This window comes from Euleptes europaea, chromosome 2 (assembly GCF_029931775.1).
Source record: "Euleptes europaea isolate rEulEur1 chromosome 2, rEulEur1.hap1, whole genome shotgun sequence".
Lineage (NCBI taxonomy): Eukaryota > Metazoa > Chordata > Lepidosauria > Squamata > Sphaerodactylidae > Euleptes > Euleptes europaea.
Window position 1 is genome coordinate 82265926 of NC_079313.1, and position 221884 is coordinate 82487809.

A 221884-nucleotide genomic window follows, 5' to 3' on the forward strand; every position below is an offset into this window, starting at 1 on the left:
AGCCAGCCACTCTCCCCTCTTTAGAGAGTGGCTCACAGCAGACACTATTTGCAACACTTCAAAGATGTTGAGGGTCTAGGGACAAGTCACACAGACAAAAGGAAAGCTATATAAGTGTCTGATTCCTTTAAAAAACACATCGCAAAAAAAGATATCTTCCATGTTCTAGCCTGACAAGCTCTGGGTTTTAACAGATTTGTATGGCTCACCTTAACACACCCATCTCACTATACAGAACAAGTGTCTTAATTACAAAGAATTCAGGATATTTCTCTTTTTGTTCTACAACTTGAAGATAACAGCATGGTAGCTTCTATGAATTCCAAAGATGGGTTCTGAATTACCCATTACCTTTCATAATATTTGCCCAATATTTAACTATAATTCTTCAAGAACACATCCCCACCTGAACAAAACACCCAAAATTGCTTCAGTACACTGAGATCATTGGTGGTGGAAAGTGCTGTCAAGTTGCAGCCAACTTTTGGTGACCCTGTAGGGTTTTCAAGGCAAGAGATGTTCAGAGATGGTTTTCCATAGCCTGCCTCTGCATCGCAACCCTGGTATTCCCATCAAAATACTAACCAGGGCCAACCCTGATTAGCTTCCGAGATCTAACAAGGGTTGTTACCGCACTAGGTATTCCCAGCGATGTATCAAGAGTTTGGAAATGTTATAAAAAAACGTCGCTTTAAAAGGGTTTTTGGATGCCACGGTTAAAAAATGGTTGGAAGACATCTTCACAGCTAAAGGGGCCAAACAAAGTGCGCACAGTATTTTTTATAACAATTTCAAACTCTTAATACATCGCTGGAATACCTAGTGTGGTAACAGCCAAGATCGGGCTAGCCTGAGTTCATCTCCCCGTCTGGCCAAAAAGCAACCAGCAACAAGAATGAACTGGGTTCAAGATCTGCAAATGAAAAATAATAGATCACGGGCCACCACAATTGAAAAGCCTTTAGCAGACACAGTGGCTGTGTTGTAGATTAGAACAACAGATGTTAGAAGCCTGCTGCCAAAAAGGCTGGTCAGTTCAAACCAGTATGAAATTTAGCTTCAGTACACTAGTTTTTAGCCTTGTTGCCTGCTCAGAATCAATGCTGCAGTGACAGAAGCTGTAACAGGATTCCCATCAGGGTCACCAAACTAGACATAGCAATTCTACAGCTATACTGGTTCCTCTCTTGCTCACAGGATTCCTTCCTGCCAACAGTATACAAACCTACCTATCCTTAAGCCCCATGTGAGGATTTACAGAATGCACATCCTACTCTATTCCTTTCTTTGGCTCAATGCCTCCACCTTCCATTGTTCCCTCCTTTTCTCTCTGCTTATTCTAATGGAAATTCTATTATGGAAAGCATTTGAAGAAGCAAACATTAACTGTGAATCAAAGATTAGGTGTACTATTACTTAAAACTGTATTTTCTTTTGAAGATAAAAAACACCAAGCTTTAAAAACTTAGTACAGAGCCAATTTGAACACAATGATCCAACAACTATGCTTGCTGACACCACTACCTTTTAAAGTAGGTTAAATTCCAAGGGGGAAATCACATTAGTTTGTTGCGGCCAGAACAAAACACCAAAGCTAACTGTTGTGAGCCAGAGCCTTTAAGAGATTCTCAATTGCTTCAACAAGATCAAGCAGTTTTTAAGACTGCAAACTGTTAATGTGTGTGCCCTCCCTCATGTTCAGAGGTGGCAAAGTTTAACAGATGTTAAAGCTATCAGGTGTGGAAGCAATTCTCAGTAAACCTAGACATCCAGAGGCTAGCTAGTTTTGCATTGTTTAAAGAAATGTACTCTCCACATGTATTACCACTGTGTATCTATGTTTCAACTGAGCCCTGATAAAGAAAATACAAGCACTGAAACTTAATGCAAACTTTCAGGTGAAAGGAGAAGACCCCCCCCCAACACACACACAAGACCCTAAATTAAAGTTTTTCTCTCCTTAAGCATCAAGTGTGAGGCTCATTGTCCTTTCTTTGATACAAAAAACCACTCCAAAGCACAGCAGGGAGAAGGAACTTTCAGATTTGGGAAACAGACCATTTCTGTGTCTTCTTAGCCACATGGGAGACACTTTGAACTGTCACTACAGAGCCTCTGTATTGCAGTAATATACTGAGAAGCAACCATGGCACTGAAATAGTTGACACTAGTCAGTGCCAGTTGACATTAGCATGACTCTGAAATAAATACAAGTAGGGGGGATCCTAGGGGATGGAGATCAACTATTGGGAACTTCTATTTACATTCTTTGATCTTCCTTTCTAGGATCTGTAATCTCTCAGGTTTAGCAGGCCATTCCTCCCCAAAAAAACCCCAAATGTGTAACTGTTCTCAACACTGTGTTTTATATAATACTCAGGCCACTTGGAAGGTTCGTTTTTCAAATATATTTCCCCCCAAATATATAGACTACACGGACTACAGGTAACCTTTTTGTTGCTGTTATTTTCAAGATTGGCACAAGTTACCTACTTTACTGTTAGATACTTTGCGGGTGGCCTAATTTTGCTTTCAGCATGAACAGGCTGTTTTACTATTAAGCCTGGTTCCTACATGCAAGAAAACAAGGTTTTGGAATGGATCATAGATGGTGGATGTCAGCACTTTTTAAATTTAACATTATTCCATGCTAGCATAACAGAAAAAAAGTTCACCTCTGCTTGCCATGCTGGTTTTCTATTTATAGGGGGGGGGGGGATTTTAATACAGGGAAATATCCCAGAATGTGATCCTCCAACTGCAGTCTGAAGTGGCATGGTACATTCTACTACCTCATTCTCTTACATGTATAAACTAGGCCTAAGATACTGTAATAATAATTAACCAGTCACAAAGAAAAAACACACAAAAAAACTGTAATTCCAAATTTTATTAGCATTTGTTATGTAGGCTTTCATAAGATGGCGACACACCAGTGAAAAGGATAAGCAAGTTTCCAGAGGCTGGACCGGGAAGGCCAAAATGGCCCCAGAAATGACCTTCATGCTCCTCCTTGCCACTCCCAAGGTGTCTGCACCGGCAGGGCAAAGCCAAGTGCTGCTCCAGTGTCCCTTGCTCGTCCCCAGTTTGCACTAAGCCGGCAGAAGAAACCCACACACTACCGTGCTCCTTGCCCGCTCCACCTCACCTAGGCCAACAGTGGCTAGGCTTTTCTTCAAAGTCCTCACGTCGGCTGCAAACCAGCCTTTCTTCCTGTAAAACACTGGTTCCCAACCAGGGGTCCATGAGAACTAAATTAAGGTCCGCGAAACAAAGTTATAAACCCATAATAAATTAATATTTTCAATTAAAAGTTCTCTATTATAAAATATATATATTCAAATATAATTCTAAGTTTAATGTTTAACTAACAGTTATGATTTAAAGTTTATTTTCAAATTCCCGGCATTTTTATTCTGAACCTTGGGGTCCCTGCACGGAACAAAAGTCCTAGTGGTCCCTGGTCAAAAAAAGGTTGGGAACCACTGCTGTAAAAGAACGGTGAATCTGCTTGCCAGCAGAAAAAGCACTGAAGCAGTGGAAGAGGAAGGAACGACCAGTTTCCACCCAATAAATAAAACCAGACGCAGCAGAAATCAGAACTGGGGCAGGATCTGCGACGCTTAAACCGGATCAGAATCGCCACGGTACACACCGGCCAAGCGGAAGGGGGTCTCCCCGCCTTCATTCAGCCTCATCTATCTGATCGATTCATCATCTCCGGCTAAGCGCCGCCTGCAACCCGTTTCGCTGCACAGCGCCCGAAGGCTTCACAGGAAAGGCGTCTTCTCATTTCAGGCCGGGGGAGGCGGCGACCTCCCGGCCCGATCAAATAAGATCAATGTGTAAGAAGAAGCGTCGCAGGCTCGGGGACATCCACGCACCGCTCTCGCTCACCCGAACACACACACACTTCACAACGCCCAGCACACCCACCGGCAAAGCACAAACAGCACGCACACGCCTCCAGCCACCCACCCACACCAAGCACACGACCGCCATCACGCTCTCTCCCCGGCTGCTAAACGCGGACCTCAAAGCCACGCCCGCTTTGCGTCACCCGCGCATTGCATTGTGGGAGCGCATTGCATCGTGGGATGGCGCTCTCATCCTCTTGGCCTCTCCTTCCCCCTAGAGGTGGAAAGCCGCCCTGCAGCTTCCGGTCTAGTGGAGGCTCTTTAGGAAAAGAAAGCCGCAGAGGGAGAAAAAAAAGACTGCGTTCGTCATGGGGAACCGTGTCGGGCGGGAGGGAGACCGTGGATCCCGCCTCGTTCAACACGGCCTGCTGTGTTCTGGTAGGAAAAGGGCAAGAGGTCCAGTAGCACCTTAAAGACTAACAAAAATATATTTCTGGTAGGGTAGGAGCTTTCTGCTGGGTATCTGAAGAAGTGAGCTGTGGCTCACGAAAGCTCCTACCCTGCCAGAAAATATTTTTGTTAAGTCTTTAAGGTGCTACTGGACTCTGGCTCTTTTCTACTACTGCAGACAGACTGCCAGAAAATATTTTTGTTAGTCTTTAAGGTGCTACTGGACCTCTTGCCCTTTTCTACTGCTGCAGACAGACTAACACGGCGACCCACTGTGAAAAATATTTTCTGGCAGGGTATGAGCTTTCACGCTGTGGCTCACGAAAGCTCCTACCCTGCCAGAAAATTTTTTTGCTAGTCTTTAAGGTGCTACTGGACTCTGGCCCTTTACTACTGCAGACAGACTTAACATGGCTACCCACTGTGAATGGAATCTCGGGGTGGGAAAAGCTCACCTGCAAGAAAGGCCCTCTCGTAGCGCGCTGGAGGAGGCAGTTTAATTCCGTTTGTGCTCGTGCGCGTCCGTTTACTGCTGGAAAACCAAACAGCAGAAAGTGACCAGGGGTATAGTTTTCACTGCAGCAGTTTCAGTACTGTTTAACAGTCTGCGGCGTAACGTGTTTTTGTGTAGGCAACTCTGGGTTGCACTATAGGCTTCATACAAGCCGTATTCTCAGCCTGTCCCCTCCTGCCAGCCTGCATTATGGGGATAACACTGGACTACGTTCCAGGGGTGATCGAAATGGATTCCAACAGCCCTGGAACGTAGTCATTTACTGAGCAGAAAAGTGAGCTTCTGAAGAAGTGAGCTGTGGCTCACGAAAGCTCCTACCCTGCCAGAAAATATTTTTGTTAGTCTTTAAGGTGCTACTGGACTCTGGCTCTTTTCTACTACTGCAGACAGACTAACACGACTACCCACTGTGAATTTACTGAGCTAATAGGGTGGGGGTGGTGATTTCAGCTAACTAGTTTATTTGGCAATCAATCAGCTATACCAAATCTGTGACTGTACTGAATAACAATGTCTCATCAGCTCAATTTCTGGTATGATCTGCATACCCTCTTCTATGAATCTGCAGATTAATCCACTCAATGATTGCAACTTGGTTTAAAAAAATATCAGGGGCTTAAACCATTTCACAGTAACATAACATGGTCATTATCAGATTTGCACAGTACAAGCAAAGCTTTTATAATATACTGTCAACTTTTCCCTGTTCATAATAATTTGTGATAATTTTCTACACCTCCTGAAATACCGAGTCAGATTCCAACTGCTTCTCTTGACCAATTCCCTTTACCAGAATTCTGATACAAGCTCAACAGAAAGAGGTTGTGCCTTTGCACCTCATGGCTTTTTGCGGCTTCTAACTGAATTTCTATTTTAAAGAAAGTGGTCTACACAGACACCAAAATCAGTATTACGTCATCACCTAAAACTGCTGCCTGAATTAGTTATCAGCTTTTCCAAAAATTTTTACATATTTTTGTTCTTAAGTATAACTTTGAACATAAGATACCAGTTTTTCACGAGGGCCCACATTTATGAGGGTACTAACTGTGTGTGTGTACTCGTCCCACCTGTTTCACATGTCTTTCTTCTCTTATCAAAACAGTAATATGGTCAGCCCAAGGGCTCCCAGTGCTGTTCAGCAATAAATTCCAGAGGGGATATTAACCCATCTGTTGCAGCAAAAATAACCAGGAGTTGTGTAGAACTTTAACCACTAGGAACATTTTTTTCCAACACAAGTTAGAGGCTAACTGCCCAGAATGGGAAGACTTTACATAAATTAGCCACTTTTTTATATTAAACTGTTTTGGCACCCTGTTGGGGAGAAAGGTGAAGTATAAATGAAGTAAATGGAATAAACTGAGTGCTATTGTTAAAAATTACTGCATGTGACACTACCTCAGAATAATGCAAAAGCAAATGGGTTATGGATTATAGTTCAGTTCTGAATGTCCACAATTTATATACATCAGATACAATAACCAAGCAGCTAGAAATGTTTTCACAGATATTCTGTCATAGTAAATTGAGACAATTGCTCCTCCTCATAAGCAAATTGTTTTCTTAATTCTAATTGTTCATTACCCTGTAATTCCTTTATTATTTAAAGTCTTGTTCTTTTTCTTGAATTATTAAATAAGCTCTTACCATGCAATCCAGGAGGCCCCCCCAAAGTGCCATAGAAACCTGCGTGACCCTGTGCCAGCGTCCATGCCACTTTGTGCCATAAGTGGCATGTATGCTGGCTGGGGGGCACTTAGACCTGCACCAGGGAGCGACGCAGCAGCATGGGCAGCAAAATCCCAAGAGTCCACGTCAGCATCGGGAGGGGGGCATTCCTATGGGTGGGGCTGACCTTAGTCAGCTCCCAAAGCTCCTTCAGCCCGGGGATGCCCCTCTATGCTGCAGCGTTGCTATGCTAGCAAAATAGCTGGTGTGGCCCCGTGTAACTCCATGGAGGACTTTCAGAGGTTTCTATTTTAAAATAAATTTATTTCATGTATTTTCTGGCTGGGAAGTCTCTGAGATGGCACAGCTGCGCAGCTCCCAGCCATCGACTAACTATCCCCCACTTCAGGAATGAACTGTTAGATTCTCCATTGAATTCCAAGGCTCTCAAGAGAAGTAAAGTGCTATAGGAGTGAGAGAAGGTAGAAGTTACATTAGAAAAGGTTTTTCCATGCCCTGTACTAATTGAACTGTTGAAGATGTTACAAGTATCCAATCAGAGCTTTTGAATAGTCATCTCTGAGGAGATAGTCCAATATTTTATACCAATGACTAAAACTAATTTTGTTTTGGTTGGCAAATCAGAGAATTTACCAGCACTGATTTTAAAAAAAAGCTGTGTTGTTTGTAGCACTGTTATCTAAGCTGGAGCAGAAATGTTTTGATCAGTAATGTGGATAGGATAGTTTTGGATAGTAATGTGGAAGGTTGTTATAGACACATTTCTTCTGTATTGCTCTGAAATACCTACAAGTGGAGAACCTGCAGGAAGTTGCAGGGGGAATCTTATTTTCCCTCCCCCAACAAAACTCTGGCTGAGTTGTGTAGTGCCAGTTGCCAGGCTGGGCCCAGTAGTGAATTGCTGGTTGAGCTGGGCCCAGCTGCGTAGTGGGGAAGCTGCAAGACCCTGTAGGGGACACTTCACTTTTCCCTGTATACCCTCCCCTACACTATTTCCTGTTTCCCTTCTTCTGGCAGCCCCCATATCCTTAACTTTTCATTTTATTCTCTTTCTCTCATTCACCAAACCAACCTACCTTTTATCTGCCTTCCATCTTCAGCTATATTATTTATTTTATACTCAACTTTCTCCACAATGGGGAATGAAACAGCTTACATCATTCTCCTCTCCTCACAACAACCTTGTAAGGCTGAGAATGAGTGACTGGCTCAAAGTCACCCAGCGAACTTCCATAGCAGAGCCAGGATTTGTATGAGTCTCCCAGATCTTAATATGAAAATCTAACTGATGCAAAACAAAGGCCAGAAAGTCCTGGATCGGGCCATCTTCTCTCCACCTTTTAGGGACAGAAACCAAGGTTTGATAGATAGCAATACTGTTGTGGTTGCCTAGCAATAGCCAATGAGGGCATTCCTTTCTTAAAGCTACAGGCACTGCTTCTATCATTTTGCTTTAACCCCCCCCCCATTTTTTAAAATTTCAGATTTTTTCAGGTTTGCAGAAAGATATGTCTTTAAGTATCCACAGATGTGGCTATGCTGAGAATTAGATATAGTGAAACCTACTTTGAAATAAAAGGAGAAAACGTAATTCATATACCTTTCGCAACAGAAGTTGAACATTCTCTGAACACCAGTTTGCAATTTCCTGCATACTTCCGTATTATGTTGAGTTTACAAAACTCATTCTAATGCTAATAAACTCTCAGCAAGTACCACACACATGAAAAAAGGAAGGAGTCCTGTAATTTACTAAATATGGGGCTTGGGGAACAAAAATAAAGCAGATTTATTCAAACATATGTAGCTGGAATATCCAGAGGCTCCAGTATATTTGTTTCTGATTTACAGACATGTAATTGATGACAGTTTTTGGTCTGTGATAAAAGGTTGAAAAAAGAAATTGACAGTCCTTTCAGATATAACTGGTATTGTAAATACAATGGATTAAAAGAAAATAAATTAGGCCTCCATCCTGAAATTATCTGTAAGCTTGTATCTTTCAAGCATTTTCAACATTGTAAATGTACAAGTTAAACATACAACTTCTACTGTAGGAGATTAGTTCCTACAATTAACTTTTAGGGAACAGAAGAAGGGGTGTGGGAGAACTGAACCATTAAAAGTGATACAGAAAGCAAACATGAGTCTTTATCTTTAAAGTGTATACACTGCCCCAAATATACAAGGTATGATCTTTAAGTGTGACTTAAAATATTTTAACATCTATTGTGTAACAGCACATGTCCCCATTGTTTTTTTCCAACACGTAAGCATCCAACAACTGTTGCTATGTTTGAATCAGCAGTTCTTACTGGTTACTTAGCTCCACAGAATGTGCAGCTTATCTTCTTAACCATCTGTAAAAGGTGTTGACAGGTACTTTAAGGGGCATACAAATATAATCTAACAGCATTTTTGTTTTTCAGATCTCTTTTTCTTCATGGATAAGCAGCACATTTGCCTTTCTCTGAACTGTGCAGTTTTCATGCTGCCACTAGCTCATATACCACATCCAGCCACTAATTTTAGGACAATTTTAGCCCCAAGCCTCAAAAGTGCATTAGTCAAAGAGTCGTTAACAGAAGTCATTCTACATTTTCCTTTGCTTCTCATATTGTTGGACTAAAAGCAATACCCTTTAATACACCAGGAACTAACCCTTCCACACTGTGCCAGAATCTGGAAAAGCCTTATCCATTTCTATTTGACACAAACAATTACCTTACTTATTTTGATTAGCAACACAAATGTGACATTTTCCTTATGCAGACTATAATATTGATTTTAATAATCTGCACTGAAATAATCTTTGTTGATAACGTTTGAGCACTACAAGAAGCACAGAGGATAGTTGCTGTTAGAAAAGCCGCTCTCTTGGTCTCAAACAAAGCTTGGTCACAGGGGAATTTCCTCTTGACATATGTGCAGAGTGCTCTGTCAGTTTCTCTAAGAGATTCTGTCCTCTGAAGCAAACGATATATGCCCTTTTCAGCATTTTTATTCAAACAGTGTCCATCTGAGGTGCTGGCAGTCATTTTATGAAGAGAACATAAAAAGCCATGACAATGCAGGATATTGCCACTGCTGCATGAAGTCTGGTTCCAATCACTGCCGCTGTAAGATCAAAATATATTACTTGTCACAGATGATACAGAACACACATTCATTGACACCATTTTTGTGATTAAGATAAAACACTTGACTTACTGCTTTACTGTTATATAAACAAATACATGACTCAACTGCAAATGAGTAGGCAGTTCTAAGTATCCATCAAGCACATACCATGCCTGCAACTGTTCACTTGGAAAAAATATAAATTCCATCTAAATTTGACAAAATTATCATCGTACCTCAATAAATACTAACAATAGAAAAAACAGGAATTGTTCTTACAATCTGATTAAGATATCTGTTCTGCATATTCAGAGAATCAACATGAGAACCAAAAGTTATTATGCACTTGCTTAGCTGTGTTATAGAAAGGCCAGAGGTATGGATTTCCACTGTCAAGAAACTGGTTATCTAAACAGGACTCAGATAGCATATAATGGCAGCCACTGGTTGATAGACTTTGCCTTACAAAGGCACTGACTTTTTAGCCCTGAACATAGTTCAGTATTTTGAACGTAACGTATTTGAGATGTCATGAACATCAGTGGAGGCTTTCTAAAGTGCTTGTTATGGTCTCTAAATCTTATATCTAACTTCTACAGTAAAACATATGGAAGTTACAGAGTAACAATCAAAAGCAATAACAAGTAACCAAATACAAGAATCGTAACATGTTCTTTGTTTCCCTCCTACCATGGTAATTAGTTACTAGATCCCAAACAATTCACCAGAGTGCTTTTATGGCCAAAGCTCTGCAAACAAAGCAGAGTTAAATATCTTGGCAGACTTAGAGCCAGAGGAAAGTTTAAAGAAGGCTTTAAAAATCCAGAGAAAAGATCAAGGGCTTATTTACACACTCTGTAAGTAACATTTTGTGATGACATCCTTTTAACAATGAGTTTCCTGCATTGTGTAGGGGGTTGGGACTAGATGACCCTGGTGGTCCCTTCCAACGCTATGATTCTATGAACATCTGATTTATTTTCACATTCAAGGAATAGGAGACTAGAGAAATTAGTTTCTTAGTCGTGTGTAGGAAGGAATGTCTCAGCTTAGTGTTCACAATGGAGTAATAAAAACATCTCTAACACTATAGTAATTCTCTTAGGCTTGCAGCAAATTTCAGAAATAACTATAAACATACAGTGGTTTCAGGCACACCCCAAACCATTAATTTAAAGGGTCTCTAATGCACTTAAACTGGTTGAAGTGATACACCCCAAAGTCACATTGGGAAGATATAGCAAAATAATTAACCCGCCTCAGTTCTCCAAAGTCTCAAGACCATTTGACATGCCACAACATTCTCACCTGTAAAACACTGACACGTGTGAAAGTGCCCAGGTAAATCTCCCATTATAAATGCTCCCATGTCCTCCCTGGAAACCACTTAAACTTCATTCTCGGGAGTCCTTTGACCACCGCTCAGTTTGCATCTGCTTTAATACAAGATTCGTACCTTTGTAAAATACCCCCCAGACCCCCCTCTTCTCCGACAACAGCCAGGTTTTCAGCCGAGGGACCTTCCGGAAGTAGGCGCAGGTGCACACGAAGAGCAGGCCGAACACCAACAGGCCGTCCAAAGAATACACTGCAAGGAAGGCGAAGAAAGAGAGTCACCGCGGGGACAAGGCCACGACCAGGTTCGCCGCCCACCCGGGGGACTGAAAGGAAGGGATCTGGGCTGGCCCTACGGAGACCTCGGGCCCTCCGGAGGAGCTAGTCCACTGCAGAGCAAAAGGGAGGGGGGTGTTTAATGGGCCGGCGGAGTCCTCTGCGCAGAGCCCGCCGAGAGACCAAGCCAGACCGCCCCCAGCTCACCGTTGGCCATCACGGCAGCCCGCAAGGCACGGCCAGAGCCCCTCTCACCGCATCGCCCAGGACGAACCAACGGCCAGCGCGGCACCGGAACCGCTAGGCGGCGCCAATCGAGCTCCGACGGGCATACTCTCTAGGATGGCTTGTTTCCTAGGGAAGTGCCACGATTGTTTCAGGCAGCACTAGCAGAACACAGATAATGCCGATTGCGATGTTTCTATAGTCCAGAAAGACTTTTTTTTTTTTTAAGTCTCCTAAAGTGGCTACGATGAGAAAATGGAAGTTGTTCCCGACTTTCTATTCCTTGGCTCCATTATCAATCGAAAGGAGACTGCTACCAAGAAATCAGAAGGATATTGAGGCGGGAAAAGGCAGGCATGAAGGAGCTAGAGAAGCTTCTTAAGTGTAAGGATGTGTCACTGGCGACCAAGATCACGTTAATTCATGCCATAGTATTACAATGTATGGGTGTGAAAGCTGGACAATACAGAAAACTGACAGAAACAAAGTAGATTCCTTTGAAATGTGGTGTTGGATGAGAGTTTTATGGATACCATGGGCCACCAAAAAGACAAATAAGTGGGTTCTAGGTCACATCAAGCCTGAACTGTCCCTGGAAGCTAAAAATACTAAACTGAGGCTATCGTACTTTGGTCACATTATGAGAAGACAAGAGTCACTGGAAAAGGCAATATGCTAGAAAAAGTTGAAGGCAAGAAAAGAGGAAGTCCCAACATGAGATGGACGGAATCAAGGAAGCCACAGCTCTTAGTTTGCAAGATGTAAGCAAGGCTGTTAACTATAGGACATTTTGGAGGACATTGATTCATAGGCTTCACCTGGAAGTTGACAACTCTGAGGGAGAAGCACAAAGCTGTGAGCAACATATGAAGTAGCAACAAGCAACACTTTCCATTACTGCCACTCAGTGAAAGCTGTCGTCTTCCAATCGTTTGCCATTACCTAGAAACATGAAAAATAGAGGAATGCTGATGGACAGTTGGGCAGATTGGAGGGTTCACCTAGTGGAGGAACAGCAGATCACTGGAAGACATTAAAACAAGATCAAGCCTATTAAACTTAAATCTTGATCCTAATATGTTTCCTCAAAAGTAGTTTCATAATTTCAGTGGAATACTTGCAAGACTGCAATCTTTTGCACACTGACCTGGGTGCAAACCCTGCCAGACCCCGGAGAACTTCTAGTTAAGCATGCATAAGATCAGGTTGTAAATTGTATGTATGCATAATGTTGCAGTTTTGCATTACAGTTCTATGCTATGTCCACTGCATCACAAACAAAGCAACTTTTAAATGACTAGTAGTTGAGTACACCAGTTTACCACTCACCGCTCATTGTAGCCTACCTTTTATCTTCCACATTATTCAACTTTCTGTTCTGTATACTTGTTATGAAATATGCCTCAAGTTGGCTCACTGTGGCTTTCCTTCTGAAGACATGCACTCTTCTGCCTGACTTGATACTTAAAGGGCAATTTTCCTCCCACACGTAGGTTTAAACACATACCACAAGCCACCTGTCATGATTTACACGTATATGAATATCATGGTCTTGGATGCTGGCCATCCAGGAGAGTTCAAATGTTTCCAATAAAAGTTTTCTTGAAAGGACATATAGGAAGAGCCACATATGTATTTTGGATTAGACCAGTGGTGCTCCCACAGGGTGCCACATTTGCACTTACCATCAACCAAAAGAGGCACATGACTACTGTGTGCCCTGTGCAACACTCTAAACACTCACACATACAAAAATGTAACATATACTTGTGTGTGTGTAAAGTGCCGTCAAGTCAGAGCCGACTTATGGTGACCACTTTTGGGGTTTTCAAGGCAAGAGAGACTAACAGAGGTGGTTTGCCAGTGCCTTCCTCTGCACAGCAACCCTGGCATTCCTTGGTGGTCTCCCATCCAAATACTAACCAGGGCTGACACTGCTTAGCTTCTGAGCTCTGACGAGATCAGGGGCCATCCAGGTCAGGGCAACATATACTTATACCTCTGGAAATATTGGATAGTCTCTTTCCACCACTTTTGAATCTGAGCACCTTTACTTCCCATTCAGCCTTCTCAGTAGGGTTGTCAACCTCCAGGTAGTAGCTGGAGATCTCCTGCTATTACAACTGATCTCCAGCCAATAGAGATCAGTTCACCTGGAGAAAATGGCTGCTTTGGCAATTGGACACAGCATTGAAGTCTCTCCCGTCCCCAAACCCCGTCCTCAGGGTCCGCCCCCAAAATCTCCCACGGGTGGCAAAAAGGGATCTGGCAACCTTCCTTCTCAGTCTTTCCCCAGCAGCTCCAGCAAGAGAGTGAGATTGTCAGAGGAAAACAAAATGACTGTGGAGAAAGGGGAGCGCAACCACCACCACCCCAATATGGCCAGCTTGCTCTCTTTCTGAAGGCTGCGCAGGTGCTGGAGTGAGAGTGCAGAGTACAAAGAAGGGCAAGGGTTGTAGGAGAGGGTGTGCCCTTGAATCCCTGGCACTAGGCCTATACAACACGGGGGCTCATGCAGGTCCCTCTTCGCCACCAGCAGGAGGTTTTTCGGGCAGAATCTGAGGAGGGTGGGGTTTGGGAAGGGGAGGGACTTCAATGCCATAGAGTCAAATTGCCAAAGCGGCCATTTTCTCCAGGGGAACTGATCTCTATCGGCTGGAGATCAGTTGTAATAGCAAGAGATCTCCAGCTACTACCTGCAGGTTGGCAACCCTAGGCTTATGGCTTATCCATCTTCTGGTGGTGGTTGTTTTAAGGTGGGAACCACCTGTTAACTACAAGCTCTACTGAACAATGGCTTTGCCCACTTGCCTGGAGCATGGTGTGGGTGCCACATTGTGGAACAGTCCTCAGAAGAGAAACAGGTGGCATGTCAAAGAGCCATATGTAGCTACTCACTATCACTAGATTAGACTCTTTTAGCATAGTATCTAAGTTTTTGATCCACTAAGCTTTGCAAGGACTGTATCTCTTTCTGGGCTGGGGGAGAAAACTATCAATGCTATTTTGAGTGCGGGGTTTCCAGCTACTATTTATTTGCTTTTTCCGCAAGCCAAAATTTTTATATCATAAATATGCAGATCAAGGTTTTTGCAAATTACATGCACATTGCGGATGGCAGCCAAAATAGTTTTATAATCACAAAAGGCATTCTTAAACCTTTCATGCTTTGCTGAACCTGTGTCACCATAAGCACTGTTTCAGAGCTCCAGACTTGGAAAATGACATCCTCTGCTTAATTAGTCCAAGGTTCTTACAGGAACATGTCACATGACACCTCCCCCCACCATACCCAATCACACACCCAAGGATTAGTCTAAGGACTTTAATAGGTTTTGTGAAGAGCCTGCTAAAAGAAGCAGCATCTATTCACAATCACATTACTGTCTCTGCAAAGAAAAACACGCGGTATGGCTTGGTACACAGAGCTGTGGCAAAGGTATTTTCTGAAAAGAAACCAATTCTCAGCGTGAAGCTTTTCTAGCACACCTGATGTCCTGTAAATATTTCAGAGACAACATTCTACTGCTATAGAGGAAAGAAAGAAAAACCCGCTTCCTTCAGGGTCATGGGGGTCTCCCAGTCAAAACGGGTGAGTAGCTTTCTTGTTGATGGTCTGGTAAAAAGCGATCAAAGCTTGTACCCATCAAGCCTCGGAGAGTGCTACTATTCTGACACTGTGATCTGGTCTCTTTGATCAGTCAGGCACATCTCCCTGCCTTTGCAGCTGGAGTAGTGAGTCTGTAAGATCTGTGACAATAAGACGGTCTCTTGACTAAAACTAAGAGTTGCTTCTGATGGTTGTGCCACGATTATGGAATATTCTACCTCTGGAAACTCTGGAAAGCTTGACTATGAACTTTTCTGTGGAGTATCTGGACTTATTGGACTCAGAATTATTTTATATTAGTTGGGCTAAGCTGATGGATGGGGTGTTGTAACCTATGGATGATGAATTATTCAGTCGTATTTTTAGCATAAAATGGTATCCTTAATGGAACATTCAGGATGGACCTGGCTTAACCAAATAAATATAACTGGCCCTGTTCCAAGTACCACAGATGTCAGTTCAGACCTTTTCGGTTGATCACTCTTTTGAGCAATGAATGTGTAATACTTGCAGGGGAACCAGATGTCTTTCTTCAAGCAAGCACTTCTGATTTGGGGATATCACTAGTAAGTGTTACTGGAATTTGACTATACAAGTTTCATGAAGACTTATTATATGGTCCCCATGAAATCCGTGATGACAAGTAATATAAAATTCCATTGTGCCCGTGCTATTTTGTGAAACTTGCAAGAGATATACATAATTTGTACAAACTTCATTAGGTGCTGAGTGCTCCTCATTGGAATGCTAAAACATGGGATCCTAAGTATTTTTTAATACTCAATGTCAACAAGGCTATTCTCTCCCTCGGTAGCAATTTCCTTCCATTTTGAGTTCCCTCCTTTCATTTTGGGTTTCCTCCTTCCTTCTCTTTCTTTATCGGTATAAGCTGTGTATCTCCATCTCTAGCAATGAAGCACACCTCTCTTTTCTAAATGAAGGAGAGAACAAACACCATTGGAAAGGCTATACATCTACAGCGAGACTAACCTTTCTGCTGTACTACTACATCACTTTGGCCTATGTAAAGGTTGTGGCCACTCCTACAATAGAAATGGTGGGTATTTGTGAGGTATTTCCCTGAGTGCAAAAAGGTAATGATATACATGGAGCAGATGTATGTGATGTCATCTAGAGGTTCAGTAGTAACTCACAGGCCACAGTGATTTCTGCACAGGGCTGTTGTGGTAGCAGGAATTGTCTCAGATGCCACACCTACAGGTGAAAACAGCTCCTGTAAATCAGCCTCCTGCAGGGATAAACTTGGTGATTATACCTAATCCTGCTATGTCTGGTCATCATTTTCACTCTTACATTGATCTAGTGAACCTATCCCCTTTACCTTCCTTTCTATAGTTGCCCAACCACAGCCTAAACCAAGGCTTTCCAGAAAGGCTGTTTTTAGCCTTCACGCTATAGATTGAAGAAGGATGACACTCGGCCTTCCCAGTTCCTGCCTTACTTCCTTCGGTGCACAGCAAAGCAGTCATAATTAACATTCCAAATCCATTAAAAGAAGGACGGAGACTGGGTAGGAAGAAAAAAGCATACTTTTGAACTTGCATTCACGTTCTTAGCCTTCACAGGCTCAGGTATGACAGCTTGAACAATCCTGACTGTGAAATGACATAAGCTGGTTATTCCCAAAAGACCTTTAAAGATGATGGGGAGCAGCTTACACTTCTCATAGGAATAAATGCTGAAACTATTGACTGAGGGCATAAAGCCCTTCCCAGTTTAGATTTGTATCCTAAATGGTGGTGTCAATTTATAAACGTGTCTCTTGTTTGTTTTCTAGGATCTAGGCCTGTATGCATATGTTTTAGTGATGCTATGCTTTGTTCCCAAATCTATAGAAGGAAAGGGCTGCAAAAATGAATGGTAGCTTTGTCCATGCTATTAAAACTGTATGCAAAAGCAGGCTTCTAGCAGAGCTCATTTTGCTTGGCTTCTAGCATCTGGGTAGAAGAAGTTCAGTGTACTCATGTATAATGGCCCCTCCAATGTGTTCTTAGTGCATGTGCATGCGTGCACACACACACACCCCAAACACAATGTGAACCTGCTAACATCTACACCATTGCAATGTGTTTGCACTGTTTTCTTTCGATGAGCAACAGAAGCTCAGCCTGGCGGGTGATGGGCTAATCAGCAGTGGATTAAAAGAGAAATCTGCTCTGAGATAGAAAACCTAATCTTTAAAAACCACACAGAGAAACAGAGGCATCCAGAATAGCTTCATCACTTTGAGATGATCTTGTGAATTACCAGGGCAGAATACGGGAGAATAAATGTGATGCTGGGGAAATATATAGCTGGTGATGGACTGTGCATGCCCCTATAAGTTGTCAGGTTAGTAGAAAAGTTTTGAAGCGGTCAGTTACTGTGACAAGTGGCTATGTTTCTAGATTACAGCTGATTTTAGCTGACTATATAAGGCCCTGTGGTTTCCTCAGGCTTCCTTTTACGTAAGCAATCTACTTTTTCACATGTCACTTTCCCATCCAAGCTCAAACTTAAAACCTTTAAATTTTAAATCAGTGTTGCAGTTTGTCAATAACTATACCTTTTTAACCTTAAATATATTGAAAACCACAACAATTTGTCTTGTAAACGAAGCAGGGTCAGTTTGCTGGGAACTAAAGAACCTGAATATAACATTATTATTTACCAAAAGCAAGCAGACATAGCAATATTTTTGGATACTGTACTTGTTAGGTTCATTTGGCAGGCATGTTTTGTTGCTTCTTTGACAGACAGAAATAAAGTCAATATGAAAAACTGGGAGAAATATAAAGTCATTTACTCAAAAATGTTTCCCAGATAACGCATTCTAAATACGGTCATAGGGATTATCCCTGAGTCAGTATATAGCTTTAAAGGAGTATGTGAACATGTGTTTCAATTAGGTTTGCCAGCTCCGGGTTGGGAAATTCCTGCAGATTTTGGGGGTAAAGCCTGAGGAGGGTGGGGTTTGGAGAGGGGAGGGACTTCAATGCCATAGAGTCCAATTGCCAATGTGGCCATTTTCTCCAGGTGAACTGATTTCTATCAGCCAGAGATCAGTTGAGTTGTAATAGCTGGAGATCTGACTGTGCTGACTACATAGTGATGATAGTCATATTTTATATTACCTTACTGAATGAACATGATGCAGCTCTACAAAAAGGATCCCAAGTATATTTATCTCATTTAGTTAATTTATATGCTGCTTTTCTACCATTATAAAAAATCCATATTGGTTTGGAACTGTCATAACAGTCCATATCATACAAACCAACTCTTAATTCAAAAATACAAGTTGTATGCAAAGAGCAAACTCAAGCCAACATTCAAAGATCTTTCAGAATTTAAAAATAAGTATGTTTGCCTTCCCTTGGAAGGCTTGGATAGACAGTTCTGCTCTCATTTTCTAAGGCAGAGGTTCCCAAACTGGGCTCTAAGGAGCACATGGTGCTCCATGAAACATCTGCTAGTGCTCCATAAAGAGACTGGAAAGAAAAATACTACTGCCATTCGGTTTAGCATATATGTGGTAGGTGAAAATTATTGCTCCATGATGAATTTCTCTTCTGAAAAGGGCTCCATGACTCAAAAAGTTTGGGAAACTCTGTTCTAGGGGATAGAATTCCACAACACTAAGTGGGGGGCTGACATTAAGAACCCTCCCATTAGTCCCTGCCAATGTCACCTCAGCCAATGTATCTTAGGGAAGGCCTGGTTCATAAACCTTGAACTTGATATGAAAGTAGGTAGTTCTTCAAATACTTTGTACTTAAGTCATGTAGGACTTTAAAGGTTAAAAACAGTGCATCAAAAGACATCCAGCCACTTTAGTGGGGTCTGGATTGGCATTGCAATGTGCACCTGCATTTCAGTGCACATCTGTTTCCATTTTGGCTCTGAAGGCAAAAGCCTCCTTCCCTGCCTGTATCACTTTTGTTGGATCAGAGGCAGGAAAGAGTTTAGGCAGACAGCAGCACTTTTAACTTAACTATTTCCCCCCCAATCAATATTTATGGAGTGGCTTTAGTAAATAGGGCGATTAAATTGAAACTTCATTCTGAAAAAATGGAGGTGCTATTGGTGGGCAAAAAAATGGACCCAAGAATGCAGGTGTGTCAGGTTCTGGATTAGGGTTGCCAGGTTCCTCCTAGTCACCGGCAGGAGGTGGGGGGCAGGGTTGCCAGCTCCAGGTTAGGAAACTCCTAGAAATTTGGGGGTGGAGCCTGAAGAGGACAGAGTGGGATACAATGCCATAGAGTCCATTTTCTCCAGGGGAACTGATCTGTGTAGTCTGGAGATGAGCTGTAATTCTAGGGGATCCCCAGGTCCCACCTGAAGGCTGGCATCCCTATTCTGGATGTGGCTGCACTCCCCCTAAAGGAGTAGGTTCGTAGCTAGGGGTGCTGCTGGATCCAGGCCTCCTGTTAGATAAGCAGATGGTGGCAGGGGCCAGGAGTGCTTTTCAGCAGCTTTGACCCTTCCCTAGCTAAAAGAGATCTTGCCGCTGTGGTGCATGCCCTGGTAACATTTAATTTAGACTACTGCAACTCGCTGTATGTGGGGCTGCGATTGAAGAGAGTCTGGAAGATACAGTTTCAGAAAGTTGCAGCCAGAATGCTGACTGGAGTGGTCATACAGACTGTATCGCTTAGGGTTGCCAGATCCCTCTTTGCCACCGGCGGGAGGGGTTTGGGGCAGAGTCTGAGGAGGGTGGGATTTGGGGAGGGGAGAGACTTCAATGCCATAGAGCCCACTTGCCAAAGCGGCCATTTTCTGCAGGTGAACTTATCTCTTATCAGCTGGAGATCAGTTGTAATAGCAGGAGATCTCCAGCTACTACCTGGAGGTTGGCAACCCTGGTACCGCTCCAGTGTTTTTACAGCTACACTAGCCTCTCCCAATTTGCTTCTGGGTCCAATTCAAAGTGGATTGACCTTTAAAGCCCAGAACAGTTTGAGACCAGCATACCTTAAGGACTGCCTACTCCCATATAAACCTATGCAACCACTATGGCAATCTTCAAAGGCCTTGTTTTTGGGTGCCACCATAATCTAAGGTGAAAAAGGTGGCAATTCGAGAAAGGCCCTTTTTGGCAGTGGAATCAAAACTATGGAATCCCCCCCGTGAGATTCATCTCTTTCTCTCTATCATTGTCCTCCGTCAGTGGGTAAAGACTTTTCTGTTTTGTTTGACATTCTCCTACTGACCCACCTTCATGTTTATGTGTTCATGTGTTTTTAATTGTTTTAAATAAAGCTGATTTTAATTATTTTGATTGTTTGCCACTCTCAGGGCCCTAAGTTGGGTGGAAAGGTGACAGTTTTAAATAAAATTGGGTGGAAACAGTTGGGTGGAAATGTGACAGTTTTAAGTAAAATGAATTCAGTTTTTTTAGTTCATCCACTGCTTTCTTAAAATGTTTGTATGTTTCCTAATTTCAGACTTTTCTGTTCTAGGGTGAATACAGGACCCATAACAGCAGACCGAATACAGGTAGGAATAGTCTACATTTGAGGGAAAAGGAGGGGCAACGGTTATAAAAGTGGGGGGAAACGGCAGGAATACAGATTGGAGAAGCTCGCTCATCTTCTTGGGGATGGAAATAGAGGTTGTTTTCTTCTTTGTAACAGAATTTTCTCTTTGCCCATGGTAGCAGAATTCTGTTGTGTACTTCAGAGAAGGGCTATGGCCCTGATTTTTTTAAAAAAAAAAATTCACTATAAAAGAAATGCCTGGAAAGACATCCAACTCTACATTCCATTTTGAATGTCCTTCTAACACCTGTTGGGGACCCAGGCAACCCCTTGGCTTCCCCACTCTGAGGGGACCCAGACACCCTTAGAGTCTGTTCACCAACGCAACAACACATGACAATCAGCTGGGTCGGGTGTGGAAACAATGAGATAAGTCACAGTTGGGTGTGTGGGGGTAACAACAGCTTCCCACAGGAATTGCTCAGATCCCATGGGAGTTCCAGAGGGCTGGAGCCTCCAAAAGGCTAGCCTCGGGACAAGCCAGGCCCTCCATAAGCCAAAGAGAAATCCTCAGTGTTGACTCTTGCTCCTCAGGTTGAAGGGAGCAAGATTAGGAGTGAGGTAGAGAGCAAGAGTGAAGGAAATCCCCTTCGCTCTAAGTCTGAGGCCTATGGGAGAGTACATAATGCCCTCTGCTGGCAAGAATCTGCCAGACTTAGGCTGGTGTTCTACAACAGTGTTTCCCAACCTGTGGGTCAGGACCCCAAAGTGGGTTGCGAAGCCTCTGAAAGTGGGTCACAGGCCAGCCCTCCCTAATGGCGCCTCCTGCTCTTTCCACCCTTCTCTTTCTTTCCTCTTCACCAGCTTCTCACATTGCCATCTCCCCCTCCTTCTTTGTGACAATAATGGGGGGAGACATCCTGCAACTACTAACTTCACAGCAGTAGGAGAAAGAAGGGGCGAAAGGTTGGAGAGTAGGTGGGAACTGTTTTCATGCCATGGAAAAGCCAGAGGCGGATAGAAAAAGGCATGTGCATGCCTGGGCTCTGTCTTGGTGCTGCTCCTTCAGCAACCCCACCCTCTTGCCCAGCCCCATGCACTGCTGCACTGCTCTCTAACTGCTGTGGAAAATGTACTGCACCAAGCCCCTTGCCACCAACCTCTTCACTGCCATCTGTCATCTTTGTGTATCTCCTAAACCCAGAGCCCTTCCCCCCAAACATGCCTCTTCAAACTCCTTTTCTTGCCCAGCTGTCAGAGGACAAGAAGGTTGGGGTTCATAACACTGTTCTACAACACCATCCAGATTGTTCCCTGAACACAAATGCTCTAGCACTGAAAACCTGTTCCCATATGATTGATAGTGGAGGAAATAATCTTGTTGTAAAGTTTGGGAGATGGCAGTGTAGTGTAGCTACTTCGATGTTTGCCCTTTTAACAAAAATGTGGCTAGAGTCATGCTTCAGGACAAAGGTGGGGAGAACGCTCAGAATCCACATTTTTCCAGTAATCCACTAAATTTCTGACTGATAGAGGATTTGGACTCCTATCCATTGTCCAGGTCCCAAACTCTTTCCACCAGGCTCTTTTTTTGCTTTATGTTCTGTTTGTTCGCCATCAGTAGAAGATGGCTGTATATAAACATTTACAATGGGTTTCCAAATGAGTTTAGAATGCTCTGCAATTTTTCTGCTGTTGATGACTGTATAAATGTACCCCCCAAACAGCGAAGTAAAGGTTACAGCCACAAATTTCAGAAATAGTACAAGCTCAATGGCTGGAATTTGTAGTTTCACCACATGGGGGCACATGAGTTCCTGCAATTGCATTGAAAAATCCTCTGTGCTAAATCTCAGAAATAGAAGAGCATTCAAAGCCTCTCGGCATGGTGATTGCCTTCAGTCCAGCCAAGGTACTCAGGCAGCCTTATAAAGTGATGGGCCCATCAAAGCCACTCCTTCTCCATTTTAGTACCATTTATGGTGAATAGTAGTATGCTTTCCTGCCAGATTGCCCTTCATTCCTGCTCAATAGCCAGCACACAGGTGACTCAGGTAGCTTCAATAACAGGTCTTTTTGTTGCTTACAGCTGGGACGGAACTAGGGTTGCCAGCTCCGAGTTAGGAAATGGAGCAGGGGGTTGCACTAGATGGCCTGTATGACCCCTTTCAACTCTATGATCTATGATATGGAGATTTTGGGGGTGGAACCTGAGGAAGGCAGGGTTTGGGGAGGGGAGGGGCTTCAATGGGGTGTCATGCCATAGAGTCCACCTTCCATTTTCTCCAGGTGAACTGATCTCTGTCATCTGGAGATCAGTTGTAATAGTGAGAGATCTCCAGCCACCACCTGGAGGTTGGCAACCCTAGACTGAACACTTACACAGACGGACAATACTCACTGGAAGTAGGGTTGCCAGTAGGGTTGCCAGGTCCCTCTTCGCCACCGGTGGGAGGTTTTTGGGGTGGAGCCTGACGAGGGCGGGGTTTGGGGAGGGGAGGGACTTCAATGCCATAGAATCCAATGGTCAAAGTGGCCATTTTCTCCAGGGAACTGATCTCTATCGGCTGGAGATAATTTGTAATAGCAGGTGATCTCCAGCTAGTACCAGGAGGTTGGCAACCCTAGTTGCCAGGTCCCTCTGCCACCAGCGGGAGGTTTTTGGGACAGAGCCTGAGGAAGGCAGTGTTTGGACAGGGGATGGACTTCAATGCCATAGAATCCAATGGTCAAAGCGGCCATTTTCTCCAGGTGAACTGATCTCTATCGGCTGGAGATCAACTGTAATAGCAGATCTACAGCTAGTACCTGGAGGTTGGTAACCCTAACTGGAAGACTGCAGCCAACACACACAGAACAAGACCTAAGTGAGACCCCTTCCATACAGGCTTGTGGGGACAGGGACAGAAACTAGTTCTTGAGAGCTCACTTAAAGATACACACACACATATAGATCACATCCACAGTAATTCAGAGAGACCTCTTGCATTCACTATTGGATGAGTCCAGGGTCATTGATTGTAAGGAATTGTAAGAAACTTTCCTACTATTGCCAAACACTGAACTTCATGACAGATGGCCTTTATTGTTGTGTTATTGTGTTTCAGATGCAAACAGCAGGAGCTTTGAGCATGGCACCTACCAGGTATCTGGGAGCCAGAGAGGACTAATTGAGCCCAAAAAACTGCCAAACCCAGTAAAGGAGTCCAAGCACCATCGGGAGATGCACCGCGAGTTACTTTTCACTCATAGGAAGTGAGTGGATCTGTAATCCAGGATCTGTAATCCAGCTGTAGAGGGATTACTGCTGTGAAAGGATTACTCTTATTAGGCATAAGATTATTCAAGGGAGCATTCCTGTTCTACCGCCTACCCCATCCTCTACCACCTGGGTATAGAATCTCTTGGGCCGTTACAGCACCATCAATTTACAACTGAGTATCCTGGTGTTCAACGTGATAGGCTTGGAAGCGAATCCAAAGTTTTTGTCTGCATGCTGCCTCTTTCGCCATTTTATTCCTTTGGTGTCATCCTGTCCTCTCCTTCCAGAAAAATCCAACTCCCCCTTTTTTTGACTCATTGACGCTGTTATGGTTGCCAGCTCGGGGTTGGGAAATTCTTAGAGATTTGGGAGCAGAGACCAGGGAAGGCAGGCTTTGGGAACTGGAGGGAGCTCATCAGGGGTCTGCGGCTCTCCAAAGCTGCTGTTAATCTCCAATGGAACTGATCCCTGTAGTCAGTAGATAAATTGTAATTCTGGGAGCTATCCAGGCCCCATCTGGAGACTGCACCCTAGTTAAGAACGTAGGGTTATACCGGACCCAGCATTACTGATGGAGAAGCAAGTTAATGCAGCCACAAAAAAATACTTTTTTCCAACTTCATTTAGCCCTGAAGATGGCCCCCTACCTTGAGTTGGCCAGTTAGGCCACCTGGATCCATGCCATGGTAATATCAAGACTAGACTACACTAGGTGCTCACCTCTCTGCTGGGAGCCTTCCCTCAACAGCCCTTCTAGACCCCAATATTTAACATGCCTAACTGATCCTAATCAAAGAAGAGCCTCTATGCTGGCTAGACTAAATGTTCTCCCTTCTGCCGTGCTGCAAGGGAGCTATAATAAAGTCCCTTTTGCAGAAAGGGTATGTCCGTGTGGGGAGGGTAAAATTGAAACAGTCCCCCACATTTTAATCAACTGTCCTCTGTATGCTAGAGGTCGTTTTCAATTAATAGACCCAATCTTTGTGGACAAAGAATGGCTACCTGTAAGCATTAAGGCCTCAATCCTTATGAATGCGCAGGATCCACTAATAATTGATGTGGTGGCAAGATTTTTACTGAGGGCAATTAAAGTGCGTGAAAGCTTGTGCAACTCATGAGGTAATTTTAGGGCTGTGAAGTGAGTGACTTCTAATGTATTTAAACCTGTTTTAGTGTCAGTTTTATGGAGATGATTCTAAATTGTTTTTATCATGTTTATATAGATGTTGTATAACTAATGCCATAAAGGCTTCGTATTCGTATTCGACTAGACTACAGTAATGCACTCTACATTGGTCTCCCCTCCAAATCAAATTGGAGACTGCAGTTAGTGCCAATTGCTTGGTTATTATCAGGACCTAGGCTCATGACCTGAGTTCGATCCTGACGGAAGTCGGTTTCAGGTAACTGGGTCAAGGTTGACTCAGCCTTCCATCCTTAGGAGGTTGGAAAAATGAGTACCCAGCTTGCTGGGGATAAAGTGTAGATGACTGGGGAAGGCAATGGAAAACCACCCCATAAACATAGTCTGCCTAGTAAACATCAGGATGCGATGTCACCCAATGGGTCAGGAATGATCCTGTGCTTTCACAAGGGACTACCTGTACCTTTTAGGCAGAACATGCACATCACACCCATTCTGCAGTCACTCCACTGGCTGCCCATCAGTTACCAAGGTATTGTCTATGGCAGACAAAGCCCTTCATAGCCTTGGAGCCTCATGTCTGCAAGACCACCTCTCCACCTATGTCCTGCCATGACATCTTCACTCATCTGAGCAAGGCCTTTTGTAGGTGCCACCTTGAAGATGGGCAGAATCATTAACTGCCCATACACGTGCCTTCTTTGTAGCCACCCCCATCTTGTGGCATGGCTTGCCTGAGAAGGTCAGAAATGCTCCCATGCTCTGGGCATTTCACAAACTCTGTAAAACACAATAATTCAGGAGGGCATTTTTATGAAGGAAACAGGGCTATATCATAATAGATTGGGGAGGGGCTGTGGCTCAGTGGTAGAGCATCTGCTTGGCATGCAGAAGATCCCAGGTTCTATCCCCGGCATCTCCAGTTAAAGGGACTAGGCAGGTAGGTACCCTGTCAGAGTAGACAATACTGGCTTTGATGGACCAAGGGTCTGAATCAGTATAAGGCAGCTTCATGTGTTCCTGTGGTTTAGGAAAATGCACTGTTTCTACTGAAGCAATACCATAATATTAATGTTTAATACTTTTGCTTTGTTCAGATGATAGCTCCATTTCATTTTTTTGTAATTCCTATTACATAGCTCATTAGATATATCATCCTGTTGATCGCATTGATCTACACTGTGCAATCTGCCTTGAGACTCAGTGAGAAAGGTGGACTATAAATAACTGAAATAAAACAATAAATCATAACAATTCTGTGAGATCCTTCACAGTCATAGATCCTTCATTTTGTGTTGATCTATCTTAGGGGTCTGTTTCCAGAACACAAGCCTGAGCTTCAGAGGGTACTAGAAACCAGGAGACTCAAGCAGCTGAAGCAACAGGACGAATCACACACACCCTTAAGAGACCTGGAAGAAGAGCTGAGAAAAAGACAGCAGAAAGTTGACCAGGTTTGTTCTTGATCAGCCACAACAACGTCTCAGCCATCCCGTAGCATAGCTATAATCTGCATACAATAGTTCCGAATTCCTCCCTAATAGGCCCCCCAGCATGTCAAGGCTGACTCTGTGTCCATGATTTTTCTTCCTAGCCCTCATTTAATCACAGTTTCTCTCCATACAAATCCTTACTGGTTCTCGGTGTCATTGTCACTCTATTCATTGCCTAACATGGACCACGGCACAATAAACCCATAATGTTCTCTGCCCCAGACTAAGGTTTCTTTTCATCCTAGCCATCGTATACTGGCAAGGGCAATGTTTGGCAGGGTATCTTAACGAAACAACAGCCTTTGGCCATAAGTGAGCTCAAATGTATTCGTGGGCTGTAGGATACTGACTTCTTTATTGTTTCTCTTGTGTTGTATTGTGGCAGGGCCAGTATAGTAAGTTGAGCAGACTCAGCTGTTATAAAAAGGTACCGTGCTAAACATGTAAGTGTTTGCGTCTAAGGCAGACACAGTAACACATGCAGGTGATGCCTGTTGGGCGTCTAGATGCTTAGCCATTCGCTCTTGGCCTCTTCAAAGAAAACAAGGCAGTTCACTAGTAAAAAAATGTAAGGATGGAAAGAAGCGGGGGCATTACTGTCAAGGAGAACGTTATCTTTTCAACTATGTGTGATTCTAACAAACATCAATATAAACACTAAACCAAATACTTAAGACAAGACTTCATGATGTATAGATTCATACATGGAGGCCAATGAACAAAATATTAAAATACTGCGAAGTAAATCATACTATGCTTATAACCATTATCTCAATTTTAAACAAGAAAAAACATCCTTTAAGGCATTTGACAATGCCAGTTAACTAGCAACAGTTATCTGCCTCCCAAAAATTCACCTTTGAAGCAGATATAACAATATCAGGACTTTCCTTAACATAGAATAAGAACCATTTTTCAGTGCATTTATTGGATTGTGAGTAACCTTTCATAAATCATACATAAAAAGCTGCCTTTTCCTCAGTGCCTCATCCATCCCATGCTATATAGTATCAGGATTCAACAAATAGGCTTGTTGTTTTCCATTTCTTTGCCATTTCTAATCTTGAAGCTGGAATTAGGGAGAGTATAAGGTTTTTATGCAGCAAATTTTTATTTCGCCCTTGAAAAAATCGTTATGGATCTGGGATGACAGTATGGCTAATTGTCCTATTGAGCTCCTCACAGATCTGAATTTTTAAAACAGCTGTATCCATATGATAGTATATTCCCTGAAAGCCCCTCCATTAATAAAAGGAAGAATTAGTGAAATGTAAGGGAGGTTTATTAGTTATGTATTGATTTGAAGGACATTTCTCTGTTCTTAGTAGCTACCATTTTAAATGGTAACATAATCCAGATTAAATCCCAGGCTTTATTAGGAATGTTTATGTTATGAGCGTTTAAAAACAACATTGTTAGAACCAGCATAGAGTTTAAGAATTAGAATTTGATAAATTCTGGACCCCAAACCCCTAGTGTTGTTTCCCAAATTTAGGATTAGATGTTAAATTGGACTAAGGGATAATAATAAACGCAATGCATGAGATTTACAGCTTCTTTACAGATTTGGGGACCTGCAGTGCTTTAAATGTAACCATGCAATTCTGAAGTGGGGGCCGGAGCCGCATAGTAGCTGGAGTGACCCCTATGCTGGCGTAAGTGCCACTCTGGACCGTCCATTGTGGCACGGACGCTGGCGCAGGGTGACTGACGCCGGCCTGCGGGGGCAGCACAGCAGTGCAGGCCTTGGGCATCGGCACTGCCTCCCTGGCAGCATTGTCTGGGCGTAAGAGGCTGTGCCGGCATCCAGGGGGGGCATCCCCGGGGCGTTCCGGGGGGCGGAGCTGCCTTTAGGCAGCTTTCTAACCCTTTCAGGCCAAAAATGTGCCATTTTGTAGGCGTTGAGATACGCCTGTAAAATCGTGGTGCAGCCCCATGGAACTCTATGGGGAGTTCCATGTTTTTTTCCCTGGAAAATCCTTTTTTATTCTTTTTTTGGCTTGCTGCGCAGGCAGCAAGCCACTCTGGAGGTGGTGTGGCTGCACTGCCTCCGGCTGCCCCACCTCCAGGAATGAGCTGCCCATGTTGCCATAATGAGGCTGGAGACAGGTGAAAGTTTTTTTCCCCTCCAGAATTGTTGGAAGCAGTTTTAAAAAGTGATTGCTGCTCATGGTTAATATATTTATATTACTTTCATCTCTGGTAAGCAGGCTTTGCAAGTTTGGGGGAGGGGGACTCCAAACCTGTCTGCCCAGGTGACAGTAGGACAAAAGAAGTGTGTAAATCATGGGAAGCAAGATACCTCTCAAACAGGGTGACCAGAGGACAGTCCTCTTTCTTGGGGCCAGTCCTCTGAAACTCTCAAACTACTTTCAGCTGTTTGAAAAATGTTTGTCAAATCCAGTGTTTGTGGTGTTCTGGAGTTTAATTATTTCCGTTCCTGGTATGAAGTTTGGGATTTGGGGTGGTTGATGTTTGGGTAGAATCTCTGATTTTCTTTGTTATCATTGTCTTGTTTGCAGTATGAGCGAGAGCTGGTCCTGAACGGGGAACAAGATGGCAGGCCCGAATTCATCCTTGTCAAAGAAAGCCTCAAAAAGATTAAGCTGTCTCCAGAAACAGGCATAAGGTAGATGTGAGAGCTGAATTTCAATTGCAGCTTCTCTCAGGATGGCTGCCTGGCAGAAGTTCATACAGAGGAAACTTGAACAAGACAAGACCAATGGAGATTGCTGCTGCTTCCTGGGCTGAACTTGCAGAGCGACTGCTCAGGCTAGCCACAGGGACACGACAGTATGAGGACTAAATCAGACGCAAAGGACATTGACTCAATAAACAGACGTTGCATGCAGGCTGTCATTCAGCCATAGGGTTGCCAACCTCCAGGTGGTGGCTGGAGATCTCCCACAATTACAACTGTTCTCCAGCAGATAGAGATCAGTTCACCTGGAGAAAATTGCTATTGAAGTCCCTCCCCTCTCCATATCCTGCCCTCCTCAGGCTCTGCCCCCAAAATCTCCAGGTATTTCCCAACCCAGATTTGGCAACCCTATTCAGTCACGATAATTAAGAATTAAGGATACTAGGAATGGAAAGGCAGATTGGAACCTCTCCTGGAGGGTCTGTGAGGGCAGGGTGGCTATTGTGTAATCACCAATGCACTTTTATAAGGAAAATGCTACTGTTTTTGAGAGCACGCAACCCTTACCTAGTCACAGCTGAACATCTCTTCTTAGATTTAGGCAAAAGTTGCCTAATGTTAATTAATGCTAGCTTCAGTGTCATTTTCGCTAATGGCCCATAAAGGGAGTAAATGCAGCACAAACCTATTTTTAAAACTAACTCTGGCAGGGATGGTGTGGGAGCCCAGACACATTCTTGTTATATCAAGCATTGTTTTCTGTTGGCCACAGTTTCTTGCTAGGTATCTCAGGTCAAGAGAAAAACCATTCAAATATAAGAACAGTGCTAACCGGGCTTGAAATGGTGGTCAAAGAATGTCCACTCATGTCACCTTTAGGATCTGCTGAACTGTGGTCATCTATAGCTATAAACCTCAGAACATACAAACAGAAGGGATCTCAAAGAACAAAACCACCTGGTATGTAGTATACGTGATCATATAATTACAGTACTGGCAACAGTTCAAGCCCCTTCTGCCTGCACATTTGCTCTGATCTCTCAATAGGATTAGTTCTCTACACTGTTTGCTGCTATTAAGTGGTTCAGCAAAGGTTCAGCAAAGCCTGCAAGCATCTATATTCATCTGTCTGCAAATAGAATTAAGCCAAACTGACTTTGTAATTCTGTGTAGTAACTGTATGAGGTTTTTGGTACCCTACATTTGATCAAATGCTCTGTAATTTGTTTTACTTGCAAACACCTTCCCACTCAAGCCTCACAAAGAATTTTGACAGAAAGCAAATCAGAGATACCATGGTATCACCTCTTTAGCCAAAAGGAGGATTAGAAAGGAATTATGCTTTTAAAGGAATTTGGCCAGATCTTCAGAGATCTCTCTCATTGTGGCTTTTTATTATCTGCTCTAATTGTTTGATTTTATGAATTATTATTGGTTATGTATTATAAATGAGCAGTATGTTTTTTTAAAATAATTGCCAGTTTGCAGAAGAAAGGGAGTGCATATTTTTAATAAATATACAATCTTTCTTAATCCTTCCACACCACCCAAAACAAAAAGGTGATTTATTCTGAATCTTGATCTCACAAGATATGCAAGAAGCATTCTTGACTTCTGTGCTGGCATCCCCTGAGGAGAATATTAATTTATGATTGATTCATTTTATTTAGGGATTTATATGCCACCTCTCAGCCATCTGCTTGTTCTTGATATATATGTTGGAGATGTAGATAAGAAACTATCACTAATATATGGTAGTACTAAAAGGGAAAAGAGCTATACATTTTGAGAGGATAAGTAATTCTAAAATCAGTTGTATGATTACCAAAACACTGGTGGTGGTGGGATTAATTTTTTCCCCTGTATCAATGTGTCAAGGGATGATAAAGTCATGATAAAATATTTTATGTTTGGTCAAAGGACCGTAATAAACAATTTATTTATAAGTCACAGTCCAAAACCTTTCAGAGGTTGCAAAATTTACACATAAAACAAATAAAATAGGTTTAAAAAACTTTCTTGCTAGTGTGATAGTTCCCAAAGTTATGGAAACTGGTTGCTTTCACACAAATCTTTCCATACAAATCTAAATTTGATCCTGCCTGCAGTCTCATTTGCTCACTGCTTGTGAGCCGATCTATATTGGGGTGCATATATATTGGGATGTTCATTTGCTCAAGTGACAAAAGGAGTTCGCCGTCCAGCTTCTGTGAGGGAAAGGAAAGTTATAAATTGGACTGGGATTAGAACTGCATACAGGAGCAGGTGGAGGACTGGGGAGAGGCAGGAAACCCAAAGACAGGATACCTAGAGACTAAGGAAGTGTGCAGTGTAGGCAATGGATTGAAAAATAGGAACCTTAAGAAAAAATAGGTGGGGAATGGGCCTTAAGGAAACAGGCAGAGAATACAGGGTATTTTAAAAAAATCAAACAAATATTACAAAACATACAGATATACAAACATATAAACATACACATCAGATTCTTACATTAAAATGAAATTTACTCTGTAACATCTATTCTGTTATACCTTCTTTGAATATTATAATTGAATATTCGATGGCGTGTTTCTTACTTAACATTTTTATGTTCTATTATTTTTATCAGTTAACAACTATAAATTCAAGAAATACTTTCCATTTTTCATAAAAATCAGAGGTTGATCTATTATTCACTAAAGATGTTAACTTAGCCATAGTTGCATATTCTGCTACTTTATTTGTCCGTTCAGTTACATCCAGGTAGTCTTCCGCTTTCCACTTTCTTGCATACTCTATTTTTGCCGCTGTCACCATATTCTTAAATAATTCATTATATATTTTGGCATATTATCTGGTGAAGTATTTAACCACATACTTTTCGGATCCAACACAAATTTGATTTTCGATATTCTTTGCATTTCATGTTTCATTTCCCAATATTTTCTTGCTTTTTTGCAAGACCACCACATATGATAAAATGTTGCATCTATTCTTTGCCATTTCCAACACTTTCCGTCAAATCCCTTACTCGCCTTTGCAATATCTTTAGGCGTTATATATTTTATACCAGTGTTCTCTAAGTATTTGACATTTTGTAAACTTAATTTCTCTCAACCATAAGTTCTCCCACTGAGTCATATCTATAACTGCTCGAGAATACACGGTATTGAAACAAGGAAGTTCTGCTGTGGCTCTGAAGAAACTTCACAGCACAGAAGGCCAGGAGGAGCTTGTATGTTATGGGTGGGGGGAGAGAACTGTAAGGTTGGTCAAGAGATGGACAGCAAAACTACATATTACGTAGATATGCATGTAAGAAAATCTAGTAAAAACAGCTTTGGGAGGTAATGGTTTGGAGCCGAAACATTGCAAGGGGTCTTTAACCCTGCTGCCTTCTATACCAATCCACTTTTTCTCCGATAGGGTTCCAAAGAAGTCTGCCCTCACAAATGTGAGTTTGAAAACTCATATATGAGGAGACAAGGATGAGAAAGATTGGATATGGAACCACAGGCAGAAAAAGGACACCTCCTCACAAATACCCTCTTTACTTCATATTGCCCCTTCCTGCAACTCCTTGTCCTTAGAAGAGCAGCCATCAAATAAAATGTGTCGTTAGGCCCAGATATGTTTTAAAGATGCTAAAAAGACAACATAGTAGGGAGGGATCTGAAGAGCCAACAGATGGTGGGGACATGTTGAAGAAAGAAGGAACCATGGAAAAAGTAGGACTAGGAACTGTGCTACTGGCTAGAGAGGAATGACCAGCCAAAGAAGGGCTTGGGACCATGAGCTTGTGGCCTGTACTCTGAGAGGGGAAGCCTGTCAATTGTGGCTTCTACTGTCAGGATTGTGATCTGGTAACCCTAAGAGGAAATGAAGAACAAGAAGTGGTGATGGGTGGGTTCTGAATTACGTACTGTGATTTGAATTAATCAACTCAGTATGGAATTTGAACCCAAAGCTCCCTGGCTCTAATTCAGCAGCCACTATATTACACTTGCTCTTATAGGATGCACCTACCAATGTAAATCCATTTTTACTAGTGTCCAGGATCTAACTATTAAATAAAATGAGCATTGTATCAATCAGTGTGTGCTTTTTCAGCTCAGCAAGTTATAACTGCACCTAGGCTACCTGGTACTGTAGGAAAACCTTGTCTTAGGATGTTTTCTTACCTGTTAAACCACTGCTGCAAAATATCCCTTAAACAAAAAAGATCAAGTACACTGTGGTAGCCCACTGTCATAAACTGAAGTGTTGGTAAATTTTGTGCAGTTCCCATTTACGTGAACAAGGTTTGCTAAAGAGAAGCCCATATACATTAAGCCAGTAGTTCTCAACCTTTTTTGCTCCATTCCTCCCTTACACCAATGTTCAGAATATAATTCACCCCTTCTCAAGATAGTCATAAACTTTATTGGATGTCGCAGATTAAATTAAAAACAAACTAAAATTTTACCGATTGTACATAATCTATAGGACATCACACTTTGCTGAATAGTGGTCCCAATTCCCTCCCTAGAACCCTAAAATTCCCCCGGGGGGAATTCCCCCCTTTGTTGAGAACCCATTCATTAAGCCCACTGTTTGGGAAACATGGCCAGCCCCAGCTTTTGAAATGCCTGTATTATTGTATCAATACCCAATGACAATAAAACAGCAGGAGGTTGAAGATTTCAAAGCAGTTTGTTTACTGGCCCAATACACAAATGGGTGAAAATTGCCCAAAGCGCAGGACAATTCACACACACATCAAAGGATTGCAAGCACGAATATAGTCTTTGGTAATGGGTGGTACAGAGACGTAATACATCATGTAAGGACCCAAATACCCAATACTAGGGACCCCAGGATTAGCATACCCTATTAGAGAATCGGAGGCGATGCAGAGAAAGTCGTGATCTAATGCTCTCTAATGAGCAGAGAAGACCCACCAGTGTCAGGTGCTTCTCTGTTTGATCCTAAATTACTGCTGTCCTTCTTATCTTGGACCTTGGCTTCTGCCAAAGCTAACTAAGGGGGTTCCTAGCTGGTTCTTATCTCTGGAAAACCAGCTTATGAAAACATACTAAGGCCATCTGTGGATTCTTTAATTAGCTTCTAACTAAGGAGCAACACTGGGCCTCTTATACTTGAGGCCTGTAACATATGCAAGTGCTTGGTGTAACTATAGTAAGGGATGCCACCTCTTATATACTGAGAGTGGCATGTTTATAAGTGCAGATATACTTTATTGAGTACAAAGAATATATTTCAAATCAAAGAATACATTTCCAATACATTTCCCATAGCATATAATGATTTCAGGCATTACACTTTTGGGGGTGGACCCGGGCTGGTGGGTTTCATAAGGGTCTAGGAGGGAAGGACATCAAAGGTTTAAGAGCATACCACTTAATAACAAAATTCTGCTTTAACACTACCAGTCATTCTTTTGTACAGCACCCCCACAAACTAATTTGAGATAATTGGTTCTTGTAGGTTATCCGGGCTGTGTAACCGCCCTACACACTTGACACTGAGAGACACTGTCCTTCAGTGTTACTCCTCTGAAGATGCCTGCCACAGCTGCTGGCGAAACGTCAGGAAATAAAATACCAAGACCACGGTTACACAGCCGGATAACCTACAAGAACCAATGAACTCTGACCGTGAAAGCCTTCGACAATAATTTGAGATAACTTTTTTGTTTAATTTTTTTTAAACCCACCAGGTGACTTTTGGGGAGATTATAGGGTGTTTAAAAAAAAACCCAAAAAACAAAACACCAATATATTTTAACTAAGCAACAAGAGATGTGGAAAAAACTGATTCCTTATCAAGCTTGGCGTACATGGTTGTAAGTCAGGACTGGTTGCAATGTTTACCTTATTTGGAACTATCGGTCAAAACCACAAAGAAATAGCTGACATGAATTAAGTTACAGTTCATGAACAGATCCTGTTTGCTTGAACCATTCATATGCAGTTATTGCTTCAACCGGTTTTCAGCATAGATTCGGGTACATTTTATGATTACTTCTCTCGTTATCATTTATTATTTATTTAGCACTGTTCTGGGACAGTTGAGAAATTCATTTGACCAGACCATAAAAGCGTAGGAGAGGAGTCGACATGCATCCCCTGCATAGTGGGAACAAGGGAGACGACTTGGCCCTACATTACAACTTAGTTTATGGTTTATGCATATTGGATCCCCAACTGGGTAACAGTTGTGAACCAGCCCCTCAATGCAGAAACAGGGAAAGAAAAGATCTGTTCTGAAGCAAGGGAAATGTGTCTTACATGCAGTCAGACTTAATGAAGTGTGGAATTCAGCAGCTATGTCCGGAGGGGGGGGGGATGTGGGCTGCTGAAGAGCTTCTGTTACCCTGATCAGTACCTCCTCCCATGCTTATGATATGTGTCACTGGCCACAGACTAGTATACATAAACGTTCCTCTCACAATCCTGACTCACGTTTTGGTGTATTATTTTAATATGCTAGACAGCTGATAACTGGTGTTTAATAGCATACCAGCAGTTATGGCCCTTTCTTCAAGCTTCAAGCTTTAATTTTTTTTCACAATTAACTCAAATGCCAGAGAAACCCTTCTTTAAAAAACTGAAAAAATTTCAAGATGTCATCTCTTCAGGGACTGAGAAAAACACTTCATCAAAGATCTGTATAAAAAATGTTCTTTAGATGATTTTAGAGGTAAAAACAGTCTTACCAAAAATAGTTCACACATACCCTAACCTTAGGAGACAAAGTACAGAACTGCACATTGAGGAGGAATCTTACACCAGCAGAGACTCTCCTGCCACAAGAGCAGGGAAGGATGATTTCAACTGCTTTTCCCTCCTTACTGCAGTCACCGATGTCCCACCTTTCCTTCAGGGAGGTGAGGCCATATATATAAATCTCCGTCCACAATAACCTGTGAAGTAGATTAGTGGTCCAAGGTCCCTTGACTGAGTGAGGATTAGTGGGGATTTGAACACAGGTCTCTCCCATCCTAGGCTTTTTCTACATGCATCGCTTACCCCAGATTCTCCACGTGGTTGTTCTGCGAGGCTTGGAATCACATTCCACAATTTTTATCCGCATGCCTTCTTGTACAACGTTGTTTTCTGTCTTCAAAATCAGTTTTATCCTGTCCGCACTGTTTTCCCATAAAAAGATGTTTTCTGATAGGGGGTGTCACATCATTCATGACATCTTAGATGTTCTTGTTAAGTAGTTTATCATCATGGGTGAGAAGTTGTTTTAGGTTAGCCAGTTGTCTGTAAGCAAGAAAGGGACATCCCCCCAGTGCTTCAGCGACTTCCACCCCAACATCAATCTAACTATGAATTATTCCGAACAAGAAATCAACTTCCTAGACACCACAGTACGGATCCATGGGGGACACACAAGCACCACATTGTACCGGAAACCGACAGATCGGCAAACGTATCTACATGCGTCCAGCCACCACCCCAACCATATCAGACAATACATTGTCTATAGCCAAGCCCTACGCTATAGTCGCATCTGCTCCAATCCTTCAGACAGAGATACACACTTGAGAGACCTACAGCAAACATTTTTGCAACTACAATATCCTGCAGATATGGTGCGAAAGATGATTGAGAAGGCCAGAATGATACCCAGGCACAACTTACTACAAGATAAGCCCAGAGAGAATGACAACAGAACACCTCTGGTTGTCACTTATAGCTCCCAACTAAAACCAGTCCAACGTATTATTAAGGACCTACAACCAATGCTGGATTGTGACACTTCCCTCGCTGAAGCACTGGGGGGATGTCCCTTTCTTGCTTACAGACAGCCGGCTAACCTAAAACAACTTCTCACCCATGATGATAAACTACTTAACAAGAACATGGACTCTGGCACCAAGGCCTGCAACAAACCAAGGCGCCAACTTTGCCCTCATATAGATTCTAGGAACACCATCTCTGGACCCACCAATGTCAGCCATACTATCTCAGGTTCATATTCCTGCTCATCTTCTAATGTGATTTATGCCATCACATGCCAGCAATGCCCTTCCACAATCTACATTGGACAAACAGGTCAGTCTCTTAGACAAAGATTAAATGGACATAAGTCTGACATCAGAAACCACAATATTCAAAAACCAGTGGGTAAACATTTCAACCTTCCAGGACATTCTGTTGCAGATTTAAGAGTAGCAGTTCTCTTACAAAGGAATTTTAAAGGGAGATTGGAAAGAGAAACTGCTGAATTACAATTGATATTCAAACTAAAGTCAATGCATTTACCTGGGCTGAATAAAGACCTTGCATTCATGGCCCATTACCAATGCTGATTTCTCCACACCCATCTCTCCCCTGGACATCACAGACTCTTTTGCATATCACACCTAATCCAATCAAGCCTGCTATTCACATTTACATACTGTTCCTCTACTTAAAGACCGATGTGATTCACATTCCAGCTGTATCTGAAGAAGTGAGCTGTGGCTCACGAAAGCTCATACCCTACCAGAAAATATTTTTGTTAGTCTTTAAGGTGCTACTGGACTCTGGCCCTTTTTGACTACTGCAAACAGACTAACACGGCTACCCACTGTGAACAAAAAGCTTGGTGAGGAAAGGATACACTTTTTAAAATTAAACATAAGAGGAGGAAGCAACTGTCAAAAAATAACAGATTATAAACATTGCACCCCACCTCCTTTGCAGCTGAAGCCAGTCCTTACATTACTAATCTGGGCTTCAAAAAATAAAAAATGATTGGGGGGTTTGGGTGGAGGGAGGGGAAGAAAGGGGAGACAGTGGGCATGAACAAGGGAAGGGTATTTGGTGAGGCGGAGAAATAAAGACGGTTTCAAAATGTTTGCATGCTCAAGGGAAGCTGGCTTGGAATGGGAGGGGGAGGGGGGACATCACAGTAAAAGTGCTCAGGAAAACAACGGTGGAAAAATTAGGGGGAAATGTTTCTGACACCAAACAGAGGAAAAAAACATGTGGAAATTTTAAAAAATACAACGTAGTTTTTGACAGCATGAAACATTGTAAACCAAATACCCTAATTTGCCACTCTATTACACCTTATTGCTGTTTCATGGCTCTTCTGGTTATTTTCCCCAAAGTTTTTTCAAAAGCAAACAAACAATGCAATGACCGAGGTTGCAATTTAAAGGGGTGGGTGGGAGACCTGCACAGAAGGAAGGACACTGTGGAAAACATATAAAAACCCTTAGTTTTCCCCAGCAGGGTAGAAGCACCTTACAAGGTGGTGATTTTTTGTTGGGAAAATTGCATGAGGGTAACCCGCTAGCATGCAAACAGTTCCCTTTAAATCAGTGCCCCCATAGCTGCATTCTGCTAAAAAAAAATAGTTGAAAAAGATTACCACAGAACATGTAGTTCCTCCCTCTTGTGCCCTCAGCAGTTTCTGCTCTTACGTGAAAATGTATGTTGTAGGAACTTCTCCTTTATCACCTTTCTTGCAGGGTGGACCAGATGCAAAGAAAGACAGGATGCTGTGCCTTAAATAGTTGCGTGAAATACAGCATTTCAGTAGGCACAGCTTTTTCTGACCCTGCATGAAAAGCTGCACCTGCCAAAATCCCTTATTTTATTCAACACTTACACCTCATTTCGGCTGTACAGCTTTTCCATCTAGAGCTTTTTCAGTGCTCACAGATGACTGCTGGGGGAATGAGAAGGCAGAAAATGCATGTCCTCCTTTGCATGTGGTTGCCTTGCTTCTTGCGCATTTGCAGTATTTACTGCCCATCCTTTTAGAGTAATCCATTTCCATTGCTAAAGCATTAAAGATGTTTTAATTAAGAGTCTAATAGAGAATTTAGAGTGCTAAATTCTTGAAATTAAATTTGAGCATTTGGTCTCATAACTTGCTAAAATTTATATGTAATTAAATATTAGCATAAATGTAAAGAATAAGGGGGAGATGACTCTTGTTGAAGAATGATATTTTTCCAGATGACTGTAAATTAGACTATTATAAGTTTAATATCTTTGAGAGCTCATTTGAATAATTCAGGTGGTGACAGACACCATCCAGTAAATATATCAGCTCTCTCAGATTGCCACATTATTACTTTGTGAAAAGACAATTTCACTTAGTAACTTAAAACATTTATTCCTCATCTGTTGAGAACTCAGGGTAGTTAATAATGCTAAACTACCAAAACTTAACTTTCAAAATTACATGAAAAGAATAAAATAGACCATAACCAAACAAAAGGGGTTGCACTAGTAAAATATCCCTCTATCACAAATAAAACAGTTTTTACCTGGTGCCTCTCAAACACCCATGGTTAAAGGTGACATCAGGCACACAGGCAAAGGGAGGGAGTTTTGCAGATGAGGTGCTACTATTAGAACGGTTCTGTCTCTGGGGGCACAATAAGGATCCCATCACAGACACCAGCAAGTCTTTGTGCCAAGATGAATTGCCTTCCCCCACTTTCAGCTTGGTCTTGCTCATTGTGACCTTTCTCCTGCTATTACAACTGATCTCCAGCCGATAGAGATCAGTTCACCTGGAGAAAATGGCCACTTTGGCAATTGGACTCTATGGCATTGAAGTCCCTCCCCTCCCTAAACCCCTCAATCCTCAGGCTCCGCCCCAAAAACCTCCTGCTGGTGGTGAAGAGGGACCTGGCAACCCTAGGGCACAACCAGAAGACAAAGGCACTTGAGCAGGGCCTGCAATGAAGTTCTCAACAATTGGTCCAATTTGTATAGGATGATAGACTGTGATCCTTCATCTACTTAGCCCATTTAGGGTCTTACTGGTCTCAGTCAGCACTTCTGCCTGGCAGCAAACTGGTAGCCAGTGAAATTTATTAAATACTGGGGAGATGAGTTTTCTCCCACTCTAACCCAGTTAGCAGCCTCACTGTTGTACTCTAGATCAGTGGAAATTTCTGGATAGTCTGTATCAGCAACATGTACACAATGCATCTGTTTAACAATTCTTAACCCTGACCTAGATGGCTCAGGCTAGCCTGATCTTGTCAGATCTCAGAAGCTAAGCAGGGTTGGCCCTGGTTAGTACTTGGATGGGAGACCTCCAAGGAATACCAGGGTTGCTGTGCAGAGGAGTACTCTTCTTGCTAAGGGCGAAGTGTAGACGACTAGGGAAGGCAATGGCAAACCACCCCATAAACATAGTCTGTCAAGTAAACGTCATGCTGTGACGTCACCCCATTGGTCAGTAATGACGTGGTGCTTGCACAGGGGACTACTTTTACCTTTTTTACCCTATGCAGAGGAAGGTAATGGCAAACCACCTCTGTTTGCCTTGAAAACCCTACTGGGTTGCCATAAGTTGGCTGTGACATGATGGCACTTTACACACACAACAATTCCTAGATGCGGCAGAACAGGTCTAGACTTTCCCGGAGGATACATCAGCTCTGGATCCATTTCAGTGCAGCTTCTGGCTTGGCCATGGTATGGAGACTGTGCTGGTCACCCTCACAGATGATCTCCATAGACAGCTGGATCAGGGCAGGTCAGCGCTTCTACAGCTGTTAGATCTCTCAGCAGCATTTGACGCAGTCACCCACAATCTACTGATCCACCGCCTTGCCGATATTGGGATACATGGGACAGCCCTTCAATAGCTGATCTTCATGATCAGAGACAAAGGATATCGCTAGGGGAGAGGGTCTTGACACAATACCCTTTGGTACATGGGGGGTCCCTTGGGGGGGTGATCCTCTCTCCAATGCTTTTTAATATCTACATGCATCCCCTCGTCCAGCTAGTCCTGATTTTCAGGCTAGGGTATCATCAATATGTAGATGATACCTACTGTATCTCTTGATGGCTGGCTGGCTGGGCACCATCCCAGATACTTTAGCCATGTGCTTGGGGGCTGTGGTGAAGTGGTTAAAGCAGAGTCGGCTGAAACTGAATCCATTAAAGATGGAGGTTCTGTGGCTGGGTTGAGGAGGGCTAGGTCAGGGGTTTCACCTCCTGACTCCTGACAGGGTTCAATTTATGCCAGCTTCCTCCCTGTCTTTGGAGGCTCAGGTCACACATACTGCCAGGATGGCATTTTTTTCATCTTCGCCAAACCAGGCAGTAGATGCCCTACCTGTCCCTGCAACAGTCACCTCCAGACTAGACTACTGTAACTCTCTCTACGCAGGGCTACCCTTGAAGTTGCTCTAGAACTGGCCCAGGACGGGCTCAGATTAAGGAGGCAAATGGTAGACTTAACAGCAGACAGGACCCTGTCTACACTGGCTTGAGAGAGCCGCCTGAATTGATCTAATACCAGACCTGAAGACAGCCAAGGGGCCTCTAGTTCACTTACTGTAACAAGACTGGTGGGGAGGTCATGGTGAAGCAAGAAGACTTTATCCTCAAAAAAAGGTTGCAAAAGCCTCACAGCTAATAGCCGAATTTCTAAAATTTTGAGAATCCCTTGACAGTGACATAAGTGATCTAATTACCTTAAACAATTGAGCCAGGCAGAAGCTTGCAGATGCAATGGAGGCTGCATAGTAATCTTTCTTTATGGCCTTCACCACCATCTCATAGGATCTCATAAACATCCCATAGGATGCTCTTGCAGCTTCATCATGAGTACGTTGCCAAGCTCGCCCTAGTTATCTAAACTCCCGCTTCTTTTCCCTAATTTGGAACAGGGTAAAGAGGACGTCGGGGAGTGATCATGTCGATAGCCTGTGACAGTCGGTCATGCCAGTCTGCTGTAAGCATGTTTAATGAGGTGCCAGGGAGGGTTTTGGATCCTGCAGAGCATTCTGAAAACCAACTGGATCCATAAATCTCTGTGGGCGAGCATAAATCTACTCACTACCTATGCAGGGCTGGTAGTGGTAAACCCAGCCGGGCCTTCAGAACAAAATGGCTGTCCATAGCAATCAGGCCAATATCCACACCCAGTAAGAAGATCAAATCTAGCGTGTGGCCTGCTTGGTGTGCGGGACCTGATAAAACCTGGGAGAGACCCAGCGCTGCCAGGAATGCTACTAGCTCCGATGCCAAGGAAGAAGGAGTCTGCATGGACATTGAAATCTCCCAAGACTATTAGCCTGGGATATCTCAAGGCCCAGCCTGACACTGCCTCCATTAGGTTTGGCAGGGTATCTGTGCGCTAGGTGGTCAGTACTCCAGCAAGATAGCCAAACTCTCCTCAGCTTCCCACACCAGGCCTATACAATGAATGCCAGAGATCTCTGGGGTGGGGATTGCCCTGAAGGAGAAAGACTCCTGGATGAACACTGCCACCCCCACCTCCTTTAAGTTACAGGTCTGGTCCTTTAGGAGGAGAGTGATCCCATGCAAAATAGGCTGAATCCCAAGCAGGCTGCACACTAGATTTTATCTTCTTAGTGGGTGTGGATATTGGCCCGATCACTATGGGTAGTGTGCCATGGTCAGACCATTTTATTCTGAAGGCCCGTCAGGGTTTACCACCCCTCAATGAACTCAACTTTGGTCTCATCTGGACTAAACATTGGGTATCTATGACTAGGGATGTGTGTTCCCCCCAAAAAGTATGTGCTAGGAAAAGCGGTTGTCATTTGTCTGCAACTATCCTACTAAAGCCATCACCATTGTCATCAAGGATGCCGATGTGCACGTTCTGAATCATTTCCAAAATTAGATGACTCTTAGATCTACAGTTATTGCTGGGCACCTCCCTGTAACCCTTCATGAAAACAAGAGGAAGTACCGCTGGGTTTTTTAAAAAAGGTTTCAGAACAACAAGAAAACCACTCCTCAATTTAAGTACCACCCTGCTTGTTATAAACACATGTGCTTCTGCCAGCCTGAGCATTCTTTTGGTGGCTCTTCAATAGAAACGGGACCTGCTCATTTGGAGTCTGGATCAGCAATGGCTGCAAACTGGAGCATAGGCTTTGAATCATTCATTGAAGACTATTCTGATGTTGGCTCCAATGACAGCTGTCTGTTGCAAGAGCTGCCATATGCTCATATCTTTATGCCCACCCTGAATTTCATTACTTTCTTCACTGGTTTCTTCGGTAACCTGTATGTGATCCTGCTGATGGCACGAAAACAAGGCAGCAAGAGGCTCGTGGACACGTTTGTCCTCAACTTGGCTGTGGCTGACCTAGTCTTTGTGTGTACTTTGCCCTTCTGGGCTCTGTCAGTTGCTCTTGGTTACTGGTGCTTTGGGGAAGTGATGTGCAAGCTCAGCAGTTATACCATCTCTGTGAACCGTTGCTCTAGCATTCTGTTCCTGATGGGCATGAGCGTGGAACGCTTCCTTGTGGTGACGAAGCACTGGGATTCCAGGTCCATGGGAACCAAGAAGAGCATCGGCGTGAGCTGTGGCTGCATCTGGGTGGTCTCCCTTCTGCTGGGAATTCCATCTCTGGTATACAGAAAGTTGATCCCCATCACAGACACCAGCAAGTCTTTGTGCCAAGATGAATCGTCTTCCCCCACTTTCAGTTTGGTCTTGCTCATCGTGACCTTTCTGCTGCCCTTGGGAGTGATCTTGTTCTGCTATTGCTCTATCTTCTCCAAGCTTCGTGGTCATGCCAGCCGAGGCAAAAGGAGAAGCAATGCCCTTAAAATCATCTTTGCTATCATTGGAGCATTCATCTGTTTTTGGCTACCATTCAACACCTTCAACACATTTCTCATCTTCGCTGTGTCCCAGCACATGGATCTTTCTTGCCCAGCACAGATGGCTCTCAGGTGGGGCCTGACCATCAGTGCTTGCCTGGCCTTCACAAACAGCTGCATTAACCCTATCATCTATGTCTTTATGGACCAGCATTTTCGACAGCAGGCTCTGAAGAACTGCCCTATTTTTTGCAGCAAAGGGAGTAAAATGCAAAACTCAGCCCTGTCTTTTTCTTCTACAGAGTCAAGTCTCCTATTTGCCAACAAGAAGAAGTTCACCTCAGCCACCTCCACTCAGTTGGAAGACATGAAAGGCACAGGAAGAGGTGTATGAACTACCACAGGGTTTTATTGTGGATAATATGTGATATCCATGGATGTTTGCAAGCTGTTGTAAGGATGTTGTAAGCTGACAGTGACGTATTGGAAAGGCAGGATATATTTTTTCTAAAATACAAATAAATGTATGACAAACATTCTTTGAAGCAAAATGCAAAGCAAGCCAAAAAACCCATATATGTTTAATTAAAGGTACATGTATAATTAAAAACTGCTCCATTACTGTTAAGAAGCTGTGCAAAAAATTGCTTTTCTGACACTTTTGGTTGCTTAGTGTATTTCTTACATTAAGCTTTCTTAATTTTGATTAACATTTTAAGTATAAAACTCTGAGCATGTGTGTACAGTCTATTAGTTCTTATCCAGGAAACCTTTCTACCAATTTAAAACGGGAACTTATACATAGAATTTGGGGTTGTAGTTATAGCTGCCTGTATGGGTAGGGTTTTTGTGGACATTCCTGTGTTTCAGAGATTATTTCCCTTCTTTCTGTCTTCAGATGTTTTATGCTGTTAATTTGGTGTAGCATAGTGGCTATGAGCATTAGCTATGAACAATTAAGTCTCTGGTCTAAATCTAAACTCTGAAGGCAAATCATCTATCTATATATTCCTATCTGCAATATGGGGATAACATTATGGATCTACCCTACAGGCATATTGTAAGGATTACTGAAATAGTTCTTGTAGGTTATCCGGGCTGTGTAACCATGGTCTTGGAATTTTCTTACACAGCCCGGATAACCTACAAGAACCAATGAACTCTGACAGTGAAAGCCTTCGACAATATTACTGAAATAATGTACTAGAAGTGCTCTGACGAGTGACCACTAAAGAAAAGTGTTATATAAATACCATTATAATATGTAACATTTTAAGATAATGCATTTTTCTTTCCCTTTCTTTATGTTTTTGTCCTTGAAAGACTTGCCTTAAATGTTTACTTCTTCTTACTTATTAATACAAAATTAGTTTATCAAAATGCTTGTCAATCTTTATTTTGTTAACTTTCACAAGTACATATTATGGGTGGGAAACCGAGCATCATTAACACTAGATTGTATCCAATCAGCTTTTCCACTGGTGAACAAGGAAGGAACTGATATTCTTTGGCCTCCAAAAGGGCTACGCTAGGGATCATGGGATCTGCCTGGACAAAACCCACATGGTATGGGGGCCTTAGCAAGACAATGAATTAGTGAGGCTGAGTGACAAAGTTGGTTGGATCAAACCCACTAATGTCTTCAACCACACAATGAGTTCCGCTATGGCAAAGGTGGGACATAAATCCAAGGTCAAGTCTAACTTCCCAGCTCTTGACTACCCCAACTCTCAATGTGTATAATTTTATTAACAAGAGACAGAAGAGGAGGCAAAAGTAGTGTATATTTAGTTTACATTATATATTGTTGTCTGGCTTGTGCTGTATCAATAAATATTCTATTCTATTTACTTTACAAATACAGGATGAGATGAGTGATGGGCTTAAGGAGAGAGGTGACTGGTACAGCAGATAGGCGTGATTGTGCACCCTGCAGTTGTAAATCCAATATCCATGGAGACATTTTTGCAAATGCTCCAAAACCGAATGAAATATATTTTTATTAATCATTTACATAACATTTTTAGTGCACAGAGTGCTTTACAATCTAGATTTCCGTTTGTCACCACCACAGTTTTGTAAGACAAGTTGATATAGTACTTACTCCAGTGCCAACCTAGGATTTGTTTTAAGGTATTATTTATTCATTTGTTTACATTTTATTTTATTCGTTTTATTTACATTATATATAGGCTACCTTTCTATATATTATTTACATTATATATAGGCTACCTTTTCTAGAGCCCAGAAAAGTTTTGGTCAATCTTCTGCATCGAGAGTGGTGGTAGAACTAGTTCACACCAGAAAGCATAACACCACAATGGTACCAGAAGCTAAGTGATATGGTGATATGAGCTGTGGCATTCATGTTTCCTGTAGCTTTTGAAACCTTACCCGAGTTGGAGATAGGCAGTGCTGTTTTTTTAAAGGGGCATTAAAGGTATTTTTTCCTCTGGTATGCATAATAATTTCTTATACCTTATGTTTGTTTCTGGTCAAGCAGGTTTTGTGGGGGCAGGAGGTGCATCACAAAAAAATCTGTAAATTCTGTAAACAGAACCAATAATGGGATGAATATGCACATCACAGGAAACTATGCCTCTGTCATAACATCATCTGCCCTCTGAGGAAAACAAGCTACCATCTGTATGCAATTCACACAGACAGGTCCCTGCTAAGTAATTTGCCCACACTGCGGCTGAGCAGAATTTGAAGACCATGACAGTTGCACTTTGTCCATGCATATATATTCCACAGAGCTGTGAAGTAAAACATTTTCGCAAACATTTCTGCAGCAGGTTTGGAGTTTTCATCATTATTTGCATGGTTTTAGGAGCTCACTAAAGCTTAACATTACAGCTAATTAGTTCAGGTCACAGTTATTCGTCTTTACCTTAAGGAGTAGCAAATAGACAAAGTATGAGAACAGAAAATCACAGTAACTTAGTAACGCGGAATTTTAAAAATATGGATTCACAGTATCACACACCTCCATAACAAAAATGTAAGACAACATACAACAAAATATCTATAATCCATACTATAATCTATTACATTGGTATTAAAATAATTTCGATGGCATTTTACTGTATTTCAGGCACAGGAGTCACAGTAAGGTAGTAATTTTTGAGCTAATTAAAATATCATCCCATTACAGGTATCTTTTCTTTAATCATAAAGTTTCCTGAGACATATGCAAGTGTCGAGCCGTGGACGTACAAACAGCTACACCACCAGAATCACAAAACTCTCAAAGCTACCTATATGTTTCATATAGGCTGCATCTACAAGGTGAGGGCAATCCATTCTCCTGTCACTGCTTCAAATGCAGAGGTAACTGCAGTGGCGATGGAGCGCACAGGAATTCCATGCGTACTTTCTTCTTCCAGCCACCGTTTCCCTGCATCCCCCACACCACTGGATAGCTTCTTTTGTGTGTGTGTTTTTAAAAAATGGTATTGCTGTTGCGCTGTAGTGTTATAACAATCTATTGCCACAGTCTACTAGATAAGGCTCAGTGCTGGGGAAGGAAGTTTTCATTCTCCCCCTGAAGCATTTTCCAAGTAAAAAATGCCCCCTTATTTTGGCCATAGTAGGGAAAAGCCCCCCCCTTTATATTTGCCTCCCCCCCACCCCTGCCGGAGCTAAAAGCTTTGGGTGGAGATTTCAATCAGGGAAACAACATGGGAGGAAGAGTTAAGTTTCCTTCCCAAGTGATGTGTTCCCTATCCCCTGGCTGCTTTTTAAAGCCCCTCTCCAAAAAACAACAACCCCATATTGGTGTAGCGTTTGGTTATTCCAATAGCAGCATTTAGAATGAATATTGAACTGAAAACTCCTTCAAAGCTCTGCTTCGAATTTAATTCACAGCTTCATATCATTCCTTGTTTTACCGTGCCAGAAATGTTTGAAGACCTTTCCAACTTTGAAAATACAATGTAATATTCAGGACAGTGAGTCCTTTTGATCTCTCTTACTTAAGCAACCAACAACTGAACGGACACCAGTATGAATCTTTTTTATTTTTTATTGAAAAAAGAATAGATTCCTTTAATTAGGCAAGACAGTGTGCAATATAATAGTGAGATGAACAGACCCACAACAATTGAGGTCAGGCAAGCTATTAAAATCAAAAATCCTAACGTCAGCAAAAACAACAACAGCGCTGGGAAATAAAATAATAAAATAATAAATAAAATACAGAACAGTGTAATGCAATCATTATAAATCTAAAGGAATGTCTTGAAGTGTGACCAATAATAAACCACATTACAGCAGAAGATTAAGAAACAGAACGAGGAAAAATGAAGACAACAAAGAAACAGAAACATAAGAAATTCCAGAAATGTGTAAGTGTTCCAATGAAAACTGAGATTACCGGTAATTAAAAAATTAATTTTCATACTCATAATTTTCAGATCAGAATTTTAAAAAATTATTAATTTTTAAAGATAATTAGAAATTTTCACTTCTCGGGATTATGTTTTCCTGTTGTGGTTTTTTCTGTTTGAAACATAAACAAAAAAACATAATTCTGAGAAGTGAAAATCTCTAATCATCACATATTATTATTCTTTTCCATGTTTATTCCTTTGCAGACTGTAGGCTTCAACATTACGCGAACAAATATGAGAGGAGAAAATGAAATCGTTACCTTTGGGGCATGTTTCGGTTGACTCAATGCTACACAACCCATTTCCCCCTCCTCCTCCCGCACTGCCGAGCCAGGGGATGCGGCGGCAACAGAGAGTTTTCTTAGGCCCTTTACACATGGGAGGTTTTGCCTTGGATTTGCCGCTCTCCCGATGCACCTTTTCCCCATCTGAATTCTCCAAACTTTGCACGGGGGCTTATTGATGAGTTTGGGCCATTCGGGTGAGGAAAACGTGCATTTGGAAAGCGGCAAATCCAAGGCAAAACCTCCCCATGCCTAAATGGCCTTCGTGATTCACCTATCTGCTCTTAGGTGAAAATTCCCATAGAGATGCTTACGAATATACAAACGCAAGGCTAACATTTCGGAACGGATCACAGTTAACGACAGCGGTGCCTCTCCCTTCCAGTTTGGAGAGGCAGGCTTGGGGTTCCTACCTACGGTGACTAACCAGGGAGCGGCATCTGTGCAGGGAGCCCGTTTTTCTCAGAAGCCCGGCCCAGGGCCCGCTGGATCCAAGAGGACTTTGGCACAAAGTGAAAAGGGCACTATTGGTGGCTCTTAGCTGGGCATCTTTATATTGATGGGGTCGAAAAAAGGGCTCGCGGTAACAAATAAGCCAAAGGAGTGAGTCAACTCCATGGGATCTAAATGAAGAGGATCTCAAGCAGGAACTTCAACACAGGCCATTTATGCATGGGAGGTTTTGCCTTGGATTCGTCGCTCTGTAGATGCACATTTCCCCCATCCAAACTCTCACAATTCAACAATAAGCCCACATGAGAATATGGATGGGGAAAAGGTGCATTGAGAGAGCGGCAAATCCAAGGCAAAACCTCCCATGCATAAATAGCCATGGTCACCTTCTGGGGAATAAGATATGAGATTAAGGTAAAATATAATTACTATGAATGCAAGATTATCATATTAAGGCTGTAAGTAACGGATAAAATATTAGATTTTTCTATAGTAGATGTATCCTCCATAATGAAATAAAATGTTTGAAGGGCACTCTGGCAAGGTATTTTAATGATAAATAATGTAGCACGCTGTTAGTGGTTGTGTTGTATAATGTTGCGTTGTGAGTGATTATGTCTTGTTATATGTAATGTTTTTGTTGTGTGAAGTCTGTGTTAATTGGTTATATTGAAAATAAAAAAAACATTATTAAAAAATAACATCTTCCTACAATCTGCAGAGTGCAATGTGAGCATCAGGTGCATATGTAGATTTGTATTATCATATATCTCATCCATAATACAATTTGCCACATTTTAAAATTCAGTGTGTTTATATGTGTGTGTGTGGGGGGGGGGGTCTGTTCCAAAGAGTGATAAACCAAGAGTGTAGTGACACCTTAAACACTAACAAAATGTTTGCATAAGCTTTCCTGAATCAGAGCTCACTTCACCAGATGAAGGGATAGTTATCTTTGACTCATGAAAGGATATGCAGAAAGAAATTCGTATAGTCTTTCAGGTGCCTCTGGATGCATGTTTTATTACCCTGCTACAGAACACAGCTACCCATCAGGAATTATCATCACGGACGTCCCAAAGTACGGTGACTATTATGATGCCAGCCAAATAGGTAAACTGGTAGGTAAATTTAGAGTCAGATACTGGTACAGAACACCAGAAATTTGTTAAATATGTGTTGTGAAGAGACAACATATGTATGTGTCAAGTGCCATCAAGTCGTTTCCGACTCATGGTGACCCTATAAATCAATATAGGGTGGTTTAATTGTGGTGTAATTGCAATCCTCTCTCTCTCTCTCTCTCTCTCTCTTTTTCTGTTTGTGTGGAATAGAAGTGCTATTTTTGTGGTATGTGGATGGTCTTCAAAGTGAGAAAAATTTGTGGCGGGTGTGCCCGCGTGTTTGAATCTCTTAAGACATTTCTTCCTTCTGAAGACTGATTGATCATCATTTCATGTTTTCACCTGCCAGAACCAACAGCATCTCATGCTAGAACATGACTACCCTGCAAGGATGAGTAGCATTTAGAACAATGAGCTAAATCCCAGGACCAGCAGAATGATACTATTAATGATACTCCTGAAATGAATCACTGTTTCTCTCCTAGCATTCACACACGTGAAGCTGCCTTACACTGAATCAGGTCATTTGTACATCAAGGTCAATATTTTCTGCTCAGAATGGTAGTGGCTTTCCAGGTTATTATGTAGAAGTCTTTTACATTGCCTACTACCTGATCCTTTTAACAACTGAATCTAGGACTTTCTGCATGCCCAGCAGATGCTCTGCCACTGAGCCATGGCTTTCCCTAAATTAAGAAACTACAAAAGCTTATGGCAGTTATTCTATAGAAGAAGAAGAAGAAGAAGAAGAAGAAGAAGAAGAAGAAGAAGAGTTGGTTATTATATGCCGACTTTCTCTACCACTTAAGGAAGAATCAAACCGGCTTACAATCACTTTCCCTTCCCCTCCCCACAACAAACACCCTGTGAGGTAGGTGAGGGTGAGAGAGTGTGACTAGCCCAAGGTCACCCAGCTGGCTCTATGTGGAGGAGTGGGGAAACAAATCCAGTTCACCAGATTAGTGTCCTCCGCTCATGTGGAGGAGTGGGGAATCAAACCCGGCCCTCCAGATCAGAGTCCTCCGCTTCAAACCACCGTTCTTAACAGCTACCCCACGCTGGCTCCCTATACTAAGGTCAATTCACAAGCAAAGTGTTTTCTGAATTTTAAGAGGGCAGATCCTTAGCTCATTTCAACTGCACCCCGACATCACTTGCCTTCTGATTCTTTGCTTGGAAATGTACAAATGGAAAGGCTTTAAAAATGTTGTAGGCAAATCAGTACTCCAGATAAAGCAATGCAGTCACGGGGGCTCCCTCACTACAGGCCTGCGTGCATGGCTCTGTTTTCCTCAGAGGGCCTTTAGGGTGGAGGCAGGACTTGCTGTAGCTCCAGTTAAGCTGCAGAGAGCTGCATAGCCGTCCCCTCCACTGAACAGGTTTGTCAGACTGCATCCTGGGGTACAGGAAGCAATGAATTTGCTTTTTTTTTTTTTATAATAATTTTATTGGTTTTTATAATACACATTTTCCATGATAGTAAACAACAATAAAGGCAATATGAAATTCAAAATTCTAACTCTATGTTGTTATGGTTTCTTAAATTCATAACAAAAAAAAACAATTAAAGGAAAATTTATGACTTCCCCATCGCCTCTCTCCGCCTCTTAATAAAGTATTCATCCCATCGTAATTGGTCTGATCTTAACTATCATAAATTCATTTAACTTTCATAAAACATCTTCTATTAATATACATGATTATAACTCTTAATATTAATTGTGTCCTCTAGATCAGATTAATAAGTATTCTTCCATTTTCCCCAGTTTTAATTCATATTCACAATATTTCATCCAATCCTCCCATTCCCCTAAAAATCGAACATTGTCTTTTTCATTTAAAATGGCTGTAAGTTTTGCCATTTCCACCAATTCAAACATTTTCCCAATCCAGTCTAGGAAGCAATGAATTTGCTGAAGCCTATTTGCAGGCTGAAAATAACTAGGGAATTAGTTTTTTCAGAATGTCAGAACTTGAGCATAAATATTTGTTCAGCATATAAGAAGTTATAAAACCCTGGTATCAGAATGCGCTTCAGAAATTATAGCTTTAGTGGTTCTGCAACGAGAGTCTGTTAAAATCTTAATATGTGACCTTTAGATTTGCACCATCAAACCCCAGGTTCTGCAGCCTTTTCTCTGGCCACTTCCCTACATGAACTTTTAGAAAGGAATAAATGTCATGTAATGTTGAAGCAGCACCAAAACCGAAGGTATGGTGAGACACCAGAAGTATTAATATAGGGTGCCACCTACTGGCACCATTAAAAATAACTGCTATAGATTCCTGCTTTTTAATGTTCTTATGGGATGGAAAGGCTTCAAATATGGAGGCCATTTCCATGTGGGTTGTTTGCCTGGAGTTTGATGCTGTGGGAAATGGGATTTCCTTTTCACTTCCCACAGCATCACAGGTATTTGTGCACCTCTCGGGTTTGTATTGGGAAAGATCATCGCAAAGCTGGGATGGCTGCCATGTGGGTGGGAAAGTTTGGATTTTTCTGGTCCAATCCTCATGGCAACAGTTTCCCCTGCCCCCCGTGGCCCCACCACCAAGAGGCCTTTTTTAAAAGTCAGGTTCTCTGAATTCCCAGCTTTTTTAAAAAGTAACTCTCTTGCCCTTTCTGTTGCAGAGATATAAGGGGAAAGACATATCTCTGCAACAAAAGGAGCTGGAGATTTACTTTTAAAAAGTGGAATCTGGGAATTCAGAGAACCTGACACACAGAATGTTATAACACTATTTGGTTGCTAATTAAAGAAACAGAAAAGCTCCTGGATGGGGATATAATGATATTCAATTGCCAATTTAAAAAAATTGAAAAAAGCCTAGTGGTGTGGGGTGGGGAATGCTGCCTGGGAGCTGGGCAGAGTTGCCAACTCTGGCCTGGGAGATTCCTGGAGATTTGGGGCTGGTGACTGTAGAGAGGGAATCTGGGAAAGGATTTCACCTAGAATTTATGGTATACTGTCGAGTCTGTCTTTTGAAGCCTCCATTTTCTCCAGGGGACCTGATCTCTGTTGTTTAGAGATTAGGAGTAATAACCAAAAATCATCCAAGCAACCGTGATGTAATTGTTTAAGAGGGTAGCTATGTTGGTCTGTAGTTGAAGATCTAGATCACATTGTGATATAATTGTGCTTTGATAACCTGAAACTGAACAGGAAACACCACAAGAGCTATCTGGAATCCATTCAGATCCATCAGTCTTCAGGAGCAGTCCACCCTAACTGGACAGTATAATTATTTTTCAGACACTCCTTTCCACATGTCCAGTTTTGTGCTAAAGTAGCAGACCAGCACAGAGGACGTTTCCATATAGGCATGCTGTAAAAAAAACCCTAGTCATTTCAAATATTGGAAGTAACTTTTCAAACTACTGATTCCCAAAAAGGCATCATATGTTCAGATGTATTTTGTGTGTGTGCATAGGAACAGAGTGGGAGCGGGAGGATGAATCTGGAGCAGATTATGACTACAGTTTGAAGAACTGTATGACCAACAACCCAGTGAGATGTTGGACATATGGCTTCCTCTTAACAGCAGTTCCCCACAGCACATGGTACACCATGTGCTCTCGCTGACACTCTGGGAGAGCTGGTAATATCATGTAAGATTCACTGGCTTCCATGAGAGATCAGATCTTCGGAATAACTATTCCAGGATGAAATTCCTTTGGAGAACATGTCTATTTACAAATTATCAGGCTTAGCAGTCATTATAGGGGACCAGAAGCAGTCTCCCAAATATATAGTACAAGTCCCAAAGCAACATCAGAATCCCAAAGTCCCCAGCCAGCTCCTTTTCTCCCTAAACATGTTCTATGAAGAAGAAAAAACACATGATAGTAGATGCATCCAATATGCTTGGGACTATACTGGCCTTCACCATGAATTCTATGATACTATTATTACTAAGATTCTATGATACTATAATTCAAGTCTTAATACATACACAGAAGAAACTGCATTTCTTCCCCAGAATAAATGATAAAGATAAAACCTCTAAAACTCACTTTTAATTCAGGATACCAGTTTCTTCGTTCCTGGGTCTCCATTAGTGTAGAATGAGTATAGGAGAGTTAGAAAATGTTACATGGCAGACAGGTCTCCAAAAGTAATTTGTAAAAGTGTGACTTCACCAGTACAAGTTGGCATGAGATAACTTTCCTACTACTGTTTCTGCCACCCTCTAGAAGAGGATGTGGTCGCCGTAGCAGAAGCCCAGACTGAGTCTCTGATTCATCTCGTGCATTTGTGGACACCTAAGAGAACATTTTCCCAGGGGGTACACAGACAGGGCAACCCAGATTTAACCTGACACCTCACCACCTGTGCTAGGGAGGACAGCAAGTGCTTGACATCAAATACAGCTAGCTTGCGAAGAGTGGAATTCTGTCCACCTGGATTTACTGGAATCCAAGTGATGCAAATTTTATTTATTTATTTAAATGCCGCCTTTCCATTCTAAAAGAATACCCAAGGCAGCTAACAAATACATAACCATGCAATACAACAGAAACAAATAACTAATCAGTTGCTAAGAAGACATGGAGCAGATTGAAAAGCACAGCCCTTGATGGAAAGTTCTCCCCCAGTAAAAGGAAGCACTGGGTGGCAGCTGCTTTTCACGGCTTGAGCAGCTAGGGTGCAGCGCTGAGCAGATGGGAAAGTTCAGTGTGTGATGGAAAGTCCTCAATAGTTTCTGAGACATTTATTGGACCTTGTCATGTTCCAACCAAACCAGTGGAGGGTGGGGGGGCAGGGAGAGACTTTAGCAGACTTCCAGATGGAAAACCTGAATCCACCTTTTCTACTATGGAAGAGGGCTGTTGCCTGTTTCCTCCCATTTCTATGCTTTAGATGATTAGAAATGATGGATAGCAGACATACAGCATCTGGGAGACCAGGACTGGCCCATTGGTTGGCTGTGATCCTCCTGGTCTGTACGCAGGAGCCGCTTCAGTAAAGAAAGAAGGTTAAGTATTTCACTCCGAGATTTGAGTCCAGTAGCATCTTAGAGACCACCAAGATTTTCAGGGTATAAGTTTTCAAGAGTCAAAGTTCCCTTCATCAGTCTCGAAAGCTTACACCCCAAAATCTTGATGGGCCTTTTATGCACAGGTTGTTCCTGTTGTGGTCACCCCCTGACTACTTTGAGGCTTTGTTTTAACTATGCATGTATTTTCCGACCTTCAGAAGTCACCTCGCTCTCTGCTCACATTTTCCCCATGTTTTCAGGATGCTGTTTTGCCCCGAGTTTAAAGTCTGCCTCAATCTCAAATAAAAAGCCATTCCCGTGCATACTTGTCCCTTCAGGTTTTTCTCCCCATGCCCATTCTTGCTTCTCCCTCCTGTGTATCTGTCTTCCTCATCCCACCCCTCCCCTTGAAGCCACTATCAAGTGCACTAGCAGAGAATAAAGCTGAATCATGTGAGACTGCTTATTTGGTCAGTTTCACAGAAAGTGTGGTCAGTTTCAGTTCTAGGCAGGATGGAACAGAGTCAGGCTGATTTGCCACCCTTTATATGCATCCTCTTATAGGCATGAAAGCCCTTTTTTGGTTTGCGAGTGCAAGACTATCTATGGAACAATGAACGTCACAACGAATGTACCAATGGAACAATGAATTTTTTTATGTTCTTATGACCCCTGCATTGAGATAGCCAGAAACAAATTGGTCGGGTGGGGGGAGAGGGGGGTTGTCCAGACCCTTCTCTGCTTTGGCTATAAAATGGCCACTCAGTTCAGCTTAAAGCTACAGGCACTCCTTTTATCATTTTTGGATTTTGTAAACCCCCCAGTGTGTGTGTCTGTGTGTGTGTTTCAGATTATTCTGCAAACCTGTGACCCTTTTAAGGTTTATAGAAAGATTTGTCATGTCCATTCACAGCTCCAGGCACTGGATTTAAGTATCCTAAGATTTGGCTATCTTTGCTATTAATATATAAGATGATGATTTGGCATACACAATTTGTATGTATGGTGAGAAAAGAAATATACCTTAAGGATAAAACTGAACTCCAGATTTCAGGGATCTGTACCCCTGGAGAAAATTGCTGCTTTGGAGGGTGGACTTTATGTCATTATACCCAGATGAAGCCTCTCCCCTCCCCAAAACCTGCTGTCTTCATACTCCACCCCAAAATCTCCAGGAATTTCCCAACCTGGAGCTGGCAACCCTAGCTAGGCTTGCCCCAATGAGTCCTCTCTCAAAGGCCAAAATAGGCCAGAAAGGGCCCTGCCCTCTCCCCCTGCCTTTTACTCACAGAACCAAGCCTTGGAACAGCCTTGGAACAGCCAACCCTATTGAGGTCGCTTCCCTCCACAAATCTCACCTCCCAAGGATCTATCCCCAAATCTCCAGGAATTTCCTAACCTGGAACTGGCAACCCTAGGGAATTGATCACTGTAGTTGGGAGATCTGCTGTGATTCCAGGAAATCTCCAGGCCCCACCTTGAGGTTGGCAACCCTAGAATGAGAGAAGGAAGCAGGAAAAGGGCTTTGGGGGCTTTCAGGAAAGGGGAAGAGGAAATAGTGGGGGAGGGGAAATGGAGATGCCTCCCACAAGTCTTCGCGGGTTCCTATGTCATCAGAAGCATATCCAAGATGGTGCCAGATTGTGTGATTAATTCCTAGAGTGATTGTTCTTTAGTAGTATCCCTTTGGGCATAGTACTGCCTTCAAACCATCACTTTCAGAAGCCTACTTGCAATTTTGATGCCTAGCACCAAATGGGAAGTACTGCCCCAATTGCCAAAGCAGAAGACGGAGCATAGAGGATATGTAGAGAGGATGGCCAGTTTAGCTAGGAAGTACCCATTCTGAAAATTTATGAAGTCATAAAACTAGACACACTGAAAAAATATACATATTTATGATATATCAGTCTCAAAATGCATCTTCTGGTTAGTAAAGAAATGTACTTTCTGAAGCTAATGGGATGCCGTGACAGCCCTTGAACTCCATGGCACTTCCTGTGACCCATTTTATGCTGTGTTACTTTATTAAAAATAAACTGAACCTATTTCAAGCTTCTAAAATGTTTACTCCACCACATCAGACTGTTTCAGAAGATATTGGTGTCTGTAATGGTTGTATAACTCCTTAAGATTGCTTTACATCTGTTTTACATGCCGTTAGGTTCAGCTGGCAACCAGTTTCTGTCCTCAAAATGCCCCCAGGAAAAGGTTGCTATGGAACTACAAGGACTCCATATCCACATCTGGATCAGTTTTGGAATGTACACCAGGACGAAAGTTAAAAAGAGTTGTTGTTTTTTTTAAAAAAAACAGCACTAAAGGCTGTGTATGGCTGATTCCACGTGGGTTTTCCCCCCCAAACGGATGACAGGAAACCTCTACAGGAAAGAGGAGTAGTTCAGATGATATGCCCAATCTGAGCTTGACATGTCTGGCTCCCCCCCCCCCTCAAATATAAACTTCCAAAAAACAGGAAACAGTGGAGAAGCTGCTGGTGAAGCATGTATCTGGATGCTCCTCCAAAACCACCATGGGGAGAAGAGGCAGAGCTAAGCCCCCCCAACACAGCCTTTTAAAGGGCTTTCCCCCTTTCCCTACCAAGGTACATCTTGTTTTACAGCAGGGGTCCCATGGTGGTGCCCATGGGTGCCACAGCACCTACTGACATCTTTCCTGGTTCCCACCAAGTGTTTTTAGATTTCAGAAAGCAGGTGGGGCCAGGTGGGGCTTTTGGCCATTGAAGGCCTGATTGGCTGTGCAGATTAAAAAAACAAAACTCCAGGGGAACTGACCTCCGTTTTCTGGAGGCCAGTTATAGTTCTGGGAGATCTTCAGTCACCACCGGGAGGTTTCCAACCCTAGCAGCAGTAAACCCATTCTGTACTGCTGTGTAAGCCAGCCTGACACACACCATCAGAACAAGTTTAGTATCCATTTAAGGCATTGGTGCAGATACCATGCAAAATCATGGTTTAAATAAACTATATATGTTCAGCATGATTGTCCACATGCAGCCAGTCAGTGCGCTAAGTATGGACTTTCAGACTAGAATCTGAAACCATGATCTGAAGTTGGTTTATTTACCACGGTCAGTCTTAAGCGTGGTTTTGTGTGACCTATGAATGTGGGCGTGCTGGCTTATTCCCTGGCACCCTTCTCATACACTCTCCAGCTACAGAGATTCCTCACCAGAGTGAAGACAATGAAACCAGCAACAAACCAGGACTTTCACAAACCAATCATATTGAAAATTAACCATGGTTTTACTTAGTGTCTGAACTGCAGCATCCAGGAAAGTGTACTGTGTCTTGTCATCTGTATCTACAGCAGGGGAGTCAAACTCGATTGTTAAGAGGGCCGGATATGACATAAATGTCACTTGGTCGGGCCAGGCTGTGCCTCGCCAGCCCAGATTGAGGGGTGGGGGGAGGTGGCTGCCTCAGCTGGCTTGCGGGCCGAATAAGAGCTCTCAAGCAGCTGGATCCGGCCCTCGGGCCTTATGTTTAACACCCCTGATCTATAGCTTGTACATGGCTTTGTGTCATTTTGATTGGTTTTAATAAAAAGTACTACGTGGATTTTGTAAATAATCTTTATTATAATGTTACTGCTGTTGTAAATGGTGACTGATAATCTTGTTTACTTTTGAGTTATTCATAAAAATAAACTCCTGCAGTATATAGCCTTTTAACCTACTATTTACATTTTTACTCTTTTCTCTCCCTCTGTACGCTCCATTATATGTATGTGCTTTTACTGAATCAGCGTTGACTTCATGCATCTGATGAAGTGGGCTCTAGCCAATGAAAGCTTATGCTTCAGCCCATCTGTCAGTCATTATGGTGCCTTCCGATACTTGTTTTGGCTACAGCAGACGTACATGTCTACCCTGCATGGGAAAATGTAGCATATGAGAGAAATCATTTGAAAATCAGTATCCCATGGTTACTTTTGATTCCCCCATGTGGAAAATACCTTCACCTAGACCCTGATCACAAGTTACAGTGAACACACATACAATCCATGTACAATGCACACTTGATTTTTCTTTATACATGTGTTAAATAATTCTCAGTTTATAGTCAGTGCATGTAGAGCTGAACGTGTGATTGTAACGGCACATTTAGCCAGGCGCTGGTCCCTGGTTTCAACAGTAAACGTGAACAAGCATTGGCTGTTTCTAACAAATAAATGCATGTATGGAGGATGTATTTGTCTTCGCTGTAACATGATCAGCAGGGCTAACAACACTTTGCTATGAAAAAATAGCATACCCATATAAGTTTTGCAATCCACCAACTAGTGTATACATACAAAGTATCAAAAAGATACAAAATCCTTCTTCTATCAGATAAGTATAATAAATATTTTGTTTTCACTCTTATGTTTACAATATTGTCTATAAAAGACTAATCATATATGAATTCTTGTTCCAGGTAGAAGAGGAAGATGGCTGTTTCTTTCTTCTTCGTCCGATATCCCAAGGAGGAATCTGTGGAACCTGACTAGCCTGAAAGAGCAGAGAATTTGTTTTTTGTACTACCCATGGAGGGCTTTTGAATAAAGGAAAGAACAAATTGAATTGAAGGAATATACCAACTGATAAAATTAAGGGTCAGAAGAGGAACTGAAGAAGAAACGGCAGTCTTCCTCTTCTACCTGGCATCTGGAACAAGAATTCATATATGATTAGTCTTTTATAGACAATATTGTAAACATAAGAGTGAAAACAAAATATTTATTATACTTATCTGATAGAAGAAGGATCGTGTATCTTTTTGATACTTTGTATGTATACACTAGTTGGTGGATTGCAAAACTTATATGGGTGGGTTGACAATTTTGTAACAAAGAATTTGCATTTATATTTCACTGTGACTGTATTCTTTGGGTTGTAACCAACATTTATACAGCAGTGTCTATTTTTTGCTAAATGAAAAAAATAGCATGGCAGGGCATGGGCTACAGAACTCACCAGCATCACATTTAAATCAGGGCTGTTCAGCCAGGAGGTATAGTTTGCTGACATTCCTCATCCCTCACCAGCAGGAGTTTCCAGAGAAACACATATTAAAGATTCCTGAAGTCACAGAGTAAAGACATCAGATTTTGTTGGATTACCAAGGCCTAAGGCTGCTAGAGCCTCGCGTTCTTTCATAGGCGCCAGGTAGCAACCGGGCACCCCCGCTTCACAAGCTCATTAGTTTGCCATTGTGCGTCTGGCCTGGCGCGCGGAGGGCTGTTAATCCGTCCCTAATGCGACATTAATAGTCAGCTGCTGCGCGCACTTTCCTTGTGGTAGTAGAAAAGAGCAAGAGTCCAGTAGCACCTTAAAGACTAACAAAAATATTTTCTGGCAGGGTATGAGCTTTCGTGAGCCACAGCTCACTTCTTCAGATACAGCTAGAATGTGAATCCATCTGTCTTTAAGTAGAGGAGAGTGAATTCAGACAAGCATTAGTATGTAAATGTTAACAGTATGTCAATGTGAATAGCAGGCGTGATGGGATTAGGTGTGGTATGCAGAAGAGTCTGTGATGTCCAGGGGAGAGATGGGTGTGGAGAAATCAGCATTGGTAATGAGCCATGAATGCAAGGTTTTTATTCAGCCCAGGTAAATGTATTGTCTTTAGTTTGAATATCAACTGTAATTCAGCAGTTTCTTGGTTCTTATAGGTTATCCGGGCTGTTTGATCGTGGTCTTGGTATTGTCTTTCCTGACATTTTGCCAGCAGCTGTGGCAGGCATCTGCAGAGGAGTAACACTGAAGGACAGTGTCTCTCAGTGTCAAGTGTGTAGGAAGAGTAATATATAGTCAGAAAGGGGTTGGGTTTGAGCTTCTCTGTGCAATCTGACAAAATAGTTGGTAGAATTGTCCAGTCTTTCAGTGTCTTGGACAATTCTACCAACTATTTTGTCAGATTGCACAGAGAAGCCATTGAAATTCATAAACATCAGCACAACTTTAACAGAAAAGAAGAGAGTTTAAGAATGAATAAGGCTTGGCTTCCTGTCCTGAAAACCTCCAGACTAACAAAGACTACAGTCCACAATAGCCATGCGGATTAGCTTTGGATTTCACACATTAACAGATCACTTCAGGATACAATGGTTCCATATTAACATACCACACCCTCATCAGCACATTATCTGGATACTTACAGGACAATGGTTAGCACATTACCGTTGATACTTTTTGCAGGACAATGATTCAGCTCAAACCCAACCCCTCTCTGACTATATATGACTCTTCCTACACACTTGACACTGAGAGACACTGTCCTTCAGTGTTACTCCTCTGAAGATGCCTGCCACAGCTTCGACAATATTCAGCAGTTTCTCTTTCCAATCTCCCTTTGAAATTCCTTGTGGGCTGATCTGAAGGGGGAAACCTCCCTCTCTGCGATGCCATTCTTTCACACGTTCGCCCTGGGTCTTGCAGCAGAGAAGCGGGGGGGGGGGGGGAGAGAGAGCATTGTGTTGTTTGGAAGAAGTTCTTTCATTCAACGAGTGACTTTTTCCTACCACGAGGGCGGAGGCAATCTAGGTTGGGAATGGGGACCGGAGAAGGCGATGCCCTCCGAGCGGCAACATTAATACACCATATAAGAAAACAAGAAAGGGACACCAGCGATGAATGGCGCGGGGCTTTAATTTAATTTTCCATTTGACAGAGTCGTCCTAGGGAATTCCATTTCGGCGCTGAAAAGGATTTGGGCAAGAGCTCCCCCCCCCCTCCTTTTCTCTGCGGGGTTGGTATGTCCCAGGGACAGATGTCTTCAGATCTTTGGATGTCGCGAATGCCCAACGTTGAATTAAATGCCTCGAGGGGGTGGTGAAGGATTTAGCAGGAGCACCAGAAGCATGGGAGCAGCAGTGCTCGCTCCTCGCGGGGAGCTGAGAAGCCCCCGAAAACAGCACCACTTGGCTTTTGAATAGGTAAGTGGAAACCGAGTAAGACTGTTTGTGTAGGTGGAAAGAGATCTAGCCATTCAAACTAGATGCGGAATATAGGAACAGAAGACGAGCGGGGAGAAAAGCCGACCGCACTTCTGCATTGAACTCCTCCCTGAAAGTTGGTTGCGAGCTAGGTTTTCTGAAACCCTTTTGACTCTGGCAGCAGGGTTAAAGGAAAGAGGAGACAAAAGGTGGGCTTTTCGCTATGAACCGGCTGCAAATTAGCCACATTCCTGCCACTTCCAGAACTTCGGGATCTGAACAAATGATTCTCTGGCTGTGTGGGGATTTTTGGGGGAAGAGGGGGATTGCTGTGTCCAGAAAAAATTATGCCTTAATTTAAGTCAAATCGCTGTGAGAGGTTAGCTTACGTGAAAACTTTGTCTGAAGTTGCCCCCCTTTAGACTAGCTGTTCTAACTTTGGCTCCTACTGAACAAAAGTAGGACTTGGGCCCTTTGCTTTAAGATAATGAAAGAAAATAAACATTTCAACACACCTTAAACAGATTGTATCTTCTCAAGGATATATCTTTTGTCTGTTTACTTATTTTTTTCTTGGTGGCTGTTTTTCCAAGAGAATTAAAATTCTGGGGGTCAGATCTTCACCTGGTGGCCATGAAAATTTTGGCATATGGTAGCAAAGAGAGGAATTAAGGCCTCTTAAAATAATCATGAGCAAGCCTTACTTTGAGCCAGGACTGACTTCCAGTTTGGAGGCAGAAATAATGAAGAGTGCTTGTAAGTATGAGCTAAATGCTCCTCTCTTTCCAAAGTGTTACCATAAGAAACCCTCAGACATCTGTACAGAAGAAAAGGCTTCCAAGCAGGCTTAAGGCATGAAATCTCTCACAATAGTCACACACAGTCCTTCTGTGTTGTTGCATACAACTTGCACATTGTGGGTTGGGACCATAGGTGCTCTTCTGCTGGTGGAATGGTGTTTGTGGAGGGACATGATTTTTGTCACAGGCGCCCACTTTGCCTCACTGCTATTTGTGAGGGTCCCTTCATCCCCAGGAACAGAATTGGAAGGGTCAACAAGCTGCAGTGGGAAGTTGGTGGCTGGGAAGTACCATTCTGTGAGCATTGTTCTGCTTGTGGTACTTCAGATCAAGCCTTTAGAACTGGGTCAGAATTGCAGCATTGGGTTCTTGATTTCTGATTTATCCTGCACTCATTCACTAGTCAGGCCTTGTTTTAATATTCAAACCTGCTCTCAAAGAGAGGGTCTCTAACTTTCACATTTTAAAAGTAAATGACCTTTGGCTGTACCTTCCACTGCCATGATTCTATGAGCTATTTGCTAAAGCGCCACACAACCAAATCCTCGTGTCTCCTATGTGCTGTCCCTGGGTCACGTCAATCGTATGTTTACAGAGTTCTGTGATTGGCACTAAATTCCCAGATGTGTCCAGGGAGAGGGGGATTAAGCCTTCTCCCATGCCGTTTGGAGAGCCAGCATGGTGTAGAGGTTAAGAGCGGCAGACTTTAATCTGGAGAACTGGGTTTGATTCCCCACTCCACATGAAGCCTGCTGGGTGACCTTGGGCCAGTCACAGTTCTCTCAGAACTGTCTCAGTCCTTGTGGAGGCAGGCAGTGTCAAAACCACCTCCAAACGTCTCTTGCCTTGAAAACCTTACGAGGTCACCATAAGTCAGCTAGTGGTGACTTGACGACACATGCACACACACATGATACTAAGGGTTTTAGTGGTAAATTGTGAAGAGCTGTGCTGGTCTTTGACTGTTTTTAATAAAGATTGATTGATTGACATCACACACACATGCTGATTTCCCAGCCTGAAACTGCCCCAAGGAGCCTCTTTTTCCCCACTGGAGACTACACATAATTTTTTCCAATGGGGACTCCCCAGGACCATTTCAGGTCAGAAAACTGGCATAGGGGAAAGGCCAGCGAGGGTCCCTTGATCCCCAGGAACAGAATTTGGAAGGCCCTGGCTTCCCATGTGCCATGGTTCCAATACAAATTGGGCCAATTCATGCCTGGTAATTAAATTCTAAGCATGGAATGCACATGTGATTGCCAGGACCCAGGGCAGCCATGTGGAACTTGTCGACTTTGTAACATGTGAATTGGCCCTCACACTGGTTATTGTCATTGCAACACATGGGCACATGAAGCTGCCTTATACTGCCTTGGTCCATCAACAGTGATGTAAAGTCATTTGCTGTGACAATGTGCTGGTGAATCAAGTTTTTATCTACCATTCTTTTCTGCTGTTTTGCTATAGCATTCTAAGCACTTATTTGCTAGCACAATAATACTTCAAAGGCTTCAAATATGCTTTTAATTGGTTAATCTTTTCACACTCTTTACTACAAGCATCATGTATGAAAACTGTTTTTACTATGAACATCACGTATGAAAAGTGATTCTAGGCTGTATACTTGTTCTTTGCACCCAAGCAGACAGATGCATCCTTTAAATTACCGACATCAGATAGAAAGCATTGCCTGCTTTGTGTGCTTGCCCATTCAGTGGCATCTGTTTGAGAACAGGTCATCAGAAGTGATTGTAAGTTTAGTTAGATTCATGAATGGACATCAACTAGGAGGGTCATAACTCAAATCTTAAACGGAACCTTTTTTTAAAAAAAATTACGATATGCTCTTTTTAGATTTCGAGGCAGCAGCAGCAGCAAGAAAATGTAAGTGCATGAGAAAACATTATAACCATACTAACAGACACATCCAGGTTCATTTGGATGCATCTGAACAGCTCGCTGAACTGTTGGCTCCCTGCTTGCAACCCATGAGCAGGACATGAGACAAACCAACGGGTATCTGAGTGGGCTTAACCCCAGCCTCTGTCATGTGCACAGAAATGTTTCCTACAGAAGAGCAGTGAGGAAGACTTTTGTTACAAAGTTCGAAAACCTGTTGTACAGTGATCTTTTCATATATTATATACAAACTGGAATTTCTTTTTCCCCTCACCCCCGCTGTGGTGCCACAGATTTTTTTTTAACTCCCATTGTATAGAAACACATCAAAGCACCTGCTAATGTGAAATTGGCTTGGAGTGAGGGTGGAATGTTTCAGGTTTTATGCCCGAAAGGAAATTGGATGGATATACCACTGTGACGAGCTTTATCTTGTTGGAGCGAAGGAATTGGTCTCCCCTCCTGGCCTTCATTTAATGATGGATGGCCTGCCTGCAGGGGGCACTAAAAGGGCATTTGTCCCTTAGTGTTCTTTATTTTCAGGGGGCATGTCTGGCAGATAACTGAGAGGGTGAGATGAATTCCTTCAGTGTTGTGAAGTTCCCTCCTGTGTGATGGAGCCTGGGAGAAAGGAGATAGGACATGACTCTTTGGGAATAAAGCCAAATGGGATGATTGGAGTATTTATGATAAACTTCCTCTTTGTAGTGTGACTGGGAAGACTCTCCGGAAGCGGCAGTGTAACACGGGGGTTATTTTACACAGTCCTTCCTTTGCCAAGGGGCAGCTGAAAGGGAGGGAGGAACTGTTGGCTTAGATACCAGCCTGATTCTCAGAGAGGAGGGCAGACGGCGCAAAAGAAAAGACTGCTGTTTGTGGATCAACGGGTTCTTTATCCAGTAGCACCTCCACGCAGCATTCAAACCTGAACAGTTCACATGCATCCCCCAAAGCTCAGTGGTCTTTGTCAGATAAAATCTCAGCAAAGAGCCAACAGAGCAACTGAGGCCATGTATTTATCCTACAGGCCCTGCTTTAATACTAAGGCTCCAAAGAACTCCGAAATAAGGAACACATTGTGAGTCAGTAAGAAAATGACATAGGACATTAACAGTACCTTTATTATATTGTCCTTGTGATGTATTAACAGTGCAATTCTACAAAGAGTTAACACAGTTTAAGCTCATTGAAATCATTGGACAAACTGGAGTAAGTCTGCATAGGATTGCAATATAAATTAAGTTGCTATTTGCAGTTATGGGGCATCTTTCCTTTCCATTAGCATTTCTGCAATAAATCAGTAAGGAACAGTCCCCCATAATAGGGATGGCAAGTTTATTTAAGACAAATTTTGTAGATGTGCCAATTACTTTTGCCACTTTGCTTAGTGGGAACATAATTAGTGGCCTCTGCAAACAGTATCTTATCAGTAAAGGAGTAGGGGAAAATACACAGTACTTTTCTCCTACAGGCTAGGAGACCTAAGATCATGCTCTTAAGGGGAAATGTGATCTGTAGATTGGTAGACCACAAGGATAACTGACTGGCAGCTATTCCTCTATGCATCACAAGTACACTGTTATGAGTCTTTGTATGAAATTGTTAAAACTAACTTCGTTAAGTGAAAGCTAAAGCATAACATAATTGTCAAGACAGCCATCCTGCAGGGCTCTTTGCTTAAAGAGTCTGACACTCCTTATATTTGGCTTGACTGTACCAATAAGGGCAATAGAAGGGGCTTATGTTTGTGAGCATGAATAATCACAACCCCCTCCCAAGTTGTCAGTTGTGGCTTCCAACAGCTTGGGAGGTTCACCATGAGAAGGTTGAAAATGTTTGTGCCAAGGGAAATGCCTTTTCACCGTCTCTGTCAAGTGAGCACTAGTTCCAGTTAGGGGGCCTTGGCATGATGCTGCCCAGTGGTCCAGCCCCCTGTCCTAGGTGCCACCTAGAGAGGGCAGTCAAGTGAATTGTGGCTGCGTTCCCAGTCACCATTGGCTTTTGCTCATCTGCTATAGCAAACAGTTACTGTTGTTACTAAAAGCAACAGTAGCCCTCTGATCGGCAGTAGTTGCCGCTAGCAGTTAGGGAACAGTGGGACTACATCTGCCACTGTTACTTGCCCTCTGAGTACTTGGTAGAAGAGGAGGCAAGAGCAACCTTGGCGGTGGTGTGCATGCCAAGGGAGGGCAGAAGACTGGACAAGCCCAATCCTTCCAGGGAGGCTAGGGAGACTAGGTCTGCTGCTTTGGCAGGAGACATACTACCCTCTGCTGGCTCTGCCCCCTGCTGCTCAGCTGGGTAGCAGGGAGAACTGCTGGGGAAATGGGGGAGAAGACTGGCATTACATCAGTGTTTGTGTTCTCAAATTGTGTTCCAATCAACATGTGAACTTGCTACTGTGCAGTCTGTGTTGAACCCTGATGAAGAACCTACCGAAACAGGAAGAATACCGGATCTCTGTCCTATGATGGGTTCATTTTAACCAATTATTGTCCACTTTTGAAGTCCTGCACCTTGCTACACCTCGCTACACAGCTCCAGGGAGATTGGGATTGATTGTTCCTTTCCATCTCAAGGAGTTCTGGGCATGGACTTGGACTTTAATTCTTTACAATTCTCTCTACTTTACATTGAGAATACAACAGCTCTGTTCATATAAGAACTGCACATTGTAACATATGGTTGTATTTGGATGGACTTTTGAACAGTATTCCATTGACAACAAAGCTAAGCTGTTCACATTATAGTTTTCTGTATTTTTCATAGCCAATACTGCTGTTGCTTGGTTTGATCACCTGGGGGTTGGCAACCCTATGGGATCCCCATTGCCACTGCACTGTACTCGCAACCGCAGAAGCAACTGGGAAACCCCAGAAGCCCTGCTCTGTGTGGAAAACACCAGAGGCTTGTAATTGTAGAATGGGCTAACCATTTGTCAAGGAGTAATAAACAGCCCCCAAACCCAACTTCTTCTTTTCTGGTTAAATTAAAAAAGTATAATAGGCTGCCCTCTGGTGTAATTAATGTAATTAATACCAAAATGTAAATCCTAGCTGTAGCAGGAGGTTTGGAAGTTTATGCACCATTCTCCAGACACTGTATTTATTGTGTGTTCAGTGCAAATTGCCTGGTTTGTTTGTTGTGCAATCTTGCTCTTCCTTGCTTTGAGAAGGAACTTCAGGGTCCAGTGTTATCTAAACAATTTTTCCCAAATTCCTTGACTTAGTTTCATCAGAGGCTGGTCAGATCTCAGGCATTGTTCCTAAATGCTCTCTGAAATATATGGGAAGTGACAATTGTCGGAGGCAGATAAACTTATCAATGGTTTTTAGACAAACATTTACTTCTGGGGCCCTAGTTTGCCACCTTTTCCAGAGTTTGTATCACGGTGACAAAAGTGTAGAACTTGAAAATAAGGAGTCTTGATCATTTCCAATACAATTTTGATTTGTATATTTTGATTTGAAACCTACAAACGAGTTTTGTTTGAAAGTGAGAACACACATTGTGATTTTTCAATATAACTTTATTGTAAATAATTTGAAAAAACAAACCTTGCAAACTTAAAAGTTATTTGTGATTCTTATTGATGTGCCACTTGCTGTTAATGTTGTATTTACTATTTGAACAGCTGAATGTTATTTTTGTTGACACAACCTCCAGGTGGTGGCAGGAGATCTTCCACTATTACAATTGATGTTCAGGCAACAGAGATCAGTTCCCCTGGAGAAATTGGGCGTGTTGGAAGGTGGTCTCTATGGCTTTATATTGCATTTAAGCCTCTCCCTTCCCTAAGCCCCACCCTCCTCAGGCTCCACCCCTCAAATCTCCAGGTGTTTCCCAACTCAGAGCTGACAACCCAACTGAACTAGTGTATGTTTGTGGGGCAGGTGCCTTCAGGGCAGAAGAAATGCCTCTCTACTTTCTCTGTCTTAGCACAGGCTGTCAGCAGCTTCTGTGTGGAAGCTGGAAAGAATTTGAGACTGAATGGGGGACAATAACCGGTGAAGTGAAATGACTGTCTCATTCCCCCTGCCCCTGAATCCAACCTGGATTTGGCTTTCCCACACCTCTCTGAAGTCCTTGTGCATGTTATCTGATTTGGTGGCCTTTCCCCAGCACTGGTGATAGTGACACTTCTGATTGAGCCAGATATTTTGTGGTGAGTGGGTTTAAGGCTGCCAGATAAGGGGCCTCCTCCTTGCAACTGCCATTAAGAAAGCCCATCAGAGCTGTCAGACACCTCTCCATCTTTGTGATTGAATTATAGGGGACAGGGAGGGTTCAGCCTCCACTTCTTGGGATTGTCCCTCTTAGCTACTGTTGTAAAAGGCTTGAGGGGTCCATGATTCAATCCCCATATCTCTATTCAATGCCCTTTCTCAACCTGGATCTCATCACTGTGTTTTCCTGTGGCTTCTGAGGAACACAGTCTGGTCTCCAGCTTTACATTACTTTATTGTAATTGAAAGTGGATTCATGTGCTGCCATGTACCATGTGTCCCTCCCCTCTCCTTGTGTGCTATGGTCCTGATCTGACTCAGGGCCTTGCATGCCTGGGAACTCCAGATGCCCATCTGATCCAAAGCCTTTGTGACAGTCACATGTTCATCTTGTGGACTTTGTAACGTGTGCATCAACCCTGAGGCTGTAATGGAATGCATCCTACACAAATAAATTGTGCAGTGCCCTGAAAGAACGAAGCTGGGACTGTGGTTTATGTGGACCCATGGGAAGTATTAAAATTTAGGAGAGACAGGGAGTGGAGCTCCTAGATTTCATAAAGACCTCCTAACTTTTCCACCATAAGTCAAACACTGCCTCCACTGTGCCTGAATCTAGTTCAAATGAAAATATTCTCCCCATGGAATGTTTGTATTTAAAGTGCTAGTGTGTATTAGTTTTTTAAAAATTAATTAAATTTTAATTTGCATTGGTTTCTTTGTAACGCCTCTGGAAACAAATTTTGAATGAAAAGGGTAATAATAACTATAAAAAACCCATAAACAACATAAAGATACGCAAAAAGGGTAGACTGGTGGCGAATCAACACAGAAAAGTCTGAAACAAAATACTGGCAGCCTAATGGGTTTGAAGAATAAAACTCTAGTCCCGTGGCACTTTAAAGGTTAACAATATTTATTTCAGCATAAACGTTTATGAGTCAGATCTCACATCATCAGATGCATTGGAGTGTAAATCCATCAGATCAATTTATATATACAACAGAATGTTGGGTGAGGGGCGTTACAATGCAGGTCAATTCAAAACAGGGTTCAATCCAAAGAGTTTACTCCATTTACTAAGCATGGGTGTGATATACTCCCAACTGTTGATAGGCAACACGTAAAAATCTCATGCAGGATGAAATGCGATAGGCAGTTACAATAGGAAGTTTCACAGGTATTGCTGAAATTATTATCATCTGTAAGTGGTGGGGCATGCCTCTGTAACTTCCTATTCTATCTGCTTATCTCATTTCTTCCTGTAGTAGGTTTTACATTTTGCCTATCTAACAAAAGATGGGAGTCTCTCACACCCATGTGAGTGAACAGATTGCTCTTTGGATTAGATCTAGTGAACCAGTCTCTCTGTATCCTTGCACCCACCCTCACTTTCTGTTGTGTAGATAAATCAGCCTGCTAGAGTTACACCAACTGCATCTGATGAAGTGCGGTCTGATTTCTGAAAGTTTATGCTGAAATAAATTTTGTTGCCTCCTAGCAGTGGTATTAAGAGGCTTACTGCCTCTGAATATGGAATGTTGATGGTCTTGCCAGTGGTACAGAGGCAGACAATACTGTTGTGAGTCATTGTGATGAGCAAGGCCATAGAGGCCAGGATGCACCAACATCAACATTTTCCCAGCACAGTGTTAATGGCCAAAGATGGATTCAAACTGGCTATGAGGTCTGTGATCTTAGAACAGCACCCTAAACCAAATAAATCTGAATCCATGAAACAGCCGGCCACGTTTTGAATCATTTTCCTTTTCTTTCTCCTCCCAACCCATGGGTACGGTATTTCATATTTCTGGACCATCTCTATTCTGTTCCTTGATATAAGATTATTGAAGAGGGATAGTGGCCATTTATGTTGCACACTACCATGTCACCATGTCATGTTATTAAAGTGCAAGTGGACACTTGGATTTCCTTGAGTTGGAGAAGGGAGGCTCACTATGACAAAGTGTGAGAACCCTTGATCTTTTGGTATTTAACACCAGGATTGCTTGCCTCCTCTTAATTGCTGCTTTTCTCAGTAAAATACATGGAAACTACAAACTGGAAATGGATATGACATCTGCTTCCATGTGTGTTGTCAAGGACAGTGACTTCTACTTGTACGCACCCCTCCCAGTTGATGCAAGCTTATGTTTGAATATTTCTATCTGAATATCATACTTGAATTACCTGTTATACTCAATGGCATGTAAGTAATCCCTGACGGCAGCTTTGGGACAAGAACATTTGGAGAAGAAAAGTGGGATGGGGTGGTGGTGGTGTGCTTAACCCTTCCCCTACCGACTGCCTTTCCACTGCGGTTCTTGCCCCCAAGTTGCATTTCTCCCTGCGGTTTCCAGATGCATGTTTGCAGGGGTATCTGTGAGTCTGGAATCCCACAAGGAGAGAGACGGTGTAGGTGAGAGAGTTGCAGCAGATAGTGGCAGATGGGAAAGGGTGAATCACTCCACGCGCTCATTGTTTCTTTTCTTCAAATCACTTCCTCCTAAAGTTGCTTTCCTGTAACCTAGTGGTTGTTAGGGCTTTATTATAGTCTCACCCTCAGTACCAAAAACTATTGTAAGCAGCGCCGTGTGATTGACTGTATTTATTCATAGTTTTAAAATATGTAGGAAACTATTATATTTGAATAGCAGTGAAGTCTTACGAATAGTGGACGGCAGGGCTGAACATATGGTTGTACCAGACTCACAAGCAATATGTAACAAATACACAAATATTCCAGTTCATCATAGGTAGGCAATATGAGTGTTGGCTTGGACCTGGCTGCAGTAAAAAAATACCACTGTGCCCTTTGTTTACGCAGGATCAGGTAGTGGGGGATTTCTGTTTTCCTTTGGCAAGAGGTCCGTCCCCCCTCCCGCCCCCACCCCGTAATCCCCTCCCGCTCTGATGCCATGTGTCAGCTCCTTTTTTTGCCTGGAAGGACTTGGCTGTGCTGATTGTACTGGAGCTCAGAAGGTGTTGCTCACCTGCCCCTCCCCTCTGACTCAAGTCAAAACAAGCAATGCAATTTCTTTGGCACAGCCAGAGCAAGACGGTGCCTGGAAGAGGGAAGCAGCCAAAGGGTCGGAAGTGTGAGCGCAACAAAAATTCCACCAACAGCAACTTGGATACTCGAAAATCAAAATCTAGCTGAGCTTCCTGTCGCTGAACCTGCTCCTGCTATCAGTTAATCTGGATCCAGAACCGAATTTAGCAGGTAAGGGAATGTAGCTGCTTTTTGTTTCCCCAAAGACTGAATCTGTTAGACACTCACCTTTCAGTTTTGTAATATCTAGGTATCTAAGGGAAGTAAGAAATATAATGGAACCTGTTAATGGTGTTGATGAATCCAATAATATCTGGTTGTGAATTTAAAAATAGCTCTAATTAAATAGTTCTCTTTTCATACAGGGTCATTTAACACATTACAGATTTACTAGATGGGAGTCACTTGTATGTAGGAATCTACATACTATCCATTTCTAGATTGCAGTGTGTCATATATGCAAGTTTTTGCTCAGCTGATTGGGACTTCCAAGTGTATATGTATATATGTGTGAGAGATGCAATTGCAGTTTCCTATGCATAAATATTTTTGTAGAGTACGTCCATCGTGTGAGAAGCAATCTTGGCTAACCCAGGAGGCAATCCATCCCAGTGTTTAGAGGACAAAGGACAGCATATGAACTTTTTCGGCTGGTGGCCATAAGATGGGAAGATAGCCCTGTAGATGGAGGCTGGGAAAGAGATCAAAAGGGAGAAAGATTGCTTTTTAAAAAGCCATCACTATGTCCTTTGTTTTTCTTGCATGATGGGATGAAGAGGAGTTTCTGTAGCATGAACTATATGGGTGGAACAACATAGAGGTTTGTAACTTTGTAGTATACCCCACCATAAAACAAAGTAAGTTCATTTGCCTTATGTAAAATAATAATTCATCCTAAGAGGATAGTGAACAAACAGCATAGTTAGGCTGTTTTTTTTTTGTTTGTTTTTTGTGACCAGAGGATGAAACTGGGCCAATGACAGGGTGTGGCTACTTTTAAATTTTAAATTGGTCCCTCTATCTGTCCCTTTAATATCAATTTGATCTGCAAGCAATTATCAGGTCATGTTATTTAGCTGCATGCCATGAAAAGCATTTGCTGCCCATTTGCACTCATGAAACCTCTATTTAAAGGGACAGGACTTTTTTTTTCCCTGTCCAGTTTGCAACTTTAGTAGCTAGCAAAAATTATTCCAACCTCTCTCCTCAATTTGTTTATTTATTAGCTTCATTTATACCCTGCCTTTCTCAGTGGGGAACCAAAGCAGCATAGATCATCTTCCTCTTCTCCATTTTATCCATACTTCAACCACCCTGTGAGGTAGGTTAGACTGAGAGCATGTGACTGGCCCAAGATCCCCCAGTGAAATTTCATGGCAGAGTAAGGATTCGAACCTGGCTCTCCCAGATCCTAGACACTCTAAACCATACTGGCACACTGGAACTTTTCTAGCAGTGTGGTTTTGTGGTTAGAGTGTCAGACTAGAAGAAACTGGGAGACTCAGATTCAGTTTCCCACTTTGCCTTGAAACTTACTGGGTGACCTTGAGCCAGCCACTCTCTCTCAGCAGAACCTTCCTCACAAGGTTGTTGTGAGAATACACTGGGGGAGGGAAAGTAGGGTTGCCAACCAGTTGCTGACAACTGGTGTGAGCGTGCTGATGGTGGTGGAGACTGGTGTAAATGGCACTGCGTGACAACATTTCCAGTTGAAAACCCAGAAGTGATGTCACTTCCAGCATTGAGCAACATTGTTCCCCTTTGCTTTTTTGCCCCCGTGGCTCATTCAAGCAGTGTTGGCACTGGAGACATGTCAAAGGGGAAGCCACGTATGCTGCCCTAAGATTTTTGGAGGAAGGACAGGATAAAAACACGAGAGACAAGCAAAATCAAGGAATGAAAAACAGCAGAGAACAGGAAGGAAGGAAACCAACACACAGAGAAAGACATTATCTTAATTTCCTTTTTACCCATGTTTTTCTCATTTTTTAAAAGAAATTAGTTCCTTATTAAACGCTATCTGCCCATGAAAACTTAGTCCCCACTTCCCACTGTGCCGTTTCCTTCCTACTGCATAATATTCAACTCTGATAGATAGGTACAGTTGGAGGGTATAATGGGAAAAGGGCTCCCATGTGCAGTTATGGAATCTGTTTGTCGGGGGGGGGGAAGTGGGGGGGGCAAGCAAGTGTTCCAGATGGGAGATACTTTCAGTAGGGTAGCACTGATCATTGTGATTTAGTATGGAGATTACAATGTTGAAATTGTTCAATTAGTCCATTAAAGCAGTATCGTTAATTAAATGAGTTCTCAGCTAGTCAGCATAGCAGTCCTGCTTTGCATCCATGATCAGAAGACAAATTAAAAGGAGCTCACTCAATATGTGTTACTTTGAAAACTGCTCAGGAGGCGGTTTAAACATTCCCTGACTCTGTGGGGGCAGGAGGGCTTGGATGGGCTTTGAGTCACAGTCTGGGGCCGGGCGCCCAGCAGACCTTTCCAGACATACGGTACATTATTGCGCAATAGCTGTTAATTGGGAGTCATGGGAAGAGGGAGCTTGACTGCTATTGTCTAAGATCATGCTTCTGTTGTTTTCTAAACATACTAATCGTAATTTTTGTTCTAAATAATGTGAAAATGCATTCCCTCCCCTCCACCCACCAGTTCATCTATGGTAGGCTATAGACTGTGGTCTCAGTCCTCTGTTGACTAGGGCACATGATATCCCAGGAGACTTATCAACACTATTTCCTCTCCCATGCTTGCCCGATCATATATATTATTTTATATATGTCTTAATTTGTACATCTCAAGAGGGGAAGTGCTCCATGCTGTATTATTTTAGCCAGAGGCAGACTGGGAACTGAAAATGGCCCAGAAGCAAGCCAAGCTGAGTTGCCTTATTGTGTTACACGCAAGCACTGCTGAGTGGCATCAGAAGAAGGCATTGGCTCACCCATTGCCACCTTCTGCAAACTGGCAGCAGTATAGGAGGAGGCGGTTGGTGAGCTGATGCCAACCATTGCTTGCTGCTGAGCCAAGTGGTCGCTGAGGCACTGGCAGAGTTGCTGGGGCTTGGCTCTGTTTGCTCCTTGCTGCCTGTAGCTCTCTCGGGCAGTGGCTAGGGTTGCCAGGTCCCTCTTTGCCACTGGCAGGAGTTTTTTTGGGTGGAGCTTGAGAAGGGTGGGGTTTAAGGAAGGGAGGGGCTTCAATGCCATAGAGTCCAATTACCAAAGCAGCCATTTTCTCCAGGTGAATTGATCTCTGTCGTCTGGAGATCAGTTGTAATGACGGGAGATCTCCAGCCACTACCTGGGCTTAGTTGTTTATTTGTATTATTGTATTAAATATTAAATATGTTATTACATGGATTTTATTGTACACAGATACATGTAGCTGACGAAGCCATATGCGAAACGTGATTGATTATGATCTAGACAACACGTCCTGTCATCTGTCATCTTTTATTGTGGCTTGTACCTATTGCTTGATTTCCAGCGTGTTGAAATATAGTCTGAAGAAACATACGATTGATTCCCATAAAGGAAATATTGTTCCTATATAACTACTGGAATTAATGGACTTACCTATAAGTGGACTTGAGGAGTTTCCAGGTCCCTGATATGCAGGACTGAGATATATATTACTTACCTGTATCTTGTTGTATTATATTGTATATATTTATTATCACTTTTGCATTTTATTCACTTATAAAATCTAGCATTTCTTATATTGTTTGTGCTGTTTTGGTTCCTCAATACTTCTTACAGCACTGAGCCATTTTGTTCCACGCACTACCTGGAGGCTGGCAACCCTAGCAGTGGCCCACCAGAAAATTTCTCTGTAAGTTCAGTGGCCACTCTGCCCCTAGCGCAGGAGTGCTCATGAACCTTCCCCGCACAATAAGGCCCCAGCAGTGTTAATCCTTTTACCACTACTTAAAAAAAAATCTAGGCCTTATACTTCATTTCTTTAGCACTGGAATGTCCATTTCTCATATTTTTTAAAAAATGACTGGACTGTCTTCCTGTAGCACAGCTACCTTCTCCTTTTAGTGAGGATATTCCTCTGAGCGCTCAGCAGTTGAATGGGAACAGGATATTGCACTACTAACTCCGGATCCAATTAGTGCCATTGTAGAATTTTTATGTTTGTTTTCTGGAAAGTCCCTGAGTGTGTCAGTAGGTCAAAGACTGCTGGCTGCAGACATATCCTGGAGGGAGATTTGCCAGGCTGAGCAGCAGGGCCAGAAAATCACAGAAGAGGTTTTTTAAAACTGCATCTGGGATTCTGCCCATACTTCAGCAGTCTGGGCCTCTCTGCTTAATGGTTGATTTGCTTCCGGCCAGCATTTCTTGTGCTCTAGGGCGAAAAGGGCAGGCATGTAAAGGATGCTCAGGCTGAGTTGTACAACCATCAGCTGCAGTCACTGTATTGTCATCGATTTCCCTTACTGGAACTCTGTGTGACAGGACTGTGTGCAAGGAACCAGGTGCCTGGAGGGGGTGCCACTGTTGGGTGAGGAATCCCCAGGAGTTCAGCCCTTTGGTTGTGGTTTTCACTACATGGCACAACATCACACCATGGGAAGGCAGCTCTCACGTCACTATGAGTACATGTTACATGCTAACTACATGTTGCACACCACGGCACGCTCTGATATTTCTGTTTTAAAGAAAAGCCACTTCAGCAGCAGAAGAGAAACAGCAAGGGAGGGGTCCTTCACGCCTTCCCCATTTGCTAGTTCCCTTCTCCAAGGCTGCAGCCCAAAGAACGATTTCCTGAGCGTAAGCTTTGTTGGCCAAAATGAACTTATTTCCAAGTGGATCGGCTTATGGTTGCTTCCCAAATCTCTCCTTTCTGGTTGGTTTTTCAGTTGCAAACACAAAATTTTAAACTCAGAGGTAATTTGGAGCAGGACAGGCCATGGGGAGAAAAGGTTAAATTCCTCTTCCCCCAGCCATTGCACTTTCACTTGCCCTTAGGGTTCCAAATCTGGGCTGGGAAATTCCTGGAAATTTGGGATGGAGCCTTAGAAGAGTGGAGTTTGGGAAGGGGAGGGAGCTCAGCAGGGATGTGATGCTGTAGATCCTGCCCTTCAAAGCTGCCATTTTCTCCAGGGGAGTTAATCTCTGTAGTCTGGAGATCACTTGTAATTCTGGGAGAACTCCAGGCCCCAATGGGAGGTTGGCAACCCTAATTGCCCCTCTGAAAATGATTTCCTTTTTTAAAAAGAGTATTGGGACTCTAATATATACAGTTATACATAATGTATAATTAGCCACCCTGTGCTGCAATAAGACATTAAAGTCAAATTGAGCCAACGATGTGCACAGTGTATTGCTGTGCCCATGTATGTGCCTCCCTCCTTTCCCCTCCTATCTCATTCAGAGAGCATTTAAAGATTTCTAGGTTGAAACAGGCTGATTCTCCATGACCTATGAATGTAGGATCCAAGATGAATCAAAATTTGTTTACTACCCACAAACTAGGATTCTAAATTGCAGTTTCAGTTGGGTACAGAATCCCAATTTGTGTGGAGAAAACAAATTTTGAATCACCTGGGATCCTTCTTTCAAACCCAGGAATCCTTAATCATGCTGTGTGTGAGAAGGGAGTAGGGGTAGTCCTGCAAAATCTTGGCTTAAATGGAGCTCGTTGTTATCTAATTAGCAATCACAATAGATACCTGATTTTGAAACCGTCACATTTTGGTTCATCAACAACTAAAGTCTGAGGCATGAGCAGTTTCTCTCTGAAAGCTTGGAGACACATTTGAAGCTGATTTAAATATGCAACATGCATGTGATAGAACGTGAATATGCTGGAACTTGCTTAGAGCTTGCCTGCAGTTATTCCGGAAAGGTAGAGAGCGAAACTCAGAGAACTTGGAACTTGAGAAGGAGCAGACTAAATGGGAAATCCCACCAATTGTGGGCGACTGCTATGCTTCTCATTCCAGTATTGTCCCCTTGCCAGGCTGGTACCTGCAGCATGTGTCTGAATTTGGTATCTGACATATTATGTGCGTACATAGAAGTTAAATAAAAACTGGGCTCTGTGCCCAAGGAAACCAGTTGTTCTTAGGGAGAAGTATCGAGAAAAGGAGACGTGCTTCCTTATTGGCTGCCTGCAGCAATTGTCCTCTTATCAAACAAATAGGCAGTGTGATTCTCATCCACGTGCTTGTTTGGCACTGCAGAGCACAGTGGGAAAATTTGCCATCGTATATCCAAACCATGGCTTTTCCACCCACTTGACTTATTCCTGATTTTTTTGGCAGTCGATCCACAAGTATTGGAATAGATATGGGCATGGTTGTTCTGCATGCTTGCCTTCCCTCTGCATTTTCACAGTTGTGGAGTCAGTTTATTTTCTTCTGTATGTGCCTTAAATCATGAGAATTTTCAATGGAAGGGTGCTGTCATTATTGGTGGCGTCACAGCATACCCGCCCCTTTTATTTTTCTGGATGCTTAGAATCATAGAGTTGGAAGGGACCACCAGGGCCATCTAGTCCAACCCCCTGCACAATGCAGGAAATTAACAACTACCTCCCGCCACATCCCCAGTAACCCCAACCCTCCCCCCGCCATGCAGGATCCCACAATCAAAGCACTCCCGATAGATGGCCATCTAGCCTTTGCTTAAAGACCTCCAAAGACGGGGACTCCACCACCCTCCGAGGCAGCACATTCCACCATCGAACAGCCCTCACCGTCAGAACGTTCTTCCTAATGTTTAGGTGGAATCGCTTTTCTATTAGTTTAAATCAATTACTCCGCGTCCTAGTCTCTGGAGCAACAGAGAACAAGCTAGTTCCCTCATCAACATGACATCTCTTCAAATATTTAAACATGGCTATCATGTCTCTCCTCAACCTTCTCTTCTCCAAACTAAACAAACCCAACTCCCCAAGTCTCTCCTCATAGGGCATGGATTCCAGACCTCTGACCATTCTGGTTGCCCTCCTCTGGACACACTCCAGCTTATCAACATCTTTCTTAAATTGTGGAGCCCAAAACTGGACATAGTATTCCAAGTGAGGTCTGACCAATGCAGAATATAGTGGTAGTATTACTTCCCTTGATCTAGACACAATACTCCTATTGATGCAGCCCAGAATTGCATTGGCCTTCTTAGCTGCCATATCACACTGTTGACTCATGTTCAGTTTGTGGTCCACTAAGACTCCCAGATCTCTTTCACATGTACTGTTGTCAAGCCAACTATCTCCTATCCTGTACCTGTGCCTTATGTTGTTTCTGCCTAGGTGAAGTACTTTACACTTCTCCCTATTGAAATCCATTTTATTGCTTATGGCCCAGCACTCCAGTCTATCGAGGTCATTCTGAACTCTGACCCTACCCTCCGGGGTATTTACTACCTCTTCTAACTTGGTGCCATCTGCAAATTTGATTAGCATGCTCTCTATTCCATCATCCAAGTCATTTATAAGAATATTAAATAGTACCGGTCCCAGGACAGACCCCTGTGGTACCCCACTGGTCACTCCTCTCCAGGATGAAGTTGTGCCATTAATGAGCAGCCTTTGGGTTCGGTTGGTCAACCAATTACCAATCCACCTAACAGTAGCAGTGTCCAGCCCACATTTTACTAGCTTTGTTTCAAGAAGATCATGGGGGACTTTATCAAAGCCTTTACTGAAATCAAGGTACACTACATCTACAGCATTTCCTTCATCTACCATACTTGTCACTCTTTCAAAAAAAGATATGAGATTAGTTTGGCATGACCTGTTTTTGAGAAACCCATGTTGACTGTCAGTGATCACGGCTTATATTGTTATATCAATAGTGTTGTAGTGATAGTGTAACCAGCTTTCATTTTTTCTCTATCCTCCTCCCTCACAGAGAGATGCCTTTTTCCTTATATCTCTACAAGGGAAAAGGCTAGAGACTTAATTTTAAAAAAATTAAAACTGGTAATGCAGAGATCCTGCTTAAACTATCACTACAACACTATATTGATATATCAGTATTTTAGTACCTTTAAAAAAATGAAACCACTCATCTTGAGGGCGGGGGGTGGGAAATGGTTTGACAATGATGACAGTCCAATCATCAAAAAGTGGGCTGGAGTGAGTGGGATAAAGAAAACTGACAGAAACATTATGCTGACTCAAAAAGACAACTCAAAATTGGCTTCCAGAAAAAGATCAGAGTAAAAGTGGTCTCAAAAACCCCAGGAAAAAACAAAGGGAGAGGACACGACAAAACAGTGAAAACTAAATGCACAAAAATGCATGTGGAAATCAGAGGATAAATCAAAGCAGTGTGAGGCCAGAACCAATGGAAAAACACATGTGGAAAAGCCCCCAGTATACAACCATTAAAAAAGTCTGGGAATATAGCTACAGTTAGGTAAGGTAAAAGTAAAGGTCCCCTGTGCAAGCACTGGGTCATTCCTGATCCATGGGGTGACGTCACATCCCGACGTTTACGAGGCAGACTTTGTTTGCGGGGTGGTTTGCCAGTGCCTTCCTCAGTCATCTTCCCTTTACCCCCCCCCCAGCAAGCTGGGTACTCAAGCTTGCTGGGGGTAAAGCTGTTAGGTGGTGCACTATAAAACATTTCAGTGCATTGTGGTTAGGGTTGCCAACTTCCAGGTAGGCTGGAATTCTCCGAGAATTACAGTTGATTTTCAGACTACAGAGATCAGTTTCCCTTGAGGAAACGGCAGCTTGGGAGGATGGACTGTATGCCATCAAATCCCCGCTAAGCTTCCTCCCCTCCCCAAATTCTGCCATCTACAAGCTCTGCCCCCAAATCTCCAGGAATTTCTCCACACAAATTGGGGATTCCATACCCGATTGAAACTGCAGTTTAGAATCCCAGTTTGTGGGCAGTAAACAAATTGGGACTCATCCTGGATCCTACATTCATAGGTCATGGAGAATCGGCCCGTTTCCACCTAGAAATCTTTAAATGCTCTCTGAATGAGATAGGAGGGGAAAGGAGGGAGGCAACCCTAATTGTAGTTAAAAACTATATGTTGAAATCTGAACTCCGTCCATCTGTGCTCTATCTGTCTGTTGGGCAGGACACAGAAGCCCCCACCCCCGAGTGGTTCAATATGGTAGATCAGGGTCCCCAAACCTTTGGAGGCTGTGGGCACCTTTCGAATTCTTCCACCGGGCAATGGGCACGATCAAAAAATGGCTGCTGCAGGAGGCGGATCCAACCACAAAATGTCAGGGAGCAAGGTTATGCGTAACTCTTATAGTGCTGTACCTCTTCAACATTTCAGGCAGAAACTGTGTTCAACAGGATGCCTTTTAATCCCCACAGCCAATTAGAAGTCCTGCTGGGCAAAAGCCCCACCTAACCCCACCCACTTTCTAAAGGCACTTGGCGGACACCAGGAAAGTTGTTGGCAGGCACCGTGGCACCCATGGATACCATGTTGGGGACCATCGTGGTAGATAGTTAGAACTGGCTATGACCAGTGAGGCACACTGTAAACCTGGTAGTGAAAGAGCCCTTTTGTAAGCTACTGACACTGTACCTCTGTTTATTTTATGTTTTTGTGTTTTCAAATTTATAGCCCACCCTCATTCCCGGCCAAGGTCGGGCTCAGGGCGGGTGACAACCTTTAAAACACATAAAACCATAGAGCAATAATTAAAACCTATTAAAACCATAAACTAGATGGCCTTAAAAACAACTCAGATGCCACAGCGTACTGGGTTTCGGCAGATCAGCCCCCCACAGATGTCAAGAGTGTGTGTGTGTGGGGGGGGGGGAGGATGGGGAGGCCAGTAATGAAGGATAAACTTGCTGCTGCCCTCAGTTGAGAAATTGCAGGACAAGAATTTCCTGGTTGCCTAATAGAACCTCAGTCTGCATGTTGTCCACTCCTACTCTAGTTTTCCAAAGACATAAAAGTCAGCAGAGACTAGCCTGGGGAAGGTATCCTGATATAGGAAGAGCAACAAAAAGGTGATGGTGGAGAATATTGGGGTAGGATAGGAATGGAGTATGCGAATGGCAGTCAAAAGAGCAAGAAGGAGTGGTGGATTGTTGGAACTGTACCAACATAGCTGTCTAGTGTCTCTTCTTATTTATTTATTTTGCAATCAAGCTAGGAGAACAACTTACCTAAGGATGGCATGGATGCAGGGTTGCTTAAAAGTCTTATGTCAATCTGCAGCTCTTAAAAAACCCCAGACATGCTCAGACTCATCTACAGTTGGGTCTTGAGGCAGGAGCGACCAGGCAGGAGTCTGAAGCTTTATCATGTATGTGGATGATTGTATTAGGCTTGACTTTCATATATAGGAAAAATAGGAAGCAGAGAGTAGGAATAAATGGTCAGTTCTCACAATGGCGGGATGTGAGCAGTGGGGTGCCTCAGGGATCTGTGTTGGGACCAGTGCTTTTCAACCTGTTCATCAGTGACCTGGAGTTGGGGTTAAACAGTGAAGTAGCCAAGTTTGCAGATGACACCAAATTATTTAGGATGGTTAAAACAAAATCGGACTGTGAAGAGCTCCAGAAGGATCTCTGCATACTGGAAGAATAGGCATTAAAATGGCAAATGAGATTCAATGTGAGTAAGTGTAAAGTGATGCATATTGGGGCAAAAAATCCCAACTTCACATATACACTGATGGGATCTGTGCTGGCAGCGACAGACCAAGAAAGGGATCTTGGGGTGGTAGTGGATAGCTCAATGAAGATGTCAACCCAGTGTGCGGCTGCTGTAAAAAAGGCAAATTCTATGCTGGCCATAATTAGACGAGGAATAGAAAATAAAACTGCTGATATCATACTGCCCTTGTACAAATCTATGGTGAGACCACACTTGGAATACTGTGTACAGTTCTGGTCACCACATCTAAAAAAGGATATTACAGAGCTTGAGAAGGTGCAGAAAAGAGCAACCAAAATGATTAGGGGACTAGAGCAACTGTCCTATGGGGAGCGGTTAGGATGCTTAGGGCTGTTTAGCTTGGAAAGAAGGCGGCTAAGGGGAGACATGATAGAGGTCTATAAAATTATGCATGGTTTGGGGAGAGTGGACAGGGAGAAGTTTTTCTCCCTCTCCCATAATACTAGAACACGGGATCATCTGCTAAAGCTGGAGGGGGAGAGATTCAAAACAGATAAAAGGAAGTATTTTTTTCACACAACGCATAGTTAAATTGTGGAACTCCCTGCCCCAGGATGTGGTGATGGTTGCCAGCTTGGAGGGCTTTAAAAGGGGAGTGGACATATTCATGGAGGAGAGGGGTATTCATGGCTATTAGTTAGAATGGAAACTAGTCATGCTGCATACCTGTTCTCTCTAGTATCAGAGGAGCATGCCTATTATTTTGGGTGCAGTGGAATATAGGCAGGATGGTGCTGCTGCGCTCGTCTTGTTTGTGGCTTCCTAGAGGCACCTGGTTGGCCACTGTGTGAACAGACTGCTGGACTTGATGGGCCTTGGTCTGATCCAGCAGGGCCTTTCTTATGTTCTTATATGGCACCTGCTAACATTCTGTCCTGGTGCCCACCAAGTGTTTGTAGAATGTGGGCAGGGCTTCTGATTGCCCCTGGAAATCAGATTGGCGGTGCAGATTTTTTAAAATGTTGCTTTGTCAGCAGCTGCCACCACAGGACAAAAATCTTCACTGTGTGACTGAAGATAAGCTGTGCGTATAATATTTTTAAAACAATATGTTAAATTTTAAAAAACATCTTGTTAAACTGCGCTTCTGCTTGAAATATTGGAGAGTTACTATCAGAGTTATGCTCTTGGAGCCGTTGGTCTGACAACGCATGGAATCTGTGCAGTCTGTAGCTGGGACAAAGAACAAACTATGTGCTTAAGGTTAAGAAGTGGAATCTTTCTTCCCAAGGCCTGATACCAAAAAGTAAAAACATGTGTATATACAGATTACAATATCTCTTCCCATTTTCAGACTCGGCTACTCCACAAATCCACACTGTATGACATCTGACCTATTTGGTGGCAGCATCTCTTTGAAATGTGCAAACTTGTAAGCCTGCAGAGTTTAGTGCAGGGATTTCTTTTTCAGCTGGACAGTGCTGAATGGCAAAGGAGTGTCCACATGTCCACACAACAGCATCCAGTGCGGCTGGTTTGATGTTTCACTTTTACATGGAAAGAATAATAAGCAATACCTGCACAAGAAAGGTGTTAAGGGGCTTTGGCATATCATCCTTCTTTGTGTGCTTCTCCATCTGATCTGACCCTGCTGATCTGCTGCTTGGACTTGCATTGATCAGATGTGTAGATTTAGAACAACTGAACCCTGACAAATCCCTGTACAGACTTGCCCTTCAGAAATTATTACATCCTGAATACTGAATAATACTGAATACATCCTGAAGACATTCTGTGTGTGTGTGTGTGTGTGTGTGAATGGCTTCATTAGTTGCCCCATTGGGATACACTACATTTACCCTAACAGGCCAGATATCAGCAGCTCCTTGGGACCATTTCAGATGGAAAAAGGTGTAGGGGGAGAAAGCTTAAACCTTCTTGGTCCTCTCATCATGATCCTAGTCTGAACTGGGCCTCTGTGTACCTTCAGTTTTTATTGCTGGGTAGGGTTGCCAACCTCCAGGTACTGTTAGAAAAAATCCCAGTACTCAGCTCTATATGCAAAAGTATCAAACAGTGTATTACAAAAATAGTGAAGGCAATTGTGAAGTGTAAATGGAAACTTACATACAAAACTAAACACTAATTATATACACATAGGTAACTCTTTCTGTAGAGTCAAAGACTTCTAGACGTTATTTATACATGAAGCTTAAACAATGTCCACTAATGTCCATTGTTTAAGCTTCATGTATAAATAACGTCTAGAAGTCTCCTTTGACTCTACAGAAAGAGTTACCTATGTGTATATAATTAGTGTTTAGTTTTGTATGTAAGTTTCCGTTTACACTTCACAATTGCCTTCACTATTTTTGTAATACACTGTTTGATACTTTTGCATATAGAGCTGAGTACTGGTTTTTTTCTAACTATATACTGTACAGTACAAGTGATCTATGCCAGGTACTATCTGGAGAGCTCCTGCTATTACAACTGATCTCCAGCTGATAGAGATCAGTTCAACTGGAGAAAATGGTTGCTTTGGCAATTGGACTCTATGGCCAAAAATCTCCCTCCGGTGGCGAAGAGGGACCTGGCAACCCTATTGCTGGGTGTTCTAGACAAGGAACTTTTAGCCCTGAAACAAAGGAATTCTGCTGAGATAGTCACATAAAAATGAAACCAGGGGAGCATGGGACAGGCTGTATTAGCCGTTGTGAATGGGCCTATAGTATATATTTAGTTTTCAAACTAAAATCCTAATTGGAAATACAGGTGGATGGAGTGCAACCATGTTGGCATATGGGCATCTCTCGCTTTCACTGGATGCTAGTTCTTATGATATTTTGCTTTAGAAGAGCAATTTCCTGGATTGTGAAATCTTAAAAATCACTAGGGTCTGAACTGATTCATTTTATGTACAGATTACAGCTTTGAAGCATGGCTGCTGATGTATGAAAATGAGAAGTCTTTTGTACACTTTATTTTTTTTAGGCCAATAAAGGCTTTGTTGTTGTTGTTGTTGTTGTTGTGTTGTTGAAAATGGGAAGTACAGTTTTTTCTGAAGTTTTGAACGACCCCTTATCACATGTTTGAAGTAGTCCAATTAGTTTGGAAGGTGATATCATATTGTGCTAAGATGGACAGTGGAGGATTTGCAGCGTGGGAAAGCAGCCAGAAGAGGTGGAAGTCTTAATCTTCCTGTCTTAACTTGTCTGGGACTGTTATTGGAACAGCAGGATCAGCTAGCTCTAATCGGGCCTTGCGTGAAGCTACTCCTGGCACACTGGAATTCACACCCTTGTACCAGTCACTTGATTCATACTCTAGCCATAAACTGAGATTACCCAAACGGAGACATTAGGAGTTATTCTGTAACTAGGGCTCATTCTGTACTGTTTCGATGAGCTTTTGTGTACCAGAATATTAAGGTAGTTTGGAAAGTCTGGGCTGCATTGGAGGCTAACTGGATAATGGAAAAGCAACTGTGTAACCAACTGTGAAGCTCAGCTAGGCTTACCAGGTCCCCCTTCTTCTTCTGCAGGAGGTTTTTGGAGTAGGGGGCGGAGGTCCCGCACGCTCAGAAGTGCTGCATTGCAAAGGGCTGGTTTCAGACTGTGAAAACGGCCCCTTGTGATGCGTTTTACACCCAGAGGTGCCGCATCGCAACAGGCCTTTACCACTCAAACTGGGAGTTTGAGTGGAAAACGGCCCTTTGCGATTCGGCGCTTCCGGATGTAAACGGGAAGCGCCGTGTCGCCGTGTGCATGGGTTGCCTGCCGACCCTCATCTGGTCAGTGGGCATCCGGGTGGATTGGCGGGGGTTTGCCCACCACCACCTGGCACTTGGCATCCCTAAGCTCAGCTGAGATTACGTGTAACCTTGCACAAAATAAAACAAATCCTTTAGGCACCAGAGTTGCACTGTTAACTGCTGTGAGGATGAGGCGATAAGGAGCAATATAAATGTTAGAAAAACAAAGACTAATAGTGTTTATTTCAGCAAAAGCTTTCATGAGTCAGATGCATGGAGTGTACATCCAGCCACAGATGTGTGGAGCGCACTCCGTGCATCCGATGAAGTGAGCTCTGACTGACTAAGGCTTGGGCTGAAATAAATGTTGTTCGTCTTTAAGATGCCACTGGAATTCTATCAAAATGTACATTTGCCACAATCATGAGAAATTGTTTTGACCGGCCATCTATGAGAACAAGAGAAGAGTTACAGTGCATTAAGGATTTCTTCAACTCTAGCTGCTGGTGTAGAGAAAGAAATCTACTCTGTGAACAAAAGTCCACTGAAATCATAGCTGCTTTTTGCACACTTAGGAAAAAAGCTGTATGAATCCCCAACACCATTATCAGTGATTGACCGCAAAAACATATGCATTTAGTTTGTACAGTTCTGATATGTTCCCTCTGCACTCTTTCATATATGGGCACACAAAAGGACACATGTACACCATCCTGTGTGAATATCAGGATCTGTTGGGGGTATACACGTTGTAGCTGGACAAAATAGACACTGGAAGTCTGGAGTGCAAAGGGAAAACTTGGTACCCATTCCCAGCAATGAGCTACCCTGAGTAAGGATTCAGTCAGTAGGCCTGAGTGTCTTCATACTTGTCAGGGACACAGGATTGGCTCTTCTGTATCATGCGACTTCCTAGGCCCAGACAATTATAGGTTGTCCTGCTGGAATGACCTGCAGTTTCCCAGTAGCCTTGGTAAGAGGGAGCCAGTACCTCATCCTCACATCTCTCAGTTCAAGTACTATGAGCATTCCACCCTCCGAGGTATATTCCTGATAACAGATAGCAGTATCAGCATTAGCTGCACAATTGTCAGAGTATATAGTTATAGAGAAAGTCCACTCTGCTATTGCAACGGTGCTTCTTATCTCAGGGTTGTTTATAGACTTCCCATGGTGCAGGCAGAGGGACAAGCTCACGCCCACAGACCCTTCTGTTCCTGTCTGGGGTGAGCGGTTTTCTAGCCAGGTGGAGATGACATCATCCTGGGTCACAGAGCACATCTCTGCTCTGCACCAGTGCAGTGAACCTTGTGCATCCGGCTCCTTCTGCCTTTTGTTTCCCAGGAGACTGGTAGTCCCGGGATAAGCTCCAGACAGAAACTCAGCTTGACTCACCCAGGTGGAGGCGGGGAGTTCTATGTAAACATATGCAGTGGAAGGTTCGGAATTGCCCCCGGCTGCAGGGAAAGTGTCAAGAATTGTCCTTATTGAGTGACACCCCTGAGTCTGGGAGACACACCCTAGCATCTGCTACAAGATCTTAAACAACTGAAAATAAGGCATATAATGGGTGACACTGAAGCTTGGGCTGGAGGGACATCCTTTCACAGGTGTGTGCTTTGGAGCACTGCCAGGACCAGTTACCTGTTTGCTTGGCCCTTCCTGCTAGTGTTAAGGGAGGCTCCCCAGGACCTTCTTTCAGTTTAGCTGGAAGAAAGGAGTAGCAGAACTGCACACAGTGGCTCAGTGGCGGAGCATCTGCTTGGCATGCAGAAGGTCCCAGGTTCAATCCCCGGCATTTCCAGTTAAAGGGACTAGGCAAGTAGGTGATGTGAAAGACCTCTACCTGAGACCCTGGAGAGCCACTGCTGGTCTGAGTAGACAATACTGACTTCGATGGATCAAGGGTCTGATTCAGTATAAGGAAGCTTCATGTTTTCAAATGAGGCCACACCATAGATCTTTTCAGTGGCATTATAATATTGGCCATTTTATTTTCTATCCCTTTCCTAATAATCCCCAACACAGAGTTTCCATTCTTCACCGCTGCAGTACACTGGGTTGACGCTTTCATTGAGCTATCTACTCTATTTCTGCACAGGGACTTTTCCTGATTTTGTTTTGATCTTTTAATACCAAACCAGACATTCAGAAGGTGTCCCTGAAAAAAAGATTAAGAAGTAATTTGGGTCATATCTGAACTGAAAGTGCTTCTTGGATTATGCAGACAGCTGCCCAGGTCAGCAGACTTGATGGGTCGGGGGACTAGTGTGGATTTGCTGAATTTAACCATCCAGTTCCTGAAGGCCCAGAGATCTCTGGTGACTGTAGCAGTTCCTGGGTTACAACAGCTGCTACAGCAGCATGCAGAAGGCCCCTTTCCTGCCACGTGCCCTCCTGCTCACCCTCTGGCTGCACCAAGATCCTTTTTGCAGCACAGAAGAATAAACATATCACTGTAGAGATCCAGAGTCTTCTGGCCATGTGGAGTCCGTAAATGTTCTGCATAGACTGGGAAGAATAAATGCTGATGTCCTATTAATGTTTATTTATTTATATCCTGCTCCTCCCCGCCCCCTGAATCCAAAGCAGCTTATAACATAGTTCTCTTCTCCTCCATCTTCACCACGACAGCTCTTTGAGGTAGGTGTGAGAGACTGCTTTGCCCGAGGTCACCCAGCAAATTTCCATGGCAGAGTAGGGATTTGAACTTTGACCTCCCCGATCTTAGTCTGTCTAACCGAATCACCATGTGGTATAAAGCACACCTCAGTCTTTCATTTGTTTGTATATACAGGAGAACCTACGACGTTTCCAAGGTGTGATCCGACTTCATCCTTCCTCCATCATTAGAGCTGGCCATGAAGAGTAAGGATGAGATCAGTGACACAGACAGTGGGATCATAGTGCAGTCAGGTGAGTAACTCACAGGGGAATTCCTGCCTGTGTTAATGCAGCACCGGCAGCGTCTCCTGGATTTGGGCCTATGTCAACAAGTTTAAGCAAGACCAGTTGCTCTGTTGGGGTCTGCCTTCTGCCCCAGGCCTGTACGCTGCCCCCAGACTGAGGTCAGCAGAGGTTAGGCTGGTAGCTGCTGGAGAATCATGGATAGTCATATAAAAGCACAGCTGGGAAAGGAACCCCCTGCCTCATTAGCGTTAACAGGCTGTACACTGACTTTGCTTCAGTGCTGTTTCCTTCCATGTTGACTACGATGAATCTAAACTGTTCATGTAGGGGGCATTCAGGATCCCTTAGTAAGAACATGATCTTGCATAAGCACATAAAATCAGGTGTGGCAAGAATGTTTAGGGTACATCTGCACATTGTAAGGTACTTACTTATGTTTGTTGGGGAACAACATGAGGATTTGTATCACACATGTAATGGGAGTTTTGTTCCTCTAAGATGTACACCAGCTTTTTCCCTAGCAGCTGTAGCCCCACCCCACTGTTTTTGTATCTTCAGACTGCCTCATTGAGCCACTATTGACTCCCTTGTAAAAATTATGTTACTTATGTGGCTTGACAATGTAAGTTTCACAGTGAAGCTAACACAGGCTCCAAACAGCTACTTCTTCCTGTGTGCTTTAGTTGAAAAGGGAAATGAGCTGGTGTGTATTTGGGAGGTACAAAACTCCCACTGCATGTGTGATACAAAGTCCTTGTGGTGTTCCCCAACAAACATAAAGACTTTGTAATGTGTGGATGAAGCCTTAGATGTGACTTTCATGCTCCTCATCTTACAGTACAACTGGGAATTCACTAGAAAAGGACTCCTAAAACAACGATTAGGTGGCCTTGAAATACTGGTAAGGTTTTGGAATGACAAATTAGTGCCTTATTGCCATGAGAAGGTGGCCTCTGGGGAGAATATTTCACTACAAGCCAAGGGCAGTTTCATATGTGACATTCTTCCTTCATGACTGCTGCCTGATCCTTGTGCTTACTTAGTTATCTATAAACTTTTATGGAGTGTTTCTTTCTGATTTAAAAAAATGCCTAAAGTGTTGAACAGAACACTTGTGGCAAACAATTGGGTGGCACTTCAAATGGAACAATAGATGTGCTTGTACCTACAATGAGATTCTTTCATTGTAAGAAAAGGTCACATCTAACATATCCCATAATAGTTTTAAACTGTCTGGGTGTGTGGACCTGGGGTAAGGTGAGGCCACATCGATCCTTTCTCAGAGGTTTCTTTGTTGTCCAGATTTGTATCCATTCACAAGCGCACTATGGGATCCTCCATTCATAGCAGCTTCAAGCTAGATGTGGGTAGGGGGATCTAGATAGATGCAGTTGCTGATAGGATTGCCAGGTTCCTTTTCACCACCGGCGGGAGATTTTTGGGGCAGAGCCTGAGGAGGGCGGGGTTTGGGGAGGGGAGAGACTTCAATGCCATAGAGTCCAATTGCCAAAGCGGCCATTTTATTCAGGTGAACTGATTGCTATCGGCTGTAGATCAGTTGTAATAGCAGGAGATCTCCATCTACTACCTGGTGGTTGGCAACCCTAGTTGCTGATGAGGTTGCAATGCTGAGGTCTACACAAGGTCTGGATCCCCTTGTACCTGCTTTCCAAGGTGCAACGTGCTTCTTGACCTACCTTCTGGATCAGAGCATCAGTGGAAGGCACAAGAGCAATCAAGAATGATTTGACGGGACTGTGGACTGTTCAAGTGACAAAAGCCACCTAGGCTAAACAAGTGTTTACGAAGGAAAAGCTGGTACCAGCTATGAAGGATATACTCACTAGGCAGTTACATCCAGAGAAAAATCCTTATAGGAGCTCAGCATTCAGCATCCACTTTATACTCTTGATTCTTCTGCCATCCCACATGCTTATTTAAATATCTTGGGGCACATTCTCATAGGAACTGCTCCCACTTTAACGATCATATCTCTAATAATCATCCCCTCCCCAAGACACATGTGAATCAAACATTCTGCAAGGGGTGCTAGCCATGCTTACGTACACGGTTCTGCAAATCTGGGATAAAAATACCAAAATCTCACAAGACTACCTCACGAGGTCATGGCTGCCATTTTGAGTAGCCTAGCCAATAAAACAGCTTTCCTGAGGCTCAGAGAAAGAGGGGGGGGGAGGTTAGGAGCAGCAGGGGAGCAAGGGATTTCCCACACAACCAAGTCCCTGTGGGTTCCTCTCTTGTTTATTTCTAAACAGGAGACATTTCTCCCTCCGCCATCACCAAAATCTTGTGATCTTGTTGGAACAGCAGCATCTGCAGGGAATAAATGGGCTGAGATCAGCCATACAGGCAGTACTGAATTAGGGCCAAACCAGACATGATGGTATCCTTGTGGCCACCACAGGGATGCTGCTACCATTTTAAAGTGATTTAAAAAGGCTGTGAAGGCCTGATTCTGATTGGCCCACAACACAGCAGGCTGAGGAACTCTTCCTCCGGTGCCTTATGAAGTGTTGAAACACACACACACACACGGCCTGGGGGTGGGAAACAAAATGTGGGTCCCCTCGTTACATTTTTAAATCACTTTAAATTGGTGGCAGCATCCATGTGACATCCAAAAGGACTCTGTCATGACTTGTTTGGCACTTAGTAAACATGGTGTTGACTAGAATTGCCAACCTCCAGTTGGTCAGCAAACTAGAAACAGCACTTCACAAAGCTACACACAATGATTATAAAGTAGTGGTATTTAATAACATATCCACCACTGATAGTATGTAGGCAAAAACATGTGTTGTTAATTATTGCCTTAAAAGTAACGCCGAAGAGAGGACTATGCCTTGTTACAAACAAATAACAGTATTATAGGTAAGTCCATGAAAGGGGTGCCCTTTCATGGACTTACCTATAATACTGTTATTTGTTTGTAACAAGGCATAGTCCTCTCTTCGGCGTTACTTTTAAGGCAATAATTAACAACACATGTTTTTGCCTACATACTATCAGTGGTGGATATGTTATTAAATACCACTACTTTATTGCTTTGTGAAGTGCTGTTTCTAGTTTGCTGAGTATCCTACAGCACGCTAACCTTTGTTTACCAAACCTCCAGTTGGTGGCTGGAGATCTCCCGCTATTACAACTGATCTCCAGGTGACAGAGATCAGTTCACCTGGAGAAAACGGCTGCTTTGGAAGCTGGACTCTATGGCATTATACCCCATCGAAGCCCTTCCCCTCCCCAAATCTCACCCTCCTCAGGCTCCACCCCCAAAATCTCCAGGTTATTTCCCAACCTGAAGCTAGCAACCCTAGTGTTGACGGAGCACATGTGATCCCTGGAAGAATACCCCTGCTGATACCCTTTACGTGAGAGCAGAAATTCTTTGGGAAATTCTGGTTTATGGCTAACAAAGATCAAAGCCTGTTTCTCCTTTTGTCCTCCATAGTCTATGGGCAGAGAAGCAACTCTGTTTGCTTTAGTTTTCTAATACCCCTAACAACCAGGAATATTACTATCAAGTCTCCACTTTATCTGATCTGTGATGACCTTGAGCTGCTTGCAGACTGGGAGCTAATCAAGTCCCCTGGGGCTGTGTGCATTCCATACCCCCACCTGATGAGCTGTCAGGTCAGCCTCTCCTTTGAAGTTCCAGGTCAGTTTTTGTTTTTACATAACTGTTAACGACATTGGTCTGTACGATATAAGCTTGCAACACCTGCAGCCGGCCCCAGAAAGTTGCCACAGGGCACCCCTGGTCTGACTCACTAAACATTGCTCCTTCCTGTCCAAAGCAACTGACTGACAGGTCACTCTGTGTCTCTCTTACCCCTTTCAGGACCAGACAGCCCTGTGACGCCAATGAAGGACCTCACCCAGGCTATGAGGAAGCAGCAGAGAGTGCTGGAGGAGCGGCTGGAGGCTTGTGTGCAAGAACTGAAAAGGCTGTGTTTGCGGGAGGCGGTAAGGCCTAAGACAGCCACAGAGCTTGCGTGCCTGCTGCACGGAGGGAAGACGCTGTTAATAGGGTTGCCAGGCCCGTCTTCACCATCGGCGGGAGATTTTAGGGGCTGAGCCTGAGGAGGGCGGGGTTTGGGGAGGGGAGGGACTTCAATGCCATAGAGTCCAATTGCCCAAGTGGCCATTTTCTCCAGGTGAACTGATCGCATCGGCTGGAGATCAGTTGTAATAGCAGGAGATCTCCAGCTAGTACCTGGAGGTTGGCAACCCTAGCTGTTAAAGAAAAGAAATGAACTTTTGAGGGCTGGAGTGAGGAAAGAAGAGCAGAGGGAGGCTATGTTATCTGAAGCAAATGGGACTTCACATAAAAATCAAGATGGCTCCTAGGCTTGGAAGTAACGTAACAGAGCGGCGAAGCTAGTAAAAAATAATTGGGGGGTATCTGGAGTACTTGCTATGTGTCTGTGCCGGCATCATTCAAGAAATAGTTTAGTAAAACAGTCCAGGCTGCTCAATTGAATGACTCCGACACCATGCTACAAAGACTCCTTTTCCCTGAGTTCTCTTGTGAATCTGATGGGGGAGCCTTTTTTCCTGACCCGAAATAAGGCAGTGTTAGATCCTGAATGTAGAAACTCTTGCAATTAGCTTCTTCACCCAAAGAGAAAGTTCTGGACTCTCTGGCTCAAATCTGCTTCATCAAACCAACCAGTATTAGTTCTGGCTATTTCAGTGCCTAATGAGAGAAAGAGTAATAATTGAATGGGATTAAAATAATAAAATATCCAACACAACTATCCAGCTTGAGCCTCTGGGACATGGCAGAATATAAGTCCAAATTTAAAAAGTCACTGTTTATCCAACCTTATATACCAGAGCAATAAATAGCGACTTTAGAGAGGCTATTCCAGAACCCAGTAGAATTGCTACAACAGAATTCCTCCTCTGGACCAGTTTAAGGCCACCTTTTCACTTGCCTGGTCACCAGATTGCAAGAGGCAGTGGAAATAAAGCTGGAGTGAACTCAGCCTCTGGGATTTTGTGTGTCATTTAGCATGTCAGTTAACACTGACAGGATAACTCAGGGTCACAGGCCATTCAGCAAATTACTAATCCCATCAACGCTGAAGACGTTTTATTAGTTTTTACTGATTGATATTTTGAAAGTTGACCTAAAGCCTATTTGGGGGCAATATGGAAGACAACAAATAATGAAACAAAGTAACCCGAGAAACTCTGCTAAATAAATGGATGCCCTCACAAATCTGTGTCAGCATTAGAAATGGAATCCTGCTCTTAATTTTTTCCTTAGGAGCTGACAGGAATGGTTCCCTCAGAGTATCCCCTGAAAGCAGGAGAGAAGCCCCCAAAGGTCCGTCGTCGAATTGGGGCTGCTTTCAAATTGGATGAGAAGGCTATCCTCTCAAGAGGAGCGGTAAGGAATCTTTGTGCCCCTTGGGTTTAGAGGGTGTCTCCAAACCTTTCTGAGCCCGTGGACACCTTTGGAAGTCTGACCCAGGTTGGTGGGCGCACCCTAGAGAATTCTTGGTATGTATTCATCTAAGGGACCTTTCACAATTTGGCTGTCGTCGGAGGCAGAGCCAACTGCAAAACGTCAGGGAGTGAGGTTATGCATAACTCTAGCAGTAGCTTTGTCAATATTTCAGGCAGAAGCTCTGCTTAACAGGATGCCTTTTAATCTGTAGAGCAAATCAGATCTCCAGGGGCCAGTCAGAAGCCCGGCTGAGCAAAAGCCCCACCTGGCCCCTCCTACTTGGCACCAGGAAACAGTCACTGTGTTGGAGACCCCTGGTTTAGAGAATATGAGCAGAAACAAAGTTTCCAGGTCTCCTGAAATTATTTACTGGTTTGTTTGAAATCTGCTCCACAAGTCTCCGAACACTGTGATTAGCCACAGCTGGCCTCCACAGTAGGGCTTTGTCCAGTATTTGAATACAAAGCCCCATAGAGTGGAAGGTGCTCAGTGTGTGCTAGCTAGATAGACACATTTTGTGGGGACATTTGTAGAACTGTGAATATGTGGTGGGCAGGTAGGAACCCACTGTCATGGACTAGGAAAAAGGATGGGCTAATCTGTGTTGCCACCTAAAGACCACCTGCAAAGAATTGATATACCTCTACATACTGCAACAGCTGAAGAGTCCAATGCTTCCATCCCAGAAGGCATGCATAAAAACATGCAAGGACTACATAGTTAGTACCCAACAGCTTGGGAAGCTGCTCTTTTGCATAGGCATTTAATCCACAGGCACACTGCACCATTGCTGTTGTGGTCTGCAGTAGCCAAGGCATAATGTGATTGAGAGTGAGGTGTGCGTGCATCTGGCAAAAACATGTGTCTTCTGGCTTTCTCACTTCCTAAACCAACTTAATACTCATGAGGCTGTCCTACCAGGGAGCAGACCAGTGTCTTCTGAAACGAAAAGCAAGAGTCTTTATAGTCAGAGCTGTTAAGCCATACAGTCTGATGGGCTGTGCTGTGTGCCAAGTGGTGGAGGGCGGGATGCATCTTGCTCCCTAGTCAGGCAGTTGACACACCTTTGTAATTTTCCATCGGTCGGTTTTGAAGTTAGTTTACATGCAGCTGTAATTTTTTTAAAAGCAGGCAGTCCATCTTTCTAGAGGATTTTAAAACGTTTAGCCCAGCCTCTTTTTGCAACCAGTTTCAACTAATCCAAAGAAACAATCAGAGAAGATGCATCTTGTACCCAGGAGTGAATAAACTGTGAATTCCCATGAAAGATCAGCAGTTGTCAGCATCAAGAAAGCTGGGGGAGGGGGGTTGATGGAGATGGCTCAGGTTTTAAGCTCTGGAAAAGGCCTGGGGATGCTTCAGGCCCCGAGCAAGCAAAGAGAGAGACTTCAATTCCATCTGCCTCTTGGATCATGCAGTTTCTCTCTCTCTCTCTCTCTCTCTCTCTCTCTCTCTCTCTCTCTCTCTCTCTCTCTCTCTCTCTCTCTCTCTCTCTCTCTCTCTCTCTCTCTCTCTCTCTCTCTCTCTCTCAGTGCTGTGGTCTGTTTGAATAATTATCTTAGTGGGAGGTGGCCTAGGTGTGGTGCAGTGAGGCTTATTCTTTCTGTCTGTGCCCATGGTGGGTGGTACAGGGCGTGGGTGTTAAGCGGAACTGTTCTTTTGCTGACCACGTCTTTTCTCTCACACACGATTCTAACGATTCTAATCTTGGAAAGTTGTTTCTTTCGCCTTCATCTCACAGAGATGTTGCTTACTGCTCTGGGGAGAGTTCTTGCCCTTCCCACCCCTTAGGAAGCAGAGAATATCTCCACTTCATTTGTGGGATAGCTTTTCCCTGGGCTTTGCAGATAGCTTGGAACTAAGCCCAGGTCACCAGCATCTTGTGGCACATAAAAAGTAAACACTCTTTTAATGGTGGATTAGTTAAATCTGGAATAATTACCATCTCTGTCTCAGAGCTAAGAAATTACTGAGCTGGATTAAAATCCCCATCATCAGCATGCATTGAAAGAATGAAGAACCCATCTTGTATAGTCCTTTAATTGGTCAAGGAAGGGGATCTAATCTGTTTTTTGTTTTGTTTTTTAGTGTGCTTTTCTAGTTGAGTGTGTGGTCCACACTTTTGGTATGGATCTAAAAAGCTGTAGATTTGCAGATACTGGACCCTATGCCAAACTCCACCCCAGGATGTTTGTTTATGATATCCCTGGTGAGGAGCAAAACAGTCTTCCCTCCTCCTGTGCCAGCACTATTTTAATTCTTTATTCTTATTTAACTTCTAGACGCTGACATCATTCCCTACCACAACAGTAAACTATGGGAAGCATATATGTGCCCCCAGTAGCTTTGAGCAACTTCATTTTTCTGTTGCCCCCAAACTTTGAACCTTTTTGTTTTTTCTTATGCTGTCTGCTTCAGCACTAAAATACCTAGCCTGCATGTAAATACAACAACAAAACATGGCAAATGTAATTCCCACCCAACCATCACAATAAAGGCTATTGTACATGATGCACAAAATCTGCTTCACCCGACATTCCATAAAACCTGCAGTGCAGTTGGGACATGATTCTCGGTGAGCCCTCGGCTAAACTCACAACAAGTGTAAGCACTGTCTGTGTGGGGAAGGTGATAATAATAAACAGCTATGATCTGATATCATTATGAGAAGACAAAAGTCACTAGAAAAGACAGTCATGCTAGGAAAAGTTGAGGGCAGCAGAAAAAGAGGGAGACCAAACAAGAGATGGATTGATTCAATAAAGGAAGCCACAGCCCTCAATTTGCCAGATCTGAGCAAGGCTGTTAAGGATAGGACATTTTGAAGGACATTGATTCATATGGTCGCCATGAGTCGGAAGCGACTTGATGGCACGTAACACACACACACACACACACACACACACGATCTGATATGGTCTGCCAAGAAAACTGTGAAAGGGATCTCTGATTTAATGAGATAGTGTTGAAGATAGGCGGTAATGCTGTTGGCCTGGGATTCTGTCTCTTGGAATCTTTTAAGATGCTGAGTCATTCTGTTCTCGTTGCAGAGTCATTCTAAAACTGCCTAGTTGGGAACAAATGTTTGACTTTTTCACAGGATCCAGTGAGCACACTGGAGAGAGATCTAGCTCTGCAGCTTCAGATTGCTGAGGCTGCCCGGTGTCTCTCCCGGGAAGAGAATCTCACCAAGCAAGTCCGGAAGCGCCGAAAAAGTGCCGTGTTGAAGGAGGAAAAAAAGCTGAAGGACTTAGAGCAAGCCCTCAACGAATACCGCCTGGCAGCCCAGCATGTGACACCGCTAAGGGCCAGTGCCCCAGCCTTAGAAGGTGAGCTGGGTCCATCCAGGGATCTGATCCTGTTGAGTCAGATCCCTAGCCTGACGGACACTGAAACACCTCAGAGTGGGTTCAGAATGTGAGGCCGTAAAAAGCAGGTTGAGCACCTGGGCTCATTTCGCCTTGGAGGCAGATGTCATACTTATAGTATGTACAGGGAAGGAGGATGCGATTGTTCTATATGGGCACTGTAGTGTAGGAACCATGGATGGAAAACTGAAATTTGTGTGTGTTTATTTAAGTGTGCACTTCTAGTTAAGTGGGTGGTAGGACAGAATAAATAAAATTGGCCTTAAACTGAAGGAGTAAATATAAGGAAGAGTTTTTGTAACTATTAAAAATGTTGGGAAATGGGAGAGAGGTTGGCAAATCCCTTGAAGTCATAAGTGGGTCAGATGAACTTCTGACAGGCCTCGTTTATTTGGAGATCATCCCAATTCAAGGCAGGAAGTTGACCATGTATAGCTTTTCCCTGTCCTAATAATCTACAAACTGCAATTTGCTGTAAGCGGTTGCCAAAGAGAGCTTAAGAAGGAACAGGGAGAGCTGGCTGGAGGGTTATGCATGTAGAGACCTGCATCGGATGAGACAAAATCCTGTAGCACAAGATTAACCCTTAGGTAGCAGGCATCCTTTCCCAGTTGAAACTGCTTCCTTATATATCAGCTCTCCTTCCCCTCTTCGCTCCGAGCGCAGTGGCACACATCTCCATCCAGTCTAGGTATTCCACTAAGGAAGTGCCTGCATTAAGAACTCATCCATGGGAGTGGATGTGTGGCATTCCCATCGGCTGCATGCCTAGTGTCTAGCCCAGTGGTTCCCAACCAGGGGTCCATGGACCCCCAGGGGTCCGCGAGAACTAAATTAAGGTCAGCGAAACAAAGTTATAAACCCATAATAAATTAATATTTTCAATTAAAAGTTCTCTATTATAAAAAGATATATTCAAATATTATTCTAAGTTTAATGTTTAACTAACAGTTATGATTAAAGTTTATTTTCAAATTCTTGGAATTTTTATTTTGAACCTTGGGGTCCCTGCACTGAACAAAAAAGTCCTAGTGGTCCCTGGTCAAAAAAAGGTTGGGAACCACTGGTCTAGCCTGACCTCTTCCATCTTTGCCATGCTGATGAACAGGCCTACGTAGGTTGTTCAGGAGGTCTGCTGAATGGCCTCACCAGGGAATCCCCCATCCCTAAACCGCCACAAGCATACACATTACCTTGGTTGTCAGTAAAATCAACTCAGTAACCAGCAGCTACAATCCAGCACAGAATTAAGGACATTTAAACTAAAATAAATTTGCTTAAAGTTGCATAACTTTGTGTTGAGATATGGCCGGCTTGTTTTATTTGTGCTACATGCGAAGGGTGATTTTTCGTTTTTAAGTACTGATTCAGTATTTTGGCGTGGGAAGAAGCTGCCCTAAATGCAAGTCCTCTTAGTCAGATTATTATTTAACCACTGCATCTGGAACCGGATCTTTGAGTAGGGTACAGTTAAATCCTTAGATGGTGTGGTCTGAGTTTCTTGGAATCATCAGCTCTAAATCATTTTTTTCTTGGCTGAGATGCTTAGTGGGATTTATGAGGATGTCTGACCATGTATCATACCATTGGTCCATCTTGCTCCGTCTTTATCTATACCTCTTCATATTTACCAAAAATACCCACGTTTCCCCCAGCATTTGCTACTTGAAATTCTTTAATTTGAGATGCCAGGGATAGAACTTAGGCACTTCTGCATGCAGTATATCCGATTGACTGCAGAGCCACAGCCTTTCTGCAGACACTTGTTAGTGAGTATCAGAGGGTCCTAATAATTGCTTGAAAATCTGGATGTGAAGTTTGTGTCTTGTGTTTGTGTCTTCCCCAGAGTTTAGTGCCTCCGATGAAAGTTCCCTGTCAGATGCTGCCCTAGTAGAAGAAGGTAAGCTAGTTAACTGTGCTTTTCGACACTGTCATTGCCTTGTTGTTGTGCCTTCCTACATATTTGAAGATAACCATGGGGCAGTGGGACTCAGCTTTTCCCAGTGAGAGGCCTTCTTACTCATGCCGGAGATCACCTTGAGACTTCAGCATTCTCCATGACACCTTTGCAATTTCATAAAATGTTACGGGTGACTCTCCTTCCCCTGCAGGCCCGCAGCACTCCTGTGAACACTCTTTGTAGCCTTATGGAACAAGGGCAGATTCCCTGGCTATAAAATCCCAAGCTTCGTTTCATAGTTCCAAATGAGGGCTGTTCAGCTTGCTTGCCCTGTAGAGCGACTCTGTGCATTTGATTAAGGTGGAAGCAGATTGTCATAGTGCTGTGAGAAAGAAGCTTGCTTGTTTTAAATATGAAACTGTAAGCCAGGAGAGGAATAGCCTTGCCAACATTTATTTGACGTCTTAACAGCGGCCAGGATCTTCCACTGTGGGCCTTCATCTTTCAAGTTTTTTTTAGAAGGAAACATGGCTGGCACATCAACTAGTAATATCTGGTGGGCTGCCTACAAATCCACCTGGAGCTGGATAATGCTATAGGCACATGCTTTTCCACACAGGCACATGGAATTTTTTTTTTTAAGTTTGTATTTATATCAGTTTCTGCTGTCTGATTCATATTAAAATCTTGGTTATAGAACATAACCAAGCTTGGGGACAGGGAAGGGAGTTAGTAGATTTCTCTAAATTATTTTGGAGGAAGGTTTGAATTTAAGGTTGAGAGTACCTGACATATCGGCCAGCATGGTATAGTGATTAAGAAAGGTGGACTCTAATCTGGAGAAATGAGATTGATTTCCTGCTGCTCCACATGAGTGGTGAACTCTAATCTGGAGAACCATATTGGATTCCCCATTCCCCCACATGCAGCCTGCTGGGTGATTTTGGGCCAGTCACCGTTCTCTCAGAACTCTCTCAGCCCCACCCTACCTCATAAGGTACCTGCTGTGAGAGGGGGGAAGGCGATTGTAAGCCCCTTTGAGACTCCTTTAGGTAGAGAAAAGGGGGGTATAAAAACCAACTCTCCTTCTCCTCCTCCTCCTTTCATGAAAACCTGCTAAGGTTCAGCAGCCTGTATCCTAAGGAGCCTTCCCCTAACATATGTCTCTTTCTCTGTTGGAAAAGAAGGGCCACCTAGCCTGGAGGAAAGCTCCTTAGGATGGAGGAACTCACTCTAGCCTGTATGTTGAAATGATTAGAGAGCTCAGGTGTGGCAAGTTAAGGGAACCATGAGAACAGAACAGCTGTAGTAGGCTGTACCTTCCCAGTGCTAGTGTTCACAAACTGTTATTGTTTTCTCTTGTTAAGGCCCCCAGGTGGTGAATTCTCATCCTCCATCAAAGCTTACATCCTCAGCTCATCTTCAATCTTTACATGGTTCTTCATCTCAGCCTTCTCCTGCTAGCTTGCCAGAAGGACAGATCCACTACCAACCCACAGAACTGGAATGTGCACCCATCCAGAACAGCCCCTGGAAGGAGACGAGTCTGGATAAACCCTACGAGAAGACCAAGAAACCTTCTGAGCCTAGCAGCATACCAAGGTCAAACCAGTTCACTAGTCCGGCTACCTCTTCCCTAGGTCCAGCTCCTCTTCTTAGGATGTGTCTGTCTGAGGCTGAAAGGAATGATCATGTAACCTGTATACGCCAGCAATATCAAGGCTAGTGTAGTATCCAGTTGTCTTTAAGCTGTCTGCTGGCTGAGGGTAACTGGCACAAACTTCATTTTAAGACTGAGTTTTAGTCTCCCCCTATCTGTAATATGAGGATAACAATACCAGTCTTTTTTACAGGGATGCTGTAAAATTTGAGATAAAGTCCACGCGGGCTTTCAGCACTTAACAGCGTTTTTAATATGGGATAGAACACAGACATTTTCAGACTGAGTGTACATTCCCACCAAATACAGGCTGCACAGCTACATTACAAAAGGCACAAATGGAGAAAACACTTTAGTGTTGTGTGTGAAAAATGCCTTTTCAGACTTGGTTAAGGGGTCCAGTTAACTGAATGAGAATAGCTGCCTTTGTGGACCACCTGAGTCTTAGCATCCTTTACCCTTACTCTTTTTCCTGATTGGAAGGGGTAATTCAGCTCTCTCTAACCAGAGCCTCTTATTACTTGGCTTCTAGGAAAAGCTGCTGGTTGCCGTGGTGTCTTCTCACTTGTCTCTGCCTTGTGTTTCCTAACAGTAGTCCAGGCCTGATGCCCCAGCCGGCACCCAGCGCTACTGCTCAGAGGATAGCTGAGCCGCCTTTGTGCCAGTTTGTCCCTGTGCGGAAGACAGAAGTCAGGAGACAGGCTGGCTCTAGTGCCCCACCTACACCTGAGTTCCTAGGAAGGAGAGGGCAATCCCAAGGCATAAGGTACAGTACAGCCATGAAGCAAATGGGTGTGTTCATCGCTCAGTTACTGTTGAAAGCGAGAGAAGCCAATATATGCGACTGTGATAATCTGCATAATGTACACAGGTGGTAGGATTGGGTCTTTCTTTTTTGGAAAATTGAGGGTACTGGTGCATAACCTGGATTTAAAAAACCCAGCATAATACACATATCTCCAAAGTAACCCCCTTTGGCTGGGTTACTGGCAAGAAAAGTAGAAGCCTGGTGTTGAATATAACATGTTTCTGCTGCTTGATTTCACAGACCCCTCTCTGTGAAAACAGCAGACAGCCCAGAGACAACTAAATGTTGTGGCTGAACAAGAGTCTGAATTTAGCTGTCCACACTCCAAACACAACACTCTGGGTATTATTGCCACATTGGTTTGTTGTAACAGGGCCTGCCAGGTGCATCTCCTGTTTTTGCAGCTCCTACAAACTGGTGGCCTGTGATTGGCATTGTGGGCCATTGTGGGCCTGTTTTAGTGGACTAGAGTGGAATTGGTGGCAGCTTGAAAGGGGAAGATGAATGATGTTCTTGGTGCTACCAATACAAAAGGACCTGGGCTGGGGCATTGCCCGATGGAAAACCCTTTATCTAGCTTTTTCTGTCTGCTCAGTTGAAATTTATCAGTGACACCATTTTAAACCAACTTCTAATGCCATGCTTGACTCTTCCAGCCTTGTCTATTACATTTATGCCCCCCCCCCCCAGTTTCACATCTGGAAATGCCAATTACATACTCATTAAATACTGTTACATTTCTAAAGTCACATAGCCTATTTGATTTTGTCTGAGTAGGTTTTGGCTTGAAGTTCATGATCTGTGACATGTTTTCAGAAGGAAAAGTCTTGATTTAAGAAAATAAGCAACCCCCCCCCCAAAAGCTTCCTTTAATTGCACCTCTTAAGATTTGGGTGTCAGATTTGATAGGAAGTTACTGGTTTTGCTGAAGTATAGCTTGCTTAGAGATAAATTCATTTGGAAGCTCTGAAATTCATACACTGTATTCCAGCTGGCTCTGTTTAGCTAAACTGGATTTTGGGAGGGCAGTGCCTGATTTCTGCTCCGTGAGAGAGCAGGCGCTTTTAACACGTGGTGTTAAACTGGATCCTTCTGGCCCACAGGATGTGTTCATCCCGGGAAGGCTCGGAATCCCGTGGAAGAAGCGCACTGCCGAGGCGGCGCCCCACCTACTACACCGTCACTGTTCCCGATTACTGCTTCTCAGCACCCAAACCCAACCCAGCCATCAAGCCTACCTATCACTCCGCTTCAGAAGACAGCAATTCAGATGTCTCCAGCATCTCCTACACAACGTCGGCTGGCAGCAGCAGCCCTGACATCTCTTTCCTGAAGCCAGCACCCCCGCCGCCCGTGGAGGAGCCTTTGCAGCCATTCCAGAACCAGGTCTGCAAGGGACACGAAGCGGAATACCACTCACAGTGTCCTCAGAAGCTGCTGTCGCCCCCGGGCTACTACTCTGCCATGGAGTATGCGTCCGAGTGTCTCCTGCCTGCTGGGAGGGAGCCCTGCTACGGCCGGCCATCCTTTCTCTCTGCCAGCCCTGCCCCCTTTGCCTACAAGGAAGAAGCCGTGCCGTTGAGGTTCCACAGGTCAATGGTTTCCCAGAGCAGGGTGGTGCGTACCCCTTCCCTGAAGGACTGCCTCCCCTGCCCTTCCACAGGCACTCGGGTGTTGTCCAAGTCAGCTGTGACGGAAGAGCTAAAATCATGGCATGAACGGACCCGCCTGCGCAATGCACGGCCACATTCACTGGACCGGCAAGGTGCTTTCCGCATGCGCGGTGGGCCGGGTAGAGAGTTGCGCATTGCATGTTCCATGGGACAACAAATGCAGGTAAGGACTTAGTTAGTGCTAGACTGCACTGGGAGAGGGGAGCCAGTTCCTTCATTTCTGTCTTTGCTCTGCCCTTGAGTTCTAGCTGCCTGGAATTTAATACTGGTTGGATAAGAAGCTAGTGTGCCAGACATATCAGCCTATATCTGTAGGATCCCTTTTGCCATAAGCAGCATGAGCCCAGCCCTACGACTGCAAGAGGCCTTTAGGGGATGGATTATCTGGACTCAAAAGAAACAGAAACTAAAGTCTGTCTGAGTTACTGTGCCAATGTCTGGAGAAATGGAGGAGGAAGGCTTTGTACTGAATTTCATTAGCAAGCCACTGTATTGTGTTCCCATACTGCATGAGCCTCTAAGGTGACGTTCATGTTATGGCTGAACTGGTGGTTCTTCTTTTGATTTCAGTAGCCCATTGTGGTTTATCCCTCTTTGCATGCTGGTAGTGTTGAACACATGAACACATGAAGCTGCCTTATATTGAATCAGACTCTTGGTCCATCAGAGTCAGTATTGTCTACTCAGACTGGCGGCGGCTCTCCAGGGTCTCAGGCAGGGGTCTTTCACATCACCTACTTGCCTAGTCCCTTTAACTGGAGTTGCCGGGGATTGAACCTGGGACCTTTTGCATGCCAAGCAGATGCTCTGCCACTGAGCCACGGCCCCTCACCGTACTAGAGCAATGGAGCCCTACAGGCAGCACAATCCCCTCCCTTGTTCTGCTAGCTTTACAGAACCCTGCCAAGGATCCACCCCACTGTGAGGTGGCGAGAGCAAAACTGACCTCTGCTCTTGGTCACGGACACACATGAACTGCTCTGATAGAAACAGCAGGCCACCATGGCTCAAGAAGTCACCACTGCAGGCTGCTGTTTCTTCTCACAGAAGTGTGCATCCATGGATGGTGCTGGAGCAGTAGAGAGAGAAACACTGGGCCTCTTTGCTTTCCAGTATTTGTTTGGCCATTGCCTTAACTTGGCAGCAAAATGTGCTCCTCAGATATGAATCCCTGGTGTCCATACCTAAAGAGCCCTTTCCTGGCTCAGACTTTTCCTGCATTTGAAAAAAGAACAAGTATGGGTTATACCTGCCTAAGCAGGTCTACTCAAAAGTAAGTCCCGTTTTATTCCATGGCACTTACAAGGAAAGCGTTCTTAGGATTGCAGCAGAAGGTGTTTCCCACGTGAGGAGAGGCTTGTGTGGATTCCCTGTTACTGCTGCAGCTGCTGATACAGCCAGCAACAATGAGGCATCCACAGGGTGTGTTTCCTTGCATTTTCCTTGCCCCAGTTCCCCAGCAGCAGCCATTCTCCCACTGCACGAGCGTGGGCCTTCTTGGTAATTTTTTTAAAAAATCAGCAATAAAGTATTGTTATTACAGTATAGGCAGTCTGTCTAGTGGGTTCTCTGATGTTCCAGCTTTCAGTTTAAAAAAAAGTCTCTGTCCCCTTCTGTTGCAAAGATATAAAGGGGAAAGGGGGAAAGGATATTTCTGTAAGGAGAGCAGCTAGAGACTTACTTTTTTTTTAAAAAAAGGTGGGAATTCAGAGACTCTGATACACAGATTACCACATTATAACAATATTCCATTGGTTGGGGGGGGGGGGAATGGCAGAGAACATGGAGCCAATGTGAGCAGGATTGGGAAGATCTTGAACTTTCCTGTCCACATGGGTGCCATCCTGGCTTTGCTGCAGCCTTTCCCGAAACATCTCTACAAGGAGGGTTTGGGAAAAATTCAGGAAAGATGGTGGAAGCATTACAATGCTGTGGGAAGGCGGGACAGAACCGGCTTCCCAAGAGCATCCTACCCAGGTCAAACAGCCCGTGTGTAAGTGGCCTGAGGGACCAACCAGGAAGTCCCTAGATTAATTCACATTTATGCCACCATCTCATGAGGTGACACCTTAGGCAAGCTGATTCCTCTCAACCCTCAGCATCCCCAACGCATACCCACCCCCTATAGGGGGCTCTGTTGGAATAATATACATGAAGCAATTTACAAATTCTAAAGTGCTGTATAATTGTTGATTGGGTAGTAAGTGGGATTTCTGGGGACCTGCCTGTGAGGATGTGTTTACTGCCGATCAAGGATTGCTACCGTCTCCCTTGAGTGGACACACTTGCCATCAAACTAGCCAAGGACTTATGGAGTAAATAGTGCTGAGGCCAAAATATGGGCAATACTTTGGTGAATATTTGTACCACCTGCAAAAAGCTCCACTCTTTTGGTGATGGAGAAGAAGGCTCAGAAGGGTCCAAGTGTTTGCACGTCCTCTGCCTATTATCTTCAGAAAAATCCACACACACCATGTCCTCTAGCTTCTTAATCAAGCCCTCAGTTGGGTACTTGCTAGCCAGGGCCTACTGTGGCTGTTATGTGGGAGATATTCATGTTGCCTTCCGCTCCTTTGTTCTGCAGGTTGATAGGATAGCAGTGCATTCTGGGAAACTACCTTGGGAAATAGTCTCAGTGAAAGGAGTTACAAACGTCACGGAGAACACTGTTTTTAGCTTAAAGAATTAGGTCCTCTATCATGCATGCATGCAAGAGTTGCACAACACACACCGTTCTCTCCTCCCTGGGCAGCTCCCTTGCCTGCAGCACAGGGCAGAGGCCCGCACCATGCAAGTAAGAGCTTGCCTTTGGATTCCTCCCTTCCTGTTCAATGCCTACCTCCTCCCCATTTGGAAACAGAGCTGTGAAGTGTTGATCAGGCAACCCTCTACTGCATTAGGAAGTAACTGTAGGAGCAAAAGAGATTTTCCCTTGTACTGCACATGGAACACTTGAACACACATGAAGCTGCCTTATATTGAATTAGACCCTCGGTCCATCAAAGTCAGTATTGTCTATTCAGACTGGCAGTGGCTCTCCAGGGTCTCAGGCAGGGGTCTTTCACATCCTCTACCTGCCTAGTCCCTTTAACTGGAGATGCCAGGGATTGAATTTGGGACCTTTGCATACCAAGCAAATGCTCTGCCACTGAGCCACAACCCCTCGCCATGTTTTTACCTAACCCATTTTCTGAGAAATGATAGAGCCATCCAACTAGATACATTCCTGGCAATGCTCAAAGTCCCTTATTAGGGTGCATGCTCATTGTTAGGAGGCCTGGTCTTTGGAGGGAAGGGTCAGGACATCCAGTACATCCAGTACATTCTTGAAGCAGTGGAGTAATGCAGATGAGCACTACTCTACCTTTAGAAGATACATGGAGAAAAAGGAATGTTCTTACCTAACCCAGGGAAGCCATAAGGATATTTTTTTTCTGGACTGAACTTGTAGCTTTGTAGGTGGTGGGCCCTTGGGCATGCATGGACAGGGAGCGCGTGAATAATGGGCAAAAGCTCTCAGACTCTAGCTCCCTGGTTAAGAATCTCGGAATTACTATTATACCATCAGTGTGTCTGGTGCTTTACAGAATACAAGAAGATGGGTCCCTGTCCTGAAATGTGACATAGGGAAGACATCAAAGTTAGGATAAAAAGGTTGAGGTGGAGGCAAACAGGGGAAGAATATTGCAAATGGGTAGCATTGACTCTTCAGCAACAAAATAAAACAGAGTTCAATGGCAATTTAGGGATTAACACCATTTATTCCAGTGTAAGTTTTTATGAGTCAGAGCTCACTTCATCAGATGCATGAAGGCCAATGATACTTTTTATATTAAAGGCTGAAAACCACAGAAAGGTAGGAGCAAGTGGGTAGGTGGGGAAGAAAGGTTATAAAGAGAGGCCAGTTTAAAACAGGATGCAGTCCAGTGACAGTGGGTGAGGACCACTCCCAGCTGTTGATAGATAGGCAAAGTAGGATTAACATATAATCGGATCTAGGAAAGTGCAAGATGAAACATGAAAAGCTGATCCAATAAGAAAGCTATAGAGATATAGCTGAACTAACTAACATATGTAAGGGTGGGAATATGTATGATACTATTACTACAGTGAGTGAGGACCTGGTGTGGGAGGGGAGAGTAGCTTTGTAGGCAAATAGTGACTTTGAGATCAGCAGCAAAATGCCTTGGAAGAATATGCATTCAGTCCAGTGACGTGTGTTCATGCTTTGTTAGGGAAGGTAGGTTACATCAAAGGCCTCAAGAAAAAAGGTAACTTTTGGGGAAGGGTTGGAAGATAATGAAAGTGGTGGCATCATGCAAGTATGGTTGGGGGATAGACAGTTCTGGGGATAAGAAGCACCCAGAGAGAAAGGGGCAGTGTAGTTTGAGGGAGCCTTTCAGAAGACAAAACTGAGGAGTGAAATTAACAAGCAAGGATCTATTGGGATGTGAGAGTTATAAGGGGGAAGGAGAAGCTCAAGAGAGCTTGGAAACCAAATGGTCAGGGGTTCTGGGAAGAGAGAAGGTTTAGACAGCAGGAGAAAGCCTCATGCCCTAGGAGCTTGGAGGTGAAGGAAAATAGGGTGGTAGGTAGAGATGGAGGAAGAATCAAGCCATGGCTTTTGAGAGTTCTGGGAAAAGAGGTGCATTTATTCTGTTCTGGCTTCTTCCCTACATTATTCAATGGGTCGACATGTGGTGGAGGGGAGAGATAATAATGAGGGTGGTGGAGGGGAGAGATAATAATGAGGGAGATGCCAAACTAGATGGGACAGGATCATGGGTGACTATGGAGGGATTGAACAATGTCAACAGATTAGTCAACCTGTCAAGTGAGGTGGAAAAGTTTGAACAAGGTGTAAAAAAAGGAAGAAGTTAAAGAAGGGGAAACAGGAGAGAGCATGGTACAGAAATTAGAGCAGATAGTGTTATCATTACAGAAGAGAGACGAGGGTGTTGAGGTGAGGAAAGCCTTAGTAGGACATCAAAGGTGCAGAAGAAGTGCTGAGGATTCCTAGAACTGGTGCGGATGAAAGCAGTGGATGAGAGAGAGGTCTCAGTAGCTCAATGGATTCCAGGACACAGAAAGAGCAAGTGTGGGGAAAGTAAATTAAGTGTGATGAGATAAGGTGATAGCCATTCAGAAGGCATTCAGAGAAGTTAGAGACAAAGTAGTTCTTGGAGAAGACAAGATCCAGAGTGCCTCAGGCAGTGTTTGGGGAAGTCAGTCCAAAGGAACCAAGAAGCTGCTGGGTCAGAGGGAGGACCAGCCTGGATGTTGGACTCACCAAAGAGTAAGGCAAAAGTGCTATCAGAGTGGGAAAAGATGCATCAAGGTCAGAAATAAACATTAGATTGAGATCCAGAGGAGTAATCTAGAACTGCAACACAGAGTTGCACAGGGAAATACATCTGGACAGGATAAACTTGGAAGGCTATGAAGCAGTAGGATGGAGCTGGCAGACTTCAGGTGGGAAGAAGAAAGCCAGAACCATCACCATGGACATCAGGGTGAAGTGTGTGGAAGGAGGCGATCTCTCAAAGAGAGAGCAGCAACAGTTGCAGTCTTAGGGAGTGCCAGGTCTTTGTAAGGACAAATAACTTCGAGAGTCTGAGAGACTCTTAATGTTCACCTAGGCATAGATCTCTTCCACAATTCAGTAGATGGCCCATTCTCTTTAATCTTTTCAAGGCAGCCTAAGCATAATATTTTAAACATTTTAAACCCCTTTAATCAAGCAGCTGTGAATCAAAGGAGCAGCAGAGATTCTACTGGAAATTTTACTATTGTGTAGCTTAATAGTGGCAATATAACCAGTTCTATCACTAAACATGTAGCTTGTCACATTTTCCTTCAACAAAGACAGATAGCGACCTTAAGCTCTAGAAAGTACCTTTTTTACCGTTCCTCAATGTGGGAAATAATTTCTAATGGTAGCAGTGTCTCTACTGTGCAGTTATGCTGTTGAAGCAGATCTATTAAACTCTTGTCTATTGAACCCTGCAGGTTCCTCGTGTCCATATTCTGAAACGGTCTCCTGAGGGAGCCCCTGTGCAGGTCTACGTGCCAGAGAACGGGGAAATCATTACTCAGGTCTAAAAAGCTACTTACTCCATCCACCTCACAGAATCAGGCATTGTCAGCAGGCTGACTATCTACTTGAAGAGGAGGTTGTCCCAGGCCAAACCATGGCCTGCTGTTTGGCCTGCTGTTCCTGCTACTTGAATAGAAGATTTAAGATCTATGCTGTAAGCCACAGGAGATGACTACTCAACCGTTCCTTTTTGTTCCTGTGCTGAACTCACTCAGTAGACTTGTTGTCTTGGGACAGTTGTGTTTCTTTAGCTGTGGACTAGGTGGAATACACAAGACAGCAAGAACCAACTTCGCTAATGTTTGTTTGCCTATTTATTCATCTGTATGCTACAGTGGATACATCTTGGGATGCTTGCAACATAGGAGAGCAATATCAGCTCAATGGATGACAGATGGCTGCTAGGAAGGGAGTCAAGCTTGACCACATGGCTTAACTCTCTGCTGTAGAAGTGGTATGTATGTGCTTTCCCAGATTCTCAATTGCGGTTCTGTCCTGTTCTTACATCAAGCTATATGTTGGCTGCCGGCAAATCAGGCCAGGCCAAAGAAACTGGCAAGTCTTCTTGAGTGTAAGTTACACTCTTACCAGGGTGCCATAAGATACTTTCATTCACAACTCTTGCCATATATTTGGTTATGTATCCACATCACAGTTTCCTTATTTTCAGTTTTATTGGAAATTTCTACTAAAAAAATGGCCCCATTGCAAGGGTGAAATGTTGCTCTGTTCTGTATGTATCTAACCCTAACTCTCATTACTTCATGGAAAGGGAGAGTTTTTTTCCACATACAAAGCAAGTCACTGTATTTAGTAATCTCCTCTTCTTTCTTACCAGACAACTAGTTATCTTACAATGGACAAAATGTCCATTATTCTCTTGCATTGTAATGAGAAAACAGCTGCTATATACCAACTTTGGATGCCAGAAAGAGGCTGGGCGTGCTCCTACCAGATCTGTTACACAATAGAAAAGGGCTGCATTCTATCTAACGTAATGTTTAATTCAACCCAAGCCAGACTCACCTTGCACAGGACGAAGTTTGAAATTTTTCTGACCGCCCTGATTATTGGTCTTATTATAGAGCTTTGCCGTTTCCCACAAAAACCTTCCTTGGTTCAAGCAATTTAAATCACACCCTCACTACAACCATTGGGGGCATTCTCTGATCTTGTAGTATTTCTGAGTTTTGATACCAGGCTAATGTTGCTAACTTTTTTGTGTGACAGGGCTCCTTTAACAGCTGCATGACCAGCAGAAATTCAGTTGTGAAACTTTTATTATATCTGCATTGTGCTAGAAGTTTTGCCCGTGATCTGCTGAAGTTCATACAGCTGCACAGGAGCCTAGCCATTAGACTGGATGAAATTCCTCCAGTCTAAGAAACCTCCCTCTGTTTCTGCTGAAGAAAGAGACACATAAATTAGATAAACCTTTTTAGGCTGCAGGAAGATTTCACAATTTGCTTCGTGGAGTGGTAGGATACAGCCCACTGTAGTGTAGTGGCTAAGATAACCAAAGTGCAAATCAGTTTGAGGACTTTGAATTGAGATTATCCAAAGTTCACTGTTTAGATGCTTTTCAGCTCAGTGAGAATGCTATAGTGTGTCCAGATTTTGACCTGCCCCATCCTCTGGACCTACTTTTTCAAATCTTCCCAGTTGTGGTAATCTGTCATTTGAGCAACTTCAATGTAGTAGAGCAACTCTGTGCTTTAGTCCCAGCCCAGCACCTCTCCCACTGAATCACACACTGTCATTCAGTGCCAGCTTATCACCGGGGCTGTGCTTAAAGATCAAAATTCCACTCTATAATAGCCCTAATTCTATGCCCCAGGACATTGAATTCTACAGCCTGTGCACATTCATTCTGCAAGTTAAACAAATACGTATAACTCCAATATCACTAGTTATGTGAAGGAGCAAAAGGGTTATGGGAGACATTAAAGCTCCACTCCCTATTGAAAACCATACTCTGCCCTTCTTCTTTTTGAATTCAGCAGGTATTGCCCACACTGCAAGGGACTCTTCTTAGATGGTCACCAAAGTTTGGTGAACTTTGGGACAGGGGATCCAATTTTATGGGCCAGCAAAGGGGTCAACCCCCATCCTTCAGGCATTTGCAAGCAGAGCTGTCCATCGGTTTTCAGGTTCAGATGTTCAGCGGTGCCGAGGACTGGCAGAAAGAGCCGATTGGCAGGCTAGCACATAAAAGTCTGGAGCTTCCTTTGTATCTGGGGCACATAGCATGATGTCCATGCAAATTAGCTTCCAAACCAAGGAAAAAGGCTTAAATGCAAGAAAAATAAGCCACGGAAAACATTTCTTTTGGTGGCAAATGACATCCTGTGAACAGTCCTTTATTATAGTCATCAAAAATCTCCTTTTAAGAGATAGCTGCGGTGCGGGCAAACGAAGCCACTACTTAGGGCAACCTTCTTTTTGAAAGCAGGTTTTCATGGGAGGGGGTGATATCAGAGCCAGCCGAAGTCTTGACCACAGGGGCTGTTCTGAAGAAAACTGCTCATCCACACGGGTGAGAAAGTCTCCTTCGGAAGCCTGGTGGTGTGAGCAGCTGTTGAAGCCGGTTCTTTTTAGTTGGACGGGACTGGTGAGCCCCGCATTTAAATAACCCTTATTTAATCCAGATTAACTCACTCAATGGTGATGGTTGGTCAGACCAAGTAGGCTCCGATTACATGACCCCTACCTCAAAAAAGCCCTAATTATGGGGCTCTAACAAAACCAGTCAAAGATAGAAAAATGGGAGAAAGCCAGAGCCGTGCATCTGAACAAAGGCGAATAGCCAAACCTGGAAAAGCCAAATAATTATCACCTAGGGAATCACCTATTCAGCTTCGGATAGATTCACCAGTTTGGGGTATTTGGTCTACCCAAAACCCCGAATATTGCTGAAATGGCTAATTTTAGGTTTATTTTTGGTTCGGGTATATCGATATGCACAATCCCTACTTCCAACAATAAAAACTGTGCTTGTGGAATGCAATCGCAGAATGGGCACAGCCCTTCCTTTTTGTGATCTTTCTCATTGCTTGCTGCTGCAATGTTATAAGCAGCCAAGTGTCTTTAACCTTTGTTTTTGTTTGATAGACTAAGGATGCTAAATCACTAATTATGGTACCATAATGACTGAGTATGTGCAGTATCTGCAGAACACACAATGGTTCTTGAGATTAACTTATTTGTTTAAGTTTTGCCACTGGCGATCCTGTGTCCCTGTTTGTAACAGTTGGTCTGGACTTACCTCTAAACAGCGTTAAATGTATTTTAACATTTTATCTCGAATGGACTGAATTATTTGTGTTCGTGTGATCTGTTCCTTTACAGATTTGCTACAATTTCTTTTATGGTAACAGTCACAGTCAGTGTTAGGTCACCAGTCCCAAGTGTTCAAGTTCAACGATAGATGGGGCAAAATTAGCTGATACGGGTCTCCTCCCAAAACACCTGCAGGCAAAAGCTTAGAATGAAGCATTCTAGCTTCTTCAAGGCTGGACTTTCTAGCCACCAAATGATTTCGTCCAAAGTATCCAATACCACACAGTCATTATAAAACAACATCAGATCATTTCAAGTCAGTAAATTATGTTAAATTATCAAGGAAGACCAGTTGTAGGCCACATTGCCCAAAAGAAGTCAGACAACAGATTTATCATAACTGCAACTTACAAACTTAAAGCACTATATAAATGACTTAGGGCCTATAATGCTACAGCAGGAAAAGACCAAGCTCTGAGTATTTCACCACATTTTATCCTCACCCTTCCTCTAAGGTGGTGAGCATGGTTCTCCCCCATCTTCATTTTATCCTCACACAGCTCAGTTAGATTTGAGAGACTGACTAGCCCAAAGACACCCAGTGAGCTTCATGGCTGAGACTATTTGAACCCAGGTCTTCACAGCCCTCTAACCATTACACCACACTGGTTGTCCTTTGCCAGGTGTACAAAACTAGGTAACATATAAATGATATGTGTAGAAGGGGTGGGCGCAGTGAAACAAGATTCCCTTGTGTACCACCCTCACATTCCACTGAAGTCAAAGCTACGAATCAATAATTGGCTTCTTTGGGATTTCAGCAAAAAGGCAACATCAGATTAAATCTGCTGCCCCTAACCTGAATTTGGTGTAAATAAGGAACTGGAGACAAACTACAGTCTTACATAATCTGCAGAAATCATTATTTACCAGCAAAAGTTACTTCCATCTACCTTCTCTGTACCAGCAGTTTTCCTGTCATATCAAAATTCTATTCCTTCAACCCCACCTCTAAATTGAATTTCTCCATCTTTGTCTTCATTCTACTGAAAGAGCTTCCAATTCTAGCCTACTGACCCCCCCCCCAAAAAAAACACTTATTCACAGATTTCGTTTTAACAAGCTTATTTATTAAGAAGAGGAACACACACACACATTGGAAAACCATGTACATCAGGAACCATAAATAACTTACACTATTTACACAGAGGTATAAAATCTTACACACCTGATCCTGCACCCACCCACGCACACATACAAACATACCATTTTGCCTGATGACACAGCCCCCACTAAAAGCCCCAAACAAGCACCAGCCTTTTGTAAAAGACATTTCAGAGCAAGAAAAGGCACCTGTTATTTGAAATTATGTGCTCTACGTACAAACCAATTGGTGGCACACATGGCTAAGACTGGTCCTCACCTATGGTATTTACGTGCATTAGAACAGAGGGTCACTCCAGGTTTCTTTTTCTTCCTTGAAATGCAGGGTGAGCGTATGATATCCTGCCACCAGAAGGCATAACAGCATAACTAACAAGCAGGGCAGCAGCATCTCTGTGTACCAAATCATAAGCATTGGGAATACCATGTTAACATGGCCAGAATTTCCTTGTGCTGCTGGCTAGCGTAGATTATCGAGACCCACTTCTGAGTCATGTTACATTGATCTTTTGATGAACATTTACATTCACTCCAAGGGCCACTAAAAACAGAACTTTCTGTTTCATCATTTTGACCCGTTACATCATGTGCTTGAAGACAATGTTCAACTGTATTTAACCAATAAAATGGCTTATTGAGAGTGCACCTGACTGCAGCTCTAGAGATGTGCATTTCCCTCACTTCCAGAGGACCAGACCTATAAAAAGGGGTGGTGGGAAATTCTTCAATATGAGGAAATATAATCTCATACTTTAAAGCACAGTAGAAGGGTGGGGCACACTGGGCTGTATGGCAACATTGTCAGGAGAGGAGTACCCTCCATGCCAGACTGATTCCAGTATATCAAGTATTACTTTATAGGACATTTCATAGTCTTTGTTATACACAACTTCCTACAAAAAGGAATGTAGGAAGATTTAGGTGAACTGTGTGTAGCTAATTTGATCCTAATTTTTTACAAGCAATAACATTAGGGGGAAAAATGGGTAGCTAACTATGTTTACCTACATACCAGATAAGATAGCTTGGGTGGTAACACAAGGGGTTCAGGATTGTCAGGGGAGAGGGGATTGTGCTGATTTCACTATCAATGGCAGATGGTCCCTCTTCCAAGACTTGGTTCACCCAACCTTCTCCCCACTATACTAAGTCAAGAGAAGACTGGCAAGCTTACTGTGATTCAACAAAGTGTCAGCCTCAACGTTTATTGAAATGGCGCAGCTGGTTGACAGTGAGCAAGTCTTGGACTTGAACATGTTAAGCAGTGAAGGCAAAGCACAGAGTCCCAACTCCTCTCATCCTGGCTACAGCTGGCTGTTAGAACTGGGAGCTCAAAAATCAGGGCCAGTGTAAGAATGTCCGTTCCCCAGACTAATTCAAGTTTTATTAACAAAAATAAACAAACCACACCTTGGGCCATGAGGTAGGTTAACGCAAATCAAGCTTTCACTCTCTTCAAAGCTCTCACACACATATAAACACACACACTCCTCCCTACTGCCTCCCCCACCCCAAATAATGCACAAGACAATACACAAAAGCTCTAGAACACCCATACAGAATTACAGTACAACTTCCTACTCTGATGGAAGAATCTGCAGCTTCAATGCACTCAGGCAGGGTTTTCACAATGCATCTGAGTGGTCAATGTTCACACCCAACGCAATCCCAGTTTATCACAGCCGAGGACTCCTACAAGTCAGGAGAAGAACAGAGCCATGGAAGCGTGCTGGAAGCAGATTAATTTGGCCTGCTTGGCTGCACTGGCCCACTAGGGTGCTGTTTTCCTCAAGTCCATCTGCTGAAGAGATGAGCATACATACATAATTCAGTTCCCAACCCTTTGGTGGAAAAGCACAGTGCATATTAAGGGTTCGTATGCACAGCATATTCATTTATGAGTGAGAGGAAGAAGAATTTGAGGTGTGCTTGGTGCCTCTCCAGTGAGACATGGACAGGTCTTCTTTGACGCACACAGATGAAAAACTTCTTCTGTCACATGGTGACAGGGCTTAAACTAGTGTCCATGAGTAAACGGAGTGGGGTCAAAAGATCCAGTGAAAGTCTAAGGTGATCAAAGCACAGAAAATCAAGTTTCTCTTGCCTCTTCCTGACAGAGCTGATGATAATGACACCATGTGGTACACATGTGAAACAGCCAGAATGGCTGCATATTAAACAGGTGTCAACAAAGAGTTGCTTGTGGTGAAGCTGTGGGGGGCACCGTCACCCCATACCCAGGGGAACAAGATGGTGTGAATGCCTGCCACCACACCTGAGTGTTAAGAAATTCAAAGATGTTTCTTACTATGTCTGAAAGCTGGGGGAGGGGAAGAAATCCCACACTTCTGTGCTCCCAAAAAACGGGTCCTTTCCCCATCTGAGCGGGAGTGTCATTTCCTATGACCACTGCCAACTTGTGATTGGAACAGAACAAAGTAAACAGATCCACACACCCATCTCAGTTGGGTATTCACCACTGTGTTAAGGGTCTAGTGTTCCAGTTTCTTGGTTTAAGCTGGAGTATAGGAAGGACACATTCTTCTAAACTCACAAAATTCTTGATGCCACAAGGAAGGAAAGACTGTAATAAATCTTATTGTATCTGTCACCACTTTGAACTGGTGTACTTTAACGCAATAGAAACATTCCTTTTTATGTTATGTCAGGAGCGTTTGTGATCTTCAGAGTGGCAAAAACCAATATAATGACTGGCCGTTGAAAATGAAAACCTTTGGTAATTCCACTTGTGGAAAGAAAGCTGAGACATACCACATGTGCTCAACAACAAGTTGGATCCTTGTGCCACCTCCAAAACCCACCTTTCCCTCTTGGGGGGGGGGGGGAACTCTCTGTCCATCACTGACAGAAATAAGAAAAAGAAAACCAGAACTTCATTAACACTCACAGGAACAAATATCCTCTAAAATCATGACAATCAGCCATGCAGGAAATACATCCAGGAAGCTGCTGGCATGTTCCAAGTTCCTCTTGTTGGTTTCACTGTTGAGACCTGAACTACAAGGCATACATAGGAAGCTATGGAAAAAATGGCCGAGGCTTCCTCAGGTGATGGAATAAGAATTTTTTGCAGAATTTCTCCCACATCCCACTGCCTCATGTCTCCTGGGAGAGGCTGAGAAAGTCCTGCTTTGGTGCCAAATGGAGTCTGCCTGGAGAAATGCTCTCAAACCGTCAGCTTAGCCTTCCTTCTTCAGATGGCAACATGTGGTCAAGGTTCATTTTGCCACTCAATGACGTCGTGAAATCCTATCAAGCAAGTATACAGGATGGGGAATAGGAGGAAAAGGAGATTTTGCAGTACCATCCAACTGCCACCCATTTGCTGGCGCAGAGTACCAAATGTCAGGGTTGCCCTGTTTCTGTGCCTCCGAGAATACAAGATTCCAGTGGGAAGATTATAACTGCTTCCTAGCCTTTGTGAGACAGGCTCAACAAGGATGCCACCACTGGTCAATCCTGCTGTGGCTGCCATACCTCGTCTTCCCCCAGTTCTACATTGTGCTGCTCAGTAGCTTCCTTGCACTCCAGAGCTTCACAGTCCAGTCACTGGAGAATAAAGACAGAAAGGTGAGAACGTGAAGCTTGCAGAGTGGGAAGTAAAACATTGTACAGGTTGGGGGGGAAAGAAATCCAGAGTAGTAATGGCTCAGCAATGGACCTAACCTGCTCCCACCATCTCTACCCCCCTGCAATGTCCAAGGGCATCATGATGCTCCCCTCAAACCAGTTCCCTTATGGATAGTGATATACAAAGAATTCCACATGCTGCAAAATGGGATACTTTTGGCTCCATCTCATGGAGCCTGCACCTTTCACTGGGTCCCCACTGATCCTTACATCCCAGTTCTAAACAGATTTTTGGGGGGTTGGTGGGGAAAATAAGTTCCTCTAATTTCAAGGGACACGGATTCCAAGCTAAATGTTCAGCCTTACTAATTAAAATAAGCTGGCAAGTCAGGAAGATAAATGAACTGGGTTTTCAACAGCCACCTGAGAAGTGGGCTGTGGAGTGGTGTCTCCCTTGGAAAAGGGCACCCCCTAAAGGGAAAGAAAAGCAAGTAAGCATTGCATACCGTTAAGAAGCAGCTGAGATCAGCTTGTAGAGGGGAGGGGTGTAGGGGGGAGAAAAAGAGGGGGAGGGAGAACACAGCAAGAAAGAGTGAGCAGGACAGCAGAGAAGACAGGAGGGAGGTCAAGGCAGACTGGTAGCACGGCCCTTGATGGCAAGGACGCGTCGTGGAAGGCAGGGGGTGAGCCCAGGCACGTAATTCCATAACTTTACCCGGCAGTCACTGCGGCACATAGAAACAGAGAGAGAAAGAGAGGAAGACAGAAAAGGAAAAAAGAAACACGGTCGGAAAAGAGGAGCTAAGAGACTCCGTAAGAGGGGAAGTGAGTGATGTGTTCTAGGCTGCCCTACCAGAGATGGCCACTGTGCCAAGACTTTGCTGCTTGCTAGCGTTCCATCCCTAGCTCTGCCAGAATCTCTAGGTGACAATGGCAGATTATCAAACATTGCTGTATCTCCACTCTCAATCTGTGATTACTACAATAAGCCACTCTACCTCTCAAGGGAGGTATGCTCAGGTACTCCCTGCTCGGTCATGGTTGGTGCCATTGCTTTAGAAAAGAACCTCTTGTAGGGGTGGTTCCAGCAATCTTCCTTATACTTCACTGCACAAACAATGAACAGAACTAAAAAGTGCAGGATCTCACAGGAGTCAGAAGGAGCCTCTAAAATAATGAATTACCACAAAAAGACGTTGCTGGGTTTGAAGGAGGCAAAGCCAGTTGTTTTGGCAGATCCCACAGTGCTGAGATGAACACAGCTGTACTGTGGGAAGGGCTCAAGGAACACGGCAATAACAAAAGCAATGCCTCTCTATGGCACTCCCCTCAAGGAGGGCCTGCAACCAGCCCAAGGAGCCTTTGTTACCTTGAACAGTTAACTTCCTGAGATGGAATGGAGTGGGGCAAAGAGTTCAGGGTCTTCTTGTGGGGCAAGGAGGACTCCAGCCCCACACACTCACCTGGATGCTGTGAATATGTGCTTCGAATTGGTGCAGATGGCATTGATGGGACTGTCGTGCCCCTTAATGTCCCCAACAGGAGTGAAGTTGTCAACATTCCAGACCTTCACCGTCCCACCACGGCAGGCACTCAGCAACATGGGCCGGCTGGGCACAAAGGCCAAGGCACAAACCCAATCTTTGTGCGCATTGGGGATTTGCTGGAAACGGGACAGAATTAACAGAGTTAGCAAAGGCCTGTTGTCACACAGAACATTCCCTTTAAAAAGGCCACTGAGGGAGGGGGTTAAGATACACATAAGAGCGAAGGCTGGAAACCAAACAAGAACAAGATGTCTATATACCGATACCCATTGTAGGATCTATGCTCTGACATTTGGGAGGACTGTACAACAGGGGTGTGATTGACCTCTGAGGTAATTTTAAAAATTAAACTCAGAAATAAGTCTACAAAAACGCTGGGCCCAGGCGCTTACCGTCAGTGAGGTCACTGGCACTGCTAATAACAACAGCACACCCACATGCCACACAGCACCTACAACCGTAACTCACAAATGCTGGGGGAGGCAGGATAGCATTTTCCCAGGAACAGAATGTTGTGTGTTTGGAAAACATAATTGCAACAGAACTGCTTACTGGAAGAAAGATAGTTAGATCTTTGAGCAACAAGGAACCATCTCAAAAGGCCTCCAGAGATCCAGGGTTCTGGTCTCTGTCCTAAGAGCCATTAGCCTAATTTGACTAAATTGACTAATTTGATCAATCCAATAGCAGATAGAAAATGCTTGCAGGTAACACAAGTGCTGTTGCATATCTGGAATATCTGTGCCGTGCAACTGAACACCACCACCTTATCATTGGTGGCCTTTTGGCTGACTGAAACAATTTTGAGAAAGCCATTCTCAAAGCAAGTGATTCTCTGGCCCCTGCTCCACAAATGGAATTTAGGCAGCACCTGCCTGTCAGCATCTTCAGCACAGTGTGCTCCACACAAGATGCTAGACGAAACATCTCTTCCTCTCCCGGCCTTTGCCCCTCTCCCCATTCACCCACCCTGGACCCCATTCAGCCACTCTCGCCCTCCATACCTGGATGAGCTCCTGCTGCTCTAGGTCCCATTTTTTGATGCCGTTGTCCCTGGAGCCACTGAAGAGAACATCTCCCTGAATCGCCAGGCATTCAATGCCATCGTAATGTGGGGGTTCAAAGTTGTGGGTGGGGCCAACGTTCCCACCGACACCTTCCGCAATTTCAAACATCTGCAAGAAAAGAGATCACAGGTCAAAACACACTCTCCTGTAACAGCTGTAGTAAGCCTTAGGCTCAGTGCCCATCCCTGCCAAAGGAGGGATAGTACACATTAACACATGAAATTGCCTCATACTGAATCAGACCCTTGGTCCATCAAAGTCAGTATTGTCCACTCAGACCAGCAGCGGCTCTCCAGGGTTTCAGGCAGAGGTCTTTCACATCACCTACCAGCCTAGTCCCTTTAACTGGAGTTGCCGGGGATTGAACCTGGGACCTTCTGCATGCCAAGCAGATGCTCTACCACTGAGCCACAGCCCCTCCTCATACTAGAACCGTGTTGTTGAACCTATGGCACGCGTGTCAAGTCCGGCACGCCGAGCCCTCTCTGTGGGCACGCGTGTGGGGGGGGGGGCTTTGAAGGGAGCGCAGAGCCGTTCAAAGCCACCACCCCTTCCCTGGTCTCCCCGTGCCCCACCCCCCTTGCCGAGCTGGGAGGAAACTTCAGTATTCAGGTTAAATTGGCGTGTTGGCACTTTGCGATAAATAAGTGGGCAGTTTGGGCACTCGGTCTCTAAAAGGTTCGCCATAACTGTACTAGAGCAATGGAGCCCACAGGCAGCACTCTCCTCCTACACACACCCCACTGCCAAGAAAGGAAGGTATGTTACCAGGAACAAAAACATCTAGAGACAGAAATGTGGATTAGCAGGAACTGGATTTGTGGCCACTTGCATCATGCTTGGGCTAGTTCCAGGATAGTTTATAGAAAGGGGTGTGGGAAAACTGAACCCCAGTCACCAGCCCTCTTCAACTATAAATGATGGTGACATCGTTATGGTTAATGCATAGTTCCCTCTGTTTTCCAATCTATTCTCAAAGAATAGTCAGTTATCTATCAATAAATGATAGCTGTGGGACTCAGTAAGGTGTAAACAGCTGATGGATTTGCCCCATACCATACGCCTTTTAGGGCAGCTCTGTTCCTCTTTTATTTAAGAAGCAGAATAGAGACAGAAAGGATGGATTTCAGCTCCAAGGACCGACACAAACCATCAGTTTTATTTCATCAGAACCAGACTAGACACACGCTGGGCAGAGAGAGAAATGTTTCTGTGGTGGCACCTCCTCCTGTTGGGTACTCCTTCTCCACTGTTGCTCACCTGACACTTAGATTTTCTAGATGAAATCTGTTTGCTCAGGCATTTTGTTAATTTTTTTAAAACTGATTTTCTGTTGACTTTTGTTGGCTTTTGGTTAGCTATAAACTTTCAATTAGAGATTTTCACACAGTAAATTATGGATTTTAGTGTGATTTTAATTGCTGAACTTTCTGGCATTGTGCAAACTGCCTTTGGCTAAAAGCAACTGTAGGAGGGTTTAAAAAAAAAAAAGCAAACAATATGTCCATTAATGTAAATTAATAAACTGAAAAAATACATAACATATGACACCAGAATAACTCAGATATTTATGAGACCTAGGGTTGCCAGCTCCGGGTTGGGAATTACCTGGAGATTTGGGGAGGACAGGGTTTGGGGAGGGGAGGGACTTCAATGCCATACAGTCCAATTGCCAAAGAGGCCATTTTATCCAGGGGAACTGATCTCTATCACCTGGAGAGCAGTTGTAATAGTGGGAGATCTCTAGCCACCACCTGGAGGTTGGCAACCCTAATGAGACCCATGAAGACCTCAAGGGCTCTCATTAGGATAGAAGATCCTTTCTACACCTTGACTGAAATAAAAGACATCCAGCTAGAAGTAGAATTTTTTATTGGACCACAGACTGACTCTGTTAGTCAGATTAATAGGGTCGCCATGAGTCGGAAGCGACTTGACGGCACTTAACACACACACACAGACTGACTGTAAAGGTGTTTTTAAGATACTGTAGAAACATCATTCTAATACCATACCACTGATAGCATTCTGAAAAACCTACTGCCCAAGAGAGGACAGGAGGTGGGGTGGCAAAGAAAAACACATAATGAAGTGCTCTTACAAATGCTGCCCAAGGACCCTTCACAAATCGCCTAATACCTTGACATAGTGGTCCTTGGATCCTGTGATGACCAGGTCATGGTTGCTTGCAGTCTGGTTCACCGTGAGGCACATCACAGGCCCAATGTGGCCTGTCAGCTTCCCAATAGGCTGCAGTCTGCCCCCAAAAAGGAAAAGATATGAGAGCCTCACTGCGGGTAAAAGCTCCTATGTAAGACCACATGCTTTTAAAAAATATTATTATACAGTACACCTCCTCTCCTTCCTTTGCTGCAACATGTGCATCCTCTGACACAAAGGGTCCTACAGATATTTGCTAAGCTGGAAACCCCACCTAAACCCCCTCAGTTTGGCTATTTAAAAAGTTTTGGCACAGTCATAGCCTTTTTAAAAATTTGCTTAAAACATTTGTTAGCCGCCTTTCTCTCTTGTGGAACTCAAGGCGGCTTACACTATAAATAAAACATTATGAAAAGCACAATAAAAACAACTATAAAACCCATAAAAGTCACAGACTAAAAACTCCAATTAGGACTGTCAATAATAAAAGCTAAGTCAATCAAAACGCAATCCTAAATAAAAGTGTTTTCAACTGCCTCCTGAAGATTGACAGTGAGGGAGCCAGGCGCATCTCCCTGGGAAAGTTGTTTCATAATTGTGGGGCTGCCATGGAAAAGGCCCTCTCTCACGTACCTTACGAAATGAGCATCTTTAATTGGTGGGACGCTCAGGAGGGCATCTCCAAGTGATCTTAATTTCCAGCCAGGAACATATGGGAGAAGACATACTTTCAGATACCCTGGTCCCAAACCGTGTAGGGCTTTAAAGGACAAAACCAACACCTTAAATTGGGCTAAGGAGCAGATCGGTAGCCAGTGTAATTGCTGTAGCATCGCCATTCTTTTCTGAGGATTCTCTGCCCATTTGTTTCTGGGCATAATTTAAAGTGCTGTTCTTACCTTTAAGTCCTAAAAGGCTTAGGGCCAGGGTATTTGACAACCCCCCTGCTTCCATAATGTCCATCCGGCCAGTTAAGATCTACCTCACTCTCTGTGCCCCCGCCTTCAGAAGTGATGCGGGTGGCAACTTGAGACATGGCTTTTCCAGTAGTGGCACCTTACTTGTTCCCCTTGAGCCTCACAGAGCACCTACATAGCTTTCTACCATCAGGTGCCAGGCCAAAACATTGCAATTCACCCAGGCTTTTGATTAAGACATTGATTTAACACTATTTTACCTCGAAACTGTTGTCTTAAGCTATCTGTGGTCTGTTTTTAATATCTATGTTTTTATGCTGGGCTGAAGCTTTTTTATGCTGGATTTTCATTAATATTTTAATTTAATGTTTTGTTCTCATTATTTTTATTTTGAAAAATACCCCAGGCAGGTTCTGGGAGAGGCAGCATAAAACAATTCTAAACAAATAAATACGTTGAAAATAGGTTGGGATTATGGGGGCAGGCCACTTTTCTCCTTTTTAATGAAACGCCTAGGCAGGAAGCATGTTTCTGCTGCTCTCTCATTCCCGGTCTGTATTGCCCTCCATAAGTTGTTTCTGGATTCCCCCAATAAATCTAGTTTTGAGTTTGTCCTCTGACCTGTTCAACTCCCAGATGCGGACAGAGTTGCCGGTGGCTGCATAAAGCGTGGTGCCTGTGGGATTGAGCGCAATCTGGTTGATCTGGTGCTCGCCTTGCACACTGGTGATTGTGCGGGTAGTGGTCCCAGCACAGGCATCCCCAGAAATCACTTGGCCCGATGACCTAATGCACAGAGAACGAGAGATTGAAATAGAAAGACAGCAGCTTGAATGGGACACCATCTGGATGAAACTGCACATGGGCAGAGACAGTCCAGTGGGCTCACAAGGAGAACTTCAAACCCTTTCCTTCTAGCTTGAAGGGCAATACTAACAGACTGAAATGAAGATTCGTGCAAATGTTAAAGGCAGCGAGATGATGCGGTAAGGTAGGGATTTGGAGATGTAGCTGTCTAGCTGGTGTTTAGGGAAAAGGACTGCACATTGTGGGAGAGCCAAGTAATCATCTGACAATGCAGAAAACAAATGGCAAAGCACTGCTACACCAGACTGGGAGCCAGTGTAGTCATAATGCTACCCAAAGGCTACCCATGGTTTAGCTATTAGGGATGGATTGTAAGGTTACATGTTGAATTCTCCATGCCTACCTTAACCATGGTTTGGCATAATGTATAATCAACATTACTGAAGAGTTTAAAGACCATGTAAAGAACAGGTTTACATTACTAAGTTCAAGTGAACATGAACCAAAAGAACTATGGTTTGAAGCCAGAGATATTATCAAGGAAGAATGTGCACAGACTATTCCTGTAGCCAAAATAAATGAAAAGCCTTGATGGATGACTAATGAAACTCTTAACATTGCTAAACATATACAAAAAGCAAAAGTAAAAGGTGACAGAAACAGAGTCAGAAGGCTAAATACAGCGTTCCAGTTACTAGCACATAGAGACAAAGAGAACTATTATAATAACCATTGTAAGGAAATAGAAGACAGTAACAAAAAAGGAAAAACAAGAGATCTGTTCCACAAAATCCAAGAAATCAAAGGGAAATTTAAAGCATGGTCAAGTATGCTGAAAGATCAGAATGGAAATACATTAACTGAACAGGACAAAATGCAGAAAATAAGGGACCAATAAACTGAAAGGAGAGATGAAAGGATGACAGATTCCTTCAAAGAAGAAATTTTTGAAGAAGAACCCAGAGTTTTAGAAAGTGAAGTGAAAGCTGCACTGAGAGCAATCGGGAGAAACAAATCACCAGGAGTGCATGGAAAACAAAACAATGGCACACAGAATGGAAATGCTCAATTTACATTCCAGTTCTGAAAAAGGAGACACCAAAGACTGCAGCAACTATCGGACCATTGCATTTATTTCTCATATGAGTAAAATGATGCTCAAAATCTTACAACAAAGACTGTTACCATATTTGGAATAAGAAATGCCAGATGTTCAAGCTAGATTCAGAAAAGGAAGAGGCCCTAGAGATTATATTGCAAATTTATTTTGGTTACTGGAGTCTACAAAATAATTTCAGAAGAAAATCAGCTTGTTGGTTCTTGTAGGTTATCCGGGCTGTGTGACCGTGGTCTTGGTATTTTCTTTCCTGACGTTTCGCCAGCAGCTGTGGCAGGCATCTTCAGAGGAGTAACACTGAAGGACAGTGTTGTATTGATCATGAAAAATTATGGTTAGTTTTAAAAGAAATAGAGATGCCACAACAACTGATTATTCTGATGTGCAACCTAGAATCTGGACAAGAGGCCACTGTTAGAACAGAATATGAAGAAACGGAATGGTTTCCAGTTGGCAAAGGTGTCAAAGATATATTTCTCTTCAATCTATACGCAGAACATACCATAAGGAGAGCTGGATTCGATTTAGATGAAGGTGGGGTGAAAATTGGTGGAAGGAACATTAGCAATTTGAGATAAGCAGATGATACCACATTACTGGCAGAAAACAGTGAAAACTTGTAACTACTGATGAAGGTTAAAGCAGAAAGTGCCAAAGTAGGATTACAGCTAAACATCAAGAAGACAAAAGTAATAACTATTGGGGAATTACACAACTTTAAGACAGCTGATGAATTAATTTAAATTGTTCAAGATTTTCTATTCCTTGACTCCATCATCAACCAAAAAAGAAACTACAACCAAGAAATCAGATATTGAGACTGGGAAGGGTAGTCATGAAGGAGCTAGAAAAGATTCTTAAGTGTAAGGATGTGTTGCTGGTGACCAAGATCAAGATAATTCATACCATAGTATTCCCTGTTACTATGTATGGGTGTGAAAATTGGACAATGAAGAAAGCTGACAGGAAGAAAGTAGATTCCTTTGAAATGTGGTGTTGCAGGAGCATTTTACAGATACTGTTGACCACCAAAAAGACAAATAAGGGGGTTGTAGATCAAATCAAAAGAGCCCCGTGTCACAGAGTGGTAAGCTGCAGTACTGCAGTCCCAGCTCTGCTCACGACCTGAGTTCGATCCCAACGGAAGTTGGTTTCAGGTAGCAGGCTCAAGGTTGACTCAGCCTTCCATCCTTTCAAGGTCAGTAAAATGAGTACCCAGCTTGCTGGGGGTAAAGGGAAGATGACTGGGGAAGGCACTGGCAAACCACACCGTAAACAAAGTCTGCCTAGTAATCGTCGGGATGTGACGTCACCCCATGGGTCAGGAATGATCTGGTGCTTGCACAGGGGACCTTTACCTTTTTTTAGATCAAATCAAGCCTGAACTGACCCTAGAAGCTAAAATGACTAAACTGAGGCTATCATATTTTGGTCATATTATGAGAAGACAAGAGTAATTGAAAAAGTAATAACATTAGGAAAAGTTGAAGGAAGCAGGAAAAGAGGAAAACCCACCATGAGATAGATTGACTCAATAAAGAAAGCCATGGCCCTCAGTTTTCAGGACCTGAACAAGGCTGTTAATGACAGGATGTTTTCGAGGTCATTAACTCATAGGGTCGCCATAAGTCGGAAGTGATTTGACAGAACTTATACACACATAACCATTGATAATTATCACTGAGGGAGCTTGAAACTCCTGTTCAGAAACTCAACATGGTCATATTAAAACTTGGAGAGCTTCTGACTACTTACGTGAGGGTGCGAATGCACTTTGTAGAGTCCCGGATGTCCCACACTTTGATGTATGAGGTAGAGACTGTGAATACCAGGCCAGAGTGGCTGCTGTATTTTATGGAGACCACATTGTTTGGATGTCCTTTCAAAGAGGCAATTTCCTGGCCAGTCACTAAGTTCCACATTTTGCAGCTCCGATCTTAAGAAACAAGGGAATACTTAAATTATGCCAGTGCTGATCCTTATAGTAGGCAACAAGATATCTCAACAGGAATGCTAGGAATGCTCATTTGTCTAATGTGTTTGTAAAATGTGAACACACAGTATTTCAGATGGAAAACAATTATTTTAATTCAATCATTAGGCCCCAGAAACATAACTATTACATTTGAACATTCTAACAGATGCATATGTGTGGCATTAAGATGCTTTTAAATATGATGCCATCATATCAGTGCAACCACAAGAAAACACTTGTCAGCAACCCTCACATATGGGCTACACTAAGGCTATTGGGAGCAACCTGTCTTCTTTCACAAACATACCTTTGGATCCAGTGAACAGCAATTCATCAGTGGCATCCAGGCACAGAACAGGCTTGGTGTGACCTTCTGCCACAGAGATGCATTGCAGTGGGGCTGTGCGGGCACCCCTGGAACCGCCCACTGGATTAATGATGCCCCTTGCATGGGAGAAAGAGACAATTACTGAGAGAGGAACTTCTGCAGCTGGAGCAACCAGATTTCCTGAGAGAGGCCTATCATGCAACCGGGAATTCACACAGCTTAGGAGGCATGGCCTGCTAGGAGCCCAACCCACAGCAAGCATCAAGAAAAAGAAAGGCAGGCAGGTGCATGCAACATCAGGCTGAAGAACAGCTCAGACCATTCGGGGCACAACCTTCAGCAATATTAAGGGAGAGGTTTAATGTTCTACACTGGATTTATACCAGTTTGCAAATTGATCCAGTCACTCTGAGGTATACACTGAGCAAAGGAATTCTTTCCCTACACTGATATCAATTGTTCTGAGCTGTTATATTTTCAATTGCTATTTTGCTTCTGAAAGGCTAATGCAAACCTATTTTCTCCATTCAAGGTCAGGATGCAATTTAACTAACATGCTTTTGTCTGTACTCTCAGGTATCCTCCCTGTACCCTAGACAGAGCTCCATCTTCTGTGGTGCATGAAATAAGGGCACCACCCAGTGGACAGCAAGGAACTATTTCCTTCCAGGTCTATTTTTTCTCCAGCAATAAGTAATACGTTTTCTGATTTGAATACAAAGCCCAGAGAATAAAACAATTTGCCTAGAGGTCACACTGGAGTAAGTAAGAACTGGCATCATAAAGGCAAAACATCCAAAGGAATTTAAAAGGCATTTGGAGCCTAGGCATGATGGACCCTCAGCCGGTAATGCTTAGTTTGCTGCTGGCTTTCAGCATACGGACCTAAAGGCACAGGCTAACCAAGTGCATACCTTCACTTCTGAGTCCTCCCAGCAAAAGACAATCAGCCCTGGCAGTGGATTGAGCTTTCTGCTGGAAAATGCAAGCATCACACAGCTTTACTGGCTGAGAAGCCTCTGAAGGTTATTCATGAAGGCTATTTATGGCTACTAGTAAAAATGGATACTAGACATGATGCATACCTATTCTCTCCAGGATCAGAGGAGAATGCCTGTTACATTAGGTGCTGTGGAACACAGGCAGGATAATGCTGCTGCAGTCGTCTTGTTTGTGGGCTTCCTAGAGGCACCACTGTGCGAACAGACTGCTGGACTTGCTGGACCTTGGTCTGATCCAGCATGGCCTTTCTTATGTTCTTAAGGTTCATTGCAATGGGAGGGAGTGAAATACAGACCACAGCTTCTCAAAACAACTGCTGTAGGATCCTATCAGATGCCAGCAAGATGATGCTCATCATCATCCCTCTCTCTGTGTGTGTACATGTATGTGTGTGCCTGATGTGGATTTTGCTAAACCTGCAGCACTGACCAGGCAAAAGCCCCTAAGCTCAATCAGTCTTTCAAAACACAAACATCTCTTGGATCATGAATAGAGCTCGAGCATTTTACAAATTCTGCAGATTTCTGTGCCTGTCTTTTGGACACCAATCCTTGGGCTACCATGAATATCCACCACTAGCTTGCTTGAAGATGCATTCATGCACTTGGAAGTCAGAAAGGTGTTCTGATTAGGATGCTTTGCTTCAACAATGCCAGCTGAATGATGCTATTAGAGAGATTTAAACCAAGCAGGAAATGACACTTAGAAACAAAGCCCATTAGCAGTAAAATAAAGGATTGGAATATAACTATTTCTGAGTCCAGAATGGGAGTAATGACCCTGATGCAGCAACAGTGCAAACTGAGGTGCGAGGAGATAAGCATCTTCTCAGCACTACAAACTGTCAAGAAGAATGTTCTTTAGAAAACCTGCACAAATCCAGGCAATATGGGAACAGCAGCTGCTGTCAGCCCTTAACACAAAAAAGCCACCTACCAAGCTCTGCCTTCTTCACAAATTATGCAAACTTCCTGGCTGTATTTAGCTAATTCTCATGGTGAGGCAGAGCTAAAAACAGAGAAGCTCTGCCTCTATGCCTCTTCCCCTTTACACGGTAAAATCTGAACTTTGTTTTACATTTGAACTAAGCAGAAGAAGGGAAAGCCATTTCTGTCCAGCACACGGTGGGTAGCCATGTTAGTCTGTCTGTAGCAGTAGAAAAGAGCAAGAGTTTAGTAGCACCTTAAAGACTAACAACATTACTGGCAGGGTATGAGCTTTCGTGAGCCACAGCTCACTTCTTCAGATACAGCTAGAACGTGAGTCCATCTATCCTTAAGTAGAGAAGGATAGATGTGTCACTCTTCTCTACCTAAGGATAAATGGACTCTCATTCTAGCTGTATGTAAAGAAGTGAGCTGTGGCTCACGAAAGCTCATACCCGGCCAGAAATTGTTAGTCTTTAAGGTGCTACTGGATTCTGTCTAGCAAAGTACAGCTTTAGCATAAGACCCAGGGAACAGAATGATTTGTGTGGTCTATTATTCTGCACTCAGACATTCCCAAATTCTGCTACCAGAATAGTCACAATATGAGTCTAGAATGCATTATGAAAACTGTATAACCTACCTCATAGGGTTGTTATGAGGATAAAATGGAGGAGAGGAGAACAATGTAAGCTGCTTTGGGTCCCCACATTGGGGAGAAAGGCAGGGTATAAATGAAATAAATAAATAATGAAAACTAGTAAAATATGCCTGCATTCAGTCTGTATAATGAAAAATAAGGATTAAAGATGGGGATTAGACTTTTAGATTTAAATATTACATTGGGAAGGTGACCTAGGCCTGTGGGGGAGATCCGAAAGGGCACCGCAAACACTAAAGTGCGTGGAAGCAGGCCTGCCAAAGACTTAAAAAATTCAGGAAGATGCAAATTGTGAAGAAGTTCTTGACCATCATGAAGCTGGAGCTGCTTCGAAATTTTCCAGTCCTTTTCCATTGCCATAAGGCCTACTCATGATTCTAAAATACATGCCACCATTCAAAAGCCAGATTCATTCCCACACTATTACCCCAGGCTTAGGAGCTAACAATATGCATAGATAGGAACTACTCAGATTGTTAGGTCCTAATCCTAAATAGTATTAAAGTATGTAACAGCAGGTGATGTGGCTGGCCCAGGCCAACCAACATGCAATTTCACCGTCCCGGGAAACAGGCTTTCAGAGCGGCAGTGCTAATGTGGTGTCCTAACTATGCAGGCAGGGATTGCTGACATTATCCTTGAGAAGTGTGGGAGCAAGCACAGGACAAAAAACAAGCATGTTGTGCCAGGTGGCCTAGGTGGTGAGCCTGATGGAACATTCTATTAGCCACCTGGAAAGACAAATCAGGCACTCAGCAAACAGAAGCGGCACAAGGAAAGAAACACCACACTGGGTTTGGTTGCATGCAGGTTTTCTATGCAGGGAAGGGGAGGAATAAGAAAGAGGAAGGCAAGAAGAGTTACATAATAAATAGTAAGTTTTATACCTCAGCACCTCCGAGACAGAGGAGTCACTGTCATCAGACCTAGGGACAGAAAATTAGCAGGATTATGGGTAATTAAAACCAGGAGAAGGAAAGGCGGCAGCAAAGTCAGAAAAGGGGAAGGTGGTTATTGCATCCAAGCTAGCAGGGCAGACAGGGGACAGCAGACCACAGACAGAAAGGGCTCAGGAGCAAAGGAGGAAGGAGCAGAAACCTTCGTGCACTAACCATTTCACCACTTAGGAAGCTTATCTTCTCAGCCTTAAGGACCAGAAACTTGCTTTTTAAAAAAAACAGACAAGAGATTCCTGGGATCCTGAAGTTTGCATGTCATCCAAATTCTTTCGCACACTTGGCTCTTGGGCAGAATCAGAGCCTACAAACAATCCTGGGAGAGCCTAGGCAGGGCTTCTGGGGGGTGGGCACTGGGCGGTCTGTTTCTAAGCAACATCTGCTGCAGCTCCCGTGCCTCACTTAAGCAATGCCATGGACATGCTGGTCATTCTGCAGAAGACATGGCGGAGACTGCCCCTGCTAGTTGGGTCTTTGAGCAGGTGCTTGTAAGCTACCGTGCCGATTCCTTTAAGCTCAAGGGGGCTTCTGTTACAGACATCCACTGTTCTCATTAAAGATGCAGCAACTACGCAACAGCTGTTCTACCGAGGAGACACTGTCAGGAAGTGCTCTGGACAAAAAGACTGGACAGATTCAAAAGCAAAAAAGCCGGTGTTTGGAAGGCCAGGACCCACGTGGCCCTTTTTATGGACTGACACAGGTCACCTGCACACAGGTTACTTGCCCCAACATGGATGTTATTAGGAAGTGGGTTTTTTCCTGCTTCCCCACAGCACTGTGATGCGTCCATGCACCTCTCAGCTTTTCCCTGTCCTTCCTGTGATCTTTCCCAAGTCTGTTTTGCAGCAATGTAAGATCACAGCAATGCAACCATGGGAAAAGTCCAGATTTTCTGAGTGACACTCATATCCCCACCATTTTCTCTGCCCCAGTTGTCCAGGGCCATTTCCCCTCTGCCACTGGAAGGCATTTAAAAAAAAAAGCCAGCTGAATATCATTATAGTGTTATAATGTTGTAACAATCTGTCACGTTCTCTGAATCCCCAGTTTTATATTTTAAAGTAAGCCACTAGCCTTTTTCACTGTGATGATATGCCTTTCCACTTGTATCTCTGCAACAAGGGCTAGAAATACACACACACACACACACACGTATAAATAAAAAAGCTTGGAATTTAGAGACCTGGCAGGCAGATTGCTATTACATTATAGTCTACTGCCAGTAAAAACAAAACAAAAAAGGAACTCAGAAAAGCCTCTGGTGGTATGGGAATGGCAAGTGCTGGAAAACTGCAGGGAAACCTGCCATATGGAAACCCTGTCGCTGCTGTGCTGAATTGGCAGCCGCAGCAACAGTGGGAAAACCACGCTAGCCCATCTCCTTGCGGAAAACACCATGGTGTTAAGTAACTGGAAGCACTGAGCTGCTCAAAGTTCTCTACTTGCTATGCTGGAAAAGGCAGAACAACCTCTCCCCGCCCCAGGCAATGTTAAAATTTGAGCAGAAAGACCACCAGACAGTCTGCAGACAGGATCTTCCCACTTCTCCATCAATAAACCCTGTTTCTGATGTACATGGGAAGAGGGGCAACAGGAAGGCTCCTGGAGTTTTTTAGCCATAAGTTCTGACAAAGGCAACTGCCCTGGGAGGAGGCCTAAGTTCAGATGCTTTTCTGAGACTGTGGCTTGAAATGCTAAGAACATATTTCTAGGAGTTAAGCCCCTTTGAATAAAATGGGGCTTACTTCTGAGCAGACCTGCTCCCTGTGTCACTCAGGCTCTTTCCATATTCCATGTAACCTTACATCTCATTATCTAAGCTGGTGGCACAGGCAAACAGTTACCTCCAGGACAAATGGGGACAAGTGTAATATTATATACTACCAAAGGCTGAGAAAACATGAAGCTTTAGTACCAGGCAGAAAGCAGGATGTAATTGGAAAATATGTGCACTCATATGGTGCTGCAGCAGTGTTTACGTTGGCACCTCTGTTGCCACATCCTGATGCCCTCCAGTATGGGTACCGTCCTTTCCCCCATCAATAGCAATAGCTGGAGTCCTTCCTCTGCCCCGTCATGTGAGCTACTGCTGCCAGTAGCTGTAACCTATCACTGCCAATTTCACCACTGTCGTCAGCGCTGGGATGGCATCCTCCCCTAGTCTCACAACCTTCAGGTTGATTTTAATGGTTGCTAGGTCCCATTGGCCGACTGAGACACCACCACAATTTTTAGTTATTATTTCTCTGATTGAATGGATTTTAGCAGTTATATACATAATAAAACTGCTAAAATCCATTCAATCAGAGAAATAATAACTAAAAATTGTGGTGGTGTCTCAGTCGTGTCTTAGCATATTTTTATTATATGTATTTATTACCAATCCAGAATTTTATTAACCTTCTATTTCCTTTACTAAGTTACATGTGGTATCCTTGACATCTTTGTAATGGCCTATGGCTAAATGCAAATAAAACCATTCATTCATTCCCTAGTCTCACAATTGGTCTTACTTGTCCAGTGCTGAGCCCTGGCTCTGGTTGCTGGTGAGGCGGGAGAAGACGTTGCGGTCATTGCGTGGCCTGCTGGGAGGAGATGAGGGGGGAGTGAATCCAACATCTGGAGTCCTGGGTGAGAAAGAAAGATGCAAAGGGTTGCACTGACAGCAGACTCATTCTGTCCCTGGGCCTTCCAGCGCCTGTGCGCTCCTGGTACTATCAGATTCTACATCATCAAGTCATTCACTCCTGCATCGATGGCAAAATGGAAGCATAGCTGTCAAATGATCTTGCACTTGCACACACCCACCTGATGGGCTGGCCCCGGTCATAGGACTTCCTCCTTGTAAGGGGTGATGTGTCTGAGCCGCGGGATTGCCTAGGGCTGGAGGAAGAGTTGGTTAGTTTCCAGGGAAAGGCTCCCTTGTTTCGAACATTATCTGTGTGGTTCTCAGAGCAGATGCCACTATTTTGCAGGGCACAGAGTTTAATCACAGATAATCCCTTGTATGAAAGTGCCTTAGTATCAAAATCTCTTAGTTTGTACACAACAGGAAGAAGGCATGGGTAGATAACTTTGCATGGGCAGAAAGAATGCAGTCTACCACATCTTTATCTTACCCGATGAGCTCAGAATGGCGTGCATGCATCTTCTCTCATTCACTTCATCCATACACCAAGGTTGTAAGGTAGGCTGGTTTGAGAGAGAATGACTGCCCCAAATATGCTCCGCTTCATGGTTGAGTGGGGGATTTGAACCCAGGACTGCCCACTCTCCATACAACGCTCTACACATTACACTGCAATGGTTCTCTCATCTAGGTAATCCTCTAAGTGAATTATACAATGGTATGGACCCTTGGAGGAAGGTACCATGTGGTAGTTGCTAAATATTGGAAGTGACTCTCATTACCAGTCCTCACATGTGACTGAAAACATTATTTCAGCACTCCTGGTCTTCACATAGCAGCCAGGATGGATGTTTTAGCCTGACTTTGTTCCTGCCCATTCCCATGGCTGATGGTCACTAGTACAGACTATGCTGTTCATATCCCGTTTGTACATTCGCTGCAGCAACAAAAACCTGAGTAGTACTCCCTACTGTGCAGTAAACCCCATATAGGAAGCTGACATCTGAGAGAGGCCTGCAGAAAACTTGGGGGAAATTATATTAGTTTGAGCCATAATTTAAATACAACACTAGCTGAAGTAAAAAAAAGACTCATCCAGGCGACTTTGAATTCACAGTGTCTCGTTTAAACTGGGCAACTACCCATGTACAACAGCTATCTGCAGCACATTGCACCGCTGCTCTGCATAGGTAGCAGCCCTGTTTAAACAAGATGCTGTCTGAGTGCAAAGACCCATGAGGGAGTGCTTTTGCCTCCTTCAGCATCAGGTTTAAGTCAGGATTGAGAGCCAATAAAGAAGGGCGTATGGGATCAGAAATCACTCATCTTGCTCTTCTGTAATTAAGACTTTGCCAGCAAAGGAGGGTGTTGACTCTGGCCCCAGGACCATGCACTGTTCTCTGCTGCCTCTATGCCTACAGCCTCTCTACCTCAACGTAAAGAAGCCACTTGGGTGTCAAGAGGATTGGTCAAATACTGCCTGAAGAAGTGGCTGTGAGGTGTATCTAAACAAAATAAAAGCACTGGATCTCAGTCTCCCAAGCCAATAGCCACCCACTCTCCAGTCAGTCAAACAGGGCCTACACTACTGCAACTTACAATGTGCTCCCTCGAGTGGGCAGGCTGATGGTGCGAGAAACCTTCTCCTTGTAGTAAGCATCATGTATGGAAAAGCCAACTCCATCCTCTTTGATCTCCATGAGAGAGGCCAATGACTTAGTGATGTTCTTGGTGGAGATATCCAGCATGGGCCCCAGGCACTCTGCAGACACAGCCTTCATCTGGCCAGACAGCTTGGGCTCTCCCTAAAACAAAGATCAGGAGGAATGAGCCCCTTCCAAAGGCAGAATGATATCAAAGCTATTCCTAGACTGCCAGTACAGATGGGACCCAGAACCGGAAAACTAGCACTTCTCGGTCAGTTTTCTCTTTCTCAGTCTGTAAATCTAGCATCTGGGCAGTCTTGGTAAAATGAAATCACCTGCTCCAGTTCTGAATTTAGTATGGAAAACAAAAGAGTCCTAATAATGTTGCTTTACCTCCATCCCACTGGATTTCAAGTGGGCCAGTATAGGAGGTAGTAATTTGAGTGGCTGCTCCAATGAGGCAGAGAAATGAGTGGAAGAGGCACATCAGGGCTTTGTTTTAATTTCCTTTGTTGAATTTACCGGAGCAGAATAGTAATGCAATAACATCTGGATTTAAAGCACTGACTCTAGTTGGCAAAATTCAGTATAAAGATTTTATCTAGGCTCAAATAAAAACTGGGGAAGCCAATGTCAAAACATGAGGCTCCCCACTCATGGCATAAGAATGGAGCTGGACTAGCTGGCTCTGATGGAAACTAAAAACAGTGGAGAAAACTCTGCTCTGAGCCTGAAAGGAAGGGGAAGGAGACAGATTATAGATTGACTACGTTTGAAAGAAGGCTTTTCTTTCCCCCCACTTCCTTGTGGAGGCATTTTTTTCTGCATGCCTAGAATTATATTTTAAATGGCTCCGGGCAGTAGGTTTCTTTAAAAAATGACTCACTATAAATCTGATCACATGAGTGCCTTCATCAAAATGTTCAGCCTTGTGAGAATGGTGGCTTTTCTTGCAAGCAATAGTTTATATATGCAGATCTGCAGTGCAGATCTGCAGCTCTTTGCACCTACATCCTGTCTAGAGCCATGTTTTTCAGACTGAGGCTTTCAACTTACTCTGCACTTGAAGTCATCCTGACTGGCAGAGCCCTTCATGGAAAAAGACTGGGAAAAACTGTAGAAAACACAAAAAAGAATATGGAGCACACAATTTTTGAGTAAGAAGCACAGTAGGAAGCCCAGCTTCCAACCCATGATCCCTCACTGTAAAGTCTTGGCCCCATAGTCAGGACTAGTCATCTTCACTCCTGCATGGGGGTATCTTTATCTCTGTATTCATCAGAGAGAGAAAAGCCCATGGAAGAATGAAACAGGGCTTAAACTGACTTTTTTGGGTGCTTTTATTGATCAACAGGTTTAATTTTCACCTTTTCATAGCCAATGCAGGGCAGGGGAGATTGGGCAGTACCCATTTGCCCAGGGGGCACACTTACCTCCCTTCTGAGGCCAAGCTGAACTCAGAGATTTCCTCATCTGTACTGGCATAGCCATTTTCTGCATAAAGCAAAACATATGTTCAGATCACATTCACTGGCACATGGGCAGGGCCTTTGCCAGCTAGGCAGTTATTACAGAGTGTTGCTCATGGGTCCGTCTAGCTCAGTCTGGCAGCATCTCTCTAGGGTTTCAGGCAGAGAAAGGTATTCACCAACACCTGTTACCTGAGAGCCTTTAACTGGATATGGCAGTAACAGAACCTGGGGTCCTTCAGTGTGCAAGCCATGTGCTCTACCACTGAGTCACAGCTTTTTCCTGGATAATTAAGTGGACCTCTGATCCTCCCCAAAGAGTAAAAGGGATTGACTCCACATTCCCACCTTGCTGGACATTGTGGATGAGTGCCTGAAGCTCGGGATGAGATTCTGCCTTCTCCCGCAGGGCATCCAGGATGTGGTGATTCTGGGAGGAGCCAGTCACATCTGTTTGTCTCAAGCGTCCTTCCAGAAGTCGTATCTGAGCTTCCTTTTGGGCCACCTGCAAGCTCTGTGTGAAGACACCAAAGGCCCTCAGTGAAGGTTTTCTAGAGCTGGACAAGAACTGGGGGGTGGAGGAAGGGTTCTAGACTCAACCTCTTCACCAGTTTTGTGCTGAACCATGCACAGTGCCCTGAAGACCAGGATTTTTTAATGGGTTCTTTTTATATTCCAGTTCATGATTTCATGATACAGATAGGCTGTTCTTCAACCTTAACTTAGTTTAGCCCTGAGATTTTAATTTCTCAGTAAAGCTTATTGTTACACAAAAACACAGAATTTTCAGAGAGTTCTGGCCCAGATACAGAGGCTTTCTAATCCCTGAAAATACACCCCCATCCCAATGTTAAGTCCAATAGACTTGTCAAAAAACAATTATATCCTATTTTTGATATTTGAAAAGACTGTTCTGTTTCTCAGTCATTAAGCTGTGACTTAATGACCTCTTGATCCATACAAAGGGTTAGTCCTGTTGACCTACCTTGTCTATGGAGGCCTTGAGGAAATTATCCAGCAGTAGTCGTGCTTCAGCCAGAGAACAAGAGCTGATCACCACAGAGGTGTCAGTAGAATCCAGTTCTTCCTAAGAAGAAGAAAATATCCATGGAAGAAGGGAAGGTATTATGAAAGGGTCTGGAGAAGGAAAGGAACACTTTGCTGCCCAAGATATTGGGTTGACTGCTCCGTGTTCAAGAGGTAACTTTTCAGATTAGCTTGAAGCACGTGCACTGCAGACTAATCAGAGGACTTGTCTCGTAGAGATCTTGCAGAATACCAAATTCATGTACACTGTTAAATTCTGGCATGGATAACTAGCTATCCCATCTTTAAATAATGCCCAGTCCTACGGTGTCCTCAGAGAGGTGTGAAATGCCTAACTGTTAAAGCAAAGTTCCAAGAAATTCTGCGATTCACAGACTTATTTCAAGTGTCTGTTTTACATCTCGATAGATAGAGAGAGATAGAGAGAGAGAGAGAGAGAGAGAGATAGAGAGAGAGAGAGAGAGAGAGAGAGAGAGAGATATTTTAATTTGCTAAATCCAGAAAATATTAATCTTCCTGAACCACTAAATGCAGCCTGTTACATCCTGTTACAATCATGCTAGGAAAAGTTGAAGGCAGCAGGAAAAGAGGAAGACCCGCCTAATTTCTGGCCCTAGTGTTTTTAATTGAGTGTACACTTTATAATAAACAATATCAGTATTTTGCATAAATTTGCAGCTCAACTTTTAGGTTCTCTGTCTTGCTAAGGTTGCGTTCCCCCCCCTTTTTGTTAATTCCAAAGAGGAAGACCCGACAAGAGATGGATTGACTCTATAAAGGAAGCCACAGCCCTCAATCTGCAAGACCTGAGCAAGGCTGTTAAAGATAGGACGTTTTGGAGGACACTGATTCATAGGGTCGCCATGAGTCGGAAGTGACTTGACGGCACTTAACACACATAATATCAGAGCATCTAAACAAAGGAGCCAGCCTCCAAAACCTCCTTCTCTAACCCAGCCTCCAAAACCTTAATCTGCTGCCCTCCCAAACTGTTCACTGTTCCCAGACGTGGCCCACCTTGGTCTCTTCAATCTGCATGATAGTGGCTTGGCAGTCAGAGATGCTGTCATTGATGTAGTCAATGTTGGCTGCCAGCACCTCAATCTCCTCATTCAGCTCCTGAAGTCCCTTCTGCTCTTCGGGGTTCTCTGTCAGCAGTTTCTCCCTCTTCCCCAGAAGCATTTCTTGCATCAGGGACAGTTCCTCGCGTTTCTGAAATGGAAAGAAAGCAAGTGGAATTTTTATCCTCAGCCAGTTTTATGCGAATTCCTGCCTAAGCTCAGTTAGTTGCCGCGATGGGAGCTGCACAAGCCTCTTTCACCTTGATGAGCCGTTCCATATCTGATTCCAGGTTGATGACAGTCATCCTCTGCATGACAATATCAAAGACACGCCGCTCCAGAGACTGCCACTTCAAGCGGGCTGTCTTACTGAAGGTCTGGTTTGCTCCTTTCTTTGCAAACTTCTTTCTGCAGAAGACAATCATGTAGTAATCAAAACCAAATAGGATAATCACACCATCACTCTAAACACCCTGGGTTATGTCATCCCAAGCACTCCTGGTGCATAGAACTGGCCCCAGGAGCCTCATTGTACACTACCAATTAAACGAAGGCACAGAAAAGAATGCACAGAAGCCAACCACCTAAGATGTCTGGCTTCAATTGAAGGAATTTACTTCATTCTACCAAAGGTGCTTTTATACACTCTAGGAAGACTTCTCTAAATTTTGACCAAACTGGTAAATCTCACCTGACGGTCCGAGTCCCATTCATGGAAGGAGGAGAATCTCCCAGGAAGGTGTTGATTTTCCGATTCCACTGGCGCACAATGCTGGATACAGACCGAGAACCAGATTCTGGCTCTGAGGAGGTGGTGCTGGTGGAGACCTCAGCGCCTGAGTCCAGCATGGCTGATTTCTGGTTCATCCTCCCAGCAACCCGATCGGACATAGGTTTGGTCAGACGGCGCAGAGCAGAAACCTAGGTAATGACAAGAAGCAGTCCTGAAGAATGGAAATACAGGGATGGAATAAGACATCAAGCAATTGGACTTTTACTCACGCTGGTAGATGTACTGCAATCCAAGCCCAGTGTCAAGGCTCTTAAAGATGCTGACTTCAAGGATTAACTCATTAAATGCATCACAGAATGTTGTGCAAAATGTCAAAAGACAATACCTAATAAGACTTCTTTTCCAACAAAGAGTCAGTTTGGGAACCATGCATTAACTATGCATTAAGCAAGGCTTGGTGCAGTAGGGACAGTGTCCAGTTTGATGGTAAGAAGCAACAGAACTGCTTTGGATAAACAGAAACTGAGCTGCAGAATTACATTTGCATGCCAGAGGAAGCATTACCAATTCCAACCCCTGCTGCTTTGTGCAGAATCTCAGGTGACTCTTGAGCAGCAGTAGAGATATCCCTTACTTGGATCATTAAAGTCTCTAGTCTATTCATGAATGATAAAACCAAGCATACCCAAATAATCCACTTGGGCTTTTGGGTTAGAGGGAGAGCTCTGCAATGCAGATTATGGTCTTTGCAGAGGCACAGCACTAGTCTGCCCTGTGGAAAGTGATAGCGCCACTCACCTCTTGGGTTTTCCTGCGCAGTACGATCTCCTGCTGCCGTTTCTGAGATTCTAGTGCTCGAATCTGAAACTGCAAGTACAGTGAGAGGAAAGAAGACTGCTTAATACCAAAACTCCAAGATGGGCAGAAACACTCAGAGGACTTTTATGAATGCAGCTCCATGGCAGCAACATCAGATGCATTCAAATTTTCAGGAGTGTAAAGGCAAACAGGAAAGGTTCCCAAACAGGAATCTAATTGATCTGGTTCTACCGTCTTTCCTAAAGTAGGCCTCTTGCTCCTGAAGGTGCCTACCCAACTGTTCCTGAGATCCTCCAGGACTAAACTCCACAATCTCCCTGAGCAGCACATTCTAATTGCGAATTACTCTTACAGTTTACAAAAAGCGCTTCCCCATATTCAAACCTCAATCTACCTATTATTTAAAAACACTGGTTCTTGTTCTCTTCTCAGCAAACACAACCAACAATTCTTTTTTTTTTTTTGTCTTAATAGCAATTCTCAAGCATCCATCTTTATTCTCTTCTCTGTAAAAAAGGTAAAGGTAAAGGTCCCCTGTGCAAGCACCAGGTCATTCCTGACCCATGGGGTGACGTCACACCCCGATGTTTAGTAGGCAGACTTTTGTTTATGGGGTGGTTTGCCAGTGCCTTCCCCAGTCATCTTCCCTTTACCCCCAGCAAGCTGTGCACTCATTTTACTGCCCTCGGAAGGATGGAAGGCTGAATCAACCTTGAGCCGGCTACCTGAAACCAACTTCCATTGGGATCGAATTCAGGTTGTGAGCAGAGCTTTTGACTGCAGTGCTGCAGCTTACCACTCTGGGCCACGGGGCTCTTTCTCTTCTCTGTAGCTTTTCTTTATTATCTCAAAATACTCTGCCTCCCCCATGTTCATCAAAGGCTTATGTTGGAGGATCCAAGGAACCAGCTCAGCTATCCATACTCAACAATCAACCATAATTGTACACAGAACACTCCACTGTCTGATGTGATCGTAGGCCACAGTACAGAGCTCTGCGCAGTGGTGCAGTAGTTGGAAGCAGGCTCATCCTTCTTGTTGTGGGTAGCCCATTGTTGTCACTGACCAAGAGTTAATAGGAACATACAAAGTCAGTAAGCGTTATTGGCCCGGCTCCTACCACTCTGTTCAGCAAAGTCTGAAGAGTTCCTCCAGCCAAAGTAGTCTTCCTCCAACTTAATTGCCTCCTCCTCCTCTGGCAGAAGAGCAACATAATCTGGTGGGAAGGCTCCTTATGCTGAAGGAAGGTGTCAGCCTTTGTTGAGTTAAATGGTAGAATGCATGGAATTGCAAGATGAGCAACAAGATTGCCAGCAAATCTGGAAAAATACAGAATCCACAGTTGCACTATGTCTCTTGCTGTACTGCTAGGCTTGCCTTTGTGGCATTACTGGAAATCTCTAGTCTCCCTTTTTTTGACTATCCTGGACGACTGTCAGAAGATCCTTGTCACTGAGATCTCCTGATAGATCCTTAGAGAATCTGAGATCCAGTGTGGCTCCTTGCTTTGTCAAGCCTAACACCATGCTACTTCATCCCCTTTTTGTGCCTAAACCCGCTTGACAACAGTTCATCTAATGAGGGTAGCTAGACTAGAGTTTACACTGTTTATGTAATATTTCCAGGGCAGCCTAGGGTTACCAATTAGGGTTTGCCAGTGCCTGGCAACTGGTGGGATGGTTGTGGAGTCACATCACTTCTGGTAAAAAAACCCTAGAAATTACATAGGTAGTTCTAGGAGTTTCTGGAAACTCTATGGCAAAACCATAGAGTCTTTGGTGATTCATAGCTACCCTATGTCACTTTCAGTATTTTTGCCAGAAGAGATGTCATGCTGCAATTGGAATCGCAGTTTTAAAAAAAATTCTCCCAGGCAATGGTGGTGGTGGGCAACAGGAACAGGGAAGAAAGGATCCCCCACCCCAACCAGGGGCTTGGCAGCCCTATTACCAACCTCAAGGTGAGGCCTAGAATCATAGTAGACCACAGAGATCAGTTCCACCTCTTTCCTTCCCCAGTAAGCCAAGGTTTTTTGCTAAATCTCACTAGAAAAAGGCCTCCTAAAGTTGGGTGTGCATGAGCAAGCCCCAAACAGAGCCCTTACCTACCTCCTGCCTGCGCTGCTCCTTCTTCAGCTGGGCAATCTCCCGGTTTCTCTTGGTCTCTGCCAGTCTCCGTCTCTGCTGTTCCTCACGCATTTGTTTCATCAGTGCCACCTGCAGACAGAATCACCAGCTGGCACAGTCAGAGATTATCTGAGCTCAACCGTCATGCAGAGACTCCATACCTAACTGGGTATGTAAACTTGTTTCTGAGTCCAATTCAAGGTGCTGGGTTTTTACCTTTAAAGCCCTACGCAGCTTGATACCCAAAGTATCTGAAGGATGAACCCCAGCCATACGATCCTGCCTGGATTCTGAACTTGGTGGTACTCAGCTGCAGGAGCTCGCACTATCAGATGCAAAGTTGGTAGATACCCACCACCGTAGAGCCTTTTCAGCTGCCGCTCTCATGTTATGGAACTCCCCCCACTTGGAGGGACAGTTAGCACCATCCCTTTGAGCATAACTTTAAAAAAAAGGTAAAGGTCCTTTGTGCAAGCACCAGGTCATGCCTGACCCATGGGGTGACGTCACATCCCGATGTTTACTAGGCAGACTTTGTTTGCGGGGTGGTTTGCCAGTGCCTTCCCCAGTCATCTTCCCTTTACCCCCAGCAAGCTGGGTACTCATTTTACCGACCTGGGAAGGATGGAAGGCTGAGCCGGCTACCTAAAACCGACTTCCGTCGGGATTGAACTCAGGTTGTGAGCAGAGCTTGGACTGCAGTACTGCAGCTTACCACTCTGTGCCACGGGGCTCCTCTTTAGCATAACTTACAAACATGCTTATTCCAGGAGGCCTTTGAAAGAAACTGGTTAGCTTGTTCTAACAGCAGCAGGAGATTTTACAACACTCTTGCTATTTTTATGGATGGCATTAATATGTTCACTAATTGATGTGCTCTTATTTATTAGTGTTTGCATCATGGCTGATGTTTTATTGATTGTTTTTGTTTTTATTTGTTATTATTGAAAGCCACCTTTAAGAAGAAAGGAGGAATATAAATTTTGGGTCAAATAAACAAAGTGGTTTGGTCCAAATACACAGAAGTACACAGGAGCAGGTAAGAGAAAGACTCCACTTGAAGTCCTTGCTCAGTTGCAAAGCTGACTGACTAGTTTAGGGCAAGTTACTGACTTTCAGAGTAACCGACCCCACAGGGCTGTTATCAAAATAAAATGAGATACAGTTATCCCTTTTGAGATACTGGAACAGGCCAGGTCAGGAAAGAAAGATGTTCATGTTTGACCATACTATGTTGTTCAGTAAAGGTTCCCTGTCACTGACACCCTCTTTGCCTCTAGCCTGGAGTCCAACAGAGGCAGTGAGACTTCAAGTGTGCAGACAGGCGTCCCACTTATCCAACCTGTCATGGCTTCTCCATGTGTCTCAGGAAAATTACCTTGGCTTTCTTCATCTCTGCCACTTCTGCATGCAGCTTCTTCAACTCTCGTTCATATCGAGACTGGTTCTTGAGGAGGCGGGCATGTTCCTTTTGGGCCGCCTGCAACTTCTGCAAGTCCCTGTTCATCTCCCTCAGACGCTTCTCATAATCTGCTTTGATCTTATTGGCTTTCTCTTCTGTGTAGCATTCCATAGTACCTGAGGAAAAGGAGAAGGGAACAGAGAAAAGTGATGCAGATCTTTGTACTCAATGCCAATGTTACTGAGGTGAGAAGGGCCTTACTGGTGTTAATTTTCCTACTAACATCTTTAAGACATATGTAAATTGAATCATTTATTTATTTAAATATTTATAGCCAACCTTTCTCTTGTGCCTCAAGGCATCTTACAATTCTAAAATAACATCATGAATAGTATAATAACACCCCCTCCAAGAGAACACCATTAAAAGTCCTATCAAATAAAACAGACTTAAAGTGTCTCCCTAAAAAAATTCCATTCCAAGGACAGCATTCTTCAGGGAGCCAATCCCACAAGGTGGGAGTCGCTTCTGAAAAGACCCAGGCTCTGGTAGGTGCCAAGTGGACAATCTTGAACAGGGGAACAGCCTGAAGGTGGCAGCCAGAGAAAGAAGCAGAGAACACTGAAACACTCAAGGCTCACTGCAGCCTCACATTAAAATAAATGGAAGTCCACTAATGGCAATTTTGCCACCTCCTTTTCACGTGAGGATGGTTATACCACATATTTTGGGTAGCTAAACATATGATTCTAAATTTTTGAAACCTCATACTTCAGCAGAGTATATGACTGGCTGACTGATATCAAGCTGTGATCTATATGTTCAGGAGGAAATCTGCACTACCACAGAAGGCAAAATGGGTATCTTCTGATTGAATGTTCTCCTATGCCAAATACTCTTTCCTTGTCAAAGAAGTGCCTCATATGTGAGGGGGAATATCTGAGGGCTAGACTTCTTACCAGTATGACAGTTTTCTGCAGGCAGAGAGTTCTTACATAGGGAAAGCATTCAGTAATGCAACCCCCCACCCCAATTTGATAGGAAAATGTGAGGCCCCATTGCCTCTCAGTTATGGGTCATTGCAACCTATGGGTCATTGCAACCTGTCAAAGCCCAGTTCTCCCTAAGCAGCACATCCTTACTGAGGTTCTGCAGGACCCTGTCCCTCTCTAACTGGGTGTCACGGATCTTGTTCTGCAGCAGAATCAGCTTCTCCTCATACTGATGTTTCAGTGTCTGTAGGCGTCGTTGGCTGTTTTCCAACTCATCTATCAGCTTCTGCTTGATCTCGATCTCACAGGTCAGGTCAGCCAGGTCAGCTTGGAAATTTGCTGCTACATAAAAGACAGATAAACTTCACCATCATGAGGAAAGTGACATCTACACTCATTGCCACCTCCCGCTAAAACTGAAGGCAGCAGGGTCCTTTATAGTACTTGATGGGAAGAAAGGAGGCCTACTATGCAAGCAAAGTCATCTGACATTTAAAAACCTGGCAATGAGCATCACAGATGAGCAACATGGGGGGTGGGTCCTGTATTTTAGGGATTCCCAGCCCCAGTTAATTAACCCAGCCTCTGCAGACATCCTGATGTCTGTCCATGGTGTTTTCAGCTAGATCTGTGCAGAGGCGGTACTACCCTGCAGTGTCCTTCAAGCAGCCTTGGAAGAGTCAATTCCTTAACATATGCTGCAGGCTCTTACCTTTTTCCTCAACATCTGAGTCAGAATCCACCAGGCTTTCTTCACTTCCCGAATCCTCTTCCTCTTCCTCCTCCTGGCCACCTTCTTCTTCACAGCCACTCTCATCCCGTTCCTCCTAAATGAAGGGATGCCATGATCAGAAGGACTTCACAGTTCCAACCTTACCCCGTTCAGACTCATAAACAGCCATCCAGTCTCCATCTTTCTAGGCTCACCACTGAAGAAGGCCCTATGGGCCGAAACACATACGATCTTGGTGATTTTTATTGTGCAACCATTTTCTGTGAGTCCTCATGTGTATGAAGTTTACCTTTTGAGGTTTATGGTTTTAACTCCTTTAAAGCACAACTGCACTGAACAATAAATATACATTTGTATATTTATATTTTAAATTATTTTGGCTCAACCTTTGAGATTCCTAACCTGTTTTAGGGGTTGGTTATAGCTCCCTTTGTTTTGTTGCTTACTCTGAGAGACACCCCAAAGAGTCCAGAAGTTACAGACACGTGAACAGTGAGATCTCTTACCTCTTCTGCCTCATTCTCATCTGTCTCGTCTGCCTCATTTTCCTGCTGTAGCTTCAGCCTCTTCTTAAACCCTTCCTTCTCTGGGCTATAGGAAGGAAAGCACATTTAACTATTTATTTTTATTCGACGTTTTGGCTATCAAAGCAGGCTCCCCCAGCGAACCTAACAAAATAAATTCTACAATTAAAATATCACTTCAAACGATTTACAATTATCGAGCAAGACGTTATTCCATTTGCATCACCAGTAGGGAACACTATGGTATTTGCATTTGAAGAATATGGTTTCCTTTGCTTCACTAACAAGCTCTTTACCCACAGATATTCTCACAAGCCTTTGGCAAGAAAAGTCTATGTAATAGACACCATCTCTACATAAGGCAAGGGAAAATGAAGACACAGAATTACAGAAAAGGGACACATTGTTTAAAACCATGAGTGCTGCATCACAGGAATTGGATGGAGAGTGAGAAGGATGGAGAGCAGATATATTTCTGCACTGCTCAGAAGTTCTGAGTCTCCCCATCCTAGAAACGCAGGTGAGATTGGAAAGGATGCTGAGCAAATGGCAAATGCTGTTTTTACCTTTTCCTTTGCACCTTAGTCTCTTTCTTCAGCCTTTCTAGGTCCTGCTTGGCCCATTGGAGGACTTCAGAGGCCTCTGCTTCAACAGAGGTGACAGGGCTATTTGAATTTCCCGGACCAGGCCCTGGAGATAAGCCCAAGGAGTAAGGAAGCCTAGAAGAAACCCGAGATAGGCTGCGACGCAGTGACTCATTCATAGCTTCGCTCTCCAAGAGTTTTGTCCTATCAAAAAGATAAAGACCACACTCACGTTAGATTGTCATGCTGTATTAAGGTGCTACTGTACAAACAGAGGCACTAACTGCTCTCCCATAACCACATGAAGCAGTCAATCTGATGTTATCCTTTAAGCCTCAATTTCTATAGTCGGCATATCAGTAGTAAATCATGATTCTTGCTTTAGTGTGTGAAATTCTGCAGCAGAATATTCTGCCACCATTTTGTAGAAACTGAAGCAGATTATTGCAGGTATTGGAAATGTGAGCAAGCTGAGAACAGGCACTGAGGCAGGAACTTGCTGAGACAGGAAGTGTTGGATGAGAGACTGGAAAGAATATCACTTCTCCCAAATCCACTTACAACTGGAAGAATCTCCACTCTCTTAAGTGTCATCTGAGCTCCCAATTGGGAACAATTCCTGAAGAAAACTGCCAACATTCTTGTAGCCGGTGGACTGCAGAATGTTCCCAACTCTACACCCTGGTGCTTACAGGAGATACCAGCCACCCTACACACTGCAGTCTCTCTGCTTGTGTAAGCACGGCACCACTCCTTATATCAAATACATGTGGGTTGTAAGACTGAGAGGGTTCAGTCTCTAAAGCTGTTTTCCACCAGTACTGAACCTACTCTCAAATGAGGATAGCATTTAAAAAATTAAAAGAGGAGAATATAGACGTTTGAGTCTGGTCATGATACTTATGTGAAAATAACTCCACCCCCCCAAAAAAATAACACCTTAAGATAAAAAGGAGGACAGTTGCTGCATGCTATATAGCCAGACTATTTGCTAAAACTCCAAGTTACTCTACACCTGAATCCACAGGCCACCTGATTTACAGTCCACTTCTAAGCTCAGTTATAACTTTTAAGTCCACTGAAATCAATGGGTTTAGAAGAGTGTAACCCTGTTTAGGATGGCACTGCTAGTGATATTTTGCTTACCCCAGTGAGAGGACAGCAATCCAAAAACCATCACGCTGAAACAAGTACATTAATAGAGAATCTGGTCTCTTAAAAAAAAAAACCCAACAAGACATAAGGTATGCCTATCTCTAACGCTATTTAGAACTGACAGGTTCCTTTGAAGTAAAAGAACAGAAAAAAATGAAAAAGTTGGATATGATCATGCTGTACCTAAGTCCCTCTGATTTAAAGTGGTGATAGACTTAAGCACAGTTTCACATTCCAACTCAGATTAGAGGGGAAAGTGCTTACTTCGGTGACATCCATTATAAAAAAAGATGAAGCAAATTTTGAAAGCACAAGGGACAAACATTGAACAAAATCCACTGGGCTGCGCTAGCTAGCTGTAATTGTTCCATTCAAGGAAGCATCTTTCTGTATCCCTGCAGAACTTCTGTTGGGAAGGACCACATATGAAATGCGCAACATAATTATGATAATTGCTTCACAATCTTCACAGTCGAAATATCATGGTACACAAAAAGCAGGAAGCCACACGGAGGGAAAGGAACAGGCTCAGAGATTCATAGAAAGTCAGCAGAGTTGGAGCTAGAACTTAGAGGCCCATGACTACACAGATTTCTTCTCAAGCACCCGCAAAAAGGGAGAAAAATCCTATTCACCTGAGCTCTTCAATTTCTCGGATATAGTTCTGGATCAGAGCGCCAATAGCCTCGTTGCCATCACCTACAGGAACAAAGAAGCAAAGGACCAAGTGTGAGCATATCAAATCTAAGCAGTAAGCCAAGAGAATCGAGACAAGAATTAAGAAAGGGCTGGAGGAAATTAAAGATGCCTCAGAAAACAGCAAACGTTGGGTGAGGAATTTTCTACAGACAGCTAAAAAATAGAAATGGATAACAAATGTGTGGGTCAGCAAACAGAACAGCTCAAAACAGATGTGGGCTGAAGGGCAGAATTACACATTAAGTGTAATTTAATGATTATTTTCCCGTTTTTTAAACAGAATTTCCCTTCAGGGATAGTGATTTAAAGAGGAGACCAGTGTATGGAGGGAGTGGCTATTTACTCTTTCCTCTCATGCAGTTTTCCTACTGAAAATTAGCAGCATGAATAAGCAAGCGCTTTCCCCAATGGGAGTAAAAGCAGCCTAGGGTGGTGATTTTTGACATAGGAAGAGTCCTCCCCCATCCCCCCATTGTTCCTCCCATTGAAATCACAACTCCTGCAATTGCAAAAATAAAGAGTCAGGAAAAACTATCAGGAACTATACATAACATAACTATACATAATATATAGTTCTTTTGCTCCCCAAATGAAGTGACAGGAGACAGGGAAAAAATCCTATAGTAAATTCTTTGCAGTATGGAAACACAACCATTTGCTGAGGGCATTTTCTCCCCCACTATTTTCTCTTTCTCTTTCCTGAAAGCCCCCATAGCCTCTCCCCTTTTCCTGCTTCCTTCTCTCCCTCCCATTCACCAGCCAACCTACCTTTATCTGCCTCAATATCTCCAGCTTACCCTCCTTCCTTCCCCCCAGCAGCCTCTATCCAGGAAAACTGTGGCTGAGTTGTGCTGTGCTGGCGACTGGGCCCAGTTGCACAGGGGGGAGCACGTAAAGATTTGCAGGTGGTACCTCACTTTCCCCTGGATCCTCTCCAGACTACTTGCCCTTTTCCTTCTCCTGGCAACCCCCATATCCTCATCTTTCCTTTCTTCCTTTTCTCCTTCCCACACACCAATTACTTTTTATCTGCTCCTCATCTTCAGCCAAATTATTTATTTACTTCATTTATACTCCATTGTCTTGGAGTTTTACTTCATTTATACTCCAATTTACTTCATTTATACTCCAATTATATCTTTCTCTCCAATGGGGACCCAAAGCAGCTTACACCATTCTCCTCTACTCCATTTTATCCTCATAACAACCCAGTGAGCTAAGTTAGATTGAGAATGTGTGACTGGCCCAAGGTTATGCACTCTTTTACGGCAGAGTGGGGACTCAAACCCAGGTATCCCAGATCCTAGTTTGAAACTCCAGCTACTACACCACACTGGCTTTCATACAGTGGATGTTATTGAACGGTAGCAAACAGCTAGTCCTGGGTGAATCATGCAAGTCATGGGGTATCAAGTCACCTAGCAGTTGCTGGCAACCCTGGCCCTGAGGAGTCTTTCCTCAAAACCACCTGAGAAAAGGCCCTGCCCCCTCCCCCTGTCCTTTACTGATAGAAACCAGGATTTGAAGGCTGGCAATTCTGTCTTGGCACTGCTTCTATTATTGGGAGGGCTACCCCCCCATGTATTATTTTATTTCAGATTTTTCTACAAAGTTGGGGCTTTTTTCAGGTTTGTAGAAAGAACTATCTTGTCTGTTCATGGCTCCAATCTCTGGATTTAAGTATCCACAGATTTGGCTGCATTGCTAATTATAAATATTGATTATCTATATAACAACTGCACAACATAAGATCACGAACTTCCATTAAATGTAAAACTTTTAAAAAGTATTCCTCTTGATAGCAAAACTATGACTGAGTTCTGTGGACATAAAACTATTATTGTGACTTCAGAATTCTATAGTCCTGACTGCATGCTACATATTGAATACTGGCTAAGGAAGTAAACTAGAAATTCCCAACCAGTTCCCTTCGCAATCTCACCTGCCTTGGCAAGAATCAGGTTGGCTTCCTGGCTCATCAGATGGGTGACCCTGACATTGATGGCATCAATAGCCTCTTGCATGGCCTTCACCCGCATACGCAAGGTGGTGTTCTCCTTCTGCAGCATGGCATTCTCATGGAACAAGTCACTGTATCCTTCAGAGCCATCCTCTCCAATGACCCGTTTGCCCTTTGAACAGAGAAGTGAAAGAAGACACCACAGGGATGGGAAGGAGATAAACAGAAAGTAAGTGAAGGCAGCTGACCTACGCACATCCCAACAAAGAGGCAAATATGAGGCACTCACAGGATTGTTCATTTATTAATTTATAAAATTTATACCCTGCCTTTCTGCCCTCATCAGGGCCATCAAGGCAGCTAACAGATTAAAAGCATAATAAAACACATCTTACAAACCATCAAAACAAAACCCCAGGCTAGCCCTGGCTAGTATTTGGTCAGCACTGGCTAGTATTTGAATGGGAGACCTCCAAGGAACACCAGGGTTGTGACCCGGAGGCAGGCAATGGGAAACCAACTCTGAATGTCTCTTGCCTTGAAAACCCTACGAGGTCGCCATAAGAATAACAATTAAAACACAGGACAGGAAGGAGGGATAACTGGGGGAATGCCAGATGAAACAAACAAAAAAGTTTTCACCCACTGGCAGAAAATGGCAACAGAAGGGAACAGGCAAGTCTCTCTGAGGAGAGAGTTCAGAGTTTTGGCAGCACAACTGAAAAAGCCCTCTCCCATCTTGCCACCTTGCAAAGCAACTATGTATGATCATTCAAAAACAAGTCCTGTTTACAAACCAGGAAACCAGAGTAGTCAGGGCATCATGGATGTTCATCATATTATGGCTAACCAAGATACACTCACATAATCTCAGAAGGTGTAGGCACCTAAAGCCAGGCCTTGTAATAGATGGCCATAGTGGTCGGGTAGGCTTGTAAGGGAGTAGACAGTCAGGTATGTTGGTCACAACCCATTCAGAGCTTTAAAGGTCAAGCGCCTTAAATTGTGCCCAGAAACAGACTGGAAGTCAGTACACATGGACCAAGACTGAACTTGCTCCAGTCAACATCCTGTTGGCAGCATTCTGCACCAAAGGAACTTTCCAAACATTTTCCATGGACAGCCCCATTTAGAGTGCATTGCAGTAATCCAGGGCCCAGATCTTTTCTGCTCAAGAAACGCCACAGCTGGCCAACCAGTTGAAGATGGTAAAAGGCACTCCTGGCCACAGCTGCCTCCTGCTTACCAAGCACTAGTCCCAGGTCCAAGAACGCCCCAAACTACAGACCTGTTCCTCTAGTGGAGTACAACCCTATCTAGAACAGTTGACACTTTAAGTCCCAGGTCAGATGTTTTGCTCATCAGTAGCACTTCTGTTTTATTAAGATTAAGCTTCAGTTTATTAGTCTGCATTCACTCCAAAACTGCCTTCAGGCACCAGTTCAGGGTTTCTACAGCTTCCCCAGGAGTGGCCAGAAGCATGAGATACAGCTGATTGTCATCTTCATATTGGTGACAAACTAGCCGAGATCTCTGGATGACCTCACCCAGTGGTTTCTAGTAGATGTTGAAAAGCATATGGGGCAAAATGGAGCCTTGCGGGACCCCACAGGCCAAGGGACTGACCAGCAGTCCCCCAGCACCACCTGAAAACTATCTTCCAGGTAGGACTAGAACCACTGCAAAATGGTGCCACCCAGTCCCAGCACAGAAAGGCAGGATTATTGGTACTGAAAACCACAGGGAGTTTCAGAGGAATCAACGGAGTTGTGCTCCCTCTGTCCATCTCTCAACATAGGTCATCCACCTGGGTGACCAAGGAAGTTTCAGTCCCATAACTAGGCCTGAAACCATGATTCAAGGATTCAGTCTCTTCACATGCATCTAGGTTTTGTATATGCAGGAAGATTCTGAATTATATATAATTTATATCTGACTTCTTCAGCATCAAGTCCTCAGAACAGGTTACTGCACTTTTAAATACAAGAAAACTAAAACAAATTCCCAAAAAAAGATTAACGCAACCACTAAAAACATCATTATAAGCATAACCAGCAATAAAAGAAGACTGTAGCTATACATAACCCAAAAGCCTGTTAAAATAAAACAATTCTTACTGCCTTTCTCAAACAGCCAATAGAGCAGATTTCCCTTGGGAGAGAGAGAACTTCATCCCTAATGATGCAGGACAGTACTGGTATAGACTATTCTCTCTCCACCTCTAGACAGTGATTCAGTGGGAGAATAGAAAAAAGTACAGCACATGCCAATGGTGGCCCAGGATTCAGAGCTTTCTGAGAATCTGACTTGTCACTAATAAAATAACTAAAAGCAAGTTTCTAGCCCTTGTGTCGGTGACATTATGTTAGAAAGCAATGCATGCTCAGAAAGTAGACTGAACAACCTTTTCAGTGGTACTTGTCCGTCCTGTAACTAACAAAACCAGAATCAACTTTGCAGTATGCTATAGTGGTTAGTAATTGGAAGACCTAGGTTCAGACACCACCCCACCCCACCCCCCAATGAAGTTTGCGTTCGGTCACTCTCAGCCTCATCCACCTTGCAGAATTTTTTGAGGCTAAAAAAGGGGAAGAAATAACTGTGTATTCCACCCCGAGCAATCTGGAGGAAGGAGAGGATTAAAATGTGATAGAAAAAGGCAGGGTTGTCTACATTTTGTTCAGTTTTCTCAATGTATATACTGATGGCAGAGTCTAGCTGTTCTTGGTGCAGCATTTAGATTGCCTGAGCAAAATTTTTTATTTTAAGTGCACACAGCTTTGTCTACAGCACACTGTTGCTATGACAGAACGAAAAGCAGAATCGGCACTGCTGGGATTCGGGTCCACGGCAGCAGACTGACAAGTGCTGTGTTCAGAATTATCGTTGTTCACTGCTGATGACTCCCTCCCCATTTCCTATACAGAGATTAAATGTCTGATCTCTACCCTTTAGGCTAAGAGAGACCTGCCCATGCCCTGAATCAGTTGCAGAGATGGAACTGTCCGTGGAAAGAAAAACAAGCAAATAGGGCATTTTAAGGACTTTTTTTCTCCTGGATGTTTGAACAGATGTGCAGCACTCCATGTGACCAAAGGAAATAGTCACCAGTGAGAACATGGGGTCTGCTTCTGGTGTTGAAGGTTTGTGGTTCAGTTTCTAGCAAAGACAAGGGATCAGCAAAATACTCGTGATTTCTTCTTACCGCCTTGTACTCCATGAGTTCCATCTGGAGGCGGGCAATTTCAGCTCGCAGGGCACTGATTTGCTGGCTTGTCTTATCCTGATTCACCACCACTTTGTTTTTAATGTTGCGAGCACGGTTGGCATACTTTAAAGTATTCAGGGTCTCCATAAAATCCCGGTCTGAAGGGCTCACACAGGCAATCATTACAGTTTGGCTGTAAAGAGGAAGAGCAGGTAGAAGTCAAACAGAGGAAGGTTGCTAGTCTTCATGCTCTATCAGCTTTCTCCAAACGTCACCATTTAGTGGTGAAGCCATTCCCAACACTGGCTTCCACCAAGACATAATATGGCAGCCCAAGTCCAAGACTTCACAGTGTTAGTTTGCTGAACAGTGTATGTGGGGTAAACAGACATGCACCAGGAGCAGATAAGAAGAGTTCAGGCTAGCAAGAGTTCTGGACTGCCTCAGCTCCTTTTGCCTTGGGCAAATTCCCAATTTTTCTGCTCAGCAGGAAGCAGAGGATCCCAAATCAAAAAGGATGTGTCAAACTAGATGGAAAAAGGGGTGTATGTTGAAGTAAACATGCTGGAACTGGGGGGAAGAGGGGATTGCATGTTAGCAGGGTAGGCTGCCAAGTCCTGGATAGAAAACAGCTTAGGCCTATTATGTAAGCACCAGTTCTGCAGAAGCCAGTAATCGTACTTTAAACTTGAGGGGCGGGGGAGAGCCCAGGATTTATGCTTACTATTATATTCCTTGGAACTATGCTGAAGTTTAACTGCAGGGTCTCTAATTAAGCAAGCCTCTGTTCATGAAGTGTCACTCATAACCCACTATCTAGACTGCTTTCTCACCTGCAACCTCTAATGCCTGCAACCCCATACAAGCACTTCAGTGATTTTAGATCTCTTCTCATTACCTGTTGCCACCAAGGGAATCCTGCAGGAGCCGGGTCAACTTTGAATCTCGGTAGGGCACGTGCAAGGCCTTCTTGCTCTGATCCCCAAGGGCACTGATGACGTTTCCAAGTGCTAACTGCCAAGGGAAAGGGCATGTCAGTACGTAAGATTGGAAACAAACCCCATCCCCTTTATTTCAGAACCAGGCCATCTTTACAGAAAAGTTGCCACAACTCCACACTCATTTTTGAAATAACGACACAGCCTTGCACAGATGAGAATGAAGCCTGTCTTGCTTTGGGAGTGAGTCTTTTTTTTTTTTTTGCTCAGGACGAGATCGAGCTGGTAAAAGCCACCAACCTTCCATCACAAGGATGTGCCATCTCTCAAACAAGTATGGGAGACAAGCTTTCTATATCACCATTACTGAATGACAATTCAAAGGATTCAGTAACACACCGATCCAACTCTCATATATATTATTAGCCCTTATGATTATGGATAAAATCTTAAGCAATGAAGCAGGGTCTGTTAAAACAGACTAGAATCTTTGTGATGATGCTTGCAATGGCAGTGGTTTCAGCTTTTATGGATCCCTGTAACTTCTGCATGGACACTGGCGACTATTTTTTTCATAGAATCATAGAGTTGGAAGGAACCACCAGGGTCATCTAGTCCAACCCCCTGCACAATGCAGGAAATTCACAACTTCCTCCCACACACACACCCAGTGCCTAGAAGATGGCCAAGATGCCCTCCCTCTCATCATCTGCCTAAGTTCATAGAATCAGCATTGCTGACAGATGGCCATCTAGCCTCTGCTTAAGAACCTCCAGGGAAGAGAGAGCTTACCACCTCCAGAGGAAGCCTGTTCCACTGAGGAACCACTCTGTTAGAAAATTCTTCCTAATGTCTAGACGGAAACTCTTTTGATTTAATTTTAACCCATTGGTTCTGGTCTGACCTTCTGGGGCAACGGGAAACAACTCGGCACCATCCTCTATATGACAGCCCCTCAAGTACTTGAAGATGATTATCATATCCCCTCTCAGTGTTCTCCTCTTCAGGCTAAACATACCCAGCTCCTTCAACCTTTCCTCATAGACTTGGTCTCCAGACCCCCCACCATCTTTGTTGCCCTCCACCAAGGCCATTCTCCCTTTTACATTTCATTATTTCACTGTTTTGCAACTAAGACAGAATACATCAATGTATTATTCTCAGGATATTCATGAATAAACTGTTCGCACATTTGCTGATGTTGAAAGCTGGATGCCCAACAGGAAGACATAGTCAATCCCATATTCCCATAACAAACGTACTTGAATGACACGGGTTTGCATATTTCTTTGAGGAATTCACACTTTATTACTATACACACACACCTAGAAAGGAATGATTATGTATAAATGGCCCTTGGTTCAAATGCCAGTGCCACTGAGTGGCAGCCAAATTGTAGTCCCATTTCAATATTTCTGCCCAGATCAAATATCTTTACTGCAGTTGCTTCAGACAGAACCTTGCCCACTAGCAACAACACACATTTGCACACAGGAGAGCAGAGAGCTCAATGCTCAGGCTGCAATCAGAGAGATAATTTGTAAACCATGATTTGGTCAACCCAGGGTTAGTTTTGACCTCTGAACACAAACGGTCCGGCATTCTGGAGATTTTAAACTATGGTTTGCTCTAGTTTGTTAACTACAGACTGTTTATTGTCGAAGGCTTTCACGGTCAGAGTTCATTGGTTCTTGTAGGTTATCCGGGCTGTGTAACCGTGGTCTTGGAATTTTCTTTCCTGACGTTTCGCCAGCAACTGTGGCAGGCATCTTCAGAGTAGTAACACTGAAGGACAGTGTCTCTCAGTGTCAAGGGTGTAGGAAGAGTAATATATAGTCAGAAAGGGGTTGGGTTTGAGCTGAGTATTGTCCTGCAAAAGTATTGTCCTGTAAGTATCAAGATAATGTGCTAATGAGGGTATGGTATGTTAATATGGAACCATTGTATCCTGAAGTGATCTGTTAATGTGTGTAATCCAAAGCTAATCTGTATGGCTATTGTTGAATGTTGTCTTTGTCTGGAGGTTTTTCAGGGCAGGAAGCCAAGCCTTATTCATTCTTAAACTCTCCTCTTTTCTGTTAAAGTTGTGCTGATGTTTATGAATTTCAATGGCTTCTCTGTGCAATCTGACAAAATAGTTGGTAGAATTGTCCAGTCTTTCAGTGTCTTGGAATAAGACCCTGTGTCCTGTTTGTGTCAGTCCATGTTCAGCCACTGCTGATTTCTCAGGTTGGCCAAGTCTGCCAACCTGAGAAATCAGCAGTGGCTGAACATGGACTGACACAAACAGGACACAGGGTCTTATTCCAAGACACTGAAAGACTGGACAATTCTACCAACTATTTTGTCAGATTGCACAGAGAAGCCATTGAAATTCATAAACATCAGCACAACTTTAACAGAAAAGAGGAGAGTTTAAGAATGAATAAGGCTTGGCTTCCTGCCCTGAAAAACCTCCAGACAAAGACAACATTCAACAATAGCCATACAGATTAGCTTTGGATTACACACATTAACAGATCACTTCAGGATACAATGGTTCCATATTAACATACCATACCCTCATTAGCACATTATCTTGATACTTACAGGACAATACTTTTGCAGGACAATACTCAGCTCAAACCCAACCCCTTTCTGACTATATATTACTCTTCCTACACCCTTGACACTGAGAGACACTGTCCTTCAGTGTTACTACTCTGAAGATGCCTGCCACAGTTGCTGGCGAAACGTCAGGAAAGAAAATTCCAAGACCACGGTTACACAGCCCGGATAACCTACAAGAACCTACAGACTGTTTGTTGTGATCTCTGAATTAACAAACCAGTTTATTGAGTATCACAGCCCCTCACAGCCACCTGGCTACAGAGACAGCAGTATAAGGAGGATGTCCTCCATGCATGGAGGCAGGAAAAGCACGAAGCAGACAAACTGGGACTTATTGCTTACACCCGATAGACTAGCCAAAGTTTGTTGCATGAGCCATGGTTCAATCCAGCCATGGTTTATCGAAACCTCTGAATGCAAGTGCATTGCTTAGATCAAGCAAGACTTTAAAACAAGAAGCAAAAGAGATGAGAACTAGTTGGTTAGGCAGAATACTAAAGGATGTGGCACCTGCCCTCACAACCAATTCTGACCCATTTTTGTAATGAAGGCCCCAAAGGCTATACCAAGCCACAGTTGATGGAGATCCCTTCTTTGGCTCTCTCGCCTGTAGCTCCAGTCCGTTTCAACCTCTCTGAGCCAGCCAGGTCAACAAAGTGGAATTTGGCAGTTCGTGTCTCATACTCGCTGGTAGGTTGAGTTCCCTCAAGGAGGCTGTTTGTGTCTCCATTCACCTGGAATCCAAACCAAGAACCAGCATCAGCGATCATGGATTTTGCCAGAATTAGACTCCACTGCACAGGCAGCTGTTTTGCCACAGATCAGAAAGTGTGACTACAGAATTCCTACCCACACCCATCTTTACAGATCCTGAAGTTCCTGAATTCACACTTCCTATTCTGAGCTAACAGGAAGCCAAGACAAGCTCTCATTCTAGCAAAAAACAAACAACACACACACCAAAGGTGATTGTCCCAAATGTCTCATTGCATCACCATTTCCTGAGAGTCTTCCACCCCTTACAAATAAGTGAGAGAACATAATCCTCTTTCATGCCCTTACCAAGTGCACAGGAGAACACACTCGCATTTGGCAAAGGTAGATGGTGAAGATCGCATGGGAACGAGAGCTCTGGACATTCATCAGGGTGCTGGCTGTGGTTCGGGATAGAGCTCCCTGCTTCAGGCACTGAATCAGCTGCAATGACAGAAGGGATGCATTTTCTGCCCATGTGCAGAGCAAGACACACACAAATGCAAACCACTCCGTTTCCTAACCTCTCATAAATAGGCTGCAGGGTTGCTTCCTCTTGGACACTACCTCACTACTGGCTCTTGATAAAATCACCTCCCTCAACAAACTATAACAGAAAAAACGGACAAGACTGACAGAAGAAGGAGAGAAAAAACGAAGGGACAGGATCTTAAATGTTAGAAGGTATAAGGTTGGTAAGGTGGGTACACTAGGAAGAAGTGTAAGAAAAAGAGACAAGCTGTAGAAGACAAAAAAGAGAAGGCCTAGCTGTGGAGATCGCTCTAACGCTGCTTCTCTCTCTGAGGCAGGACTAGAACTGGAAGTTGGGGAGCCATCCTAGCACAGGGACAGGAAGTAAAGATCTGTGAATCCTGCCTCTCCCTGAGCATAGGAATGGAATAACCCAATCATCAGATGTCCTCGAAGCTCAGAGAGAGAAGGGGCGATGCATTCAGGGATTTAAAAAATAGAAAAGTGATTGCAGGAAATTCAGAGGGTCTGGAGAGCCAGCATGGTGGTGTGGTTAAGAGTGGCAGACTCTAATCTGGAGAACCGGGTTTGATTCCCTGCTGTAACACATGAGCAGCGGACTCTAATCTGGAGAACTGGGTTCAATTCCCCACTCCTCCACATGAAGCCTGCTGGGTGACTCTGGGCCAGTCACAGTTCTCTCCAAGCTCTCTCAGCTCTACCTCACAAGGTGCCTGTTGTGTGGGAGGGGGAAGGGAAGGTGATTGTAAGATGCTTTGATATTCCTTTCGATAGAGAAATGCGGAGCATAAAAACCATCTCTTCTTCTTCTTCTTTATTTAAAACATTTATTATTTCCTTAGACTTAAAGCTGACAATGAAACAATACCCAAAAACATAAAATAGCCAGAATGCAGAAGGATTTGAGAGGTCAACTCATCGATGATAGATCACAATGGGTAGCCATGTTAGTCTGTCTGCAGCAGTAGAAAAGAGCAAAAGTCCAGTAGGTCTGAATTCAACCACTGGGTGACTGAATTCAGTCCTTCCCATTTAAGGACAGATGAACTCACATTCTAGTTGTATCTGAAGAAGTGAGCTGTGACTCATGAAAGCTTATACTCATCGATGACAGGTGGACTATGCCCTAGACTCCACCCAAACACAGGCATATCAACAGCTAAATATGCCATTCACAATGGCAGCGTTTTCACCAAGCTTAGGATATAGCTAAGCAGGAAGCACAGTTTTGATGAATTTAATCTCTCTGTATTTACACAGGATGGAACAGACACACCAATGGACTGCTCTGTAATGGGGCAGACACTTAAGATAATTTAAAGCAGATTAATTACTCATTAGCATCCTTCAGCAATAGCAGTAGAAGGGCAGAATTCCACCCACACACACAGGAAAAGAATCAAGCTAGGAAAAGTTGAGGGCAGCAGGAAAAGAGGAAGACCCAACAAGAGATGGAGTGACTCTATAAAGGAAGCCAGAACCTTCAATTTGCAAGATCTGAACAAGGCTATTAAGGGTAGGATGTTTTGGAGGACACTGATTCATAGGGTTGCCATGAGTTGGAAGCGACTTGATGGCACTTAACACACACATGCACATCCTTCCATTTTCCAGATGCATGTTTAAGGGTGAAGATAGGTGACTGTCAGCACAGAATTGGGAGGTAGTGGCTACTTCAGACTAATAAACATGAAATAGTAATGTAAAAGAAGAACCAGGTCACCTACCTCGTCCTGCGAGCCAATGAGACGAGATGTGACACCAGTGGTATAGATACCACCACTGGCATCTTCATGAATTTTGATGTTGGATTTCCGGTGGCGGGAGTCAGGATCCCGTGTGCTATCAAAAAGATCCAGGATCTCTTCATTGTACAGCTGAACAAAGAGACAAACCAAAATGATTTGACATAACATTCCATAACTATCAAAGGGCTCACCGTTACAAAACTATTAAAGTGAGTAAGTAAGTCCCTCGGCATTGAGAATGCCTTGAAGATCAACCCAGAGCTAATATGGGCACAAATTATTTCAACAGCAAAAGCTGTGTGGGAATTAACAAGTCTACAATTCTATGCCACAGCTATTCTAGATTCTTAACTGAAATAAATTGCTTAAAAGCAGGTACATCTTGGGTCACAGAATTTCTGTTGGTAGATATTTGCATTACGGTTCAGGCTTTTTTTGGTGGAGAGGCCGATAATAACAATGACCACAAAGGCTAAGATTCATGGAATTCTGTGGGGCCAGATGGGTGAAGGCTGCAGTATGAAGTACTGTACTACCTTTTATTTATATCCTCACTTTCCCTCCCCAATGGTTACCCAAAGAGGCTTACAACATTATCCCCTTGTCTGTTTTTTCCCCCTGACAACAACCCTCTGAGGTAGATTAGGCTGAGAGTGTGAGACTAGTCCAAAGTCACTCAGCAAACTTCCACGGCAAAGCTGGGATTCGATCCTAGTTCGACACTCTAGCCACTACACAATGCTGGCTCTCACTTGAGGTACTTCATTCTCCTGATGGGCCTACAAAAACCTGGAAGCAGAGTTTGAAACTCAAACTAGGTAAGACGGAGATTGTGGATTCCCATTTTTCTATAAAAACTAAATTAATGCTTCTGAGAACCCCAATCCAGATGAAAGCCATAGAGGGTAGGGGCTTTAGCTTTTTCATCCCTACATGGTTTTACAAATGAAATCCCACCCTCACACACCCACACACTATTATCAGCCCTGCAAAGGGTGTGGTGTTGACCAGAGAGCGAGTGTGGTTTCGTGGCTAGAGTATCAGATTAGAGCCAAGGAGACCCAGGCTCAAAAGCCACCTATGCCATGGAAATTTGTTGGGTGATCTTAGGCCAGTCATATACTCTCAGTCTACCTTATCTCACAGGGTAGTTGTAAGAATTAAATAGAGAAGAAAATGATGAAAGACATTTTGGGTCCTCAGTGGGGAGAAAGGTGGGATTTAATGAAGTAAAACAAAAATTTTAAAGGGAAAAAAATGCAAGCGACCCTCTTATTACTTTAAAGTAATAAGTTTCTTACTCTTACCTGTAAGACCTTAAACAGCTTGGGACCAGAGTTCCTGAAGGACCATCTTCTCCCAGTTAAGAATTACCTCTCAAGCCCTGCTCTCTGCCTAGCACCTACTTCACTTTCTTTTAAGCACCAAACCAAAACACATGCTTTTATATTGGCTTTTAATTAGAGGTTTTATCTTATTGGCTGCTTCTATTTTATGGATAGTTTTTATGCTATTTATGTCCAATGGCTTGTTTTTAATGGCTTATTTTATATTGTTACATTATTTTAATTGTAAGCTGCCTTGAGCAGGACTCTGAACAGGAGGCATAGAAATACCCCAAATAAATAAAATAAATAGAGGCATGCCCGATCCTGTAATTTGCACTCGACCCTAGACTGATGGAATTAGGGGCCCAGCCGCTGCATGTTCTGGGGTTGAAATGAAAAATCCCCCTCCATTCTTCAGCCCCAGGAAACTGCATGTGTATGTACTCCCCCTCTCACACAGTACCATAACCCCACCTCTACACAAACACCAAATGCACCTACCTCCAAGAACTGTGCACTGACTTTGAATTCCGGCGCAGGCACACCTTGCTCCTGTGCTGCCTGCTTGCGCTCTTCTATGCCATTAAACAAGTGAGCAATGGCCCTTGGGATTATGCCAAGCTCTTCTTCGGAAATGTTCATGTCAAAGCCAGTACCCATGGTATAAGTCTTACCTGCACCTGTCTAGGAAGGGAACAAGACAGGTGTTTAATGACGATGCCTCAAGGCCAAAACATCATTGTCATGTAGTGAAAACAAAATGTTTCTTTGGAGTTTCCATTACTCAGTACACCCCTTGCCCCCCTCTGTAAATTCAATTTAGAGACACTTAACCCTTGTTTGCTATGGTTACTACTTCCAACTGTCAGAATTCCCCTTGGGGGAAAAGATACACTTTTTAAAAGTGAACCATTTTAAAATTAAAATTGAGCTCTTGATAATACAGGGTAATTTGGATTCACTCACGTCATTTATTTGTGCAATACTTTTTTAAAACAACATCTTACCAGGCATTCCTTTTACACTCAATCCATTCTTTCAGATTCTCACCCTGCCCTTCCCGAGGGGCTGGTGACAGCCAGTGTGGTCCAAGGCCTATATAGGGCACTGGGTTGTGGCATTCAAATTCTCACACTGCTTGTTATAAAACTCACTGGGTGGCCTGGAGCAAACTACTGTTTCTCAGCCTAAACTAGCTCCCAAGGTTTCTTGCAAAGCCAAAATTGCACTCTGAGGGGAAATGCCTCTTGCAAGAAGAACTGGTACAACCACAACCAATAAATAAGACTCAGCTAGGAACAACATAAAAAAGAAATTATAAAAAGATGCGATACTCGTATACGATATATAAAAATCATTAAGATTAATTTCATAAATCATTAAAGGCCAGAGTTAATTCAACAATAATTAAAGGGCACTTCAAGCAAGAAACTCTTCGCGCATTTGCAGAAACTCATATTTGGAATAGGGAGAAGCAAAACACAGTGGATGTTCACTGCAGTGGAGCAGGCCACCGGGACACCTCTCTGTGTGTTTCTGTTGTTTTTTCCTGGGCACATGGGAGACACATTCCAGGTGGCACTCATGGCTGATAGTAGAAAAGATAATGTCAAAGGTATGCCCTTCCCCAAACTGATCAGGCTTTACAGGTCACAACCATACCGCTGAATTTTGGCCACAAAAGAACAGAAAGCCATTGCAGATGCTGCAGTACCAAGGACGCCCCCATTCTGCACAATCTAAAGCTCCCAGGCCATCATCAAGACCGCTGGGGTCATAGAAGACAATCAGGTAAATGCACCATACAGTATAAATCATGGTAGTGGTTAGAATTCTGGCCTAGGATCTGAGAGACTCAGGTTTGTTTGTTTTAATCTTTATTTACTTCATTTATACCACACTTTTCTACCCAGCAGGGACTCCAAAGCTGCATACATCAGTCTCCTCTCTTCTATTTTATCCTCACAATAAGCCTATGAGAAAGGTTAGGCTGAGAGTGTGTGACTGGGAATTCAAATCCCTACTCTGCCAGGGAAGCTTGCTGGATTACAGTGGGCCAGTCACACACTCTCAGCCAAACCTACCTCACAGGCTTGTTGTGAGGGTAAAACAGAGAAGCATGTAAACTGCTTTTGTCCTCACTGGGGAGAAAAGCGGGGTATAAAATAAAGACTCTGCTCATGGCAGAGATTGATAAGAGGGTAATGGCCCAGGCCAGACTGTTCCCGTCAGATCTCAGAAGCTAAGCAGGGGTCAGCCCTGGTTAGTATTTGGATGGGAGACCACCGAGGAATGCCAGGGTTGCTGTGCAGAGGAAGGCACTGGCAAACCACCTCTGTTAGTCTCTTGCCATGAAAACCCCAAAAAGGGGTCGCCATAAGTTGGCTGCAACTTGACGGCACTTTACACACACATACACAAAGGAGCCTTGTACCTGGCCATATGCCAACACCGTAGCATTGTAACCTTCGAAGCAGCCTTCGATGAGTTTGCTCACACATGTTGTGTAGATCCGTTCCTGCCACGTATCCAGATCGAAGACAAAGTCGTAGGTAAAGGCTTTGTCCTTTCCCAGGAGGACCTGGGGCTCGCCAGGCGTCACCGATGTGCAGATATGACATCCTTCGATCTTCTCCTTTGGCATCTGAGGACGGATCCTGCAAAAAAAAAAAAAAAAAATTAAGTGAGGACAATTATACCCTAAACAATTTTTAAGGAAAAATAAGGAGATCCCATATCAGCTGCTATTCCATGGCATGAACACCACAGCCACAGAGGCTTCTCATGTCTGTCAAGGCACAAAATTTAATCTAGGTTGATCTCCATTGAACATGCACTGATATGTTGCCCATTCTACCACGAAGTTAGATCAAAGCTTATTTTCCCCCTACTTGGTAAATCTCCCTGAAGAGTCAGTTGAGCTTTCGGCAAAGAAGCTCCTATTAGGAGAAGACCCTCAGCTTACTCTCCAAACTGCCAAGTTCTGCGCAGTTGCTATTAATATACGCAGAACTTTGTTAGAAAATGATTGTTAGAATATTTTACAATGTTATCAATTTTAAGATGATAATGTTAACCAGGGGTTGGTTTTATTGATCTTATACTTTTATATGTACGGGCAGTCTCTGATTCTGCAGTGCAAAACTATTGTCTGGAATTTTTGATGAGTTGGCACATGATTGGTCAGTCGATCATATTAATAAATTTGAAACAATTTAGGTTGATCTCAAGTAGATACAGCCTCATGGTGCGATGCCCTGGTGTACATGTTCCACAGCAAGTCAATTTATCATGTACCTGGAATAGGCTATGTCGACATGCTCTGCTACATCAATAATATGTATTAGCCTATCAGCCTCCAAACCAAACAAACCAAAATTATCCCTAAGCAGAAACAACAAAACCGTCCCATGGTACTTTAAATACCAACATGGTTTGGACTAGAGCTCACTTCATCACTTTCATATCCGCATGCAGTATTTATCTAATTGCAAACACACATATACAGAGAGGAATAAAGAAAACATTGACACTGAGTCCCCAAAGGGCCATGAAATGAAAGAGGTACAGGCACAAAACTCAGAAGCAGGCAAGATTTTTTTAAAAGGGAGGGTATTCTTGATGTTAGACCCATGGCTTGAGAACATAAAGAAGGTTTATCTGAGCCAGTCCCATGACCTCCATGATGTTCCTGGACCTAAGAAGAGAGTGAAGCAGGCTAGTTGGCAGCCCAAGAGACACAGCTCCAAGTGTCCACGACCAGCCTTTTGATGCCCAAAATGAGCCCAGCATCTCGTACCTCCAGCTACTGTATATAGAGATCCCACCTGGCTTTAACAACATTGCATTAAAGCACAGTCCAGAGCCAAGGCATTAGCGTTAAGTTCCCAAATAAGATTCTAGGCCTCGTTTTCTTGAACATCACAAACCCGGGCTGCGTAACAAACCACTGCTGAAATTCAGTGGGGGTTTCAAATGGAATTCATAACACGGCATGGGGAGCGGGTGGTCTCCTGAACCAAATGGGGGAGGAATCACTGTTAAAGGTCTTACTGGGCATATGCACAAGCTCTCGGTAATACATAATATAATTCTTTGGAATTTGGCTTTAAAAGTCCATTAATATGAAGGCTGCAGCTGCTAGGCAATCTCCTTCCTTGGCAATCACCCCAATAGTTAATTAGAAAATCAAGCATAGTTTAGAGACTGGGTGGGGATATCTCCTGTAGCATCAGGCTGTCTGGACAAGGTTGTCTCACCACCACCACCCACATCAATCCTGGAATGCTTAACCCCCACCCCTGCCACCTGCACCTTGAAGAACTGACAGCTTTACATGGGAGTGATGGAAGTTGCTAAGCTATTATTCCATGTAACCAAGGCTTAATAAGTCACAAGGTGACTGGTAACAACACTAACATGCCCTGAGTTGTTGCGTCACAGCTTGGTGAACTCAAGACTGCCAGAGGCACACAGGGCTTTTTTCATCTAATCCAAAGACCTCATAAATATGCATTTGAAAAGACCTATAGACAGCTCATTCCAAGCCCTAAATGCAAGCTGCTGCCTTTATTTGCCCTCTCCTCCTTTTTGGAGGGAGAATATTAACTGGTACTTCCCCAAAAGGCCAGGGAGGCTTAACCCTGCTGTGTGTGGGCTGGGAGTATTAGAAGGCAGGTGCGTGTGTGTGTCATGCTAGGACTTGTTTTAATACCCTCACAGTGGAACCATCTGCGGTTCTCCCTTCATTGAGAGATGATGGGGATATGACATTAGCAAGGTCTCTAAGAACAGACAGACACCACTGGGCTTGAACCAAAGTGCATATACAGGAAGCACACATTGTGAAGTGGATTTGTGTTCCTATGACTTCAAAGTCATCAGGGTTTTGAGGATGGGTCACAAATTAGCACAGTGGAGATGTATCATGGTGTTCCTTGACTTTGCCCAAAGAAAGTTCTGTTATGGTTTTTGTCTAGCCTGTGATGGCTGAACTCTTCAAAGGCTGATCTTCCATTTGACAAGAACAGCCACCTGAAAAACATGCAGATGACAATGGGCATTATCTGGTTGATTGCAATTCAGTGCTTCATTTTGGGGCTGAGAGTAATTCAGCCCTGCTCTAAACTTTTGCAACCTTAATTATTCAATCACCTTACACATTCTCTCAGCAATCATCCATGAAAAATTATGACACAAAAATAGTTTATTGGTGTTTTGGCAAAATTTCATTTCAACTATTATTGATGTAAGAACTTTCTTTTAAAAATCCCCTTAGAACAACTGGGCCAGGGACTTCCGCTAGGGCAGCTGAGCGAAGCACTCGTCTCCCCGGGGGCTCCCGGAGGGGGAACCAAGAAACGTCTTAAATAGGGGTGTCAACACGCCCCTTCCGATTCCTAAATAGTGGAACGGTATCAGGAAATCTCCTGCAGCCGATGAAGAGCGGTTTGACTCCTGAACTCTGAGTTTTACGACTTCAAAGATTCAGTAGTGGTCCTGCCAGCTTGAGGGGTAATAAATCGCCGCAGATGTCTCTTTGGAATTTAGGCTTCGCTCTCCCCTATCTATTACCATCTAGCAACTATACAGAAGCAAGAATACCTACTCTCCTAAAATCTGAGTAAGTTTAAAAGAACTCCTTTGTTTTACCTGGATTTGGAAGTCCCAGGAGACTGCTAAATACATCAGTCGAATCCGTATCTCCCCACTCAATGTTTAAATGACTCTTTAAAAACAAGAAAAGATCTCATAACCCGGCAGGGATCTTATCAATTTGATCAGTGGGAAGACATAACAACTAAGATTTTTTAAAGACGCTTCAGTTGCCAATCAGGAACTACTACGTATAAAGGGGAGGGAGGAGTGGAAACCCCCCTCCCGAAGAGTAGTCTTTCTAACTAAACAAAGCCTTCCTGCCACGTCCTTCCCGGAAACAATCTATCATCGCAAGAGAGTCAGAGAACTTGGAATAGGAAGTCTGGTATTAGTGTGTAACTGGCAAATATTTCCCAAGTTCCTGACCACAAAGAAGACGGAAGGTCTATGACCCTGATTCCTGCAGCACCTCCTTGTTATTTACTACAAGGGAATTTACCTGGATCTTATTAACTGAGTTTCAACAGAAATTTTCAGAAGTAGCAATCATGGAATATCTGATTACACAGATGGAACAACTCTCTGCTTTGATGAGTATTCATTTCAATTTATTAATCAAAAACTGGACATCATCTCAGACGATCTTAAAGACATAAAAACCCAAATTATCACAATGAGAACAGAGGAGATACTAGAGATACTCTAGCTGACAAGAGAGATGAAGAACAGAAGAACCCTGCAAAGGAAACGAGGAATTACAATAAACAATCTGCAATAGCCCACTTGACAACAATGGATTTGAATGTGAGTGATTTTGACTTCTGTCCCCTTAATCTGCTTGATGAACTTTTCAATACCTGCTTGGAGGATTTAATGAGTAGAAAAACTGGGGCTGTCAGGATCTTTTTCTTTGAATTTGGGATGGAAGATATTGCAACATGGATTTACTATGGAAATTATCTATTTGCAGAAGAGACTTCACCAACAATCTCCAAGGATGCTCTTCGACGATTACTGCTAATGTGGAAAAAAAAGAAATGCTGGAAATTCCGGACAAAGGGACTAATTTAAAAGAGTCCAGTGTCTCTTCTGGATAAGATTGAAAAGGAACTGGTTAAAAGGATTGGTTATAATGGAAATGGGTCGCCATGAGTCGGAAGCGACTTGACGGCACTTAACACACACACACACACAAAATGGAAATAGAACTATATATGATATCAATTTACTAGAAAAACAATATGTATTAAATGAGTGTTAGGGAGAAATGGAGGACTTACAAAATAATTAATTTTTAATGGAAATAATCAAATGCTTTTTATTATACTAATCCATTTACTATTAGTGAGATCTACTATTTCTCTTCTTCTTCCTTTTATTTTTATTTCCTTTTTTCTTTTTTCTTTCCTTTACATGATATTACTAACTATTAATCTTTTTTTTCCCTTGAAAAATATAAGTGTCAAAGAGATCATTAAATATTAACAATAGTATCAGGATTAGAATTTTGTGCAATAGAGGTTACTAATTTATCACAAGATGAAGCGAGGTGTAGGGGAAGTCAACAATTCTTGATTATATATAAAAAATTTAACAATGTTACCTATTTGTTCTTACTCTTTACTGTTTATGTTATTGTTAAACTATGTGATTAATAATTTTGGAAAAATAATAAAAAAATTATTTTAAAAAAAGAACTGGGCCAGAGGCATAGAATCTTTCCATGATAAAAGGCTGTTTGCAAACCTAGTATTTCAGCTGTCTCCTAAGAACTAGGCACAAATCAAGGGTCGACACCAAACAATGTCCTATGAAAGACAGGGATACACCATGTACCTGAAACTCCAGCTGAGCTGGCAAGAATGATAATCTCTTTTCACACATCTCACAATCCCTCTACAGACTTTATATTCTCCACTGAAGGAAGGGCATCTTCAATTCTGGGTGGTTCTCATTTGCTTGCCCGGGGAGGCAGGAAGAAAAGGGTTAAAAAGGGTTCCGCCCCCTGCTCCATGGGTTGGAAACCATCCCTTTCAGTTTCTCTTCCTGCCTTTGCCGGGAAGTGCACGCTTTGTAGCAGCTCTGCGCTATTTTTCCTAGAGAGTTAGCGTCTGTACCTTTTACCCTCTTTGTTCCTATTCCTCCGTGTGTGTGAATGGCTTACCTCTTGTTTTTCCTTCCCTCCTCACTAATTCCTCCCAGTCCTTGTCTGTTCGTCTTAATTTTTTTTTTTAAATGGTGGCTGTTTCTTCAAGAGGGGACGATTTCCTCTCAGAAGGAGACCATGATGAAGGGCAATTAATGGCCGATCAGGACGACGGCCCCAGCCCACCTGGCAGCCGCAAACGTGGTTTTGCCAATGAGAAACCTTCCGGTGAGGCCGGAGCGACCAAAAAGAAGCGGCAAAGCGGGCAGAGAGAAAAAGTCATGAAAATGGCGCCGGCCCCTGAAGACGCAGCGGCAGAGCTCCGTCAAGCCAAGACCGACTTTGACGGAGCGCAGGACCATCAGGAAGCCGCACGGAGAGCCGCGGTTGGTAACCTGCCCTCTAATTCTTTTTGGGGGGATGAGGAAAATAGGATTCACCTGCATAGGGAAATTAATGCAGTTGTGGGGAGCGTCCTTAGAGACCACTTGCAGGGCTGGCAGGTTTCTTCCTCCCTATCACGGGTTGCCTCTCAGGCTTCCCTTATCAGTGCCAGCCATCAAGGCTCTCCTGGGCAGCCTAGTTTTAGAGGGGAAGGGGAGCAGAGCCAGGAAGATCGCAGTGGCCCTTGGCCAACCAAGGCAGCCAGAAAGGCGGGGGGACAAGTGAATGTGGATTATGGGCAGCATGATCTTTCTGACTCCCTACAGGGGCCTGATATGGAAGATAAAGAAGAAAGGGAGTATGGCAAGCAGGGTACAATTCTAAGAGTGCGGTCATGGCATACCCCTTCCAGGAAGGTCGCCTTGTAGGTGACGTCCTGGAAAAGATTTTGGTTGAAACAAAAGACAAAAAGAAGGCTATGCCTAAATCATTTCAGAGGGAGGGGAGGTCTTCTTCCTCATCCTATCCTTCCTTTTGATTGTTCCATACCCTTCCCAGACACAAACAGGACCAGAGGAGAGGGGGCTGGTCTAGTGGGAGGGGTTATTTTCGAGGATGAAGTAGGTTCAACAGCTACTCCAGCTCTAGTGGACGCAGCGGCAACAACAACAAGATTGACAAACAACAAAAGTCATTCAAGCAATGACGCCAAGACGCAAGACATCAGGGGAAGACTTCAACAATACCAGACTCAATGGGAAGCACTACAGCCGGACCAGAGGGTAAAAAAATCTGATACAGGATGGTTATCGTATAGAATTTTGCAGTCTTCCCCCAGACAAGTTCATTCAGTGTCCAGCATCCCACAAACCAGCAAAGCAACTAAGAACTATCAAGGCCATTCAACATCTGCTTCAAATGAAGGCCATAGAAATGGTGCCTTCATGAGGAACATCAGCAAGGAGTTTACTCCATATTTTTCACAGTCCCCAAGAAGAACAGGGACTGGAGGGCCATTCTAAACTTAAAGTTTGTAAACAGATACATCATCAAAAAACATTTCTGCATGGAAACGTTAAAGTCCATCCTCGAGGCTCTTCATCCAGGATCCTTTCTGACGTCAATCGACTTGACAGAGGCGGATCTACACCTGCCAATACATATTTCCCACAGGTTTCTGCACTTCTGTTATCAAGGGATGTATTATCAGTTTCAGGCCCTACCCTTCGGCCTCACATCAGCACCTCGGGTATTTTTCAAGGTCATGGTGACGCTGATTGCTCACCTGAGCAAGGAAGGTCTTCAGTTGTTCCCGTATCGAGACGACATCCTGATCAGTGCTCCTTTGAAAACTCTTGCCTCAGAACATACCCGAAGAGTGATTCAAGCCTTAACATCTCATGGCTATCTCATCAATTGGGAAAAGAGTTGCCTGTCACCTCAACAGAACATCTTACACCTTGGAGTAGTTATCAATACTCAAAACAACACTGTCTCCCTGCCAGCGGAGAAAGCCAGCAAGATTGCATGAGCATCCAAAGAAGTAATCAGGTCCTCGTCGGTGCAACTGATGTCCCTTGCTCGACTACAAGGGTTGATGATTGCCTGCACTGGATGTGTACTGTGGGCCCGATTTCACGCCAGGCCACTTCAATGGCTCCTGCGTCCCTACCAGCTACAGATCCTAGCCAAAGAGATAAGGGCAGTCATCATCAAACCGCAAGTCAGACAGAGTCTCAGATGGTGGACCAGACTTTCCAGCCTGCAGAAGGGCCTAGAATTCTTTCACGAAGAACCAAAACAGCTGTTCTCTGACAGGAGCCTGGGGGGCTGGGGGCTACCCTAGAGGGACACATGGCCCAAGGCATCTGGTCAGTGCAGGAGAAGACCCTACATATAAATGTGCTGGAGATCAGAGCTATCTGGAAAGCATTACTTTCCTTCCAATCCATTCTGAAAGGTCACCACGTCCTAGTACGCACAGACAACATCTCGGCCAAAGCCCACTTAAACAAGCAGGGGGCTCTCGGTCCTCCAGGCTATACCGGGAGACGGAACCCATCTTGACCTGGGCAGAGAACCATCTGAAGTCCTTAAAGGCGGAGCACATCAGGGGAATCCTGAATAGTCAGGCCGACTGGTTGAGCCGGCAAAGGCTCAACGAAGCAGAATGGACACTCAACAAGGAGATTTTCCAGGAACTAGCTCACAGATTCGGCCATCCAGTAGTGGACATATTCGCATCCAGCTGCAACAATCAGCTCCCAAGGTTCTAGTCGAGATTCCACAATGGGAAGGCCAAGAAGACGGATGCACTGATGGTTCCATGGCCAAAGGGCATCCTATATGCATTCCCGCCTCTCCCTCTGCTACCTCGGGTTATTTGAAAGATTCGACGGGAACAGGCGAGCGAGATCCTAGTGGCTCCAGATCGGCCTCGAAGGCCCTGGTATCCATTCCTGAAGGAACTATCCATCCACGAGCCATGGACATTGCCTGTTCATCCTCAGCTCCTGACACAGGGTCCTCTATACGATCCAAAGCCAGGATGGTACAGGCTGACCACTTGGTTCTTGAAAGGAAGCGGTTCTTAGATGCAGGATATAGCTCTGATGTAGTAGACACCATAATGGAAGCACGTTGTTCCTCCACTAGAAGGATATACAACTGTTCCTGGGAGGCCTTCGTTTGGTGGTGGAGGAGGAAATCAATAGATCCCATACACCCATGGACGTCTCAGGTCCTATTCTTTCTGCAAGAGGGACTGAAACAAAAACTTAAGGCCGCCATTTTGAAACGTCAAGTAGCCGCCATCGCAACGGTGATTCTCTCTTTGGACGGCTTCGACTTAGCTCACCATCCTCACATTAGGGCCTTTTTGAAGGGAGCAACCCAAGTTTCTCCAGCCGCAGTACACAGATTTCCAACCTGGCGGTTACATATTGTACTGTCTGCATTAACCAAGGCACCCTTCGAGCCCCTCAAGGAGACCTCAATGATCCTACTCAGGATGAAAACGCTATTCCTAGTAGCCGTCACTTCGACGCGAAGAGTATCTGAACTGGGCGCTCTTTCCGTTAACAAGGGACTATGTGTCTTCCATAAAGACAAAGTGGTTCTGTGCCCAGACCCAACCTTTATTCCAAAGGTAAATACCCCCTTTCACAGAGACCAGGAGCTCCACCTTCCGTCCTTTTGCCCAAATCCATCCTGCCAAATGAAGGACTGGAATACCTTCGGCCTTAAAGATTCACATCGCCCACAAGGCATCCATTAGAAAGACTGAAGTGCTGTTTATCTCCTTGTCACCGGCCAGCAAGGGTAACAAGTTATCTAAGTCTTCAGTCAGCCAGGTCATCAGACAATGCATCGTCCAAGCATACTCCTCCAGTCAGATTCCGGTTCCAGAGAGCATTACAGCACATTCAGTGCATAGTGCAGCGACCTCTGCAGCCTTCGCAAGACAAGCCTCTGTGGAGGACATCTGTAAAGCGGCCACTTGGTCATCTATTTCAACCTTCGTACATCACTATAGAATAAATTCCTTTTTATCAACAGATATGGCCTTTGGAAGGCGAGTCCTTCAACAGGTGACAAGCGAATGACATTCCCACTCGTAACAAGGGACAGCTCTTGGAGGTCCCAGAATTGAAGATGCCCTTCCCTCAGTGGAGAATGACCCTTGTTTACTCACCATGAAGGGTCCTTCTCTCTGAGGTAAGAAGGGCATCTTCCCCACCAGGATGAGAAAACTGAAGAAGAGACTGGAAATGAAATGTAATACAAATAAAAAAAGTGGGGGATAGAGGCAGTATATTTACAAGGGATTACTTAGGTCAACTAGGAAACCCAGTTACAAACTCATGATGTTTATTCTTGTTGTTTAAATGTTGCAACCTATTGTCGAGTTTCCTAGTCAGTTGTTCCTGTTCTTTCAGTGTTGATTTTCAGCTCGTTAAGAATGGAAAACTGAAAGGGATGGTTTCCCGCCCATTGAACAGGGGTCAGAACCCTTTTTAACCCTTTTCTTCCTGCCTCCCTGGGCAAGCAAATGAGAACCACCCAGAATTGAAGATGCCCTTCTTACCTCAGAGAGAAGGACCCTTCATGGTGAGTAAACAATGGTCATTCTGTTCTGATCACATAGACTGGAAGCATGCCTGGCATATGTGTCAGGATCATTTGGGTCTCCACGCTAAACCTGATACATGTGGCCACTATCACATATAAAACACATAAAGCTTCCTTATACTGAATCAGATCACTGGTCCATCAAGGTCATTACTGACTATTCTGACTGGCAGTGGCTACCCAGGTTCTCAGGCAGAGGTCTTTCACATCACCCACTACCTTTTAACTGAATTGAACCTGGAACCTTCTGCATTCCAAGAAGATATTATACCTTTATGGCATGGACTCACTCCACCCCATTCTGTGCAGACTAGGCAACGCATGGATTTTTCATGCACATGCAGATTCCTGGAAAATCATGGTTCTGGTTCACATGAATGGAAGCTGAACATACATGGAAAATCCACACATTGCCCTATTCACACAATATGGTGACTGAGTGGCTGGTGGGTTGCCAATTCGCCTGAAATGGAACAGTTAATGTGCAGAGGGCTACATGCAGAGCACCAAGACAGCAGCCTCTGCAAGAGATAATGCTGTGTATCAGCAAGCCACGCATCCTGTGCCTAATTTTCACAGAGCACTTTATGCAGATAGAGAGGCTGCTCTGCTGGTAGCCCATGTGTTCCTTCTGTGTCAGCCAGGGCGGAAAAGCAGCAGTCCCCATGACATGATTGCCATGACAACTGAATCTCCACAGGAGGAGGAGGGGATGGACAACCCAAAAAGGGAGCACACTGACACATTATACAAAACATCACTTAGGCAATTTCTCCAGTAACCCTGACATACACAATGGTCTGGCTGTTCAGCTCCATCAGTAAAAGCCAACATTTATAGAGAGGGGAACCAATTGGGCTGGCATCCAAAGCACGAATGGGCTGTAGTCTTACAGTGAAAGCCATGGCCTCAAGGCCAAGACGGGGATTTTTCCCTTTGCCAGCCTCCCACCTCCCCCCACAGCCTCACTATATAGACATTTCTGATCCAGGAAGATCCCCACAGAGAGGATTCTGTCTTATGATTTCCTACTCAACTCTGACTCTTTCTCAGTCCTGTTTTAGATACCAGAATGCATCTGAACACAATCCTTCTCAAAACAGAGATTAATTCATTCTCACATACTATGCACTGTGCTTAGCAACTGCTAGTTAGTCATTAACACTCTGGACAGAAAGTTTATTAAGAGCCTTAACTTGTCGTTTAATAATCCACCATTCTCTGAAGGACTTTTCTTTCATGGCTTCTCTTGCATGTCAATCAGACCTGGGGGTTTTCTCACTCACCAGAAATAGGATGGGAGCACACCTTACTTGTTACCAAGGTAACCTGCTCAATTTTCTTGTTTTCTTGTGTAAGTATGAGGACTAGAAACTTACGAGATGGGCAAGTACAGTCTGGAACGGTTTCAGAGTTAAGCATTTAATTGATCTAGCTAAAGGGCTCTGGTAACTGTGGAAAATCCTGAGCCTGCCAGGCTCAATTAGCAAATGCATGTTCCTGCCACGGAGCTTAAGAGAGACCATTAGATCTACAGTAAGAGCATTAGTGCTATCCTGAGACTGCCTGCATGAAGCCATTTATGACTGTTTGGGAAATGGGTAGTGGAAGTATCAGCAGGCTATGAACCTTGAAAGAACTTTTACTGAGCCTATGAATATAGAATGAACAGATGGTCTAAGAATCAGAGTACAAACAAGTTAAATACAGCCTGTTAGCCCATGTGCTTTTCTCTTCCCCAATATCACACCTGAGACCACCCCCAAACATGCAGCAAGAAAGAAAGAGGGAGAAAATTCAAAGTTTGTCAGGAAAAGAATTATGCAGATTAATAAATGCACAACTTCAATTATTGTCTTAATTTAAAATTAAACTAGACGACGTTCACCATTACGGGAATGAGTACACAACATCTATGCACAATGCCAATAAAACACCTTAGAAATGACAATTGTATCTAAAATGTACTTCTTTTGTTGGCAGGCACAGCTGTCTATATGGATTGTCAAAGATGGTTTTGGTCCTTTTGGAACAGCAGCCGCCAATATTTTCTTTAACAACAGCTGCTGCTGACTAATGAAAAGTATCCCAGTCTGTCCCCCTCCTCTCTAGCTGCATATTACTAAATTCTGTTCTAAAAGCAGAACAATGACTTAGGGAGAGCACCAGAAACAAAGTTCTCAGCTAAACAGCACAGAGAACATCCTATGAATCAAATGCCTTTACAAAGCCTACAGCAGATCTTTTTGTGCTATTTTCCTGGGTTTTCTAGGGGATCTGCCAGAAGCAGCAGGAGAGCTACCAGTAGGGCATGAGCTACCTGCTGGAGACCCCTGTTCTAGAAAGTAGGTTTCAGAAGGTAATGCTGCAAGTCCATTAGTTTACAGGGTCTCTCAAGTTTCCATCTTGTGTCCCACGCTTTTTAACATTCGCATGAAACCACCAGGAGATTATAATCTGGGAATTTAGTTGTCAAATGTTATGCAACACTATTGTGTCCATCAAGATCCAGGGAAGCTGTGGATGAGGTTATCTGGTTGAGGTTGTAAGGGACTGAGCAAAGGTGAAAAAAATCAAATCAAATCCAGATATCATGGAGATGCCGTGGGCCAGGGTTAAGGCTGATCTGGGAATACAAATTTAATTTGCACTGGACCGCATTTTACTTCCCCCGAAGGAGTTACAGTTTTGGCATGTTCCAGGATACCTCAGCAACTCTGGATGCCCAAATGATAAAGGTAGCCAGCAGTATATTTTTTCCATATTAGGTTAGTTCATCAGCTGTACCTCTCACATATGCCTTAGCAACATCCAAGGTGAACTACTATTAATACCCTCTGCATGTAGGGTTGCCAACCTCCAGGTACTAGTTGGAGATTTGTTACAACTGATGTCCAGCCAATAGAGATCAGTTCACCTGCAGAAAATGGCCACTTTGGCAATTGAACTCTATGGCATTGAAGTCCCTCCCCTCCCCAAACCTCGCCTTCCTCAGGCTCCACCCCAAAAACCTCCTGCCGGTGGCAAAGAGGGACCTAGCAACCCTATGTGTACAAGGTTGCCTTTGAAGATGGCTCAGAAATTTTAAATGGTACAGAACTTACAGGGCACTAACAGAGACTGGCCACAGGAGCAAATTACTCCAATCTCATGCCAAATTTATTAGCTACCAATGTACTTCCAGGCCCAATACAATGTGGCATAATGGAACAGTCCAGAAGAGCGTTTGAAAGGGAATATGATTGTATATTGCAGTACTTATCATATTACCAACTTGCTTTTAATGCACTGTCTTCTGTCTTTGTAACCTACTCTCTTTATTGTTTATGGTTTGTCTGGTCAGGCATGCTGTCGGATTGTTTTTTTGTATATATTGTGTAAGCAGCCTTGTGGGAGGTGGAATGGTATAGTATAGCCAGATCTTGGAAGGTAAGCATGGTCGGTACTTGGATGGGAGACCACCAAGGAAGACTTTGCAGAGGAAGGCAATGGGAAACCACCTCTGCTTAATCACTTGCCTTGAAAACCCTATGGGATCACCGTAGGTTGGCTACAACTTGACGGAGCTTCACGTACACATAAGCTACTTTGAGTCTCAGTGAGAAAGGTGGGCTACAAAGGTAGTAAAATAATTAAGCAAAGAAATAAACCCAAAGTTTAAACAACTTGGATCCAAGGTACCTGGTAGGCTGCCTCCAGGTGTACATCCCAGCTTACACTCTGAAGTCAGCCAAGAAAACCTTACTACAGAAACCCAGAGAAACCTGATCAGGGAAAACCTGCACGAGGGCTTTCTTGATAGCTGCCCCTGCCCTTTGGAGCTTGCTTCCCCTTCAACTGCAGATATTTCCTTCTCTAGAGGACTTCTGGCTTCAACTGAAAATGTTTTTTCCCCCAGAAAGCCAGTTTTAGTTCAATCTTTCTGTTGTGTTCAAAGGTTTTTAGTGACTCTCTAGTTTAACTTTTTGTATGGACATTCTTTTGTAAGGTGCCTTGAGTATTTATTTTTAAATAGGAAGGCAGGATGTAAATATCTTGACAGACAGACAGACTTCTCAATACACTTAAGAAGGTCTGATTTGGAGTTATCAGCTCCTTATCTGGTGAGAGACTGTCTCACCTTTTATTACTTTTCATAATATAAAGTACTTCTAAATTTTACTGCCGCAAAGCAGTCCACTCATACAGCAATCACTGGGCAACAGTCCAGCTTGCTAGCTTTGATAGATGCAACGTTCCCATAATAAATCATACTAACTTCCATTATTGTCATTATGAACAAATTGCTACCCCATTTCCTTCTATGAAGAGGCATTTCATCATGGGATGAATTTTCTTACACACAAGAGAACCAAAGTCAGCTAACTCATTAAAGAAAGATTTACACCACACAGTAACCATTTTTCTGAAAATCCAGCATTTCCAGCTGAACCCAGTCACTGAGATCTCAAAAGCCAATTTTCTCATTTCCTTTAATCTTTTGGACCTCATCAGAGTCTTTAAAGTCAGTAGATATGCAGCAAGAGTAAGCCATGTGTTGTTCATTAACACTGGCAGTAGAGAACCTGTGCCACTCTGCCATTATCTGTCTGAAGGCCTCTACTTCAAAAAGACAGTCCTCTGGGAGGACAGAGTAAGAACAGACTTTAACAAGGATTCCAATTCCAAACAGGAACAAATGTACAAATGGGGGGGGGGAGTTTACAAGGAGGTCTGGAAGAGAACCAGGAAATTAAATCCTACCTGCCAAAAATGGGGATAAGGAAACAATGAAAAAAAGAGGAAAATAGAGTTCCCCCTATCCAGTTTCCCACCAGGAGACTTGGTGGATGACATGTGGGAGGCTTCTATGAATGGGCTTCCCCGAGACCAATTAGCATCAACTTGGTCTACCCTATACTAGCACTGGCCTCTGAAAGAAACGCCACAGGTTCTGCCTTATTCAAGCCATTTCCATCACCCTAGTGATAGGCAAAGCTTAGCATTGATTCAGTATCCCCATTTCCCCAAGGCCCTGTAGCAGCAAATGTTTCCAGTTATACAGCCTGAAAAGGTGTTGACGTCCTGGGGCGGGGAGTAACTCAAGGCAGGACGTGTTGCTGTTAGCCATTCTATCCTCAAACGTAACATGGAAGAGCCTTGGCTCTGCTATTTGATCCATTGCAGAAAATGACTCAGTCATTTGCAAAGACACCCACTGGAGAAGCACAACTGTTCAAATTTGTAAAGAAACAGCCACTGCTGTAAGTAGCCGTTGCAACTCTTGAAAGTTCCAGATGCTGACAGTTACCAATATTCAGCGTTACTTTGCTGCTGGATGCAATGGAATGAGTTTCCCAAGGGGAAATGCCTAATATCACTCTGGTTTCAAATTTCACCTTTCAAGTCAGTCGCAAGGTAAACAATGGATGATGTAAAGAACTGCCTAAAAAGGAGTCAGGCTGTTTGTCCATATAACCCCACACTGACTGGCAGCAGATCTCTAAATCCCAGCCTTGCTATTACCCGGCATCCATTAAGCAGGATCAAACCTAGACTGAAGGTTTCTGAACAAACCATTTGGCCTGTTATTGAGCTTTGATCTGCACTTATTCAGGAATTTTTAATTTCCAAGGATGTGCAGCACAGATGATCTGGAAAAAGAGGCGGGAACTTTTCATATGATGTTTGTCTCTTGTCCTCTATCCACCAAAACCAATATCTGAGCAATACAACAGCAAGGGGATACGTGAACAAGCGGATTTCCTCACGGAAGCTGCAGGGCACACACTTACAGTTCCACCGGTATGGCTTGAGTCATCTTGCATTCCCAAATCCTTGCTCTGATTAGTCAAACATACTCTGCACAGACGGCTAAAATGCAATTAATACAAAGTGTTCTCTGGTAGAAATGTGTAGAGCAAGACCATACATCCTCTGAAGCTTATAACAGACCCTACAATACATGTTGAGAACCAGCCAGATCCTCCTTTAAACAAATGTTTCAATTTCCCTGGGCATAATTCAACATGTAAGAAGATCAAGGAACAGGCTATTTAAGCAATAATGCCCATGACCATGGGACTATTACCATGAAATATAGATTAGATGTGGCACAAATAATGAGGCTTTAGGGTACCATTTATCATGGGAAGAGCTATTATCTCCCCAAATATAGGCTGGGGAGGAAGGAATGACAAAGACCAGCATAATCTGAGACAGCCATGTAAAAGACACAGCTTTTCTCCGTCCTCTCAATTGCTAGTGCTGCCCTTTCTGACTTTGTTCTACCTTTAGCCAATAAACTTGAATATATTATGAGTTTGCTACACAGCAGCATTTCACTGAGTGTTATTTAATCTGTGACTGCAGGATCACTGACAACATTTAGCAATAGGCTGCCAAGTGTTACAGGATTATGCCCCCATGCCTTCAGTTTTCTTCTTTCTTTTCCTTGTCACCTTTTCCCATTTTGCCTTGCACAAGAGAACAGTATGCCAAGGAAGCCTACTTCCAATTTGGCTTGCATTTCGCGTGTTTGTGTGAGTAAGGGGGGGCTTAGGGTTGCCAACCTCCAGGTACTAGCTGGAGATCTCCTGCTATTACAACTGATCTCCAGCCGATAGAGATCAGTTCCCCTGGAGAAAGTGGCCTCTTGGGCAATTGGACTCTATGGCATTGAAGTCCCTCCCCTCCCCAAATCCCACCCTCCTCAGGCTCAGCCCCAAAAACCTCCCACTAGTGGCAAAGAGGCACCTGGCAACTTTGCAAACATTTACATGAATGCATTTGAACAGAACCATCTATACAAACATGACCTTTTTTGCAACCATGTATTATTTTATAGGAGGTACTTAGATGATCTTTTTTTCCTGGTAGATTCTATAGAAAAGTTTGTTGAACTTAATAATTGACTTAATACTGTTGATGACCATTTAAAATTCACTGGACAGTGGCATAAGGATAAAATAGAATTTTTGGATGATGAGGTATATAAAACAGCAAACCAAACTTTGGCAGTAAAGCCTTATCAAAAGCCTACAGATTGCAATGCGGGCTTACACTTTGTGTTTTAAATGCTTTGGGTGGAAAGAAGCAACCTTCCCTATAGCCACTTTTTGAGACTCAAAAGGAATTCAACAGAGACTGACCATTTTTTAGAAGCAGCTAACGGAACAGCAGTTTCTCTTAGAAATAGAAGATACCCACAGGAAGTTATAAATGAGGCTTTTCAAAGAACAAAAAAAAGAGTAAAGTTAAAGACCATAATAAAATCTATGCATCTATGCAACATTCTCCTTTAACTTTTCACATTAAAAAAATCGTATCTCATCATTGGCATTTACTTAAAGATATACCGGGATGTGGTGCCCCTCCCATTTTTGGATTAAGAAATGCTAAAGCAATCAGGAATTCCCTTATACATTCGGACATGCTACAAACCCCAGTACACCCTTCCATAAGGGACATCATAAATGTGGACATTGCAGTTTCTGTAAATTTAGCCTGCCTGTTAAAGAGGTAGGTTCAACATCAAACAATTATAAATACACACGGAGACAATTCAATTCAGTAATTGTGGCACCCACCATGCAGTTTATGCGGTTCGATGTGGCTATGGTCTTCTCTACATAGGAAGCACAGAGACCAGTGAGAATAAGAATTGGGGAACACCTCTCACGAATTAGGGCACGCATAAAAGATGCTCCTTTAGTGGAACATTTCATTCAAAAATCCCATGGAAATGAGGATCTTTCATTCTTTGTATTGTGGGCATTTAAACCTCGTCCGTTTCAAAGTCCAAATACCCATAGAATTCTATTACAAAATGAAATTTATATATGCATTTAAATCATTAGCCCCTTATGGGCCGGATACAGAATTTGATTTGTCATGTTTTGTATAAAAAGCTGTATAAAATGTTGTAATGTTTATATTGTTTCATGTTGAAAATGAATGTAATCTAATTATGTTACACAGAGGAATATGAGACACCATGTTATTTGGCAACCAGAAAATAGATAAGTCCCCTTTAAGATGAGAAAAAAAGGTACCTAAGACAATACACACCTGAAAGGTATGTAAGCTACTGTCAGCCCCTTGATTAGTATAGCTACTCATAGGAACCCTCGGAGGTCTTAAGGAGAGGTGTGCATACACCTTAAAAATAAGGTATGAGTTCAAATGGCTACCATATTTTCATACTGCATGTATAAATGACATGATGCAGAAAAGAAAATTCTGTCCTAATATTGTTATAATTTGTGTTTATAGAATCCTACTACCGGGTAATAAGCTGAGGAAAGCAATATGAAACGTGTTTGATATCCGGAGGACACATCCTTATTACACCTGTTATCCTTCGGGATAAGGTTCATTTTTTTCAACATTTTGGATGAATTAGATAAGAGTTGGCAACCTTGTTGCATCCCCGTGCTTGGGGACACAAAGTGCATTTAGCACTAGTATACATTGTCTGCAATCCACACAGGAAATTGACTTGTGCAACTTGCAATTCATGAATGAATGAAACTGACAAGCTGTTACTGTTGTGGAATCGCCAGACGGGAACCTTTAGAATTATAATGGACAGACTGTTAAAGGACAGACTGGAATATTTGGGTCATATTTTATTTGATTTACATGTATATGATATTGGAAGTGTGACATTAACACTGCTGTGTTGTGGTTTCATTGAAAAATAACATAATAACCAAAAAGGTTTTCCTTGTGTTTTGTTTTGCTTTGTTTCATCTATAAGTATATATGATTGGAATTGTAATGTGAACACTGTTGTGCTTTGAACTTATTGACAAATAACAGACAAAGATTGTGGTCTGAAAAGATTTTTTTTTCTTGGAATAAGAGTTGAACAAGTGTGCTGTATTACTTTTGAAATAACTATACCAGCACCACTAGTGGAATTTTGTGATAATTAAATAACCTCCAGGTACTAGCTGGAGATCTCCTGCTATTACAACTGATCTCCAGCCGATAGAGATCAGTTCCCCTGGAGAAAATGGCCTCTTGGGCAATTGGACTCTATGGCATTGAAGTCCCTCCCCTCCCCAAATCCCACCCTCCTCAGGCTCCGCCCCAAAAACCTCCCACTAGTGGCGAAGAGGCACCTGGCAACCCTGGGGGGGGGTTGGTTTTGCTTGTTTTACTCAAATGTACATTTCTTTTAGATTTTGCAACAGGTTTTGAGCAATCTGATTTTTTAAAAACTGTAAATAGTTTCTGAGTTCTGCAACATTTAGCATGAGACATCCAACCAACCATGCGATAGGATTAGGATCACAATAATTAGAGACAGCACACACACAAAATCAGACATGGGTCTGCTCTTAAAGTCATTCTGGGAACTTCATTTAGCACAGAATGCTGCAGCTCGTATGCTATTTGGAGCTAGGCAGAACATGTATATCACACCCATTCTGCAGTCACTCCATTGATTACTGATCAGTTACTGGGTTAAATTCAAGGGAGTGGATGTTACCTACAAAGGTTCCCACACTTCTATCATTCCAAAGAATATGCAAAACAGAAACATTCAGGAGGGTGCTTTTATAAAAGGAGTAAAACTGCAATATAATACAACAGTCCAGGAGGGTGCTTTTAGAAGGGAACAGGACTGTAGTCTATTACAATATTTACTGTATCATCCTGCATTCAATGCACTGTCTTTTCTACTTTTGTAATCCACGTTCTGCTTGATGGTATGTCATGTCTTATACAGTTTGCATGGATTCCCTAATTCCATAATCCTAGTCTTAATGCACTGCTTATTGGATGTTTTATGCTGTTTGATCACATGGTGTTTTTTTTTAAATTTTGTAATCCACCTTGAGTCTTAGTGAGAAAGGAGGGCTATAAATGAAGTAAATAAACAAACAATTTAAATCCATTCCAATCCATACATAAAGCATCTGCTGTACTGGGGGCATGACCAAACTAAGCCTGGTAAAAATCCCTCTAACAGTACTACAGGCACATCACGTGATTAACCTTACACAAATCTGCGGCTGCAAGAGAAGCACATATTTGTGTTGAAGAGAAACTGCCCATTGTTCACAGCACCGTCTCCTCATTCATACCTCCCAGGAGAGGGCATCTGGGATAGATTTGCATGTAAACTCCTCTCTGTACACACCATGTCCCAAGCCTGTCCTCCATTTCATGTAACAACAGCAGAATATTTTGACAGCATCTGGTAAGGGATACTCCCCCAGAGCCCAGAGGGTCAGATGAACCATGCAGGAAGAGCTTGGGAAGGCAATAAATAGGCAGGCTTATTTGCTCTTTACAGCCCCAAACACTGCTTGGGGAAAAGCCTTCTCTCTTGTTGACTGCAAGAATGTATACTGAAAATCTTGCACAAATGCCATCCCCACACACACACACACATATGCTAGTTTTGCATGTATCAAGGTTCTGGATACTACCCTTCCCCACACAAAGGCCCTATTCATACAAGCATTTCTGTACCTAGTTCTCATACTCTTCTGGATTTCATACATTGGAGGGTTTAAAGCACATCTCATATATTATCTCAGTAATCCTTATGATAAGAGCCCCGTGGCGCAGAGTGGTAAACTCCAGCACTGCAGTCCAAGCTCTGCTCACGACCTGAGTTCGATCCCAACGGAAGTTGGTTTCAGGTAGCCGGCTCAAGGTTGACTCAGCCTTCCATCCTTCCAAGGTTGGTAAAATGAGTACCCAGCTTGCTGGGGGTAAAGGGAAAACGACTGGGGAAGGCATTGGCAAACCACCCCGCAAACAAAGTCTGCCTAGGAAACGTCGTGATGTGATGTCACCCCATGGGTCAGGAATGACCCGGTGCTTGCAAAGGGGACCTTTACTTTTCTAATCCTTATGATGGCCCTGACAACATTACTGAGGGGACCTGAAAACATATTTGTTATTTGAGGATGATAGCTGTTTTGTAACCAGGTATATTATCCAATGGATTTATTCAGCTATTCTGGTCTTAGTTTTGGTCTAATTGTCTGGATGTAATTTTGTGTCTAATTGTGTTTTATGTTCATATTTATAATAGAAATATAGAGGCTATAGTAGGTCTGTATACAAGTTGTTGATTTTCGTCTGTAATGAATTCATTATACTGTATATAATTACAGAAGGTAATTTGTAGTTAGTGGTGGCCTTCATGTAGGTTTGTTCTTGACCTTAGAGTACTTAATCCTGAAAACAAGAGCCAGCATCTTGCTAAGGACTTCTAATATTTATTAATTCAAATATTTAATCCCACCTTTTATAAAAATGCCCAAGGCAGAAAACATCAAATTAAAAAGACCTCCTGTTTGAAAAATACAAGCATAAAAGACTAGGCACCGCAGCATATAAAATAATGACCCAGCATGAAAGAACAGAAGCAAATAGCAAAAACAAAAATAGCCACAGCAAAGATTTTGTATGTTGTTTCTAAACAGCACCACCTTACGTGGTGGTCTAAATGCCAGAAGAGATGGAATGAAATGGACCTCCTGTGTGAGGCTGTGCAAATTCTAAGGGCACAGACACTATCCCTGCTGTCCTTGTGATGATGGGAGGCCCATCCAGAAAGTCCTCTGAGGCAAATCCTAATATGTGGGTAGGTTTATATGGGAACAGGAAGTCCTTCAGGTAACCTGGATCCAGAATATTTTGGAGTTTAAAGGTACATGAAACTAGACCAGGAAACAATCTAGCAGCCCATCTGATGCTGTAAGATTGGTATAATATGGTCCAAGTGGTCAGTAACTGTTAACAATTTTGTTGTTCCATTCTGAACCAATTCTGGATGCTGTTCAAAGGCACTTACGGCATATTGCAGTAATCAACCTGGACGTGAGGCATGAGTTACTGGGGCTAAGTTTTTCTTCTCAAAGAAACAGTACAACCATCCTAAGCCAGTAAGCCTCACTCCTGGCCACTTGCATAGAAACATCTAATTACGGTTCTTAGAACTTGCTGAAGCTGTGAGTCTGAGGACAGAACTACAAGTGTTGAGGGACCATGCTTCGTAGTGGTTAGAGTGTTAGAGGATCCAAGGGACCAAGGTCCAAATCCCCATTCAGCTATTGGGCCAGTCACTCTCTCTCAGCCTAACCTATCTTGTTGGGAGGATAAAGTGGGGAAGGAAGAAGCACATGTGCCGCCCTGATCTACGAAGAAGGGGAGGATCAAATGCACTAAACAGACAGACCATCTCAAGGGAGCTTGCTGCCATTTACTTGGAAGTGACAATACTAATCCTCAAACAAACCCAGTATCAAGCAACTTTCAGTCTCCACACTCCCTAAAAAGATATAAGAGCAAAGTAAAGCCAAGTTACACTGCATCACCTCACAGTGCCTCCTTTATGAGTCTTTGCCCTTCATCTTGAACTCCTGGTTGAAGATTCAGTGTACAATGGTGACATTTGCTATGCATGTCATCGGGCAGAAACTATAGTTTTCATAACCGCAGGTGGCACAGGTGCCGGCATAGGGGTCATGCCGGCTCCTGTGCTGTTTGGGGGGGGCTTTCAGGAATGGGCTTCCCGAGCACAAAAGCTCTGAAGCTCCACACAGTTGTGAGGCAGGAAATATTGTAGAACAGTGGAATAATACAGAGAAGAGAACTATCATTGTAAACACTCCAGTCTTTCATTTGCCTCACGTGTTTAGAGCCCTTGAAGCAAGATTTAGTACAAAGAAAAACAGAACTGTCTGAAGCACAGGCACAGGCAGGGACTGACCTCATAACACTCTCAACTAGAGCTCATGCTCTTCAGATATGAATCACAACCCTTGGCTACCAATGGGGCAACCCAGCCTCAGCCTACTACACTGCCTTTATCAAAAAGAACTGACAGACTCATTTGCATAGTGGCCAACGACTTGGGGGGGGGGGGAAACTGGATCAATGGAACATTGGGCATAGACTGAGCAAATGATTAAAACAATGGATGAAGCCCAAATGTCTGGCAGTGCAGTGGTTATGGCCAGGCAAACATGTGTATCTTGAAGACTTATCTTGAGTCAATCGAACTGGTAGCTCACGTCAGGATGGTGAGAGTAATAGTTAAAAAACTGTCCCCCCACCCCAAAGTTCGAAACACAAACAATAAAAGAAGGGAATGGTTAAACTGTGCTTGCACATGACTGAGACTCTTAAAATAGTAACAAGAAGAACAGTAGGATAAACTTTTCATTAGCTCCAACTATAAAACAGGCATCTAGAGCACCTCTTGCTGTCTTCTTGAGCATACAATCTGTTTTCATCTGTCTCAATACCAGGGATTAGAACAGATGACTATCAGGTACATTTCAGCTCCTCCAATTTTCCAACACTGATCCTAAATCAGTGGAAGGATCTTTGGAAGGATGTCCCATACCAATGAACACTGTGGCATTTATTTCCAAATGATAGCTATTGGGTGCATTTATCTCCTAGTCACATCCATGCACAGGGGAAGGAGGAACAAAGGATGAAATTTCCAAAGGGTGATATCAAGTGTAGCATTACCCAACTTTAGGTCTCTTCACACATTAAGGAGTACACAGGCTGGGTCAAGGGTCCTGTGTCCTGTGTAACTGGCACACGTGACTTGCAGGTTCTCCTCAATGGGCCGAATATGAGGAGCCTGATTCATATTTGGCCCATTGAGGAAAACCATGTATTCACTCATGGGTTTCCCCAACAGGCTAGTGCCCTCTGCAGATCATTTTAGATCAGGGAAATGGTTGAGGGGGAAGGCTGAAGCTCCACTCTCCATGCTTACCACAGTCATGGTCTGAACAGGGCAACACATGCATGGGAACTGAGAACCGGCAAGTCACTTCTGACACAGCGCACAAGGTGGGGATCCCAGACCCATCCTATGTATTCCATAATGTGTGAAGAGACACGATGTCAAGTGGGAGATCCATGACTGGGTCTCTCAAAGGTTTTGTTTGATGTTAAAAAGCAGCTGTGGAGAGCCCCTGACTTAGATCAGGCCACGACACATGAAAACAGGGGAGCTTAAACCTTTCCTCCATGCCATTCCCCAGGAGAAATGGGAATGGTACCTCAGGAGCAATTAGCTGTGGTGGTAGTGGGGGGGGGGAGCCAGGGACAATACGGATACCTGTATTTTTTCCATACAGGGGCTAATACCAACTCTGAGAAAGTGATTGCTGTTGGGGGAATACTACAGAGCCACAGCTCTAATCTAAATCACAGACTCCCTGCTGCTACTTTTTAATATAAAAGAAAATGTCAGGAGACCCAGTAATGTAATGTGCAAATTGGTCCTCAGATCTATTTTCCTCCTATATACCTATCATTAGTGGCAGTCCAAATGCTAATTCTATCCTTCCCTTTGGAAACACACAGGCTTGTGTTTATTAGTGCATGGAAGTGTCTTACAGTTACAGCACAATCATAAGAACACTTTCCTGGGACTAAGCCTTACTGAGTAGATATGAGTAGGATTCTGAGTAGACCTGTTTAGGATTGCTCTCATAGTATGTCTTGTGCCAGCTTTTACTGTGTCTTTCTTGCACTGAAAAGAGTCAGTGGGGTCAAATGAACATAAATCACCCCTTCCAGAAGCATAGAAAGGCCTCATTTGTGCCAATAATGAGCTAACAGCAGCATTTAAGTCCATTCCTGGGGGATAAATATTAGACAGCACTACCTCCTTGGCAGGGCCTACTGAGCTTTGGGGATTACAACCTACAGCTTTGTGGCCAAGGGAGTAATAAGCTATCTAAAGCAAAGAAAAGCTGATTCATCTCCAGAAACTACAACATTGGACTTTGCTGTCCAGGCATGCCATCATTACTGCATGGGGATGCCAGCTCCAGGTTGAGAAATACCTGGACATTTTGGGGGTGGAGCCTGAGGAGAGCAGGGTTTGGAGAGGGGAGGGTCTTCAATGCCATGGAGTCCAATTGCCAAAGTGGCCATTTTCTCCAGGGGAACTGAACTCTGTCACCTGGGGATCAGTTGTAATAGTGAGAGATCTCCAGCCACCACCCAGAGGTTGGCAACCCTATTCCTGCATCATTAGCTATAGCAATGATGGGGGAGCCATTTTTCTATGGCTACATCCCATCTCACTGCAGTAACCTTTAAAAGCCTGCTGTTATGTGAGCTGGACCAATAACTTCTTCTCTCCCAATTAGTATTTCTAATCCTGGCCTGGTAACAATTGCATGTGAAGGATTTGAGCAACTGCCCCCACCCACATGGTGTTGGACTTTCAAGTGCTACAACATCATCCCCACAGAAAAAAGGCAGGGGAAAAACAGTCCCCACACCATGGCTGTAACATTGACAAGTAAGGGAGACACCTCCCCTTCACACGATATGCCTTCTTCAAGGCTGCTGGGTCACTGTAATAATGCAATGATGTAATTGTATCAAAGTGGGTCCCAGATGGTCGTTCAAGGCACGAGGAATTCCTGGCCCTCACGCATCCAGCAACCTTACTCATACCATCCATATGCATTGGCAGGGTCCAACTCGACTTTTATTGGAAACTACTAGATGAGGGCAGTTTGTTCAGTACAATGACTGCTAACTTCTTAGCACCAATCTGATTCCTCTGTTTACTTTTGCCTTATTCTTGCTCAGTTCCAGTTCTGAGGGCATTTTCACAAATACTTAATGTGAAATATTTATGCCATGCATGAATGCTGTTAATGCAGGATAGAACACAAAAGGGATATCAATCAAGAGTATATTCCAGTTTAAGTCACACTAAGTGCTTCCTGCTACTGGTTCTCTTTACAATTTTCTGACCTAGAACAATCTAGGATACTGGATTAGAAGTTCACATTTCTGGTAATTCTGAAGCCATGAGAAATAAGGGTTTCTTTTTCTTTTTTGGGGGGGAGGGGGGAACTAGAAGTGCTGAGGAAACTAAAATATGCAATACTTACTTTCCTGTCAAACCTAAACTTATTTTAATGCTTTAACAGCCACTGTGCAGCCTGCCAGGCAACCCTGCCAGACTCTTGCCCAGGGAGAAGTTGAGGGAGAGAAATAGAGGGGAATATAGTGGAAAATTAAATGCCCCTTGCAAGTCCCCACTTGCTGTTTTGAGCGAGTAAAACCTTGTCTTAAAAAGAAGAGCGCCCATTCCAAAAGACAAAATATTTCATAGGAGTTTCAGTGCTCTTCCAAATTTCCATCAGAAAAACTGGGAGAAAGAACTTGGGGAAAAACTGAATCTCCCCTCGCCTTTCGGGACTTTTACATCCCTATTGCTGGACAGCAACAGCTCTTATCCTGTGAAACAAAGGCCACCTCTATTGAAAAATCATAATTTTTCCAGCTCTAAAGAGATGCTCCAAAAACTAATCTCCCCTCCCCCCCAAAAAATATACCTGCCAAAATTATCCTACAATGTCTTCCTGTTTTTTGTATGACATCAGAATAAAGACTAGTGGCATGGGGGCAGGGTGCTACACTGTGGGTGAACTCTGGTTCCTTTATATGACTCATCCACCCATCAACTTAACGCCCAGCCAAACTGCCACTGGAAATTGTCATTCAAGACCAGTTCCTTCAACAAGATCAGCTCAAGATGAAAGTAAACGATTTGCCAGTCCATCCCCACCCCACTCCCATGAGGAGAAGCCACTAGCCACATCGAGGAGGGATTCCCAGCAGTAGAAGTCTTGCCAAGTTTCAGCAAGAATGTTTACAAAAGTGGCTGAGGTCTGGAAACTGGAGGGGTTTAAATAAACTTGAAATCTACTTCCTTCCCCAGTTTCACAAGCTCCACTTCCTGGCCCCTTCTCAGTACTTACAAGCTCTCAGACACTACAGGAAACGCTCATTGAAGGCCAACTTAAGTTTTTAAGTTATGCTTTCTTGAAAATGCACTTCATTGGCAGTTTGATACGAGTTCTCACATGATAGCCTGGATTAGTCAATCATCCTTCTGCCTGGTTGTTCTGAACTAGATTAATAAAAACCAAACTTTGATTCTCAAACAATCATGCAATGGTGTTACGCTGCACCTATTGTCCTAGCAGAGCAGCCCCAGCCTGGCTTCACCTCCTATGACTGAATGTACGGACTCTGGCCCAATTTTACAGGTAGCTCAGTGGTCCTGCACAACCGACCCACCATGGGAGACAGAAGTGCTTGTAGAGACACTGTCCACCCACAAGGGAATAGCACCCTTGGGGGAACCAGCAGCTGAAGCCACAGAACATGCAACACTGGGTGTGGGTCGTTTCTCATCTAAAGTAGGCAGAGCCTGCTTGCTCAAAACACAAGCAAGCAGGAAACCCACAAAGTCCTGTAATCAGTTTATCTCTCGCAAAGCCACTTTGACAGCAGACAGAGTCTGAGTTTTTGGTACTTTAAAATTATTTCCACCTTCAAAGCTGAACGGAGTTAAATTAACATCAGACTTAATGCTGTGCGGACATTAAGTATAATCAGAAATTGCCCTGCAGTGCCCGAGTTTGGTCTGGAGCTGACATTAGAAAGGCTTAAAACTGAATTAAGCATGTGCAAATGAATTTAAGAAAATCAGCTTTCGAGGCCATTCAGGGCCTATATAAATGTGATTTTGAGTCTAGCCAAGGTCTTGTAACCCTTCTTCTTGCTGCAGTCTTGATTGTAGCCTGGAAATTTCATCAACCAATAGTTTATCTGCTAACGCTTACATCTCTGGGCCCCACTGTCTGATGGTTACAAAACACACATATATGCTTGTAAAGCATGGATCTGGGTATGAATGGTCACCTTTTTCTTTTAAAATACTCGCTACAGCAGTAGGAAGGGAGAAAGTTAAAACCAGCCCTTTCCTTTAACATCTGCTCAGTTCTTTGGCTTTAAGTGTCCTACCCTGTAGTACGTTGACCTCCTTAGGAACTAGGCTATACATAAAATCACCATTTCTGTAGTCAACAAGAACAAATAACACTTAGAATGATATGTGGGGGGGAGTTCTTTTCAAATGTTTCTTATTGTTGCACTTACAAAATCAACACACCGAGGAAGAAATACCTAGATTCTTTCTAGGTTAGAAGACTTAGGTTTTCTAAAAGAGATCTCTGTGTGTGCCTGAAAGTTGCCATTATAACCTGAAAACCAAGTTGTTGTTTTTTTAATGTTATCATGTGAAAAGGGTTAGACAGACATCTGAATAAACATGTCGGATGGTGGGGTAACAGACAAGCCTTTCTATCTGTAAGCAGATAGAGGGAGAAAAAGATGCTGAACCCCATACAAATATTGCAATGAAAGCCCTCAGACATCTGGCTTAAAGGTATGTAGTGACATCGAATTATAGTCAATGATCAGCACTATCCTCTTTTACTGTCTGTTTTGTAGATTAACAGCCATGTCTTCTGCTTGCATGACACGCTCTGCTTAAACTAAGTATAATTGCATTGACAGGCTAAAAAGCAGCAGAACAAATGTTAAAAGGATAATTACAGATGTGGGAAAAGAAGCACGTGGGAGGGAAGGCAAACTCGTAGCAGACCAGGCATGCACAACACATGGTTGCAGGCTAAAAGAAATGGAAAAGATGGTACTTATCAATCACTTGGCAGAGTGCACAATAAATGAATGGTGAGCAGTGTATAGCCTCCCCACCCACCCCGGGGATGGGGCTGCACGTTGTTCTGCCTTGTGACTAATCTGACATCTGTTTTTGAAAAGATTATTGGTTTTCAGGGCATGGGAAACGCAATAAACTATTTGATACAGTACCATATAGGCAATTATGAATCAAAGCGCCATGGACAGTAAAATTGAGAAGGAACTAGCTACAGAGAAATCTATCTAGTACATTTTTATCACACCGTTCCAACTCTCCCCTCCTGTATTTTATCCTCACAACAATAACCCTGTGAGATAGGTTAGGCTGAGAGAGAATGTTTAGCCCAAGGTCACCCATTCTGAATGGGGATTTGAATCCACATCTCACCCGTAGTAGTCTGACCCTCTAACTACTATACCACCCTGATACTGAGAACTGGAGAACATTTTAAAAGAACAACAACAGGCAAATAAAGTTCAAACTGGAATTAAGTTATCAGATAGCAGGCCTCCGTGACCAATCCCGAGGCCTATTTTTATTCAGCATTTTCCTTAATGACCTTGGGATGATAAGAAATATGTTGATTAAATTCATTGATTAAATCAAGTTAGCAGGTGCTCCCAATAAGTCAGAGAATCAAGCGGCAATAGACAGTGGCATCCTAAGTAAAGTTACACACAACTAAGCCCACTGATTTCAATGGTCTTTGAAGGGTATAATTCTGCTTAAGATGGTACTGACAGAATGCACTGCATTTCCAGTGGGGTGCAGTGGTTAAGAGCGGTGGACTCTAACCTGGAGAACTGGGTTTGATTCCCCACTCCTCCACATGAAGCCAGCTGGTAACCTTGGGCTAGTCACCATTCTCTCTGAACTCTCTTAGCCCCATCTACCTCACAAGGTGTCTGTTGTGGGGAGAGGAAGGGAAGGTGATTGTAAGCTGGTTGGAGACTCCTTAAAGGTAGAGAAAATTGGGGTATAAAAACCAACTCTTCTTCTTTATATGTTCCATCAATGGCTTATAAGCTACTTTCAATGGACTTGTCACCCCAGATACTGGCTGGGTACCTACTGAGCTGTAAGCACATGCATGATTGGCCCTGCCAACATGGTCCAGCAAAATAACAGCAGAGTTGGTGGCAGGCTTTTAAATGTTAAAGCAGAGCAGGGAACTCAGGGGAAAGTGGCTCCTATAACATGGCTATAATTTCTAAAGGGCACCTGACCAGCCTCATGAATTGGAATAACAGTCATTAAATAAAATTCAGTACAAGCATACCTCAGAGATATTGCTGGTTTGGTTCCAGACCACCGCAATAAAGCGAATATTGCAATAAACCGAGTCACATGAATTTTTTGGTTTCCAGTGCATATAAAAGTAATGTTTACACAATACTGTAGTCTAGTAAGTGTGCGATAGCATTATGTCTAAAAAAACAATGCACCGTAATAATAATGAAAAAGTTTGAAATATTGCAAAAATTACCAAAATGTGACACAGAGACATGGAGTGAGCACATGCTGTTGGAAAAATGGCACCAATACACTTGCTTGAAAATGCAATATCTACGAAGTGCAGTAAAGCGAAAAAAAGATTTGCTGAAAGATCTTCATTGTCTACCCATTTATTTTTGAGCACAATTCAAAGTGCTAGTTCTTACCTTAAAGGTCCTACACTGCTTGGAGGCAGGGCAGCTGAAGGGCTGTCTCCTCCCACCAATTAAGATCTGCCTCCCAAGCCCTGCTCTATGTGCCCCTGCCTTCAAGGGTTAGGAGGGTGGCAACGACAGAGCTTTTTCTGTGGTGGCAGCTCACCTTTGGAATGCCCTGTCCCTTGAGGCACACCTGGCACCTATCATACTATCTTCTAGGTGCCACACACCTTTTTACTCAAGATTTTAATCAAATGTTTTAATGTTTTAGTTATTTATGGTCTACTTCTCGTCTGAGGTATGCTTTATGGAAATTTTTGTGCTGTTTGTATGTCCCTGGCTTGTTGTCAACACATTGTTTTGATTATTGATATTGATTATTTACAATTATTTTATTTGTAAGTTGCCTTGAATAGGACTCTGGAGTGGTGGCATAAAAAATTCAATAAAACAAAGGACTAAAATCATGATTGAAAGGGAGGATGAACAAATCCCTGGATAAGGGAAATCTCTAATTCACTTATTACTTTCTCCATGCAGTAAGAGAGGAGAGAGGCATCTAAGAACCCAAAGCTCCACTGGAAAATGGCCCCAGAACATGGTTCAGGTCTGTTGCAAATACAGGGAAAGGGTCGTAGCTCAGTGGCAGAGCATCTGCTTGACATGCAGAAGGTCCCAGGTTCAATCCCCGGCATCTCCAGTTAAAGGGACTAGGCAACTAGGTGATGTGAAAGACCTCTGCCCGAGACCCTGGAGAGCCGCTGCCAGGCTGAGTAGGCAATGCTGACTTTGATGGACCAAGGGTCTGATTCAGTAGAAGGCAGCTTCATGTGTTCATGGGTACACAAGATTTCTAATCCCCAGAACATGTTCTGAGTCATTCTGCCCTTTCACATTTCCTATTACAGAAGTAAAAAAGAATGAACTCCCTCCCCCCACATGAAATGTGTCTGCTTTTAGCTCTTTGGACAGCCCATCTTATCTACATATCCAATGCATTGTTGGGAGATTCAGACCTAGGTCTTCCTTTGAGGGGGAGAAGTTGATAGAAATGCAAGATGCAGACGTGTATTTCAGCCCTAGCTGATTTTAAAATAAACATATTCCCATTACTCTGCCACTCTCTTTAGATTCTAATGCGGCCAACAGGATAGAAAAAGAAGCTTCTACTGATCTCAGACAGTTTACTCTGGTATTAGTGTACTAGTGTTCTAATAACCATCTTATATGAGGTGCATTTTTAAATACCAGATGTGCAAAGGGAAAACAAGAAAGAATGGGCTGAGGCTGTCAGTCAAACCACACACAGACCCACCCTCTGGTTCTCCTGTCACAATTCTCAAACCTAGAATCATAGAGTTGGAAGGGACCACCAGGGTCATCTAGTCCAACCCCCTGCACAATGCAGGAAATTCACAACTACATCCCCTCTTTGATTGACATCCTCACCTCAGTTCAATCCCTCTCTTATTTTACCTTAGCTGCTGTTCACAATAGACCATATGCTCAAAATACAGGATTTGGCAGAGTTTGCAATATACCCCACCCGGGGGGGGGCAGAATCTGTGCTCCTATTCTGTCAGAATTAAGCACATTTAACAGATTTACATATATCTGCATAGTGTACAATCCTTCCTGTGGGAGCTATCCAAGAAGCTACACAGAACAGACTCTCTACCCACCCACCCCCCGTCTTCTGGTATCCTACTCTGTCCCCTTGGCTTCTGAGATTTCACAAGGTATGTTTAAGCTTATCTTCATAAGGTCAAGATACTTAGTTTATTGAAAGCTGAGATTCTCAGGAGGTGAATTCCCTGCACCAGATACCAAATTCTGTTCTTGCATGATGTAAATTTGGACATGCTATATTGACAGCATAGAGTTTAGGTAGGGTAACACCTATTCTGTTAAGATAATCTCCTACCTTGTTCTAACTCCAACATCATATCTAAGACCACTCTCTGGGCTGCTTATGCCTTTTAGTCTAAGAAGGGAAAGGAAGGGTCATCATTCAACACCAGGATTGGGGGACTGGAGGCTTGCTCAGTTTTTCATCTAATTATGTTATGCACATACAGAGTGCATCTGCACAAGGGGAGAGCTGCCTCCCTCATTCCTAACTGGCATGAAATATCCTAGAGCTTCAAAGAAGACTCCTGTTTTTAAAGTCATGACAGAATTCTACCTCTTTCAATTCTACCTTTCGTTTCTTTGGGGCCTCCCAGAAAGCCAATCTAAAATGAAACAGCCAGGGTGGAGAATGCACAAGCCAGGAAAGAGAGACAGGAAAACCACCCTGTTTTCACAACCTTCAGGCCAATGGATTATCTCACTTTGCTGAGACCCGGGTAGACGGAAAGCACTAGTGGCCACACAGCCAGAGGCTTCTTTTTTTTTTTCCTTGAAAAAAAAGATTACATGTGTGCTAGTGACGCCATGCTAACCAAGGAGCAACAATACCAGACCGCACATCCCAGGCTTGGCAAATTGCTCCAGTATTCTTCCTGGATAAAAATGAACAACGATACAAAGATACTGTGCTTCAAGTGATGCCGTCCTGCACAGCGGTGCCTTCAGCATGGCTGCTACTGCTGTTGTGCATGTTGTGCAAAGTGTGTGCTTCTCTCCCGGGCAGTGGCAACGTAGTGCTGCCAAAACGGCAGTCCCCAGTCTCAGCCTGGTATCAGGGCTTTGGACAAAGCCTTTCCCCACCCTCCCAACTCCAATTCAGCCAACTACTTAGCCTTCCAGGATGGCAGACTGCGCTGAAATTCCAAGGCTGCCCCTGAAACAAAGCCAACTCTTTCTTCATCCTACCCCAAAATACAGTTCATAGGCCTGTGCTCATGGTGGTTGCCATGGGATGCCGTTTCCAGAATCTTAACACCGATCATTCAAAACACGCACATCTGGAATCCTCAATGACAAGAGTCAATACAAAGAAACCTCTGACTGTGTGCCTCTGCATTAACGCAACCCTCCCCCTGCAACGGGGAGCAGTCGCCTGGCTTCAGGTGAACAGAAAAGGAAGCGATGTGCCTGCGAACCATTTGCACTTGCCATGGCTTGCACACGCACAAAATGGCCAGGAAGCGATTGCATTTGGTGAGGGGGGACCGAGAAGAGTGCTTCTGTGGGTGCGAAGCGGCACCGCCATTCACAGAAGGCACCGCATAGAGACTCAGCCCTAGCCCCACCCTAAGCGAAGGGATAATCATATTCAAAGGACAGCACCAGGCACCTGCGCCGGCCGGATTGGAGCACAAACACTGGTGTCGGAAAAATGAACCGAGGGCCAAGGAAAACAGATTTCTGTTGGAGGGAGATAAAAGGCCACCAGCCCATACGGAAACCTGACAGTGACGGGCTTATCAGAAATATCAATAACGGGGAGAGAGGGCGCATGCACGCACCAACACGACGGAGAGGAAAAGGCAGCAAAACGCACTGCGAATGTATGATATGCAGGATTTCCTTGTTTCTCTTGCTTCAGCTGCAGCTAGATTCAGGGGGGGGGGAAGGAGGGGCAGCCCGCATCTCTTCAAAAGACAAATACCAATACCCCTCCACTTGCATGTAGACTTAAGGGCAGAGCAGCAAAACTGCCTCGCGTAGAAAGGAATAGGCCAGCAGGGGCTTGGCAAGAAGGGCTTTCCATCGCAAGGGACACACCAGGAGGGCAAGAAGGGGGTGGGGGTGGGGGTTGGTCTGCGAGGACCGAAACGTCGATGGAGCTATCACATGCACAGACAGACAGGGAAGGGGGGGGGGAGTCCAGCCCCTGAGAAGCGGAGCCCCACTCTGCGGGACCCTGAGGGCAGCCGAGACAAAGAGGCGCGATCCGGAGGGGGGGGCTGCACCCGCGAGCCCCCCTCCGCCCCTGCGGGCGGCCGCCACGCGCCCCTGCCCCCGCCTCCAAGGCACCCGCGCGCCCCCGTGGCAGGGGCCCAGCCCGAGCCGGGCAATGAATGGGCCGCCCTGGAAGGCACCGGTGGGGGGGGGCGGAGGGGGGGAAGCGGCGCTTTGTCTGCCCCCCGAGCCCGTTCCCCGGCGGGAGAGACGCCCCCCCCCCTCACCTCACTGCCACCTTGACGCTGCAGCTGTCCCCCGGGACGGCCATGCCCTCGCCTTCCTCCTTCTCCTCCTCCTCCTCCTCCTCCCCAAGCCGAGCGCTGCCTCTCAACCACCATGGAGCCCCGCGGGGACAGGGCCGAGGCGCGGCTGGGGCTGGGCTGGGGCTGGAGCGCGCCGGCTGCGCCTCGCCTCACCACCCCGTCCGCCCCGCGGCTGGAGCGGCGCTGGGGCTGGAGCGCGCCGGCTGCGCGCGAGCCGCCGACCAGCCGGCGCAGGGGGCGGGGCGGCCGGTCCGGGGAAGAGGAGGCGGGGCGCGCGGGTGGGGAGGGAGAGAAGGGGCTGCGGAGCGGGCGGGGGCTTCTTCTGCCCCAAGGGGAGCCTCCAGGCCCTGCCCGGGGCTTCATTGCAAAGGACGGGTCTGCCAGGACGGGTCCGCGGGGAATGGAAGGGAAAAGCTCATTCTCATGGCATCTCTCGGGATCCAGTCTCCGGGGGGCACCCTTGAGCCTGAGCAAGTTCTAGGATTTCTGTCACCTTGCAGGGGGCACAAGTCCTTGATCAATATTTTTCCCCCCTTCATTTAATATATCAACAGAAACAACATACTAGTAACAATAGAAAGAAAGAAAAAACAAAATATTGTCGAAGGCTTTCACGGTCAGAGTTCATTGGTTCTTGTAGGTTATCCGGGCTGTGTGACCGTAAGTCTGTGGTCTGTGTAACCGTGGTCTGTGTAAGACCACGGTTACACAGCCCGGATAACCTACAAGAACCAAAGAAAAAACAGGTAATATTTCTAGTTTAACAATCCAAAGACTTCCCCCTCACCCTCTTCCATCTAAAATTAAATTGTCTACACTTTGGCTAACGGGACTAATCCCAATATTATTTCAATTGACCTGTTCTTGTCGTCACGGCGTTATTACATCAATACCTAACATAAAAATTAATAGAAAGTATGAATAAGGGATTAGATCAAAGAGTAACCTTTAAATGGTCCCGTTAAAAAATAACTTTCACAGTACATTCTCCAAGCCTCCCATTCCCCCCAAAATTGTACATTATCATTCTGATTTATCAAAGCTGTAAGCTTCGCCATCTCGGTCAGTTCCAGCATCTTTTTACAAACCCTTTATCATGGACTATTTATATCATTTCAGACTAGATTTTTTCCCCTGACTCATGCAATTGGATGCGTGGAGCTGTATGTATTGATGGTACAGTTTTGTGCTGGACCAAGAGAAATTATGCTTGTGGTCCTGCATCTGACCTAGGGTTGCCCAGATTTGGGGAACAGGAGACACCTCAGCGGAGTAATAATGTCATACAGTCCATCCGCCAAAGCAGCCATTTTCTCCGGGGGAACTGATCTCTGTAGATCTCCAAGCCTCACCTGAAGGTCAGCAACCCTGCAATTTTGTGCTGGCAAAAATGGACGTTGCCAGGACAAAAGAGCTTAGGGAGCTGACTAAAGTAACCTCCACCCCCGAGAATGCCCCCTTTGGCGCCAGCATGAGTCCTTGTGCCCGTGCCTCTCGCAGCTCAGCTCCCCAGCACCAGCGTAAGTGACCTTGCAGTGGTGTTAAGTGCCCATTTTGACAGCACAAGTGATCCTTATGCTGCCATAGGGGTCGCGCCACCTCCAAAATCCTTTCAGCCCCCCCTTCAGGATTGCACTGTTAGCTTGTGAGAAGACAAGAATTGCTGGAAAAGACAATAATGCTAGGAAAAGTTGAACTTGAAGGCAGCAGGAAAAGAGGAAACCCCAACACAAGATGGATTGACTCAATTAAGGAAGCCATGGCCCTCAGTTTGCAAGACCTGAGCAAGGCTGTTAATGATATGATGTTTTGGAGGACATTAATTAGTCAGAAGTGACTTGATGCCACTTAACACATGTGAGTTTGAGAGTGATTCTCTTCTGCCCCCTACTGGGCATTGATGTCTCTATTTCCCATATTACATCCACAGAATAGGCACTGTTTGCTGTAAGGATAAATAAATAGTGTCCTCTGTAAAATTACATTCTAAAAGTAACTGATTTGACAATGTCTTTGGCGTCTGGAGTCAAGCTGTCCTGTGAATGGGCAGCGACCTCTTACCACTCATCTCCACATTTCAAGCCCTCCTTCTCCCATTGGTAGTTTCAGGGTGCTTTCACACATACTGAATAATGCACTTTCAATCCACTTTCCATGCACTTTAACGATTGTTTGCAAGTGGATTTTGCTGTTTCAAACAGTGCATTAAAAGTGGATTGAAAGTGCATTATTCGGCATGTGTGAAAGCACAGTCAGTGACCAGAAAGACAAGCCCATCCACATTCTTTATAGGTTAGTTGTGGAGGAGGTGTCAGTCAAACCATACCTCTGTTGAGTTATGGAGACCGCCACTGGGAGCATGTCTCACTGTAAACACATCCAAGATGTATTCAGTTTAAGGAGCTGGGCATTGTGGGGGTGGGGCTGTCAGATGAGAACTACCAACAGATAAAGACTAGCAGATTTATCATGACATAAACTAAATGCTTATGCCATAATGCATCTGTTGGTCATTAAGATGGTACTAGTCGCCTTGTTTTTGCTCACTCAGCTTTCCCTCTGGAAGCTGTTACCATACGAACATAGACAGACAGCTTCAACCCTTATTGTATAATACAGTGGTGGGTAAGTTATGGTTGGATCGCACAGGGCCAGCTTCACCTGTCACAGTGGTTGCAGCTGCTATAGTTTGCTTTGCTTCCCACATGGCCCATGACATCATGACACAGGCTATGTGTTCCGTAGTTGGCTGGACCATGTTAAGAGGAAGGACCCTCTTTTAAAGATGGTATCAAAATAGCCGCTGAGAGGAACAGCAAACAGGAGTGAAATGGGGGTGGTCTTTGGGAGAACATTTTGGACTTCTTGAAACCCATCTTATCACATAAAAACTTGCCCATGCAAGCTTGGATCAATCATATCATATACATCCTGGTATGTTCTCCTTGCATGTATCAAAGCATCCATTTGGATACTTTGATGTATTTTAAATGATGTTACCCACCCTGAGCCTAGCCTTGGTAGGTGGGCTATAAATAGAATAAATAAATAAATAAAGTATAAGTGGCATCTGCACATCAACAGATATCACAGGGGGAAATGGAAGAAACCCAAATGGTGCCCAACAACTGAAGGAGATAGGTTGGGGGGAAGGAAGCAGGAGTAGAAAGAAGAGAAGGGAAAGGAGAAATCGTGGGGGCTTCAAGGGTGGCAGCAGGGTCAATGAGGAAAGAGGAAACAAGATGAGTGAGCAGCCTAGGTTAAGAAAGACCAGGTGGGCAGTTGGGCAAGAGAATGGGAGGAAAAATAATGATTGGGAGAGCAGATGAGCAGGTAGAAGAATGTGTGTGCAGGAGACAAGGGCAAAAACAGTAATCATGCTTGATCACTTAGGCTTACATTCTACTAACCAATCACAAGTAGTAGATCATTTGGCAAGCTGCTTGGATGCATCTGATTAGCACAATTACCGTGGTTTCTTGCATGATTACACTGCTTTCTTGCAACTGTTACCACATATCTCACTGCCTCCTATTTTCAAATTGTAATATTAATTCAAATGTGAGACTAGTGTTTTTAAAAATCCTATGTATGCCATAAAAATGGGGGGATAATATTATCTGGTAGTAAAAAAGGGGGTGTCCCATTGTAAAGGAATGGACATGCAAGCCCTCCCTGTTCCTTCAGGTTGGTCCCTGGGAACTGGAAAATCTCGTGGCTGCCCCAAATACCTGTTCAGCAACGCCACCCATTTCCCTTGGTTCCTGCAGATGCTAACAAGAAACTGGGTAACCCCAGTAGTCACCCACAATTGTAAGAGTATCTCTTCCTGAAAGGTGTTGCACATCTAGTACTCTGTGCCTGCATTCTTCTTTAGAGGTTCCTTCTAGTTGCCATGCCTGCCTGCTTCGCTCCTCACAAGTTAGCACGGGAGTAATCTATCGAAGATAGGACATTTTGGAGAACTTTCATTCATAGGGTCGCCATGAGTCGGAAGTGACTTGACGGCACTTAACACACAATCTGTCGTAACTTCACAATTTCAAGCTGTTATGCTCCAGGGATGCAAGTTTACCAGCTGCCACTCCCCATTTCTGCATTAAGATAGCAAGACTGAATAGGCATTTCTAGAGATCAGGCTTAGAGCATCCAAAATTTAAGAAGCAAGGGAAAGGGGTGGCATTGCTGAACTGGCATTTGGGACAACCATGAGATTTTCCAACTGCCAGGACCAAACTGAAGGAACAGGGAGGGCTTTCAAGTCCACTCTTTCACAATAAAAAGAATACACATGATCTGTTCAAGCACTCAGGCTGAACAAGAGTACAAAGAAAAGGTGAAAATATACAGTCCCCTTTTCCTACAATTGGTATTTAGCCTACACATTTTAAAAATAGGATAGGCTAGTATTGCTTAAAGCTGCAGCTTTGCAAGCTGAATATTACCTTAGTTCTCATGGCTGGAACTTCTCTCCTTTGTCCCTCACCACGCAGACAAGATAGAACCCCTAGGTAAAAGTTTGGTCCTTCATGGCCTGTGCATATCTACAGAGAAGAGCAGCATGGAACAGTAGGAGAGCCTCTTCTCTGTGTCAAGAGCATTTATAATGTCAGCTTGGGAGAGTCTATACCCCTTGGATCATTCAGCCCTTCCTGGCTCAAGAGGAAGAGTTTACTATCTAGCCCTTAGGATCACAGTCATCTCTTTAGGCATGACATCCTAGCAAGGTGTGAGGTTGTAAACCATTGCCCTACTTTGGCCAGAACCGTTAGCATATGTAAGCCCAAAAGTACTCTGGATCTTGATGGCTCAACCCTTGGCCCCCTCCTTCCTGGCACCTAGTAGTTTGCAGCTGAGTTCCAATGCGCGCGCACACACACAGTGCAGTCGCCATGACTGAAATACTGAATTCTTGGGTGGACTGGAGGGCATTCCTCCATAGAGTTGATTTTTACTACTTAAATGTCTTTGTGTTTGTTCAGTGGCTGCCTGTGAACCCAATTTATTTTGTGATCAACTCTTGTGACAACTTCTCAAGCAGATATCACCGACTGCCAAAAGCAAAGGTGGCAAAAGCAGACAACGGTCTGCTCTATATTACTCTTTTAAAAGATGCATCTGACTGTGCAGGCGCAAAGAGGACATCAACACCAAGCAATTCCATGCTTCACATAATGATCCAACCTTGACCCAGGAATGGAGGTACTTGTACTTCCTTCTCTGTTAATTGAGTTGATATAATTCTTGGTCTGGACAAAAGCAGGGCAAGTTGCAGTGATCTGGTCTTGTAGTACGAACAGCTACTGTGTAGGAACAAAAACATTCACGTTATGCTCAGGACAAACTTTGCCAAAGAGCACCAAGGTAATCCAATTAGAGGCTTCAAGCTCAAGCAAAGTAAGTTCACCTGGTAATCATATTTATATTTAAGTTTGCAGGATATCTAAAATTTAGCAGATATGAGTGTTTGGTCAGTGCGGCAAATGGGTGGAATGTCTGGTGTCTTCAGCCCTGATTCCTTATGCCTTTCTTTCCTCTGTTTTTTGTGGGAACCATGTATGGTGCCCACTTTGACCCTGCTTTGTGCTTAGTGTGTGGGGTGGCCATGTCTCAACCCAGAGAATGTGCATAGATCTACCTCGGCAGCTCCAGTCTCTCCCACCCATTGCTTTTTTTGTCCTCCCATCCACTCCCTCTACCAGAAGTAGTTGGAAAGGAACATATGGAAGCAGGAAGCTCATTCATTTATCTTTGCTGCTCAGGGGAATTTTTATGGGCGATCTATGTCCTTCAGGTTGCAACTTGGCAAACCTAGTAAATATATATGTACCAAATGTCTTCTTCATTCCGTTGCAGGGCAAGGGCATGTGATTGACGAGTTCCTTGTGGCTACTTCATGATTAAAAGCTACAGGCACTGGGTGATGCATTGCTCTTTAGGATGTTATGAATAATTTGTGGGAGTTAGCTGTTGAAAAGCCATATGGGCTGGATTTAAAACTTATCCTTCTGCTCCTCTTAGCCTGTCTTCTGGTAAGCAATGTTGCATAAGCTGTATGGATCCAGATTTACAATGACCATTAGCCAGCTGTCTGAGCTGGTTAATGTTCCTTTCCGTGAGTAATGAATAGTTCCCTTTCTCACTTGCAGTATTAAGTACTGAGCCACTGTATCACTGGTTAAGAGAATACCCTGCTGAGAAGTTCCAGTATGGTAAGAAAGCTTCCTCACATGTACTACGTAAGCTCAGCCCAGCTCTGCAGGCCAAACTACATGTTACAATTTTTAATGTGTAATTATATATTTCCCCAACCTGACTCAGACAGTTTGGATTGGGACTGTAGCTACAGCCTCCCCCTTGAGCCATTTTTCCTGAAATAACCGAAGGGGACAATATCTGTCCTACTGGAGGGGGCGGGGGTGCACATGTAGCCCTTCAAGGAAATGTGTTCCCTTGCACCCGATGCGTGGTTGTCTGAGTCAGGTCAGGATAACCCAGAGACTCTGCATTAAAAGTCATAGTGTGTACTGTGGCTAGGGTTGCCAACCTCCAGGTGGTGGCTGGAGATCTCCTACTATTACAACTGATTTTCAGCCAACAGAGATCAGTTCACCTGGAGAAAATGGCCGCTTTGGCAATTGGACTCTATGGCATTGAATTCCCTCCCCTCTCCAAACCCTGTCCTCCTCAGGCTCTGCCTCCAAAATCTCCAGGTATTTCCCAACCCGAAGCTGGCAACCCTAACTGTGGCTCTGACTGAAGCTAATGTGACAGGCAAAGCCCTGGGTATTCAATACCACACCCCATGAGACTGTGGGATCATCTTCTGGCCCTTCCTGTGCCTTAGTTGTTCTATGCTAAGTCCCTGGTCTGGTGGTATAATTAATCAAGCATGGCTGCTTTATTAAGACCAAGGACAAATACAAGTAACGTTAGCTTGACACAGATTTTAAAGTTTTTAATCTTTCTGATGAAATCCTCACGCTAAATCCCCCCCTTTTTAAGACTAGTCAAGTGAAGCAGTGGGAGTGAAGAAAGAACAAAGAAACCTGTAACTGACTGTGATCATTAATTAAAAATACCACTGCCATCGATCTAGCCGTGCTAAATTTTATGTGTCCAGCAAATAACTAAAAAAAGAAAAAGAAAAGCACAAAGGTTTAATTCTAGAAATAGATGACACATTATCTGATGCTATGCACTGACATGAAGTGGGTGGGATGGCATGAGATGAGGAGGACATTGATGTGTTGGATAGCAATTTGACTGCAAACTGCAAGCAGCAACATTGAACACTCAAAAAAGTTGCTTTTCATTGGACACGCAAGAATTTTTCTAATTTGTACTGCAAATGTTTTGTGCATGTGTTTTCTTTGTCACTGCCCTTCTCTGTCTGCCAAATTTTCAACTGACAGAAAAGAAATCATCTTACCAATGAGGTGCTTCCTTTAGTTGTCTCAGGTTGGGTGGGTGGGGGCTTGTTTGCTCTAATCATACAATCATAGAGTTGGAAAGGACCACCAGAGTCATCTAGTCCAACACCCTGCACAATGTAGGAAATCCACAACTACCTCCCTCCCAAACCCCCAGTGACCCCTACTACATGCCCAGAAGATGGCCAAGATGGTTCTTGTAGGTTATCCGGGCTGTGTAACCATGGTCTTGGAATTTTCTTTCCTGATGTTTCGCCAGCAACTGTGGCAGGCAGGAAAGAAAATTGGCAGGCAGGAAAGAAAATTCCAAGACCACGGTTACACAGCCCGGATAACCTACAAGAACCAATGAACTCTGACCGTGAAAGCCTTCGACAATGGCCAAGATGCCTTCTCTCTCATCATCTGCCTAGGGTTATAGAATCAGCATTGCTGACAGATGGCCATCTAACCTCTTCTTAAAAACCTCCAGGGAAGGAGAGCTTACCACCTCCTGAGGAAGCCTGTGGGATCCCAATATCCCAGCCTTCCTCTCCCATTTTGCCTGTCTGACTGTCATAGCCAAGTGTTTTCATGTTAATCAAGTGTCCTAAATTAGACTGCAAATACTTTGTGAGTTCTCACAATGCCACCTAAGTACCGTAGTTCTATCTAGTCATTTTTGAATCTGCACCAACATGATGAATCCTGCTGACTGAACATTCAAAATGTAGCTGATTTTAAAAGATGTGTGACCTTCTCATGATGCCTCTGGGGAAATAACATGTCATCAAAGCAAGCTGGAAAATTGTGAGCATGTGGCAACAGTGGCCAGCTGAATGTTGCCAATTGAGCAGATGCAAATCTGCTTGAAATACTGTGCATTTTAAATTGTGAAAAAAATCATCAGTGTGATTATGGGCTGCTTTACTCAGGAGAAAATAGGCATTGTAAGCTATGTATGTTTTACAAATAATGGATTATTTGTAAAAACGGAATAATCTCAAAATGGGATGGATGGTCTCAGAGTCCAAGGAACCAGCAAGGTACCCCTTCCTCTGGGGAACTGTTACCCCAGTTGTGTACTCCTGATCACACTAAGTAATTAAAACTGATTAGTGTAAGCAGAACCTCAGAATTAAGGAATAAGTGAGACCCATGTTACTTTTTGCAGGACAATGATTCAGCTCAAACCCAACCCCTTTCTGACTATATATTACTCTTCCTACACACTCGACACTGAGAGACACTGTCCTTCAGTGTTACTCCTCTGAAGATGCCTGCCACAGCTGCTGGCGAAATGTCAGGAAAGAAAATACCAAGATCACGGTTACACAGCTCGGATAACCTACAAGAACCAAGTGAGACCCAGTTTGCTTCCTGGCTTTTCTACAGCATCCGGACATCCTAGAATTTGATTGCAAGGGAATTACAGAAAGAACACTACTAGATCATCTGGGTTCAGTGCAGGTCTCTGTTGCCATCTAGGCTAATGATCCTTGGCATTTCCAGATCTGGGACCCACTGAACTGTAAATGTATGTCAGGAAGTCATGTGACATGAAAGCCATTACAGCAAGACAGGGAGCCAGAATCATGACCAATATGGTATCAAATTATTCCCCAAAACTATAGACACTGGTATATAGCAAATGGCCCAGGCTAGCCTGATCTCATCAGATCTCACAAGCTAAGCAGGGTCAGCCCTGGTTAGTATTTGGATGGGAGACCACCAAGGAATACCAGGGTTGCTGTGCAGAGGAAGGCCCTGGCAAACCAACTCTGTTAGTCTCTTGCCATGAAAATCCCAAAAGGGGTCGCCATAAGTCGGCTGTGACTTTACGGCACTTCACACACACACACATATATATAGCAAAGCCTCCATCTTGGCCAGGCCAGGTGAGCTTCTAAGGAAATAAAAATGACCTAAAACAAACTCAAGTGACTAGGCCAAATCTGCCCTGTTTTTCCTCGCCACAATACTAAAGGCTGAAATAAAAGCTGCTCATGCCTAAACGACTCCTTTTTGTGGGTCTCAGGGAATATCCTATCCCTCATTTCTGACCACCACTGAAAGAGGAGGTGGAGGTGGCAATGGAACTGCTGGGACCACAGCTGCAGCAGGCGGCTACTGAGTGGCTGGCACAACTTGGCACCAGTAAGTAACATCATCTCCTGTGCCCCCTCTGAATGCTATTAGTTACTCACTGGCTATGCACCTCCATGGTGCTGCAACAGTGTGAGCTCTGCTAGGAGGCAAAAGCAGGGGGAGGCATCTGTGTCCTGTTTATTGCCCCTTAAGGGCAACTTTGTGAAACAGGATGCTGCTGGACTAGATGGACCATCGGTCTCATGCAGCTGAGTTCCACTCATGTTCTTATTGACAATGAAAATATTTTAGGCTGCTATTCCAATCTGATAGAGCAAAGAAGATTTACATAAATATCAAGTTAGCTGGTATCAACTTCCATATCATTTTGTTTATGGAAATGTTAAAAATGTTAGCAGACGTATTCTCCAAGTGTTTATGCTTTTGTAGCTCCCAACTACACATTCAATACTTAAACTATTATCATTTGTCAACATCTGACAGAACCATTTTATTGCTATGGCACCAAATGTATATAATGAATTAGTCAGTGTTTCACAAGCACTAACTGTATGATGGGTGGATATATCATATTCAGTACATAGGATGACACCGAGCATTCATTGAGAATGCTTTTTATGTGATAATTTTGATTGCTTAATGCTGGTGGGTAAAAAATGAAATGCTGACCTCAAGTGATGGAGCAGTACTCTGAGCAATAACTCATCGCCAACATGTATCTTCTTATGGGAAACTCTGAATGTACTATGTGTTGGCTTTCCTTCCAGGTCGCATCACAAAGTTGGTTCTGTACAAATATGCTGGAATTCTTCTCAGCAGAGTGTTTGGTATCAAGAAGACCCAGTCATAGATGGCACAGCAAGAGAAAAGGGGTGGGCCTTGCTAGGGCTGACAAAATACCTTGAACCGGCGCTAAGGAGAGAGGAATGACAGCCAGCCAGTGTAGTGTAATAGATGGAGACTTGGGCTTTGAATAGACTTTGCTGAAATCTCCTTCTGCTGCAAAACTCACTGGCTGACCATGACCCAGTCGCTCACTCTCTCAGCCACTATTTATCTTCAGATCCTGAATTCCTTGAAGGAAAAGTAGAATACAAATGTGATAATAACCGTGTGATAATAACAGGACAGAGTTTATTTATTTATGGAACTTCTAAATGGCTTTCCTCTACTTATTGTGGACTAAAAGCAACTTACAATGTCAAAATATTTTTGAAAACCGTCACTCTCCATAAATATTTTAAATGACTTTACCATAAAACCTACCCGCGATCATAAACAAACCTACTTGCTATCAATGGACTAATCCACAGTTCATAATTCAGCTCACTAATTAATGTACTGCTGCCACCACTTTCCTCAGCAGAGAAGCCCCTCTTGAACAATTTCACAGTGCAAAACCTTTGTTTCCTAATAGAGTGGATGGAGGGTGGATCTTCCTGCATAGTTATGAATGCCATTCCTCAGGAGTAACTACAGAGAATGGGTGGTGAGCTGCAGTAGTGCAGTCCAAGCTCTGCTCACGACCTGAGTTCGACCCCAGCAGAAGTCAGTTTCAGGTAGCCAGCTCAAGGTCGACTCAGCCTTCCATCCTTCCGAGGTCGGTCAAATGAGTACTCAGCTTGCTGGGGGTAAAGGGAAGATGACTGGGGAAGGCACTGGCAAACCACCCCGTAAAACAAAGTCTGCCTAGTAAACGTCGGGATGTGACATCACCCCATGGGTCAGGAATGACCCGGTGCTTGCACAGGGGACTACCTTTACCTTTATGGGAACCTTGGCCGGAGACTTGCATTCCCATTAGGCAGCAGTTATGCTTTTCTGTCTAGTTTGTTGGGAAGGGAGTTGGTTTTCATTCATTGTTTTTCTCCTTGCCATCAACCTTTTTCACTTTAGCCACATCCTTAAATATTTCAATTTTGGCAAGAGTTCATACTTTCAGGTTAATGGCACAGCTATGAGTACCCTCATGGCTCCACAACATGCATACGTATTCACAATTAACTTAGAGAAGCTCTGCCTCAATTTAATGGGATGTAATTTACTAGACATGTTATTTACCTCCACGCCATGAAAACTTCAGTTGCTATGAAAGGAAGCTTCTATTAAAAGGACAGGACATATTTCTCCAGGCCTGCAGACAACTCTGCTAACACCTCTCCTGCATTTGAGATTTATCAGTAACATTTTCATAATCAGGACACATGGGAAGGAAGCTCTTGACAAGTCCACTTCCACACCTTTCAGTACCGCCCCTTCCATCAATCTGAGCCTAGACCAGTCCATAAAGAGGAACATCTTAGATCACCACTATACAACAGTACCTCTGGACAACTACATGATGGCCACACATGCACCTCCATTTACAGACCACTACACTCATCTACATGCTTCAGCTACAACCTTAAGCACACCACACAATCCACTGTCTACAGCCAAGCACTATGCTACAGCCACACTTGTTCCAGTTCCCTGGACAGGGACTCACATATGAGTGGCTTACTGTAGGCATTGTTGGGATTACAATAATCACCAAAAGAAATGATGAAACAGATTAACAACGCTTGTACCTCCCAAAAAATGCAGTACTACAAGAGAGACTCAAAACAGATAACAACATAACCCTACTGGTTGTCACTTACAGCTCCCAGTCAAGCATCTTTTCCCTCATGAACTTCCAGTAATGAGCTGATCCCAGCACACGTCCCTTAGGAGAGCTCCCAAGGGAATCCAAGAAACGCTTTGGTGTGTTTTTGCATACCAACCCGGTTCTAAATAGTGGACCAGGACGCAGGAATTCCTCTGCAGCCCGAAGAAAGCGGTGTGACTCCCATACTCTCCGAGGGAGCTTTTTTAAGCCCCCGGAGGTGTGGATGTTTGTCCCCGCTGGCATCGAGAGGAGACAGTATCGCCGCAAGCGTTTTCTTTGGCATTAGGCTTGGACCTCCATTACCTATAACCATCTTACGAACTATTTTAATGAAGAAAAACCTCACCCTCCAAAATCTAAGTAATAAGAATTCTTTTGATCTTACCGGGAATAGAAGGCTGAATTGATTGGCAGAACTAACTGGGAACTCCGCATTCTCCCCCCCCCCATCATTTAAAAACTTTTCTGCTAAGATAAGATATCAGATAAAGTGGCAAGGACTCAAGTTGATCTGGGGGTAGACTAAACAATTGAACTGTTTGACAGATGTGGCAAGTACCAATCAGAGTTTGTGACTAAATATTGTCGAAGGCTTTCACAGTCAGAGTTCATTGGTTCTTGTAGGTTATCCGGGCTGTGTAACCGTGGTCTTGGAATTTTCTTTCCTGACGTTTCGCCAGCAACTGTGGCAGGCATCTTCAGAGTAGTAACACTGAAGGACAGTGTCTCTCAGTGTCAAGTGTGTAGGAAGATATAGTCAGAAAGGGGTTGGGTTTGAGCTGAGTCATTGTCCTGCAAAAGTAATGTGCTAGTCATTGTCCTGTAAGTATCAAGATAATGTGCTAATGACAGTGTGGTATGTTAATATGGAACCATTGTATCCTGAAGTGATCTGTTAATGTGTGAAGTCCAAAGCTAATCTGCATGGCTATTGTTGACTATAGTCTTTGTTAGTCTGGAGGTTTTTTAGGACAGGAAGCCAAGCCTTATTCATTCTTAAACTCTCTTCTTTTCTGTTAAAGTTGTGCTGATGTTTATGAATTTGAATGGCTTCTCTGTGCAATCTGACAAAATAGTTGGTAGAATTGTCCAGTCTTTCAGTGTCTTGGAATAAGACCCTGTGTCCTGTTTGTGTCAGTCCATGTTCAGCCACTGCTGATTTCTCAGGTTGGCCAAGTCTGCAGTATCTTTCATGTTCTTTTATCCTTGTTTGTATGCTGCGTTTTGTGGTCCCGATGTAAACTTCTCCACAGCTGCAAGGTATACGATATACTCCTGCAGAGGTGAGGGGGTCTCTTTTGTGACGTTTGAGGGGAAGGGAGAAATAAAACCCTCCCTCCCCTTGGTCACGCTACCTTTTCCCGGCTGGGAAGGTCCTCCTGCCACGTCCCCAAGATCTATTTTGAAGTGCTGGAAGACCTCTAGGAAGTAATACTACTTTATTGCAAGACACCTGCCGACAACAGGGAGACGGGAAGTATAGAAGCCTATAAGACCGAAAGTGAATCCCCCTGGTGCATCAACTAAAAGGTTTGCCATTAAAAAAACTCCAGAAAGGGGGCGACGGAAGGTCCGTGGTTGCACAGTTTCCTGCCGACTTCCTACTTCCTGTTTGCTTGTCGACCTAGAGTGTCCAAAAAACTTGATGGTACTTCAAATTTTAAAACTCACTTTTTAGCTGTCTTTTGAGGATTTCTTGTGGAATTTTTTAGCAATTAGGCTCAGCACGAACTATTAACCTACCCATATTCTGGAAAACCAATTTTTAAGACTTGCCAAAATCGCTGAAATAAAATATTAGCCATCAGTGCATACAGTAATACCTGCAACAGTGCATACAGTAATACCCTTGCAAGAAGTAAATATGGAGAAAAGAATTCAAGACATGTTTGCTAAGCAAAATGAGATGATTATAAAACAGTATGAACAGCTGTCCAAACAGATGTCAAAGCAGATGGATCAAATGACCATTATGATGAATACCTTCAATGCTTTTATCCAATCAACTACTTTAAAAATGAATGAGAAAGACCTTAAAGACTTTAAAGAAGAACCTCTACTTGTTAAGAGTGACGAAGAACAGAAGAATTCACCAGAGGAAGCGGAAAACCTCAAAAAGCAAATCTGGCTGATAACAATGGAATTGAATCTGTCTCAATTTGATTTTGATTTTTTCAACGAGTTTGATGAACTGTTCAATATCTGCTTGGAGGATTCAACGAGTAGGAAAACCGGAGCTGCCAGAATTTTTTGCCTTGAATTTGGGATGGAACAGAATGCAACGTGGATTTACAATGAAGACCATCGATTCATTGAAGAGGCTTCACCAACAACCTCCAAGGACGTTCTACGACGCTTACTGTGAATGGGGAAAGGAAGGAAACGCTGGAAATTCCAGGCAAAGGGATAAATATAAAAGAGTTTGGTCTTTCTTGGTGATATGATTAAAAGGAACTGGTTAAAAGGACTGGCTTAAATGGAAATAGAATCAAATATGATATTGATTTATCAGAACTATAACATTTTTGAAACTATATATGATATTAGATTACTAGAATTATAATATGTTTGAAATGAATGTTAAGGATAATTGAAAGATTTATAAAACATTTAATTTTTAATAGAAAAGGAGGGAGATGTAGGAGAACTCAATATTTTTTCTTTTTTGAGTATATACAAATATCACTTAATAGTTCCTTTTGTTTTTATGGAAAAATTTAATCCTTAATGGAACCATTTAAAGAATACTGTATAATCTAATCACTTATTTTCACCTTTTATTAATTTTAGATTAGTATTGATTTAATACATTTAGATAGGATAAGAATATGTTTATTAAAATACTATTGGGATTAGTTCTGTTAGCAAAATTTTTCACAATTTATTTTTGGATGGAAGAGGGAGAGGGGGAAGTTCATTTATTGTTAACTTGGTAGTATTAGTTGTTTTTTAGTATTATTATTATTTTTTGTACTGGATACTATTTTGTATATTGATGTATTAAATAAGAAAATAAAAAAAATATTATTAAAAAAGCATCTTTTCCCTCACAAGCCTTGGATTGAAGACCTTGCCTTACTTCCAGACAGCACCCTAATCTAAAACAGTTTCTTACCAACAACAATGAAACACCTAACAGTACTCATATAAGCCCAGGGACCAGACCCTGCAGCAAAGCAAGATGCTAACTTATCCCCCATATACTCTTAGGCTATACTATTGCAGGACCCAACCACGGTACCATCGTGGGCTCATCTACTTGCTCATCCTATGTGATATATACCATTATGTGTCAACAATGCCCTTCGGCTGACTACATAGGATAAACAGATCAGTGCCTACACAGAAGAATAAATGGGCACAAAGTTGACATCAGAAACTGCAATATTGAGAAATCAGTAAGAGAACGTTTCAGTCTAATGGGACATACAATTTCTGATCTGAAAGTCACCATCCCACCAACAAATTACCTTCCAGGGGAGACTCCATTGTGGAACTGCTGTATTGTAAGTAACAGTTTTCATACCGTCTCTCCATCCTGAGTTGAACTGGGACTTGGGATCCTTATCTCCCTGTGTTAACTATCTTAGCAAAACCTGGCACTCTCTACTCATTATAGATTTTAACTAACTTTAGCATAACTAATAGGATAGTCTTAATTAGATTTGAATTTTACAAGATTACATTTCACCCAGTACTTACTACATTTCAAGGACTCCTGACTCTTCTGCTTGTTTATGGTTATTTTCATACTACATAAAATGACAGTGTAGTGAGGATCCACTCATTGCATCCGAAGAAGTGGACCATGTGAGTTTATGCTGGAATAAATGTCAGGGTAACACAAGACTCCTGTTTATTTTTGCTGCAACAGACTAACATGTTTGATTCCCTGAAATGCATTTTACTACAGTTTTCATTAGTGGAATTATATAAGGGTCCTATGTACATCCTCTCCTCTCTGCATGGCACTGGGGTCCTGTGTACATCTGTTTGTATGAAGTAGCCAACACACATTCCCTTTATAAATAAAACCTTGGAGCATTACCTGGATAAATGTGTGGTTTTAATCACACATTCAGCTCTACATGCATTAGGGTTGCCAACCTCCAGGTACTAGCTGGAGATCTCCCACTATTACAACTGATCTCCAGCAGGTAGAGATCAGTTCACCTGGAGAAAATGGCTGCTTTGGCAAATGAACTCTATGGCATTGAAGTCCCTCCCCTCCCCAAATCCCCCCCTCCTCAGGCTCCATCCTAAAAACCTCCTGCTGGTGGCAGAGAGGGGCCTGGCAACCCTAACATGCATTGAGTGTAGCATGAGAATTATTCAAAGCATTCTTTTCAAAAAGCAAGTGTACACTGTACATAAATTGTGCATGAGTCCTTTGTAACTTGTGAACAGGGCTTGTATGAGTCAATGGCAAAGGTAGCTTAGGACTGACTAGGGAGGGAGGCACTCAGTGAACTCAGGCTTTAATTTCTCCCTTCTGTACCAAGATTAGAATGAGGCCTGATTTAAAAAAAATTCTGGCAAGTATTAGGCTTGAAAGAGCAGGCTGGAGGGTTTGCCTGGTAACAGATATTCTTGCACATTAGTGCCCCACCTTGCTATATATCCCTCATTATGTCTCCTTTTCCTTAATGATCCCTCTGTTGGTGTTGTTTTATGTGTGTGTATTGCAAATGGCGTGGGGGGGGGGAGAGACATGAGAGATTACCGGGGACAAAGCGAAATGAAAAGAAATGAAATGTGATCAAGGGCAGTGGTCCAGGCACAGCCATAATCTTCCTTTTGGAGAGGACAGGGCAGCTCAGAGCTTGGCAGTAAAGAGAGTCTCCTGTCTTGCTAGTCTCCTCCTGTAGCCATTTTGTTCTCTTCCCAACACTAAATTGTAATTAAATGCTTAGAAATGGAAACAAGCCCTTTGACAGCTGGGCGGGTAGGTCCTTATGGCTCCAGGGGTTTCAGTTGCCTGGGCTGCCTTCAATAGAGTTTGGCCCCCAGAGAGAAGAGGATTTCCTTTAGCCCCTCTGGAGGAAACCTTCTCCTGTTCCCTTTTCACAGGGCTTGGCTGTGTGTGCCCTTTCTCAACAGCCGTTCCCTCCCCACTCCCCCACCACCCTCATCCTTTCCCCCTTTCTGAGTTAACAAAAACAAAAAGTCCTGGCTGAGGGAAGCCAGGCTCTATTGATTCAGCTTCTCTCTGGGGATGCATAATTCCTCAGTATTTTAATATCTATTAGCACTTGAGATGGAACCAGTTCTGTAAGAAGCTGGCTGTGGAGATTACGTCAGGCTGACTGTTATAGGCACGCATGGCATGTAATAGGTAAGGAAACTGAGGTGCCATGCCAGAGGAAACGCCCTATGGAGCTACATCCTTTCAGCTGCTTCTATAGCGCCCTACAAGGAAAACATTGTAGCCCATATCTGTACATTTAATAAATAGATTGATCTGCAGCAAGTAAGAAGTTTTCATGCAGATGAAGCTGCTACTAATGGCATAGAAGCAAAGGCTGGTAGAAAAGTTGGCAACCATATTTGAAAGTCCTACATAAAGGCTGCAAAGGTCATTTCCATCTGGCAATGATCTCCCATTACATCCTTTTTAGAACTGCAAATGCAATTTTGTAGTCGCAAAAGAGCATCCATATAGGGATGTTTTTCTCCATGTTTTTCCGCCATTTCTTCTTGCATCTACCATGTCACTAACACCCACACTTCAGGAGGGTTTTTTGCTGCCTTAAAAACATCACTAGCAGCTATATTGTAACGAAGCTATAGAACTGCACAGCAGCTCTTCTCCTTGAAGCATGAAAAAATTGTGATTTTACAGATTATTTAATTCATCCCTTTAAAAATGATGAATACCATCACGGCTATCCTCTCCACCTGCACTGAAGTCTGATAATTGTTCAGACTTTGGCTGTTAGCTATTTTTAATTTAGCTTTGTGAGCACAGCAAAAGCAGGCACCTACCCAGGCTTTAATAAGCAAAAATAGAATCCACAACTATGTCTGTCTTGTTGCAACAAAGCTACTCATCTCCGCCCTCCCTCAATCGATTACATTGAAAACTGGCACTGATTCAGAGATAGCGCAGGTAAAATGTTAGAAGAAAAATGGTTTTGTAATCATCTGAAAAGATCGAAGGTAGTAGTAAGTATGTTGTTAATATAGGTGTTTGTACCTTTGCTAAAGTGCTCACTTAGCCTGTGCAAATAGGCCTAATGAAACTGCACATGGATAATGCACTCAGTATTCCTCTCCGGTATTTGACATCTCTCGGGATAGGATTTCAGTATTTGAAAGCACTGAAAGTTGATATTGAAAGCTGAAATGTAATGGTATTTTCAAAATGTTCTGAGCTGCAATCTAAGGCAAGTTGAATATGTCATCTTCAGCCATCTGAAATGTATTCTCCTTCTTTGTGTTAATGAAGGAAGCATCAAGATTTCTTGGGTTGAACGCAGAAACTGAATTTTTAGTAAATTTTGATGTTTTGGGCAATAATTCAGTTGCATTTCAGAAGAGTCTTTTCATGGGACTTTTATTATTTCTGGGGATAAAGCATTATGGAAAGTTTGGTGGCTGAAGTGCCTTACATAGAATTATTTGATATTTAGCTTAATTAAACTCTCTGGTCATTTTTTCACAGAGGTTTGAAGCGGTTTCACTTTTGTTTTGCCACGCTGCTAATTTTTTATTTTTCATGACTGCTTTGAATTTGTGGAAAAAACCCGCTTCATCCCCGCATCAAGTCAAACCTGTTTTTGTCCGTTCTTTCCTTTTGCTACGCAGTTTTTGGCGCAAATCTCCATGAAAAACTCCCTGGGGTCAGATGTATTCTCCCCGCCCATGCAGGCAAATTTCTCCTCCCTCCCCGGCACGCAAACAATGATTGGACAAGGGGAGTTTTGTGAGCCAGCAAATATCGCAGGCTGCCATTCCACCTCCGCAAAAGTCTTCCGGCCAGAGATGTGTGCGTTTCCTCTTCATAGGAGTGCCGGGCGGTGCATAGCTGCTGCAGATCTCACTCTTTGTTCTTCGGAGAGCGAGTGCTGCGGCTTTGCTTGCGGGGGGGGGTCTGTTTAGGGGATTGCGCCCGGGGGACAGCCTCCCTCCAAGGCAGGACGGATTGGCATGCTACGAAGGGAAGGGAGAGTGTTTGGCCATTTATGCATGGGAGGTTTTGCCTTGGGTTTGCCACTCTTTAGATGTACATTTCCCCATTCAAATTCTCAAAACTCTGCTTTGGGGGCTTATTGTTGAGTTTTGAGAATTCGGATAGGGAAAATGTGCATCCTGAGAGTGGCAAATCAAAGGCAAAACTCCCTCCCGTCACCCTTCTGAGGAGGGGCAGCCAGTCTGCTCTGGGTCTCCCTCCTCTCCCCCCCCCCCATGCATCCTGTGCACCCCCAACCTGGTAAAAGAACAGAACAAAGGAACTATGGAAATCTTGGGAAAGTGTGCGGATCGGCATGTTGCAAAGGGAAGGGAAGGGAGAGTTTGCATCCAGAGACCATCCAGAGAGCGGCAAATCCAAGGCAAAACTCCCCATACATTCAGTTGCATGAAAGTGGAGTCGAGCGGTTTGGTCTCCTGAGCTCTCGCCACCAAGGCTCACCCCCAAGGCTGCCAGCCCTCTTGGATGGAAGTTCCTGGCACTGGACTGCCGGACTGCCGGAGCTGTACTGGGGGGGGGGGCACAATGATGACCGTCTGTCAAAGTCTGGGAAAAGGGGGAAAGTGTCACCAAGTATGGGGGTGGGGGGAAACGGGGAGCATGGTAAATAGAAAAATTATATAAGGAAACAAGAGGGACTGGTGCTTGTTTTTCTGCACTGGGGCCGTGTCCACAGTGAACCGCACAAGGTAATCCACTGGGTGGAGTTGGGGGCGGGCCTAAACAATGAGCTTATCAGAAGGGGAGGGCTCCAGCAAAGGGGCAGACCAGACCATTGTAGAATACTGCCTGCTTTGTTCCCATGAAAAACCAAAACTGCTTCGGGATTGCCGGGGATGATGAAAAATGTTAAATCGTTTTTTTTTTGCTCCACAGCAAGTGAGAAGCAAAATCTACCGTGAAAAGCTGGCCTTGATGTTTTAGCATGATGATTTGTTCTGAGGCCAGAGATAATACTAGATTGCTGTTATACAGTGGAGTCAGATGTTTGTATACATAGATATATTTATGTATGTGTATAGTTTTCTATGTGTATATAGTTACTTTCATTTCTTGTTGCCTGTAGTTGGCCCTCACCTTTATTGCTAGATAATGGTGTTAATTACGTGGTTAAAATAGTGTGGAATACATAAGGGAAGCTCCTGATAGGTCACGAACAGAACCTTTGAATCTCAAGGTTCTCCATGATCTAGCATACACTTGGGACTGTTAGGTGTTGTGTGCCCCTGTTTTCCCCTTATCAATACTAGCACAGTTTGGTTATTAGAAGAGCTGTAGTGTTGATTCATACTATCTTCCAAGGGCACTTAATAAAAATGAGTCAGGGATAGTCTGAAAACCAGGCTTGCGTCATATGTTCAGACTTGTTAGTTATTCACAGTGATATAGCAATTATTGATTTTTTTAAAAATCTGACAAAATCTGGTGGTGGGGGAGAGGGCGATGGCAGCCAAGAAATGCTGAGGCTAGGAAAGTACAAGGGGAATTTTTGTGAAGATGCTCTGCTGCCACTGCAAAGGCTTCTGCATTCGCACCAGCAACAAGAGCTACATGGAAGGAAGCAGCCCCTAACTACCAAACACAATAGACAGCTGTAACAGCCTCACATGGAAGTCTCTCAGGTCTTCATATTGCAGTGCTGGCTTTGTTGTGTATAGGAAATCCAATCCCCACAGGATCAGAAGTATGACTAGTCAACATTTTTTTTCCAGAAAAAGGCTCACAAAATCGCTTGGGTCATGCCTACTTGCCTCTTCCACTGTTGCCTAGAGCAAACAAGAATTTCTTCTTCATCCATGCACCAAGTCCAGGTGCACATAGAGGGGTATTTGGGGTAGCTGCTCATGGCCATAGAATTTTCTGAGAATTCCAGGATTCCAGTTTGGAGACTAGGGGTTTTTCTGCATGCCCGATTTACTCCTGATTTTCTTGGGAGTTGATCCACAGCATTGGAAGCAGTTTGGGCACGGATCTTCCACATGTCTGCCTTCCCTCTGCATTTTTACAGTTGTGGAGTCAATTTATTTTCATTTGCATGTGCCTTAAATAATGAGGATTTTCAAGAGAGGGTGCTGTCATCATTGGTGGCATCATTAGTGGTGTTATAGGCCATTTATTCATGGTAATTAGCAGCGCATTCCAGGCTGAATTGCCCCGCATATTTTTTTGAATTTTACATGCTGAACCGTTATTCCGGAAATAACTGCGAAGCCAGCACATACCTGCTTCGCATTACTAAAGAGCCCACTTAGCGCGATCTTTGGCGTTTGCCGCAAAGAATTCTCCTCAAGGAACCATGCAAAACAACAGCGGTGTGTTAGCTATACACATGCTAATGACTATGCAAACAGGAACAAAGGAGCAGGCGAGTGGTGGGTGGAATTTCTCCTTTTGCATCTGGAATGTGAATAGGCGTTTTTAAAGTCGCATTTAAAAAAAGAGCTTTGAGCGAGCATCAAAACTGACCATGAATACATGGCCATAGTATCCCCCCTTTTATATTTTGCACATGCTTATATCTATAGATTGATATCATTGCTCCATTTTTTTAAAAGGCACTTATCTCAGAAGCTACGCAGGGTCAGCTCTGGTTAGTATTTGGATGGGAGACCACCAAGGAATACCAGGGTTGCTGTGCAGAGGAAGGCACTGGCAAACCACCTCTGTTAGTCTCTTGCCATGAAAACCCAAAAAAAGGGGTCGCCATAAGTCAGCTGCGACTTGACGGCACTTTACACACACAAAATATCAATATACTGCTGTATTGATAGGTCAAGCAGGTACTCTGAATTCCCAGCTTTTCTTATTTTTTAAAGTAAATCCCTAGCCCTTTCCCTTGTGGAGATATGCCTTTTTCCTTATATATTTATGAGGGAATGCACTAGAGCCTTTTTTTTAAAGTGAAAGCTGGTAATTAAGAGAACCTGCCTGACCTATCAATATATTAATATTATAGTGCCTTTTTAAAAATCAGAAATGAAACCAGTTTTCTTCAGGGCAGGAGAGAGGAAGTGATTTGATGACGATGATAGTCCAATCATCAAAAACTGGGCTGGAGGTGGGTGGGACAAAGAAAATGGCCAGAAACATTATACATGAGGAAAAAACTGACTCAAAATCAGCTTCCAGTGAAACATCAGGGTAAAAGTGTTCTCAAAAGAAATGGAAAATCCTGGGGAGGTGAAATCAAAAGGAAAAATAAAGGCATAAAAATGTGTGTGGAAATTAGGGGATAAACTGCAGTCGTTTGGAGCCAGAACCAATGAAAGAAACCTATGTGGAAAAGCCCTAGGTCAACTCACAAGTGTGAGAGTGTATGATGTACGCCTGACTTTGAAACTATCCCCAACTCACCAAGTCCCTAGCATCTTTCCAAAATATTTATTGGGTTTGCTTTGGGAAGGCATACTTAGACTTTTAACATATGGGATATCCTAGCACAGATAATTGCTCATATGGTATTATTAAATTGTAAACCACTCTGAAGTCTAGGAATGGGGTGGATTAGCAATTCAGATGGATATATATTGTAAAATATATACAAGAAAAATAAAAATATTTACTTGGTGCTACTACCCTGAATGCACTAGACAAAATTCTTTCATAATCATTTAAACAGATCCATTGGGGGGACTTTGTAAAATTTAGCAACAGAAGCCCTTCACACCCACTGATGTGTATGTGTGTATAAATCAGAGCTGATCATCTTTCTTGGTTCTTCCAGTTTATTAAAAGGTAAAAACAATTTAATCACAAGCACTTTTTGAGATATTTGGCAAGGTGCTAGGGGA

The 221884-nt window shown here is 43.6% G+C and overlaps 5 protein-coding genes and 1 non-coding gene across 8 annotated transcripts; 3 read left to right on the forward strand and 3 right to left on the reverse strand.

Moving 5' to 3' along the window:
- Nucleotides 1–3628: 3628 nt before the first annotated feature.
- LOC130474076 (small Cajal body-specific RNA 2) lies at nucleotides 3629–3990 on the reverse strand. Its single transcript, XR_008933223.1, has one exon. It is a non-coding gene; the product is annotated as a small Cajal body-specific RNA 2 (non-coding RNA).
- Nucleotides 3991–9478: 5488 nt separating this feature from the next.
- On the reverse strand, nucleotides 9479–11487 carry TMEM167B (transmembrane protein 167B). The gene is made up of 3 exons (XM_056845038.1): nucleotides 11452–11487; nucleotides 11090–11221; nucleotides 9479–9630 (listed from the first exon to the last, which is right to left on the reverse strand). The coding sequence occupies exons 1-3, from the start codon at nucleotides 11459–11461 to the stop codon at nucleotides 9548–9550; spliced, it is 225 nt and encodes a 74-aa protein (XP_056701016.1). The 5' UTR covers nucleotides 11462–11487; the 3' UTR covers nucleotides 9479–9547.
- Nucleotides 11488–22368: 10881 nt separating this feature from the next.
- Nucleotides 22369–29128, forward strand: LOC130473283 (protein FAM107B-like). Its single transcript, XM_056844806.1, has 4 exons — nucleotides 22369–22471; nucleotides 23667–23814; nucleotides 26275–26419; nucleotides 28981–29128. The coding sequence occupies exons 1-4, from the start codon at nucleotides 22369–22371 to the stop codon at nucleotides 29089–29091; spliced, it is 507 nt and encodes a 168-aa protein (XP_056700784.1). The 3' UTR covers nucleotides 29092–29128.
- A 13732-nt stretch (nucleotides 29129–42860) lies between these two features.
- GPR25 (G protein-coupled receptor 25) lies at nucleotides 42861–44072 on the forward strand. Its single transcript, XM_056844807.1, has one exon. It carries the CDS (start codon nucleotides 42861–42863, stop codon nucleotides 44034–44036), a length of 1176 nt encoding a protein of 391 aa, XP_056700785.1. The 3' UTR covers nucleotides 44037–44072.
- A 27826-nt stretch (nucleotides 44073–71898) lies between these two features.
- INAVA (innate immunity activator) lies at nucleotides 71899–110039 on the forward strand. The gene is made up of 10 exons (XM_056844630.1): nucleotides 71899–71970; nucleotides 88928–89046; nucleotides 92903–93027; nucleotides 94337–94459; nucleotides 97620–97848; nucleotides 99734–99787; nucleotides 101155–101389; nucleotides 102040–102213; nucleotides 103359–104091; nucleotides 109938–110039. The coding sequence occupies exons 2-10, from the start codon at nucleotides 88992–88994 to the stop codon at nucleotides 110028–110030; spliced, it is 1821 nt and encodes a 606-aa protein (XP_056700608.1). The 5' UTR covers nucleotides 71899–71970; nucleotides 88928–88991; the 3' UTR covers nucleotides 110031–110039.
- Nucleotides 110040–117938: 7899 nt separating this feature from the next.
- On the reverse strand, nucleotides 117939–198763 carry KIF21B (kinesin family member 21B). Of its 3 annotated transcripts, XM_056844302.1 has the most exons (36): nucleotides 198692–198763; nucleotides 164616–164838; nucleotides 162683–162865; nucleotides 160833–160982; nucleotides 158923–159057; nucleotides 158427–158594; nucleotides 155211–155326; nucleotides 154310–154505; nucleotides 151087–151276; nucleotides 149081–149144; nucleotides 147273–147494; nucleotides 146689–146773; nucleotides 146162–146276; nucleotides 145600–145791; nucleotides 144434–144633; nucleotides 143038–143145; nucleotides 140909–140977; nucleotides 140069–140298; nucleotides 139638–139785; nucleotides 139334–139528; nucleotides 138255–138356; nucleotides 137618–137783; nucleotides 137234–137294; nucleotides 136857–136914; nucleotides 135754–135959; nucleotides 134334–134408; nucleotides 134039–134152; nucleotides 131454–131492; nucleotides 127957–128093; nucleotides 127430–127610; nucleotides 124372–124536; nucleotides 122813–122930; nucleotides 120611–120781; nucleotides 119523–119722; nucleotides 118566–118784; nucleotides 117939–118038 (listed from the first exon to the last, which is right to left on the reverse strand). In XM_056844302.1, the coding sequence occupies exons 1-35, from the start codon at nucleotides 198733–198735 to the stop codon at nucleotides 118685–118687; spliced, it is 4926 nt and encodes a 1641-aa protein (XP_056700280.1). In that variant the 5' UTR covers nucleotides 198736–198763; the 3' UTR covers nucleotides 117939–118038; nucleotides 118566–118684. The 3 variants fall into 3 exon arrangements, with proteins under 3 accessions (XP_056700280.1, XP_056700281.1, XP_056700282.1); XM_056844303.1 differs by lacking the exon at nucleotides 118566–118784; XM_056844304.1 differs by lacking the exons at nucleotides 118566–118784; nucleotides 131454–131492.
- Between the last annotated feature and the right edge of the window lie 23121 nt (nucleotides 198764–221884).

Bases quoted from the DNA above. Each gene is read 5' to 3' on its own strand.
- TMEM167B (XM_056845038.1), bottom strand. The intron at 9,631-11,089 runs GTACGAATCTTG...TTGATCTTACAG, and splicing joins CTGGGGGGTATTTTACAAAG to CGGCAGTGATTGGAACCAGA.
- LOC130473283 (XM_056844806.1), top strand. From the start codon at position 22,369: ATGAGTTCCTGCAATTGCATTGAAAAATCCTCTGTGCTAAATCTCAGA. The intron at 22,472-23,666 runs GTACTCAGGCAG...ATTGTGTTTCAG, and splicing joins TTGCCTTCAGTCCAGCCAAG to ATGCAAACAGCAGGAGCTTT. The intron at 23,815-26,274 runs GTGAGTGGATCT...GATCTATCTTAG, and splicing joins TTACTTTTCACTCATAGGAA to GGGTCTGTTTCCAGAACACA.
- GPR25 (XM_056844807.1), top strand. From the start codon at position 42,861: ATGTGCTTCTGCCAGCCTGAGCATTCTTTTGGTGGCTCTTCAATAGAA.
- KIF21B (XM_056844302.1), bottom strand. From the start codon at position 198,735: ATGGCCGTCCCGGGGGACAGCTGCAGCGTCAAGGTGGCAGTGAG. The intron at 158,595-158,922 runs GTAAGGGCATGA...TTTGGATTCCAG, and splicing joins TGTGTTCTCCTGTGCACTTG to GTGAATGGAGACACAAACAG. The intron at 140,978-143,037 runs GTAGGTAAGGGC...CTGTACTTGCAG, and splicing joins AGGAGCAGCGCAGGCAGGAG to TTTCAGATTCGAGCACTAGA.
- INAVA (XM_056844630.1), top strand. From the start codon at position 88,992: ATGAAGAGTAAGGATGAGATCAGTGACACAGACAGTGGGATCATAGTG. The intron at 94,460-97,619 runs GTAAGGAATCTT...ACTTTTTCACAG, and splicing joins CTATCCTCTCAAGAGGAGCG to GATCCAGTGAGCACACTGGA. The intron at 104,092-109,937 runs GTAAGGACTTAG...TGAACCCTGCAG, and splicing joins CCATGGGACAACAAATGCAG to GTTCCTCGTGTCCATATTCT.